This window comes from Vombatus ursinus, unplaced genomic scaffold (genome assembly GCF_900497805.2).
Source record: "Vombatus ursinus unplaced genomic scaffold, bare-nosed wombat genome assembly UNPS02014809.1, whole genome shotgun sequence".
Classification (NCBI taxonomy): Eukaryota; Metazoa; Chordata; class Mammalia; order Diprotodontia; family Vombatidae; genus Vombatus; species Vombatus ursinus.
The window spans coordinates 3,718,386-4,006,743 of NW_020954587.1; the positions used below are offsets into that span (position 1 = coordinate 3,718,386).

The following is a 288,358-nucleotide window of genomic DNA, read 5'->3' on the forward strand; positions in this document are numbered from 1 at the left end:
ATTTTGGAGTTTAGACAGTAATGGGCCTAGGGTAAAATATATTGCAGTATCAAACTTTCTCCATTATATTAATAGTGCTTTGCTATTTGGAAGACGGTCAATAGCTATCTCTGGGTAAATGATTCAGAGGTAGGTTGTTTTCCTCTCTCCATTGCTGGGTATAGAAACAATGCCTATTATTCTTTTGTAAGAGATTTAATTTATCAATAAATCAGCCAGAGATCCCTCTAGACTTTGTATGGTACCTGAATATTCTCTCTCTCTCTCTCTTTTTTTTGAGCTTTTAATTTTTTCCCAATTATATATAAAAATGATTTTTAACATTCTTTTTTAAAAAAAATTTTGAGTTCCAAATTCTCTCCTTTCCCTCCCCCCATCCCCAATGAATGGCCTGAATATTCTAAGCCATAACAGAGACAGGCAAAAAATGGTGTCTTTCTCCACCTAATTTTCTGAAGTTACATTTCCCAGGTTTTCATTCAGTTAACGAACATTTATTAAGTGCCTACTGTATACAGAACACAGTGATAGATGATAGGGATATCAAGTTTAGATAAGGTATGGTTCTCTACCCTCAAGGAGCTTAAGTCCGGTAAGAGGATAAAACATAAACTTAGATAACTACAATATAAAACATTTGCTTATGAAGTTAGGCATTACGTGATTAGAAAGGCTCAGAATGAAGTATAATATATGAAGTCCAAAGAGGAAAGCTATAAGTAAAGATGAAGGATGTGGAGTGGGAGGATAAATAGGGAATAACAGTATAAATGTACATGTGAGCCCAGAAGGGGAAGAGAATGGAACAAGCATTTATTTTTAAAAATTTTTTTTAACATTTTAATTTAAAGTTTTGAATTCCAAATTCTATCCCTCCCTCTCCTACTCCCTCCATGAGATGGTAAACAATCAGATATACTTTATACACATGCAATCATGTAAAACATTTCCATATTAGTCATTTTGTACAAAAAGATTTGAGTAAAAGGAAAAAATGAAAGAAAATGAAGAATATCATGCTTCAGTCTGTATTCAATCAAAATCAGTTCTTTCTCTGGAGGCAGACAGTATTCTTCATCATTCGTCCTATGGAATTGTCTTGGATCATTGTATTGCTGAGAATAGCTAAGTCATTCACAGTTCTTTATCAAACAATATTGTTGTTACTAAGTACAACATTCTCCTGGTTCTGTTCACTTCACTTTGCATCAGTTCACGTAAGTCTTTCCAGGTTTTTCTGAAATCATCCTGCTGGAACAAGCATTTATTCATTGCTTACTATGTGCCAGGTACTATGCAAATCCCTTTACAAATATTATTTGATTTGCTCTTCTCAATGACCCTGGGAAATAAGGGATATTATGGTCCTTAGAACTGAGGGACACAGGCTAAATGACTTGCCCAGGATCATATTGCTAGTATGTACCTGAGACTGGATTTGAATTCAGATCTTCCTGACTTGAGGTTCAATACTCTATCTATCCACTATACCATCTAGCCTAGACTTCTTAATTGGGGAGAGAACTCTAGCCTCCTATAATACCTCTGGTTGGTTGTTATTTCTGAAATATAAATGTATAGACTAGCCTACAGTCTGTCTAATGCCAAAGCTGAAGGAGCTTCTTCAAAGAAGATTAAATCCTAAGATGGTCATATAGGCTAATGAGATGTGTTTCAGATTTTAGGTAGTGAAAAATCCTGTATAAAACCACTCAAAAATGCATTTCTGCCATTCACTGGATGTGCCCTGAGTCACACATACACACACACACACACACACACACACACACACACACACACACACACACCCTCCATTTCTGGGGAGAAAAAGCAGTAGTTCTAGATAACTTCAAAGTACTTCTGTTCAGGTATTGACTGGTGGGAAATATAATTGGGAATAGGAGGTTTTCCTAGCACTTTTCAAGTCTCAACTAAGTAACTGATTAGTGATCCCATGAATGGGAACAAACTTGTACCCAAGGGGCCTTTTAAAAGACTTTTCATAGATAAGTAGCTGGTTTGGGGAATATGCCTTTTGCTCTCCTGGTAAACAATGTCCCATGGTGTGTTAGGCTGTTGTAAGGCCTAGTTGCTCCAAGGAGAGTCTCTAGGATTTGAGAGACATCAGGTGGTGTAGGATGTGGAAGAAGGGAGAAAAATCACCTGCATGTCTGAGTGGAAAAGGACAGGAGAAATTGTAGCCAACATGTCTGAACCTGTTGTTGGCGATTGGAATTTGCTGAGAGATGTAAAGGGGGAATTATTCCAGATCCCTGGGCAAAAATCTTTGGGGCCAAAAGTTGGTGGGAAAAGTAGTAGCTCAGGGGAGAAATTCTGTAAGTAGTAAGGCCCTTGTCTGATACTCCCTTAGAGCCAGCTGTGACACAGGGAAAGAACTGTATTGGGGTATTGCCTTATGCCATTGATATAAAACCTATCAAAGAATGAACTTCTCTCTCCAAGAGCTGTGCTTGACACTCTGAAATGACAAGGGGGAGTGATGTTGGACAGGACTGTACCTTCTGGGAGTTGTGAGGACCTCCCTTCCTACCTAGGAGAATATAGAAACATCACCAGCTGGAAGCCCAGCTCAGCCATGACTGCAGTGTGCATTCTTGGGGACTGGAATGCTCCCAGGACAGCGTCTGTATTTTCTATGACCTTCCTTGTGAGAACTGTTTCATCTTTTTCTACTTGTAAATAAAATTCTCTTGCATTGACTTTTCTACATGGTTGTATTGCAAGAGGAGTTAGTGTTAGCATACTGGGAACAGTCACATATAGAGGTGAGTTTCCTATATTTTCAGGGGAGGAGGGATGAGTAAGAGATAAAAGAAATCCCCTGTTCTGTACCTAGGGCCTGCATAAGTCTTACATTTTTGTTGTTGTTCAGTCCTTCAGTCATGTCCAACTGTACATGACCCCATAGGGTTTTGTTGGTAAAGATACAGGAGTGGTTTGCCATTTTCTTCTCCAGTATGTCCCCATTTTACAGTTGAGGAACTGAGGCAAATGGTTAAATGACTTGCCCAGGGTCACACAGTCAGTAAGTGTCTAATTCAGCTCTTCCTGACTCTAGGCCTGATGCTCTATCCATTGTATCATCTAGCTGCCTTACATTTCTGGACATTAAAAATCAACCTCCCACCACCAACACACACACACACACACACACACACACACACACACCCCAGAGAGAAGCCGACACAGAAAGTCACTAGTGATAATTAAGTCACTTTACTTCTTTGCTTCTTGTTAATTACATGAGTTAAAGAAAATGGAAAATTGTCATTACTGTCTATCTGTTTCTCCAGGCTTTCTCGAGTCACATGGCATACAACGTCTGTTTGCTCTCTAGAGGCAGCCTGGAAACTTTCACAGTCTTATGTGATTCCTTGGTGAATTTAACACCCAGGCTCTTGCTGGAATTAAACCAGAATGGTCCCCTTGACGCTAGGGTTGTGAATAAACACTGCCTTGTTTACCCAGTTAAAGAGGGTAAACAGCTCTGTCCCTTGGTAGCCCTGCTTTGAGACCTTGCAACTCTGAGACAGTCACACCTGGTCAAAGTTGCAGCCAGAATGAAACTGAATTAGAAACTCAGAAAGGAAACAGAGGATCAAGTGTCTTGCTATAAGCTATCAGAAAGTGTTATTCCTCTGGCAAGAAGATGAATGACAAAATCAGCATTGCTAGTTCAGCCTAGCCTCTGAGTATTATTCCTAATAGGACACTGAAATTCCAAAAGACTTTGGAACAGGATGTCTTGTTATTTTTCTATGAATGGATTGTAGGAAGGGGGCAAATTAGAAAGGGAAAAGGATGTACCCAAAGAGAAATTGACCAGGGGTATTTATACTCCAATTCTTTTTCCTCCCCCAGAACTTAAAAGACTCAAATAGAATGTAAATTCCTTGGGGGGGGGGGAAGAGACAGAAATTTTTATGTTTTTTTTTTAATTTTGTATCCTCAGTGCCTAGTATAATTCCTTGAACACATTTTTAAAGTGCTTGTTGATTGTACAATTGATCGGTCAACTTCAGTTTTTAAATGAAGGAGTTGTCAAAAGAATTATAGTAGAAAAGTATTTTTTTTTTAAGTTTCTGAAGTGTTGTGGACTCTGTTTCACACTTATAGAAGAAAGGGTATAATTGGAATACAAGAGATTCACATAATAATTAACAAGAACTAAACTCTGCTTAGATGATTGTGTGATAACAATGCAAAGAGTCTTGAATTTTGAGTCAGAGGAACTGATTTGAAATCAAGCTCTGCTACTTATTAGCATTGTGACCTTGGGCAATTCTCAAACTTTCTTGGCTTTAGTTATCTTATCTCCAAAATGTAGGTGCCATCCAGAGATGATCTCTATGATTCCTCCTAGCACAAAACCTGCTACAATAAGTTTTTGTGGTGAAGAGAGGACAGATCAACTCATTATGTTCAAAAGGTCATAAGATCAAAAATTTAGAGCAGGAAGAGACCTTAAAGATAATCTAGTTCAACTGTCCCATTTTACAGATGAAGAAACTGAGGTCGAGAGAAATTGAGTGACTGTTCAGAGGTCACAGGTATGATAAATGGTAGTAAGAGGCAGAGATGATATTGGAAGCTAGAAATCCTGTGAATGCAAAGCTCAGAGGAGTTTGAATGTGTGGAACACTCTCTTATTACAAAGTTATTGTTGTATTTATATAACAATTATTCTATTTGACTTCTCATATCTGTACTGTTTTGCTTGGTTTTTGTTATGAATGAAAAACTCTCATGCATGGCTTTTAAATTTAATTTCATTTTTTGGTCTGAGTTAAAGAGAGATTTTATTCTTTGATACGCCAACATTGTCAAAGAGGGCCATTCAAGTGCTGCCTCAATACATAGGCTATAACTGACCCATTAACTGTGTTTCCTTTAAGGTAATGGCATGGAGTGGAATAATGTGGAATTGGGATTCTGGTGGAGTTTTGGTTGAGTCTCTTGGAAAAGGACCAGCCTTGTTCCAAAGAGACAGAAACATCATCCAAAGATTTGGCAAATACAAACAGAACTACACTAGTGGCCTGAAGACCAAAGTCCCTTACCTCCAAGGGCTTTGGTTTCTTTCTCTCACAATAGGGAGTTACTTCCCAGATTTGTTATAAGGAAGTACTACAGAAATGCAACCTATCATTATTAATAATAAATGTATACTGAATTGAAATGATTGCAAGGCCTCAGGGAGTAAACATCACTCTCTTCTGCATAGGAAGCACATTGAAATAAGATCAAAAGTATAGTCTATATTATATTCATTTACAAATATTTTTAAGTGCTTGGATCTTCTGAACATGCATTTTGGATGTAGGTAAAGAGCTTTCCAGCAACGGGATCATGTTGCAGCTGAGTTAGAGCAGTGCTCCTGGTAACAACCTTAGGCAGTATTTACTTGGGGAAAGGAAGATTCTCACAACTCTGGGAGGTAAGTACTATTATCATTCCCATTTTACAGTTGAGGAAATTGAGGCCAACAAAGGTTAAGTGAATTGGCCAGGGTCACACAGCTATTAAGTGTCTGAAGCTAAATTTGAACTCAGGTCTTCCTCACTACGACCTCAGGATTCCACCACTGTACCACCCATTTATCCTTATGTGGATAAATCCACCAAATCTTCCAAAACTTTGCAAAACCACTTACTACTTAACCTCTCATTTCCATATCTCTTAATGTCTCTACTTCACAAATATTATTCTATATTGAGGATAAAAGTAATTTGGTGGCTTAAGGTTAAGATCTCAGTGTCAAAACCAAGGAAGAACGTGACAGCTGAGTAGCAACATAAAAATCACAATAATCAGAAAGTTAAAATCCAAGCTTTTCTTCTATTTAAAATACCTGACTTCAATCTTTTGCAAAAGCATAGTTTCAAATACAACTTTAAGGGAAAAAAGATTTTTGACACTTAATTAGAGGAGAAAAATCTGACCTTTAGAACCTCAAACACCAGGGTAAGTTTCTAAGCTTACCATATTATTAATCTTTTTCCTCCAAGGAGTAGCAAAATGAACATGATATCATAGGCCATTATTAGAGAGGGAGCATGCACTCATGGAAGCATGGGTATAGAAGAGCTCTATTGCAGACACTCTGGGTAGTCTGACAATGCTTTGTCATTATTAGAGCTCAAACATTTTTTGTTCCTCAACTGGTTTATTTTGAGTGGAGACTATCACTCACACCACTATTCTTGGTGATTTTAAATAGTAGACTAACCCTGTTCCTAAAGCATTCCTCCTAGCCACCTAGATCAGGTTCTGCTTGGCCAAAGAGTTTGATAATAAAGGAAGAAAGATGGTTGGGTCCCAGCTCATGGCCTCAGCAAAAATGGTTGTGTACACATATAAAGGAAGCAACATCAAGCATTCATGTGAACACTTCTAGAAATTCAACATAGCTCAAAGAACACAACTGCCCTGAATTCCTTATTTATCTTGAATTATCCCAACACCTCCCTCTCGAAAGATACATACACACACCAAAGACTTGTATTCTTTTCACTGTCTCCAAAATAAGTCATGAAATCTTAGATTTGGAAAGGAATCTGGGTCTCTCTCATCTTTGGGACCTGGGATACCTTTCTTGACTCAGTTTCCTCATCCTCAAGGCTTTCTACAGCAGCAGTGAAAACACCAACAATAATAGTGTTAATAAATGCCTATATTACGATAAACCAAATGGAGACTTCCCCAGACAAAAATGATAATGCATTCAGGCATAGGTGAGAAACCATTCTTTGAATGATCAAATCATGTACTCACTAATCTCTTATGAGACTCTATGTCCCTGTCAACTTCACCATCTAAAGCTTAGGTAGCAATCAGTATTGCTTGGCCAATTGTTGCTTGTCCTTCATTCTCAAAAAGGACCATAACATTAGGGAGATGATGTGATGACTTACAAGTGAGTTGGATTTAAGTGAGGGAGGGCTGTGCAAAGTCACCAGCCTCACTTTTTCCTCCAGAGCCATCTGAGTCCACTGGCAAGATTATAGATCAGGATGACTAGAGATGGCCCTGGATGCAATGGGAGACCTTGGCCTTTTTAAGCTAAGGTCTTTAGCCTGGCCAATTAAAGGAGAGACTGTAGAAAATGATGATAAACTCCCTCACAGGGAGGGATAAAAAGAACTTAACACCAGTATGATCAGAAAGGCAGGGCCCAAATCATCAACATCTTCCCTCAAAATGTGCCCATTCTAAGGCACATTTGTGCCTTACTAGAAAGTATAAAGATACCATTATCTCCTCCATCCCCAATATTCCCTGTCCCCTTTCACTTGACATTACTTTTATATATTCAAACTATATGATAAATGAATATTTGTAAACAGTAGTTGAGGGAAGCATAACAAAGTCCATTTTGAAGTATATGATATATATACCCAGATTTTTAATATAGTCAACATTCAATCCTTTGCAATTTTAAAATTTGGACACATATACTCACCAAACCCAATAATTGATAGCTGGCAAACATTTTCTTTTTTAAAATCAAATTTCAATGGCTATCTTTAGTTTTTATGTCACCTATATTTCCCAATGTATCTCTTTCTCTTATAGACCCTACAAGTCATGACAAAGAATAAGAGAAAAAAAACAATTCATCAAAACCAACCAAAATAGCAAAACAAATGAACAAACCAAAACCCTGATGTTATATGCAGTGTCCCTCATCCATAGTAACCCTTCTAATAACTCTACAAAGATGTTGGGGAGCTACCTTTATATAACTCTTTTTGGGAGGCAAGTGAAGTCATTGTAATTTTGCAGGATTCAGTTTCACTTGTTTTATTGTTTTGGTTTTTTTTTTATTTACATTGTTGAATTCAATGTGTATATTGTTTTTCTGGTTCTGCTCACTTTACATTCCATCAGTACCCGCAAGTCTTCTTATGCTTACTTGTATTCGTCACATTTATTATTTCTTACAGCACAATAATATTATGTTACATTCATGTGCAACAGTTTATTTAGCCATTTCCTAATAGATAGGTATCTACTTTGTTTCCAGTTTTTTGTTACTATTAAAAAAATGTTGCTGGAAATATTTTGGTGTATATTTTGTCCTTTTCTTTTTGTCCTCGACCTCTTTGGGATAAATGGCCAGCAACAGAATCTATGAGTCAAAGGATTAAATTCCAAATTGCTTTCCAGAATAATTAAAGCAACTCTCAACTCCTGCAATAGTGAATGTATGTTTGTCTTTCCACAACTCTTCGTTCATTGACTATTCTCATCTTTTGTCACTGATAATTTGTCAGGAGTAAGGTGAATCCTAAGAGTTGTTTCAATTTGCAGTTCTCTTTTTATGAGTGTTTTGAAACAATTTTTCATATGGTTCTTAATAGTTTGCAGTTCTTTCAAGAAGTGTTTGTCCATTGACTACTTAAATGTCTAGAAATGAGTGTTGTCCTAATACATTTCTGATAGCTGCCTTAGTATTTTGGATCCAGATCTTTATCAGAAATATTTTATACAAAGATATTTTTCTCTCTCAGTGGAAGACTTACCATCTTATCATAGCTGAATTTATTTTGTTACTTAAAAGCTTTTTCAATTCATATAATCAAAATTATTTACTTGATCTTTTGTAATTATTTTTATCACTTGTTTTGTCAAAAAGTTACCATCTAGCCAAAGCTGAGAAAGATACCTGATCTGTTTCTCTTTTAATTTTAGTGTGAGCTTTATTATTCACATCATACATCTATTTTTAATTGATTGTGGTAAATTGTGTAAAATGCTGCTCTGAAGTGTAGATTCAACTCCAATAGCTTTCCTGTTACTTCTGTCAGATTGCATTCCAATTTTCTTAGCAACTGTTGTCAAATAGGGAGTTCTTTCCTAGGTAATTTATGTTTCGGGGTTTATTGAACACTGTGTTATTAAATCCAATTATTTCTGATTTTTCCATGTTTGGTCTATTCCATTGATTTACTTCTCTATTTTTTTAACTAGTAAAAAAATGGTTTTTGTGGGGCAGCTAGGTAGCACAGTGGATAGAGGACTGACCTTGGATTCAGGAGAACCTGAGTTCAAATCCAGCCTCAGACACATAACACTTACTAGCTGTGTGACCCTGGGCAAGTCACTGAACCCCATTGCCTAACCCAAGAAAAGAAAAAACAACAACAAAAAAAAGAACCAATTAAAAATGGTTTTTGTTATTAGTGCTTCATAGTCTGATATGAGTTCTGGAAGTACTATATCCCATTCATTTTTCTAATTTTCTTTACTTTCCTTTATTTTCTAGATCTCTTGTTCCTTCAAATGAATTATAATTTTCCCTCTCTACTTTTATAAAGTATCCTCTTAGTAGTTTGATTGATATAGCACAAAATCTGAAAATTAGTTTTGGTACTGTTGTCATTCTTATTAACTTGTGGCTCAATCATGACCACTGAATATCCTGCCAGATATTTGAGCTATTCTTTATTTCTTTGAGGGATCTTTATCATTGTTATCAATCCAGATCTGTCCCACTCTACTACTTTGGTTGTTTCTTTCTGGATAATTCAATTTCCTATTGTTTAAGATCTCATTTAATTGGGATATTTTATATCCTCTATTTCTTTTCAAATCTATTTTGTTGGGATTATAATTTTCTTAATTCTTTTTTATTTCTTAGTTTTTTTTAAATCTTTCTTAATTCTTTTTAAAATTTCTTTTCTGTCTCTTCTGTCATGATTTAATCTTTTTTTATTTTATTAATTTTGTTTTCCTTCTGTTTAATCAGGTTGGCTAAATGTTTGTCAGTTTTGTTAGTCTTTTCAAAGAACCAGATTTAGTCTTGCTTATTCTTTTAATCTTTTTTACTTTCCAATTTATTGATTTCTCTTATTTTCAAGATCTACTCTCTTGTGTTTATTTTGGATTTGTTTGTTTGCTGTCTAATTTTTAATTGCTTACTCAATTCATTCATCCTTTCTTTTTCTATTTTGCTAATGTATGTTTTTAGAGATATAATTTTTCTTTTGAAGACTGTTTTAGCTATATCCTAGACATTTTAGTATATTATTTCATCATTACAACTGACTTCTACAGAGATATCATTTCTTTAATTCCTTCTTTGACCCACTCATTGTTCAAAATGTTTTTTCCTCTTTTTTATTTTTATTTTTATTTTGTTAGGCAATTGGGGTTAAGTGACTTACCCAGGATCACACAGCTAGTATTTGTGAAGTGTTTGGCCTGAGGTCGGATTTGAACTCAGGTCTTCCTGACTGTAGGGCCGGTGCTGTATCCACTGCGCCATCTAGTTGCCCCTCAAGATGTTCTTATTAAGTCTGTTTAGATCTGTCTTTTATTCCCTCAATTGATTACTCTTTTTATTGTGTGATGCATTTTTTTTAGTGTTTTTTGCTTTTCCTCTTTTATTTATAATATTTTGTGTTCTAGTACATGGTATATTTTTGTAAAGGTGGTAAATTGTGCTAAGAAATGTGTATATTCTTTAATGTTCCCATATAAGAAATAAGATAAATCTTTCAGCTGAAACACAGGGTGTCCTAAAAGCTACTAAAGCATAAGACTTTTGTGCTAAGACTTTTAAGAAAATCCTATATTTTCTCTTGTTAAGATTTCCAGGGGCAGCTAGGTGGCACAGTGGATAGAGCACCAACCCTGGAGTCAGGAGGACCTGAGTTCAAATCCAGTCTCAGAGAAGACACTTAACACTTACTAGCTGTGTGACCCTGGTCAAGTCACTTAACCCCAATTGCCTCACCAAAAAAAAAAATCTATTTGATGTATCCATTTCTGAGAGACAACTAAGGTCTCTTATTATTGTGGAACTGTTTATATCTTTTTGCAATGCAGTTAACTTTCCTTTGATTTTAGATGCTGTACTATTTATTACAAACAATTTTAGTATTGCTCTTAAATCATTGTCTATGATTCCTTTAAGCATAATGTAATTTCCATATTTATCTTTACTGCTTTGTGAATTTTTATATTTGCTATATCTGTTATTGTGATTCCAACTCCTACTTCCTTCGATTCACCTAATGCATAATATATTTTATTCTAGCCTCTTGTTTTGATTTTGCATTCTTTTGTTCTTTTATATGTGTTTCTTGCAGCAACAGATTATGGTATTTTATTTTCTTATTCATTCTCTCTTTTATTTTATTTGTTTGTTTAGTTCATTCACATTTAAAGTGATGAGAGGTAGGCTTGATATTTTATTCATTTATTTCTTTAATATTTTCTTAGTATTAAAAAAATCTCCCTCCACATTAAATTAATACTTTGTTTCTGTGATTTGTTTTGCCCAGTCTACTTTGATGCAACTCCAATTTCCAAAGGCTCTTTTTTTTTTAACCACCCAATTACCATCCTGCTCATGTCTGCCTATGCTTTTTCTAGTTTGGAGATTTTGTTAAATGATTGGCTTATTTTTATTTAGTTAGTCTTCCCATCTTTCGCCCCTTCTTTTTCCTCTCTCATTTAAATGATTAGTTCAAAATCTCCCTTCTTTTCTTCTTCAACTTCTTGTGTCTGTTAGTTTTCTTTCTGCTATTCTTTTTTCAGAGGTTTTTTTTTAAAAAATCCATTACCTTTATAATTTATTCTAAAATTTTATTATATGATTCTTGGGTTATACCTTGTTTATTCCTTCAATCTCTCTGGTACTCATGGTATTAAAATTTTTATAGTACCAAGTTTGAGCTCACTCTTCTAGATCATTTCTTTGTTATTGACCTTTTGCATTTTGTTATATCATTCCTTTCTAGTACAGCGGCTAACAAGGCACCATATGCTGAGGCCACAGGGACTGGCACCTTGCACCAAACCCTGTCCTTTACACTGTGGTTTGCCCTGGTTCATTGCTCCAAGGTTGCCTAATTTCTTGCAAGGATGGGGAACCTGCATCTTCAAGGCCACATGTGGCCCTCTAGGTCCTTAAGTGTGACCCTTGCTGCATGGCCACCCTCCAAGTTACATGAGTATCTGGCATTCTCTCCAAGGTCAGCCACTCAGTTCAGTATTTTTATGTGAGCAGTTACTGTGGAGATTTTTTGGTTCAAACATTAAAGTTTTTGGGGTGACTGTAAAATGGGTGACAAAAAGAAACAGAAGATTGAATCAGAACATGTTTGCTGAGAAGTAATAGCCATTCAAAAAGGAATACAATCTTCGTCACCATTTCGAATCAAAACATCCTGACTTAAGCAAATTGAACACCAATGAAAAACAAATTAAAGCAACCAAATTATTGAAAAAATCTCAGTGGGGAACAACAATTTTTCAAGAAAATAAACTCAGAAAATGAGGCAGCTACTAAGGTTAGTTTTCAGATTTCTAAAGAAATTGCTGCTCCTGGGAAGTGTTTTACTGAAGGTGACTTCATAAAGAAGTGTTTACTGATTACAGTTTCTGGATTATGTCCCGATAAAAAAAGTGTTTTTGTGAAATAGTTTCATCATTGATTATACCTTTACTTGGAAAGGGAGCCGCTAAAAACTTATCTGCAGCCTGAAAAAGTTTAGCCTATTTTAATTTTGGCCCCTGCCTAATGCCAAATTGTGCAGGTCTGATATAACCTAATAGCTGAACATCCTCTCCCCTAAGATACATACAACTAACTCAGAATGTTTCTAAGACATTTTTAAAGACCCCAAATCAACCATAAAAATATTTTTATTGTCATGTAGTAGAAAAAAATTATGTTAGGGAAATTTGCATTGTCTCCTCCCACCTTTCCACCCTCCACTAAATAATAGAGGGGGGAAAAACCCTCTTTTGCAAATATCTAAGGTTTAAATAGGGGCAGGTAGGTGGTGCAGTAGATAGAGAGCCAGGCCTGAAGAGAGAAAGGCTCATCTTCCTCAGGCCATCCTCAGACACTTGCTAGCTGTGTGACCCTGGGCAAGTCACTTAACCTTGTTTGCCTCAGTTTCCTCATCTGTAAAATAAGCTGAAGAAGAAAATGGCAAACCACTCCAGTATCTTTGCCAAGAAAATCCCTAATGGGGTCATGAAGATATGGGGTCATGGAATTTACCAAAAAAGGAATAAATAACAACAATAAAAAGTTTAAATAGTAAAAGTAATAATAAGATATTAATTTTCCCTATGTCTTTTCTTCTTCCCTCCCTTCCCCCATCTTATGCTAGTGTGGCCATGACTGGGCATTGATAAGGACATCAGGATGCTGGAGATAAATGCTTGTAATGCCTAAATCACACTAGTTTTTCCTTCCTTGATTCTTGATTTCCTAAGGAGTTTGCTGTAATCTGGGAGCTGTTGGAAAGTGGAGTGAAAAGGTGGTGCTGATGTGACTTACAGAAATGCCCTCCTAGGCTGAGGAATTGTGGGTAGCTAAAGTCACACATGAGAGTGTGTTTGCTGGCAGGAGAACAGAGTTCAGAAGCAGAGAGGATAAGCAAAACTGTAGAGTTGAAGAAGGGAAGCTGTGCAGTGAAACCACGACAACTAGATGACCCTCAGCTCTGGACTCTAAGACTAGGACTATGGGCATATAGATCATGAAAGAGGTGTATTTGTATTGATGCTTTGCTGCCATAAATCCCTAGAATGGCTACCCCCTCAAGACAGTCCCCAATTTTTCCTTTTCCCTTTTTTCCTCCGTCTCTCCCAAAAGGGAATGTACTTGTTTCCTGAAATGTATCTCTGTTTCTTGAGTTAATTTACCTTTTTACTTTGTATTTTTAGTTTGATAAATGTGGTTAACCATTGCATTGCTCATCTATGTGTATGTTTGCTCAAATGAGGCAGAGAGGGAAGGGAAGAGAGACGGGGAGAGAGACAGATTGATGACTGCAATATTTTACCAGGGCCGTTTTCTAGCTGGGGGCTCAGAGCTGATGAGAGTGAATAATTGATTTTTTTTTTAACAATCTCCCAGAGAAAAGTAAATACTTATGCCAGCATGTCTAGGCAGTGAATCAATAGTCTAGCAGTAGGGCTATGATTAATTGGGTTGATATTAGAGGCAAGGCTGCAAAAATATTCCTTTCCTTTTTTCCAGGTTTGGTTGGATAAGAACCTCCCCCCCATACAAATACCAGAGGAGGAAACAAGGAAGTGGCAAAGAGTGTCTCCACCTACACAAATATGAGAGACCAACTAGAAAGAGTAACAAGTGAGCTTGCCAACATAGCTAGCTGTGCATACACAAGGTAGGCCTACTACCCCCATGACAACCATCACTACTGCTACACAATTCCTTGCAGATTTTTCCAGTAATTGTGAGCAAAGCTCAGGGAGAAAGATGTTATACATAACTCAGTCACCTCTCTTCCCAGGCTAGATTCAGAAGCCTTAGCTCTTAGACTGCCAACAAAAGTCCTGATTCTTTATAAAACAGCTAGCACTATCATAAAAGATGAATATCAAAAACAAAATGATTGCCAATTCTACTGTCCCCTAAAATCCAAATCTATTTAAAGACTGAAAGCAATTCATTTGAACCTGAATTCTTAAGTTTGATGGTACTACAATGGGAACTTACAGTTTAATTTAGCAGCGTTTTGCTAGTCTGAAACATGTCAACTTTAATAAGACAATAACAAGTTCAAGCATAGTATCATGGAAAAAGCACTGGCTCTGGAGTCAAAGGATTTGGGTTCAAATTTTGCTTCTTGTACTTATTACCTTCATGTCTTTGTGCAAGTCATTTAACTTCTTTGGGACTCAGTTTCCTGAGCTATAAAATGAGGAAGTTGGACTAGAATTAGAGGTGAGTAACCTGTGTCCTCAAGGCCACATGTGGTCTTCTAGGTCCTTGGGTGTGGCCTTTTGACTGAGTCCAAGTTTTACAGAACAAATCCTTTTACTAAGGGGATTTGTTCTGTGAAGTTTTGGTTCGGTCATAGGGCTGCACTTGAGGACCTAGAGGGCCATATATGGCCTTGAAGTCACAGGTTCCCCACCCCTGGACTAGATTGCCTCTCAGATCTTTCCTAACTCTAGATCTATAAGCCTATTTCATTTTGCTAGTTGTACAGTGAATGTCAAGCAGACCAAAGCATGTTACCAAAGGTGAAGAGATTTTATTTAAAAAAAAATGGTCATATGGCAAGAATGAGGTTTAAATAGATGAGGTATTGTGCTTGTATCTGCAAAATGTTAAAAAGAATTGGAGAGAGGTCTTCTAGCATGTGGACAGTATCCCTAGGAATATTCATGTAAAGGTACAATAATCTCACAAAATGAGGTCCACTGAGTTATAATCCGTCCCAGTGAAGGGGCATCTATACTGCTGACATCATAGATCCAATGAAGTATTAAGGTATCTCATTTAGCTTGATTGTTTCTATGAGAAACTAGAGAACACAGTCGGTTTATGCTGGTGTCCTCCATCTTTGGAAATCATTAATAGAAGATATATCTATCCCTTTCCCTGTGTGTCACCAGCTACTGTCTTGCTTTTCTAAATGATGAGATTCACTGGAAATTAGGTCTTCAGCAGGAGATTCTCTTTGACATAAGTTTTTTAATCATAAAATCTATAGGAAGCTATATAAATGAGCCCATTTTTCTGACTAATGGCTTCTAAGGGATAGGAAAAGCATAAATATTACATTCCTTCTTCAAGGTCCACAGCTAATTCTACCAGTATAACCTAACTTAAAGGAAATTCTGCTGTGCTCACTGGGGGCTAGAACATTGTGCCTACTCCCTTTTCTGTACTCAAGTATAAGAGCTGGGTTTAGTTTATCCCTGGGGAACCTGCCCTTTAATGAGATGGGGGGCCTAGGCTTCCTGTTCTCATACTTTTCATTTCATTAAACTGCCACTCCAGCATGCCAGGGATGATTTCACTTAGAACTTAGATTATGACTCATGGTTAGGATTCCTCCCAAAAAGGGAAGTAGAAAGATACTCAGTGTACCATATGTATCAGATATGGGACAGCTAATTTATTTCCAGACAAAAAAGAAATGCTAAACATAGAACATTCACAGTATCCATTAATATATTGACTTAAAAACAAATTTCAGTAATAACTTAAAACTATAGTTAGAATCTGCTGGGGAGGGTTAATACTAAAATTCATCAGAGAATAAAGTGGTTTGTAATGCTTCTAATTAGGTATTTTACATTTCACCTTGCCTCTTTACTGTCTTGGAAACTGTCTGCTCTTAAAATGGTCAGGCCTGCCTGGGCTAATCCTCTTGTCAGTAACCATCCTTTCCCAGACTGATGGAAAAGTTCCTGAGGGCACCTCCTCATCTACCTACCATTTAGCCTAAATCATATGGAACCAGTACTTCCAAACTATTCACATTTATAAGGTCTCCTTCAAGCCTGGACATGTCTATCTTGGGATAGATATTAATTTACCTAAGATTAGTAAATACCAAACACAAAAGAGGAAAAGGAAATCAGAAACCTGGGTCAAGATTGCCTAGTTGAGTCCCACTCCAGGAACTGTCTCATGGACATGGTCACCATGATACTGGAGTGGAGAAAAATACCCCTTCGCTATACCTCACTTAAAGTTACATGATGCCACCTAGGAAGTCAAAGCAGAAGAGTGGGGTAGAAGCTACTTCTTCTTTTAACTGATGCAGTATTTGTAAACTCCCCAACTTCCACTGTCACAGAATGGGAGACATCCAAAGTACCATTCAGTCCTTTCAGTGCTGGGTCACCACATGGCCAGAAGCATGTCCCAAAGTTCCCACATGGTCCTCTAGAACACCAGGAGGGCTAACTGAGCATGCTCTATGCAATTGCTCTTCTAATCCAAATAGACAAGATGAGTAACTAAGAACAAAAGGCATCCCTCCAAAGCATTAACTTTCAGGTGTCATGAGTTCCGTGTGTCCTGGGAGCCATATAGGGGTCTCTGGACTCCAAAGTAACTATTGACAATGAATACTTATATATTTATACATATATATTTCTAATATAATATATTATATGTGTATATCATATATTTATAGATTTGGTTATAAATTATTAATATTAATTAATTGTATATAGTATATATTATTCAGTTATTTTAATGTTACTTGTGTTATTAACATAATATATAGCTATATACTATATGTGTGTCTATAATTTATTCTAACATATTAAATATACATTATATATACACATATATAATATGTATTCATATATTAGGTGGAAAACTATTTAAATTAATCTAAAAGGGAACTCCAGCTTTTTATAAAATTTGAAAGAAGCAAATGCTACCAAAATAAAAATCATGTATAGTCATTTGATTATTTTAAACTGATTTTAATTTTTTTTCAATCAATGAAGATCTACCTGCTTTCTTCTCTATTTCCCCCACAACTGAGAAAACAACAACAACAATAACAACGACACTATTTCAAACATGTTTAGTAAATAAAAACAGATTCCCAATTGGCCATGTACAAAAAAATACATATCAGTTTTTCCTTTGAGTCCATCACCTTTCTGTTAAGAGGTTGGTAGCATACTTCATCATGTGTCCTCTGAATTATGGTTGATTATCTCATTGATCAGAGTTCCTAAGTCTTTCAAAGTTGTTTGTTTTAACAATGTTGTTGTTATTGTACAAATTGTTCTCCTGATTCTGCTCACTTTGAATCAGTTTATACAAATCTTCCAAGGTCTCTCAGAAACCATTCCTTTTATCCTTTCTGACAGCACAGTAGTAGTCTATTACAGTCATATAACATAACTTATTCAACCATTTCTCAGTTGATGGTCACACCCTTAGCATCCAATTCTTTGCCTCCACAAAAAGAACTGCTATGAATATTTTTTTGTACATATAGATCCTTTTCTTTTTTCCTTATCTCTTTGGGATATAGACCTGGTGGTGATATCACTGGGTCAGAGAATTTAATAATTCTTGGAGTGTAATTCCAAATTATTTTCCAGATTGGTTGGACCAGATCATAGTTGCATCAACATTGTGTTAATGTACTTATTTTCCCACAGGCCTTCCAAAATTTGTCACTTTTCTTTTTTTTTTTGTCAACTTTTCCAATCTGTTGGATGTGAGGTAGCACCTCAGAGCTGTTTTAATTTGCATTTTTAAATTATTAGCAACTTAAAGTATTTTTTATATGGCAGCTAGGTGGCATGGTGGATAGAGTGCTGGTCCTGGAGTTAGAAAGACTCTTTTTTCTGAGTTCAAATCCAGCCTCAGATACTTACTAACTGTGTGACCCTGGGCAAGTCACTTAACCCTATTTGCCTCAGTTTCCTCATCTGTAAAATGAACTGGAGAAGGAAATGACAACCATGTTAGTATCTTTGCCAGGAAAACCCCAAAGGGGTCACAAAGAATTGGACACAACTGAAAACTACTAACATCATCATCACCACTGATAGTTTAGATTTCTTTCTCTTAAGAACAGACTTGTTCATATCCTTCAATCATTTATATGTTGTGGAATATAGTCATTTGGTTATTGTCCAATTGACAAGAGATATAAAATATTGAGTACTGGATCTAGAGTCTAGGTGAGTCTTATGTCTGTTGTGTGAGACAAGTCACATGACATAGTGGATAAAGTGATGACCTTGGAGGCAGGTAGATTTATGTTGGAATCTTGGTCCTCAAACATTGAAGCTCTGAGACTTCATTTCCTCATCTGTGTAATTGCGGGATGACATCAGGTCAGTAAGTATTTATTAAGATCCTACTATGTGCAACACACCTTTGCACACATCTGGGGATGTAAAGAAAGGCAAAAACAAGCCAGGCTCCATTAAAGTAAAGAATGTAAAGTACTATACAAACATCAGCTATTATTATTTGATGACAATCTCTCTGGGCATCAGTTTCTCCATTTGTAAAATGGTGAAAATAATATCTGACTGGCTTGTTTTACAGAATTATTATGAGGATCTAATGAGGTAATGTATATGAAAGCTTTTAGAAAGTTACTACTCAACTCTCATATCTGATGTCATATTTCCAGACATTTGAACCACTCCACACACACATTTGCACACATACAAACACACACTAGTTGTGTTGTAACTGATGTTAGTTAAGATTTTCAGTTATCCATTCTTCATTTATTGCCATGGCATGACATAAGTGAACTTGGAGAGAAAAGAAGATAGGAATTGATTGGAACAACACATAGCCCCTTAACATACTAGGAAAAGCGTGTGGGTTGACTGAGACAGAGTCAATCTGTCACACTGGGCACAGCAGAACAAACATACTTCAAGTAAAACTGCTGTTCTCTGATCCACATGGAGGAAGGTGTCTGTCTCACACACCATTTACTGATTCAGGGGCTGGCGGTAGTCATCAATTCTCACTGTTCACTGCTGTGGGAGAGGCATTTGTCTGAAGAAATAAGCCTTCTTTTAGCAGAGAACCCAGATGAGGAGCTATTCTCTTTAACCTCCTTTTTTGAATGATATACATATTTTATGTATTAGGTAGCCTTTTGGTTTGGAGCTGGTTGCTAAAAAGGATGACTGTTCTGAGAAAGTGAAGTTTGGGACTTTTTCCAATTTTTGGATAAGTGATATACTTTGGAGGTAGAAGGGAATCAAATGAAAAAAATGTATGCCATGGAATTGTACTTAGTGATCATTTATGTTCCCAAATCAAGACAATGGGTTAATTTAATCAAAGTACTACAGTTATCCCTTCCACATTGCAGGGTTAGGGACCCTGTGCTCCAATAATCTGGAAAATCTGAGTAAAAATTTTTGGCCCTCCTTTCATAGCAGAGAAGTCTGAATTCTTTCTTTTTCTTTTATGGGGTGCTTACAGTACCTTACTGTAAAATGTGGGTTGAGTATTTGATCATAGGCTATATGTAGGTCAATGTTAAGTAAAAATACTAGCCTTTGTGTGTTGTCTGCTGGCTCTCATGTTTTTTTCATAAAGTTCAACTTTTGTACTTATATTAACTTTAAAAAAGAAATTGTGTATATTTGTGGTATTAAAAGATAAAATATGTTGATATTATACAACACTATACATATATTTTATGAATTTCTGAGTTTTTAAACTTTTTCTGTGTCATCTACTGGCCTTCATGCATTATCTATGGTTTCTTCCAAACTCCCTCAAAATTCTCATTTAATTTTGTATGCCAACCCACGATATATTGAAACTATGATGGGGAAAGTTGCAAAGTGGAAAGGATAACTGTAACTATGTCTGGACCTAAGTCCAAATTCTTCCTACTACATAGGGTATTAATACCCTTCTTCCCTCAAATTACCTTGTACAGTCAATCTTCAACTTTTGCAAGGGTAATGTTCCTAGAAAATGGCAAAAAAAGTAAAAAATGTGAATATTGATAAATTGAACCTACGGGATATATGGGGTTAGGTTCCCATGACTGCCAAAAACTATAATCTTTTGCTAGAGATTGATGAAAATCCATTTCTATACACATAATTCTTTATAACAAAACATTAATTCTGATAATATGCACTTTTCCTAACAGAGTAACCACAAAATAACCCATAAAATGCAGTATGCAAAATAAAATTGGTAACATGCAAAACATTTTTTTGCTAGTGATTCCTTAGAATTCCATGACCTTTTGTGCTAATATCTCACTTTTTAAAAAACATTGCTTTCAGACAATATTTACTTTTCATAATACATTAAATCTACAGTACAGATGAAATTCTTAAAACTAAAACATTCTTTAAGCTGAATCTTACCTTCTACTATGTCAGATGGTGGTGTGAGGGTGTTGATTACATGTACTTATTGAATTAAAGTTAATTTTGCCAATATGTAGGTGTTAGAGTAGAGTGCCAGGGCCTGTAGTCAAAAAGACTCATCTTCCTGAGTTCAAATCTGACCTCAAATACTTACTAGCTGTGTAACCCTGGGAAGGTCGCTTAACCCTGTTTGCCTTAGTTTCCTCATCTATGAAATGAGCTGAGGAAGGAAATGGCAAGCTACTCCAGTATTTTTGCCAAGAAAACCCCAAATGAAGAGTTGAACACAACTGAAAACGACTGAACAACAATAATGTTTTTGAACCTGCAATCCTGGGTAAAGATTCGGCCCTTATTTTTTCATAAATATTTAGAAATAGAAGGAATTTGGAAGATTGTCTCATCTAGCCCCCTCATTAGCAGTTGGTAATACTGTATTATTAAAGTTTAACAAGTTCTCTAAAAAGCATAATATACTTCTAAGTTTAATCTGCATTATTAATGTTTTCTCTATCAAAGCTACACAAGTAACAAAACAATAAATCAAGCTCTGAATTGTAACATTTGCTGATTTTAAAGGTATAAATGCTCCCACTGAAAATTTAACAATTGAGCTCTCTAAGTTAGCTCCAGCACACCCCTGAGTTTGAGATGTTTGAACTACTGTTAAATAATTTGTTTGTTTTTAATTTCCTTTCAATATATTAGGGTATGGGAAACAATAGGGGCTGTACTAACAGATTGATAGACAGAATTAGCTTTTTTTCTTAACAATTCAGTTTAGTTTTTAAACAGTTCAAAATTCTGATTGACTTTCAGATTTCTTCTAGATTGTCTTCTGAATTTCTTCTAGATTTCTTCTAGAATGACTTCTAAAAATGCCTTACTTTCTATTTACTTCTTTAAAAACTTCTTTTTTCTTCCCCTCTCACCTCTCTCACAAAAACAGAAGCCCTCTCATGTAACAAATAAGCCGAGGCAAACAAACAATTCAATAAATTGACTATGTCTGCAAATACAGCTCATTCTTCTTTCTTCCAAAAGGAGAGGGAGAATGTTTCATCTTCAAGTTTCTGAAGTTATGACTGGTCACTGCATTAATCAGATTCGGGTAATTTTTCAAAGGTGTTTTTCTTCATATTATTGTAATCATCATGCAAATAATTCTTCTGGTTCTGATTATTTTGCTTGTCATCAGTTCATGCAGGTCTTCTAGATTTTTCTGAACTGCTCATAGTCATTCTCTCTTATAAGGCAATAATATTTTATCATATTCATATGCCACAATTTTGTTTACTATGTGAAATTTGTAGATGACTGAAACAGCCATATCATTAAAACAAAAATTGAGAAGTGAAGAAGATACCTAACATAGCTATAGCTAGGGAGGAAATTCCTAACTAGACAAGAGAGAGAGTTGCTCATAGGAGATAAAATTTATAAATTCAATTATACAAAATGGAAATGCCATTTCACAAGCAAAATCAAAACAGTTGGAATTAAAAAGGAAATAATTATCTTCTATTTTATCTCCTATGATAACCTTTATCTCTTATCTAGTCAGGAATTCTCCTCATAACCATAACTGGGAAAGGTATTTTCTTCCCTCTTCCTACTCTTAATTTTTATGACTTTTCAATATTTTATGTCCTTATTTGTTAAATGTATCTATTTTTGAAAGTTTCTTATTTTATTATTATGAACTTGACACATTTCCCTTTACAAAGAACAGAAAAAGAGGACTGTGTAAAAGCCCATGAATCTCTACTATGTACTGTTTATGGTATTTTTTTAATATTCCAAATTTAATGTGGTAGGTCCGACACTCTGTGTTTCTCTGTGTCATTTTGTCTTTTTTCTATTTATCTTTTAAATGATTCACTTTCTCTTCTTTCTTTTCTTCCTTTTTTTAACAGTATCTCTATCATTATCTACCACTCCCTCCTAACCTTCCCCTTACAAAAATAGATGAATAAAAGCATTCCCTTGTAACAAATGAATATAACCACACGCACAAAATCCCTTTCAGTGTGTCTGAGAATGTGTGCCTCATTCTTCATCTCTTGTACATTACTCCTCTACCAAAATGTAGGAAGCATACTTCCTTGTCATTCCTCTGGAGTCCTCATTTGTTACTGCATAGACAATGATAGTAGTTAGCATTTATAAAACACTTTTAGGTTTTCAAAGAACTTTTATAAATGTTGTCTATTTTATCCTCACAACAATCCTGCTATTATTTTCCACATTGTATAAACAAGGAAAATGAGACCTTCAGAAGGTAAATGATCTGCTCAGGATCACATAGCTGGTGTCTGAGGAAGGATTTGAACTCAGGTCTTCCTGACTCCAAGTCCACTGTGCCACCTAGCTATCACATAGTCCCTTAAATCTTTCTTAGTAGGTTTCCCCTACGAAGAAGGTGCTTTCCTGGTTCTGCTCACCTTACTCTGTATCTCCAGCTCACACGTATCCTCTGAGATTTTTCCAGATTGTACCATTTCTTATGGTTTAATAAACACTGTTCAACCATCCCCCGAATTATAGGCACCTACTTTGTTTCCAGTACTTTGCTATAACAAGAAAGGGCTGTTTGACTTTCTCCTTTTGAGAACCACCTTGATCCTTTGACCATTTATCTACTGGAGAAGGGCCTTTGTTCTTATACATAGAATGGGGAACTGGGCCCTCATTAGTTATCTCCCCACCAGGAGCCCACTACATTTTGTCCTCCTCACTCCAATGCAGCTGGGGTTGGGGGTGGGTTAAGTGCCTTTTTTATTCACTGAGTTATTGCTTAGCAACCGATCAAAATGCCTTTTTTTTTAAATGACAAGTAGACAGGAATAGTCAGAGAAAGAAGTATATACATTCCCATGACTGGGCCCACATTGGCCAGTCTCTCCATTACATATATTTGTATCAGTTCTCTATATATCTTGGATATCATACCTTTATCAAAGAAATTTGGGGCAAAAACATATTTTTGCCAGTTTAAATTTGGCACAGTGCATAGAGTGCAGGACCTGGAATTAGGAAGACCTGAGTTCAAATCCCACTTCAAATACTTAGTAGCTGTATGACCCTGGGCAAGTCACCACCTCAGTTTCCTCACCTGGAAAATGTGGAAAACAATAGCACGTATCTCTTAAGGTTGTTGGGAGGATCAAAGTAGACAACATTTTAAAGTGCTTAGTACAATGTCTTGCACATAGTCAACACTTAATACTTATTTCCTCCCTTCTAATTCTAACTGAATTGATTTTGCTTGTACAAAAAATTAAATTTTATATAATCAAAATTCCTATTTTATCTCCTGTGAACCTTTCTTTCTCTTGTTTAGTCAGGAACTCTTAGCAGTGAAAGGTGTTTCTTTCTGTTCTTTGATTTTTTTTTTTATGACATGACCTTTTATATCTAGGTCATTAATCCATTTGGAGCATATAGGTGTGACATTCCATTTTCTCTTTTGGAGTCCCTATCTTCCCATGCCTAAGAAGTCTTCTTGTGGGTGGCCCCTTAGGAATAGAAGCAACGTCAGGCTTTAATATCTCAAAGAGACAGAAACTATTTATTTTGGTAGCAGGAATTAGGGAAGATGACACTCTGCTAACATGTGTCATGTCAAATAAATGTTTACTGAAGTAAGTAGCTAATAATAGGCTGAATTTTAACTGATTCATGTTCAGACTCAAACATTAGGTTTCTGTTTGTTTCAAACACCTGTGTCTCAAATATTCCTCCCTAGACTCACTGAGCTCATAACAGAGATGATGGGATATAAAAATTTATAACTAAGCCTAGTATTTGCATGGCAATGACTCACAGCACATTAAGTGACTCCTTCCCTTCAAATACGATTACCAGTCACCAGCTGTTGTGCTAGTAAAGAAGAAGAATTTTTAGGTGGCTGCAATAACCTGCTTTGGCCTCTACACACCAAGAATGTATTTTTGTTTTTAGTTTTGTTTTCCTTGCGAGTTGAGAGGTAACCAAATGCAAAAGCCTGGCAGAGCTTTCAAGAAAGTATCTGCCCCTAACAAGAAGAGAAAGCACATTGGAAGTCGTCAAGCTACCTCCCTCGAGATCAGGCCTCCACCAAAAGCCTTCTTCAGTGCTAGGGACAAGAGAAGGAGGCTGCTGGGGCTAGAGTCCTCACAGAGGTCTTCGATGGCCTGGGCATGATTAGGACAGCAACAATGATAACCATATGGGAGGCTAAGTGGCGCCATAGTGCACGGAGCGCCAGGCTTGGAGTCAGGAACACTCATCTTCCTGAGTTCAAATCTAGTTTCACACTTAGTTGTGTGACACTGGGCAAGGCACTTAACCCTGTTTGCCTTAGTTTCCTCATCTATAAAATGATCTGGAAAAGGAAATGGCAAACCACTCCAGAATCTTTACCAAGAAAACCCCAAATGGGGTCATGAAGAGTTGGATGTGACTGAACAACAAATAATAACCATGAGTAGGAGGAGAAAAACGTAGGCTATAGCAAAAACACCATTCTGAGTTATTTATTACATTTGCATTCAGTATTACACAGTTTGAATCTTAAATCTTTTTTCCTTCTAAAATGATTTACTCATTCTTTTTTTTCATCATACATATTTCCCAATTACCCCCCCCCTTCCCACTGAAGTCTCTCTCTAAGGAAGGAAAGCAGTTATGCAAAACCAGCTAATAAAATCACACTATCTGATAGTGTGTATGACATTCTGAATCCAAGGTCCCCCACCTCTCCATCAAGAGTCAAGTCAAAATATGAAAATATGTTTTGCATGATTGCACATGTATAACATATATCAAATTGCTTAGCATCTCAGGAAGGGGGGTTAGAGGGAGTGAGGGAGAGAATTTGGAATTCAAAATTGTAAAAAAATGAATGTTAAAAATTGTCTTTACATATAATTGGGAAAAATATTTAGAAAGAAAAAAAAAAGAGTCAAGTCAACAAGCATATACTAACAGGAGGGAAATAGGTTTCATTGTCTATTCGTCAAGACCAAGATTGGTCATTATAAGTCCAAATTGTTTCTTGTGAGTAAATCTTGTTCTGTCACTAATACAATCTTCTATAGTTATAGTCATAGTTCATAAACATTTATTAAGTACCTACAATGGCAGCCAGGTGATGCAGTGGATGGAGGGCCAGAGGCTATATATTGGAGGTTATATGACTGTTTGCAAGGGTAAATGTTTAACAACCAGTTCTCCAAAATGCATAACACACTTTGTAGTTCAATGTGCACTATTAACATTTTCTCCATCACTTTCTTAAATCTGGACAAGCAAAAAAACAATAAATCAAGCCCTGATTTGTACTGTTTGCTGATTTCCAAAGAGTAAATACTCACACTGAAAATTTAACCACTGACTCTAGAGATGGCTACAGTACACTCCTGACTATATAAGGGATTACTATTTAGGTAAAGATTAGACTAAGTAATATCTAAAATTCCTTCTAACTCTGAGATTTTATGATTTGGCAAGAAATGTGAAAGTAGGACCAAGTAGTAGGTGTCTTTTTTAGGGGGATGGGATGGGTGAGAGGGAGGGGGCTAGACCTATGATTTCATTGGTATAGGGATTTCTTAGTGAAGAAATGACATATACCCAGACGGATCAGCAACCAACCGTCTTACAAGTTACAGCCTTAGAGAGTTGCCTGAAGGCACTAAGAGTTTAATTGGTACGGCAGAAGCAGACCTTGAACCCTTACTCCAAGATTGGCCCTCATTCACCCCACCCCCACCCCCATCCCAGCCCAGCCTTATTCCTGACTTTCTGAACTTCAAGACCACACCTTCTCTACTGCTGGCTCATCTCGGAACTTCCTCAAATTCCTAGGGCCTCCTTACATGAAACACCCTCATTCCCCTGTAGTCTGCTCGCCATGCAAGCCTTCTCTCTCTCCCCTTTCCCACCCTCTTTCTTTCATTGGTTGATTCCTCTTGGACTTTCCATTTTGTGAAATGGCCCAGGCTGGTTTACCTTCATTCTTCGACTAGCTTTGTTCCTTACTTTCTGGACTCCAAAAGGTATCTTTATTCCCAGGACAACACCAACACTCCCCTGTGCCCCTTCAGATTCCTTTTATGTATTGTCTTCCCCCATTAAAATGTAAGCCCCTGAAGGTCAAGGTCTGTCTTTTTGTTTGTTTGTTTTGTTTTTGTTCTATTTTGTTTGTATTTGTATTACCAGAGCCTAGCATAGTGCTTAATAAGTCTTTCCTTCTTCCTTCCTCACCTTCTTTCCTTCCTTCTTTCCTTCCTTCCTTCCTCCTTCCTTCTTTGTTTCTTTCTCCCTTCCTCATTCCTTCCTTCCCTTCCTTTCCTTCCTCCCTCCCTCTTTCCCTCCTTCCTTCCTTCCTTTCTTTCTTCTTTCTTTCCTTCCTTTATCTACCACAACATACTGCCTGTCTCCTTGCATGACTTGCTCCTGTAAATACCTTTCTAATAAATGATGATACAAAAAATTGCCTTAGAGGAGTGGGATGGTGAGAAGAGAGTAAGAGGAGCAATGTTAAGCACCAAAAACTGGTAGCACTTACATAAACAGTGAATAGAAAAGTAACAAAGAATGGAAATCTAGCTAAATGGAATCCAAATGTCTTTCTCTTGTTGTTGGGCCGTTCTCCATTTATCATGTCTTATGAATGATCTAAAGCTCAGAGCCTTAAAGGATGAATAAGATGTGGCTTTTATCAGAAGCCTTCTAAACTTCATAACCAACAGGCAAGTATGATTCACCTTGCTTTGCGACAGGGAGCTGAGACATGACAAAATTGAAGGACTCAACTCAACCACAAAAGCATTTAATTTTTTTTCTTTTTTTTTAATGGGCCCAATCCCGTCACTGATCAGCACAGATCTGACCTGTTCCATTCTGACCTTCGTTAGTTCACTCTTGCTTAAACAACCAGGTGCCTACACACACACACACACACACCCACACACCCGGGGGCTCACCATATTGATGGAAAACAGTACAGGTACTAATCAGCATAGCCTAGTGCGGCTCAGAATTCCTGACTTCAAGTAATCCTCCAACTTCAGACTTCAAGGGAGCTAAGATGACCAGGTCTGTATCACCATGCTCAGTTAAATTTTTAAAAATGTTTTATTAATGCTTTTAAAAAACCACTGTTATTTCCAATGACTGCCCCACCCCAAACTTCATAACTTTACTTATAACAAAGAAGTACAGTTAATCACGGCAAACAAATGCATTCACAATGTATGCTTCATGCTATGCCTATAGCCCACTCCCTCTCTGCTGAGAGGAGGGGTCATGTTGGATTGTGCTTGCTCTGGAGGCAAGCTCGATCATTCGATAGCACTTTCACAGTGGTACAAGAACAGACTTCAGACTTTCTGCCCCGTATCTCTCCCCGCTAACCCCTCCTCTCTCCTCCCTCCTTTAGTAGCTCACATTTGGATAGGGAGGCCAGGTGATTCACTCATTGAACATTAATTAAGTCTCTGGGATGTGTGGTAATGTACTCATCAAGGAATTCTGAGTGGTGCAAAGATAACAACAAACTAAAGATTCAGTTCCTGTTTTTCAAAGAGTTTATAAAGATGCAAATAATTCCAGGCCTTTCTCCCCCCTCTCCCCTTCCCCAATATCTGGGGATTTCACATAATTAGAAAAGTCTTTGTAGCTCTTTGGCAGGAAATCAAAGTCTTCAGGGTTACCTTAAGGCCCATTAAATTATGTCTATTAAGACCTCTGTAGTCAGAGTATAGGGAGCTGCATCTATTTAAAAGTGTATTCCCCAAACTGGAGGACAAGGTCAAACCAGTGGATTATTCTCCAAAGATACCTTACAACCTTAACGACTCCTGGGCCCCAACTCCATTTCTTTAGCTGGCATGGATTCAGAAATTGCAAGTTAATTTTTAATATTAGACAAAGCAAAACAATTAAAAAGGTAAATCTACTGGTGTCTCCCACTGTCACTCTTCTTCCCCTCATTCCCCCACCAAAACCCCCCCCAACCATAATAACAGCAACTACCTACTACATCCCATTCTAAAGACTGATCTAAGCTAGAGGCAGTGTGATGTAAGAACATTGTAATGGCAGTGGGGAATCTCAGAATATCAGAGTTTGAAGGGATCTTGAAAGTCATCTTGTTGTTGCCCAACTCTTCGTGACGTCATTTGGAGTTTTCTTGGCAAAGATACTGGAGTGGTTTGCCATTTCCTTTTTCAGCTCATTTTACAGATGAAGAAACTGAGGCAAACAAGGTTAAGTGCCTTGCCCAGTGTCATACAGCTAGTAAGTGTCTGAAGCCAGATTTGAACTCAAGAAGATGATTCTTCCTGACTGCAGGCCCTGCACTCTATCCACTTTGCCACCTAGCTGCCTTCAGAAGCCACCTAGGCCAACCCAAAACATTCTCCTTTACAACATCCCTGATGCATCTAGCCTCCACCAAGATGCCTCTGATGATAAAAAACTCACTACGCAGGGAGGCAATTCATTCTGGTTTTTAGGTAATTCTAACTGCTATCACTGTCTTGTTTCTTACATTTAGACAAAAATCTTCTTCATGGCCCCTTCTATCCTTTGCTCTTGGTTATGCTTTCTGGGGCCAAGCAGCGTATGGCTTTATGACTTTTGGATTCAATATCCTATTGAATTATTTCTGTCAGTACAACAACTTGGGTACTGTGTAGGTAGAGAGAAAAGATCAATGGACTCAGAAGACACAAGTTCTAATCCCAGCTCTGTCATTAATTACCTGTTTCCCTCCATTTCCTCATCTCTCAAATATGGATAAAGGTAATTATACTGTTTATCTTATTGTGTGCTAAGCCTGCAGTTAGGAAGACCTGAGTTCAAATTTAGCCTCAGATACTTACTAGCTGTGTAACCCTGGACATGACACTTAATAACTTCTCTGTGCCTCAATTTCCCCAACTGTAAAATAAGGATAATAATACCACCTTTCTTCCAGGGTTGTTGCAAGGATCAGATGAGATCTTTGTAAAGTTCTTAGCACAGTGCCTGACATGTTGTTGTTGTTTGTCCTTCATGTTCAAAGAGGACCAATGACATCACAATGTCTTGACTTTTGAGTGGATTGTATTTAAATGAGGCAGAGTTACACAAAATCATAAGCTTCACTCTCTCTTCCTGAGTCATCAAGGTCCAGTGGCAAGACAAAAGTCAGGATGACTGGCGTTCGCCCAAGATGCAGTGGATGACCTTGGCATCTTTGATGTTTGATCACAGCACCTGCTTCAGCCACCTTCACGGCCATGGGAACAAATTGTTCTCATCTGTCCATTCCACAGGGGGATGTCTTCACATGCTTGGGGTAGACATTTCCCTAACTCACCGATGGGTTTGAGACCCCTCCAATACACTCAAGCCTGTCTGTCTAGATGGTTTATTGGGGTGTGGTCACTGAGCATGCTATACCTTCTGGGATCCACAGATGAGAGCTGGGTGACTGGTGAACATCAAAGGTGGAGAGTAGCCCTGAAAAGGACTCTGCAAGCCCTTGTACTAGAGGTTCTAATACTCCCTGAATACCCCATACACCCCATATAAGCCTGACACATAGTAGGAGCTTAATAAATACTGTTTTTCATTCCTTCCTTTCCCTCTAGAATGTAAACTTCTTGAGGGGAGGATTCTTTCATTTTTGTCTCTGTATTTCCAGGACCTAGCACAATGCCTGGATCATAATAGGGGCTTAATCAATGCTTATTGATTGATTATATAAAACTTTGTAACTTTAAGAGTCAGGGCAATATAGAGGATGGAATCACACAGCCAAGGAGCCAGGAGGACTTGGATTTAAATATTGCCTCTGACACCAGCTGTGAGACCATGGGTAAATTATTTAACCTTATTATGTCCTAGGCAACTCTTTAAGATTACAGATTACTGGGGCAGCTAGGTAGTGCGGTGAATAGAGCACCAGCCTTGGATTCAGGAGGACCTGAGTTCATAATTCAGCCTTAGACACTAATTGTGTGATCTTGGGCAAGTCACTTAACCACATTGCCTCAAAAAAAAATATTACAGATCTCTGACAAGTTGTTGATCTGTGATCTGCCTCTGTAGACTGAATTTTAATACCAGGATTTTCCCCTACTAAAGAAATCACAGATCTGGATGAAACCACAAAGTACTATGCAGATGTAAGTTTTTGTTATTAAACACTGAACTTTGAGGTATTATTTATTTCTATTGAATTATTTGTTTCTGAACCATCCTCGTGGAAAAGTCCCCTCTAGTTCCATTCCTCATCAATCAGGAACATTGACTCCTTCCATTTGTGGCCTCTTTAGCTACCAGTCAGTCAGTAAACAAACATTATTAATCACTTTCTGGATGCCAAGCTACGAGTGTGGGGGGAACAAAGAAAAATAAAAACGTGGTCCCTGCCTCAAGGAGCTCACCATTTAATGGAGGAAACAAAATGTAAATAACTATGTATGTACAAGATACATGGAGTGAGGGTAAATGGAAAGTAATTTTGGGAAAAAGGAAGAAATTGGAAGGTAGGAATAGGGAGGCCTACTACAGAAGGCAGAATTTGAACTGAGTCTTGAAGATGGCCAAGGAAGCTAGAGTTTCTAACATTTTCCATTGGAACTGCTTTTTCAATAAGTTTGCTTCATGCTAAATTCTACATTAACCAACAAATTTATGACGCACATGTTTATTTTTTTCTCCACCATTTAATGCCTACATTCATCATTATGAGAAAAATACTGTTCATTATAAAGAAAAAAAATTGCTTTAAGAAGATGAATAGAATGGGAATATGTTAAAGACATTTCCCTTTCTCCAAAATTAGAAACATCCATAACCCAATGACTCAGAATATTATATTTTGATTCTAGAAAGATTCATCCCCACGTTGACTAGAAAAGCACACAAAACACAAGAGATTTAAAAGAGGCTCATGTGTCCAAAAGTTCATGGCTTTAACACAAGGCAATTCATAATAGCCCACAGTTTTTACTGGGTCAGTTCATTCCCTCCTCCTACTCAGTAACTAGGCCAGAGTCACCATCTGTAGGAGAAAGGAGTATTATGTGGGTGAGAAGTAAAAACCCCTCTGAAAAAGTGCATTGAATAGCAGGAGACTAATTAGACTTAGCTCTGTAATGACACTTTTATTCAGCCAACCGTCTGTGAAGGAGAGGACAAAATACTGTTACATTTGCTCCCTGCAATGTGTAGTCTGTTAAAGCGGGATTTTAAATTACCATGTCATAAATGAAGTATCCAGACAATAAGGCTTCACATTAGCCACAATCTAGGGGGGGAAAAACCTAGAGAACAGGTAAAAATGCTTTTCCCCCTACTCACAGAGAAAACCAGGAAATGAATGAATCTTTTTATTTCCATTTGATATGACAAATGAGTTGCCATTCACTTCAACAGCAGCCACTAATATCAACATCAGGGATATGCATTGGGAGAGGACATCAATGAAATAGAATAAAAATTTGTTATATATTTTTGAAAAATGGATCAATGATCATATTGAGTACCTATTCACAATATACCAGGTTGGATTGGGGAGTGTAGAAATGTGTAGGATGCGATTCCTGCCCTCAAAAGCTTCAAATCTAATTGGGAGAACAAGATATATAAAGATGAAAAGGTAATTAACAATATAAGTTAGTGAGTGCATGATCAGTGCTAAATGAACAGCCCAAATTGCAATTGCTGGAAGAGTTCAGAAGAGGGCGAGACACCTTTGCCTACCTTGGTCAGGGAGGACTCCCTAGAGGAGGTGGTATTTGAATTGAAATCTTAAGGCATAGGAAGTTTGCATCAGCAGACAGGAGCATAAAGGCATGCCTCACATTCCCTTTTAAGGTTTGGCCGACTAAGCAGTTCCATATGAAAAATCAAGGAATCGCCACCTGTGCTTAGCTCTATCTTTGTGTCTTTCCCACTCCCACTCCCCTCCATCTACTTTGGAGAACTAAAGAGGCTTTGGTTTGAAAGACTGAGGAATCCAAAATTTCAACTATTTGCTAGCAATAGCTAGACCCCCTCAAAATCATGTTTAATAGTCTAACTTTCAGAGGCTAAGACTGAGAGGTATGCAGAATGTTCACTATAAACTACAGCGAGGTCTCTGACAGAGTGACCCAGACTGCTGGATGAGGAAAAGATGTTCAAAGGAAAAAAAAAATTAAGATTAAAAACATTAGCTGGCATTTAGGCTGAGAGTCTCCTGTCGGAGATCAGAGGTTTAGCCAAGACTCAGATGGGAATACCACAGGAAAACACGAAGAAAGACTTTTTGTTTGTCAAAGCAAGGATATCTGCCTTTTCTGAAAGAGTAAGAAGAAGCCTATGGAAGCCAAGCAAAAAGAGCCTTGGTTGTTTTTCCCTTGAGGCAGATAGAGCTGAGAAATTCAGCTGATCCAAAGCCGGAGGATTCTCGGCCTTACATTCTGCTGAGCCAGCGTTGGGCAGAGACAGATCAGTTGGTAGAGACTGAATAGGAGCTGCTATGGAAATTTTTTATTTCCTTTTATTCCACCTGCATCTTTTGCTGAATATTAACCTATATATAATATAACCTATAATATTAACTAACCAAAACCTGTCCCAGAGGATATAAAATTTTACTTAGAGGCTTAAGTATTCTGTAGATAAGAAGAAGAATCTCAATTGTCCTCGACTGGCTCATTGGCAACAGCCTAATTGCGAATCCTCTGAATGTGGTTTAATCTGTAACTTGATTGCCAGTGAAGCAAGTATGGGTTTATGGATCTATCTTCTCTTTAACTTTTATGGCCTAAAAGGAATGTATAAGATTGCAATATGTAAAAGAATTATTTCTCTGAGCCTCTGATGTAATTTTTCCTATAAGAAGCCTTGTCAGAATCCTCATGCTTGTTCAGGTTTTCTCTGAGGCTTGAACCTATGTTTGAGCATAATAATGAAACCTAGATTTTGCCTCCACAATTTCTGCATTGTGGTAAATATATATTTGGCAGCAGTTACCCACCACATAAACTCAGAGAGGATATATTTCTCCCATAACAGAGCAGCACAATGACATCACTAAAAAATAGCAATGACTCTATAAAAGATTGAAGTTGACAGTCTATGTGTGTACCTGGCCACACGTGTTCCTTATGCTGTGTCCTTCCACACATGGTCCCTATATTTGTCCATTCTTCCCACTGATATTGATGCATTCTTGAGACAGTGTGTCCCAGCTGATGAAGTAAATGTTTTGTTGCTATTTTCTTGCTCTGCCATTTCATTACATAACTTTGCTCTACACTAATTATATCCCTTGGCTATTAGAGGTAAATAGAATAGTGGGAGCTCATTAGTTACTTAGGGCAGATGTATCAAACTCATGGGGCTGGCCCATGCAGCCCACAACATTCCTAAATGCTGCCAGAACCAGATTAAAATGTAATTGGGAAATGTTTAAAATAAAAATACAACACAATACAGATAATGCTAATTTGTGATTTTCTAAATCAATATACTGCCAGCAGGAATCTATTTCTATTTGAATTTGACACCACTGGCTTAGGGGATCAGGACTCGAGTACCTTGAACCTAGGCTACCACTCTTTGGGGGGATCTACTTTTAGAATTGGGAGACCCACCAGATGCTGTAGGAGTAAAGCAGCCGTTCCTGGGGCGTGGAGGTAGGTTAGACAGTGAGGAGAAAACAGGATAGACGGGGAAGTGAAGTGTGAAAAAAGACAAGGAAATGGGGGGACACAACATGTGTTCTGAGACCAACAAATAGAACAATTTGACTAGAGTAGAGGGTTTGTGTGGGAAATTAGTGACAGAGAAGGCTAGAAAGGCAGATTGGGACATGATCATGGAGGGTCTTGAATGTCAGGCAAAGGAATTCTGATTTTACACTATAGGCAATGGGAAGCCAATTAAGATTTTAAGCAAGCAAATGACATAAAGAACAAGACATTTTGGAGAGACAAGACTGCCAACCACCCAAGTCCTACTCTGCTGCTTACTGCCTCATGCCGCAGAAGTCAGTCTAGTTTCTCATAGACAACATCAATGGAACATAAGCTCAAACAGGTCCTACTAAGGTATAAAGATTTTGAGTAAATGGGTCGGTGTGACAAAGGGACTGTATACTGATTGTGTGAGGACCAGCTTGGCCATGTGAATAGAAGCTCATAAATAGAAAATTAGCCATGAAGCAATGATCGTTTGTGGAGGATTTTTGGATACAACAATTTATTTGCATTTGCATAAGTAAAGAAGGGTTGTGGGGCAGCTAGGCGGTGCAGTGGCTAGAGCACCGGCCCTGAGGTCAGGAGGACCTGAGTTCAAATCCGGCCTCAGACCAAACACTTACAAGCTGTATGACCCTGGGCAAGTCACTTAATCCCAATTGCCTAAAAGTTAAAAAAAAAAAAGGGTTGCAATCCTTGTGAGTGAAGGGGTTATCTATGTTGATGAAATAATAAAATACCTAAAGCATTAAAGACAGTAAACTGTCATCAGTGTGCAGAGACAAGAGGCAAAATCAAGGATATTATATAGGTACTGATATAACAGGAAAGCAAATTTCCATACAATTTTCATTGATGATATACAAACTATAAAAATAAGCAAGGACAAATTTTTTAGAGATCTACTCAGGAGAAGAATGAATTAAAAAAAAACATTTCACTTAATTGGAATTCAAAGTTTGTGTTTCTTATTATCAAAATCAATTGGAAATTTTCATCTGTTAATGCAGATCTGTAATGAGATTTTACATACTTTATCTTTGAAAATGCCTTTTCACAGATAGATACTGCCAAATATTGGTATCTGTTCATGAGCATGTGATTTTAATTGAGTGTATTCATCATTTGGAAAGCATTTATAGAATTCTATCAGAGTTTTCTCTCATTGCTTGCCTTTTAGCATGTTATTACTGCAGATTAGTCACTTCCAAGTGAAGGTTAGTGGAAGCTCCTCAATTGCACAGTTAAATGGATTTTGAAATATGGAAATTTAATTTTGCACTTGCATTAAGGGCCCCAACATGCTGCTGAGACTGTAGTTTGAGCTCAGAAAATATATTCGCTGCAAATTTGTGTGGGAATGGAGACTCTTGTTAACTTTTCAGCATGGGGAGTGTATAAAGCACCTTGCATTACTTGTGACTCCAACAATGGTAGTTACTATCCAATTGACTTTGCCACAGTATATGTTTCACGTGTAAGTACTGTTTCGCCTTGTAATTTTAGACTGAATTTATCAAGAAACATTATCAAGTCTGCAGCAAAAGCTAATTTCCAGGGCCATTCAGTGTTCAATCATAGTGGTTGAGGATAGTTCTTGTTCAGAAAAATATCAATTTTAGCCCTGACGTTAAAAAAAATGCAATAAAACTTTTTTTTTCTCTTCTTGTTTTGACATGATAGGTATGCACTGATAAAAAAAATAAAATAAAATGTCACATTACAGTGATGCACATGGCACTCGAAATGCTGTTAACAATGTCACTGTGATTTGTAATGTGTCCAAGTAGCATTTGAAGTGATAAGAGCGCCAGCATACTAGAGGGACTAATCAGTTCTGCTGGTGAAGCAGGAAAGCAGCCAGCCATAGACAAACAACATGTAAACAAATGAGCATGGCCGCGCTCCAAAAAAACTTTATTTAAAAATTTAAATTCTTAGCTTTTAAGCAGCATGAAAACAGATGGGGGTTTAATTTGGACCCTCGCTTTAGAAAGTAGTGATTTTTCCAGGCCAGCTTACAAATGTGAACCCACATTTCCACATGGTCAGTAGCTTGGCATGGTGGTCCACTAAGATCTGGGATACTGTGTTCTAATCCCAGTTCCACCATTCGCTTTCTGTGTAACTTTGACCAAGTCATTTGACTTTCCCAGGTTTATGTTTCCTTATCCATGAAATGAAAGGGTTTGGAAAAGATGATCTTGAAATGTCTCTTTCTGAATCACAATTATTTTTTTTACCCTCAGGGAAATCTTCTCCACAACTTGGAGAAAGTGGAGCTGTGCCAAGATTGATAAAGAAGTAGAAAGAAGCCTGTATGGGACTGAGAACCATTCTGGGTTTTAATTTGTTTCAGAAATTGACAAGGCCAAAAATGCATGGCCAAGTAACCAGCCCTTCTCTGCTTAGCTAAGCTGGTCCTTAGAAGCAGGCATAGCATGTTACCAGGGACCACCCTCAAGGTTTTTCCATTATGGTAGGACCTGCTGGAGCTTGCTCTCCATTTTACCATAGCCTTTGAGAACCCAGGGTGACGGTCACATCCTAATGAGGTATTGAATACTAGTTCTTCACAGGTGAGAAAATTCTATAAGATATGCAGAAGAGGATACAAAGCAATTTATGGCTAATAATAAAACTAGCATTTATATAATGTCTTAAAAGTTTATAAAGCACTTTGGATATCTTACAGTACCAATGTTATATATATGTTTCTTTAAAAAAATGTGTAACAGCATTTATATAATGTTTCAAGACCTGTAGAATAATATATATATAATATGTAATATCAAACACATACGTTATATTTTTTTTAAAATATGTAACAGCATTTATATAATATTTTAAGGTTTTTAGACAATATATTATATATCTGTGCAAACCTTAAAACATTATGTAAATACTATCACATATTTTAAAAAAACAATGTATAATATAATTCATATAATATATATACATATTATATAGATATAGATTACATATATCTCACATATCATAGGTAGACTTACATATAAATAGATCAATAATATTATATACTAATTATATATTGATGATATTAATATACAGATATATGTGTATCTGTATGTGTGTGTGTGCATATATATATATATATATATAAATATGATCCTCACAACCCTGGGAAATCAGTGCTATTATCCCCATTTTACAGGTAAGGAAATTGAGACTGAGAGAGATTAAATCATACAACTAGTAAGTATCTGAAGCAAGATATGAACTCAGGCCTTGTCGCCAAGTATTTTTTTTTCTATTCACTGTGCTACATAGCTATCTATGTTTCTTCAAAAAAATACCAAATGAAAAATTGGCAGGAGTTAAGAGTTTCTTGCACAGTCTTCTTTCTTGATCTTTGTGTCTTGAAATATTTGTGATTGTTGATGATTGTTGAATTCATTAGAAAAAAAAGAATATTAAAAAAGAAAAGTATAAATTAGAAAGTATGATTGGTAAGAAAATATGATTTTGACACATATTGTATCCATTAAGCTATTTTTCAAAATACAGACACGTACTATGATAAAATAACTTGGCAATACTGTAAAACATTCTCCCTCTCATGTGTTTTTGCTTTCTTTTATTCTTTCCAACTTTCCTTCCATTTATACACATATATAATTATCTAATATTCAGGCATGCCCACAAAAAGAAAATTGAGTCGATTTAAGATTTTGTTCAGTTATCCTAGATAAACTTTGCATCACCAGAACATCAAACATTTTTTCCCTAGGCACCTTTCTTCATAATTTCAGTTTTCTAAAAAAACAACAGCAACAACAAAACCCAACTTTTCTCCAATGAATTTAAATTTTAAAGTCTATTCAACATTTTTTTTCTCTTAAGGCATGTTTGATAGTCAAAATTCATTTCAAGCTTTTCATAGCTAGTTATAAATTCCTTGAGGGTAACTAAACTGGATGCTGTCATCTAACATTTTTGTGGCACATATAGAATTTAGCACAGTGTCTTGCACCCAGGAGGTGCTCATGAAACACTAGATTAGTTTTGAAGTCATTATTTGGATTTTGGAACTTTCCTTCTTTCCTCCCCAAATAAATGAGTCAACTCTGTAGTCATTAGGCCTGGGTATAGTCAATGTAGTTTCCGCCCCCCCCCCCCCAATTCAGATGTACATGCACACCTACCTGGACAGTCATTAGAAAATAATTCTGATTTTAAGATGATCTTTTGTGCAATGGAATTCAAAGGTCTGAAGTTTGAAAGATAATGAACATTTGAAAATGTTTTGTTTGTGGGTTTTGTTTTTTTTTTTTTTATTCTTCATTCAAGGTCTGCAGCACAATTGTCAACAACTTCTGGTGCACTTTATTGCTAACTCACAGAAAATGTGCAAAACCCATTTTAACCTAGAAATAGTGTTTCCAGTATACTCTTTCTTCGCATCAAAGAAACATGCATAAAAACAGGAAAACGGGTTTTTCTACTTAAGTGATTGGACTTGTCTAAATCTCCGAAAAAATATCCTAGTTAAATTCTGACCTTTCTAGAAGAAAAGGTTGCATGCTTTTGGTCTTCCCACTGTAGATAGAAAGGGTTTTATAGGAAAAGAATTTGCTGCCTCTTTATTTACTTACTTTTGATTTAAAAAAAAAATCCAAGTGCCAGCTTCTTGAATTACAATTTAAATGACATTCTTATTAAACTACTAACTGTGTAATACAAAAGGATAATGGATATATAGGATATTGAGGAATTCCTCAACCCATAGGTCCTAAGGCCCTCTCTGAGAGTAACTCCTCCCACCTTTGTCCATTTGACTGGGGTCAATAAATTGGGAGGCTAGGTAGGCAAGAGAAAAAATTTGATTAGCATCATCTGATAGGCATTTGACAGGTAATGGCTATGAGCAAAGGGAGATATATACACATGTATGTATATATATATACACACACACCTATATACATATATGTGTATACATACATGCATATATGCAGATTATACACATACACACGTGTGTGTGTATGCGCCCGTGCACGTGTGGTTTTATGACATTTTAGGGAGACGTTTCAAGGCCAAGAAGAAAGTTCAATCAGCCTATCAGGTGAGGTTGCCTTTCCTTATTTGGAATGTTGAGAATAGGAACAGGATGTTAAGCAATTTGGGGAAGAATGTGTTAACTTTGGAGTCTTAGGAGTTGCCTAAGACCAGGTCTGTTTCAGTGAGATAAAGTTTTCTCTGTAGTTAATCTCATTAGAACGTCCTGTTTAGGCAGTAAATTTCCAAGCTAGTGGAGGCCTCTCTTCAAGACAGAATGAGTTCAGACTCACCCGGTCCTTGCCAGCCTGAGGAAATCTATTTATACAATCCTGTAGCTCTGTTTCTCTGGCCTCCAAGGTTACTTTTTCTGGGGGGGGAAGAGGTTTTCCCCAAACTCACAATACATAAATCTTTGATTTGTTTTTTTTTTCTGATTTTTCCACAAAGACAACTCAACACCAGAAAGAGATATATAAAATAATTGAATGAAAAGCACTTATTGTTTCCTATGTACCAAACACAGTGTTAAACAGCGAAAACAAATACAAAAAGTGAGATAGTCCCTGACTTTAAGGAGTTTACATTCAGATAGAAAGGACAGGACATACGTGGCAGTGGGAAAACAAAAATCATGAGTGGAAACTTGTGGCAACCAATTGACATGCCTTTTCTAGGAGCAATGGCAGTGTTGATGGGATTACAGTTCTCAGAACAAAAGTTGGAAGGTGGTCAGGGATATGCTGATACCAACCTGCTGTTAAATTTTTGATGTGAGCACTTACACCTTAGAAATTGCAAACTTTACAAATCAGGGCTTGGTTTATTGTTTTTTTGATATCTAAACTTAAGGGATGGAGAAACAGTTAATAATGTGAATTCAATTTTAAAATATGTCTTAGGTAAATATCTCACCCACCCATCCTCCCACTCCCCAGCTGGTTGTCAAACATTCACCAGCACATTCCTAGCGATGGAAAACACAGTGGCAGAGCAGAAGATGAGGGGAGAAGGGGGAAGGGGGTCAAGTAGGCAAGTAGAGCCATGTAGCTTAGATCCCTCCAAGAATGGTCTCCAGAAGCCCAGTTCCGAGGATGGAGTGGTAGCAGCAACAGAAGCCTAGAATCATACAAAAAAAAATCATACAAAAGTGCTATAATTTGCTTCTGCCATCTCTTTGTTTGTTAGATCCAACCTCAATATGACTACTACTTGAAAAACAATTCTTATTACCTTAGCTACACCCATACTTCATCAAGGTAGTTTTCTTCTCTCCATGATGATGATGATGATGATGATGATGATGATAAACAGCAACAACAACAATAATAATAAATGATGTGATAAGAGAGTCATTTATTAATCTAGGCCTTTATAATGTGATGTTCTCATCTTCTAGTGATATTTGTTAAAGATTAGGGGGCTTTGCTTGCTCTCTGTAGGGCTTTCCCTAATTCCCTGGACTGCAAATCTCTGAAGTATAGAAATCCAGGACGCTAGTAGGTAGAAATATTCACATCAGAGCTGCTCCTGGGCTAGGGCAGGGGATGTTCAGGCACTGATATTTAGAGTGAGTCGATTAAACTTGTAATTCTTCAGCACATAGAAAGAAGTGAGTTTAGCTTCTAATTAGCAGGATTAAAGTAGTTAGCTATCAGATGTCATTCCCTTTCTTTGGCTCCTGCATACCAGGCAAATCCCCTCCCTTGCCTCAGCAGGTAAACTCTGTCCTGGAGTCTCTGCCCACAGGGCTTAGCATCTCAGGGTCTTTTTCACTCCTACTTTATAACAAATTTTTTTTTAAAAATCTGAGTTGAGAAGACTTTTCATATCACATTTTGTGAAGCTTGTCCCAGACACCAAATGTGCTAGTTATAGCTCTAAGCCTCATCTCTTCATTTCTGACTTGGCTTCTTTGGCTTCCTTGGGAAAGATTATTGCACATGATCCCCCGGTGAAGTGGAATGAGCACTAGAATTAGCAAGAGAGAATGTGGGCTAGAATCCTAGCTCTGCCACCAGCACTTGTGTGACTCAGGGAAAATTATTTAACTTCTCTGGGCCACCGTTTCCACACCTGTTAAATGACAGAGTTGTATTGGATAACCTCTAAGGGTCCATCTAACTCCAAATCTTTGATTCTATGAGAGTGTGCATTGGTGTGTCCTAGAGGTGTGCTACAGCCAGCTTGAACTAGCTAGTGACAGCTGATTAAGTGTGTGAGCATTTACACCTCAGAAACTGGAAAACACCATAAATCAGGACTTTCTTTCTTCTTTCCTTCCTCCCTCCCTCCCTTCCTTTTTTCTTTTGATTATCTAGTCTAAAGAACGGTAACTAGGTGTGCAGTTGATAGAGTGTCAGGCCTGAAGTCAAGAAGTCTTATCTTCTTGAGTTTAAATCCAGTCTCAGACACTTACTAGCTGTGTGACCCTGGGCAAATCAGTTAACCCATTTACCTCACTTTCCTCATCTGTAAAATGAACTGGAGAAGGAAATGGCAAACTACTTTAGTATCTTTGCCAAGAAAACCCCAAATGGGGCTGCAAGAGTCGGACACAACTGAAATGACTGAATAACAACAACAGTCTTAAGGGAGCATTGATAATACAGATTAAACTTTAAAGTGCGTCATGGGTACATTTTTGTTGGTTGTTTGTTTGTTTGGAGATACATTTGTTAAACATTTAACAGAACACCCCTGGTCAGTGCTATGGTGGGGCCAAGAGAAATAGAATAGGGCACAATATGAAAATGTTACAGAAATGTGCTATTGGATGCTCACAAAGAACCTTTGAATCAAGAGATCTTTGAAAAGAATTTAAAGATCAGCTAATCCAAGCCCTTCATTATATTGAAAGATTGAGGCCTTTTATATAGAAAACTGAGTTCCAGAAAATGAGTTGCCCTAGGTCACACTGCTTAGTGGCAAAACCAGCCAAGGTTGACTAATCCCTTACAGTCTTATTTCATATTACTCGCTTTTTCATATTCTCTATTCCAATCAGTATGTCCTGTTAGTTATCCCTCATCAATTACATTCAACCTCTTACCTCCATAATATGTTATTTGATCACCTACTGATGGAATGTGAGAGGATGTTTACCCTGGAGAAGAAAGAACGAAGGGGAAACAAAACTACGTTCAAGTATTTAAAAGAAAGATTATTCTTACTTTCACCTGTTTGAAAGAAGGCCATCTTGTTTTTCATTAATACCAGAGTGGAGAACTAGGAGCACTAGGTAATAGTTATAGAAACAGAAGAGGTCTTCATAATTAGAGCTGTCCAAAAATGCAAAGATCTGCCTCAGTAAATAGCAAATCAAATGAATGAACATATGCAAAGCTCTTTGCAAACCTTAAAGGACTATATAACAACAACTATAATAATAATAATAATTATTATTATTATTATTATTATTTGATTAGAGATGTTCAAGCAAAAGGTTGATGAAGTGGTTTTCAGGGATATGGTAAAGTGAATGGGTGGATGAGAACAATTTGTTCCAGTGGCCATGAAGGCACTGAAGCAGGTGCTTGTGGAGAACTTGAAGCTTGGTCAGATGTGGAAGATGCCAAGGTCCTCCAGTGCATCCTAGGCCAGCACCAATAGTCTCAATTTTTGTCTTGCTACTAGACTTTGATGACTATGGAAGAGAGAGTGAGGCTTACAACGTTGTGCAATTCTGCCTTACTTCAGTCTGATTCATGGACAAGCCAAGATATCACCCTCGTGATGTCATTGGTCCTCTTGGAAAACAAAGGATGAACGACAGATGCTTTTTTCATGTTTGGGATATATTTCTTCCTTCACCCCTTCCTCATAGCCTCCCTTGCTTCTTCTTTGTTTTGTTTTGTTTTGTTTCGTTTTGTTTTAGTGAGGCAATCGGGGTTAAGTGACTTGCCCAAGGTCACACAGCTATTATGTGTCAAGTGTTTCATCTGAGGCCGGATTTGAACTCGGGTCCTCCTGACTTCAGGGCCGGTGCTCTATCCACTGCACCACCTAACTGTCCCCTCCCTTGCTTCTTTTAAAGCATAACTCAGGCGCCACCTCTTATAGAAGCTTTTTCTTAGTCCTCCCAAGAAACTATGAATATTTTGGAATCCAGATTAATGCAATGACAAATCTTAATTCCAGATGGCTGAAGCTAAACATATTTCCAACTTCATAATGTGAAAATTCTTATCACTGGATTGTTTGTTAAAGGCAAACTAAAGCCGCAATATTGGCTGTGTGGTCCACATCTGCATATTGAATCTGTTCCAGGTAGCTGTGTATGAGAGGAGTGGAAAGGTTTAGAGAATCAGCCTTAGAAAGATGGTGGCAGTACTTTTCTGAAGACCCAATTGTTTTGAAAGAGGCAGTGCCCAAACCTAGTTGATCACAGGCCTGTTATTTTATCCCTTGGTTAGTATGAAGACATGCTGTATAAACAGACAATTCTGAAGCCAAACTTTACCCAAGATTAAAGCAGCGTTAAAAGAAACTAGGCCATGAAAAAATATATATGCAGTTAGTCTGTAATTCTTAGTACAAAACTTGGCAGAACATAATCTACAGTAAATTTCTCCACTTCTTACTTTCCTTCTCTTCCACTGTAGATTAAGATGGTCCTTGAAGAAGATACTTAAGCGCTCTACAATGATCTTTGTACAGCTATTGAACTTGTCTAAACAGAGGGAAAAAAATGTTTGCAAGACCAGAAAGACTGAAATAGAACAAGATGAGATAGAATAATGAATACTTCCATATATCTCCCTACCATTAGAAGCAAGGAGTCGCAAAGATACCTAAGTATTCTGTAATTTGAAAAGATGTACATGTTACGGTGGGGTCTATTGAGTAAATCCACCACCACCATCCTATTCCTGCTGTCCCCCACCATCTTAACCAGAAAGGTCCAGAGGATTTTGGACTTCCCATCTTTTCTTCTTCAGTCCAGCACCTGAAGGCAGTGCTGCCTTGGTAAACAACGACTGACCTGATGCAGATCTACAGCTTTACATAGAGCCAAGTGGAAAACCACACCATTCCCAAGGGCCACATAGGAAAGACTAAAACAAAGAGACTTCCAGAAAGTGAGCATTACCAGGTGCTCTCTAAGCTTGAACCCATTTTCCCCTTGATACAGTATGTACTTGTGGAGGAGTGTGCAACAGACTTTTGGGTAGAATGTATTTTAACAACTGTTCTTACTATAGCACTGCAGCAAATCCTCCATTGTAAAATCTGGCTTACTAATTGATAAGCAATTGACAATCATGGTGGGAAGCACCCTGATGGAGGCCTGTGAGCTATATATTAGAAAGACAACTCTTTCAGTACCTCAGGGCTTCCTGTAGAACATACACACTCTGGAGACCCAGCCCCTTAATATGAGTCAAGGTTGGGGGAGCCAAGTTGGGGCATATGCTACAAAGATATAGATGATATCTGTCTAGACATAGCCTCTCCACATTTTTACATAAATATATATTTATATTTATTTATGTATAAATGTGGATATATAGATAGATATTTACATACATATATAAATTATTGTGTCTATGTCTATGTCACCTGCGTCTATGTAGCATTATATTATATTGAGTAGCTAGGTGTAGTAGAGTGGATAGAGTGCTGGGCCTGGAGTCAGGAAAACTCACCTTCTTGAGTTCAAATCTGGCCTCAGACACTTATTAGCGGTGTGACCCTGGGCAAGTCACTTTACTCTGTTTGCCTTAGTTTTTTCATCTGCAAAATGAACTGGAGAAGGAAATGGCAAATCACTCCAGTATCTTTGGCAAGAAAACCCCAATTGAGGTCACAAAGAGTGGGAAAAGACTGAAAACAACTGAACAACAACAGTATTATATGTAACATGTATGAGTATTTGTATTCATGAATGTATCTATATGTGGAGAAATACTTTTTTCTTAATTGTTTAGGTTCTTGCTACTACTTTTTATTTTGGAAAAGACGATCTTATGCTTGTTTGGGTATTTTTCTCTTCTTTCCTGACTTTGAGGGGATCTCAGAAAGCATTTGCTTCTAGGTTGAGACATTCTTTATCTTTTTCTGCTCCATCAGGAGAATGAATCTTAGCAAGCACAGTCCAATAGAAACCCTGGTAATTGTATCTGTGCTGTACTGTCTTCCAAGAGGTACTTTCATGGAAAATTGAAGGCTTCTCTTCTAAATATTCTTATCTGTGAGTGTACCTTGATCAGCCAAATAAATAGATAAACTAAGTATGAACAATTCTTTAATCAATAAAAGGTGATTAAAGTGTTTTGATCATTAGATAAAGACAGATGACACCATACAGGAAATCTTGTGATTGGCTAAGAGAGTCAGACACCCTCTTGGGCTTATGTGGAGAACTAGCCAGTGGAAGAGTAACGTAATTCATTGATTGAGGACTCCAAATTCAGGAAGTGAGAACTTCAGGCTCCAGTGTAACTTGAGGAGGCAGATGCTTATGTCTATACCAAAGGACTGCAAAGGGGGAAGGGGAAAGTAGTGAGCCCAAAAGGAGTGTCAAAATCCTTCTCCCCTCTCCCACATAGACTGTGGTACCGGGGAAATTGGACTGGTAGAAAATAACACGACCCACTTTTTCAAAAACGTCCCAGTGAAATTATATTATCTCCATTTTTTTGTCATGCCGCTAGGATATCCCTGAACATTCTTACTAAGTTATGATTCTATAAAATATGCATGTACATATGGTTATACAAATACTTGTGAATTTTAGTGAAAATAGTGTGGAATAGTAGAAAGAGTAATGGTCTTAGAGTTAAAAGAACACGGTTTGAGTCTGTGTTTATACTTGTTAGAAGTTTGCCCTTAGTAGTCATTTAACTTTTCTAACTCTACTTTATATAGAGATATTGTATAGCTGCTATTGTTTGCCCTTCATTCTTGAGGAGAACCATGACATCAGGAAGGTGATGACAATACTTGCAAGTGAATTGGATTTAAGTGAGAGAGGCTGTGCAAAGTCACCAAAGTCATTTTCTCCTCCAGAGCCATCTGGGTCCAGTTGCAAGATATACATCAGGACAATTAGAGATGGCCCCCACAATCTGGACAATAGGCATTATTCATCCACTTATGTTAAGCCAATAGCTTTTGCCTACTAAGCCTACTCACTGGAAGCCCTATGATATTCTAGGCTTCATGAAAACAGCACATTATCATCCATGAATGGAGCATGTCAAAGAACTCACCATCTATGGGAATCCCATTTCCATCTGGACACTGCACCAGACATCATCCTAAGGAGTAGAAGGAAAATTGGTCTAGAGAAAGCTTTGATGTGAGACTCAAATAAGTCAAACCAACCAAAAGCATACATGGATGATGCTGGTAGTAGGAAAACAAAATAGAAGTAAAATGGAACAAGTCTGTCAACATTTCTATAATGATCTATTTTTATCATCAGTGATGGAAGAAGCATAATTAAGTTATGATTTTTTTAAAGCAATCAGTCAAGTGAGCTTTTTGGATAGGGAAAACTGAATGATATCACCCAATTATTTTTTAACTAAGAAAGTGATGAAGGCAATGGAACATGATCAATTAATGAATAAACATTTATTAAGTGCCTGCTATGTGTCATGCACTGTGTTAAGCATTAGGGACACAAAAAGAAGCAAAAGATAGTCCCTGCTTACAATCTAATGGGAGAGACTACATATAAACAAATACACACAAAGCAAGCTCTATACAGGATAAATAGGAAATAATTAACAGGATGGAAGCACTGGAATTAAGAGGGGTTAGGGAAGGCTTCTTATAGAAGATGGGATTTTGGTTGGAACTTGAAGGAAGCCAAGGAGGCATGGGGGACAGCCAGAGAAAATGCCTGTAGCCAAGAGATGGAGTGTCTTCTTCATGGCACAGCTAGGAGGCCAGTGTCATGGGTCAAAGAGGACATGTTGGGGATTAAAGAGTAAGAAGACTGGAAAGGTAGGAGAGGGATATGAATAATATGAAGTACTTGAATGCCAAACAGAGCATTTTGTGTTTGTTCCTGGAGTCAATAGGAAGTCACTGGAATTTATTGTCTTGAACTAAACAAAAGAGAAGTCTGTTGTTTTCTAAGGCAAATATCCAAGATGTTATGGAGAGCCAACAAAGAATACAGGAGGATAATCATCTCTGTGACCTGGACATCATACTTATCTTAATATGACCTATCATACCATACTATTGATTCATACCGAGCTTGTGGGCCTCTCAAATGCCCAAGAACATTTTCTGTTCAATTTTCTAGTCACACTTCCACCATCTTGTATTTCTGAAGCTTATATTTTAAACCTCAGCTTAGAACTCATATTTATTGCTAATATGTTTCTTCTTATTAGATGTGGCCAAATAGTACAAATTTCAAAGAACTATGTGGAGCCTGATTGTCATCCACTGTGCTAGCTATGCCTTCCAGCTCTGTGTCAGATTGGATGAACATACCATATATGTCCTTATCCAAGTCATTTATAAAAATGTTGGGCAAGACAGAGCTGAACACAGATACCCAAGACACAATATTTGAGACCTCTTTCTGAGCTGATATCAAATCATTAATGGCTTCTCTTTGAGACCAGTCATTCAACCAGACAACTGCCCTATCATCTATCTAGCTCACATCTCTCCATCTCATCCATACAAAGGACAGGAGAAATTTGGTCAAATGCTTTGCTAAAATCTAGGTAAACTGTATTGATAATATTCCCTTGGTCTACCAGTAGAGAAATATTGCCAAGAAAAGAAATACAGTGTGTCTGGCATGACTCTTTTTCCATGAAGCCATACTGGTTCTTCATGATCATCACTTTCTTTTCTAGATGTTCATTAACTGCTCCTTTTTAGAGCACATTCTAGAATTTTCCTAGAAATAAAAATCAAGCTAATTGACCTATAGTTTTCAGACTCAGTTTTCTTTCTTTCTTTAAAAACTGAGAAGAGAAAAGGTATTTATTAAATGCCTATTATGTGTTAGGCACTGTGCTCAGAACTTTACAAATATTATCTCCTTTGATCCTCACAATAACCCTGGGATGGAGGTGCTGTCATGGTCTCCATTATATAATCTGAGGTAGACAGAGATTAGGTAACTTGTCTATGATCATACATCTAGATGTGTCTGAGGCTAGAGTTGAACTCAGGCCTTCCTGACTCCAGTCCCAACACTGTATCCACTGTACTACTTAGCCACCTTCAACTCTGCGTCACCTCTCTTACTCTTCATAATCTTTCAAAATTCATTGCTCAATATGCACATCTGCTAGCTTTTTTTTTTAAGTATTCTAAGCTATAGTTCATTTAGGCCAGGTAATATGAACATCTCAAGTGCATTTAGGCTTTCTCTTACTATTTACCTGTTTATCATGGGGTAATGCATTAATGGTTTGATCAACTTAGAGTGATGTTCCTATTGGACTAGCCAGGGATTGAAACATCACATCTGGTTAGAATGATGGGCTGAATCTAGCAAAAGGAAATTTAATAGAGAAATCAACTTTCAAAAAATCAGCTTCACAAGTAAAAGATGGGGTTAGTGTGATTAGGCAATTGTTTGTCTGAAAAAAATACTTGTGGGTTTAAGTTGACTATATTGAGATATAGCCAAAATATAGATTAGCCAAAAGTGCTAATGGCATCTTGGGCTTCATTATGGGAGATACAGTTATCTAGGACTAGTTATGTGATATAGTTCCATTCTACTCTGCCCTGATAACAACATATCTGGAATATAATGCTCAGTTTCAGGTATCACACTTTGTGAGGTTCGTTGACTGTCCAAAGTACACTTAGAAGGTAAAGACGTAGCTCAGACACCACCTTCTACATGAAGCCTTTCCCAGTTTTCCCCACCTGCTAGCGCCCTCCCCCCTTACCAAAATACCTTGTACTTACAACAGGGAAACAAGTAGAAAGGAGGAAAGTAGAGATCATGCCATAAGAAGATCACTTAAAGATTATCTGGGAAGACTTGGGTAAGGAGGGAGCAGGAAATCTTTCTTCACATATTTGAAGGGCTGACAGAGGGAAGAAGAATTAGATTTGATTTGCTGGTCCCACAAGGCAAGACTTGAAACAATGGGTAGAAATTGTAAAGAAGCAAGTTTCAGCTTACTGTAAGCAAAATTGACAATTAATAATTAAGTGCACTTCAAAAGTTAAATGACTGACCTTGTAAGTAATGGTTTCTCGGCACTGGAGAAATTCCATTTAGGTTGAAATATTGTATGATGACTTAGGTATAGGGCACTGGACCTCAAATCAGGAAGACCTGAATTCAAACCAAGCCTTGGTCACTTACTAACTGTGTGACCCTGTGTAAGTCACTTGTTTCCTCATCTGTAAAACAGGATTAATATATCTCTAATACAGACTGACACACACATAAGCATAAATGCATATCTAAATGTACATGAGTATAAATATGTAGCATAAACATAAAGAGAACAAATAAAATAAATACAAAGTGGTTAAATATAAGGTAGTTTGGTAGAGAGGGCAGTGGTTGGGGGGAAATCAGGAGAGGCTTAATGTGGAAGGTGATATTTGAGTTTTGTCTTGAAGGAAGAGAGGGGTTCTATGAGGCCAAAGGTGAGAAGGGAGTGAGCATATTCTAGGTATGGGGCATGGTTGTTGTTGAATCTTTTCACTTGTGTCTGACTCTTCATGTCCTCATTTGGGGTTTTCTTGGCAGAGATACTGGAATGGTTCACTATTTCCTTCTCCAGAGTATTTTGCAGATAAGGAAACTGAAGCAAATAGGGTTAAGTGACTTGCCCAGGTTCATACAGCTAAGTAAATGTCTGAGGTCAGAATCTTCATTTAAGAAAAATCACTTTGGCAGCAGTCTACAGGGAGGGCTGGAGGGTGAGAGATTTAAGGCAGGGAGACCAATCATGAAGCTGTTGGAATAATCTAGGTGAGAGGTGATGAGGCCCTGAACTAAGGAGACAACTGCATGAGCAAAGAGAAAGAGTAGGATAATCCTGCTCTTTGTCTTTGCTCACACAGTTGAGGGAAGGAAATAAGCATTTATATAGCATGTACTATTTGCCAGGCACTGTGCTAGGTGCTTTATTAATATCTCATTTGATCCTCACAACAACTTTTCGAGGCAGATGCTGTTATTATCCCCATTTTACAGTTGAGGAAATTGATCCTGTAAAATCCTTTACGTGTGTGTATATCTCCCTTTGTTTAAGGCTGTTGCTATCCTCCTGGCAATTAGCTTCAGTTGATGTTAATTAAACTTTTCAGTTTCTAGCCTTTCCTCTTGATTTATTGACCTCCAGTCAAATGGACTGTGGGAGTAAAGATTTATTCTCCTGTCTTAGGACCTCTGGGTTGAATGATTCCCCTTCAATGTGGAAGTAGCAATGGCAAGATTTGACAAGTAATTGGGATATTTAGGATGAGACAGAGTCAGGAGTCAAACATAATGCCAAGATTATGATCTGAGGAAGCCTTTGAAATTCCTTCCACCTCTGAGATTATGTAAACAACTACCAAAGGAAGAAGCAGGACCAGTCAGTGGTCCTAGGTCACAGGTCATTAACAAGGAAGTATATAGTGGATATGCCAGGATGAGGTCAACAAAGTCAGACAAAGTCACTTCTGTTGGGATTCTAAGAAAGGTCAGAGCGAAGAACAACAGTTTTGTGTAGTTAGTTGTTCATTTAAAAGTTCAAGCCCTACTCTAGTGTCTATTTGCCTTCTCCAATAATTCTGCCCATACAGTTTTGGCAAAAACAAAAACAAAAAACAAACAAACAAACAAAAAAAAACAAAAACAGGAGACTTTCTCCTCTATTTGCCTTTGGACAGAGAATACCATAACCTATGAAACAGGATTCCCCGGGAAATCAATGAGGAAGTGAAGTTACGAGTGAGACATGAAATGTGTATTTCTTCCACTTCTTTTGGGCACCATAGAATCACAGATTTAGAGGCTCAAACCTCTGTTATCCTATTTTTCAATCTCTACTCACACCCTCCCATAGCAGGTAGGAAGATACAAGGTGTTTACATGCAAAAAGGTCATCAGGCCTGCATCTTTTTTTTGTTTGTTTGTTTTTTGGGGCCTTTTTCTCCATATTCCTCGGAATCTGTCACCCTGTTCATGGTTTTCATTCAAACACATGGAAGTGTCCATCCTGGCTCTACTGCTCCAACAGAGGAAGTGTCTGTACCTTTAACCTGAATTTCAGTTCAAATGGGCATCCTCTTAGGAGCAGAGCCACACATTGACTTTTTTTAATGGCTCCACATAAGTATTTAAGAACCAAAACATCTGAGACAACTCAGGAACTGACAGGCTGTGAAATGTTTGCTTAACGATATGCAGAACAAACTGATCCCACCTGACAACTGATGTTACATAAATACAAAACAGTTTCTTCACTGCTGTCATTTTCTGAAAGGAACAACACGGGATGCAGTTAAATCTTTTCTATACTTTTTCTTTGCTGAAGAGCAGGGCTGGCACTAAACAAAATTGTCTTCAGCACTACCTCCCCTTCTCCCTCCTCTCCCTCCCCCCCCCCCCCCCCACTTTGGCGAACAAACACATCCACCCACGAAGACATCCTACACAAACATCCTCTTTTAGCATGGTAGAATCATCGAATCTTGGCAGTGGAAGGGACAGAGAAGCGATGATGGGGTCCAACCTCAACAAATGAATTCACTACAACAACAATTACAACAAATGATCATTCAGCTTCTTCTTGAATAATTCTCCAAACAAGGAACTCTTCATTAGGAAGTGGTGTGGCATAACAGATAGGGTGATGAACCTGAAAATAGGAAGATGGGTTTTAATAATGCCTTTGATAATAGCTGTATGACCACAAGCAGGTGACTTAACCCCTTGGAGTCTCAGTTTCCTCATTTGTAAGGTACCTATAGTATCTGTCACAGAATGCAGCTCAAAGGAGGTAATATATGTAAAACCCTTTATAAACTTTGAAGCACTATAATAATGTTAGCTATTATTAGGTTGAGCCAAAGCTATCTCCCTATAATTTCCATTCATTGATCCTATTTATACTCTCTGAAGCCTCATAGACTGTCTAATCCCAGTTCCCCATGATACTCTTAAAAATGTTTGTAAATAGATATCATTTCCTCCCTAGGATTATAGGATTTAAAACTAGAAGGGATTTCAGAGATCAGCTAATCCAACCCCCTCATTTTACAGATAAGGAAACTGAGGCAAATATGGTTAAGTGATTTGCCTGGAATCACACAGCTAGTAAGTGAGGTTAGATTTGAACTCAGGAAGATGTCTTCCTGACTGCAGGCCTAACACTCTATCCATAGTACCACCTAGCTGCCAGACAGAAGGGATTTCAGAGATCCACCCCCCCTCATTTTACAGATGAGGAAACTGAGTCCCAGAAAGGTTGTGACTTACCCAAGGTCATACTGGAAGGAAATAGCCATAGGGCTGAGGCCATGAGGCACATTGGTGCTACCCCTCTGATTGCCCATGGAATGCAGCCACTTCAGTGAAGGGCCCTGTGAATGCTGCTAGCTAGGATTTGAGCAAATCAATGACCTCCAGGAGAATTAGAGCACAATCAAGAATTCGATCCAAGACAGAGTCAGTGTCTCTGATTTCAACTTGGATATGAACAATTTTCCTAGGGAGGCAGGTGATTATGCTGAAGTGACTTTCTTTCCTCCCTCAACAACTCATCTGACCTGTAGTTAATTGGACTAGACCAGGGGCAGGGAACCTGTGGCCTTGAGGCCACATATGGTCCTCTAGGTCCTCAAGTGCGGCCCTTTGACTGAAACCAAACTTTACAGAATGAATCCCCTCTCAACTTTGACTCTGGACTCTGTCTAGAGCCACACCTTGATGAACCCACACTTATACTCTGGTTCATTCACAGTCTGGCTTTGGGTCAGTTTTTATCTCCCAGTGGGCAGCCAGGTAGTACAGTGGGTAGAGCACCAGACCTGGAGTCAGGAAGACCTGAGTTCAAATCTGGCCTCAGATACTTATTAGCTGTGTGACTTTGGACAATTCATTTAAACCTGTTTGCCTGAGTTTCCTCATCTGTAAAATGAGCTTCTGGAAGAAGAATGGCAAACCATTCTAGTATCTTTGCCAAGAAAACCTCAAATGGGGTCACGAAGAGTCAGCACTTAAACAACAACAAAAATATCTCCCATTCTTCTGTGCCCTTCTGCGGAGGGATTCTCTTTTCCTATATGGAGCCTACTGGGGCCTCAGAATTGCCCATAACATCTCTTAGAGATCTTTTGGCTTTGTCTCCAGATGTTGGAATTGCTCAAGGTGGGAGGACCCTCAGACCCAGAATATTCAATCTCATTGATCAATTGTACAAGCTAGGGCTGCCCATCTCTGTATTATACATTTGGTCTCACTCCCTTAATAAGGCAGCTAGTAGTACAGTGAATGGAGCATGAACCTGGAGTCAGAAAGATCTGAATTCAAATCCAGTTTCAGACACTGGCTATGTGAATGTGGGCAAGTCATTTAACCTCTTCCCCCCCCCCAGTTTTCTCATCTGTAAAATGAGGATAATAATAGCACCTATCTTCCAGATTTGCTGTGAGGATCAAATTAAATGATATTTGGAAAGTGCTTTATAAACCTCAAAAACTATAAATGCTAGTTATTGTTATTATACTCCATAAACTGCTGGGGAATAACACCCAAGCATACTCATAGTTCAGCTTTCACACAGTCATATCACTCTCTGTCTCTCTCTTCCCAACCATGACACATCTTCCTCTGTCCTTTTTCTCCACCGCACACAACTCAGGGCCTGTACTCTAGCCACACTTAGTCCAGTGATTACCAGCATTAGAACATTGATATAACCAGTTAAAACTTGCTTATATTTTATACTTCAGTAAATTAATTGCAAGTTTAAATATTAAGAAACCTGGAGGAAGGATCCCAGAATATTAAGTGGATCACCTTGGACTTGGATAAGGGAGTCATACATAATGAGGAGAAGAGAAGGCATGGATGAGTTCTGATCTGTGCCATTATAAGGAATGCCAACACTTCAATGGATCTCAGATCTATTGAAGAATCCAAGTATTCATTAGAGAAATTGTTCAAGAATTTTCTTTTAAATGTGATCTTCAGGTTTTAAACTCAACCTCATAAAAGGTCTTGGTCATCATGCCATCTTTCCCTATATTTATAAATATTCATTTTAGTTTAGGAATTATTTGTTGGTGGGAGGTTTGAAAGAATTCACCTGTGAATTCATCTGGGTTTTTTTTCCTGTGGGTATTTTACTGTATTACTTCTTCCCTGAGATTGTTCTATTTATTTTTTTTAATTTTTAATTTTTTTATTTTTAACATGTGTTTTTAAAACTTTGAGTTACAAATTTTCTCCCTTCCTCCCTCCCCATCCACCCTCATTGAAAAGGCAAGCATCTCAATACAGGTTATGGATGTGTAGTCTTGCAAAACACTTCCCTAGTAGTCCTGTTGTGAAAAACTAAGTATATTTCCCTTCATCCTATCCTACCCCCCATTTATTCTATTCTCTCTTTGGACCCTGTCCCTCCTCAAAAGTGTTTGCTTTTGATTATCCGCTCCCCCAATCTGCCCTCCCCTCTATCAACCCCATGCTCTCTTGTCCCTTTCCCCCCTTATTTTCCTGTAGGGTAAGATAGATTTCCACACCCCACTATGTATGTTATTCCCTCCTTAAGTCAAATCCTATGAGAATAACATTCACTCATTCCCTCTCACCTTCCCCCATTTCCCCTCCACTGTAAAAGCCTTTTCTTGTTTGTTTCATGTGAGATATTTTACCTCATTCTACTTCTCCCTTTCTCCTTCTCCCAGTATAATCCTCTCTCACCCCTTAATTTTATTTTCCAGATATCACCCCTTCATCTTCAACTAACCCTGTGCCCTCTATCTATCTATCTATACATACATATAATTTTTTTCCTTCCCACTACCCTAATACTGACAAAGGACTCATGAGTTACAAATATCATCTTTCCCTGCAAGAATGGAAACAGTTCAACCTTAATAAGTCTCTTATGGTTTCTCTTTCCTGTTTACCTCTTCCTTGTTTCACTTGAGTCTTGTATTTGAAGGTCAAATTTTCTATTCAGCTCTGGTCTTTTCCACAGGAATGCTTGAAAGTCCCCTATTTCATTGAATGACCATTTTTAACCCTGAAGGATGATACTCAGTTTTGGGGGTAGGTGATTCTAGGTTGTAGTCCTAATTCCTTTGCCCTCCAGAATATCATACTCCATGCCCTCCGGACCCTTAATGTACAAGCTGCTAAATCTTGTGTTATCCTGATTGTGTTTCCACAGTACTTGAATTGTTTCCTTCTGGCTGCTTGCAATATCTTCTCCTTGACCTGGGAATTCTGGAATTTGGCTACAACATTCCTAGGAGTTTTCCTTTGGGGATCTCTTTCAGGAGGTGATCGGTAGATTCTTTCAATTTCTATTTTACCCTCTGGTTCTAAAATATCAGGGCAATTTTCCTTGATAATTTCTTGAAAGATGATGTTTAGGCTCTTTTTTTGATCATGACTTTCAGATAGTCTAACAATTTTTAAGTTCTCTCTCCTGGATCTATTTTCCAGGTCAGTTGTTTTTCCAATGAGATATTTCACATTCTCTTCTATTTTTTCATTCCTTTGGATTAGTGTTACAGTGCCTTGATTTCTCAAATTGTTCCTAGTTTCCAATTTCTCCATTCTAATTTTTAAGGAAGTATTTTCTTCAGTAAGCTTTTAAACTTCCTTTTCCATTTGGCCAATTCTACTTTTTAGTGCATTCTTCTCCTCATTGGCTTTTTGGAACTCTTTTGCTATTTGGGTTAGGCTATTTTTTAAGGTGCTATTTTCTTCAGTATTTTTTTGGGTCTCCTTTAGCATCACTCTCAGTTTTTCCTCTACTTCTCTTACCTGCCTCTCAAAATCATTTTTGAGCTCTTCCATGGCCTGGGACCAATTCATATTTTTCTTGGAGGCTTTGGATATAGGAGTTTTGGCTTCTTTGTCTTCTTCTGGTTGTGTGTTTTGATCTTCTTTGTTACCAAAGTAAGATAATATAGTCTGACTCTTTTTGCACTGCTTGCTCATGATCTCAGTCAATTACTTGAGTTATAGACTCTTTGTTAAGGTAGGAGTCTATTTCCAGTGTGGAGAATGTACTGTTCCAAGCTTCAGAGGTTTTGTGTAGCTGTTTTCAGAGATACTTCTAGGGACCTGTAAATTTTCAGTTCTTCCAACGTGCTATGATCCAGGGCGAGGTGTTTACTCCTTTGCTGGCCTGTGCTCTGGTCTATGAGCACTCTTTTCTGTCTTGGAACTGTGAGGAGGGTTTCCTCTCCATGGCCAAGTTCTACCACGCCAGCGCTCTTCCTTGTCCCAGGTCTGCCACCCAGAACTGTGACCCAGATCCAAGCACGGGCAAAGCAAGAGAATCCTGCACCAGCAGAGAGATCCCTGCAATCCCCCTCTGATCAGCCACTTGATTCCCCCTCAGTTTGTGGACCGGAAGCTCAGGAAGCAGCTGCTGCCCCAAGGAATGGGACTGGAACCCCACCATCCTTCTCTCTCAGCACTGTAGAAACAAGACTTTTCCCACTGACCTTCTAAGTTGTCTTTGGCATTCGTGGGTTGAGAAGTCTGGAAACCACCACAGCTCCCCGTGATTCAGTCCTCTGAGGCCTATTCCAGGGTCGCTGCGGCCTGCTCACTCACGCCAAACTGCGCTCCTCTCCCAGTGTGGCACGATATACCTTTCTGATGAACCATCTAGGTTGTCTTGGGCTGGAAATTTGTTTTACTCTGTCTTTTTGTGGGTTCTGCTGCTTTAGAATTTGTTTAGAGCCATTTTTATAGGTATTTGGACGGGTTTGGGGGAGAGCTCAAGCAAGTCACTGCTTTTACTCCAACATCTTGGCTCCACCCCCTGAGACTGTTATATTTAAATTATTAATTTCCTATTGTATCAAGTTTGGTAATTCATATTTTAGAGATAATTATTTATTTACTTTAATTTCTTTAATATCATGTCACTAATGATATTTTAAATTTCTTTTGAGTTTACCTCCTGTTTATTTTGAAATTTTATTGATTTGCAATTTCTTTCTTCTTTAAAATTAAATCTGCTAATTATTCATTTCATCGGACTTTTTGAAAAAACAGCTTCTGGCATTATTTATCAAATTAATCATTCTTTCTTTTCTAAAGTTCTATTCATGTCTGTTCTTAGCTCCATATTAAATTTCATCTTATCATATTCATCGTTCTGGCCTGTTGAGATCATTTTGGCCCCTGATCCTGTCAATTAGTGAAATATCTCTGTGAGAGAGAGAGAGAGAGAGAGAGAGAGAGAGAGAGAGAGATATCATGGACAATCTTTCCTTTTTTGAGTGTTATGGAGCTGAGGCCAAAGATAAGACTTGAGGAACAGGACCTCATAGTCAAAACTATAATTGACTATAGTGATTTAGAGACATCTTAGCTTGCTCAGGCAGTAATTTTTGTTTTGTTTTCAATAAAGTTTATTCTATAATTTTGAGAATGACATGCTTTTAAATAAGAATTGATCTCAGTATTATTGGGGAGTACCACGGTTTTCATTCAATTAAATTCCACAGATATTAAGTGTCTACTATCTCACACAAGGCTTACATTGGTTTAACATTTGATTCCAGAACACTGCCGAGGATTGAATTCTGCCAAGACTCATCTTTCTATCATTTTTGGGACTTACCTTCTTCTACTTTTTGAAGATCCTCGTAATATTTTCTTGTCTCTAGTCTTCTAGTCCATTTCACATTCTCCATGATTCCTTAAAAATTGTGCCTAGTAATAACATCTACGAGCTCTCAATACCCTGATTTGTAGTTCACCCAGGGCAGGAGACTTGTAGTTATTTAGAGGAGCTAAGTGTTCCCAATCTCCTTGCCTACCTTATGCTTAAGTCATATTTACTTTACCTTTCTACATTTGCATGATACTTCACTAAGCTCCTTACCTATTTCTTTCTCCAGTGCCTAGAACAGTGCCCAGCACAAAGTGAATGCTTAATGTATATTTGTTGCTTGCTTTTTTGCTTGATTTTCTCACTACCATCCTGGGAGACACATTCATTCAATTTTGGGACTCCACCTTGGGTCTATCTTGATTGGTGGGAGGACTGATTCAAAACTCACTAACCTCTATTTAGTTAGGCCAATGCCATGTTTCATATTTCAGTCAGCTAGACACTAGGGCACCAGGGCCTACCAGGGCCAACATTTGCTTTGCCAGATACTGGGAACCAAACCCTATTCTCTTCTAATTCTTGCATTTCTTGTTCTGAAAACAGTAATTACATCAATATTACCAATGTTACTAGAAAGGGCATGACAATCTACTGTCTGCATGACTCTGCTCATACTCCTTGAGATTCCTCAGCCCCTACTTCCTTTATTGACCATCACATTCCTATATGTTCTACTATTGTTGTTGTTTGTCCTTTGTTCTCAAAGAGGACTAAGGACATAAAGAAGGTGATATCCTGACTTGCAAGTGAATTGGGATTTACGTAAGGCAGGGCTGTGCAAAGTCACCGGTCTCACTCTCTTCTCCAGAGCCATCTGGATCCAGTGGCAAGTCATAGATCAGGAAGACTGTGATGGTTCCAATGCAGTGGGAGACCTTGGACTTTTTAAGCTAAGGTTTTTTTTTTTTTCCCCAGGTCTCAGTTTATCTGAGGCAACACCCATTCAGTGATTAAGGCTAGGTAAGAAATGAGGCAAAGAATGGCTTCTTTTACCTGGTCAAAAAAAAACCTATCTGGGAGGGGAAGACCCAGTAGTCCCAGAGGAGTTATGACAAGGTGCTTCTTTTCCTTTTTTGAAGAGGCAAGAGACCAGATATGTGGAAATCTATGTATAATGTCGAATTGGACTGATGTGTTTGTTAGTTTTGCTGAAATGATTTTCTCTTTTAAAAAAATTTTTTTAATGACTCTCTGGGGCAAGCGAGATATATACTGCATACACATATATATGTATATTTGGTACATAGTAAGCACAGTATAAATTAGCTATTATTACATATGTATATTTATAAAGCATCAGAGAAAACATATAGTTCATTAGTTATGATGAAGACATTGCAATATTCAAGATGAAAACTTCTTAATCAAAAACAAAAGATGCATATTTTCAGATACTCCTTAATGGTCCTGATAAAGTGTTCCAAGTTCATCTGGAGATACATGGAGATACACATGCATATGCATACAACATATACATCTATGTATGTATATACGCATAACATACATACATATAAAACATATTATACATTTATGCATACACAGACATTCACGTACATACATTTACATACATATACACTCATAATGTATGTATTTATGTACATATATTTTGTTTGTGAGTATATATACATATGCATGTGTATAAATATAAATAAATGTACATTCATATATGTATGTATGTATGTATAAATATATATATAAATGGTGTGACAACAAAAGGTATAATGAAAATAATTAAACCAAATATCTATTAAGCACCTGTTGTATACAGAATACTGTGTAAGACATTAGGTAGGCAAAAAAAGTGAGATTTGTCTAAAGAAACAGATATAGATGCCTAGAGAATGCACCAACCAACTCAGATTTTTGAAAAGAATGTACAGAAGATGAGAGTTAGCTAGGTAATGGAAGATGAATATAAGAGTATAGGGCAGCTAGGTGGCTCAGTAGATAGAGTACTAGGCCTATAGTCAGGAGGACTTATCTTTATGAGTTCAAATCTGGTCTCAGACACTTACTAACTGTGTGACCTTAGGCACTTAATCCTGTTTGCCTCGGTTTCCTCATCTGTAAAATGAACTAGAGAAGGAAATGGCAAACCACTCCAGTATCTTTGCCAAGAAAATCCCAAATGGGGTCATGAAGAGTCAGCTACACGATTGAACAACAACATAAGAGTACAGCATGATCCTATAACAATCTGGGAGGGGAAGACCTGAATTAGATGACAATATAGATTTAGAACTGATTAAAAGAGTTTCTGTTAATGGTTTAATATCTGCATAACAGAGAGTCCACCCAATCAGGGGTATGTGGGTAAATATTTAACAACTGACTCTCTGAAAATAAATGATATGCATTTGGGTTTAATCTGCATTATTAACATTTTCTCCATCACTTTCTTTAATCTAGACATTGAACAAAACAATAAATCAAGCTCTGGTTTATAGCAAGGTATAAATGCTCAAACTGAAAATTTAACCATTAGCTCTCCACAGACTGTGCAAGCTGGAGTGTAGCATGCCCCTTCTCCAGGAGAATGCCCTAGGAACATGTGCTTGGCCCTTGGCTGTTTGACACTTTTATCAGTCACATGGATAAAGGCATAGATGGTATATTCACCAGATGACACAAAGCTGGGACAGACCTAGTCTGGATGACCTAGTTAGGATCAAAAATTATCTTGATAGGCCAAACCTGCTCAGATGAAACTCAATAGAAATGATTGTAAAGTCTTGAATTTAAGTACAAAATAAAATCATTTTTACAAGTATAAGATGGGAGGGTCATGGTTAGACAGCAGTTTCGAAAAAAAAAAATTACCTTGGAATGTTAGGAGACTACAAGTTCCACTTGAGTTACCGCTTTGATGTGCCAGCCAAAGAGCTGTGACCTTGGGCTGAATTAAAAGGGGGCACAGCTTCCAGAAAGAGGGAGGTTTTAGTACCTCTGACCTCATCAGATCTCATCTGATGTAAGTAAGTAAGGCGCCTGCCTACTCACAGGTTACTCTAAGGATTGAATGAGATCACGGATGTGAAATTTACAAAGGCAAAGGGTGCCCATGGGAAGAAGATGTATTGTCTAGGAAAAAGGCAGAGACTAGTGAGGGATAACTATTTATTTTTGCACGTAGAGGGGGGAAGGGCTGGATCTTCACTTTCTCAAATCATTGTGATACTAGCTGCCATGTATAATGCACCTTACAATGTTTATTTGTTTTCTCACCTTGTAAGATAAATGATGCAAGTGTAATTTTTCTCATTTAGTAACTAAGGAAACTGCAAACCCAAAAGGTAAAGTAAGTGACAAGAGCCAGGGCCTGGTCCTCTCTGAACCTTAGTCCAATATTCTTTCATTTATGCAAAAGGGAATGAGCCTAGAAGAAATTAAGGCATGTTGTCATTGTCAACTCACGTAACACCTCATCCACATCACCTTCTCTGGATCCGCCTGCTAAGAGAGCTAAAAGCCTTCTTTTTTCAATCTCTCATGACATTCTGATACCTCCTTATGCACTTAACCTATATTTTATTGTAGTTGTATAATATCTCATCTATATACTCAATTGCATCCTTAAGAGGATGGGAAATAGGTTGTTTCATTTTAGTAACCCAGGACCTAGTACGGTGTCTTAATGAAAATTACTCAGATTTACTGAGTTATATCACCTCAAGGTTTACTAAGCACTTTCCTCATAATAAGGAAGGAAAGGAACAAGTGTTAAGTGCCTACTATGTATCAGGAATTGTGCTAAGCACTTAACAAATATCTCATTTGATTTGCTATTGCTCTCCTCATTTTACAGCGGAGGAAACTGAGGCAAACAGAGTATCTTGAGCAAAGCCAATAAAGGTAGCCTGGGGTATGGATGTGGAAACTGAGGCAGACAGAGGTCTAGCTGTTGTTTGTCCTTTTTCAAAGACAACCAATGTTGTCATGAGACATCATGGATGATGTCTTGACTTGTGGGTAAATTTGATTTAAGTGGTATAGAGTTGCACAAAATCATCAATCTCACTCTCTGCATCTGAGGCAGAATTTGAACTCAGGATTTCTATACTCCAGGCCAAGCTATCTACTTACTATACTAACTAGCTGCCTGTGTAGTGAGAGAGAGAAGATTCAAATCTAGATCCTTCTGTTTCCAAAGTCAGCATCCATTCTTTTCTTTTCACTGCCATATTTGACAGTTTTTAGTATCCTCATGTTATAAATTAGAAAATTGAGGCTTAAAAGTTTTTCCTGTGGCCACATGAATAGTGTCAGGGATGGGTTTTGACTCATGTCTCATGTTTCCAAATTCCAGCTCTCTCATTTGATCCTTAAAATAACATGGCATGTTTGGTCCTGTGGATATATCTATCCCCATTTTTAAAGGAAGAAAGTGAAGTTCAGAGAGGCTTTAATGATTTATTCACAGTCAGACAGTGAGTAGGAACTTCAGAACTCCTGTCTTTTAAGTCCAGTGCTTAAATTAAATGCAAGGACCCATTCCTCCCCTGCTCTGCCAATACATATACACACCTGGAAACCAACTCCAGGTGTTAGAACCTTTTCACTCAAGACACCCCTTGACTTGCTTCTCCTGCTTTAAAGGACTGGGTTTGTAAATGGTTGAGTTTATTAGGTTATCCTCTATCTCTCTTCCCACTTTTTCCCAACCTCTCTTGGAGAGTGGATTCCAATAATGATTTGCTATCAAATCATAAAAGTCTACAGATCCATATAAAGACAAAATCACTTGATCATGACTCTCTATAGATGCATGGTGGCAATAATGAAAATTCAGTTATTGATCCATAGCCAATGAAGGGCATGAATTGCTTGTCCAACTTCCCCTCCCTGGGCTCAGGCCAATGGCAGCTGCTGCAGCTTGTAGCCAAAATACCCTGTAGTGGTTAAATTATGGGTTAGTTCTTTTGCTGTGGAAATGACTGTTTAATCAACTGGATTCAATTTGGGTATGTCTCCCATCAAATGTCCTGGTTCACAGGCCTCAAAAGGCAACACATTCCATCTTTTCTTGCCAAACTCTAGCCTACTTTTCCCCAGTACTCTAATAGTAATTTTAGGCTTAAAATTAGGAACTAGGAAATTTGAACTTGGCATCAGAGTCAAGGGGAAAACAAAATCAAAATTGCACATTCATTTGCAGTCCTAATGACAGTGTACAGCAGATAAATAGTTTGTGGCATGCCTAGGCAATGACTTGTTATCAAACAGCAAAAAAAAAAAAAAAATCCAATTTTTAAAAATTAACCTTCAGCCAGCTCCTCTTTTCTGATGAATCTTAAATTTTAGACATTTTGCTTCTCTCTTCATTTTCCATCAGCTACACTACTTGAGTTTCAACTCCAAGGAACATCTTGCCTCCCTCAGGAGCTGATCACAAGAAATCGCATCACCATGCAGATTGACTCAGCTGTAGATACTCAACACCCTCTTCAACTCTCTAGGTTGCCTCTCCCCTTTGATTGGAAGACTTCAGGATGAAGCAATAAAGTCTTTCCAGAGGCCTCCTATGTAGAGGACTCAGAATGCTCTAGGTAATTCTACTTAGCTTCAGCACCTCTGCTTGGTTGTCAAGGAACACCAGGAAATCATGCCCTCATACTGGTACTCCTTTGTTCCACACCCTTTTTAGTTTCTTTTTGTGTGTTGTCTTCCCTCATTATCTTGTAAGCTCCTGGAGGGGAGGGACTGTCTTTCTTTTTCTTATTTCATCCCCAGTGCTTAGCACAGTGCCCCTACAAAGTACGAACTTAATAAATGTTTTCCAATTGAATCAAATCTTCCCCTGGTTATTCAAGTGCTCTCCTGAGCTCATTGTTGCAATATCCTTTCTCTATCCAGTTCTATAATTTCACCTTTGCATTTATAGAGTACTTTTCATAAAACTTTCAAGCTGCTTTATAAATATTATTTTGTTATCTATAAATATTCCTTTACTGAAAATTGCTTCATTGTCTATATAAATAAAACTAAAGTTTGAGTGGCCAGTTGAAGGTCATACAATAAAAGTATAGATCCCAATTCTCACTATTGATTCTCATTCCCATTCCACTGGAATGGTCAGATGAGAACAATTTGTTCCAAGGGCCATAAAGGTGACTGGAACAGTCTCTGTGGAGCACTTAGAACTTGGTCAGACGCGGAAGACACCAAGGTCATCCACATCCTGAGCCATTGCCAGTCATCTTGATTATTGTCTTGCCTCTGGCCTTTGGTGATTCTGGAAGAGTGAGGCTGATGACCTTGTGCACCTCTGCCTCACTTAAATCTAGATCACTCAAAAATGAAGACCTGATGCCACTGGTCCTCTTTGAAAACTGAAGGGTGAACAACAATTAATTTATCTAAGTCCTTCAACCCAACTATCGCCAACTTCCTCAAACTACTCCTCTGGTCTCCCTGACTTGTGGTCTATGAATAGGATACAACGCTTTATTCTCATCTTCTGCCTCATTTCCTGTTTCTGGGAGCAATTTGCTTTATCTTTAAGGATATGTGGTCTACTTTTTTGTTCACATTGCCCTATCGTCAGCCCTTTGGTGATAACTTTCATCCCCAATAACATATAAAAGATCTTATTTGAGCTGTCCACCCTTACCAGTAACTCCAGTAGTTCCACCCCTTTCATTTTACAGACCAGGGCACTCAGACCCAGACACATAAAGTGACTTGCCCAGAATCACTCACGTAGTAAATAACAGTCAACAGTCAAACCTAGGGCTTCTGATTCCAAGCCAACACACTTTCTGTTATATCACACCTGCAGTTATTAATATTCCTGTTTTATAGACAAGAAAACTGAGGCTTAAAAGAAATTTTGCCCATGATCACACAGCTAGTAAGTATCAGGGATAGGTTCCAGAGTTGGGGAACCTGCAGCCTTGAGACCACTTCTAGGTCCTTGGGTGCAGTCTTTTGGCTGAGTCTAAGTTTTACCGAACAGATCCTTTTATTAAGGGGATTTGTTCTGTGAAGTTTGGATTCAGCAAAAGGGCCTCACTTTAGGACCCATGTATGGCCTTGAGGCCGAAGTTTCCCCACCCCTGGTTCAGACTTAGCCTTATAATTCCAACTCCAGTTATCTCATTTGACCCTCATAACAACATAATATGTTTTGTATTATGAATACTTCTACCCCCATTTTGTAGAGGAGGAAAATCATTTATTTATAGATCAGTCATCAACTATCAATCAATCAACAAGCATTTATGAAATACCTATCATGTTTTAGGTCCTGGGATTATACATGGACCGTAAAGCTAACTATACTAATTCAGGCCTTCACCTGGGTCACAACCACTTCCTTTTTTTTTTTGGCGAGACAATCAGGTTTAAGTGACTTGCCCAGAGTCACACTGTCAGTAAATGTCAATTATCTGAGGCCAGATTTAAACTCCTGACTCCAGGGCCAGTGCTCTATCCTCTGCACTACCTGTCCTTCCCACAATCATTTTTAAAGCATTTTAATTCAGATTTTTTAAACTAATTTTTGGTCTACAAAACAATATATCTGGTTTGAATAATTTTTTTTTTCATTCACAAGGCTCTTTTGACATTGTGTTTTCATTGAGACTTAGCAGACTCAATTTCAGCTAATGTTTCTAAGCCAAACCTTAGACACCTCCTAAACCAACAACAAAACAGAAATATTTAGAAAGGCATACATTTCCTGATCCAAGCAAAGAGGCATTCTGCAGTAGTAAGGTTGCCATCATTAGATTAGATTTAGCTAGTCAAGATCGTTAGATGTAGGAGGAATATTAAATTCCCTTGAAAGCATACTGCTTCAAGTCACCACATGACTTGATCAAATGAAGGAGCCATGACAACTAGGACTCACTGCTTTTCAAAATTGAGTCCTTGTTCATATGTATTATATGAATTATGTATGTATTATATGTATTATAATACATCCTGTATTATAAGGATTAAGAAGAATTCGTGGTAAGGACTTGTGGCTAGACATCCTCAAATCTATGTCCTGGGAGGACACAGATAGCCAACATCAAACAGCTGGTAGTACAGGACATACAGAACTCCTGATCATCTTGGGGATAGAATGGGGGAACAAACATTTATTAAGCTCCTACTATGTGCCAAATGTTGTACTTGTTCAGTCATTTCAGTTTTGTTCAACTCTTCATGACCTCCCATCTGGGGTTTTCTTGGCAAAGATACTGGAGTGGTTTGCTATTTCCTTCTCCAGCTCATTTTACAGAGGAGGAAACCAAAGCAAATAGGGTTAAGTGACTTGCCCAAGGTCATGTAGCTAGTAAGTGTCTAAGGCTGGATTTGAACTCAGGAAGATGAATGCTAAATATTTTATAAATATGATTTCATTTTAAGCCTTCTCACAGCAATCCTGTGACATAGGTGCATAATATTATCCTCATTTTGCATTTGAGGAAACTGAAGGAGACAGAGGTTAAGGGACTTGCCCAAGGTGATCATTTAGCTAGGAAGTGTCTGAGGCTGGATTTAAACTCAGGTTTTCCTGCGTCCAGGCCCACTGTTGTATCCACTGTACCACCCAGCTTCATCTAGACTGCTGGTCCAGCAGTGCACCTGGTCTCAAGGTCCAGATGAAAAATTCAGAAAGCCTTTGTGAAGGCAGAAGATTTAGAACTAGGTTAGTCAGAACTAGCTGGCTTCATATTCAACAAAGATATAGCAGTACTGGGCCCATTCAATAGTCCCTGGCCATCTAATCTGATGAGGCTATCCGGAACAATGCACCTCCCCTCTCCTCCATCATCAGACCCAGAGAAATGAACATAAAACTTCTCCCATGATGTTACCATAGCAACAAGAGGCTGATTCTAAAGTGACCTGATGGGAGGGGCTCCCAGCAGCAGGACCAACATTTAGAGTCAGAAGAATGATCCAAAAGGTCTTTCATGTAGAAGAAACTCTGATGGATAAGACCTTCTGACTTCTACTGAAAAAGATCCCAGAAATAGAAGGAACCAACAGATTGACCTTCTTAGTGAAACCATACAGACACAAAGAAGCAAGAGAGGGAGTAACTGAATTAACCCTTAGCTTGAGCCGGTCCTCCAAGATAGGCATTTGAACTGATGGTTGAGATATTGCTGGACATTAAAGCACTCAAAGAAATTGTGAGAACATTTTCCTATACATATCCAACTGTTCAGCAGAAAGTAGATCAGCAGCTGTCCAATGCACTGAATAAAAAAAACATTTTCAGCTACCACAGGACCTGTATTCCCATTACAAGGTAGGAATGAGTAAGGTCATCCTCTCCTGGCCAAAAGAGGCAAAATATGGTTTTTAGAGGGGGAAATCTCTTTAAATATTATGGTACAAGTAGGTCATTATGGCAAGGGGTATGAGTTAGAAAAGGATATAAGTGATGATTTGTGCTTCCCCTGGAATGATATACACACAATTTGCTTTTTTAAAATGTTTATTGAATGAATGAATGTTCTACCTGTACTAGGTCTGCTATAAACAGCTGAAGCAAGTAATGGATGACTGCCTCCACACTTCAAACAAGCAATCAATCAACAAGCATTTATTAAGCACCTACTATATTTTAGGCACTGTCCTGGGCACTGAGATATAGATACAAACAATAAAATTACCCCTACTCTCAAGAACTTGGCATGGAAAGAAGTATATATAAAATATATGCAGAACAAACATAAAGGGAATAAATACGAGGTAGTTAGGGAAGGATAACATTTGCATGGGCAAATCAGGAAAGGCTTCATCCAGAAGGTGGTACTTGAGGTGGGTCTTGAAGGAGGAGAGATTGTATGAGATGAAGAAGGAGTGTATTTAAGGCACGGGGACAACCACTGCAAAGGTACGGATACTACAGATGGAGTGCCAGTGCTGTGTGCTAGGAAGAGAGAGAAGAGCGGCTTGGCTGGATAATTGGTGCATACTAAGCCCTTAAATGCTTTCTCACATGTTCATTCAGGTTGTAGACAAATGATAGATAGGCAATAGATAAAATATAGACAAATTATATACATTATAGACATATAGATAGATGGATTGTAAATAGATGATAGATGATAGATAAATTATAGACAAATATATAGATGAAAGAGAGATTGTAGATAAAAAGATAGATAGATAAATAGATAGATAGCTGTTATCACTAGGAACAGTTTGGCATCAAAAAATAACCCCATTAAGTATAGCAAGGCTCAAGTTTTCTAGCACCAAAAATTATATTCTTCTCTAGGTGCTTTTTAAAATTTCCTTTCATAGATTCATGGATTTAAAACTGAAAGAGTCCTCAGAGATTATCCAGTCCAACTCCTTCATTTCATAGATGAGGAAACTGGCTTAGAGAAGTGACTTGTCCAAGGTTACATAGGTAGGCAAAAAGTAGCAGAATCAGCTTCAAACCCAAGCTTAGTGATAGAGTGTGATGAGATGTGGGAGCTCTGAGTAAATAAAATTCTCTGGGGTTATTTAATGAGGTTTTACATTGTGGCGTGTTTCTGTCTCCTTAGCATGTGTACTCAGCTTTAGTTACCCTGTAGAAGTGCATCACTTCTTTTTCTGAGATGTTTGGGTTGCAGAGGTTTGCAGAAAATAACTACTCCGCCGTCTTGCCAATTTACATGATCCTCTTTTTTTCCTAACATTTTGCAGCTGTTTCATCAAATGAAGTTGTTTCAATGTGTTCTCAAAGCATTATGTTCCCCAGACTATTCTGCTTGAAATCATCACCATTTTAACTTATTGAACAACTGAGCACCTACTGTTTTCATACAGCAGAAAAGTCAAAGTATAAATCACTGTTTTTAAGAAGGTTACAGTCTAGTTGGGTCAACTGAAGAAAAAATTTTTTGGCAAATTTGGCTGCTTCTAGAGGGTACTCAAATGGCTCTTCTTGATCTGGGCTCAGAGAGGGAGAGGGAGAGGGAGAGAAAGAGAGAGAGAGAGAAAGAGAGAGTGAGAGCAAGAGAGCTTGTGTGATTGCTTGATCTGAACCATTCCTACAACAAAACAAACCATGGAAACACTGAGGTGTGTACTCTGTCTCCTCTTCCTTCATCTTATTGTGCCCATTTCTTCTCTTTCATACCCCCTCCCTGTAGGACTTTCGTGTTCTAACAGGCATATTTGTTGAATTCATTGTTAGACTCAGTCACTTCAGTGCCACAATGAATAGTGTATACTGTGGCACAGTAATTGCCACAGTTGGACTTTGAGTCAGAAAGATCAGAGTTTGAATCATGCCTCATATCTTTTGGCCTTAGTTTCCCCCTCTGTAAAATGGGGGCAATAGTAATGATTATCTCAGAGTTATTGCGAGAATCAAACTTTAAAGTGCCATATAAATTCTAGTTATTATTATTGTTATCATTAAAGTATACTAGATGTCTTGTAGCCAACACAGTAAAATGAAGCTACGTACACTCAGAAGCTACATTAACATGACACTAAGACAACCAGCTGAAAAGTCAACCAGGAAATTTTTTCTTTACCAATGAGCTGCCAAATAGTCACCTGAACAAATTTCTATCATTTGATTGGCCAGTTGCTTAGTTATCCTAAATGCAAACAAAACCAAAGATTCCTAAAATCCATCCAGATCCATCTAGTGAATCTAGTTACGATGGCTGTCCGCTCTTGAAGTTGTTTGTCATTCTTTTCCACAAAGGCCCAATGACATCACTGGTGATATCTCGACTCATGGGAGAATTAGACTTAAGTGAGGCAAAGTGGCACAAAGTCTTCAGCCTTTCTCTTACAGAGTCATGAGTGGCAATACAGAAGTCAGGATGATTGGCCATGCCATCGCTCTTGCAGTAACTCAAGGAGGTGGGACCTTAATCTGAAGGAAGCCATGGAATGAATGAAATGGATGCTATTCCCCTTTCCAGTATTTTACCAGAAGTCAAACTGAACATGGTAAGATCTGAGTTAAGCCAGATCCCATCGCTTCAGCTTCCTGGAATCCATCACCTTTCACACCAGAATGCCAGGTTTGTTAGCATGTGGGGACATCTAAGTGATTCAGCAGCAGCATGTGCTCATGACTCAGAAGCAACCAAATCATGCTTTCTTCTGTAGGAGTTCAGGGGAACTGAATAGAATGATTATCAGCACCATGAGAAGCAATCAGCATAGACAAAATATGCTTCCTTCTTAAAATTCGAAGCAAATAGCTGAGGGGCCAAAGAACTTCTATTTCAGGAACAGTAAGTGGGTGGGATTACATGGCCATTTTTGTTCTTGCTTTACCCCTTTTATGTAATGATTTCCTTTAAAGAAATGTACAAAAGTTCTTTAGCATGTTCCATTTCATCTAGCTGCACATTCTTCACTAACAGGTGCCTATCATTTCAGGGGTGTGATTATCTGTACTTGTTTAAGGGAAGCATTTTAGGATCTCCTGAGATAACCAGTTCTCACTAGGTCCTTAGACGAGACACAGCACTCTCCTTCCAAAGCCGGGGACTGATATTTGGATTGTAAAAATCGTTAATATATCTGAAACTTCTCTAGTGCCTGTAAGTATTAAGAATTTATTTATGGTTTGAGAATTGATGATCACAAATTTTACTCTTCCAGTTCCATTTGATATGCAAAGTAAAACAGAAATAGAATTGTATTTTTTTTAAAGCTAACATTCCCAAACCAACCCCTGTTGTATACACGTAGTCTAACAGAATCCGTGAAAATTTGTTTTAATTGGTTTTCTATTAGTCCGACTAATCCACTGGGAATCCCTAATTAGTGAGATAAGTCTTGATTCCCCACAGCTCTAAACATGCCTAGCTGACTGCCTTGCATCATTATTCTTCCTTCTCATCTATTTCAGCCTAAAATGGGACAAAATGAGCTCCTTTTACCCATGCTGATTATAAGCTGACCTGGCAACTCTCCAGCTGGGATTCATAGGGCAATCCATTGCTTGCCCTTTCTGAACTTGACCCTCTAGAGAGGACCATTTTAAAATTCAAATGCAGGGAGATGACTATTAATCATCGTATTTTTGGCAATGACATAATTGCCCCTTGAAGAAATGACTTGGCAGCCTCCCAAAAGTGAAAGAGATTATGTCTTAGAGGGGAGTGAGCTTCTGCATACAAATCCCTCTGACTACTTAGGCTTTAAAAAAAATTCTGAATTACACTCAAATGAACACACAAAATGGAGTCCCAGAACTCTTGTGAGCTGGAAATGGAGGGATGGTGGCCAGCATCATAGCAACTAAAATGAGCACAAAAGTGAACCAAACTACAGAAATCTGGGCCAACTGAGGTGACTGACCTGGGCTCTGTATTTCTGTGAGAGAAGCCTTTCCCTCCAAAGTATGAATACTTGAAGTCCTATTTCACGGTATGAGAAGAAACTTGTAATGTAGCCATATGATTACTGGCCTGTAAACCAGGTTATTTGGGCTATAATCCCAGCTCTGCCACTAACTACCCATGTGACCCTGGGCTCCTCACTTTTACTTGGATTTTAGTTTCTTGTGTAGTATATAGGGTCTTAGACTTATAGTTAGGAAGACCTGTGTCCAAATTCCACCACTGCAGTAGACTACTACTCTGAGTCTCAGTCTCCTTGTCTATTGAAAGGGGGTACCTGCAGTACCTACCTCACAGGGTTGTTAGGAAGCTCAAATGAGATTATATACATAAAATCCCTCTCAGACTTTAAAGGCTTATGTAAATGTCAGCTATTATCAACATTTCTTCATCTGTAAGATGAGAGGTGGGACTATATGTCAAAAGTCTCTTTTGATCTGTATCAGGTGTCTCTGAAACGTGGGTAGGCCTCATCCTGTTCCAGATAAAGTGATGTTTCATCTAGATGAGGGATTCCTGACCTTTTTGGTGTCACAGACCTCTCTAGCTGCCTGGTAAAGCCTATGGGTCCCTTCTCAGAATAATGCTTTAGGTTTTTCATAATTGAAGGAATTTGGTTACAGGCTAGTGAAAATAAAGATATAATTTTATTCCCTTCCAAGTTTATGGACCTCCTGAAATCTATCCACAGACTTAGCTAAGAAACCTCTGATCTAAAACTGCTTTGCTATGAACTGGCTCAGCTTTATGGGGGGTGGAATGATTTCAGGAGTGGAATGAAGGCACACCTGTCCCCCTCCAAAACATATGAACTCCACCTGTTGTATAATTAATGTTTTGTAAACCTTAAAGCGGCTATATAAAGGTGTGATATCATTGCAGGTAACATTGTATAACTGAAAAAGCATTGCCCTCAGAATCAGAAGTCTCAACTCTGACACTATTTGCATGATTGTGGTCTGGTTACTTCTCTGAGATTTAGTTTTCTGGCTTGCAAAACAGGGATAATAACACTTCCACTATCTTCTTCTCTCCTAGGGTTTCTGTCGGGAAAGTACGTTGTTGTAAAATTTAAAGTGTTACATAGATATAATATTGACAGAAATCCCAGTAAGTGATTTAGTCCAAAGTTTGTGTTTCTTATCAAAATGTAAATAACCCTCAAAGGGCTAAATCCATTACTTCTCTCTCTTTCTCTGTAGTTTTCTACAAAGCTTACTGATATTAAGTGCATTCACAATAATCACACAACGAAAAGATTAAGTATTAGTCTAATACATCAGTGTGAATTAATTTATACATTCTTTCTAGGAGCAGATTTTAATAAGGTTAGGAAGAGTTAAAAACATGAGGCCTTGGAGGACTGAGAGATAAAGGAAGAGATACTGCAAAATTAGGGGAATGGGGACATGTCGAAAAGGGAGATATTAGGTGTACCAGACAAATTGTATATCCTTAATGTGCTTTTGTTGTTGTTGCTGTGGTGGTTTTGGAAGTGGGGGTAGATCTCCCTATCTCAACTAGGATGGAAGGACAAGGGCTCCTTATAGATTAAATCCCGTCCCATTCTGATTAACATAAGAGATTTTGACTTGCTTTACTTCTTACCCTCCATAGGCAGTCTAGTGCCCCCATAAGCTCACAACTGGTCACCATGTTGATGCTGAATTTAATGTGGACACCCAATCAGCTTTAATCTTACTTATGCTCAGAATCCCTGAGGTCAAGCGATCCACTATTCTTTCTTCTTAGTAGCAGGAATTACAAGTATTTACCATCACGCTTATTATGTGTGTGTATGTCTACATGCACGTATACGTATGCCACTACCCCTGTCATATGAGTGTCATATATTTATACTTACATACACGGAATTTTTTTTCAATAAGGCTACTGATGACTATGGACCCTGAAGTTCAATGAATAATTTATGAGAGGAAAAAGGATGGGTCATTGTGCATCTTGCCTTTGATCTTTTTATTTTTAAATTATAATGTACTAGAATAGGATTGGGGCAGGGAACTATAGTAGCTCCTATAGAAAAAGCCCAAAGCTTTGGGCAGACAGGCTGAGTTAGACAATCAGACAGCAGCATGCTAATATCTTTATCCATTCTTTCTGACCTGTTATTGAACTCCTGGTATGAATCTCTGCTCTTACAACTGTTTTTTGTTTGTTTGTTTTTTTTTTTTCATTTGTTCCAGCACCTTGGATTTTAGCACTGCAAAGACAACTTCATATCAACCTGGCCTAGCTTTTTAGTTTATGTTTATTAAGCTCGTGTTCTGGACCCACCTTCCTCCACACTTCAGGAAGGATTGCTCATCCCCACATCAGTGTTGCTTAACTCTGGCAGGTGGAAGTCCTGCTTCGTTAGAACAGGGTATGACAGTAATGAGCAAATCAAATAACATTCATATATGAACACAATTACAAAACACTCTTCACACAAATAAAGTCATCTAAATAACTGGAAAAATATCAGTTACTCATGGGTAGGCCAAGCTAATATAATAAAAATGAGAATTCTACCTAAATTAATTTACTTAAAAAGTGTCATATCAAACTACCAAAAATTATTTTATAGAGCTAGAAAAAATAATAACAAAATTCATCCGGAAGAATAAAAGGTCTAGAATATCAAGGGAACTAATGAAAAAAATGCAAGGGAAGGTCACCTAGCTGTACCAGATCTAAAACTATATTATAAAGCAGCAATCATCAGAACTCTTTGGTACTGGCTAAGAAATAGAGTGGTAGATCAATGGAATAGGTTAGGTAAGTAAGACACAGTAGTCAATGACTATAGTAATTTACTATTTGATAAACCCAAAGTATCCAGCTTCTGGGATAAGTACTCACTATTCGACAAAAACTGCTAGGAAAACTGGAAAAGAATACGGCAGAAACTAGGCATAGACAAACATCTTACACCATATACCAAGATAAGGTCAAAATGGGTACATGATTTAGACATAAAGGGTGAAACTACAGGAATAGTTTACCTTTCAGATCTATGGAAAAGGGAATAATTTATGATTAAACAAGAGATAGAAAACACTATGAAATGCAAAATGGATAATTTTGATTACATTAAATTAAAAAGTTTTACACAAACAAAGCCAATGCAACCAAGATTAGAAGGGAGGCAGAAAGCTAGGAAATAATTTTTACAGCCAGTATCTCTGATAAAGGCCTCATTTCTAAAATATATAGAGAATTGAGTCAAATCTATAAGAACACAAGGCATTTTTCAATTGATAAATGGTCACGGGATATAAACAGGCAGTTTTTGGATGAAGAAATTAAAGCTATCTATTGTCATATGAAAAAATGCTCTAAATCACTATTGATTAGAGAAATACAAATTAAAACAACTCTGAGGTACCACATCACACCTATCAGATTGACTAACATGACAAAACAGGAAAATGATAAATGTCAGAGAAGATATGAGAAAATTGGAACACTAATGCATTGTGGTGGAGTTGTGAACTGATCCATCCATTCTGGAAAACAATTTGGAACTATGTCCAAGGGCTATAAAACTGTGCATACCCTTTGATTCAGCAATACTTTGATATAGCAATTCTATGTCTGTATCCCAGAGAGATCATTAAAAAGGGGAAATGACCCACATGTACAAAAATATTTATAGCAGCTCTTTTTGTGGTGACAAAGAATTGGAAATTGAGAGGATGCCCATCATTTGGGGAATGATTGGACAAGTTGTGGTATATGAATGTAATGGACTACTATTGTGCTATAAGAAATGATGAGCAGGTGGACTTCAGAAAAACCTGGAAAGACTTGCTTGAACTGATACTGAGTGAAGTGAGCGGAACCAAGAGAACACTGTACACAGTAACAGCAACATTGTGTGATGACTAACTTTAATAGACTTAGCTCTTCTCAGCAATGCAAGGATCTAAGATAACTCCAAAAGACTCATGATGGCAAATGCTATCCACTTCCAGAGAAAGAAGAATGGAGTCTGAATGCAGATCAAAGTATACTATTTTCTCTTTTGTTGTTGTTGTTTTTTGTTTTTTCTTTCTTGTGTTTTTCCCTTTGGTTCTGATTCTTCTTTCACAATATGACTAATGTGGAAAATGTTTAATATGATTGTACATGTATAGCCTATATCGAATTGCATGCCATCTTGGGGAGGGGAGAGTGGAGTGGGAGGGATTTAGAACTCCAAATCTTATAAAAATGAATGTTGAAAACTAAAAATTAATTAATTAATTTTAAAAAAGAAAATAATATCCAGACAGCTACTTGATCTAACTTTGTGGCTGTATGCACTGCTTAGGGCTATTGAAGTAACCAAAACCAAAGATCAGGAGCAATAGAGACAGATGAGAATGCCCCCTCCACCATCACCCCAACCACCTCCACCACTCAACATCATCACTACTACTCATACCACAATTAGAATAAAAGTGAGAATATTCAACCAAAGCAACAGGAATTGCAGCCAATGCACACTTGCAACCTCTATCCATCTCCTCCAGCACCCAGAAAACAATCTGCTCCATCCAGTTAACAGACTCCTTCTACTCATTCTATACCCCCCCCCCAAAAATGCCAGCTGTGCACTTTATCTATTAGCCACTCAAATCAGCATCTGTTTTGCTTCTTGGCGCCCATAGATTCCTCCTGTGGAAAAGCCTATATAAGTAATCATTTCCCTCCTCACCTACTCCTCTTAGTGGTGAGAGCTGAGGAGGGGAACTATCCCCTACATGCTGGGAGCAGCAATAACTTATGTACTTAGTCTCCCAGGCCTATGGCCACAATTTCTCAGCACAAGGCTCATTCCCCTACCAAAATCCTCCATTCTATCCAAATTGTAACATTCACTGTCCCCAGGGAATGTCATGGGAGGTCTCCAAACTGACATGCCCCACCCCTTCTTCTCTCTTGCTCATACAATATCAAAGTCATAATCCCAGGTGATTGCCAACTCTTCTCCATTTGGATGGGAGGAGACTCAAATGAATGTGAAAGCACCAGAATTATCGTCCTATGTTGGAGCCAGGATCCATCCAACTCAGTACTCCAACTTTGAGCGCCAGAAATAAATTGTAGAAGGAAGGCAGAATTGTTTATTCTAACACCGGCCCTAACAGACAGGGGGTCTGTATTCCAAATACTTAAGTCTTCAAAACACGGTTCTCTGCCCTCCAATACCAGCTATGTGTTGTCTTCCCCTATTAGAATGTAGCAGGTTCCTTGATGGTAGGGATTAGCTTACTTTAAAAAAAAAATAATGTTTTTATCTCCAGCACTTAGAAAAGTATCTGAACTAGAGTACACACTTAATATATGCTTTTTTCATTCATTTGTCCTTCCCATGCTTTTAAATATTTTTCATGTTCATTTTTACAATACAGTAATAAACCATTTATGTCCATTGTACTGCAATTTAGTCATTTCCTAGTCAATGGAGAACTATTCCCCCTCCCCACCCCTACCCCCAGTTCTTTGCTACCACAAAATGCGCCACAACAAATATTTTGGTGCATATAGGTTCTTTCTTTAATTTCATTGGAATATACACCTAGCAACAGGATCTCCTGCTTAGACAATTTATGTCACTTTTTAAATGTAATTACAAATTGCTTTTCAAAATAACTAGATTCACTAACAATGTGCTTGTTTTTGTTCCAACAATAGTTATTTCCAATATTTGTCACCTTTGCCAGTTTGACGGATATGAGATGAAACCTTTGTATAGTTTTTGTTTTGTTTTGTTTTGGTGAGGCAGTTGGGGTTAAGTGACTCACCCAGGGTCACACAGCTAGTGAGTGTTATGTGTCTGAGGCCTGATTTGAACTCAGGTCCTCTTTCCTCCAGAGTCGGTGCTCTATCTACTGCACCACCTGGCTGCCTCCTTTGTATAGCTTTATTTGAATTTATTTTGGTATTGTTTATTTGAAGCAATCTTTTATATGGCTATTAATAGTTTGCAATTCTTCTTTTGAGAATAGTTTATTTATAAGCACCTGGTTTTATTTGTTTGTTAGTTCTCTGTGTATCTTTGATATCAGGTCCTCATCACAGGTATTTGGCTCAAAGATCCCCCCCACCCCACATCCCAGTAGACAGTTTTTCTTGTTTTCCTCATTGTATTGATTTGTGTTACTGTTGTTGTTATGTAAGACTTTTTCTTTCTTCAATTGTTTGTATTTTTAGCCTGTAGCTTCTTCTGAGGAAAAAAGCTCCAGAAACTTCTTGCTTACTATATGAAGTTGTAGTTCCTTTTATTTGTCTAAAATATATTGTGTTTAAAAATTTAAGAGACACTATGGAGTTCTAGTATTCTGAGATTTGAGATACAAGTCTGTGTCCATCCTGTCTGTAACCACCACAAATGGAGTGATTTTGATCCGGTCCTCTCTGAGGCAACATGGTATGGAGTCAGATGATTCCAGACTGGAATTTCATTCCTGCTGGACAAGTCACAACTTTTCTGGGCCTCAGTTTCCTAAATCTGTAAAATGAAAGGGTCATTAAATTAACTGATCTCTACAATCCCTTCCTTCCCACTCTAAATCCTATCATTTTTCAAGGATTTTCAAGGATTGAAACAACATGATTATTTTATAATGCCATCCTATGATAGGTTCCCTGTTCTCTTGTATCATTGAATTGTCCTTTTCTGGATCTTTTCCAGCTTCATTATCTCTTTCTTGAGGGGTCAAGACTACAACGTCAGTCAGTATTCCAGGTGTGAATTATATGTTTTCTTTACAAGGACGGAGTAATATTCTTAGATTGAATTCTAACATGCTTCTTAAAGAAAGTCAACATAGGGTAGATTTGCAACTCAAAGTGATCTTAGAGGTCATTTTGTCTAATTCTTTTATTTTACAGAAAAGGAAAGGGGAGTCCCAGACAGATTAAGTACTTTGTCCAAGGCCAAACAAGTAGTCCTGTGACATTATGTAGGATTCAAACTCAGCTCTCTGCTCACTGTGCCCCAAGTCATCTCTTCTCCACAAAGAGTGGAGGAGGAAGATAAGAGCATGAAAACCTAAAAGTTTCTCCACTTGGTCAGATCCATACTCTACCTAGCTCAGCATCTCTGAGCACCATGAAATATGTCATGGAAGGAGAATAGAATTGTCCTTCCTTGATCTGTATTATTTTCTCCATCTTTTCCCATGTCTATCACATCAAAACACCAAGAAGAAAAGAAAAATATTCACTCATCTAGGTATCTATAAATATTTGTCATAATTTAAAGAAAAACTCCTGAGATCACTTACTTTTTTGCCCACTTTTTATCTGAACTTTGAGGAAAATGTAGATATTGCTTCTGGCAAAATAATATGTTCTGAATCTTTCAAAGGTCAGCCATCATGAATAAAATCAACCTTTGACTCTCCTCCATTAAGTATAATTAGTATTATAAATAATTAATCTGGATTTGAGTATTTGCACATTTGGTGAAGTGAAGGTATTGTTTGTCTTTGCATGGTTTTTAACATCTCTGATAAAAATGAAATATTTAAATCATAGAATATGAGATTTCTGCTCAGAAATGCACCACCTAGAATTTACCTACCTTCAAAGGAAAATAGAGGATGATAATAATATTTCTTCTAATATAAATGAGGGAGGATAAAATTATCTCTAAGGTCTGTCTTAACCCTTAATCTAAGATCTATGAAAAATAATCCAAAGTATAATTTATTGTTGTTTTAAAATAATATGTTGTTTCTATCAATATCCTTCTTATTGCATAATTGAATCACTCCACAGATTAGTCATTTAGAGTACAGGAGTTTAATAACAGTATTACTCCTTCATCTCTGATCATATCCTCCACAGGCCAATTACCTATATTTTTCCTCCCTTTGCTCTCTCCCAAAATACCATCAACCTTGTTCAAATCATCTCTGTCACTATTCCTGGATGGGGCATGCCAATATACCTCTCTATAGTTCCAACTTGTAACTTTCTGGACCAAAGTGCCTGGTCCCTGGCCACTTGCCTTTGTATGATGTTTCCTCCATTAAAATGTAAGCTGATTGAAGGTAAGGGCTGTCTTTGTTTTTGTATTTATATTATAAGAACTTGGGTAGCTAGATAGTACAATGGATTAAGTGCCAGCTCTGGAACCAGGAAGACCTGAGTTCAAATCTAACTTCATTCATTGATTATCTGTGTGAACCTAGGCAAGTCACTTAACCCTATTTGCCTCAATTTCCTCATCTATAAAATGGGCTGGAAAAGGAAATGGCAAACCACTCCAGTACCTTTGCCAAGAAAACCCAAAATGGGGTCACAAAGAACAACATAACTGAAACTACTGAACAATAAGAAATTACGAGAGCTTAGCACAGTGCTTGGAACATAGTAAGGCCTTAAATATTTTTTATTCATTTATTCATTTTTCATTCATTCACTCAACACCCTGATTTGCACACAAGTTGATGGAGAGATTCTTTCCCTTTTCCTCTTCCTAGTTTCTCAACTAGTAGGAGAAGGGTACTTCCTAAGTGGAATTTTTATATGATGTGATCCTCACACACAGGGTTGGTTTTTTGAGTAGGCAATTGTAGGTACATGGTGTCATTTACCAGGAATATCTTCCCAACAACCTATTGTTGGTGAAAAGTGACCAGTAGAAATTTATTCCTTTTCCCAGCTGCCCATTCATAAAGAATCATCCACTAAAATGCAAATTCTCTTTTTACCCTGAAATCACTTATAGCTTGAACATCTTATGATTCTCAATATTTTGTTGGCACTTTTGGCTGAGCTCCTTTAGCCAAATTAAAATTAGTTATCAACTAGCATCTGGGGGAATGAGTTGAAATTTTTGAAGAGAATAATTTTGATGGAGCGGAATGTACACCAATTTGGCAATCAGAAGCTCTGGGTTCTAGTCCTGGTTCTGTCAAGAATAAATTGTGTGTATGTGACCTTAGACAATGTATTTTCATTCTTCCTCATCTATAAAATAAGAAGTTTGGATTAGCTGCTCTCTAGGGTTCTTTTCATTTCTGGAATTTTCTATATATATTCTACATATTATATTATATATCTATTACATATAGATATAGATATATATGGCTTTGAAGCCCGATAAACTTGAGAGTCATCCAAATATTAACTTAACCTTGGTTGGTTTGTTGTTGTCCTCCATGCTTGAAGAGGACCAAAATGACATCACTATGTTGGGGTCAAGGTACAGTGTGTCCGAGTATGGCTGATCAGACGAACATGTGTTTGGAAGGCTTTATCACAGGTCAGGCACAAATAGTGTATATGAACATTTGGAGTGGAGCTGTCTCTAAATTTGTGCATTTCACTTTTCTTTGGAGCTATTGCAATTCTGATTTGCTCATAGAGCTCAGCACCTTCTTTGATGTGGGCACACCATGGTGTTCAGTCCTGTGCCGGTGTCCCCATGTCTCAAAATTGATTCCAGAGTTCTTCAGAGAGTATCCTTACATTGCTTCTTCTGACCTCCAGGTGAACACTTGCCTTGTGGAAGTTCTTTGTAAAATAGTCTTTTAGGCAAATTTATGTTTGGCATTCAAACAATGTGGCCAGCCCAATGCTCTCTGCAGTAGAATTTGAATGCTTGGAAGTTTAGCTCAGGAAAGGACCTCAATGTCTAGTACCTTATCTTGCCAGGTGATCTTTATCATCTTCCTAAGACAATTCAAATAGAAGTGATTCAGTTTCCTGGCATGGCGCTGGTATAGTGTTCCAAGTTTCAAAGGCATGCAATAATGAGGTCGGCACAGCAGCTCAGTAGACTTTCAGTTTGGTAGGCAGTCTACCTCTTCTCTTCCTCATTTTCCTTTGGAGCGTCCCAAGCACTGAACTACTTTTGGCAATACCCGCATCAACCTCATCATCTATGTGTACATTCCTGGAAAGTATACTGTCAAGGTAAGTGAATTTATTTGAAATTTCTCCATTTGCTGTAACTGATGGTTCCACATATGGATGGTATGATGCTAACTAGTGAACCTGTGTTTTCTTGGTATTAATTGTTAGTTCAAAATTAGCACAAACAGCAGAGAATTGATCCAGACTTTATTCTATCTCAGCCTCAGAGGTTGCATTGAATGCAAAATCATCTGTGAACAAAAAAAATCATGTACCAACTCTCCCCCCACTTTAGTCTTGGCTTGTAGCCTTTTCAAGTTCAATAATTTATTATAAGTGCAGTAGCTGACCCTGATGCCATTTTTGTCCTTGTTGAAGGTGTCTGGCAATGTCACTGAAAACATCATGTTAAAAAGCATGGGAGCAAACACACAGCCTTCTTCACTCCTTTGGTGACTGGAAAAGTGTGAGAGCATTGTCCATTGTCCAGAACTCATGCAAGCATGCCATCATGAAACTGACATATAATAGTGATGAACTTCTCTGGGCAAACAAATTACACCATTATCCTTTACAAGTCCTCACGACTGACAGTACCAAAGGCCTTGGTCAGATGAAGGAATGTTGTATACAGACCTCTGTTCTGGTCCAGGGATTTGTCTTGGAATTGTTGGGCAGCAAACACATATCAAACATTCCTTGGCCTTTTCTGAAGTCACACTGGTTCTTGGGTAGATGACCATCTTCCAGATGAAGGATCAGCTACTAAAGAGGACTCTGGCAAGAATCTTGTGATCAATGACTAAGAGAGAGACCCCCTATGTGATTGTCACAGGACAACCTATTTCCTATTTCCTTTTCCTTTATAGAAATGGACAACGGAGGCATCCTTGAACTTGAGGGATAACCCCTTCATGCCATATAACCCAAAAAGATTTCAGGCAGTTTTTGCATGAGCAGTGCAACCCCTGCCTTGTAAATCTCAGATGGAATAGAATCAGCACCAAGCACTTTGCTACATGAGAAGAGCCTAATAGCATTCAAAACCTCTTCTACAGCCAGAAATTCAGCTACACAGGGATTGACTTCATCCTGAGGTATATGGTTTATGGCTTCAGCATTGACTTATGATAGTCTGTTGAGAACATTATGGAAGTATTCCATCCATCTCTCCAGGACCTTGTCATTATCACTGATCAATGTGATTCCATCAATGAGTAGTTGAGATGTATCCATCATTAGCCTTATAAATAACCTTCAAGACATCATAAAAGTGCTTTGGATTGTTACTATCAGTGTAAAACTGAATTTCATCTGCCTTCTTACTGAGCCAAGACTCCTACATCTCTTTCAGCTTCACTTGCATTTTACTTTTGATGGAGAAATTAACCTTATAATAGTTCTGTACAACAGGTAGGTGTCAGTGATTTATCTTCCTGGTGTGCAGATTGAAAAAGGAAGAGTCAAATTCTTAGTGAGTGTTTCTAATAGGTAAAGTGGTTCTTTGTATTTGTGTGTGTATAAGAGTTGGGAGAAGCCTAAAACAAATATTTGATGGTGTTACTTTGTGTTATGTGTTCACACATGTAGAAATTAAAAGATTAAGAAAGCTCTGAGTATAAAAGATAGCAAAGCCATAATTGCCTCTGTAAATACACAGTAAAATCAAAGGCTAGAAATCTAAATCAATTCAATTTTCTGTTTAATTAAATATTGTCAGAGTAAATATATTACTTCTGTAGACATACAATCTTAGTTTGGCTTCATACGTATAGCAAAGACAATCAGGAGTCCATGTACCCTGTTGAGCTGTTGTGATTCAGTAGGACTGACTTCCTACTCAGTGAATTGTAAAATAAGTAGGTAAAGGGGATGTATATTATCACCTTATTTATTTAACTTAGATGCAGAATACATCATATGAAATGCCAGGCTAGATGAATCAAAAGCCAGTAGAAATATCAATAATCTCAGATATACAGCTGATACCACTCTAATGGCAGAAAGTGAAGAAGAATTAAGAAGTCTCTTGATGAGGGTGAAAGAGGAGAGTGTAAAAGCTGGCTTGAAGCCAAACATCAAAAAAACTAAGATCTTGGCAACTAGTCCCAACACTTCCTGACAAATAAAGGGAGAAGAAATAAAAGCAGTGTCAGATTTTACATTCTTGTACTCAAAGATCACTGCAGATGGCAACTGCAGTCATAAAATGAAAAGATGCTTGCTCCTTGGAAGAAAAGCTATAGCAAATCTGGGCAGCATACTAAAAAGCAGAGATATCACCTTGCCAGCAAAGGTCCATATCGTCAAAGGTATGGTTTTTCCAGTAGCAGTACATGGCTGTGAGAGTTGGACTACAAGGAAAGCTGAGGTCCGAAGAATCAATACTTTCAAATTTTCAAGACTTTTGAGAGTCCCTTGGACAGCAAGGAAATAAAATCAGTTAATATTTATTTTCCCCCGCTTAATAGTATTTTATTTTTTCCAATTACATGTAAAGATAGTTCTCAACATTCACTTTTATAAGATTTTGAGTTCCAATTTTTTTTCTCCCTTCCTCACTTTCCCCCTCCCCAAGATGCATGCAATCTGATATAGGCTATACCTATACAATCATATTAAACATATTCCCATATTAGTCACAAATCAGTTAATATTTAAAGAAATTAATTCAGATTATTCATTGGAAGGACAAGTATTGAAGTTGAAACTTAAATACTTTGGCCACACAATGGAAGGCAGGACTCATTGGAAAAGACCCTGATGTTGGGAAAGATTGAAGGCAAAAGGAGAAGGAAACAGCAGAGCACGAGATGGATAGATCCTGTCAGGGAAGCAACAAACATGAGCTTGGACAGGCTAAGAGATAATGGAGGACAGAAGTGTGCTATGGTTCATGGGATCATGAAGAGTCAGAAACAACTGAACAACAACAAAGGAGTTGGGGACTGGACCTATGATTTCATTGGTAGAGGAAACTTCTTCCACCAGTGCAAACTGGCATCTTATAGGAAACTTACAGTCTTAGGGAGTTTCCTGGAAGTCTGAGAGGTTGAGACTATGCCATAGTCCCACACCTAAAGGCGGCACTTAAATGTCAGTCTTCCTAGCTTTGAGTCCACCTCTCTATCTACTTACTATACAACAATTTTCAAAATGTGGTCCAAGGACCCCTGGGTGTCCCAGAGACTCAGGAAGATCTGTGAGACAACAACTACTTTCATAATAATATTAAGACATTATTTAATCCTCCCTTTTCAACTATATATCTGTGGGAGGCTGGATTTTCTTTATATACTTCAACCAAAACAACATATCACAAAGGATTGAATGCAGAAGCAAATGTGAGAATCAAGCTGTCTTCGATTAAGCTAGATATTAAAAGAAACTTGCAAAAATATGCAAAACAATGCCATTCTTCTTACTAATTTTTTTTATTTTGGAAAATATAGTAATTTTCATAAGACAATTTTATTATTTTATTTATTTAATATGATTAATAACATTTATTATTAATGCATTGTTAATATATTAGAATTAATATATAATTTGTATTATATAATTAATATAATATAATAATTGTATATGATATATAATTGTAATAAATATTATTTTAAATGGATTAATAAATATTTCAAAATTTATCAGTTTTAATTTCTAATATAGTAAACATTGATAAATATAACTCACATAACAGTTCTTTGGAGTCTTCAATAATTTTTTAGAATGTAAGGGGCTCCTGAGACCAAAAAAGTTTTAGAATTGATGCACTGCCATGCTGCCTAAGTAAGTGATATGTTATCATGGCCTTGGCTTTTCCACTTCTTCTCCTACATTCCCAGCTATCTTTTCTAAGTGCTCAAATCCTCAGTCTCTCTATTCTTTTCTTCTGACCCTCCAGATTTCAAACCTCTCTAGTCCTTCACTGAATTGTAAATCACTGATAAGGCATAATGTCTTATTCCTCCCAGAAGTATTTGCCTTTTAACCAGAGACAAAGCTTTAAACCAAAAGAAATTATCTTTAATTATGAAATTTAAGGCAACACCAATGAGGTGAACAGGGCAGCTAGGTGGTGTAGTAGATAGAATTCAGAGCCTAGGGTCAGGAAGTCTCATCTCCATGAGTTCAAATCCTGCCTCAGAGACCTACCAGTTGTGTTATCCTGGGCAAGTCATTTAACCCTGTTTGCCTCAGTTTCCTTACCTGGAAAAGGAACTGGAGAAGGAAATGGCAAAGCATTCCATATCTTTGCTAAGAAAACCTCAAATAGGGTCATGAAGAGTCTGAAATGATTGAAAAACAACAAAATTAGGTGAACAGGTATCTTGCAGGATGTGGGAAATTGAGAGAGGTGGGAGAGGGGAAGCCTGCTCTGTGCTCTGATATCTACCTATGGGTAACTCACCCTTTTTTAGGGGTGTGCCCTAAATTATTCTATGCTTTCATCCCAGGTACTTGAAATGTTTTGAGGAATCAGCAAAATGATTATTTTAGGACAAAATCAGAAATGAATTTCCCAAGGCCATGCAGCCAGGGGTAAGACTCGAACACTGTTTTTCCTTGCTTTGATCCCTCTTTTCTATCTTGCACACCAAACTGCCTAAGTAGCTTTTTCACCTTTCCTTCCATGTGCCCAACATGCTCAGTCTCGTCTCCGATAATTTATCTTCCACTGTCTCCTTCTCTTCATCTGGGCATAAGCTATGTGACCAGAGAAACTTCACCTCTCTGATCTGTGTTTTTCTTATTTGTAAAATAAGGGGTTTTCACTCCATGATCCTTTCTAGCTCAATTTAAATCCTGTGAAAACTTATTGACTTGGCTCACAATGGTATTCCTTGAATTATGTAATGAGTGACTTGGAAATCCTTGGAAAATACAAAGAGCTATTTCAATTCTAAGAATAATTATGCTCTGGGGTTTTTAAATATATACTCACACCTAAAACTGGATAATCAGCCGCAGCAAGAAAAGATTCCGTTTCAATGTGTAGCAGAAAGTGTCTGTAAATTGAAGCACCAACCACCAAAACTGCACGATCTCAAATTACATCATCTCACTTGTGAATTTAGTGTAATCTGAAACTATGAAGCAAGCTGGAGGAAATCAGAAGTTGTGATTGCTTAATGCTCCAGGTTTTACTTTTCATGTTGGGACATGAATGGGTAACTGTGGTCATCAAATATCTGTGGATAAATTAATCGATTTTGAGAGTCGGTAAAACTAGATGGTGTTCTGATTGGGTGTGGAACCACACATTCCCTGCTAATGGGGGGTGGTAGACCCCTTGAGGAGTTCTGAACTATAGAATGCACGGTTGATTGGATGTCTGCACTGAGTCTGGCACCAACTCAGTGAGTGCTACCAGGATGCCTACGGAGGGGTAAACCAGTCTAGGAAACTCCCAAAGTCAATCAGTAGTGATATCAGGCCTTCCGTTGCCAGGCTATGCCTGCCTTACCTCCTCTTGTTAATCTCCTTCTTTTCCTTCTATTCTCATCTTAGGTTTTGGCTCATTTGTGAAAAGGATTTTCCACTCCCTGCCCTCCCCTCTTCCTTCCCCCTCAGTATAAAAGTATTTGTTTCTTCCTCAAATATTCTTACAGAACTTTATCAGAATATCTCCTTTGGGGCAGTTAGGGAGCACAGAGGTGGAACATTGATCTAGAAGACTTCAGTTCAAATGCAGCCAGCTGTGTGATCCTAGGCAACTTGCTTAACCTCTGTCTGCCTCACTTTCCACAGCTGTAAAACGACGATAATAACAGCATCTACCTTAAGGTTGTTTTGAGGATCAAATGAAATAATAATTATAAAGTGTTTAGCATAATTCCTGGCATATTTTTATTTTTATTTTTATTGTTCAATTGTGTTCCACTCTTTGTTACCCCTTTGGGGTTTTCTTGGCAAATATATTGGAGTGGTTTGCCATTTCCTTCTCCAGTGGATTAAGGCAAACAGGTTCAGTGACTTGCCCAGGTCACACAATTTTAAGTAGGTACTTATAGTTAGGGTTTGTTGAATTGAACTGAATTTTAATTTTGCCACTAAAATGTGATTCATCTTTTCTCATCCTAAGCAGGTTACCTTGTATTTCCTGAATTTGTCAACAGGAACTAAATAAGGGATTAAGTAGGTTATTGGATTTAAACTACAGGAGACCTAAATGGATAGATATAATAATAATAATAATAACAAACAACAGTAATATCCACAGTAGTAATAATAATATGAGCATTTATGTAGCACCCTACTATGTGCCAGGCAATGTGCTAAGTTTATTTTTTTAAAATAAATATTATCTTATTTAATTCTGACAATAACTGTTATTATCCTCATGTTACAGATGAGGAAACTGAGACACATCAAGGTTAAGTGAATTACCCAGGGTCACCCAGCTAGTAAGTGTCTAAGACTGGAACAGAATTATTTCTCAAAATTGGTTCCGATGAGTCCTATTTTATATCCTGTCAGGCAGGCAGAAGATGGGAATAATCCCATTGAAGAAATCTCTCTTTAAGCTAACCAAGGGAAAGGAAAATATATGCCCATATATGTACAGGGCTGTGGCACTATGGTTATCACCCCTGGTGGTCATCACCTGAATTGGTGAGCATTACTGTGGATAATACTTGCTTGTATGTCTAGAATCTAGACTTGTGATTAATGAAATTGCTTAGGAAACTCCTTAGCTAGTAATTGGTTGGTGTTGGGGCTGGAGAAGGGGGTGGGGGTGGAGGATTGGTCATAGAAGTGTATAAAATGGATAGGCTCCCATCTAAACCAGAACATTTATAGATGAAGGAACTGGGGCTTCTAGAAGGGACTTATTTAAAATCCCTTTAGGAAGGATAAGAGGTGGTAAGTGGCAGAGCTTAATGATAAGTACTATATTAGTCACTAAACTGAATTGGGTATAAGCCTTTTTGGGATGGAGAAGGTGGGAGGAACCTGGAAAAAGTCTTTTTTCCCTTTGATTATTCCAGAGACCCATGCTGTTGTTTCCTTTGGACCTTCAAGGCAAGAACTGGTATGTTTGTTGTTTTTTTTTTTTTAACTATAGGAGGGAGGCATATTTATAAACAGAAATATTTGAATCTTAGGAATTTGCAAGAACTCTCTTTTTTATGGTACGGCTTCATGATGCTGACACATATAGTTGTACTATCTCCTTTGTTCTGTGGAACATATGCTCCTGGGAATGAAGAGAAGAGCTTTTTTTAATTGACTTCCCTAAATTCTCTCTTTAGCCTGTGCCTTTGCCGAGGCATAAGGGAGAATTACATGAATTACTTTACATAGCACTCATAGAGCATCTATCACATATAGCTACCTATTGTAGTTGCTTTTTTGTGTCCATATGTTATCTACTCTACTGGAATGTAAACTAGAAAACAAAGACTGTAGCATTGCTTTGTATACATACATAAATAGATATGTAGTAGTAGTAGTAGTAGTAGTACCAAAGGCTAAGATTAGTTATAGGTTTGAGCAGGTAGGTAGGACAGTGGATATTCTACCAGGTCTGGAGTCAGAAAGATGAGCTCAAATTCAACCTCAGACAACTTAGTAACCTTGGACAAGTCACCTAACCCTGATTGCCTCCAAAAAACCAATTAACAACAACAACAACAACAACAAAAATAAAGTTGCAAGGCAGTTTGGGGCCATTATGTGAAGGTCTTTAAATACCAGACAGTGAAGTTTATAGTGGATTCTAGAGAGAATAGGGAACCACTGTAATTTATAGAGTAGGGGAGGAACATGGTCAAAGCAAAAAGGTCTCTCTAGACTGGACTTTATCATACTTAGTTTCACTGTCAGAAAAACTACTATAGTTTGTTAGAAACAACAAAGTAAATATCTCAACATTTGAAAATGATGCCTTTATATTCCTGGCTACCTTACTCAAAATCATTTATTTTTAATATGATTTTTGTTGTAATTGGTATATTAAAGAAAATAGGTTTACCTTTGAGAAAGAGAGAGCAATAATTGTGGTGATAGTGTTTATTTTCTTTTATAGAATAACTTGTTAGGGGAAAATTACAACCTTTTAATATATGATCCTATTCTTAACAGGCTGGGTGTATATAAAGGACTGAGGGATGCAACAATCCACTTTACACATACATTGTATGTATATGTGTATGCACATATAGTCTTGGCACCTTTGGATTTATTAGGTATGAACTAACAATGAAGTTAGATAATCTAGGCTGTAAAGTGAGGATTTGAGACCTGAAATAAAAATAATAATAATAATAATTATTACTACTACTACTATCTACTACTAAGTACTACTAACACTACTTCTACTGCAAGTGCTACTGCCAACAACTAACATTTATATAGCACTTCAAGGTTGGCAAGTCCAAATTCTCATCTGATCCTCATAACAGCCCTGAGATATAGGGGTACTTGTTATCTCCATATTACAGATGAGGAAACTGAGGCAGCAGGGGCTAAGTGATTTGCCAAGGGTCATATAGCTAGTAAGTGTCTGAGGCAGGATTTGAACTTAGATCTTCTTCTCCAGATCTAGTGCTCTATCCACGGTGCCATCTAGTATCCAAAGTTACTCATTTCCTAGCCCCAGTTCATCAGGGATTAGCTCAACTTTGCACTTTGTCACAGCCTAGTTTAACTTTTGCTCTAAATGAGACATTTCTCTCATGTACTTAAATGATATTGGAATCTGTCCTAACATATGTAGCCTTGGAACATTTTAACATACAACGTACATTTCACTGTAACAAGACAGGTAGGATTTTAATAATCTTATTTTATGCATAGATTTATTAGATAAGGACAACAAAAAATAATGCTACAAATGAACAAATGAACCCAACCAAAACTATAGCCCAAGATCTGCCACCATTGCATAGATACAATCCTACTGAAGATATTGGACATGTTTATCTGCCAGAAACTGAGTCAAATAACACCATACTTTGAATGAATGAAATCTGTGAGACAATGCACAGGGGCTGGGTGATAGGCAGTGTCAATCTCCTTGACTGGCTTCATTTAAGCTAAATCTCCATCCCTTTATGTAGTGAATATAGCAGATACAACAGGTGCTGTAGTGAGTATAATAAAACACCATCAAATTTGAATAAACAATTCCAACTCAATGAATATTCATGTACCTGTTACATGTGTTTTCTAGAGCTGGACATGTGCAAGGGATAAATGTCAGCAGGATGCTTCAGCAGCTGCTATGCTGAAGAGTCAGAATAATTGGAAGGACAGCAGACAAAAGAAGTGCTTCAAGCTTCACTTTAGATGATGTAACATAATTGTGGAGGATTTGGAAAGAACTGTGGTTGACAGACCTGCTGCATGGAAATCAGAGACAGTTTTTTTTTTAAATTTTTATTTTTTGTTTTTTTTTTTGAGAAAAGATGTCAGGACCACAAACAGTGATGTTCCCTGAATGCCGGAGGAGAGTCTACATTGTGCATGCAATTTGAAAAGGACCACCCATAAAAATCAGCCAAGTGCATGCATGAACATTAACATCTCTGTGGCATTATCTTGGTACCTAAAGGATGATGGAATATTTTCTAGGGAATATACATAATAAAAGGCTCATATTCCTTCATTTAGATTTATGTTATGATTTCTCAGGGCAGGAATAAAAAAAAAGAACTTCAGGCAACTTTTTCATGTCCTTTCAGGGACATGCTGGTATATATTTTAAAAGGAAAATACTGAAGTTACTTCATAAATCTTTCATATGCCTAACCAGATTGCCCACTTCAACATAGATTGCTGTTTTCCCTCTGCCTCCTTAGAAAATTGAGATATTCAAAAGACATTCTTAATGAAAAAAACTATAACTTTTTAAAAGCTCATAGAAAGATACATGTATGTATGAACATAGAATGTCATGTGTATATGTAGAAGTGTGCTGCCAAATATTTAGCTTTGAGAGGGTGAAATGCAAATATGATACACTTTTAAATTTAATTGGCATCATTGACATCTTCTCCATTATGTTTTTAAGTCTAGACAATCAACAAAACAATCAGTCAAGCCCTGATTTATAGTGTCTGTTGATTTCTGAAGTGGAAACGCTCACACTGAAAATTCAACAATCAATCCTCAAATGCCAGTTAGAGCTGGCTCCAACCCACAATAGTGTACACGTATAGTTATCTATACATACACAAAGAATGAAACCTCAGGTTTTAGAGAAGCCTTCGGGAATAAGTTATTTTTTATCTCCAGGAGTTTCAGATAACCTGAGCGTTTGTCTCTTTCAAGAGCAAAACTAAAACTTTCAAATGTTTTAGATGGAAATCTTTCTAAAATGATAAAAAAAAATCTTACATTTTTATAGCTCACAAAGCCCCATTATAGATATTATCTCATTTTATCATTGCAATAATCTTGTAAGGTTGGGCAAGGCAGATTTTTTTCATTACATATATATAATTATTTTCATTTTACTTTTGGGCATCTGAGGCAGAATGGTTTAGTTTAGGCATTCTTAACGTTTTTTGTATGGGCCACAGAGCTCACTGGCAGACTGGTGAAGCATATGGACCCCTTCTCAGAATGTTTTAAAATGAATAAAACAAAATATATAGGATTACAAATGAAACTAATTATATTGAAATATAGTTATTATACATACATATATGTATACATATATTTTATAAGTAAAATATACAATATATTATTTATATTATATATATATACACATACATATTTGTGTGTGTATATATATATAAGTTCACAGGTCCCAGGTGAAGAATCCTTGGTCAGTTGATAAAATGGAGAGCTTGGCCTCAGTAATGTCTGAGTTCAAATCCTACCTGTAACACATTCTAGCCATGAGAATATGGGCAAGTTGTTTAACCATTTAGTGCACCAGGAAACTCTCTAAGATGACAAATTGCCCATCTAAATTGATGTAAGGAGTTCCCCATATTGATGTTGTTATATCCCATATTGTTGTTATTCACCTGTAATATCAGGTCCAATATTGCCCCCTCCCCCCAAAAAAGAGGCACCTTATTTTGGGATAGCTCTAATTGTTAAGAAATTTTTCCTTACATCAAGCCCAAATATGAATATCTGCAACTTGAATCTAGTTCTGTCCTCTGACGACAAACATAGTAAGTTTAACCTTTCTTCCCCATGACATCTCTGAATATTTGAAGATGGTTATCACCGTCCTCACTAGGTCTTCTTATCTCCAGGTGCATCCTCCTCAGTTCTTTCAACAAACCCTCATCTAGCATAATCTTGAGGCCTTTTATCATCTTAGTCACCTTCCCTGTCAATATTCTTCCTAAAATGTGGTTCCCAGAATTGAACACAATCCCCAGAGGTGGTTTGAGGGGGGGGCACCATAAAATAGACCTATTTCCTGTCATTTTCTGTATATTATGCTATTCTAACTGCAGTTTGTAAGACTTCTAAATGCTATGTTGCTTTGTTACTCATTTTGAGCTTCTGTTCAAACTTTCAGATCTTTTTCATTGGCACTGTCTCCCTAATCTTGTTTTCACTTCAAATCTTTGTGTCTTCTGCATGTTCTCCTCTGTATGTGTGCTTAGCATATATGTAGGTATTCAATACTTTTTTTTTTTTTGTTAAAGGCGGCTCAGTAGATCTTGATTCTTAATAACTCACCACAACCATAAAGTTCATCCTAGTAATTACAAAAGATGAAGCTACTCTGTTGACCATGGTATCCACCTTGGTTTGAGAAAAAAGGAGGGACATAATTTACCTATGTTCTTCCACCTTCCCTTTTGCTCTTCTGTCTGTCTCCTCAATTCTACTTTAGTTGATGAGAAATAGTGTCATTTTAGTTATGATTCACCTTTTCCTCAAACAACCTTCCATCTTCCTCACATGACTGTTTCTTCCCCCTATCTGTTTATATGGTGATCTCACCATGCAGAGACTGCATCTAATTCAGTGATAAATAACTCATAATAGCTACCACCATCACAACAGACTGCAGCAGGCTTTTTCAAGGCTTGTTTATTCTATTTTTACTCCTAGCTAGCTTCATGAAGGAGCTTATTAATATAATTCACATTTGAGTGTGAGGCCCTGAAACACTTCCTCAAGGGTTAATTCCTACTTAGGGCAACATCTTATGAATTCTGTCCCCTCCTCAATGTGCTTAGAACAATCTATGAACTATATTCTCTCTGTGCATAGCAGCTAAGAAAAATGTCTCATCTTTTCATATTGATTACCCTATATGAAATGTGCTCTCAGGTCGGGTTAGCCTCATCTGTCATTTATACCCAGGCAAGTTCTCTCGTTACTACCTGATACAAAATGGTGTCTTTTATGTGTAGCTCGGTGCTCATTTAAAGATTTTCCTGAACACTGTTCCTGTTGCTTTAATGACCAAACAACAAACGATAAGCCAAGCTTGGGCTTTCAGAGAAGCAGTACAAATATATTAAATGTGCAACTATGGTACATGACAACCTCTTGGAGCTTGTTTCTTCATTTGTAAGGTTTCTGCAGTACCTCCATTACAGGGTCCTTCTGAAGATCAAATAAAATGAGTGTTAGAAGCACTTTGCACACCTTAAAGAATCCCATAAATGTCAGCTATTATTATTATTACAGCCTGGAGAGACACTGTGATAGAGAGGATTTGATACATGGATAGGATTTAGAGCAGGAAGGGATGTAGATTGTCATTTATACCAATACCCTTGTTTCTCTAAAATGATAATTATATTATCATCATTATTCCCTCGCTGTAGCTGGATAACAACGAGTCACTGAGATTTGTGTGTCTCTCCTTCCAAATCAGTGCTTTCAACTTTGCTTCCTCTCCACCTGTCAAAGGCTATTTTCCATCAGACGCCGGCTTAGCACTGCCCATCCCATTTGCCCACTGCCCGGTAGGATGATCAGTGGAAAGAAGTGCCGAGCAACTAGGGGACATGCGAAGACACCGTGTGTGTGTGTGTGTGTGTGTGTGTGTGTGTTCGCGCGCGCGCGCGCGCGTGTGTGCAGAAATCTAGGATACATCTATGACCCAATCCTCTGACAGCTGGTCAGTCAATCCAGAAGGCATTGGCAATGTCCTATTTGCAAAGTCTCTGTATGACGCGGACAAAGCCCGCGGGCAGCTGGGCTTAAGACCTGCATGCACCCGTTCTACCCCTTCCCTTGGGCTCCCCCTCCCGCACCAATTCATGCAGGAGACCTGCAGGCAGACGCTCAAGTACAGGTGTCCAGGTTCCTAGGGACCCGACTGGGCATGCTCAGTAGCTACCGAAGGGTTGGTGGGTTGTTCTGTTTCTTTGGGGGAGGGTTAATTCTTTAAGTGGGGAGATTTTTGAGAGGGGGCTGGCTCCTCATCTGGGGTCAGCTGCTCCGGCTGCAGCCGGGGAGCTGGGCCGAGCCCAGAAGGGTGGTGTGGCTTTGGCCTCACGGAGATAGAGACGGTAAGCGTCGGCCACGCCGGTGCTGCAGAGGGCAGGCGGAGCGCAGGAACCCGGGAAGCAGCGAGGTAACAGCAGAGGCGGCCCCGCGCTCGCGCCCGCGCCCCTCCCTCCTTCCCTCCGGTGCGCTCGCGCGCGCGTGCGCACACCGCACACACGCGCTCTCGTGCTCCTCCTCCCCCCTCCTCCGGCGCGCGCGCGCGCACCCACCCCACACACTCGCTCTCGCGCTCGCTCTCTCGCTCCCACCCCCATCCACCCACCTCCCCTCCTCCCGCCCGCCCAGCAGCTGCCCGAGCTTCTGTAGTATGGCATCGAGGAGAATGGAGACCAAACCCGTGATAACCTGTCTCAAAACCCTCCTCATCATCTACTCCTTCGTTTTCTGGGTGAGTACCTTCGCCGCGCCCCCCGCCCCGGGCGCAAGGAGAGGGGAAGCGGGGGCGGGGACTGGGTTGCCCGGACTGTCCGTCGGTCAGTCCGTGTGGGCTTGGGGATCAGGACGGACGCCGGGGGGGGGGGCCGGGGGGGGGAACCCTGCGCCCCCCGCGCGGGGGCTGCTGCTGCTGGTGCAGCTGCACTGGGGGTGGGAGAGAGGGCTTGCAGCAGCAGCCTCGGTGGGGGAGGCTGCGCTAGCTCCGGTACCAGCTCCAGCTCCAGCACCAGCGCGGGGGGTGGGTGGCATTTCGGTTGTCGGGTGGCATTGCTGCAGCACCAGACATCGTGGGTGCCCGCCTTGTTCAGAGTCCGGGCACTTGCGGGGGGGAGGATGTGGGGGTCGGAGCCCGAGAGGAGTGGGAGGTGGTGCAGTCTTTTGGGGGTCCCTGCTGTTTCCAAGGTTTCTTCTTGCCTCCGTTCTGGGAGGGGGGAGGAGGGAGAGTAAGAGGATGAGACTGACGCCCCCGAAGAAAGTTGCGAGGTTCGGTTTTATCCCCCCTCCCCACTTGACTGTGATCGACACCCACTCGCGTCTCCGCCCCTGCGTTTGCTCCTAATGAAGCTGTGAGAGGCAGATTCCCCCCCACTCCCCCTTACAGGAGCTGTTTCCCCGAAGAAGACCCTTCGAACTGGCTTGGGTATTCCTGGGTATTCTCTATTTTCCGGGTACCCACGGGGGGCGGGGGGGGAGAAGAGGGGGCATCGTGAGCTGAACTGGCTGTGGGTGGGAGCCCTGAATCCAGAGTGGGAACAATCAGCCCTGCGGAGCCCACCTGAGGACCTGGACAACCAAGGACCCACCGTCTGAGAAGGGGATTTGTTGTTTTTCCAAGAAATGTTTGCAGGTGCACGTCGAACATCTTCAGTGACTATAAGCAGTCGCAGCTCCTAGACCGCCCCCCTCCCCATCTCCACCCCCTCACCACCCCCTCCTGTTTTGCGAATAGCACATTTCTCCCACCCTCTTTCACGGTCCTTTTCCTTCCTTTCTGAAGAATAAATCTTGTTCCCAAATCAGCTGGTGACAGTGGTGGCTTCTCCACTCCGCTATGGTTGTCGCGGGTGTAATCCATCCCTTTCCATTCCCGGCGGCAGGGTTTCAGGGTTTAATGCAGAAGGGTGACGTCATACACGGACTCAGCCCGGGTGCTGGGGGTGGGGGCTGGCATTGGGAAGGTGCACCTCCTTTGAGGCTTATTGGGTGATGGGGGGGCGGGAGGAGGGGGTGGGGAGGCTCACTGGTGGTTAGTTAGAGCTTATGTCTTATCTCATTCCAATCTGCTCATGTGAGAGGTGCAGAGGTGACATTGCAGTGAGGCTCTTTTTTGGGGGGGGATTTACAGAGTAAATAGCTTCGGGTGAAATTTAAAGATTTCGCGTTCCTCATTTGCTTTGGTGCTGAAAGTCCAAACTTATACTTGAGGTCATAAACCCCCAAGCTGGCTACCTAATAATGTAAAAGCCCAATGTTTCATCAATGGGTGTAGATGTAACCCGACCTTTTTCTTTCTGCGATCTGGGTCATTCACTCTTTCAGTCAGCCACCTTGTAAATCGAGACTGCAGAAAAAACCTATATTGTCTCTGATTTGCTTAGCCAACCTTCAGCCCCCCCCCCATTTGCCCTAATTTTGCTTTGTGACAGTGCACAAAGATATATCTGACAGATGTAACTCAGTTCTGAATGAAGCAATCCACTTGTAATGGCTGAAAAAAAATTGTTATCTATAGAAAGAAAAAAGGATTAAAAAACAACAATTAATGTGATTTAAAAAAAAAAAAAACCAAACAACAAGAAGTCTGGCTGCCCCAGGATTCACAAATCTTTCTAGAATGGTAGTCTCTCATTCCTTAGATCAATGACATAAGTGGTATCAAGGTAGCACATGCCAATGTCTCTCAGCTGTTTGATTGGGGGAGGGGTAGATCCTTAATTGGTGAATAGGAAGATGAGCAAAAAAAAAAAAAAAAAAAGGTTTTATTTTACCAATAAAACCATATGTTAGACCAATGTTGATAGCCCTAATACCATTTTATTTAATTGCTGGAAATGTGGGTTGTTAATTGTTTTAAGTTCATAGCAGCCATTTCCTTGATCTACTTTGCATTAATTTTTTTAAAAAATTACTAAAATTCCTTCCTTTTCCCATGTATGCTTTGTTTTCAGATTTGGATGTAATGTAATTGATTTAGGTAACTATGTTTACTTCTAGGAAAAATAGAATTTATGATAAAATATCATTGTTAATAAAGACATCCTCATAGGACTATCTAAATCTTAATGTCTTTTTTCACTGTACATATAACCATCTTCCTTCCCCCCTTAATATATCTTGCTTCCCCCCTAAGTTCCTCTATTCCTTTCCTTTTTGGCTCCATATCTTTATTCCCTTTTCTCTTCCTCCCTTTCAGTTCTATGGTAGTTATTGTTGCATAAGCTATCTCAAATACCATTCTAAGTATAATCTAGAAGATTTGAAGATATGTTAATCAAGAATGACTTTGTATCTTATAGCCATAGCAAAAGATATTAGGAACTTGATTCAAATACCTTCAACTCTCTAAAAACAATTAAAAGCCATTTTAAGCTAAATCATTGTTATTTCTTATGTTTCTATGTAAAAAATGATTGTTCTAATGATTTTTCTAGTAGTGTGTGTTTTTTTTTTTTCTAGCAGATTTTCAGTAAGTACTGGGAGGACTTTACCTAGTTTTGTTGATACTCGAATTCGAAATTTTTATGGAAAGGTCTGGTTTGACTGAAATGGATATAACAGAAAATTAATAAAGAGTTGTTTTAGAGTTTTTGTGTCTTTTTTTTTCCTAGAGAAATGTGGTGAAAAGATTGGTTAGGGATTATATCTTTGTGTTGTCTCCTTGGTCTTAAAATAATGTAGTGACTCTCAGTGGCATTGGGGAAATTGAGATCAATTTGGGAATTACTCAGAATAGCCTCTCTTCTGCTGTCCCAAAAGATCAGCTTTCAATACACTGAGTCTTCAACAGAATTTTTCTTCAGTGATTGGCCACCTGCTGTTTGCATCTGTCATATTTATAGTGCCAGGCTGTGTAGGAGGTCTGGCAGAGGTGAGCCCACTGTTCCATTTCTTTGGGGTTTTGGAGCTCAGCAAAATTTAGCTTTCTGCTGCTTCCTCTCAAGTCAGTTACTATAGGGATATTTTTCATTTCTGGAAAAATTTAGGAAAATTCTTACATGAGCTGCACTCCCTTTCTGGTACTCATTTCTTCACCATTGTCTTTCAAAAGTACACTTCTTCAAGGTTCAGCTCAGGTGCTCCCTCGCACAAGAACCTTTCTCTGATTCTTTAAGTTTGAAAGTGTTGTCTTCCCTCTCAGAGTTTCAAAGGGCCTTTGGATCTCTCCTTTGCCCCCTTCACTTCTTACTTTGTGTTATTCTTATCTCTGTTCAGGTCATTTTCTACCACCTCCCTGTCCCCTGAAACACTGTGGGCAGTAGCTTGCCTCTCATTTTAAAATCTTTATATTTGCAGGCCTGCCACCGTGTGTGGAGTATAATAGTATTTTATAGATAGATGTTTTTGACCTGGGAGGTGGTACCAGACCTAGAGTTACTGCTGTCCTGGGTTAAGTAATCCAGTTCTGGCATCCCAGTGTACAAATACAACACACTCTTTAGTCACTGCTGTCAGTGAAGCAGGAACTAGACCTGGGTAGAGTGTAAAAGGTGACGCACTCATGTCTTGTACTGTGTGTATATTTATTTGCCTGACTTTTATAGTTATTATAGTTGTATAGTTATTATAGTGCAGGAATTGACTCATGATTTTCTTAGGGCTAATTTTGTGTCAGTAGATAGCTTTGTCTTTCATTCAACTATTCTTCTATGTGACTTAAATCTGGATCAATACTATCAAAATTCTGTACTCATTTATTCTGCTTTATTTGCAACAAGGTGGCATACATTTATTCTCTTAGGTGGTGTGAATGGTTTTCAAGAAGAGCAAAGGTAGACAATGAGATCCTTGTATGATGTTTGTGCCCAAGTAGACAAGTTAAATAGTGACAGCGGTCTTTCAGTTTAAGTATCTTCCCTTACATGCTGTGTAAGCTGATGCTTTATTTAACTTAGGATAATAGCTCTGGAGCAGGAAGGGAACTCTGGGGCCATTGAATTAGACCCCCTCATTTTAGACATAAAAAAGACGAGCTCAGTGTAGTGAGTAGAGCTGGGATTTGATTTAAGTTCAAATCCAAAGCCAGGGCTCTTTTCATGGTACCATTTATTTGTATGTTTTTGTTTTGATGTTTACATTTTGGAGGAAAAACATTCTAATAATAGCTTGTATTTACATACTAACAAATGGCCTATTTTTATGGACTCATGGTTTATTTAGCATGAGAGGTTCTCCTGACTTATTTCAAATCCTTGAGAGTCAGGAGGGTCTTTAAAAATAGATTCCAGTATGGCTGAGGTGACTTGAAGGTGATACTGCTAACAGTTTAGGGAAGAAGGATGGACTGGATGATTTGTAATCCTACGATTTAGTGATAATATTAGTTAAATTAATGACAAATTATATAGATTAGGGTATCCAAGGAATTTTATATAATGAGTAAAATGTTAATGCTTTTTATATAAAACTTGTCCTAGTTTTTAAGGGAAAATACCTCAAAAATTCCAAACCTCTCATGCTTAAGAGTGAGGATTATGTTTCCCAGCATATGTGACAAATTTTTTAAATTGATTAATATTTAAGGTTTTGCTGTTGGGCATTCAAATTAAAAATGACTTAATAGGGGCAGCTAGATGGCACAGTGGATGGAGCACCGGCCCTGGTGTCAGGAGGTCCAGAGTTCAAATGCAGCCTCAGACACATAACACTCACTAGCTGTGTGGCCCTGGGCAAGTCACTTAACCCTAATTGCCTCACCAAAAAAAATAAAAATTACTTAATAACATAAAAATAGTTTTATTTTTAAAGCCAGATTTTTAAAGCAAAATTTCCCATACCTAGACATATTGGAGTTGATTTTTCCCATCCCATAAAAAATTAGAAAAGTTAGAATATTCATTGAACTTGGAATGTAATATCTTAAACTCATCTTTCACTTAAGAAGAATTGATAGTTCTTTTTGGAAGATCTAATTTTAAAATCAAAATAGAAACTTATTTAGAAAATAATACATAAAATCTTTCTTTCACTTGTCCATCCTTATTTTTGTTATCTTTCTAGCCTGAAATGGTAGTGCCATGTGTGTATGTATGCATATATATTTTATGTATATATAATTTACCAGCAATTTCTATCTCTGCTGCTTTTAAGACTGATTTTTGTTGTTCCCCCTTTCATGAGAGATTTATTTTCCTTCTTGGCTGGATTTTTTCCATCTTCATGTAGCTAAAATCCTGAATGCACTGGGGGATAAAAATTTTTATTTTTCAAAAAACCTTAACTTTTTTTCATTGAATCTGTGCTTCTGAAAAGAACCTTTCAGTCTAAGGAATGTGAAAAAACAGCTTTTTGGTGTTAAAGAAATTTTCTTTTTAGCAATGGCCCTGGGAAGAATAAGGGACTTTATTACCATGATATTACCCAAGAGGTGAGTGTGGTTCTGGTCTAAGTTCTAACTAGACAATCTAGGAAGAGCTCAGAATTCAAGTGAAAACATAGTAGGCCTGGTTAAAGCACATTTTAGTCTTGGCCTTAGGTTAAAGGTTGTGTTATAGAGACCCAGATGTACAGTAGCTAGGTAGGTAGTAAACTGATTCTGCGTTGGTTTTGGAAAGGAGAGTTCAGTGGATTTTTTGAGTTTGGGTGTGGAACAAATGGGGACATGTGTATCTGTTGAAAGAGACCCTGAGGAGATTCAGATTAATTTCTCATTTCTTCTCTCTAGTCCTGAGTTTCCCAATGAGATGAAGTTGATTCTGGTTCTCATTCTTCCTCTACCACTGCCACAATGTCTGGTGGAACCAGTGGACTAGTTCAGTTTGGAGTACCTCTCCCTACCCTTCAAAAAAATACGCTTAAGCCTTATTGAATAGTAACCTAGATTTACAGAGACTGGACTTTGATTTCATTGGTATAGAGAACTTCCTAGTGAGGATATATGCTCTACCAATATAGGTTGGCACCTTCTCTGCCACTTAAAGCCTTAGCGAGTTGCCTAGAGCATTGAGAGGTTAAGTGACAGGTCCAAGGTCACACAGACAAGATGTGTCAAGAGAGCAGGACTTGAACCCAAATGGACTTTTGGACCATCTCTCTTATTATGTCCTGAAACATGTTTTCTTCATCTTGTCTTTGACCTAGCTTAAATCCATTGTCCCTCATGAAACTTTGTATTAACCCCCTAGACCACACCAATTTCTCTCTCTCTCTGAATTCCTATTATTTTATTTATTTATTTTATTCCTATAAATTACTATTTGTACTACTCACCAATTAAGACAACATTGCCTTTTATTATAGTTTTTCATTCTCTGGTTTCTCCAGTTGGCTTCTAAGATCCTTGAAAGCAAGGATAATAGCTTATACTTTAAAAAAAAATTACCATAGCTCAGACCCAGTTTTGTGCATGCAGGAATGCTCAGTAAATACTTTTTGAATAAATAAACTGACCTAGACTTAGGATTATAACAACCAGGGATAACCCAGGGATAAGTATTTCAACCTTGAGACCTTCTGCCAAAGAGATGGGGACTCTCAGGCTAGAAGAATTTTAATTAGAGACCTTTGGGTTTTGTTGGACCCAACCAATAAAGTTGTGAACCGGTTGATGAGTTTTTGACTCATCAGTTATTCATCAAACTCATTAGATATAAGTTATTTGAATAGGAATTTGGGGATGGAAAGGAGAAGATGGGGTATTGTTCAGTGATAGATGTATAAATATCTTCATTTTCCTGTCTAGAGTGAGTAAATATGACTTAAATGCTGATGCACTATATAAAACAAAGGAAATTTGAATAATTATCTTCATATTCCGTTGAGTTTACAAGAAAGAAGAAAATGTACATAAGAAATGCAGTGGAGATACAGTGGGCTAGACAAAAATCATTGCATATGGGGTGCTAGCACTCCTGTCGTGACTTGGGCAAGTTACTTTACCTCATTAAGATCCAGATTTTTCTCCAAAATAGGTATAATACTGTATATTGTGTACCTTATAATGTTATTTTGAAGAAAGAACTTTGCAAACTCTAAAAAGCTTCATAAACATGAGCTCTTAATATTAGAATTGATCAATGGAATTCTTTTAAAAATTATTGTGATCTTCTAATCCATATGGAGCAAATGCTTAATTGCTTATTGAGGTCATGAAAGCCTAGACTTCCAATAAGAACCATATTTAGGTGATTCAGAATCCTTATTATGTTCTGCTTGTTAATCTTCCTGGCCTCAGCTGCCCTGTTTTAAAAAAAATAGAGCTAGTAATTTTTTAGCTTTTATAACTCTGATTATAGCTCCGATATACTCTGAATGAATAGAACTGTTGTATTTTGATTTTTTTTAAAGATAAGTTCAGCATCGATACAGAGTAGAGGTAATTACTATACTGGTTGCAATACAAGGAAATATTTGACTTTGATCTAGTCTGGATAACAAATGGAGGTGAATTGTATTCTCAGCATGCAATACCATTGAAAAGTTCAGATCAAAGTCTATTAAAAATATGATATCTGGGATGAGCTAATAGGTGTGTCATGCTAGTTATTTTGAGGAAGAAAAGCAGCTGCATGGTGCATGCATAAACTGTTTTTGCTCCTATATAAACTTACTACTTAGGTCAACCTTTCACAAGATAGCTTGTCCTTACTATAAGAGGTGTCTTTCTTCCTGTCTCTTAGAGTGGCTTGAGTGCTACTTTTGCTGAATGTAGCATTTGTAGCATAGCAGTTGTTTGACCACCTCATTTCTGGCAGTAAAATTCTATGTTTCATGTCATTTTCTACTAAGCCTCCGGCAGCATAACTCTGCCCGATCATTTTGTGTGCTCATGTATTTTTACGATTATAGTATTTATTTCAGCTTTTGTAGTACAGTCATCTACTTAAGCATTCAGTTTAGCAAACTGACCACCTATATTCACACTTTGCACTGCGGTAAGCATGATTTCAAAGCAGACACGATCCTTTTCTGCTCTGAGATCACTTTGGAAAAGAAATTACCTAAATATAAGGTATTGCTTTTTCCCCCTGATTTCCCCATCTTGCCCAGGCTGGAAGTGCAGAAGCAATAAAACCCCTACTGAAAGGGAGCTTCAGCCTGCTCCATTTTTGAACTGGGTTGTTTACTCTCCTTAGACAATCTGGTACCTGCAGTGCCCACTGTTTTGATGCCAAACTTAGTGTGGACCTCTACTCAGCAGCTGCTGCCTACCGCAGCTGCTGAAGTTCAAGAGATTTGCCAGCCTCATCCACCCTGCTAGCTGGGATTATAGGCTCATATGACTACTCCTAACTAAAGTTTTTGAAATGAACTAGATATATGATCATGAGCAAGTTAATTAGTCTCTGAACCCCAGTTTCCTTGTTTGTTAAAAAAAATAGGGGATAAAAATACTGCTCCACATGGTGGTTGTGGTAGAAAGCATTTCACAAAATTTAAAGTATTATCGGTGAAGAACACTCTCTGGGCTACTTCCCCAGCCCTGCACCCAAACTGGTAGGTTGAATGTCCCGTGGGACAATTATCAGATTCAAGGTACTCTGTGGGCCCAAATTTCTAAAATTATATGCCACCACTGGTACACATCTTTAATAGTTAGCCAGAAGTCACAGTTAGCTCACATCAAAAACATTTAGTGAGATGTCACAGTAAGAACAAGCTACAAAACGTTCATACCTGTAAAGGTGATGCACATTATTGCCCGAGTACACACAATATCAGTGAGATGAGTGGGCACGTATATAGGAAGAAAGGATAGAAAGGCACACACAGAGGGAACACACATGGCGAAGAAAACTCACCTTTCTGGCCCTGCAGGGCCCTGATGCCCTTTCTCGTGTTATATTGCATTCACATAGTTCCCTACCTAACCCCCTTCCCTAGTGAGTGCAAAAGAAGTAATAGATGAAACATGAAAATCATATAACCCAAATAATGATACAGCTGAATAAATAGTAAGCCATGCTAAATATCATTATTTAATTAAACCCACCAGTTTGAGTGCCTCTGTATAGGCAGAAATAAAGCAATAGTTAATATATCTAAAAATCTAATGTTTTAAAAGATGAAGCCTAGAAATGTGAGTGTACATCCTATAATATATAAATTTTCTGTATACACAAATTATAGGTAATAGTGTAAACTAGATATGCTAAATCAAGAAGGCAAATTCAGTCTCGTAGACTTAGTAGAATGAGAATCATGACTGAAATATCCCATGGAAGTTGTTGTAGTCTAGACCTGATTCAGGCCATTCTGGTGGTTCAGATTCTGCATTGGAATGAAATGAGACACTCATAGACCGTTTAATAGTTAACAAAAGGAAGGTTACTTAGCCATAGCATAGAAAGGAGACTTATCAAGGATACAGCATTGATTCTGTTGAGTGTTGGCCACGTTAGTGCACCAGTTAAGCTTTGAAGGAGAACAATTCCTGTCTCCTCATGAGCTGGCCACTGAAGTCTTAAGGACAGTTTCAGTACCTTTTAAGGGAAAATTTACCTAGGCTACATGGCAGAAATTACTTCTTCCATGGAAAGGTATACCATGTTCAGAAGGAATAGAATAGATAAAAAGGATAGTGTAATTATATATTAAGATATAGTCATGTAAAGAAATCTAAAAATCATAGTGGAGAAGCACGTGTGGAAAAACAAAACTGATACTGTTGAGGGAATGTACCACAGATTACTTACATATAGATTGGGGTCTCCAACTATCTAAATATTTGTTGCAATTTTCTACTCTATGTTGGTGGTAAATAAAACTAAAGTTGAGCATAGTTTTATGTGAAAGCTAGAGTTTTTGAAAGCAGATTTTACAACAGGGAGTTATAACTCATTACCTAAAATCCAATAGAAGAAGTTGGTATGAGGGTGATGGAAACTATTCAGGAATGAAATTCTGAAAACACAAAGATTCTGATGAGTCAAGAGCTTTCTAGAGAGGTCAGTGTAGGTACACAGGAGACTTGTCAATTCCCACAGATTTTTAAACAACATGAGACGGAAGATGGATGCAAAACATATGGTGGAAAGTTCAAAAAGAAGCACTAAGTGCGTCCTATGTACTAGTTGCTGTGCTAGATTCGGAAAGTACAAAGACAGAAATGAAACTATCCTCGCACTTGAGGAGCTCACATTCTGTGAGCATGGCCACCATGCACAGAGAATTCATTTAACGATTAATGTAAATGTGGATGCACAATAAGAAAAACATTACAGTTCAAAATGTACTAAGGCAAGGGATGAAGGCTTGGGACAAAACTAAGTTTTTGTTTGTTTTTTGTTTTTAAGCTATGTTTGGGACAAGAAGATTGTCAAAGAATGTATAGCACTGGTGCTTGGTGGTGGAAGGGACAAAGATGACAGGCTGCAGTGAGGACACAGCCCCTAGATTCTTTGCTTCTGTTTTCTCTGCTAATGCGAATAAATAGTGTTTGATTGGAGGACAGGAAAAAAATGTTTAGTAGGGAACTGAAACCAGACAAGATAGCAAGAGAGAATAGAGTTGTTCCCATTGAGTTCAAGACATGAGGCCCCGGTTACATATAACAAAAGAATTGTAGTAAAATAACCAGTAGATGCAATTAAGCTTCTGTCAGTGATCTTTGAAAGATCTTAGAAGTGCCATAAAGTGCAGGCCAGGTGGTAGCCAGGATAGAGAACTAGACTTGGAGTCAGGGAGAGCTGAATTCAGCTCTTGACCCAGAAATTTATTTGATCTCGGGCAAGTCACTTAACCTTTCTCTGCTTCATTTTCCCCATTTGTAAAATGAGTTGATTGACCCTAAACACTAACTCCTACACTGAAGACTCACTATTTGACAAAAACTGCTAGGAAAACTGGAAAGCATTTTGGCACAAGTTAGTATTAGACCAGCATATCTCACTCTATATGTGAAGATTAGATACATTACTTTTAGATATAAAAGGACACATTATCAGCAAAATAGAGGATCAAGGAAGAAAATGCCTTTCACAGTTATAGATAGGGGAAGAATTCATAATTAAACAAGCAAGAGAGGATCACAGAATTAAAAATAAACTTTGATGATGTAAAATATAAAATTTTTTCACACATAAAAAACCAGTGCAGTTAAAATTAGAAGGCAACCAGTTAACTGTGGGGGGAAAAATCTTTTCAGCAAATTTTTCTGATACAGCATATATATATATATATATATACACACACACACACACACACACACACACACACACATACACACACATACATACTATGTGTGTATATATATATACACTATAGTATATATATATACACACACTATATATGTATATATATACTATATACTATATACTGTATACTATATATGTACATGTATTTATATCAGCAAGAGCCAAGTCGAAAGATATGAACAGGCAGTTTTCTTTAATTTTTTTTCTTCTTTTTTATCTAATATGTTTTATTTTATTTTCTCCACTTAATAGTATTTTATTTTTTCTATTACGTGTAAAGATGCTTTTCAACCTTCATTTTTATAAGATTTTGAGTGCCAAATTTTTCTCCCTCTACCTCTCCAAGACAGCAAGCAGTCTGATATAAGTTATACATGTACAATCATGTTAAACATATTTCCACATTAGTCATGTTGTAAAAGAAGAATCAGAACAAAAGGGAAAAACCGTGAGAAAGAAAAAACAAAAAACAACAACAAAAAGAGAAAATTGTGTGCTTTGATCTGCATTCAGACTCCATTCTTCTTTCCCTGGATAGCATTTTCCATCATGAGTGTTTTGGAATTGTCTTAGATCATTGCATTCCTGAGAAGAGCTAAGTCTAACAAAGTTGGCCATCACACAATGTGGCTGTTGCTGTGTACAACATTCTCCTGGTTCTGCTCACTTCACTCAGCATCAGTCCATACAGGTCTGTCTAGGTTTTTCTGAAGTCTGGTTGCTCATCATTTCTTATAGCACAATAGGGCTATCCATTACATTTATATACCACAACTTGTTCAGCCATTCCCCAATTGATGGGCATCCCCTCAATTTCCAATTCTTTGCCACCACAGAAAGAGCTGCTAGAAATATTTTTGGTCCTTTTCCCATTTTTATTATCTCTTTGAGATGTAGTCCTGGAAGTGCTATTGCTGGGTAAAAGGGTATGCACATTTTTATAGCCGTTTGGGCATAGTTCCAAATTGCTCTCCAGAATGGTTGGAACATTTTTTAAACTCACAGAAGAAAACAAAAAAATACAACATAGGACACAATTAGAGCAATTTTGTTATGACCTTTTAAAAAATAAATGTCTGTATGTATATATGTGTATACACACATGTATATACAAATGTATGTGTGTATATGTATATACACATATACGTACACATACCTATACACAATGTGTGTCTATATACACACACACTTATTAAAATGAATTGTACATAATAGAAATTGAGGCTTCTTGTTCTTTTTTGTATATTGAAATGTTTGCCCTTGTCAATAATTAAGTGTAAATTTTTTAAAAAGTTACTTTTAAAAATAAAATGAGAGAATTGTACATGCTGACCTCTGAGGTCCCTTTCAGCTTTCAGTCTAGGACTTGTCATCCCATGAATGTGGTAGGGGAAATGTCCCAATCTTCAAAACAGAGAAGAGGTTGGAATCTTCAAATTATAAATTGGTAAGATTGAATTATATTCCTGGCAAAATTCTAGGACATATAATTGAAGGAATGGGTTGTAAGCATTTAGGAAGGAAAAATGGTGATTACTGAAAGCTACCATGGCTTTATTAGGTCATATCAGGCTCATGTACTTTCCTTTATTGATATAGTAATTAGGTTGGTACATCAAAGGAATGCTGTATATGTATACATTAGCCAGTCTTTCACATTATCCTTGTATTTAAGATGGAGAAATATAGGCTGATAGTACAGTTAGGTAGGTTTAGAACTGGTTGAATGACTAGTTGAACCCCAAAAGTATTCATTAATCAGTCTGTGTCAGATTGGAAGGAGGTTCCCTAAGAATCTGTTCTTGGCCCAAAGATATTCAACATTTTTAATCCATGGCTTGGATGGTGACATATTTATCAGATTTTCAAAGGACGGGAAGCTAAGAGGGAGAGTTAACACATTGTACTCTGAACCAGCCTCATTGGAGGAGATAACTCCTCCTGGGAGGATTCATCTCCACCCTTTTCCAGAACAGAGAAAAGAGAAGAAAGCAACAAGTACCAACTAGCCAACTTTGCTCCTCACTGCACTACCTGCTGCCTCTGTGATGATTCTGGATAACCCAGTCCAACAGCTTTATTCTACCTCCATGGTAAACCTCCTATCTGTCCTCTTTGCTGTACTTACACAGCAGCCATACTGGTTTAGGCCTTCATTCCCTCATACCTGGACCATTAGAATACCCTCCTGATTGCATTCAGCTTTTCCCCATTTTATTCTATCTTTCACATACCTACAAAACTGATATTCTTAAAACACTCATCTCACTATGCTCACACTGCTTCCAGGATAAAATATTAACATCTCTGGTTTTTAAAGCCCTGTACAATCTTGCTATAGTCTCCTTTTCCGGGTTTATTGCGCATTCCAGACAAATTAGCTGACACATACGATATTCTTTTCCTGTCTTCATGTTTTTTGCACAGGCCACCCCTCTCTCCTATTCTTATTATCTCCCTTCTACCACCCCCAAATTCACCTCCTTACCTGCGCCTCCTGAAATCCCTAACTTTCCTTAAGGCTTGATTTAGATGCCGTCTCCTGTAGGCAATCTATCTTGATCCTTATAGTTTCCTTGTAGCTTTTTCCCAATTCCAGTTTACTTGGGGGGGAAAACTTCCTTTGTATACATTTTGTATGATTTTTGGGTGTACATAATGTTTTCTTCCAACAGAATGTAAATTCCTTAAGTGGGGCTGGGACATCCTTTTTTTTTTTTTTTTTGTCTTTGCTTATGTAGCACCTAGCATAGTGCCTGGCATATAGTAATAACTTAATAAATTGATTGTTGAATAAAATTTTCACTAGGGTGCCCAACTTGAATTACTAGTGAATTTATCTTGTTCTATGTAGCTGGTTTCTAAAAAGATAGAATTCAGAGGTGGAAAAGGGTACTTATTTTCCTAATTTATATGCCCTTCTGCTCCACCCCAGTGCCAGGCCCACAATAACTTTAATGTGGTTGTAGATATCAATGAAAACCTATCCATTTATTTCGAAAGCCTTGAGACTATTCCATGTGAACTCTCTCTTCTCCCCTTCTTTTCACATCAAAACTATTGACATCATCCCTCACACTCTCCTTCTTTTTTCCATTCTGTGACAATGAGATGATCCTTCTCCTTGCCAAGTTCATCCCATCCAACATGCGCCTTTGATCTTATATTCCATCCCCTCCTTTCTTTCCAGAAGATTGCAGCTTCAATTCTCTATCTTCAACCTCTTCCTATTGACCAGTTTCTTCACACTTGCCTTAAAACATGCCCAAGTTCTCCCTCATCCTTAAAAATCCTTCACTAGATCCTACCATCCCCTCAAACCGTCATCCTATATCTTTCTTCCTTTTTTCAGTCATTTCCTAGAGAAAGTTGTTTACCTCATTGCCCTCAAGAAACTTATAACTTACCACATCACAGGCACTTAATAGATGTTTGAATTGAATTTTTCCTCTTAATAACTCTTACCAGGCTTCATTTTGTTCTTTGAGGACAGTGATGTTCACGTGCCACCCAGGCCTGGTGAAGCTTTTCATTTTCTTTTCAGATCTTCGTTGGTGATCTTTGTCCTTAGCTAGAAATGTAGTCATCATACTTTCAGTAAAAAAATAGTTGGATTAAACTACTGTAGTTCCTTCTTTGGGTGACCTCCTCCATAGGGCAGCTGTCACTCTCAGTTCTAGGGGTTACTCACTGGCTTTACTTCTGAAATTATAGTTCAAAAGCTCTTACTGACATGCTTCCCATTAACAGTTAGCCAGTAGACACAATTAACTTTTGGCACAGGAATTGAATAAGGGAGCGTAGTAACAGTAATTTACCCTCCAGTCTCCCACAAACTTGGGGCATACTCTCCCAAAAATACACATATAGCCCATGAGAAGAGCAGGCTCAAAATTAGAGTATAGTGATAATGAAACCTGTGTGCAGAGAACTTGTATAGTCAAAGCACTTCACAGCTTGTGGTATTGAGGGCCTAGAAGTACTTTCTCCCTTAGAGTCTTCATGAAGCTACCTTTGGGCCCTGTGTACATTGCATAGCGAGATTCATGAGGTCTGTTCCTCTCCATAGGCTGGATCTTGAAGGCCAGGGCTAGCGCTCTTTGGAGTGTTCACAACTAGCTGTTTTCTTTGCTGCCAAAGGGTTACACTCCTTAAAGCTACATCTTCCCTTGAGTGACAGCTTTTTTTGTATCTGTGTTTCTCTGAAGTGTGTCTCTGCTCTTTCAAACTGTGCCTCAAAATCTTTTTTGACATGAGGAACTGCTGGATGGAATATCTCTCACATCTTTACCGGATGCCATGGCCAGTGGAGGGAGAGAGGAATCCCATTCTCCACCTACCTCCACAAAGTCCTTCTGACCCTGCACTCCTAGCTTGTAACTACATCCTGGACTTAGCTGTTACAGAGGCATATCCAATTTTTGGTCACCCAATGAGGTTGTTCCTTTAGTTCTCTCAGAGGAAGGAGTTTACACTCTAGAAAGGAGTGTAGCTGAAATTCTACAGTTAGTTTAACACCTTTTTTTTAACCAAATTGGTCACAATTTGTGACTAAATCCTATATTATATCAACTGAATTGGAGGGAGGAGGAAGTTTACAGCTTCCCTCCCTTACAACATTTTTATCTGGCAGTCAAGTAAACAAAGATAATTTAAGGGTTGGTTACAATGAGAATGAATTGTTGGATTTCATCTTCATGGGAATTTTATTTATCTAAATGATGAAACTAAAGATAAGCTACCTTTGACACAAGGAAAACCCTCCTTATGTACTTAGGTTTCATTATTCTTGATGCACAGTTATGAACTGTTTGCATTTCTTCTTCAATAAATAAATCTTGGGCACTATATATGCATCCTATTTTCCACTCAAATCTGTATACATCGAGATTAGTATTTTTCATTTGCCTCAGCTAACTCATATACCTATCTGTCTATCTGTGTATCTATCTATCTGCCTGTCTGTCAGTCTCTTTCTATCATCTCTCTAATCTTCATATTCTATTTATTTGTTCATTTATTCATTTACTTTTGGAGACTAGATCTCCCTATTTCTACAGGGCTGAAAGTGCAGTGACCACTCATAGGCCCAGTCCCACTGTTGATCATCACAGAAGCTTTACTTAATGAGCTCCAGATTTTGGACCTTCTCCCCAACACAGGCGGCCTAGTGGCCTCCCACTCTCAGGGACTTTTCATATTGGTGCCAGACTTAGTTACAGATATTTGATTAGCTTTAGCTCTGTGGCAGCTCAGAACTCTGGAACTTAAAGAATCCACCAGCTCCAGTCTCCCTTGGTAGCAGGGACTTCAGAGGTGCATCTTTGCTGTTATTTTTGACATGCAGCATGATGTAATGGATAGAACCATGGGTTCAGATCCCACCTTAGTCACTGATTAGCTTTGTAACCGGTGCATAATTTTCTTATCTCTGAAATGAGAGGGTTGGACTTGGATGGCCTTTAAGGTCCCCTCCATCTATGATCCTAGAAGTTCACCCTCACCCTGATTCCCACCAGAGTGGCCTGAGAAAATGACTCTGAAAAGGGGAAAGCTATGTTGGCAAGATCTTTCTCTGGAATAGTAATGGATCAGGTAGAAGCCTACTTACAGGCTTCTTTATCATCACAACTTGAGGACTGAATACTGCCTTAACTCCCCTTTGCTCTGTGGAGTCTCAGGAACATGCTGGTGCATCTGGATGCTGCACTTTTATACTGTGTCTTCTGACCCTATTATGACCCTATTATGTGCTGGCTTCCCTTGCTGCCAGTCTTCTTCCTATACTCTCCATTACAAAATTACCCAGATTCTGTTTGGCACAAAGTCTTACTCGTTGGGAGATTCTTCTTTGGAACCAGGCATCCCTGGAAATACAGTCTCTTCTATCAAGTATCTCCATAAAGCAGATCACAGATAGACCCTTAGAAGTGGCAAGCACCTTAAAGATAGTATCTAGTCCAGTTTTCTTTCCTACTATATTTTATAAGTGGAGAAATTGAAGCTTAAGGAGGCTAAATGACTTGTCCATGACCTCATAACTGCCCCACAGGGCAGGAGGGACTTTATTCCAGGTTGCTTTTGTCTTGAGTAACGTGTACTTTACTTTCTACTATACCCTACCCTTACGTGAGCAATTCTGTACATTTATATAATCAGCATCATTGAAGAGTATGTTGAATTGAAAATAACTAAAGAAAAAATATACATTTTTTATTTTAAAAATAGTAAAATTCATGATATAGAGTTTTTCTTCTTTTTTCCCCCTTAATGTTTGCTTATAGTGACTAGGTCCTCATTTGTCCAGGAGAGTTCTGATTTTTAAAATTATGTTCCTCTTATCCCTATAAATATCCTGGTAACTGAATTAATTAAGTCAGTAAGCATTGAATCATAAATATCCAGGATAGTATAGAAGTCTGAACTTGCGATTGAGGATTCAAATCTTGTCTTGAAATAAATTATCTCTGTTGCTTTGGACAAGTCACTTAATCTTGCTGGGCCTCAGTTTCCTCATCTATAAAATGGAGGTAGTAAGGCTTACAGTCAAAGGGCTATTTGGAGAAAAGTATTTTATAATCCCTAAAACCATTTATAAATGTGAATTTGTATATAGTAATGTCACAAGAGAAAAATTAGAGGCTGAAAAACATTAGTTACCCATAAATGTGTAGCTCATATTATGTTTATATATATCTTTGTATATAGAATATATGTGTAGTTTGGGTGGTGGTATAAAGATGGCCATGACATTTCAAATGTAAAGCCCCTGAACAGCTTCGTGTGTGGGCTAATGTAAGTCCGATTAGTTATGGTAACATCATAAAGTCAATTGGTATTGAAAGTAATTGTGTTGCTGATTATTACCAGGTATTTTTTATACATAGTTAATATGTATATAATTTGAAGTTGTTTTCAGTGTATTCAAAATTATTTAATGTAATTTTATCTTTTAAAATAAAGGTAATTTGTTAAATACATAAACATCTGATTGAATGTTTATGCTTTTAGAACATTTCTGCATAATAAATTCATAACTCAAATCCTTTATCAGACCATGGCTTCTGATTCTTAGTTTAGAAAATGCAATTACTATAATTCTGCTTAAGAGAGATGAACAATATTTATAGTCACTTCAGAAAATATAATTTTTCGGTCTGTGTATGAGCTAGGAAAACATGATATTTTTTTCTTGATTGCTGCATATGCACTTTGCAATTAGCATATGTTAAATATTACAGAAGGGAAAATATTTGTCTGAATTCCAAGCGTATGTATTATATGCTAAAAGAGTGGAAATTTAGATTTTGCATACATAAAAGCACATGATTAGCCCCTCTACCCCCCAATATATATTTATGATGTTTGGAAGTAAGACTGATACCTGTCACTAAGCTAAATGGATTTTATTAGGGTTTTATTTTCTATGATAATTTGTGTTTTAGGGGGCATAAGTTGATTTGACATTTATTGTGTAGCTACGTGGTGTAGGCCAGAGTACCAGATTTGGAATAGGGGTCCGGATTTACATCTTAATTCTGTTACTTTACCACCTGTGTGATGTTTGGCATTGCTTCAACTCATGCATTTTATAGATAAGGAAACTGAAAGATAAGGAGTTAGACTAGGATAGAGTTAAGACATATTTTAGCTCTAAATGCTTTGACTCTAATGTCTATGATAATCCACTATATGAAATTTTGTGAGTAGATTTTTATATTACTTTTTATTACTTTTTGTCCTCAAATGTTTGTTTTTAGTATGCATTACCTATTGCTAGGGCTGCTAGGTGGTGCAGTGGATAAAGCATCAGGCCTATAGTCAGTAAGACTCATCTTCCTGAGTTTAAATGTGGCCTCAAACACTTAATAGCTTTGTGACCCTATGCAAGTCACCGGTTTGTTTGTAAAATGAACTGGAGAAGGAAATTGCAAACTACTCCATTATCTTTGTCAAAAAACCCCCAAATGGGGCACAAATAGTTGCAGACATGACTGAAAAATAACCAAAATCTGTTGTCTAGGCAGTATTGCTTATCAGTTAGCATGCATATCTAGGACAAGTTGTACAACTGGATAGTGATGTAGACCCAAAGTTGAGAAAGAGGGAGAGGGTAAGCTGGATTACCTTTTGGAAATTTCAGAGCACCTTCTGTTAATGATTCTAATTTTCCCATGAAAGAAAACGTCCATTTTTTATTGCCAGCATTCTACTAGTAATAGTATAGCAAGGAGATGTGGAATGAAACAGTCTGAGTAATTAAAAGCAAGTATCACACCAAGGTCAATGGAAAGACACTTGGTTGGAGGTAAATGGGCTGGTCCATTTAAAAAATGAGAAATTTCAAAGAACAATAAGAGAGATGTTGTCAAGGAATTGTAAGATGGAAAGATAAGATGAAATGGCCATCCAATTAGAGAAAGGGATGAAAAGATAAAAATTAATATTATCTCAAGTTTCTATTATATTGATTTCTACAATATAACTGATTTTATGCTGTATTAATTATTTAATTGAGCCTGTATCTGCCTAAAAGCACATTTCTATGTCCTTGAGTTGAGCTCAGGAATTTAGCTTGCCCTCTGAATTAGTTTAAAGTTATAAGTTTTTTTTAAAATTTTTTTGTTCTTTGACCCACTCGTTATTCACGATATTAGCACATCTTTCATGTATATAACTTTTGCTTGTGTTCCCTGAATTAACTACTATGTTAATTATGTTATGGTCTGTAAAAAAAAAATAAATGTTTAGTATTTTTTTTTTGTTTACTTATCATTTCTCTATTTACGCAGTCTGTTTTTCAAAAGGTATCAAGTGATGCAAAGAAATATGTATATTCTTCAATGTTTCCATTCAGAAAATACTGTAGCTTTCAGATATAAATCATCCAACATTTTGTTCAGTTGTTTTCCTTTCTGTTAGATTTGTCCATATTTAAAAGAAGAACATTTTAATCTACATTTATTGTGTCTGTCTTTTTCAATTTGTTCAACTTTTTCTTTATGAATTTAGATGCTATGTCATTTAGTACATGTATACCTACTATTTATACTGTTCTTTTGTCTATGGTCAAATTGGATTCCCATAAACATCTTAAACTAAACATGTAAAAAAAGACAAAGTCCATTCAAAAGAACTATAGAATGTATAAAAAAATTTAGAAATCTTATTACCAAGATACACACAAGAAGTATATGAATACAACTACAAATCACTTTTTATAGAAACAAAGACAGTTGAAATAGTGGCAAAGATATTAATTCCTTATGATGAACTGTACAATATGATAAAACTGAAGTTACTTAATTTATTTTTTCAATCCCTTATCAATCAAACAAATGAAGGATAAATTTAGAGAACTAGTAAAAGTAACAGAATTTACTGGAAAAACCAAAAGTTAGGAGTCTCAAAAGAAATAATGAAAAAAGTGGAAAGGAAGAGAGCTTAGCTCAAACTATACTGCAAAGCAATGATCATCAAAATAATTTGCTACAATTTAAAAAATAGAAAAGTTGATTAGTAGAACAGATTAGGACCACACAAACAAAAGCCACCAGACACAATGACATAGAGTTCAATGAAATAGAAACTCAAATTACTAAGGAAAGGACTCACTATTTGATAAATATTTCTAAGAAAACTGGAAAGCAGTCTGGCAGAAATTAGATGTAGACCAGGATTTCATACTATGTATTAAAGTAAGCTCCAAATGGATACCTGACCTAGATATAAAAATCACATTATAAATTAAGGGAACAAGGATGAAAATATCTTTTACAACTATGGACAAGTGAAGTGTCCAAGAATATTGGCCTTGAGAGTTCAATTAACAAAACGATAAGTATAATTACACCATTTCATTCTCTCTTTTCTTAGTCCAACCTTATCAATCATGAACTTTCAAGTAATTTCAAGTTTTGGAAATTTAATATTAAAATGTTTTTATGTACATGAATATAAATTTTATTAAGTGGTAAAATAGTAACATATGTAAGATAAAAGTAATATAGTCAACTTTATACAAACATATGAAATATTCAAATCTATGTTGTTAGTTCAGGCATATATGGGCATACTTTGCCAGTCATTAATTGGGCCCATGAAGCACTGTGGTTTAAAATAATTATTTTGTTTTATCCTGAATTTAATACAAAAAAGTACATTTCCATATATAACATTGAGTAGGAAAAGAGGATTATACATGAAAATGCAAATCTCTGTTGTATACAGCTTCCTTTTTAAAAAGTACATCATAAATTCAGCATGCTATTTTCAAAGCTGTTCGACTTGTCTTTGTTTCCTTTTGAACTTCGTTCTGTTCTCCTTGGGTTTTTTTTTTAAATCCTCAGTGACATTCTTTTTCATTTTTTAAAAAGTAATTGTGTTTTGAGCTTCCCCTCCATTCAAAAAATCCCTTGCCTTCAAATAAAAAAAAAAAAACCAAAACCATAATTCTTATAACAAACAAGCATAGTCAAGCAAAACAAATCCACATATTTGCCATATCCAAAACTGTGTGACTGATTCTGTACTTTAAGTCTATTATTCTTCTGTCAAGAGGTAGTTAATAAGCTTCATCATCAGTCCTCTTGAATTGAGATTGGTCAGTCACTAAGTCAGCAAGCCATGTATTTACTATGGACTAGGCAATGTACAAAAGTATAGGAATACAAAAAAAAGCATTCCTCTTTACTAGGCAAACCCCTTTTACGCGTAAACTTATTCTATCTCCTCCTACTTTTAGAGATTGCCCCCACAACAATCTCTGTATTTATTCTCAAGATCTTTAAACTCTTTGTCTACCAGTTTCTCCCTTACTGCCTACAAACATGCCCATTTGTCCCCCATTCTTATTTAAAAAAAAACCCAACCCTTTACTTGATCTGACCATCCTTACTATCATCTTATTACTCTCCTCCCTCTTTTGAATGAACTCCTTGAAAAAGCCATATACAATAAATGCCACACTTTCTCTTCTCTCACTTTCTTCTAAACCCTAAGCATCCTGTTTTCTGACTCATTATTCTACTGAAACTGGTTTCTCTGCTGTTACAAGTTATCTCTCAGTAGCATAGTCTAATGGCCTTTAGGATGTTTACAATAATTTTTAAGAATAAGAAGTACCTAGCCTACTTTGTTAAGTCATTTTGCTTTATCACAGGTACCCAAGTTTTAGGAATCTTTATTTGGGTCTTATTCAGAGGACTAGATTTTAAAATGGCTTGTTCTTCCCAAACATGTGCCTCTAATGACTTGGCTTGTGCTGGAAGAATGAGTTTTTTGGTTGTTTCTCTCTTCGTTCCTCTCTCCCTTCCCATTTCTTTCCTTTTTCTCTTCTCCCTGTCCCCCTGCCCTTTCCTCATTTCCCCCTGCTCTTTGAGAGTAAATTTCTTCCTAAATTTTGTGCCAGTCTTCATGATAGGAAGAAGAATAGTAACTTTAAAATGTAATCTTCATTATTGCTAATGATAAGGGTTTAACAGTGTTAAATGAACTTTGAGGAAATGGATTTTGTAATATTGACATTAAGTATATTAAAAAGACCCTTCTCAGTTCTGTCTCTTTCTCTGAAAACTAGTAATGCTCCTTGACAGCATTGTTAAAATTTATTTGCAAATTACTGGAGTTTGGCTTTATAGTATGTTACTCCCCCCAACCCCACCCCAATAACTTTGCATTGGACTTGTATGATTCTTGTTAGATTCCTTGTTTGGCATATTGATGCTTTGAAAAGGTAACCTGTTTTTTTAAAAAGTGATTAGATCTTACCACAGATCACAGCATTCTAGGGAATTGCTAGTGAGAAAAAAATGTTTTGCATTTTACCAGTTTTATTTTGTGTGCTGCATTTTATGGGTTATTTTATGATTACTGTGCATATTATCAGAATTAGTGTTTTGTTATAAATAATTATATTGTAAAATGTATTTTCATCAATCTCTAGCAAAAGATTACAGATTTTGGTAGTCACAGGAACCTATCCTCCTATTTCCCATATGTTCAATGCGTGCTTTTTACTTTCCTGCCATTTTCGAAGAATGTTACTCCTGTGAAAGTTATGGATTGACTCTAAATGACTACATTCAGTAAAACAATTTCAATGGAAAGAACAATGAAACAAAACTGGGTGTTGCAAAATTGTGACAGCCAAGTTTGTTTTTGGAGAAAAGTTGAGAAAATCTACCTTCTTTTCACTGCTAGGTTGGATAACTATAAATGTGAATTATAATGTATGCTGTCGATGAGGTTCATGTGTTGGTTTTGTGAACCTTCTTTGAAAGATCTTTTTGATTAGGGGCTGGGGCAGGGATATATTAGGGAATGCTTGTGATGTAAAAACAAGACATCAATAAAATAAAATGTAGCCCTGTATGTTCTATACTCATTATATACTGTCTCTAAGTGATTTCATCTTTTCTTGACATCTGTCACTTAGGGAAAGAAAATTTTGGCATCAGGGATGTTGCAAGGAATTATATACATTTTTTTGATGAATAATTATTGGTGGATTGACATTATACCCAAAGTCATTATATCCTTTTCACCCCTCTTATCTGTCTTTTCTTCTTTTCCCTTCCTCCCTAAGGGGAAAAAAATCTGCTAATAATATGAGTACACTTTCTACATATTTGAACTAAGTATAAACATTTCTTATTTATTAGTAGCAAGAAGAGAGTATTAAAGGATAGAGTGCATATATTTGAATAAGTTTCTCTATGTAGCTTTCTTCCTTGCATAGATGTGACTTTTTTTGAGGGTTGAGTTAGGTAGGAAGTTAGAGTGGTCAAAAATCAGAATCTGCTAGCATAATAGCTATTCTTGTTTAATAGTAAGTCCTCAAAACGGTTCCTTGGAATGTGTAAATTGGTAGCAATGCACAGAACTGCTACCTTAGAAGAGTCTATTAATGGGCAACAGTTGTTGATCTATATTTTTGCTTCGTCTTTGTCTGCCAATACACTAGGATTTAATGGGAGGTTTCACTAAAGAACACAGTTTTCTTTAAAGTGTATCTATTTGACTTAAAATTCTGCCCAATAGGATTTAATTATTGTAGTACAAAAAGCATTTTATTATAATACTTTCCTGCTGATAAGGTGGCCCCATGTCATGGACTGTCAGTTTCGCATTACAGTGAATTCAGCTCCAGGGGAAAAATAAATATTGACTGAATGCCTTTTTACTGCCTCATTTCATCACCTGAATACATAAACTATCTATCTAGAGTAAATAACATTGCCTTTCAAAGTATTCCCTCTCCATCTTTTCCCTGAGGAAGAAATGATGTCAGTCATTTTTTAAAATTTTTTTTATCTTTAACAAGTGTTTTTAAAACTTTGGGTTATTAATTTTCTCCCTCACTCCCTCCCCACCCACCCTCACCGAAAAAGTAAGCATCTCAATACAGGTTATAGATGTGTAGTCATGCAAAACACTTCCATAGCAGTCCTGTTGTGAAAAACTAAGTATATTTCCCTTCATTGCATCCTATCCCCCATTTATTCTATTCTCTGTTTTGACCATGTGTCCTCAGAAGTGTTTGCTTCTGATTATCCCCTCCCCCAATCTGCCGTCCACCCTATCAACCGCCTGCTCTCTTGTCCCCCTCCCCCCCACCTTCCTGCAGAGTAAGATAGATTTCCATACCCCATTGGGTATGTTATTCCCTCCTTAAGCCAAATCCCATGAGAATAAGATTCACTCATTACCTCTCACCTTCCCCTATCTCCCCTCCAATGTAAAAGTCCCTTCTTGTCTGTTTCATGTGAGATATTTACCTCATTCCACTTCTTCCTTTCTCCTTCTCCCAGTATAATCTTCTCCCAGTCCTTAACTCTATTTTCCAGATATCCCTTCATCCTCAACTCACCCTGTGTCCTCTACTATCTATCTATACAAACATATAATTTTTTCCCTCCCACTACCCCAATACTGACAAAGGACTCATGAGTTACAAATATCATCCTTCCCTGCAGGAATGTAAACAGCTTAACCCCAATAAGTCTCTTATGATTTCTCTTTCCTGTTTACCTCTTCCATGTTTCACTTGAGTCTTGAATTTGAAGGTCAGATTTTCTATTCAGCTCTGGTCTTTTCCACAGGAATGCTTGAAAGTCCTCTATTTCATTGAATTACCATTTTTTACTCTGAAGGATTATACTCAGTTTTGCTGGGTAGGTGATTCTAGGTTGTAGTCCTAATTCCTTTGCCCTCCGGAATATCATACTCCATGCCCTCCGGACCCTTAATGTAGAAGCTGCTAAATCTTGTGTTATCCTGATTGTGTTTCCACAATACTTGAATTGTTTCCTTCTGGCTGCTTGCAGTATCTTCTCCTTGACCTGGGAATTCTGGAATTTGGCTACAACATTCCTAGGAGTTTTCCTTTGGGGATCTCTTTCAGGAGGTGATCGGTAGATTCTTTCAATTTCTATTTTACCCTCTGGTTCTAAAATATAAGGGCAATTTTCCTTGATAATTTCTTGAAAGATGATGTCTAGGCTCTTTTTTTGATCATGGCTTTCAGATAGTCCAATAATTTTTAAGTTCTCTCTCCTGGATCTATTTTCCAGGTCAGTTGTTTTTCCAATGAGATATTTCACATTCTCTTCTATTTTTTCATTCCTTTGGATTAGCATTACAGTGACTTGATTTCTCAAATTGTCCCTCTCTTCCAATTTCTCCATTCTAATTTTTAAGGAAGTATTTTCTTCAGTAAGCTTTTGGACTTCCTTTTCCATCTGGCTAAGTTTGCTTTTAAGGGCATTCTCCTCATTGGCTTTTTGAACCTCTTTTGCCATTTGGGTTAGGCTATTTTTTAAGGTGTTATTTTCTTCAGTATTTTTTTGGGCCTCCTTTAGCATCACTCTCAGTTTTTCCTCTACTTCTCTTACTTGCTTCTCAAAATCCTTTTTGAGCTCTTCCATGGCCTGGGACCAATTCATATTTTTCTTGGAGGCTTTGGATGTAGAAGCTTTGGCTTCATTGTCTTCTTCTGGTTGTATGTTTTGATCTTCTTTGTCATCAAAGTAAGATAATATATAGTCTGACTCTTTTTGTGCTGCTTGCTCATGATCCTGGCCAATTACTTGAGTTATAAATTCTTTGTTAAGGTAGGAATCTGTTTCCAATGTGGAGAACGTACTGTCCCAAGCTTCAGGGGTTTTGTGCAGCTGTGTTCAGAAATACTTCTAGGGACCTGTAAATTTTCAGTTCTTCCAAGGTGCTATGATCAAGGGTGAGGTGTTTACTCCTTTGCTGGCCTGTGTTCTGGTCTATGAGCACTCTTTTCTGTCTTGGATCTGTGAGGAGGGTTTCCTCTCCACAGCCACTACAAGCTCCACCAGACCAATGCTCCTCCTCGCCCTAGGTCTACCACCCAGAACTGTGACCGAGATCCAAGCACGGGCAAAGCAAGACAATCCTGCATCAGCAGAGAATTTCCTGCAATCCCCTTCTGATCAGCCCCTGGATTCCCCCTCTGTCTGTGGGCCGGGAGCTCAGGAGGGCCGCTGCCCTGAGGGCACGCTCGGGGCTTGCGGCTGAGACCTAGTTCCTTCTCTCACCACAGTCACAGACTTTTCCCACTGACCTTCTAAGTTATCTTTGGCGTTCGTGGGTTGAGAAGTCTGGAAACCGCCACAGCTCCCCGTGATTCAGTCCTCTCAGGCCTGCTCCAGGGTTACTGTGGCCTGCGCGCCCATGCCAAACTGCGCTCCTCTCCCAGCCTGGCGCTATATACCTTTCCGATCAATCATTCAGGCTTTCTTGGACTGGAAATTTGTTTCACTCTGTCTTTTTGTGGGTTCTGCTGCTTTAGAATTTGTTTAGAGCCATTTTTATAGGTATTTGGAGGGGTTTGAGGGAGAGCTTAAGCAAGTCACTGCTTTTACTCCGCCATCTTGGCTCTGCACCCCCCCCCATGTCAGTCATTCTTAAAGGAAGGCCTAGTGGCAAGACTAAGCGGGGGCTTTGCTTTAACCAGAAATTGAGGAATTAGAAAAGCAAATACATGCACTTTTTAATGATTATGCCAGGGGTCTCCTTTGCTGATTGCTATGTGTGGTGTTTTATATTCATTATTGTCTTGAACATCCTATTATAAAAATCGATTTTTGAACAGTTTGAAAAGTTTATGCTAGACAAATACATACAGTTTTGGTGAATAATGAGCATAACTGGATTTTGTTCATATGGAATTTGTCCTAATAAACTTTATAAAATACCATTCAATTACCATTTATGTTGGAACAGGCATGCAGTGTGACAAATGTAAGTATGGGGTTCCTTTATCTGTTGCCAAGGGAAATGTATCCTGTGTCCATAAAATCATTGTCACAAGTTGGTGGCTAGGTTCATAGCAAGAGGAAATTGTAATGGGTATCACAAAGATCCAAAAGTCCTTCTAATACAGTTACATTTGGATCCCCTTCCTAGTTTTCACAGGCCTAGTTTGGGATGTTTTGGATGATGTTATGTAAAAAAAAATAGTCTGAGTCTCTCATCATTGCAATACTCCAGAGATTCATAGACTATGTAAGAGCCACAAATCTAATTGCAAAGCATTTAACTGGGAAATAAAAGCATCATTAACAGGGGATAAATAAATGGACATGTCAGATAAAAATTCCTCGGGATATTGAAGTTCTGAACTCTCACAAGCTTCCCCCTACCCTTCTGTTTACTGGAATCCCTCACCTATCTCTCTCTCTGTCTCTCTGTCTCTCTCTCTCTCTCTCTCTCTATCTATCTATATCTACCTATTTATCTATCTGACTGTCTCTGTTTATGTATCTTTTTAATATTCAAGGCCAAACCCCTTTTTACCTATCTTATTTATTTTGAATAAAATATGCATACCCAGAGCCACCTTAGTCCGGTCCCAGGTTTCCTCTACTTGGTCTTACTGATACCTCTGAGATCATATGTGTTCCCTTACATGAGGATCTCTAGTTCTTCCTGTTTGTTGCCTGCATTGTGGGCATTTTTGTATAAACATTCGAGGTCAAGGGTATTAATTGTGGGTTCCTTTCTTAGGTTTTGTCTCCTGTGCATTTGTTTTCCCCACTGCTATTTTTCTTGCTTCTTTATTGCTGTTAACTAGAATGTCTAAAAGGGCAGCTAGATGGCACAGGGGATAGAGTGTTCGGCCAGGAGTCAGCAAAACCTGAGTTCAAATGTGACCTCAGACACTTACTAGGTATCTAGTCACTTAATCCTGGTTGCCTCAGTTTCCTCATCTGTAAAATGAACTGGAGAAGGAAATGGTAAACCACTCCAGTATCTTTGCTGAGAAAATCCCAAATGAGATCACGAAGAGTCTGATACAACTGAAACAACTCAACAAAAGAATATCTAACTTTGGGGAGATTCATAGGTATTCTTCTGCCTTTTATCCTTTTAAAGTTTAAAGCCCTTTTTCATTTCATTATTGTTAGATTTCTTTATTGTTAGCAGTACTTTTTAGATTCCTTCTGGAAGTAAATTGCCTAAAATGAATAGTCATCCCTTTTGATACTTCTTGGGAGGTTCTCAGTTACATCTTGGATAGGTGCCCCAGGGAGACAACAGACTCTCTATTTTTGTTATCGGGTTGACAAATTGCAGTCTCATTCCCCTTCAGCAGAGAGATTCACCTTTTCTTTTTCCTCTGCCCCTTTCTGGGTTATCTCTCCCCTGATAGTTCCTTTGGCTTTCCTATTGACAGGTAGACCCATTGGATGTAGTGTTGGACCTGGAGTTAGCTCAGATCTTCCCTTGGAGTCTAGCTGTGTGACCTTGCGCAAGTCACTTAATTTCAGTTTCCTTGACTGTAAAATGGGCATAATATGAGCACCTCCCTCTCAGGATTATTGTAGGGAACAAAGAAGATAATATTTGTAAAAGTACTTAGCACAGTACCTGGCACATAGTAGGTGCTTTATAAATGTTCATTCCATTCTCCTCCCCTTCATGTTCCCTTCCTTCCCTTCATCTTCCCCTGCAGAACAAACACCTTCTCCCCTTTGGAAGCCATCTAGCTCCCTTTTCTTTGAGGAGCTTCATTTTCCCTTCTGTGAAACACACTTACCACTTCTCTATCATCTTGATAAGGGTCAAGTTCCTGTGCCTCAGAAGCCTGTCTTTTTCCTCCATGTTGATGCCTTGCTTCTCTTTCCTTTGGGAACTTTTCATCTTCCCTAAGAACCTGGAGTGTATATGGAGAGACTTTATTTTACTCCTTTCACCTTCTCTAGGAGAAGTCCAAGTACAACAGTTAACTTGGCTCTGGCAGAAATACAGACCTTACATACTTGATGGAAATCACTTCACAGTTTGCTGTACTCTCCATAATGGTTGAGAATTTCAGTTTCTTGAAACTACTTGTGATTATTTACGCTTCAGCCCTAAAATTTGGTTAAAACATTTTACAACTAGATATTTTTTAAAAGTTAAAACTTTTTACTACCAATCTGCTCTATCAATTTACCTAACCCTAGGTTCCATTTATCTTTTCTTATCTTGTTTTCCTTTGTCTTGATAACTACCTTCTCCTAATCCTTTGTAAGCCTTCCTCTTGAGGTTTCACTTCCTAAATCCTCCTTTATTCTCCTTAATCCATTTCTGTTATCTCTAATTGTCCTTGATCGTTCTTCTCTTTCAACCTGGAAGTAGATCAGTATCTGGGTTGCTTGGTCTTCAGATTGTTCTCCTTTAGATTTTCTTCAGTTTTTCTTAAATGTTGCCACATTTCTCCTTCCCAAATCCAGCCTGTGACCTACCTCATCATTAACCTCCAAGTCAAACACAGACCATAGCATTTTGAGTGTGGCTAAACCAGTTTAAATCGTAATTGGAAAATATTTCGGAAAATAAATAAAAATACAGTAAAACCTAGATAATATTAATATGTGGTTTTCTAAGTCAAAATGCTACCAGTAGGGATCTTTTTGTAAGGTTTTGTGGTTCCAGTTTCTATTTGAGTTTGATACTACTTATCTAGATGATTTCTTAGCCTCTATTCAATTTAAGTCATTCTGCCTCTACTACTCTTCCTTCTTAAGAATTCAAAGATTGACCAATTTGGTAGTTTATACCTATAATCCTGGCCACCCAAGAGGCTAAGACTAGCAAATCTCTTAAGCTTGAGAAATGGTGAGCTATGCCTACTTGGAGAGGGGAGAAGGGAGCCTCTGCACTAAATTCAGCATTATGTGATGAGCTCCTGGGATGCAGGGAGGGGAGAGGAGGGCAGGGTACCAAATTGTCTTAAGAGGAATAAACTGGCCCTGGTTAGAAATAAAGCAGGTTAATGCGCCCATGCCTACCAGTGGTAGGATTGAGCTCTTGAGCTGATGAATAGCCCCCTTGTATTTTTCAGCTTGGGCAAGATGGGACGACTCAGTCTTTTTTTAAAAAAAAAAATGAATTAAAAGATAATTTGCTGATTGAGTTAAGTAGCTGGATGGTGCCACTAATCTGCTAAACTAATCTGATTTTTTCTTCCCCCCTGCTTAGTAACTCAAAATAGAGTGAAATCAGCAATTTGTGTAACTGACCATTAGTGTATCAAAACTGGAATTTAAAAATGAATATCATTTAGCTTGGTCAAAAAGATATTGCCATGTTGACAGTAGACTCTCTTCTGACCCACCAAAAGTCATGAAAGAGCTGCTTTGAGCCTCTCTGGATATGTTTGTGTCTCATTGTCAAAATTTGTGTTGAGACATTGAACTGCTGGTGTAGCACATCTCAAAAATTGTTTCTAATGATATCCAAGAAGATTATAGGATCATTGAATTTTTGTTATTGTAATAGACCTTAGAGATAATCTTGTAAAATCTCCTTATTTTATAGATTTGGAAACCAAAGCCCCAAAAGATTGTGACTTGTCCAAGATCACATAGAACGAAAACCAAAATCTAGTTCTCTCTCTTAATCCAGTGATGTCTACCTCTCCCTTTGTCCATTATAACATTAGTGTGTCATATAGAAATTTTGTTTATAAATTTTATTGGAGGCAATTACTATTACTATTATCAATTACTACTGAGAGCAAAAATTTCTTTCAAGTAATAATTAATCACTTTTTTCTCTTACCTGAAACATTTTCACTAGCCTTTTCCATATTTAGTAATGTCACAGATAGATTATATATAACAAATAAGTATCAGATATTTAAATTTCATCCCCCTTCAAAAAAAAACAACCTCCCACCAATTATTGTCGTATATCTGTACACAATGAACTATTGATTAGGCATCATTTGGATCATTCATTTTGTGAATCATCTGTATTTCTTTTGACTTGTCTTTATCCCTGACTCTACTGATGACTTATTGTAGAACCTGGGTGAAGTCACTCAACCTCTTGCTGCCTTTTTTCTTCTGTCTTTACAAGGGATGAGATAGTTATTTGTCTCTTCAGTATTTATTTTGCTTTTTTATTTTATATTTTAAAAATTAAGCAGTCTTGGAGGGAATACTCATCCTAAAAACAAGGCGCAGCATGACATCTTATTTATCTGATGTAGCTAGATATAGCAGCAGGAATTCCAGAGTGTTTATATTGATGATCTAATTGAACCAAGCAGATTGATTAGAAATTTGAAAGTAATAATCTAGATTGGATCCAGTTTGATTTTCAGCTGGTTTTGCAAGAGACCCCATGAACTATAGAAATTTAGGATAATAAGAAAACAGAGCATTCATTAGTATTAAAGAAACCCACAATTGTAAGGGCAATATAATCAGCATGATACACTATTGAAATCAGTAAGTACTAAAGAAATTGTATATTACTAAACGAAAGAAACAGACTACTGTTTACTTAAGTCATTTTAAGCAGTGAATATTCAATACATTTTTGTCAGTTTATTGAAAATTACTAGGTACATAAAAGGTTTCCTCTTCAAAGTGGAGAGGAGAATAGGGACTTTTAAAATGTCAAAATATTCTACATGGATAAGTTAGAGGAAGATCCCTTCCTACCTGTCTCCCACCCCACAAAGGAATTAAGTAGTCAGGAAACATAGTTGAAGACAATAGAGAGATTCAAAGTATAGCAGGATACCGAAAGACCAAATCTGTAATATGTTAACATTAGGCAAAAGGAAAGTGAAAATAAGTGGAAACTTTAAATTGGCAAATGCTTTGTGTATGTAGATTGTGTATGTGCATACAAACACACTTTTGTAATTCCCTGTTAAAATAATTATCTTGTTTTAAACCTAGGAGCAGCATAAAAGCTGTTCAAGTCCATTATACTTCTCTCCTCTGCAGCTTTAGAGAGTTTATATTAAACAAAAAGTAGTGCAATCACAAATTGTCTGAGTCCCCAGTTAGGAAAATTCCTAATGGTTAACCAGAGGTTTGACTCTCTGCCTTAATTTACATTTATATTTATCTCTAGATAAACTCCTGGCCTGTTTGTGGTTGAGGCAAAATTCAGATTACTGGAAACATTTGGTTAAACACAAGCTAATTATGTTACAGTGTCTTTTTAATAAACAAACACCAGGGGGAAAAATTGGGAGAAAACAGACATTTTATTTAGAACTTTCCTCAGTACTTGAAGAGGTGGGACCTCAGGGCTAATTGTAATTGGGTAGATGGGAAAATTCACACACCCAGTAGGCAAGTGGTGCAGTCTCCTAGAGAGAGGACCCCTCTCTCTGTAGCTGAGAGATAGTCCACTCCTGACCTTGCCATCCATAGAAAATGTAGCACTGACTACTACCTTAGTGGGGCATGAGCAAACTACCAGGGCAAGTGTAGAATTCCACAGTTACCAGTTGATTAAGTAGGTCTTAAAATTAGGAAGTAATGCACAAATCACCCAATAAATAGATTAGCTTATTTATACTGATTAAAAAAACCCAATCTTAACGTATTACAATTAGCTTTTTGAAAGAGGCCCAATGTACATACAGTAGGGGCCCTTAACTTGGAATTTCCATACTCCCAAGGAGTCTAAGGATAGATTTCATCATTGAACCTGTGGATCTATGTTGTTGGGTTTTAAAGAATTTCAATAGTTGTATTTCAGTATATTTGGTTTGCCTATGTAATACTGTTTTATGCATTTGAAAATGTTATTCTGAGATGAGGTCTATAGGATTCAACAGATATGCTGAAAGAGTGCTATGACACAAAAAAGGTTAATAACCCCTGAAGTACACAGTACTGCTTTAATATTATGTTTTCTTAGAAAGCAGGAAGGAAGCAAAGGCCTTGCTTTAAAAAAAAAAAAAGCAGCAGTGTTAATGTACACCCCATTCCTTCCATGTTGTGCCCTTAGGAAACACTTCCATTTTATAAGAGGCATGCATGCTTTCATTGCTTTTCACTTTGAAACTAATCTTTTTGGAAATTGCTGTTAACAAGATTATCTTTCTTTTTCAATTTCATATCAGTTTTATATTTTCATTTCTTTATGAATCCTTGAAAAATCCCCTTCTAGTGGTAGCTGATATATGACATGCATTCTTTTGATAGAAGGCTTTGAAGGTTTTCACATCATAATATATACCTCCAAACAAACTAATTTAAGGTCACTTGGGACTTCAGTACCTTTCCAGCATCAGGGGTGAACAGCTAGCTAAGAATCATGGACAGAAAACATAGCATTCTGTCCTGCATTAGTTTATTCTATTGACAAAGTAGTTGTGATACATTTCTTGGTTTTCAGTGTCTTCCAGAATCGTCATTATTTTTTTAAATTTTACTTTAGACTCAAACACTGGAACACAATACAGAATAGAGAAAAGGAAAAAAAAATCATAAACTTAAATATTGGAAGTCAAATAGAAAGTAAGAAAAGAAAAAAAAAGAATGTCATATGCATAGCAGAACATAAGAGAGAACTCAAAATATGTAATGATAAATTTTCGTTTCAAGAAAGCCTGTCTGATAAATACTACATGTTGTGTTGTGAGCTGGCCATCTTTTCTTTGCTTCTTTGTAAGTTTTCTTTTGTCCTCTACAGTGCACTTTTTACTTTGTTCTTTTTTTTGCCCTTCTTACCCCCCCTACAATTAAGTGCAGATATATTTCTATATAGATATATATCTACATATATATATACACACATATATAGACATACACTTTCCCTAACAAATTATACTCCTGATATTTGTTTTTATATTTGTGCATATGTCTTGTTTCCTATCCCTCCTGACTCCTCTACTTTACTTCTATCCACTACCTTGCCCCTTGCAGGGATGCCTCCTCTATCCTCCCATTCCCATAAATCTGAACACCCTTCTATAGCCCCCTTTAACCTATTCCCTCTCCCTCCCTTCTAGAGATCCTTCCATTGTCCTCTCCCCACCCCATGCCCTTACCATTTTATTTCTTCTGAATTTACAAGACTGTTCTAGATATATATGTATTGTTCCCTCTTCAACCCATTCTCGATTAAAGTAGGTTACCAGAACTACCAGCCCTCCTCCTCCTCCGTCTAATTCCTGTGTTGGTTCTTCCTCTTGTACTTCATTTGTATGAAATAATTACTTTTTTTAACCATTCCTAAATGATTTTACTTTTTAAAGTCATATCATACTCGGGTCTATGCCATTCTTTATTACGAATACCCAGTTACTAATGACAATCTTAGATATATGTTTTACATTTTACACATATAAAAGGTAAATGATATGTCCTTATTGAATACCTTGTAAACATTCTTTGGTATGTACCTTATGTTTCTCTTGGCTTTTGTAGGTCAAATCTTCTATTAAATTCAAGTTTGTTTTTTTTTTTTTAACGAAGTCTTGAAAGTCTGATAGTCGATCAAATGTTTATTTTTTTTTATTGAAGATTATGCTTAATTTTGCTGGGTATGATATTTTCGGCTGGAGCCCTATTTCTTTTGCTCTTTGATGTTTAGTTTTTCAGGATGTGCAGTCCTTTAGTGTCTCTGCTGCTGGGTCTTGTGTGATTATAATTGTGGTACCATTATATTTAAATTTTTTTTTCTTACTGCTTTTAATATTTTATCCTTGAGCTGGGGGTTTCAGAATTTGACTATAATATTCCTGTGGGTTTTCCTCATAGGATCTCTTTCAGGTGGTGATTGGTGGATTTTATCTATTTGTACTTTTCTGTCTTGTTCTAATGCATCAGGACAATTTTCTTTAATTCTTGTATTATTGTATTAAGATTTTTTTTTTAATCATTGCTTTCAGGTAGTCTGATTATTCTTATGTTTTCTCTTCTTGATCTGTTCTCCATATCGATTCTTTTTCTTATGAGATGTTTCACATTGTCTTCTGTTTTTTCATTCTTCATATTTTGTTTAATTATTTCTTGATCTCCTATAATTTCACTGGCTTCGCCTTGCCCAATTCTAATTTTCAAGGTGTCGTTTTCTTCCTTAAGATTCTGGATCTACTTTTCTAACTGGTTGATTTTCTTTTCATAATCTTCGTGTTTTTCTTGGATTATTATTATTTTATTTTTTTTTTTTAGTTTTTCCTCCATCTCTCTCATTTGATTTTTGAAGTCTTCTTTAAGTTCTTCTATGAATTCTTTTTGGGCAGGTGACCATTTGATGTTACTCTGTGGGGTAGAAGAGGGTTTCTTTGCTCCAATATCCTGCTTTGAAGATGAACCCCCATCTTCTCTATTTCCTTAATAACTTTCAACGATTGAATTCTTTCTCCTTTGCCTGTGCCTTTTTTTTTTGGTAGTAATAGCTTAATTTTTGTAATCGCCTCTAGCCCTGGTGCCTCTTGCCACGGTTCTCCCCTCTAGCCTGGAACCAAAGCCAAACCTCTGTAAGTGCCCACAACCAGGGGCATTCTGCCCCACTCCTTCTCCCGCTCTGCAGCATGGCTGGGTCTAGTGTTCCTGGTCAGCAGAGGTTCCTGGATCTTCCCCAGGCTCAGATGCCCAACTCCACTCTGTTTCCTGGGGGTAAAAGTTCCTAGCCTGGAAGGTGTTAACTCTTCACAGGGACCAAACCTCATCCTGAAATTTTTCTTCAAATCTGGGATTGTCCCAGGAGGACCCCTGTTGTGCCCCTATTCTTATTTATTTTTATCCACCCCCCACTTTGTTCGCACTGAGGTGATATTTTATCTCTTTTGTGGGGGAAAATCTTGACACCTTGGAATTTTCTAACCTACTCCACCATCTTCCCAGAATCCTCTCCCTCCAGAGTAGTTATTAAAAAGGGACTTTCGATTTCTTCCTATCTCATTGATAACAATCTGTAGATATTTATTTTAATTTTGGAAGAGCTGTTCCTAACAATCCAGTAATAGCAGTGGAACTTCTAGGTAGCACAATGGAGTACAGAATTGGCCAGTTTAGGGGAAAGAGCCAGTGTCTCTTGAACTTGCTATATCCACTCATTGGGCTACTTCAGAGGTAGGACTTTTTCTTGTTGGCCACCTCTATACCCTTTCCCTTCCTTGAATGGTGTAGATTTCCCAAGCTGTCTTAGGTTAGAGCTAAACCAATCTGCTAATAAACTGGTGGTTTTCTCCAGAGACAATGGTCTGAATCTGCTGGAATTCTTTTCTCTGCTAATTCGTAGATATTAATAAAGTAGATTTTTCATACTGGTTATTAATAAAACATAGTACCTCAAGCCACTATATCTTGTCATGAGAACAGATTTGACTGTCCTTATGCATTTTCTAATTTTTATGCAGATTTCAGGTAATCACTGCATCTTTCATTAACCTTGGCTGTACAACTGTAGAAACAAGTCACATACATTTAATGATAATGTTTTTCATATAAAGGGAAACAGAATCAAAGTAAAACAAAAAATTAAAGCATGACAAAGAAACAAATCAATGTCATATGTGACGTATGTGAGAGAGAGAGAGAGAGAGAGACCTACAGTTCTTAAAAAATTAAGTTATCCACTAGACTTAGTCCAAATTCTTTGATCCATAGAGCAGCTGGCTCTGACAGTAGCCTGCTACCCTAAGTCCCCAGTCCTGAAGTGCATGCTTCAAGACGTTCTCAGGGCCCAGATCACCATAGCACATCTCTCCTCTCTGTCTCTCTCACTGTTTACTTTCTTTCCATTCTCTAGCTGCTTTTAAAATCTACCACTTTGTCACCTTGACATTCAACATCTGCAGTGAATCCTCAGTTTTACCCAGAGCATTGGACTACAAATCCAGTGAAGTTTACCTAGCTCCTGGATATCTCTTCCTTTGCCTCCAGAGAATCCAGCTCCTTTCAAAGACATGTCACATAAATACAGTATATTTTTCTTGAGCTATCTACTCAGCTGGAAAACCTGAAGACACATAGCATCTGAAGTTTCTTGGTTTTGTTTTTTGTTCCATGAATGCTTCAGAAAAGTCTCACGTATTTTTTAAAAAACATTCTAATTTGTTATTTATTTTAATATTAAATTCTTTTTAAATTTTGATTTTCAAATTATCTCCCTCCCATCCCCTACCACAGCCACTGAGAAGGCAAGCAATATTCAGTTATACATGTGAAATCATGCAAAATATATTTCCATCTTAGTTGTATTTTTTTAAAAAGCAAGAAAAATAAAAAATAAAGTGAGAAAACTATACTTCAGTTTTCGCTCAAAGTTCATCAGTCCTCTTAAGGTAGACAGCATTTTTTCATCATATGTCCTTTGGAATTTTCTTGAATCATTGTAGCCACGTCTTTCACAGTTGATTATCATTACAACATTATGATCTCCCGGTTTTTCTTACTTCACTTTGCATCAGTTCATATAGTTCTTGCCATGCTTTTCTGAAACCATCCCCCTTGTCCTTTCTTATAGTACTCCAATCACGGTCATATGTTAACAGCTTGCTCAATCATTCCCTAATTGATGAGCATCTTCTCAATTTCCAATTTTTTGCCACCACAGGAAAAGCTGCTATAAATATTTTTGTACTTATAGGTCCTTTTCCTTTGCTCTCTTGGGGTACAGACTTAGTAGCAGTATTGCTGGGCCAAAGGATGTGCACAGTTTTAAAGCTCTTTGGACATCATTCCAAATTGTTCTCCAGAATGGTTGGAATATTCCACTACTCCACCAGCAGTTCTTTAATGTATCTTTTTTCCTCAATCCCTCCAGCATTTGTCATTTTTAATAGGTGTGAGGTAGTAGTTCAGAGTTGTTTTAAGTGGAATTTCTTTAATCAATAGTGATTTAGAACTTGTTTTTCATGTGACTATAGAAAGCTTTGATTTCTTCTGAAAACTGCTTTTGACAATTTATCAATTGGGAAATGGCTCTTATTTTTATAAATTTGACTCAATTCTATACTCATTGGCCTTTATCAGAGAAACTTGTAAATGTTACTTCATTGTCTATGCTACCTTTTAGCATAATGTAGTTTCGTAATTATTTCTTTTAATTAAGTCTATTTTTGGTTCTGCTTTGTCTGAGATCATGATTGCTATCCCTGCCGGTTTTACGTCAGCTGAAGAGTATTAGATTCTGCTTGAGCCTTTTAATTTAACTGTCTTTCTGTTTCAAGTGTGTCTCTTGTAAACAGCATATTGTTGGATTCTGGTTTCTAATCCATTCTGCTGTCTACTTTTGTTTTATGTATGAGCTCATCCCATTCATGGTTATGATTGTTATGTATTTCCCTCCATCCCATCTTCTTCTATTTCTCTGTCTCTCTTTCTCTGTCTCTTGTCTGTCTGTGTCTGTCTTTGTCTTTCTCTTTCTTTCATCCCTCCTTAGAAAGTAAGTTCTAACCACTGTCTCTCTTAATCCACCTTCCCTTCTGTCTCCCACCCCCACCCATGTCCCTTATTCTCTTCCCCTCCTGTTTCCCTGTTTTGTAAGTTACATTTTTTGTACACAACTGAGTGTGTGTTTGTATATTCTTTTGTATATTCTTCCCTCTTTGGACTAGTTCTGATGAGAATGAAATTCAAGTATTGCCTATCACCTCCCTCTGATTTCCCTCTCCATTTTAAAAGCTCTTTCTTGTGTGTCCCTTTTTATGAGACAGTTTCCCCCATTTCACCTTATCTTTCCCCCTTCTCCCAGTGCATCCCTCTTTCTCACTTCTTCATTTTTTTGGAAATCATTTCAATATAATTCACTCACATCCATGCCCTCTGGCTATATAAATTCCTTTTAACTCCACTAGTAATAATAAAATTCTTAGGCATTATATGTAACATATTCCCATATAGGAATGTAAACAGTTTAACTTTATTGAATCCCTTATGATTATGTTTATTTTTTTATGCTTCTCTTGAGTCTTCTGTTTGAATGTTACACTTTCTATTCAGCTCTGGTCTTCTCATCAAGAATGCTTGAAAATTCTCATTTTCATTAAATATCCATTTTTTTCTCCAAAGGATTATATTCAGTTTTGCTGGGTAGGTTATTCTTGGTTGTAATCCTAGGACCTTTGCCTTCTGGAATATCATATTTCAAGCTGCTAAATTGTGTGTGATCCTGACTGTGGCTTCATGATATTTGAATTGTTTCTTTGTGGTTGCTTGAAGTATTTTCTCTTTGACCTGAGAGCTCAGGAATTTGGCTATAATATTCCTGGAAGTTTTCATTTTGTGATCTCTTTTAAGAGGTGATCAACAGATTCCTTCAATTTCTACTTTACCCTTTGGATCTAGGATGTCAGGGCGTTTCTCTTGATAACTTCTTGAGATATGACCTCTAGGCCCTTTCTTTGACCCTTTAAGGTAGTCCAGTAATTCTTGCATTTTCTCTTCTTGATCTGTTTTCCAGGCCATTTGTTTCTCTAGTAAAATACTTTACATTTTCTTTTATTTTTCATTCTTTTGACTTTGTCTTATTGTTTCTTCATATCTCGTAGAATCATTAGCTTCCACTTGCCCAATTCTGATTTTTAAGGAATTATTTTCTTTGATGAGATTTTGTCCCTCTTTTTCCATTTGATCAGTTTTGCTTTTTAAGGAGTTCTTTTCTTCAGTGAATTTTTGTACCCCTTTTTCATTTGGCCAATTCTGCGTCTTAAGGAGTTCTTGTCAGTGGATTTTTGTGCCTCTTACCGTTTGGCCAATTCTATTTTTTAAGGTGTTATTTTCTTCAGTATTTTTTTTGTGTGTGTGTCTCTTTTACTAAGCTATTAATTATCTTTTCATAATTTTCTTGCATTACTCTCATTTAGTTTCCCAATATTTCCTCTACCACTCTTATCTTTTTCTTTAACTCTTTCAAGAATTCTGGTTGAATTTGGGGTGTTTTAGCATTTTTCTTTGAGACTTCTTAAATAGCTATTTTCACATTTTTGTCTAATGAGTTTGTCTTCCCTGGGAAAACCTTGTAGCAGATCTTCCCTGCCACCATAGTAGCCTTTTATGGTCAAATTCTTCTTTTATTATTTGCTTATTTTTCCAGTCTATTTCTTCACTTCTAACTTTATGTTAAAGTTGGGCTTTGCTTATCGGGGTTGGGTTTATGCTGCTGTTTTCAGTGCTTGTTCTAAGGGTCTGCAAGTTTTTGGTGCTTCCTAGATGGTGTCACCCTGGGAGAGGTATGGTCACTGTTCTCCTGGTCTGAGCTCTGGTCTTTATCCGGGAAGGGCTCCTGCTCCCCTGTGACTGACCACTAAGTGCTCCTCTCTGCCCTGGAACTGCAACTTAGAACTGTAGATGCACAGCAGGGTTGCCAGTCAGTGCTAGCTGCACCCAGTGTCTATAAAGGGGTTTCCAGTAATCTCTTTCTGACCAGTTGTCTGACCTCCTTACTATCTGGTCTGAGAGCTCCCGAAGCTACTGCTGCCGTGGTCTCTGTTGTGGGCTTTGTTGCTACCACAGCCTGTGGCTTCTGGGCAGGCCTTCACTCAGGTGCTGCAGATTTCTCTTGCTGACCTCTTAAGTTTTCTTAGGCTGGAAAAATGTCTTCCTCAGACCTTACGTTGGCTGTGCTGTTCCAAAATTTGATTTGAGGTTTTATTTTATTTTTATTGAAAGTTGTCTGAAGAGAAATTTTAGGAAAATTCAGCTGGGTGACTGCCCCTAATTTGCCATCTTGGCTTCACCACATATTTACTTTTTAGAAGCTACCGTTTTATTTCTTTTATTTTTTGGAAAATTGTTTCATTATAGCACAAGTTTTTGTGCTTGGCCTGTTGTGCTTAGGTGGTCCATGTTAAGTTTAATTTTTTTTTGGTTAAGAGTTTGTAAAGCTTAGATGGGAAAAAAAAAAACAACAGCATCTCATTTTTCTACAGTTTCTTGGTTAAGTGGGAAGAGAAAAAGGAAAGAGTATCATTTTTCTTATTTGATGTCTCAACTCTCACTATATCCATGAATAAGAATCATGTATAATGAGAAGGTAGGTCCAGCTTGCACTGTGTGCCAGTAGGTTAGAGCAAGGGTTCATCATAGTAAGAAGATGAATCTACTAGAAATAATGATATTTTTGTATTTGCTGACTGCTGTTCTTTAAAGTACATCTTACTTAAAGGGACTGTAGAAAGCTTTTTTCTGTACTGATATAGACTGTTTCTATGTAGTGATAATACTGATTCATCATTAGGTGAAAATGTATTTTGAGTTGTTTTTCTAGTAGTGATGGTTCATACTGTTATCTCCCATGGTTCCCTTACACATACCCATTCTAATGGGCAGAGCTAAGGAAATTGTTTGTGGGCTTAGAGGAGGGTTCTGGTTTGCTGGCTTTACTATCTCTCCTCCTGAAAAAAACTGGTTCATTAGTGAGTAAAATTTGACCTTCCCCTATTAGCTCCATTAGTGAACTGAATTAACCTACACATACATTTCATATTTAAAGCACTGCATCAGGTATTATAAGGGATATAATTACATTTAAAGTAGAACCTGACTTTAAGGAATTTTAAAACTTAATAGGTCAAATAAGAAACATATACAAATAACTATAATTCAGGGTAGCCCTTAATAAATGTGAGATGAATGTGTTTATAGGAGTTCAAAAGAAGGAGAGAAAAAGCTTATGTCTGATTTAATAAGTAAAATTAGATATTCATCCCTCTCTCTTTTCCGTGACTCTGGAAGTACTAATGATAATGAAATGAGTTGGATAATCAGAGAGAGAAAAAAAAAAAGCTGGGGCTATGGTTGGGGTAGAGAGCCAAATAATTAACCTTCTACCCCCAGTAACCAGTAGTGTCAGATTTTAGCAAAGTGGGATCCTAATAGAAATCTGTCCTTAACAAGCTGTCAAAATAGTCTTCCTAATCAGTAGGTCAAGTCTGGACCATACACTTCCATACTCAATCTCATTGCAGTTCAAGATTTTAACTAGTTTGATCTAAAATGTGAGCCTTGTTCTATCTCATCTCATTCTCATTCCTCAGCCTACTGGAAAAAAACATAATTTACAAATAATTATTATTAAATAATTAATAAATTTTGGCTATTGAAGGGCAGGACTTATAATTTTGGGGAGTTTGGGATAGGAAGAAAGATAAGAGATCTCCTTGGGACAGGCAAAGGTGGTTAAGTGGGCTTTGAGGTGTGGTCAAAACTCTTCCTTAGTATCTTCATTGTCTATATTTGGTACATTGATCTGTTAATAGCAAAGAAGCTCATTTGAAACAAACTTAAGGGGATATAGAATTAGAAAGTTCCCTAAAATGTCCTCCAGGTAAGAGATGTGTAGATGTATAATTAGACTTTAGTACCTTTTATTGTATCTAATTCTCAAGGCCCAGCTGGATTTTTATAAATAATGTTCCTGTAAAAACAATAAGAGAGAACCAAAGCATGCTTAAATGTTGAACATATACATAAAAAATCATTATTAGGAGTAGATTTTGATAAGCTGACCTACCCAGATTGTCAGCATAAGCTAGTGTTAGCAACCTGTGTTTTATCAGAATACATATTTGGTTATGAAATATCCATTCCAGATACCTTAAAAAAAAAAAACAACAAAACACTGTTTCGCAGATGGATAGGTGAAAGTAATTTAGTATCCAACCTTTATAGAAGTACTCTCCCTGAGGCAGGTGATGTCCTGATCTTAAAAATTATAACATAGGCAGAAAAGCAGGCAGCCACTTTGAAAATGAATACTGTTTGTGGTGAAAAAGATTGTTCTTATTAGCTTCAAAATTTGCCGTCCAACCATAATTAAGTAGCACTTCAATTTTAAGCAATTGCAAGCTGGGGTCAATTTTGAAGAGTGGTTGATGATTGCAGGGAGGAACTTCGCATACCCTCTCTGCAGTCACCTTGCACTACTATGATGATGAAAACTGTTCTATTATTAGTTGGCGTCTGTGTGATTTTTGTAGCTCTGTCCCTTGCACATAGTAGGTGTCCAGGACATGTTTAAATTGAATTTATTGCAACTATATTCCAGAAATGGACCACACAAAAGCCTTGTGAAAACACCTTTGAGTCATTATTCACGACTTTTTATATTCTCATAGTTGAGAAAGTGAGATAGTGGAGGAGTTTTCTCTGTTTATGTATTCATTTTGAGAAACCTTTATGGTGGTGGTTGTTATTTTTGAACAGCCTGTGACAAATATCTTCTAGGGTTAACTATGATGGAGTTTTGTGTATTGCTGAGATAGTAAGAATTTTGGGCTGTAAAAACTGATCTAGTCCAATCCTTTTGTTTGACCTCAGACGTGTACTAGCTATGAGATCCTGGGTAAGTCACTTCACTTCTGTTTGCCTCGGTTTCCTCATCTGTAAGATGGGAATAATAATAGCACCTATCTCCCAGAGTTTTTGTGAGGATCAAATGAGATAATACTTGTAAAATGCTTAGCACAGTGCCTGGCACATAGTAAGTACTATTAGCTACTAGTACTGCTGCTAGTTGGGAAACTGAAATCCTGAGAGGTTTTGACTTGCGTAAGGTCAAAAAGGTAGTCAGTGGTAGAATAGGTATTGCCTTAATTTCTCCCTCATCAACCTCAAACCCTATCCTTTGTCACCACCTTAACCAGATTTTTTAAGTAGTCTTTTTATTAACATAATTATTTAAAATATTAGAGAGTTTGAAACAGATAGAGGAAGGAGCTTTTTAGGTAGGGGATTTAGCCAGGACGCAGGTTGGATTAAAAAAGACTAGGCCAGGGGGGGAAAAAAAACAAAAACAAAAAAACCAGAGGTTTTTCCAGGCTGCAGTAGAGCTGATGGTGATGATTGTTATTGACACACAGGTTTCATGAAAGAGGTGAGATTTTGATTAGTCTTTAAAGTATATGAAGGAACTTAGTAAAATGAAGAAAGACAGAAAACACTGCATGCATAGGAATGAAGAATAAAAATGCATTTATTAAATGCTTATTACATACTGAGTAATGCAGTGAATGCGAAGAATACAAATACAAAAGTAAAGATGGTCCCTGCTCTCAAGGATCTGATATTCAGACAGGTGAAGAGAACACATTATGGAGTGGTGGCCTGGGGTGCACTTTGTTCCAGAAAATTACAGGGATTGTAAGTGGGTCCATAGGAGACCGTATTGACACACACTGTCCTTCATGAAAAATAGCAGAATTTTTTTGAGCATGATTTTGTTATTGGAAAGATCTAGAGTCCTATCTATAATTGGACAGTTGAAGAAATTAAATAAATTATTTGTTTGTAATTACAAATATGACATAAGATATTATAGAACATTGTGTATGCTATATGTTATTAATATATAAATATAATGTAAATATTTATAATTAATAATTAAATTAATTAAATAAAACTTCAATTTCCTCTGTTTCTATCCTCAACCCAGTAATTAGACATTTCAGTTCTTCACTATTCTCTGCTCTGGAGTCACTTGTCCTACCAACACTGTTTCTTGCCAAGCGTCTGTCCAGGGTTATTCCCAGCATCCTCTGCATCTATGCTAAATCATGAAGAGTTGAGTGGAGCTGAAGGAAGTCTCACAGCCATGACTGGGTACGTGCAAATTCATCTTGTCCAGTCTCTACTGTGCCCTCACTGTAGTATTCCTTTCATATTCTTTTTCTCATTTTCCACAGAAGCTGTTCCAGACCTCCTCTTCTCTACCATACCTTACCTCTCAGCTGAGTTCCTTGGCTCTTACTGTGCTGAGACCATTCTAAATGAACTCCCACTTCTCCTGTTCTCTTCATCTCAAAACACTTTGATATAATCTCTCGCTCTCCATCTTCCTTTCCCCCAGTCTCTAACAAAGCAGTGGCCCTTCTCCTTGCCAAAGCCAACCTCTCTAGATGTACACTTGATTGTCCTATTCCTTCCTATCTTCTCCATCAGATTGCAGCCTAAGTCCTCTCTCTCTCTCTCTCTCTCTCTCTCTCTCTCTCTCTCTCTCTCTCATCTTCAGCCTCTCCTATTGATTTCTTCCTTACTGCCCACAAACATGTCCAAATCTTCCCCATCCTCAAAAAATTTTTTACTATACTCTACCATCCCCTCAAGCTATCATCCCTCATCCCTTTCTCAGTCAAACATATTGAAAAAAGCTGTCTTATGCTCACTACCTCTAAGTCTTCTTCACTTACCACCCTTACCCCCAATAGTAGAGATAACTCTGTCATCCAGCCATATTGGCCTTTTCTCTTTACCTCACACATGACACTTCATCTCTAAGAGCTTCATCATTAGTCCTTTGGGATTGTCTTGGATCATTGTATTGCTGAGAATAGCTAAGTCATTCACAGTTCTTCATCAAATAATATTGCTATTACTGTGTATAACATTCTCCTTGTTCTGTTCACTATGCATCAGTTCATGTAATTCTTTCCAGGTTTTTTCTGAAATCATCCTGCTTGTCATTTGTTGTAGCACAATAATATTCCATTACAATCACATACCACAGCTTTTTTAGCCATTCCCGAATTGATGGGCATTGCTTTGATTTCCAGTTCTTAACTACCACAAAAGGAGCTGCTATAAATATTTTTGTACAAATGGGTCGTTTTCTCTTTTTTGGATGTCTTTGGGGTATAGACCTAACAGTGGTATTACTGGATCAAAGGATATACACAGTTTTATAGCCCTTTGGGCATAGTTCCAAATTGCTCTCCAGAATGGTTGGATCAGTTCACAACTCTACCAGCTGTACATTAGTGACCAGTTTTCCCACATCCCCTCCAACATCCACCATTTTCCTTTCTTGTCATATTAGCCCCTCTGATAGGTGTGAGGTGGTACCTCAGAGTTGTTTTAATTTGTATTTCTCAGATCAATAGTGATTTAGAGCATTTTTTCATGAATGAATCCTTTCTTATCACTGCCTAATAGAGTCCTCTTCCTTCAAGACACAGCTTAAGCCTGTTTCTGCAGGAAGCCTTTCTTGGTTCTCCTAGATGTTAGTATCTTCTCTCCATTACTACCTTGTAATTAGTTACCTTTATAATTCACATTTTTTAAATTTATTTTATGCTATATGATTTGTATATATACTTATTTTAGAATGTAAACTCCTTGCAAATAGGGGTTATGTCATTCATTGTGTTTGTGACCCCCGCACGTAATGCAGTACCTGGAATAGAGACTGATCAGTTATTTAATACAACACATATTATTTAAGCTTTTTTTCCTTACCCTAAAATATATCTATCTTTATCTCTGTCCTTCTCCCTCTTCAAAAAAAGGAATGTTCTTAGACCTCTAGCATTGTTACTGCAAGGACCCTTGGATAAAGTGAATGTGGAGCAGTGGTAGAAAAATTGACTTTCAAACTTTGGATCTTTTTTAGTCTAAGAACCAAGAACTAGTAAAGTTACAGTACAGCACCTTGCCCTCTGAGCAAAATAGAACAGATAGTCTGTTGTTCTCAAAGTAGCTTAAAAAGGATTCTTATTATCCAAATATTCATTATCTGAATCCTTGTAGAACAGTTATCCTGCAGTATTTATTTTAAATAGTTGTCTGGAACAGTGATGTTAAACTCAAATAGAAACAGATCCCTCCTGACCAATTATTGACTTAGAAAACCACAAGTTAACATTATCTATGTTGTATTTTTATTTATTTTGCTAAACGTTTCCCAGTTATGTTTTAATCTGATTCTGGCTACACTTGGGAGTTTTGTGGATCGTTTTAGACCTTGAGTTTGCCACCTCTGATTTGGAGGTACTGAGACATAAAGTGTTTTACCAGAGTGTCAGAGGCACAATTCTTCCTGCTTCTGAAACTGGTTCTCTAACCACTATACCAAGTTGCCTTCCTTTGTGGTTGTGTAGGGCAGCAAAAGTCATCATAACATGAAAATTAATGAAGTGTTTCCACTTCTGAAATATTCCCCACACAAACATTTCTTTCCACTTAACATTGTCTTCTGTCTCTGTCTACTATATCCATATCCTTATTGGTCAGTCATTCATTATAAGTAGGTGCTTCAAAAGAGAAGGATTTACATATTAAGGGATTAATAATTAGCATCCTTGGGCAACTTTATGAAGCTCTAAAATATTTTTGAAACATTGAGCTCTATGATCTTGTGTGAAAGTCAAAGTTGATTTGAAGGATGTTATATTATGCTGTTATGCAATTTTGGGGAAAAATATACTAAAACTTTCCATTTTTTTCAAAGTATTTCCATATGGTTGTAATTATAACCTACATTTTATTAGGTGATTGGGACTGGGCTTATGATTTTATTGGTTTAGGGAACTCCTGGGTGAGGAAATTCCCTCTACCAATTCAGGTTATCATCTTCTCTGAAATTTATACTCTGAGAGAGTTGTCTAGAGCATTGAGAGGTTTAAATGACTTATCCAGGTCATATGGTTAGTGTGTGTCAGAGGTGGGACTGAATCCAGCTTTATCTCTGAAGCCTTATGACCTCTAAATTTTACTAACTATAGGATAAAATAAACTTATTTCCGTAAGTTATTATTTTCAAGATAAAAGCCCAAGTAAATCTATTTTCCTCACTACTTGTGATGAAATGTTGGTTTCTGGCTTTTTTTTTTTTAATGGATTCACTGTCAAAAAGTGGGCTTTTTCCCATTACCAATTAACTTTACATACCAAGGATCTCCTGTTTAATTAATATGCTGTAATGACTGAATTTAAGGACAGGGCAGAAGATTGGAGTAGAGTTTTGAGTTCATGTATGTTGTTGTTGGGGTGTGTGTGTGTAAAATGCCCTTTAATGTAATGACTCATATGTATTTACTTTTTAAAGATCCTGATGTGCTTTAGAATGAGTATGTATGAAAAGGCCCTTGACCTCCAGGGCTGGACTGATTCATATAAATATCCCCATTTAATTCATTCTTCCTACAGTCCTAGTTCAGTTTCACTTTTGGTTCTGAGCCATCTGCTATGGGCACAATTAAAGTGTGGTCAGCAGAAGTTGAATAATTCATTTGGTAACTTTTCCTAGGACATGGGCCAGGGCCATAAGAAGCTAACAAGAATTTGTCTCCACTCCCTTGCTGCTGTTAGGAAATTGTCTTGGAGATGTAAATACAAGAGGTATTGGACTATATGGCATCTGAGTTTCCCTGTAGCTGAAAATCCATAATCCTGTGATCCTAAGTGAGAGCTTAGGTTTCATTTTAATCTCTACTATTTCTTTCTACCAACCTCTAGTGGAACTCTTCCCCACTCCCCCATTGATTCCAGAAAGATTATACCATTGTCATTTGCAGTAGTTTATTTTTAAAATTTTAACTTACACAAATTTATATAATACACTAAGTCAAATAATAGAATCATAGATCATCAGATTTTGAAGGTCATCACATCCCTGCCTGACCCCTATCCATACTTGATAGGAATCCTCCTTGTAACATGTCAGCAAGAGGTCATCATCCAGTTTTTACTTCAAGCTCTCTAGTGATATGTGACTCACTCTCTCCTGAAGAAACCCTTCCACTTTGGAACACCTTTAATGATCAGTAAGTTGTTGCTTACATCAGGCTAAAATCTGCCTCTTTATCGTTCTACATGACCACCCTTTACAGATTTTACTAGTGCTGCCATACTTTTCCTAATTCTTTTCTACAAGCCAGATATCCTCAGTTTCTTCAGTTGATTTTCCTGTGATATGATTTCCAGTTTGCTCATGAGCCTGGTTGCCCTTTTCTGGTTGCACACCAATTTGCCCATTTCCTTCCTAAAATGTGGCACACAGAACAAATTACAGTACTTCAAATATTATGGGACCAGGGCAGAGCACACTAGGACAGCTACTACCTCTCTCATTGTGAATTCTACCTATATTGAGGCTAATAAGGCATTAGGCATTTTTTGTCTGATAGGCCACACTGCTGACTCGTGTTAAACCTGAAGTCTATTAAGACCACCTCCCCCACATTTTTTTGCACATTAATCAATTGTCTAGTCATCCTTCCCCATCCTGTATTTGTGAACATAGTATTTTTTTATATTAATTTTTTTTTTTTTTGGTGAGGCAGTCGGGGTTAAGTGACTTGCCTGTGGTCACACAGCTAGAGCGTATCATGTCTGAGGGCAGATTTGAACTCAGGTCCTCCTGACTCCAGGGCCAGTGCCCTGTCCACTGTGCCATCTAGCAGCCCCGAACATAATTATTTTTTAACAGAAGAGTAGGATTTTGCATTTTCCTTAACAGATGTCATTTTCTTAGTTTGGAGTCATTATTTAGCCTGCAAAATCATTTTGGATCCTGACTCTCATCCAGTGTGTTAGCTACCCCTTCTAGCTTCATATCATTTGCACATTTAATGAGTATACCATCTATTAATTTCTTCCTCTAAATTATTGGTAAAAAATGTTGAACAGCAAAGAGCTAGGGACAGATCCCTGGGACATTCTTTTAGAGATCACTTTCCAGGCTGATAAGACTGACTAAATTATTTTCTTTGGGCCTAGTTATTCAGTCTCAACTCCACCTAAGTATGCAGTTATCCAGACTAGTATTGTCTTCAAGGATTCAATGGGAAACTTTGTCAAATGCCTTGATAAAGTCCAGATATGCAATATTTACAGAATTTCACTCATTTACTAGTTTAGTAACTGTGTCAAAAAAGGAAATAAAGTTATTCTGACATGCATGATTTTTTTTTTGATGATTCATGCCGACTCTAGTGATAACTGTTTTCCTTTCTAAGTGTTCACAGACCATCTTTTTAATGACATAGTCTAGAATTTTGCTAGGAATCCTGAAGTCAAACTCACTGGTCTAGCCAATGTCATTTGAAAATGTGTCACCTCTAATTCATCAACTTTCTACCAAGAGGTGGAAATCATGCTTCATTGTGCTTCTGAAGTCATGCTTGGTCTTTGCTCTAACAAAAAAAAAATGCGACTGTAAATATTTTTGTACTTATGTATGTATTTTTCTACTCTTTGTAAAACTGTTTATTCAAATTCTTTGGTAGGGGAAGGGCTGTTGTTCTTATATATTTGTATATTAACAGGACACATAGTTCTGATTTTCCTAATAACTTAATTGTGACCTGGGGGGATATGTCATTTAACCTTTGCACCTCATTTTCTTCATCTGTGAAATGAGGTTCTTGGGCTTGAACTCATTTAGCATTTTTTATCCACCACTGAAGTTCTGTATGAACACATACACAGTTGTATTTACAGAGATACACTAATGTAGACAGCATATGCAACAATAAAAGAAAAATAAAGATATGGTGTACGAGAAAGAACATTAGACATGGAGTCAGGAGACTTGGGTTCAAATGCTGCTTACCATATGCTAAATGGATGATCTAGGGTAAATGATTTGTCTGATTATCAGTGTCTTCAGCTGCTTGACTAACCTGAAAACACCATATAAATTTCAACTATTATGTGTGGTTATTTTAAAATTTAAGAGGGCTATTGGTGGTTCTCTGTCCTTTCTCCAAGAGCACAGAAAACTCTCAAAGTAACAGGTTTAAAAAAAAAAACTGATGCACTTTGTTTCCATATAACCAGCATTATGAAAATTATTCTAGTTGCTGTAAACATAACACTCACATTTTAACACTGACAGTCTAGCACCTCAAAGGGGGTGTATTAAATGACTGAGAAGAGTGGACACTGTCAAAAAAATGTCTCTTGAGTCATGTTAAATTTTCCTTTTAGACCTCAAAGATTCCATTTTCAAAGAGGCAAGAGTAAGAGAGTTTACATTTGCCATAAAAAGGGCAGGAGGTCTTGCTCCAAAGTATGAACTGGGTCATAAAATTAAGTATAGCAAAAAATAATTTTATTTGATTTTGAATTATTCTAATTTAACCAGTTCAGTTGCAAGCTTCTTTAAGAAGTTTGCAAAAACTGATTGGCCTTATTTATTTCTGCTATAGCAGGCATTGAGCTCCTGGCATGGATTAATTTATATTTTTGTTGGAAGACAAGTATGATGGGCTCTCTAAAGATTCATTGACCTTGGGGTAGGGCATTGGCTGGCAAGTAAAGAGAAAGGTTATATAAATATACTGTAGTAGTTGTATTTTAGCATTAGATCTACTAAAATATTTCCAAATGTTGAATTCATGTTTGATAATTTTTTTTTCAAGTGAAGTTTTTTATTTTAGAAGCAAATTACTCTCCTAGGTTCTTGTTCTGGTCATGTTGACTTGAGGAGAGTGTGTTTCTACCTAATATTACTGTAACTCAGATGTCTGTTTTACCTAAAAATGGTAAGAAGGATATGATGACCTCATTCAAGTCAGCTTATAGTTGATCTTGATCTTCAGTACTTAAATCCTGAAAGCAGTTAAGAGAAAACTGGTGGAAATAAGGAAGGACAAGGCAAGGCCATATGGCTCACACAGCAAGATACTTGCACTGGATTATCTGTAGTGACATAATCCTTTTTTTTTAAACCTGGTACAGTATCTGATACCTTCTGTGAATGTATGTTGCAATAAAAAGGAAAAAAAATTAACAGGCAAGAAACTAGGAGAATACATCTGATTGCTATTAGAACCGCTTGTAATGTCTTTCAGGGGAAATTTATATTTAATCATGTGAGGTAAATATACAGGAATAGAAGATATTTGCTATACATTTATGCTAATAGTTACTGGAAGTGTAAGCACTTCTAGTGTTATCTGCTTAAACATTGTTGACAAAATGAGGCTGCTAGTTCCTATTTTATTTTAGTATTGTCGGCTTGTTGAATAGAGAATGAAACACTTTAGAATATAGGGTAACTCTGTTGAGGTCTAGGGGTGCTGGGAACCCTAAAATTCACAGGCAAGTCACGGGTCCTGCCTCGAATGAATTTGACTCAAATCTTCTTTCAGAAAGTCAGAGACAAGGCTTATTAAAACACAGATTGAGGTGGGTGAGATTTTAAGAATCTGAACATTTGTGATGCTTGTATTGACAACCAGGCCTGACTCTTAAGGAATCTGAGTGATCTAATGGGGGCAAGATGGACACTTATATACAGTGAGACTGAGGGAGTACCTAGATGTGATCAAGGAATGACCTATAGCTTGGGTGACTGGGAGGTAACAGAGAAGAACCAGGAAGAGCCAGGTGTCCCAGATGAATTACAGGGACCTGGGCCACCTGGAAGGGGTCTAGATGGAATCAAGGAGTGGTACTCTAGGGTGGGGCCAAGTGCAGATAATGAGGGCTGGGATTGGGGCAGGGTCTAAACCACAATTCAAGGACAGTTGGAAGGATTAACTGAGATGAGCCTCAGGGGAGTGCCAGGGATCTGGGCCATGTGGGAAAGTCCAGGGCCTTTTAGGGGTCCATTATTAGCACCCCATCAATGTCCCCCCACACACACACATACCTTACGACTTGGAAACTGCAGTTTCTTCCTTAGGTTTTACCTCCTTTATTACAAGGATTTCACTGGCTACTGATCATTAAAGTAGGGCATTTCTCATTAAAGCTTACATTGCACCAAATTATATAAGATCCTTTTTGTTTGTTCTTGTCACATCTAGGTATTCTGGGCCAGGCCTGTCCTATGCCTGTCTAATGATTTAGGCTCTGGGGTGAAGATACAATAATGTACTCTCTGACTATAAAATGCAATGAAAACAAGTTTACTGATAAGAGATGAAAGTAATGCAATTTCTAAAGGATACTACCTCAAAAAATATTTCTCTCTTCTTCCACACTTAGTCACTGCTGTAGACAGGAAGGCAGGAGCTTTGACAAAGCTTTGACACTGCCTCCCCATGAGCTAAGCCTTTATGTCTTAGGGATAAAGGAAGCCAGATGGCCTCCTTGGGACCTAAAAGGAAGCTGCAGTCCAGCCTACACAGAACAAGAGTTGTTCTTACCACATCCTATCCTTTTGTGGTAAACTTCAAAAAATATTTTGGGGAGCTATCCACCATTAAATAATCTTTGAATCTTTTAAAAAAAAAAAGCCCTAACTTATGCTTTACTGGAGACAGAGTTCATTACAAATAATTTAAAACCACCACAATCTAAACAGTCTTCTTAAAAGAAAGGGAGTAGTGTCAGGGGACAGTTCATTGTAGTAATTTTGACGTGAGACCAATTGTGATGAGTGGGGCCTCTCCCTCCCTCTGGTTGGAAAGAGTGGTGAGTGGATTGGAGAGCTCCTCCCAGATCCTCCAACATTTAATTTACCTTGTCATTATCTACTCCACTGTTCTCCTGGACTTCATCATCTCCAGAAACTCATCATCCTGCAAGATAAAATCAACTCTGTAACTGATACCTGCCTAGATTACAACTGCAGGACTTCATTATGCCTTTAGCACAGTGTCTTTCCCATAGTGTGAGATGTATGGGTTGTTCAGGGAGGACTAGTACCTTTGGCATGAGGGCTTGGTGAGCCCTTTGCAAGACTGCTCATTTATTTTAGGTATCTAGCTGACATTCCACTCTCACCTGTAGCTTCAAGAAGCTGTAGCGTGCCCGGTGGCCATACTCCAGTAAAACCTTGGCAAAAGGGCCAAACCAGGTTGGGGGTAACTGACAGATCTCAAGGATTTCTTCCCCAAGCATGTGAAGACTTCTCCTTGTGGAATGGGCAGATGATAACAGTTTGTTCCAATGGCCATGAAGGCAGCTGAAGCAGGCACTATGGAGTGCTTAAAGCTTGGTCAGACATCGAAGAAGCCAAGGTCATTCACTGCATCCTGAGTCATCGCCAGTTTTCTTGACTTTTATCTTGCTGCTGGACTTTGATGACTCAGGAATTGAGACTGATGACTTTGTGCAACTCTGCCCCACTTAAATCCAGTTCATGTACAAGTCAAGACATCATCCTGTGATGTCATTGATCTTCTTTGAAAATGAAGGACCAACAACAGTCCATAGTAGGTGCTTAATAAATGTTTATGAACTCTGACTCTGTATAGCACTGGCAACAACAGGTCCACTGAATATATAAGGATATTTCCAACACTATTACGTTCCCATTGCTGGTCTTAATCATCTGTATCATGGAAGCTAAGGGGTCATAGGCCTCTTAAGTGCATACTATCCAAAGGCCTGAATTGATTGATACCAGGACGCACTTTTTAACCCTACTCAGTGTGTCATGGCCCTTTAGGTAACATCCAGGTGCTCCTCTATTGACTCCTGCCCTTCATCCTACAGAAATGCTCTGGTCTCCAAACATCAGGAAGTCCAGAAAGCAAGACAACATTGAAACTTCCGTGATAAATATATTATATTCATAAAAAGAGAAGTCAGCTTTACGTAATAGAGATGTGAAGTTTTATATTATTTGTTGTTGATTTTCAGTCATTCAGTTGTGTCCAAGTCGTCGTGACCTTATGGACCATAGCATGCCAGGCCTTCTATCCTTCACTATCTCTTGAAGTCTGTCCAAGCTCATGATTGTTGCTGTCCCCTTTTCCTTTTGCCTTCAATCTTTCCCAACATCATTGTCTTTTCCAGTGAGTCCTGTCTTCTCATTATGTGACCAAAGCATTTAAGCTTCAGCTTCAGTATTTGTTCTGCCAGTGAATATCCTGCATAAATTTAAGTAGTGATTGATTTGATCTCCTTGCTGCCCAAAGGACTCTCACAAGTCTTCTCCAGCACCACAATTATAAATTGCTGATTTCTGTTGGCCTCAGCTTTCTTTATAGTCCAATTCTCACAGCCATGCATTGCTACTGGAAAGACCATAGCTTTGACTATATGGACCTCTATTGGCAAGGAGATCTGCTTTTTAGTGTGCTGTCCAGATTTACCATAGCTTTCCTTCCAAGAAGCAAGTCTTTTAATTTCATATCTTCAGTGATCTTTGAGCCCAACAATATAAAATCTGACATTCCTTCCATTTCTTCTCTCTCTTTTTGTCAGTAAGTGATGGGGCCAGTTGCTTAAAATCTAGTTTTTTTGATGTTCAGCTTCAAGCTAGCTTTTACACTGTCCTCTTTCACCCTCATCAAGAGGCTTCTTAATTCTTCTTCACTTTCTGCCATCAGAATAGTATTGTCTGCATATTTAAGATTATTGATATTTCTCCCAGCAACCTTAATTCTGGCTTTTGATTTGTCCGGCCTGGTACTTTGCATGATATACTTTGCATATAAGTTAAATAAGGTAACAGTATACAACCTTGTTGTACTCTTTTTCCAGTCTTAAACCAATCTGTTGTTTCATGCTCAGTCTAACTGTTACTTCTTGGCCTGCATACAGCTTCCTCAAGAGACATGTAAGATGATCTGGTACTTTCATCTTTTTGAGGAATGACATATGTTGTTGTGAACCACACAATGAAAGGCTTTACTGTAGTCAGTGAAGCAGAAGTAGATTTTTTTCTCCCTGGAGTTCCGTTGCTTTCTCCATAATCCAATGAATGATGGAAATTTGGTCTCTAGCTCCTCTGCCTCTTTGAAAACCAACCTGATCTTCTGGTAATGTACATATTGCTGAAGCCTACCTTGCAGAATCTTAAGCATAACCTTGTTTGCATTTGATTTGAATGCAATTGTTCAGTAATTTGGCATTGACCTTGGCATTGCCCTTCTTTAGGATTGGAGATTGTGGTGGCAGTGGAGAGGGAATCTTCCTCACAGTTCCAAGATATAAAAGAGTGCTTGTTGTCACTCACAGACCAAAGCACAGGCACCTCTCCTTTGATCATACACCTTGGAAGAAATGAAAATTTACAGGTACCTAGAAATATCTCTGAAAACAGCTGCACAAAACTCCTGAAACCTGGGACAGTACACTCTCCACACTGGAAGCAGAGCCCTACTTTAACAAAGAGTTAAAAAGTCAGGCAAATCGGCTGGGAACATGAACAAACAGCGAAAAAAACTGAGACTATAGAATCTTACTTTGGTGACAAAGAAGATGAAAACATACAACCAGAAGAGGACAACAAAGTCAAAGCTTCTATGTCCAAAGCCTCCAAGAAAAATATGAATTGGTCTCAGACTGTGGGAAGGGCTCAAAAAGGATTTTGTAGAGCAAGTAAGAGAAGTAGAGGAAAAATTGGGAAGAGAAATGAGAGTGATGCAAGAAAATAATGGAAAACAAGTCAACAGCTTACTAAAAGGAGACCCCAAAAATACTGAAGAAAATAACAGCTTAAAAATAGACTAACCAAAATGGCAAAAGAGGTCCAAAAACCCAACAAGGGGAAGAATGCCTTAAAAAGCAGAATTGGCCAAATGGAAAAGGAAGTCCAAAAGCTCACTGAAGAAAATACTTCCTTAAAAATTAGAGTGGAGTTAATGTAAGCTAGTGACTTTATAAGAAATAAAGACATTGTAAAACAAAACCAAAAGAATGAAAAAAATAGAAGCCAATGTGAAATATCTCATTGGAAAAACAACTGACCTGGAAAATAGATCCAGGAGAGATGATTTAAAAATTATTGGTTGTCTGAAAGCCTTTGTCAGAAAAAGAGTCTAGACATCATCTTTCAAGAAGTTATCAAGGAAAACTGCCCTGATATTCTAGAACCAGAAGGTAAAATAGAAATTGAAAGAATCCCCTGATCACCTCCTAAAAGAGATCCCAAAAGGAAAACTCTTAGGAATATTATAGCCAAATTCCAGAGTTCCCAGGTCAAGGAGAAAATATCGCAAACCGCCAGAAAGAAACAATTCAAGTATTGTGGAAACACAATCTATAACACAAGATTTAGCAGCTTCTACATTAAGGGACTGCAGGGCATGGAATATAATATTCTGGAGGGCAAAGGAGATAGGATTACAACCAGGAATCACCTACCCAGCAAAACTGAGCGTAATCCTGCAGGTGAAAAAATGGAAATTCAGTGAAATAGAGGACTTTCAAGCATTCTTGATGAAAAGACCAGACCTGAACAGAAAATTTGACTTTCAAATACAAGACTCAAGAGAAGCATGAAATTGTAAACAGGAAAGAGAAATCATAAGGGACTTATTAAGATTGAACTGTTTACATTCCTGCATGGAAAGATGACATTTGTAACTCATGAGAACCTTCTCAGTATTAGGGTACTTGGAGGGAATATATATATCTATACATATACATATACATATGCATATACACACATACATACACATATAGAAAGAAGGCACAGGGTGAGTTGAATATGAAAATTAAAATTAAGGGGTGAGAGAATTGTACTGGGAGAAGGAGAAAGGGAGAAGTAGAATGGAGTAAATTATCTCACATAAAAGAAGCAAGAAGCTTTTGCAGTGGAGGGGAAGGGGGGGAGGTAAGAGGGAATGAGTGAATCTTTTGTCAGATTTGGCTTAAGAAGGCAATGACATAACACATTCAATTGGAATAATATGGAAATCAATATGGAAATCTATCTTACTGTAAGGGGATAAGGGGGGGATGATAGAAGGGAGGGCACATGGGGTAATCAGAAGCAAATACTTTTAAGGAGGGACAGGGTCAAAGGAGAGAATAGCATAAACGAGGGGTGGGTGGGATAGAATGGAGGGAAATATAATTAGTCTTTCATAGCATGACTGTTATGAAAGTGTTTTGCATGACTACACATGTATGACCTATATTGAATTGCTTGCCCTCTCAATAAGGGTGGGTGAGGAGAGAGGAAGAGAGAGAATTTGGAACTCAAAGTTTTAAAAATGAATGTTAAAAATTGTTTTTACATGCAACTGGGAAATAAGATATACAGGCAACAGGGTATAGAAATCTATCCTGCCCCTATAGGAAAATAGAAGGTGAAGGGGCTAAGAGAAGGGGGGTGATAGAAGGGAGGACAGATTAGGGGAAGGGGTATTCCGAATGTGTGCTGTCTTGGGGTGGGGGAAGGGCAAGATGGGGAGAAAATTTGGAACTCAAAATCTTGTGGAAGTAAATGTTGAAAACTTAAAATAAATTAATTTTAAAAAATAAATAAAAAAACAAAGTTCAGAATTAAAAAAGAGGAAAAATAAAAAAAAGTTTTAAAAAATGAAATGTCCAGGTCTCCTTTATCACTAAGAAAAAAACCAGTTCTTCCCTTGATTCCCTCAGATGTTGTTGTATATCTTGTCTAACTCTTGGTAAGAACATTTGCTTCCTCTACTTCTTTAACCCATATTCACTTTTCAGCCCCTTGAAATCTTACTCTCCTAGCCCAGTCCAGTGCCTGGCACATAGCAGATGTTTAACAAATATTTGTTCATTGATCGTTTCTGTTTCCAACACACTAGAGAAACAGCTCTCTCCAAGTTAAGTTTTAGGGGAAGATACTAAAAAAAAAAAATCTGGTATATTAATTGCTATGGCCACAGCTATTTTGTTTTTGTTTTTTGTTTTTTTTTTTTTTGCTTGTATTTCATGTAGTAGCTCAATAATTGAATCATTATTCAAAGAATTTTCAAATGAGACCAAGTTGTTATCTAATATACACCAAGATGTCATATTGGTGTGTCTTAGAGTTGTATTATCAGGTTTTGAACTCCTATAGCCCTCAGCCAGAGTAATCATCCAAGAATTTTTGTTTATTAGGGGAATTATAAATTTCTCTTTTTCTGGTTATGCTGGTTATTTTTTATAAACTTTTTTTCCTTTTTTCCTTTATTATTAAGGATAGCTCTTAAGGGTGAGATGATATAGTGGGGGATGTAATTGAAGTAAAAACAAAATATATCAATAATAATTAAAAAAAAACTTACAAAGTGCCATATAAATATTTGCTTATGTTATTACTAGTGTTATCTTAGGTAAAGTCATTTAATTTTTTTGGACTCAATTTTCTCATCTGCAAAATAGATTGGACTAGGTAAACTGTAAAATTTCTCTAAGCTATACATCCTGTGGTTGTAGGAGCATAGTTTAAAGCTTTGAGGTCATCTGGTGTGATGCCTTTATTTTACGGATGAGGAAACTGAGGTTCGGAAGGGTTAAAAATATTACTTCATTTGATCCTCACAACAATCCTGTGAGGTGCTATTATTATCCTCATTTCACAACTGAGGAAACTGGTAAACAGAGGTTAAATGACTTGCCCAGGGTTATACAACTACTAAGTGTCATAAAGATGCTGGGGATTACAGATTACATGGGGGGGGGATTAAAGAGCAATTACTTGTAGTCACAGGATCTGAGTTTGAATGCTGGCTCTGTCAGTTAGTTGTTTAAAATTCTGTGGGAATCACCTTCCCACAGAAGTTGGGCTGGATGGTCTAAGGTCCATTCTAACTCTGATCCTATTGTTCTTACAACTAGATAAAATTACAGTTTTTGTTCCAGGTTAGGTCACAGTTTTTATTGAGTTAACTTTGTTCCAGACCTCTCTATCTAGGCCCTGGAACGTGTAAGGTTCCCTTTATCTACATAAAGCAATCTACATTTTTGAGATTGAACTGAGCTTCATGCCCGGATTTACTTGAGATTAATCCTCAGTTTCTACTGAATTAAAAACCTTTTCCACCAGAACTTTTTATCTACCTGAAGCTCTTTGCTTCCCACCAAGACTTTTTAGTTCTTTCATTTTCTCAGCACAAAGCTGTTCAAAAATGTGTCAGTCAATCAGTAAACATTTAAGTACTGACAATGTCCCTGCTTTTAAAGATCTCGTAACCATACATCTGTGTGTGCGTGTTCATGTGTGTACATGCACATGAGCATGCATTGCTTTAGCCAAAGATGTCATACATTAAGTAGGCATGTAACAGGGGGATTATTTACAACAATGCTTTTGAAACTTCTATTTTAAAAGGGAAAAAAATCGTGTCATATAACATCGTAATGCAAAAGAAATATTAGCCATAGTTTGGATAGGAATTTCAGTGCCATATCTGTGAGAGCTCACAGATTAAGTAGAATAATACAAAGTAATTTATGTAGGATTTTGCTACATAAGAGTTATTCTTCTTATACTTCATCTTAATTTAGTGATTTAAGTATCAAAGCTGAGTTTCAAATCCTGTTTTGTAGCTAGATATAATTTATTTTCCATTCTCTAAAACATTCCTATCCTTTTGACCATGTTTAGTTTGATTTGTGAGCTGATAAGCTTTTTATCTACTTTCAAATGTCATCAACTATGTATTTGAGACTTTTAGAATAACCGGTAGGATACCTTCATGAGGTCACACATAGTTCCCCATAAGAGGATATTTAAAACATTTAAACCTTGTGTATTTAAGTGACTCGTATTGTACACGTTCAGGAGCTGAGGTCTGACTTTCAGCCATCGTGTTTCACAAGCTGTGAAGCATCCTCCCTAGTCCCTTCTCTCCCATGAATTTAAAGACTCCTTCCTTAAGTTGGCCTTAAGGGGATTTTATCACAGAAAAGAAGCATCTGCATCTGGTAGGTAAGGTGGACTATGAAAGACAGAACATGAACTTGTATATCTTCCTGTGACTTTATCATTTACAGTTTTATTGGTGGGGGTGGGAATCCTATGGATTCTGTTAAGTACTGCTACCAATCAAAACGACCAAAAGTGAAATATAGGAGTTAAAACCCTAGTTTTTATTATGCTTAAGCACAGGTCCAGAATTTTTTTTTTTTTAAATTACTCTAAACCTCACTCAGAGGGGTTTACAGGTTTATATAGTTTTAATTGCATCAGGGAGACAAAAATAATTCTTGGCTTTTACAGTCGTCAAAGGTGGGGGCAGAATCTCACACATTAAGGAAGGAGAAACAAAGTTTTACAGAGATAAACTTGAGAGAATTACACTTCTTAGCTCGGTTTGTGAGATTTACACTTCAAGGCTACATTTGGAGAGTTTTCTAAGGAATAATTGAGAGAGGGAAAGATTTATATGCCAAAAGATAACTACAGAGACAGAGTGGGTTGTAGATTTATAAGTAAACAAAGAGAAAATTTGTTGGGAAATTCATAGCCACCAGCCATGTGTCATAAATTCTGCTTTCTCACTTCTGGTTCCTCATCTTAGATGAAAATAAAAAGAAACAAAACAAACAAATGACTGAGAATCCCAACTAATTTTAACACACCATAAGAAAGAATCCAGCCAGCTTATGTGACCTTTCCAACAGTGGTGGCAACTCTGGATTCTAAATAGTAATGTATAATGGAAGGGATCAAAAATTCTTGCTACTGGTAAATCACTTAGATATCTGTTTTCTACCTAAGGAAACTGGAATACTGTAGTGTGGGGGGTGGAGATGGTATAGAGGTAGTGAAGTATCCTTCAACCTCTGAGGGTGTATTTAATTTAGAAAAAGAGACAGAAATCATTCAGAGCCAAGTCAGGTAAATAAAGTAGTTGATCAGTCTGGGTAATTTCATCTATATTCACAGTTCCCCTAAAAAAATTAGGTATGACTATAAAGTAATGAGTAATTTCCTTGTGTGGTTTGTAATGGGTTCTGAAAGTAATTCTGAAGAGGAGCTCAAAGAAAGTTTTGAGCAGTAATATCATTGTAAGAAATTGTAGATTTTCCCGTCTCCGCACCAAAAAAAAAAAAAAAAAAAAAGCAAAGCTCATTTTGATATGTAAGTTCTGACATGTTTCAGTACTTGAATGGATCCATCAACTCAGTTGGTAAATTTTGGTGAAAACATAAACTCACAAAGTCCTTTGTTTACTTTATAGACTCTCTCCATATTTATATGAGAAACCAAGTGTGTTAGGTTATAATGTCAGACTTTTAAATCATGAGATCTTTTTTAAAAATCAAATATCTGTGACTTAAGGAACTCAAAACCTATCAGAATACCAATGCACATATATATATATATACATACACACACACATATATACATATATATATATTAAAGCTTTTTAAAATTTAAATTGCATGGTTTTAGTCGTCTCCTTTTAATCCTTCTGAATTTAATTGTCTGCCATTATAATTTTATAGCAAATGTGTCTACCAGACTTTGATTATTTATGAGGTCTGGAAACCTTATCATTCATTCCTTTAAATGTCAATGATTCTCCCCACCAACTCCCCACCCCTTGCATCTGGAATATTTGTGGCAAGAAAATGGGGATGGCGTCCAACATAAAGAACATCTTGTAGGAAGTGTGAGAAGACTTATGGATGTTGAAAGGAACATGTTTAAGAGAGGATGAAGTGTTTTCTTAAGTTAGAACGCCTTTAAGCAGAAAAAAGAAAGTAATGTTTAAGTTTGTTTTGCCTCTGTGATTTCATTCTGATAATAATTCTCTGCCAAGTTAGAACATTCTAAAATTTTAGATTAATTTGTGAAATAGTCTTGAGTCCTTTATATGGCATAAAATGGTTGTTATATGCTGTTAATTTTAAGACTTTGATTTATTGCCAGGTGTATAATTTTATTCTAGCTAAAAATATATAATGCATGTGCCTTTTTGTACTGAAACTTTCCAAATTAATGGCTCCAGAAAGCAACAAGCCATCATTTTTAAAAAAAAAATTTCTGAGGCAATAGGGGTTAAGTGACTTGCCTAGGGTCACACAGCTAGTAAGTGTCAAGTGTTTGAGTTTGGATTTGAACTCGGGTTCTCCTGACTCCAAAGCCAGAGCTCTATCCAGTGCACCACCTAGCTGCCCGAAGCCATCATTTTAAAATGTGGTAATGTATAGACCTTTCCTGACAAATAATGGAGTTAATTTCTTTATAAGATTATATTCATGGTTATTATAGGACTCTTGCTTCTGTCTAGATTAAAAGGCGGGACCAGTCATATTGATTGTTGTATCCATGTAGTTATGAAAAGGCTGTGTGTTTATAGGGTATTGGAATATCCTTAAAATGGAAAACAGAATTAAATTAATGATTTATGCACATGGTAACCAAATGTATGTTTTCCCATATTTATATATACCTATCATTTTTACATTTACAAATATGTGAGAATGAAGTATCTATTGTAGGTATTTAAGGAATTTTGGAATATTTTTCACTTTCTCTCTCTTCCCTTCTTTCTTCATTTTTGCATCTAGTACAAACTGGGTCTATGCTGGGATAGATCCAAATGACCCTCATGCCTTGAGAAGATTTCCTGGAATACAATAATGTCATGCTGCGCAGAGAACCTACATCACAGTTACTGTAGTAGCCTTTGCTCTTGAAGGCAAACAAAATATTTTTAATGTCAGTTACAAGATTGATACCAAACGCTAATTTCTCTTTCAAACTTACTTATTTCAAGAAATGTTGTCCTTTAATTTGCATAGTGGAAAATGACTGTTTGGCTACATTTGTCTATTAAGGGCAAAGTGAATTTTTAAAAAGAAGATTATCTACTTATGCAAGATTATTTTCCTTCTTTATTTTCTTTTCATTAAATTTACTTTTCTAAAGGCTTGAATATACAGATTGCTTTCCTACTTGAGTCTTTCAAAATTAATAGATTTCCTGACTGATTTTCCTGTGAATCTTGAATTCACATAGTAAGCTTGATATCTTTTTATGCACTTGTAATTACTGATGCTTATATGGACAGTTTTAAGAGTATTTCTGGGTAGGGTAGGGATAACAGTTTGAAGGTCTGGGAAAGTTTGTTGGGGCAGGAGAAAGAATCAGGCTCTTCTGTCCACTTTGCCTGTCATTCAGCAATAAATGAATGATTTTGTGGTAAGACAAATGGCCACACCAGAGAAAGGAAAGATAGCCCACATAAAAATGTGTATATCTGAAGCTAAATTTATTGAAGAATTTTTTGATTCATAAATAAACTGGGCACGGATGTTGAGGCTAAGAACTTGGTTGTTAATTCTCAGTATTTACCTGTGTGAGAGCTATCCTTATCCAGCCTGTGGGGTACCCAAGTCCCACACCAGCTTGGGACCCAGTTTCTAAGAAGCACAACCTTTGGTTCCAGTGCATAATATGATAGCAACAGAATGATTTTTGAATTTCCCCCTCATAGACAGAAAAAAACCATCTTTGATTTAGGCTGCTTTGTCTTATTGGTTATTTGAAGTTGTGTTTGAAATATTTGCCTCCTCACTAATCTAGACTTATAATGTGAATGGCTACTTGGGAAAATAGCACATGCAAATATACATTAACTTACAAATATATCTTACATTTATATTTTGAATATAAATTCAGTATTTGGGAGAGGGGTGGCTCTATCTGTAGGGTCACAGCTGCAGAAACAAAGATGTCTTCGAAACAGCATGGGCACTGGAAATTTAACAAATAATATAAGGCTAATTTTGAAATATATACTTATTTACTATATTGAAAAGGGCCCTGTCCACATATGCAGGGAATTGTGTTTGCGTTACTTAATGAGGGTGAGAGGGGCCATAAGATGTGTAGACAGGAGAAGGGGCACATCCTGAATATGAGATCCTGGGCAAGACACTTAAAACCTCTCAGTGTCCCAGGTACAATTAAAATTTGCTGAGACATGCTTACCTGCATTAAAAGAGGAAAGCCTCCTTAGGTCAATGAAATCTCAGGTCCAGTCCTTACCCCTACCCCTAGCCTTATCCCTATCCCTAGGATAGTGGATAAATGAACTCACAAAGACAATTGGAAACTAGAACAAACTGATGTTAATCAGCAGGCCACAGTTAATGTTTAACTACATATGTGACTGAGCTGCTACTTCAGAAGTACAACCTCATTTACATTTTGTCAGCAGGATGCAAAAATTTGAAATATTTGGCCATTTGACATTTAGGTAGTCTTGGAAGTGTTGCAATTTGACTATGTCTTATGATTTTTCTTTGAAATTCATACATCAGTTTTATTGGTATCCTGCCAGTGATTTCTCTTAAATAGGCAAGCACTTATTTCAAAAGCCATGGGCTGTGAAGTAATTATTTCAAGTTAGTTTTGTGTTAATAACTAGTCAAATAGTTGTCAGTTTTGGAGAAGAAAGATTGAGCCCAAGAATGCAAGTCAGAAATCTGGTGACCTTCCATACTATAAAAGGGTAGATTAAATGTCATAAAGCCCAGAAGAGAACTTAGAAATATTCTAATACAGAGATATCAAACATGAAGCCTGAAGGCCAACACTCCCTGACAGCCAACATTCCTTAGGTGCCCTCATGCCCCATAAAAATGTAATTGAGAAATGTGTAACAAAATAAAATTGTAGTAAAATCGATGATGTTAATTTGTGGTTTTCTAAGTGTTTCACAGGTAAACACACGGGTAACCATTTTTTGGGCAGGAGAACACAGGAGGGCTCCCAACACTAAGTGTTCTAGCACAGGTTCACTTTTGATCTGGTCAGACAGGAAGACAGCTTCGGAGAGGTTAAATAAGCTTACTTTTTTCTAGTGTAGTCTTCTTAAAAGAGGGTTGCTGATAATGAGAGCACCAACTCCTACAGCATTCCCTAATCATGCTTCTGGCAGGGCAGAGCAGGGCAACACTCCTACTGGTCCCCTAAACGTAACCCCTATATCTCTACTGCAGCTGCGCAGTAGAAGTTGTTTTCAACTATAATTTGTGGGAAATATTATCTAAGATCCTGGAACTAGTATCAAAAAAGGAATAACAAAATCCTCTTTACACACAGTAAATTTTACCTTACTTACACTAAGTAGATTTGCATGGGTCTGGGAACTGTTTCTGTTATTTTGCCACTACTGATCCAGTATATTTTCCCCCTAAACTTTAATCCTCTCCACAAAATCAGGACTGGTGGCCCGGCTTAAGTACTGATGATGTTTCCTGGTATCACTGTTAGCTCTAGGTTACAAAGTTCTTAACATTGGACGGATGTCTGCTTTCTTCTAATGCCCATCCATTTAGTATAAATCTATCTTTGGGAACACTTCAGAACAAATCTTTAATATGACAACCCTTCAAATACTGCAAATTTACTAACCAGTTTTTGTGACACTTAAAACAATTCAACATGAATAACTATTCAGTGACACTTTTTCTTTTTCCTCAAAAAAGGATTTCTCCTTTGATAGAAGTACGAAATGTAATCTTCCCAACCTATGGATTTCAGTTTTAGGAATTATGAATAATGCATTTTGAATCAGTGGTTTCTTTTAATATTTGTAAGGGCAGGGTCTACCCCAACCCAATTAAACACAAAGGGCTCAGGCCTATGGATTGAATCACTTAGATATACAAATCAGGTGTGAACAAGTCCTTAATCAATTTGGAAGTGCAGTCCTTTGATCATTATTTGAAATAAGAAGATGCCACGCAGGAAATATTTTATGATTGCTTGGAGATCAACAATCATGTGCAGCTCCTGTGGTGTTATGTATAATACAGCTAGCCTGTTCAGCATCTGGTTATCTCACTGCAATGAGTCAAGTAGTTAAGGGAATTTCCCCTGGGATGAAGGGAGGATAGAATTTCTCTTTTCCTCCCCATTGACCAGGTGATGACTTTGTAAACTATACAAGGTCAGAAAATCTGAAACTCTCATTGGTAGCAGTGTCACCAAGCAACAGGGTCTGGTGGCAGTGACTGCATTGGGAACTGAATCACTGAGAATAAGCTAGAGACGCTGAGGAAAGAAGTAGCTTCAGGGCTCTCTACCAGGGTACCTATAAGTTTCTTTTTTTTAAATGAGGATTTAAAAGAGAAGCCTCGGGATTTAGTATAAGGAGCAGTCAAAAGATCTGGGGTCATAAACCTAAGACAGACACAGTATATTAGTGGTGGGTCATTTCAACTGTTGAGAAACCTTCTGGATTTCCTTTTCAAAGTGAAAAATCAGAGCAATTGATGAAGTTGTGAAAGTTTTAATGATAATTTCATTCATCAAAAGGTTAAGGGTTCTTATAAACATGGTATAAAAAGGTTCTTGTTTAGAATATTAGTCAGCAATATAATATTCTGGGTAAGAGTTAAGGAAGTTTGATATTGACATGTATGATGATAAAGATTGAAATCAGAATCATAGATTTGCAACTGGAAGCTATCTTAGTTAGCTCATCTCTCCAACCCTTTTATTTTACAGGCGAGGAAACTGAGGCCTTGAGAGCTGAAGTGGATTGCTAGGTTTCGCAGGGATAGTGATTGCCTTCCCGGGCAGTGGGCTGCCCCTGCCACAGGAAACTGCCTGCAGTTTCACTAGGAAGTGTAAAATACTGGAAGTCGGAGTAAGAAGTTTGATTACAGTAGAACTGAGCATAGACTTTGGAGTTTAAGCCCTTTATATTACTGTCATGACAAATAGAAAATAAAAACGGGGAAAATAGGAAAGATACTTAAATATTTGATCTGCTTTTTAAATTAATATATTATCTCTCATTAAAATTGATAATTGTAGTTGAAATGTCTTCTCAACTTGATAAAAATGAATTTGGTTTTCAGTTTAAATGCTCCAGTGAGTGTGGTATTAGCAAGCCCCAAAGCTCCAATTGTTCTAGAACTATGCTGATGTCAGTATAATGTACACAAGGGAAAGGTTTGGTATCAACAAGGTTATGTATGGGTCATAGTTATTCTGAGACATCCGTTTTGGTAATCGTTTTGCTGAGATGTGTTAATATTTGTGACCTTAAGTTTACAGAAGAAAAGCCAGTGTACAAGCTGCCTTCCATGCTTAGAGTGCATTGTTCTGACCCCTACACCTTTAGAATCCTTGACTTCCTTTAAGATTGAGGTCAGATGTTAGTTCCTAAGTGAAGGCTTTCATCATTTGCCTCTCCTTCAGTTGTTTGGTGTTCTCTGCCCCCTCAATTAATCTTATATTTTCTTAACTGTGTACATGTTGTATCTCCCTTTTCACCTCACTCTTCTCCCCCCCGCCCCCCCACCAAGAATATAAACCCATTGAGAGGGACAGTTTCTTATCCCCAGAGCCTAGCAAAGTACTGTGTATATAGTAACTGCTTAAGAAAAATTTGTTGAATTAAGTTATATTTGAGAGACTGCAAACCATTTTTCATCTTATCACATCACTTTGGTGACATTCTGTGGGGTTAAATCTTTAGTTTTGTGTATATTACTAGAGAATGGAAGAAAGAGGTATAGAAATAATACAAAAGAAATTTCTTTCTGGATTGTGCAGGAAGCCTTAAGCAAAGCCATTTAAAGTTGCCCAAACTGGTAGGCCTTTATGAGTTGCATCCTGTGGAGGAATCCAGTCAAATGCAGTGGTTTTGTACAAGTTGGAAAGATCTAACTAACAGATTAGGTAGTATGTGTATTTATAACTGTCTTAATGCCACCATTAGAGAGATGGCTATGGTGTAAAAGAAAATAATTGAATTTGGGTATAAATCCCAGCCCTGATACATACTGGTCACAGATCCTGAGGAAATCACTTAACTTGTCTGAACCCAAGTTTTCTTCTGTAAAATGGTGATAATGCCTACACTTTACAGATCTGTAATGAAGAAAGGTCTTTGTAAACCACAAAATAGTTGTTAGAACTTACGGTAATGCTTAGTTTCATACTTTTCAAATCTGCAGTACTTTTTTCAGTTCTCATCTTTCTTGACCCCTCTGCAACATTTAACTGTATTGTTCATCTTTACCTCCTAGATCCTCTCTCTCTCTCGTTTTTCTCTTCCTTTCTTCTGTTCCTTTTTAGTCTCATTTGCTTGCTGGATCTTAATGATAACTCATTAACTGTGGGGGTACCGTAGCTTCTGTCCTGGGCCATCTTCTCCTCCATTTGTATATACTACCTTGGTGCTCTCATCAGTTCCTGTGAGTTTAATTATCATCTTTATGCATTTGACACCCAGATCTGTATATCCAACCTTAGTCTTTTCCTGGGTTCCAGTCCCATATCACCAACTATGTGTTTGACATTTCGAACTGGGTGTCCCATAGATAACTCAGACTCAACATGACTAAAATAGAATTCTTGTCTTCCCCCTCAAACTCATTTCCTTACAAACTTTACTATTTCTGTCAAGGGCACCATAATTCTTCCAGTCACTTGGGTTCTCCACCTCAACTTTTCATTCTCACCCTACATAATCAATCAAGTTGCCAAATCTTGTCAATTCTACAGCTCTAAAATCTCTTACACTTGACTTCCTATTTCTTCTCACCCAGCCACCATGCTAATTTAGGTGCTCATCCTCCCTCTCCTTGACTATTAAAAAGCTTCCTAATTGTCTGCTTCAAGTTTTTTCCATCTCTACTCTTATCTTCCAGAGAGCTACCAAAGTGAATCAGTCAGCAAGAATTTATTAATCACCTTTGTGCCAGGCCCTGTGTGACATGCCTAAAAAAAGTGACTTTCTTAAAGCACAAGTCTGACCATCCCTGCTATATCTAGAATCAAATATAAGTTCCTCTGTTTTGCCTTTCAAACTCTTCACAATCCGACCCCGACCTATCTGCAAGGGTTTATTATGTGCATCACTCTCTGTTTTGTACACTATAGCCAAGGGGTAACTGGCTTAGTGTGTATCTGCAGGACATGATTCCCAGGAATACCACAGTGCTGCAGATTCAGCAACAATAATAGCCCAGTGAAAGGCATTTCAACCACAGCATCATCACCCCATGGCTGCCAAACTAGCCTTTTTATTATTATGTGCACATGACACTCAATCTCCAGTCTCCATGCCTTTGCACTGGATGGCCTCCCATGCCTGGAATGCACTCTTTCCTAAACTGTCTCTTTTGAATCTCTGGTCTCCTTCAAAATTCAGCTCAAGTACCACATGAGGCCTTTCCTGATCCCTCCAGCAATTAGTGCTCCCCTCCAAAAATTACGTATTTTTATTTTGTATATGAATTGTATATACTTATGTATATATGTGTGTGTGTATATATATATATATATATGTATATTTAGTCTCCTTATAATGCAAACTCCTTGAGGGTAGGGACTGTTTCACTTTTTTCTTTGTATTTACAGTGATTAACTTAGTGTCTGGCATGTAGTAGGTATGTGTGCTTGATAAAGGCTTGTTGTTGAATACATTTTTCTTGCTGATCATCTTGCTTTATATACATTTTTTCATCTAGTTTGAGCAAAGTAAGTTTTCTTTGTTTGACAGAAATGGAGTTTAAAAGGATAAAGACTGAATCACTTCATTATTCTTTCTAGATTATTGATGCCAGAAAAAAAACTGTTTAGAACTTTCTATTTTTTAGAGACCTCATGTAATATAACCATCAGTCAGAACTGGATTCTCTCTCTTTCCTGTTTCTCCTTTTGAGAGATGTGAAAGCACCTGTCAGCCTGCTTCATCAAAAGGCTGCTCTAGACTCACCTCTTCTCAGGAAACATTCCCAAATGAAACCCACTTGATCTGATCCTTTGAGTTCAAGGAACATTTGAGTTTAAGGTCATTTCTGTCTGTGGCAGTCATGGAAGCCTTCATGAAAGAGATGGCAGGCATTTGAGCTTGAAGAATGGGTATTAATTCTACAAACAAAGAGTAGTCTAGGCATAAGAAAAGGCACAGACCTGTTTGAGGGGCAGGGAAAAGTTTATTTTGCTTGGAGCGTAGATCCGTGTAGGTGAGCGATCAGGAACTATGCTAGGCTCTAGACAAACAAAGATAAAGGAAAACAGTGCTCTTTAAGAAGCATGCATTCTTTGCCAGGAGACAACATATACACATATAAAGTATGTACAAAATTAGCACAAAGTAATTTCAAAGTAGGTTACTGGCAATGGAAGTGGGGGTGAGGGGGAGATAAAGAAAGGTTTTCTAACAAAGATGACGTTTGAGTTGAGTTTTGGAGGCAGCAAAGATTAAGGAGAGATAAGGAGGTCATGGGAGACGACCCGTGCAGAGAGACCTGTGGGATGCTGTGTGTGAGGAACAGTAAGAAGGCCAGTTCTGGATAGACCACAGAGTACCAAGGGAAAAATAATGTATAACAAGGTTGGAAGGGTAGGTTGGGGCCAGATTATGTAGGGCTTTAAGTGCCAAACAGAGAAATTTATAGTTGATCCTAAAGGCAATAGGAGAGCCACTATAGTTTAGGTAGGGTAGGTGACAAAGTCAAACCTATACTTTAAAAAAATCATTTCAATACTTGTATAGAGGTTGGATCCTAGTAGGCTGTTGTTATAGTCTGAGAAGGGATGAAGGCCTGAGAGGTGGTAGCTGTGTTAGTGGAGGCAAGAGATTTTATGCAAGCGAGATTGAGTAGAAACAACATTTGGCATGGATGTGTGGAGTAAGGAATGGTGAAAATTTGAGGGTGCTATGAAGCTGTGAGCCTGAGTGACCAGAAAGGAAAGGTTGTGTTCAGTAGGAATAGGAATGCTTGGAAGAAGAGTGGGTTTTGTGGCAAAGGTTATTAGTTCTGTTTTGGATGTGTTCTTTGAAATGTCTCTGAACGTCTATTTTGACATGTTCAGTGGGCAATTGGAAATGTGCAACTAAAAGTGGATTGGATCCAGACTGAATAAGGCCTTGAGTGCCAGGCTAATTACTTTGGGCTTGTTGGCTGTGCACTGGGAAGTCACTGACAGTTTTGACCAGTAAAATGATATCATTAAAGCCATGAATTGGGAATAATGTTCTGTATCCCATCATGGATGATGGACAGCCTGGGACTTGGCACTTCATTTTAAAAATTATTTCTGTCTTTTGTTTGGAGAGCAACTTAATTTCCAAAAGTATCCCTACCCTTCCCCATACAAACATATATACAAAGCAAGCTATATAATAATAACAACAATAATAATAATAACAATAACTAACATTTACATAGTGCTTACTATGTGCCAGGCACTGTGCTAAGTGCTTTACAATTATTATCTCATTTGACTCTCACAAGAATCCTGGATTTTTCCCCATTTCACAGATGAGAAAACTGAGGGAAACAGAGGTTAAGTGATTTGCCCAGGTATACAGCTAGTAACTGCCTGAGGCCATATTTGAACTCAAGTCATCCTGACTCGAGGTCTGGTGCTCTTCCCATGGCATTACCAGCTGCCTTAGAATAAATGGTCACCTGGGGCAAGTCATTTAACCCCTCTGGGCCTAAATTTCCTTATTTATAAAATGAGGTTAAGTTAGATGACCCCTAATTTACCTTCTAGATGAGAAGTTTGTTAATCCTTGTTCCACTCTTAAACTTCTCTGATAATGGGAGTTCCTTCCTCCGTTTATGTAGTTGTCAGTAAAATTTAATTAGTATCCTTATTAAATGGAGCTTAATAAAATTTAGCCCCTATAAAAAGCAAGGAAGCTTAATAAGCACATAGAATTTGTTTACCTTGGTTTTGTTTGTTTTTTTGGTGGCAGCTTTGATTTCATTTCAGCAAAGCTATTATTAGATCTTCTTTTCTGTTGTCGCTGGAAATGGACATCTTTGTTATTGAACATAAGTTCACTTTGGCCCTACACATAGCTCTTTATACCTTTTCCAAAGGGCAGATAACCTGTCCACTCCCCCACCCCCTTCTTTTTTTATTTTTTATTTTATTTTTTTTTTAACTTTTACACAATTGGGGTTAAGTTGACTTGCCCAGGGTCACACAGCTAGTTAAGTGTCAAGTGTTTGGTCTCAGGCCGGATTTGAACTCAGGTCCTCCAGACTTCAGGGCCAGTGCCCTATCCACTGTACCACCTAGCTGCCCCTACCCACCCCCTTCTTAATAAGGCAAATGGTTTGTGTAGCAACCTCTAATCTTCCTTTCCTGGTTGGCGAATGTCATAGACATCCTGCTCTTACAATGTAGTGCAATGAAATCTTTTAAAAAAGCAAGCCAGTCTTTGCTTAACTTCACACAATCTCTTCTCCCTTCTCCATCTTGACATATGAGAAATAAAGTTGTTCAGTTCCTTCCTTATATAGTTGCAGCAGGGACAACAGAGAAATTAATAGAAAAACTGTAACTTATATGAGCTTAGGGAGACTTGTTCTGAATGAACCCATGTGACTACCTCCCTGAGCTTCAGATTCTTCATCTATGGGTGAGAAGAGCAGTTGTCCCAAGAGGTAACACAAGTATTGTTGCAAAAGCACCTTGTAAAATGGTAATAATTCCTATACTTTCTCATAGGGTCTCCATGAGGAAAAAAAAATCTTTATAAACTGGAAAAGTGTCATGTAAATGTGAGTTGATGGTACAACCAAATGGTTCCAACTTAAGCATAAGAAAAGTTCAAATTCCCGTTCACTTGACCACAGAAAATGGGAGCTCTAGCTTGGGGCTATGAAAAGCTACAAGTTGGAAACTGTTTTTCAGATATGTGCTTTAAAGCCTCTGCATTTTTGTGAATAGATCAATGAGTGAAAAAGTATTTATTAAGTTCTTGCTATGTGCAAAGCAATGTGGTTAGCACTTGAGAAACAAATAGGCCAGTGTCAAAGATGGTCTCAAGGAATCTGCATTCTAATGGGGGACACAATTAGGAGGGTTCTGTAAAGCTAAGCCTCTGTTGTGCCTAATAGTTTGTTGAATTAAATTGAAGGGGTTAGGGCATCAAATTTCTCAAAGCTTAGTCAGAACCAGTTTCAGCCCTATCTAAGAATTTGCACAGATGATATGGCAGTGAAAGATGAATGACTGAGGAAATAAAGGATCGAGCTTCTAAGCATTTTGATTTATTAAGCAATGCATGCCAATTGCCTAACACATCGAGACCAGGCACCTTCCCTAACTTAATCCTGGACCCCAAATACAGGGGACGACAGACTTTTATACATTAAAAACAATCAAATAAGGTCAATTAATTAAAATTATACAATGCAACATTGGGTAATCTGATTTCTAATTAGAGGAAAGATTAGGGACTTTCCTAGTTGAGAGGAGGAAAATAAACAGATGTAATTCCCTGAAATGAGAAAAGGAGGTGTCCCACTCCCCCCAATTGTCTGTAAACAAATAAAGGAACAGGGAAACAATAACAGATCTTATGGTGCCAGTTTTCATTTAAGACACAATGGTTGCTCAAGATGTACAATTATACATCTTTGCATCAGTCTTTGGATCTGACCAGGTTTTTGGTCAGCTTAACCTAGGTCTTTAGTTAAGGGTTTCCAAGCAGAAGGTAGATAGAGGTGGTCCAGCTTCCCAGCCATGCAGGGTTCAGTTCAAATAATACAATAAAATTTTCTCCCAATTCCCACAATTGAATGAAATTTTCTCGCAAGATAGAAATTGGACTACACTCATAATTGAATAGAAACTAAGCTAGCTCCAACCTAATCACAAGGTAGAGTTAGTGTGGCTCACTCAGTTCTGACTATTAACCACTTATTGTCCTAATCCCTTCAATTCCCTCAGTTTACTCAAAGGTAGCCTACTTATGAGGGAATTGAATTTTAATGAATTGACTAAACTAACTTGGTTTTAGGATGCATTGAACATCTGCTGTGTAACTGGCTCTGTGCATTAATTGTTTCACAAAGTTATCCTGCCTTCTAGGAACCTAAAACCCACTTGAGAAGAGAAGGCATGAAAAATATAAGATAATATATAATAAAGGGGTAAAGTGACTATAAGCAAGGGCCAAAATGTACATTGTAGGCAATACTGTAAGCAGTGTGAAAGAGGAGAGATACCACTGTTGGTCATAGTTATTGAAGGAGGCTTCCTGTAAGTGAGACTTGAAATACAGATTGGAAGGGTGGCTAGAATTTGGATAAATGAGAATGAGGAGAGAAATAATTACAGGTATGGGGTAGATAAAGATGGGCATTGGATTCCATAAGCATGAGATCTTAAGGAATGAGACTACCCTATCTGAATAGAGTAGATAGAGGCAGAAATAATATTGCCACACAGTGGGAAAATTTAATGCTGTCATGTATCTGTCCTTCTATAGAGTTTTATAGGCGTGAATGGAGTATTGTATTCACAGAATCTACTTAGAGATTAAGGTCTGTCTGTAGTGGGTCCTTCAGTATGTTTCAGCAATACATTTGAAGGGAATAGAGTTTCTCTTCCTTGCATATTAATTTTATGGTGAGAAATGTGTGATTGCAGACAATCTGTCATTATAATTTTGGTTGAGATATAGATGAAGACTTTCTCCTCTTCCCCTCCTTCCAGTTAAAGGTAGGTCACTATTATAATGCCGAAAAATAGTGATTGTGAGCATACAATCACCAGAGCCCTCCTGTGTCAGAAAATGGAATTTGTAGATCTTGTTCAAGAGCATTTACTTACTGCTTGTCCCTTGAAAGTGTCATTGGTGCATATGGTATTTCATTGACATAGAGAGTTGCTAGCTGCAGTAAGCTTAGGATGTTTGGCAGTCACCCAAGGTAGTTTTCACATGAGCAGGAGATCATGGGGGAGTACAGAAAATCTGTTTATTTCCAGAGCTCCTCCATGAAATGTTGGTAGGTGGCAAGCCTACTAATGTTACACGTATTTAGATTACTAGCCCTTAGGTCATAAATGTGATTTTTCCAAGACACTGCTTTGCCAACAGGTTAAAAAGCAGCATGGATATCATTTTGGAATTTGGGGATAGAGGATTGAGAATCCCCTAAATATCAGACCTGAAGCTCTCTCAATTACTACAGCAGGTACTGCTTTCTAAGCATTTAATTTCATTTTATGAAGCTTTACTAGCCTTTCTTGCCGATAGACATTTACCTGCATGGCATCTGTTTCTAAATCTGTTTCATTAGTTAAATCAGAGCTATGAACTGTATCCTGCCAGATTTAACCTTCAGTTTCTTACTTCCTACTTTGAAACCTCCAGGAGAGTTGGGAAATTGAAGGAGTAAGTTTGTATGATTTACATAAAGCATCTTTTGTAAACCCTTCTGATTAAGGTAAATCAAAAGCCAAGCTTTAAAGTAATTTGTGTCCTCTTTTGAAAATTTTTAAATGAAACATTAAGGTCAGGAAACTCACACAATAAGTAGCTCAAGAAAATCCACCTTGATTTAACAATGCATAATATAAATATATTAAGACTAATGTTATTATATTATACACATACTGCCTTTCATCAGAGGCTCTTAGGAAAAAAGAAAACCAAGTCCTTATAAAGTAGATGAAAGGAGTGAAGAATGATATGGAAATATCAAAAGCTCAAAAACTCATTCAGGGTAAAAGAGAAGAAGGAGAAACCAAAATCATAGATTTAGAGCTGGAACGAACCTTAGAAGTCACATACTCCAACTCTCCCATTTTATAAATGAGGGTCCTAGAGAGGGGAAGTGGTTTGTCTAAGGTCACAGAAGTAGTATGCAAGAGAACCAGGAGTAAAACCAGGGGCTTTAAAATCCAGATAAATGCAGCATTCTTTCCACTCACTAGGGATATGAAGTATAACAGAGTGCTTTAAGCCATGGCCTTGGTTTTTAAGTCCTATCTGTCCTTTCTACTAGCCATGTGACCTTGAGAATGTCACTTCTGAGCCCGTTTCCTCAACTCTAAAATAGTGATAATAGTCAGTAAACATCTATTAAGCACCTGCTCAGCCCTGGGGATACAAAGAAAGGCAAATAAAACAACGGTAGTCCTTGCTTTCTAGGAGCTCACAGTGTAATTGGGGTTGCAACATGCAAATAATATAGTTTGCTTTATATATATTTATTTGCATGTTGTTTCCCTCTTTCCATTGTAAATTTCTTGAGAGCGGGAGCTTGTATTTTGCTTCTTTTTGTGTCCCTAGCACTTAGCACAGTGCCTGGCACATAGTAGGTGCTTAATAAGTGTTTATTGAACTATTGTGCTATAAGAAATAATGAGCAGGCAGACTTCAGAAAAACCTGGAAAAACTTGTATGGATTTATGCTGAGTGAAGTGAGCAGAACCAGGAGAACACTGTACATGGTAACAGCCACATTGTGCAATGACTACCTTCAATAGACTTAGCCCTTCTCAACAATGCAGGGATCTAAGACATCTCCAAAAATCTCATGATGGAAAATGCTGTCTGCATCCAGAGAAAGAACTATGGAGTCTGAATGCAGATAGAAGCATACTATTCTTTTTTTTTTCTTGTTTTGTTTCTTCTTTCTTGTGGTTCCTCCTGTTGGTTCTGGTTCTTCTTTACAACATGACTAATGTGAAAATATGTTTAATAGGAACGTATATGTAGAGCCTATATCAGATTGTGTGCCATCGTGGGAAGGGAGGGAGAGAAAAATTTAAAACTCAAAAGCTTATGGAAGTGAATGTTGAAAACTAAAAATAAATCAATTAAAAAAAATGTTTGCTGACTGATTAAATAAGAAACAATCAATAGAAGGAAGGCACTATAATTAGGGGGAATGAGGAAAAGCTTCTTGAACAAAGCGAGATTTTATTTAGTACTTGAAGGAAGCCAGGAGGCAGAGATGAGGAAAGAAACCATTCCAGGCATGGAAAATGAAACACTGCTTATATCTGTAGGGTTGTAACAAAAGCACCCTATAAAATACTATTTATATACATGAAATATGATTCCCTCTATAAGGGCACATATGACCTGTCTTTGTGATCCTGTTCATTTTAACACTTTGCACTTCTCTTAGGTGCTTAAGTTACATTTGTAATAAAGTTGTATCACACTGACTACAGATACCCTGACTTCATAGAGCCTAATGTCTTATTTATTTTTATATTTCTGATAGCACAGTTGTGTTAACATAGAAGTATTTAATAAATGTTTGGTTGACTTGAATTGAAAACAGTGAGATGAAGTATAGGTGAGTCTTAAGGCCAATTCAAAGCTTTGAGATTTAGGTATCGAAGTAACAAAAAGGCTTCATTATAAGAGGACCTCACCAAAGAAGGCCATGCCATATTATGACTCAAGTTGAGTTTGCTAGAAAAGCTCCAAAGTATAGGCTCTCAGCCCCACCTTAAATGTAGATTCAGACATTTCTAAGCCACAATTTTATTTAAAAAAAAATTGACCATATATAAGGACACAGAAATTTCAAATAAATGTAAAAAGGCAGAAATACTAAACAACATTTATAGACTACAACACAATAAAAATAGTAATCAGTGCAGAGAATACAAACAAACGACAGAGACCTAAATGGAGACTTATTGAAATCTTAAATAATGAATGGGTCAAAGGACAAATCATCATAACAGCAATTAGATGAAAGGCAATCATGATGATGAGATAATGTAAAAAATTTCTGGGGAGCAGCTAAAGCAGAAAATTTCTATCCCTAAATACATTTATTAACAAAATACAAAAGGAAAGAATTAATGAAGTGATTATGCATTTAAAAGAATTAGAAACCTAAGAAATAGACTCACAGGGAGCACAAAAGAAATTTTGAAATTACAGGAAAAGTAGATTTATTAAAAATCAAAAAGACTATAGAACTGATAAAACTAAAAAGTTGTTTCTTTGAACAAATTAATGAAATTAATCATCCTTTAATGAACTTTTTAAAAAGAAGAGAGGAGAAAATAAAATCTATTACTTAAATAAATAATTAAAAGAGCAAAGCTAAGTTGTAACGGAACCAAGATAAATAAAAAGAATTATCTAATTATATGCCAACAAAATTAAGAATCTAAAGGAAAGAAAATTACTTTAAAAATATAAAATGCCCTAACTGATAGAACACCAAATTGACATTCTTAAATAATCCAATCTTAGAAAAAGAAATATAACTAGTTGTGAAGGAACTACTAAAGGAAGAAATTCCTAGTCCTGATGTATTCGCAGGAGAATTCTATCAGACTTTACCAATGAGGTATTTTATATTTTCTTCAATTTTTTCATTCTTTTGTTTTCTGTTTGATTGATTCTTGATCTCTCATAGAGTCATTTGCTTCCACTTGCCCAATTCTGATTTTTAATGAATTGTTTTCTTCTATTAGATTTTGTACCTCCTTTTCCATTTGGCCCATTTTACTTTTTAAGGCATTCTTCTCTTCAGCGAATTTTTGTGCCTTTTCCATTTGGCCAATTCTACTTTTTAAGAAGTTATTTTCTTCAGTGTACTTTTTTTCCATTTGACCAATTGTATTTTTTAAGGACTTGTTTTCTACAGTAAATTTTTGTCCTTCCTTTTCCAAGCTATTGACTCTATCTTACATACCTCTAATTTGTTTTCCCAATTTTTCTAATACCTCTCTTATTTGACTTTTAAAATCCTTCTTGAGCTCTTCCAAGAAGAGCTTTGACGTTTCAGATGTGTGTATATTGACAATGTTGTCTTCTTCTGAATTTGTGCCTTGATCTTCCCTGTCGCCATAATAAGAATCTGTGGTCATTGTCCGTTTCTGCTTTTTGCTCATGGTGTTTGCCTATTTCCTGACTTTTAGAAAATGTTGAACTCTCCTGCTGGAGAGCAGGGTGTACTGATCCAAGCTTCTTGTGCTGGGAGCCGGCACCCGGACATTGACTTTGTGTGCTGGGGCTTCAGGTGCTGGCAGCTGGAGGTTGTAGGGTTCTGGCAGTTTACCTGGTGCTGAGCTGGGGTCAGCAACACTGGGGCTCTCAGGGTGGGGGTAGGGAGTCTGGCCCCTGGAGGTCGCCTGCTCACCCAGGCCTTGCACTCATATGTTTGACTCCTGCTCACTCGGGCCTTGCACTTAAATGTTTGGCTCCTGCTCACCTGGACATTTGGCTGCTGAAGAATGTCTGTCAGCCTGGAGCTTTGCCTTCTGGAGTTGTGCTTCCCGAAGTTTTGCTGAGGCACTGGGAGATTTGGCTGCTAGAGAACACCAGTGCATGTGGTGGTGTCTACTGGTTCCCCTTGTACTGAGGTACTTGGAGTGGGAGTGGGGTGTTGGCGCTTGCCTGCTCCACCACCCTGGAGCTCAGCATCTCTCGCTGGTATGCTGAGGTGGGACTTGCCACTGGCTTGCTGGGATGCCTCCTGTTCTGTACTGCTTCCCCTCCCCCAGAGTGAGAGGGGCCTTTCCTGTTAATCCCCCAAGCTTCCTGGGCTACAAGACTGCTGCCCCTCATCTTTCTGCTGGCTCAGCTGTTCCAGGGTTTTTCCTGGGGCAATATTTTCTGGGCTTTCAGAGGACAGTAAGGGAGAGTGATAGCGACTTACTTCCTACTCCACCGTTTTGGCTCCTGGAAGTGGAAGTCTCTCTATCAGACTTTAAATCTGATAAATCTCTCTATCAGATTTTAAAAGAATGCTGCAAGTTATTTTCAGGTAATGTTGAAGGCCAAACTCCTTTTATGAGACATATATAGTCCTAATACCATCCTAAGCCATAGAAGGATAAAGCAAAGAAGAAATAGACAAGTATCATTAATTAATATCAATTCCAAAATGTTAAATAAAATCCTGTCAGACTATAGCAATTTATCCAAGGAATCATTCATTATGTAACCATGTGGGATTTATCCAAGGGATGCAAGGGATGGTTCAAAATTAGGAAAACAATTAATATAATTAATCATCTTAAAGAAAAAAAACATACCAAACCACACATTTAGCTCAATCAGTACAGAAAAAAGCCTTTGACAATGTACAGAATGCATCACCACTACCATCATCATAATCATCATCAGCTTACAATTTATATAGTGCTTTAAGGTTTACAAAGAAGTTTTACTAGTGTTACCTGATTTGATCCTCACATCTACCCTATGAGGTAGGTGAAAAGGAAACTGAGACTGGGAGAGGCTAAATGACTTGCCCAGAGTCACAGCTAGTAAGTGTCTGAGACAGGATTCAAACTCAGATCTTCCTGAAACCAAATCCGATGGTCTAGCCACTCTATCACATATCAGCCTATTTGTATTAAAAACCTTACAAAGTATAGACATAGCACAATTGAGATACACTAGAAGCCTTCTCAGTAAATGTAGACATAAAGTAAGGTCTTGCCCTTTTCCCCCGGTTATTTTACATGAGTATGTAAAATAATTGAAATACAGAAATTCTATATTTTTATATTCATTCTATATAAAAATGCTAACAATATCAATAAGACAAGAGAAAGAAATGAAATGTATGAAGGTGGACAAAGAGGAGACAAAATGATCTTTCTTTGCTGATTACATGATGGCTTACTTAGAAAATACTAAGGATTCAGCAAAGAAACTAATTGAATTAATTATAGCTTCAGCAATAACAGGATATAAAAATACCACCCTTCCCCCATATATGCAAAAAATGGACTCAGCACATCATCTCTAGTTTGGGACAGACTTAGCTATATGCTTGAAGCACACACCTGAGATTAAAAGCTCTCAGGACACCAGTGAAATGCTTAGCATAGAGTAAATTCCCCATCATGCTGTTCACATCGCCTTTTGATCATGGTCATTATGTAATGATAACTGTTTTCCATAAAATCATAGCATATTAAAGATGGAAGTTTTCCCAGACATAATTTCCTCCAGTCCGTTCATTTGGAATGAAGGTATAGATGAGGAAATCAAGGTAAAGGGAAATTAATTCACTTGCCTTTGATCACTTAGCCAGTTAGTAGAGACTTAAAGGTAGCCAGGCTTAAAGGAATCTAGTTTACTATAAAACGATCATTTACTCTACTTTATAAGGAGAGAAATTAAGTATATTGAATCTGGGACCAGTGAACAGTTAGATCTAGAATTATAACCCCATATGGCCCTGTATGTATTTTTTAAAATCCCTGTGAGCATTCAGTATGCATTCTGAACATCCTGTGGCAGAAGACTCTCCTTTAAAAAGAGTTGAAAACCTAGAACTATCAAACACAATTTTTTTTTGTGCTAATGTCCATATTTCTGCCAATTGAACTTAACTCCAACAGCCCTCCAGTAAAGTAATACTTTAAATACAAAATATAATTAAATGAGGCTTTAGGGAAGTATGAGGGTAATTAATTAAAGAGGGGCATGTCTAGGCTGGTTTAGTTGGAGCAGACCATGATGCCATTGAAGCCAAGATTGAGTTTTCAGTCATCCTGACACTGTTTAATCACTAACTATATACCTCATCCACATCCCCTGCTGACTACTAATCTTCCTTACTGAAGCTTTCTCTCCTTTCTTGGCTTCTGTACCATCTCAGCTTTCCTCCAAACTCTGTTGACAGTTTGTTCTGCCTCCTTGGGGCAGAAGGTTTTTTCTTCTCCCAAATCCTAAATGTAGGCATCCCCTAAGACCAGCCTTTGGCCCTTTGTTTTTCTTTCTCTTGTAGTCTCTCTTTTAGAGAGGCTAAGGAGTTTATTTTTTTTATTGTACAGGAAATAGAAAGCCACTGGAGTTTATTGAATATGAAAGTAATATTGTCATATCTGTGCTTAAGGAAAATCAGTTTGACAAATGTATGGATGATGGATTGGAGTAGGAAGAGACTTTGAGACAGGATGGCCAATTAGAAAGTCATTGTCCAGTCAAGAGATGGCAAGCACCTGAACTGAGTTGTGAGAAGAGTAGATGGCCGGGATGTTGTGGAAGCAGAAATGGCAGGATTAGGCAACTGATTGGATACCTGGGGTGAGGGAGAATGAGGAATCAAGAATGATGCTGAGGTTTTGAACCTGGGAGATTGGAAGGTTGAGTGGGTCTCAGTAGAGACAAAGGTTTTTGAGAAAGATTATGAGTGCTATTTTAAACATACTGAGTTCGATGTATCTGTGAGATACCTAATTTGAAAAGTATATAGTTGATGATGCAGACTTGGGACTTCAAGAGAGAAACTAGGGTTGGATCTTTAGATCTTGTACTCATTTATATAGAGATAATAATCAAACCCTTGGCTTATGAAGTTATAAAGTCAGAAGGTAAAGAAAAGAAGGCCCAAAGACTTGGTCTATGCTCACAATTAGGGGGTATCATATAAATGTTAAGCCAGCAAAGGAAACCTAAGAAGCATCGACTGGTTTACAAATTAAGATCTGTGAGCCAAATATGGACCACTGTCTGCTTTTATGAGGCCTATGAGTTAAGATTTTTTTTTTTTTGCATTTTAAAATAAATGTGTAAAAACCATTCTTAGTAGGTTGGAGTTGGCCCTCAGTGAGGTCCTCAACTGAGAGAATCAGGGATGAGAAAAGATATGGGTGACATGAGTAGAGGAGAAAATTGATTGTCACTACCTTGTTCAGAAACTTTTAATGGAACCTTGAAAAATTGGAACTCCTTGGTCCTTGAATACCAGACCTTCCAAATAGATCTCATGCTTTATTAGTCCCTTGCCTTTGTTTGTGCCATTAATCTCCTATCCCTATTCATGAATGAGGAAGGAAAGAAGGAAGGAATGAACAAACAAAGAAGTGAAATAAGGAAGGAAAATTTATTCAGTACTGACTATATACCAAGGTTTGGAAAGTTACAGGGTTGCTGAATGGTGCCGGATTGACACATACTCTTTCCAGCATCCATGGCAGTATTGATATGGCTCCAGGAGTTGAAGGGAGGTAGTAGGTAGAGGGTTTGTGAGGTGGTAAATCCCTCTAGCTGCTGAAAATATGGCAGGGAGTGTGCTTAGCAGAAATCCAAACACCTCCAAGAAGTCTCCTCTGGCTACCCTCATTAAAAGTTTAATTCAGCAAATGTGCTGTGCTTAGCCTTGGGTATACAAAGACAGAAGTCAAGGCTCTTCCATGCTACAGGGAAGTAAGAGAATAACATGTACACAGAGATGTAAATACAAAGTTCTACGAAATTGTTACAAAAGGGAGAGAACACTGACTACTAGAAGAATCGGGGAAAAATTGGTATAGGCCATGGCATTTGAACTATTACTCTGAAGTAAACTAGAGATTTGAAAAAGATGAATTAATGACGGGGAATGCATTCCAGGAATGTCGGCCCACCTATGGAAAGGCACGAATGTGGAAGAGAGAGTTATCTGTGGGAAAAAGCTGGAAGTTTAGTCTGACTGAAATGAAAAATGGGTGAAGGGGAGTAATATGAAATAAACCTGGAAGGGTAGCTTGGAGTCATATTACAGAGTCCTTTAAATGCCAAGGTGAGGGGTATCTTTTCTTATCTCAGAAGTAATAGGGAGCCCTTGAATATTTTTGAATGAGGGAATGATAGGCTCAAATCTGCATTTTGGGAATATCATTTTGTCAGTTGTGGGAAAGATAGATTGGGAATGAGAGAGGCTAGAAGCAGGGAGATCATTTAGGCCAGGGGTGGGGAACCTGCAGCCTCGAGGCCACATGAGGCCCTCTGGGTCCTCAAGTGTGGCTCATTGACTGAATCCAAACCTCACAGAACAAATTGCCTTAATAAAAGGCTCCCCACCCCTGAATTAGGTTGTTAGAATAGTTCAGGCAAGAAGTCATGAGAGCCTGAACTTGGGTGGAGGCAGTATCAGTTCAGGGAAGGGATATTTTCCACCTGAGTCTGAGAGGAGATGATAGTAGAAGTGGTGCTGATGGGTAGACTTGTCCAACATATGCCCATTCTAACCGATTCTTAATAGTATTCCTTCTAGAAAAAAATTCTAGTCTTCCTATAATTTTATATTTTTATTGTGTGCTTGTTTCATCAGACTTTTATTTATCTACTTTGCATTTATATGTCATCTCTCTACTAAACTGTGAGCTCCATGAGGAAATAGATTGCCATTTTTCACCTTTGTGTATCTCCTATATCTGGTATAATGCCTCAGAGATAGTAATCAGGTGATAGCTGCATGAACAGAGAGGAGAAATATATGAGGAATGTTGAGGACGAAGCAACAAGGTTTGGCAACTTATTGAATTTGTGGGGTGAAGGAAAGTGAGGAATAGAAGATGACCCTGAATTTGTGAGGACCTAAGTGACTGAAGGAATGGCAGTATCCTAGGAAAGTCTGGCAAAGGGGTGGGTTTTGGGGAAAAGATAAAGTAATTATATCTATGGTACAGATTACAATGTATTCATGTTCACTTTGTCCTATATAATGAAGCATGCAAAATGGAAAAATAAAAAAAGAAGAGAGAGGATCAGGGTTCTTGAGCATTGGTCACTAGCCAGAGCTGCAAAATCTGCAGCAGTGATGTGATCTGAGAGGCAAATCATAGAGGAGTCGTTGCCTATTGGCACTTGTGCAGCTACTGTGAGTTTCTGGTGGGCCTGAAGGAACTGCTGCCATAGGACTCAGAAGAGGGAGGATTGAGAGCTTTCATGGCAGAGGAAGCAGATGGACTACAGTGGTGTTAGTGGATAAGGATAGGTCTGGTTGAGTTAGAGATAAGCCCCGTAATTGGCAGTCAGAGTAAGGTTGAGATATGCCCCATCTTGTCACCCTTCACACTCTGCTTTGATTCAGGGGGACTGTTTCTTACTCTGGAGATAACTGATTTAGACGAAAAGCTCATCTAGAATCTTGTCTTGGGATTATCTGTTCTCTTTCCTGTGTATATACATATAATGCCTAGCACATAGTAGGTACATGATAAATATTTGTTGGTTTAATGAATAAATGAAATTCCAGGTCATTTGTCAGAAGGGGCAACTCAAAGCACACATCCTGCCTATACTAGGTTGGCAATATTATCTTTGTGTACAGGGAACATTTTTATGATGACAGTTAACTGTATGAAGATATAAATGCAACTATGAAAGCTGCCCTGTTGAATCCTCTATACCTTTTTTTTGTTTGTTTCTTAGTTGCTTAAAGAGGGGGCGTGCAAAAACAGCTTGTCCAGGATACTAAGTGCCTTTTATTTTTAAGGTTCAAATTTATATTTGAATAAAGGTATATACCTTTTGAGTAGTTCCAAAGCCTTGCTTGGTTACCCATCCAAAGTGTAATCAACCAACATACCAATAAATTTGGGAAAATAACAACTTTTCAATTTTTAAAATAAACATCTTTATTTTCCCAAACCTCTAACTGAAATTTAGTTTTGTTTTTTTTTTTAAATTAAGAATGTAGGCAATAAACTACAGTGGTTGGTATTTAGGCTTCACCAGATTGAGGCCATGTGATACACACAAAAGGTTAAGAATTCATGTACTAAATGTTGAACTAAAACAATGAAATAGTTGAATTAAGTGATCTCTAAAGTCTCTTCTACTCCCAGTGCTTTGATTCTAAGAGGTGGTAACCTCAACCACTGCTGCTGATGGATGTTCTATTAGATGTGGTGGCTTGTGGTTGACCTAGAAGTTGTAAGGTGGTAGTATTTTCACCAGGCCACATAATGTGGTTTACCTTATTTCTCTGCTTCATCTTGTACTGTGTTTTCTTTGATTGGAAGCAAAAGTAATTTTTTTTTTCTTAAGGAAGAAAAACTGGTATAGTCATTAAAGTAAGGTATATTGACTTACTTGGGGGATGAGTGTCTCATTCAGCTCCCAGCAACAATAGTTACTTTAGGAAGTTATGAAGTCTGTCCTCGTAACAGAAAGTGGAAAACACCCATTCCAAATTCATGACCTTTCTATAGATCTTGGGATTCCCCAAAGCAGAGAATATCCTTGAGATATTGCAGATGAAGAAGAAAAATTCACACACAAATTACAAGATTGACTCCATTCATGGGTGTTGGTCTGGGGAAGGAGAAGCAGGGAGGGGGGGTTGAAAGATCAAATGTTGTATCTCATTGTAGACCTAAGAAACAGGCTAAAACCAGCTTGGTGATAAGAGCAAAGAAGAAGATTGTTGAGGATGACCCAAGAACGGCAGTGGCTAATCTAAACCTTTTCTTCTCTCCTCAAAGGCCTTCTACAGCACCTGTTTCCTTCCCCATACCCATCCCCCTTAGCTGAAGACTTCACCTCAGATTTTTCCAAAAAATTGAGACCCTTCAATGACAGCTCCCCCCCACCCCCCATCTCATGTCACTCATATATTTCCTCCCACTATTTTTTTCTCAACCCTATCTTGCAAGAAGTGGCCCTTTTCTCTGCCAAGGCAAACTCCTCAAAATGCATCTTTGATCCTATCTCTTTCCATCTGCTCTAGCACAGCCAGTATATTAGATGGCTCTACTTCATCTCCACTTACTTTCTTCTAAACCCTTTATAATCTGGCTTCTGACCTCATAATTCAACTGAAAGTGTGCTCTCCAGACTTATCACTGATCTCTTTAATTGTCAAATCTCATGGCCTTTTCTCAATTCTCATCCTTCTTGAACTCTCTGTAGCCTTTTGGTAATTGATCACTCGTTCCTTCTAGATACTCTCTCCTGTCTAGGTTTTTATGACACTGTTCTCTCCTGGTTCTTCTTCTACCTATGTGATTCCTCCCATTCAGTCTCCTTTGCTGGATCTCTGTTCAAATCATGTCCACTAACTGTGCGTGGGTATGTCCCCCAAGGCTTTGGGTTGGGCTTACTTCTCTTTTCCCTTAACATTAACTCACTTGCTGATGTCATCACCTCCCACGAGTTCAATTAGCATCTCCATGCCAATAATTCCCAGAGCTATGCAAGGTATCTCATAAGTCTTAATGCAGTTTTATATACAGGACACTCTTTTTGTAAGTTCACTGACATATATGATTTTTATACGTTAATGTTACAGCAATGACCATGGATGATTTTATAAAGTATAACTTTATATTCCGTGTATTCCCAAATTTGGGGCAGAAATGGTAACTTTACAGAATTTGAGATGAAAGAGACCCCCAGAGGTCATCTAGTCCAACCTCCACCTCAGTAAGAATTCCTTCTACAGTATCATCACCCCCCCCCCCCAAAACAGTTATCCAGTCTGTACTTGTACGGAGTAAGGAGATGTTGACGACAAAAGGTTTAGGTGGATTTGGGACCAGTTAATTCAAATGGTTCTAAGGATGTACAAGAAGAGTTTTGCCGGCTCACTAAATCCCAGTGATTCTCTATTGCTTGTAGGATAAAGCTCTTCATAATATGATATGAACCCATCTTTCCAACCTTGTTGTGCATTTCTTCTTTTCCTCCATTCTCTGGTCTAGGCCAACTGGAGTTCTCTTTGTTTCTCATGCACATATGAATCCATCTCCTTTCTCCATGTCTTTGTAAGGGCCTTCTGAGATATCTGGCATTCACTCCCTCCTCATTTCTGCCTTGCAAAATTCATCACTGTCTGTAAGATACCATCTTCTGCATGAAGATTTTTTTGATTCTTCTGCTATTACAGTTAAACTCCCTTTTATTTCTTTTGTATGTATTCTATATCCTTATATGTAGATGTGTCTCTGTTTCATTTTTTGTCTTTGCATTCTCAGAATTGGCACAGTTAAGTACTTAATGAATACTTGTGGATTGATTGGTTGGTTTCTCCATCTTGTCCACAAGGATATTGTGAGAGACTTTGTCAAATGCCATGTGAGATCAAAGTATGCTCTATCTATGAAATTCCCTTGGTGTATAAAGTACATTTCTGAATCGTTGAATGTTAAATTACTGTATCTTATAACAAGTTTTCTTGACTACCCAGGACATTGGCTGATCTGGATTTAGAATAATTCATTGGAAATCTAAAGATGTAAATGTAGAGATAGCTATAGTTGTAGATATATACAAATACATAGGTATACACAGAAATATGTGTGTGTGTATATATATATATATGCACATATATACATACACACACACATACATGTGCACTGTTCTTTCCTATCCAGGCTCCCAAGTATCTCTTACCTTCATGGTAACCCCATATTATTTAGACACCCATATATGAGATGAGGTAACATTTTATATTCTCCTTCAGTAAGTAGGTGTGAATGGGAAAAGAAAGGAAATAGAAATGTTTTCTACTTGGCCACTAGATGTCAGCAGAGAATACAGAACGTGTCATCTGACTTCTTTCCAATGCCTGTTTCACTATCAGTTAATAATAGATCACCACCAGCTACACGGTTTATGTGTTTATATCTGTTTTTAAAGGGGACATGTCACCTCTTCCACGTTCTCCTCAATTACATTCCAACCCTTCCTCTTGAGTATCCACCATTAATAAAAAAGGGAAATGGACTTGAAGCAGAATAGCATCATATGTGTTGCTAAATTCTAGAATTTAAGCACACTCTCTGGACCTCATTTGGTGATCCAAATGGGGTTTGGGCAAATACAATTACACCTAGTCCAGAAGGACTATTAAAATTCTTCTGTTGTCCTAGAATTCTTTAGTACTGAGTAGTGTTTAGGAAAAAAGAAACCCCCCAAATGGTCTATCAATAGGGCTTGGAAATACTCTTGTTGTAAGAGAAATTTTTGTTGTAATAGTAATTTTGCTAGTAAGATTAAACCTGAAAGAGAAAATCGGCCAGCCTGGTTTTTTTTTAAAGAATAATAATACTGTAGCTTGCATTTATGTAGTCATTCAAATACATTTTCCTCACAATAGTCCATGGGGTTAGTATCTTTGGCCTGGTTTTACAGATGAGAAAACAGCCTTAGTAAGGTTAAGTAACTTACCCAAGACCTCATGTTGTTATTCAGTCCTTTGTTCAGTAATATCTGACTCTTTACGACCCTATTTGGGGTTTTCTTTGAAAAGATCCTGGAATGGTTTGCCATTTTCTTTTCTAGCTCATTTTACAAATGAGGAACTGAAGCAGACAGAGTTAAGTGACTTGCCCGGGGTCATACAGTAAGTGTCAGCGACCAAATTTGAACTTCCTAACTTTAGGCCCAGTGGTCTATCCACTGTGCCACCTAGCTGCCCTGCCCAAGAGCTCATAGTAAGTTACAAAGCTGGGATTTGAACTCAGTTTTACTGTATCAGAAGAAAGTTTTGAATTTTTAAAGTTATCGGGGTTGCAGGGTTGGAAATATATGTCATTGTGAGATACCCACTATGAGAAGGCAGTTAGAGAGAAAAGATTTTGGGTTGTTGTAATTTCTACATGTATTTTGCAAAACTAAGAACTGAAACACCTCTTTGAACTGCATTAATCATTAGATAACCATCAATTTCATACATCATGGTTTGGCATTGGATGTATAAGGTTTGCATTTTTTTTTTAAATTTATATTTGTTGCAAGACCATAGCACATTATGACTTGCAGATTCTGGAATCAGACAATCAGGTCTCTAGACACCTTGACTTAAATTCCAAAAAATTTGTTTCGTTCTATTAATTCTGACTATTCTTCCTAATTAAATACTTCTTTTGTTTCCTCCCATTTTCTTTCAGATTACTGGTGTCATTCTTCTGGCAGTTGGAGTCTGGGGCAAGCTTACTTTGGGCACATACATTTCTCTTATTGCAGAGAACTCCACCAATGCCCCTTATGTGCTCATTGGGACTGGCACCACCATTGTGGTTTTTGGCCTATTTGGATGCTTTGCCACATGTCGTGGAAGCCCATGGATGCTAAAACTGGTGAGTATGTCAATAATGTGTGTTGTAATAGTGAAATTGCTTATGCAGTGATTTTATAAAAAGGCATACGAGGAGAAATGGTGATTCTTTGGGCAAGAAAGGCCTCAACATCCTCAGACTCATTTAGTCATTCTCTCCCTGCTAAAAGCAAAGTAAAAATTCAGTTTTAGCCAGACCTAATTAATACAAAGAAAAGTGCTAAAACAACAGTGGGTTGCCTCTGTGAGGCTAACTGGCAAAAGCTGTTGCTAGGGAACATAAAGATGACCTTTATAACCTCATGGCAAACGCCCTGATGCCAGTTTTATGTACCACACTGGAAACTTCCTTCAGCCGCATTATACATTTTCACCAAGCAGCTCAGGAGCATGACCAGCAGCCTTCCATTTGGAGTGACCTCCTTGTTCCCTTTTGGGAAATCAATTTTTTCATCTCAACTGTGGCTGCACTTGGCTGTTCACCCTCCTCTCAAAATCAACACTTTCTAGCCACAAGCCATGGAGATCCAGCTGGGTCACAGAGCACAGCTCGGCTGAAAGTTTGCACAATGTCAGGTTGCTTTCTCCTGGCCTGGAATTACTGCTGTGCTTTTCACCCCTTAAAAGCTGCTGTATTATTATTCCTCACTGACCCTATATTTAGGGAAATGTGAAAGAGGCAAAATGATAAACAGTAAACAAAACGTGAGTCTTCTGAGGCCCTAGACCCATCTTACCTTTGCTTACTTGAGTTGCTTCATATCTTGCTGCAGTCATAAGGTCCCAGCTGCCAGGACCAATGTTAAAAGTATATTTACCCTTTTACATTGTATTTACACTAGCAAGTATTTACCCTGTATTTACACGAGCAAGCAGAAAGAACGGCTAGACTTTAGGGTTGTGATGCTTCTGGGATTATTAGTGTTTTGGCCAGCCATTTGTCTACATTTTGTGCTCAAGGTGCCTGTCATAACACTCTTCATTTCTGAGAATTACTATAGTAGTTTTTGTAAATGAAAGGAGGTCAGGGTCCCCACTGAATGTTAAATTGCATTAAATGGGGCCTGTGTTAAATGTGCCACTCAGTGAGTGGGTGAGGTAGCAAATCTTTCAGCCCTACCTTGCTTGATTTAGCTTAACCCTAATCACATTCACTACTATTTGATGACAGAACTATGTCCAGTTTACATCGAAGAAATTACTTTGATAGTTGCTGTTATTGGGTCTCTTTGTTGTCATTCTCCATAGGCAGAATGAACAATAGGACCCCATCCATCTTCCCTACTTTGCCTCTAACAGTTAAATGTGCAAATAAGAAATGGGACTAGAGGCGGAGGTATATCACTGCTGGCCCTATCTGAGCAAGGCCTATCCATCTAGTACTTCTCAAAAATAAGGTTATTTTTCCTTTTAATATGTCTAGGGTTGCTTGGACAAAAAGGGCAAGGGGAGAGGGAAATGACTATTTTCAAAGCAGTGGTTGCTGACCTAGTAAAATAATTTTTTTTTACTAGTGAAAGAATTTAAGACTGATATAAATACACACACTGATATGCGAAGTAACCATGTAGCCCCTGCCCAAACTATGGAATCGCTGAACACTACTCCAAACCTGTAAGACTACAAGCTCTGAGTTGAGATAAAAGTAGTATTTGAGAGAAGTTCCTTTTGGAGCAGGAAATAGAAATGTATATACTAACCATCAGAACCTGGTTCTAGACCCAGCTCTGCCTGTATCTTTGGACAAGTCATGCATCTCTCAGGGTTTTAATTTTTTCTTCTTTAAAACGACAGGAGGCAAACTAGATGATTTATAAGGACCTTTTCAGCTCTTTATTCCATTATTCTAAGGAGAATTTTTTTAATAGTGGAAAATAAGGGGAAGGGACCTTTATACCCCCAACATTGTGTTAATTTTTTCACCTGGCAAGATTATGTTACCAGTGCTGGGAGTATCATCAGAAGAACTTATACATAAACTGAATAGAGCAATTATGTGATCCTTTGATGATTTTCTCCTCATAAACAAATATACTAGTAATTCAGTGACAGAGAGCAGACTGGGCTAGTTGAGGGGAAAGGAAGCTGATGGAAGAGTAGGATAAGTTATAAAGAAGCAGCAGCTTCAACTTCTGACATCTGTGTCTAACACAGGCTATTCTTAATGGTCAGGGTACTCCAGGTACTACATCCTCCACCAAGAAGACAAACATACACCCCTAATGCTGTGTAAAAAGGTGATTCGTACTTTCTTTGCTAACTTTTCTTCTCTTATTATATGAGCTCCAAAGTCATAAATGAAAAGGTCTTTGCCTCCTTAAGTTGAACCTGGTAAAAGGCTTGTGGGCACTACATACAGAGCAAAAGATTTTCAGGTGAATATTTCAACACTTGAGGTGATATTTCCAAGAACCCACTGGGTAAGGTCTGTGACCTATTTACAGTGATATGGACGTGCAGGAAGAATTCTCTTAGAGATAGAAAAACATTGTGATGTGAAAAGTGTTTGGAAGAGTTGAGCTATGAACTAGTTACATTCAGATCAGTCCATCTGCATTGTTTACCCCAATAATTGCGAATCCCATGTTGTTGTTGTTGTTTCAGTTGGGATAATCTTAACATCTTATGTTTAGAAAAAGAAAAAATTAAATTAATATTCCCTGCTATTAACATATATGAAACTAATCTAGTAAAAGAATTTAAGCTTGATATACAGATACACATATAGTCAATGGGATGACCACATAGTGACTGCTCAAATTGTAGAACCATTGAACACCATTCTAAACCTATAGAGCCACTGGCTATGACTTGACATAGAAGTAAATACTTGGGGGAGATTCCCTTTTGGGCAGGCAAGAGAAATGTGTATTCTAAAAGTTTTTTATTCCTGATATTGCCCAGCTTCTAGCTCTAAATCTCTATTCCTAAAAGTGTCCTGATTTTAATTCTGCACATTTGGTCTTGTTCCTTTTTCTCCCCCAGTATGCTATGTTCTTGTCCCTGGTGTTCTTAGCTGAGCTGGTGGCCGGCATCTCAGGATTTGTTTTTCGTCATGAGGTAAGTACGTACAAATCGGGGGACAGGAACCATTCTGTTTACGGAAGGGAAGATTCATTAAAACCTCTTAAGATGTGCACAGCACATGCAAAATGCTGAGTTTAATTTATTTACTTTGAATGGTGGTAATTTTGTAGCTGTATCATGGGTTGAAATTATGATTTCAAATGAACAGATTTACCCGAAGCTCAGACACTTAATTATTGGATATTTACTCTTAAGCAGTCTTTATGTGTCCATCATGAAAGGCCATTCTCTAGCCCTGTTACAATGCCAAGGCTTATAATATAAAATAGATATGCTTCTAAAATATCGCTGTTTCAGTAAGATGCACACATAGGTATATATATGCACATGCACACATAACAGAGGGAGGATTTTCAAGGCTGCATAGCCAAGCCAAATTAATTTCTTTGATATATTGTAAATATTATGTCTTCCCAGAAGTTATAGTAAATATATATAGATATGTGTGTTTATGATTTTAAAATAAATTAATTTATGTAAAAATTCAAAGAAAGGCATTAAAGAAAATCCTTTGTCCATTTTTTCTTGAGCAAATGTTGGTCAGTGAAGTCTGCCCATCTTTTTTTTTTCTTTCTGAGAAGCAGTGGAAGTTTCTACAGCTGGTTTTAATATTCCTTAAAATGACCTGTTCTTTAGAATTCTACTTTGAGTGAGAATGAGTGAAACCATGGAAAGGAACGCAAATCCAAATCAGATGGTTGGAGAAACTAACTTGTCCCTGGCTTAAAATGTAGTATTCCCTTCACCTTGATTCAGCTTTTCAACAACAAACTCTCCTTTCCCTAAGTACTATCCCATCTCTGACAGTCCCTTGCTTCCATTTCATTAAATACTTTTTCACATATAAATGACAGAACCACGGCCCTAGTATTCCCAGGCAGGTGATAAGAAGTACTATTTCAGTAATAGATCATTTTCTTGAGTCAATTCACTACGCTCGCCACTATCCTCTCCTAATCATGCTTTTCAAATGCTTAAATAAATCTGATTTCATCAGTTTGGGTATCCCCTCCAGGGATGCAAATTGCAACCTGTCTATTACTGCCCATCCTGTAAGACTGTTCTTGTTCATACTCTCAATGAGTTTGCTACAGGAGTCCACCCAGTGTACTGTGAGTCTTCCTCACTCCCACCATCATAAAGATAACAGGACTGTCTACCTATAAGCTTTCCCCTTAACTAGGTCATCAGCACTATCCTTTATTTCTATACATTTCCCTGATGACATTTTTAATTTCTCTTCTTCTTTGAAGTTATTCCTTGATTATGCATTGCATGTGCTTAGTGCCCCTTCCCCCCAGCACCTCCTCTCTCTTTTTTATTCATCTTCGGTTCTTAAAAGACTGTTGTGTTCCATGTCTCACAGTTACACAATGAAGCTGGTAGAATTTTGGTATTAAAAATATGGACTTTTGTTTTTAGAAGAAGCTTGGAGTATTTAAAGGTGCTTTTCAAATTCCTGAAGATAATCCAGCCTGCTCTCCTCCTTCTGTTTAATTTTGGGCCCAACTTATCCATTTGTGTCGTCAGTCCCAAACATTCATACGTATACAACTTATGAAGCAAAGTCACGCTTCATTCTTGTTTTTAAAAAATATTGAAAACAAACAAAAAACTCTGGTTATAAAAGACCTTATGGAACATTTCGAGGCCTTAGTTTCTTCCTGTAAAAAAAGAGGGGATTGGGCTGAGTGATCTCTGAATACCCCTTGAGCTTTAAGAGTTATGTGTCTCCTCCTGGCTCTACCTCCCATGAGCAGTTTTCCCAAGGGGTTATCTTAAAATGAAAACTAGCCTGTTATCATGAATTTGCTTTTCTTAGTGTTCTCAGCGCTTAGCATGGTGCCTGGCATATAGTAATCACTTAATAAATGCTTGTTATTGTTGTTGTTGTTGACGACTGAGCTTCTCAAGTGGTGGAATGACCTCACTTTGCCCATCTGCTGTCCTTCTTTAGATCAAGGACACCTTCCTTAGGACATACACTGAAGCCATGCAGAATTACAACGGGAATGATGAGAGAAGCCGTGCAGTGGATGATGTGCAGGAGAGTGTAAGTCTAATATGGCAAGATAGGCAGTTAAGGAAAGAACTCTCAGCAAAGCCATTCATCAGTTGCAGTTTGGGGTTTGTGTTGTGCTACCATCATTCATTTTACAGCCTTCTCCAGTGTGAGGATTTACTATTATTTTTTGATTTTTTGATCATGTCATTGCTTGAAAGATAAAATGGTACCCCTGAGTTCAGTTTCCTATAGATTGGCTTTCAACAATTTACCCAGATACTAAGAACTTCACAGAAAAAGAAAATCTCTCCTGAGTCGCATGCCTTTTGCAACTAAACACATGCCTTTCCTTCCTGAATAGGTTCCTTGATAATAGCAGAATTGTGTCCATTGGAAAGTTGATATGTCCAATAGGCAGGTGATAATGTTGGGATTGGAGTTTAGAAGAGAGTCTGGGGCTAGCTGTATTAATCTAATGGCAGTCTGAATTAAGGTGATAATTAAATCCATAGGAGCTTTCAAGTTCACCAAGAGAATAAAAAGAGAAAAGGATAGAGCATTGTGATGTACCCACAGTTAAGGGGTATAGTCTGGATGGTGATCCTACTGAGAAGGCTAAGAAGCATTGAATAGATAGGTAAGAGGAAAATCAAGGTAGAATAGTATTAGGAAAACTTAGTTAGGAGGGAACTTCCAGGAGGTCAGTAGAGGCAACAAGTTAAGAAAGATGAATACTGGGGCAGCTAGGTGGCACAGTGGGTACAGCACTAGCCCTGGAGTCAGGAGGACCTGAGTTCAAATCTGGATTCAGACACATAACATTCACTTAACCTCAATTGCCTCACCAAAAGAAAAAGAAGAGTACAGAAAAAAAAAGACCCATCAGCTCTGTCATTTAAAAGATAATTGATAATTTTAGAGTGAACAGTTTCAGTTGAATGGTGAGGTCAGAAACCAGAAGTCAAAGGGTTGAGAAGTAAGTGAGAGAAAGTGAATGAGATGACTATAGCTTTTTCTAAGAGTTTGGTTGAGAAAGGGAGATAGGATGATAGCTTGAGGGATTGGTAGCATCCAGTGAATTAAGAATTGGGAAGACTTGGGCATATTTGAAGACAGTATCAAAGAATTCAGTAGATAGGGAAGATGTTGAAGATTAGAGAGAGGAAACATAATTTTGAAGGTAGTCTGCTATGGGAAGGAATTGGATCAAGGGTACATATGGGGGTGGTCTTGATAAAGAGAAAAACTGTCTCATCAGAGAGTGGTGTAAAGGAGTAGAGACTGGGAAATGATGTCAAGGGGTTTGGATTTGAAGAGAAGAAGAAGCTCACAGTGAATAGCTTCAGTGTTCTCACTATAATTGTGCTATAAGAAATGTTGAAGGGGCAGTATCAGGAAACTTGGGTAGATTTCTATGAACTGATGCAAAGTGAAGTGAGCAGAACCAGGAGTACGATTTATACAATAAGAGCAGTATTGTAAAGATGAAAACCTTTGGAAGACTTAAGAATGCTGATCAATGCCACAACCAACCATGAGTCCAGAGGACTCATAATAGAATCTGCTACACACTTCCTGATAGAGAGGTTATGAACTCAGATTGAGAAATGTATATTTTTTTGGACATGGCCAATACCAGAATTTGTTTGCTTGACGATATATGTTATTAAGATTTTGTTTTTCTTTCTTGTTCCCATAGGTTGCGGTAGGAGGGAAGAAAGATGGTTTTTCATTATTTGAAAAAACAAAATTTTAATTAAAAAAAAATTCTTGAAGGGTAGAGAGTTTGGAACAAGTTCTGGGTGGAAACAGTATAGAAAATCATTAGAGAGGAGTAAAGGATTGCCTTGCTACAGTGAAGATCCAGTTATTTATGATACAAAATTGTAGTAGACCCAGTCAGCTTGGTTGCTTGAAATCCTCCAGCCCCATTCAGCAGCACTTGAGTAGAAGTGGAGAATCCAGGGTTGGGATTTGGTAAGACATGGGCAGTGATGGTACCAGGGGGCAAGGAAATTCAAGAATATAGGAAAGTATGGACTTGAACTGGTTAATAGTAGTATCAAAATTGGAAAGTGAAGTCAGAGCAGAGGTAATGGCTCAAGAAAGCACTAAAAGATAAAGGGACTGAAGGTCTCAGTGATACAGAGAATTGATTCAGTGAAGGTTTAGGAAGAGAGAGATGGAATGATAGGATATTAGCAGATATAAGAATGTTCTAGCTTTTTTTGTGTAAGTGAAACACTTCTGAATAATGGTGAGATCTAGGGTCTGGCCACACCTGTGCATGGTTAAGGTGGCATGAAGTAGTAGGTTATTGGCTTTGGGGAGATGGAGGAGCTGCAGGAATGAAGGTGTCTTGAGGGAGCATTAACATGGATGCTATCATAAGCTTCAAGCTGGAGAAGAGAGGCAGATGGTGAGTGAAGTATGACCTCATTATGAAAAAATTAGAGAATGACTACTTTGTGATTCTTGGCCTCACTCTCTGTCCTGTAGACAGTTAATGAAGAAGAGGCAAGGGGATCATGATACAAGTGATTTCCTAGATCTTGTTTTTGTTCTTTGTAGCTGAGCTGCTGTGGTGTTCAGAACTATACTAACTGGAGTACCAGCCCGTACTTTGTGGAACATGGGATCCCTCCCAGCTGCTGCATGAATACCAGCGATTGCAACCCCCAGGATCTGCGCAACATGACTGTGGCTGCCACTAAAGTCAATCAGAAGGTTTGTGAGGCCAGTGAAAAATCTTCCCTCAGTAACTTTATAATTTTGCCAATTGATGTGCTGGATTTAGAAGGTGAAGTGGGGAGAGGGACTTGGGAGGTAGTTGTTTAGGATTTTTTTGCATTATTCTGGAAAAGATGTTGGAAATAGGAACCAACAGAAGGAATCAGAGTTCTGATGTTTTTGGTACCTTATTCTATGCCCATTTTCCAAAACATTAAGAGCATAGGAATCCATTACTCAGTTCAGTCTGCCTTCTCTTCTTGTCACAATCCATCAAAAAGTTAAATAGCTTTAGATTAAGCAAGCATATGCAGTTATGCTTATGTCAAGCAGTGGATATCACTTTTCTTTCTGGGTTTCTTTTGTGAACATGAAAGTGTTAGCAACTGGAGGCCACCACTTAGGCAAAAAGAGAGAGAGAGACATGCAGGTGGACTAATAGTGAGTATTGTGGTTCTTCTGAAAATGTTAGCCTTTACCTTAGTGAACTCATGCTGCTGTAAGAACAAAACCACAAACCCTTCTGCGGCTTACTGCTCACCCCCGAACCCTGTGAAATTAGAGGGAAACGATTGCCACAAAGAGAATCCAGTAAAAGGCAGCACAAAGTAATAATAAGGGAATTTAAAATGCAGAAATGAGAAGAGCAGGGTTCTGTATTGCAATTTGCCAAAAGATGTGACAGAGGTAAAGGGACGATTCACCAGTGGTCTTAAAGAACTATTTTAGATAATCCCATTTTAATTTGTGTAAATCTGTTTTGGTAAAGCTGCTGGAAAAAAATTAAACTATTCTTCAGGTTGTCTATGTTATGCAAATATGTTTTTTATTCATTCTACATACATTTTTTGGTTTTAATTTATTATGTGTGTGTGTGTGAGAGAGAGAGAGAGAGAGAGAGAGAGCAAGCAAGAAGGGGAATGGTGATTACTCATACTTATGTCCTGCTTTATAGTTTACAAAGCACTTCGTTCATGAGAATCCAATGAGGTATGTGTTACAACTATTATTGTCTCGATTTTATGTATGGGGAGACCTGCTCAAGGTCACACAATTCAGTAAGCGTTTATTAAGAATTTAATATGTTTAAAGAACTATATAAGGCGCTGGGAATACAAAGACAAAACATAGAAGAGTCTCGCCTCTCAAGAAGCTTATGTTCTCCGAGGCATGGAGAGCTACAGCTTGCCTACAGATAAGTAAATACAAAGTACACATTCAATTATGGGAGCATGTAAATCTCCACAGAAGTTATGGAAGTGGGAGATGGGCAGACAACTTGGGGAGTAGAAAAGGCCTCACTTTGGAGATGATTTCTGAGCTGAGCCTGGAAGGGAGTAAAGAATTTGCAAAGGCGGTGATGAGGAAGGGAGTGTTTCAGGTGGGCTGGACCACAGTTGCTGAGGCAGATGCGGAAATGGAATGTTGTGTACAGCGCACGCAACGTAAGCCAGTGTAAGAGTGAGTGATGCGAGCTAGGAAGAGGTCGGCTGTATGTATTAAAATCATGGAGGGTTTTATTACCAGACAACCTTGCAGTTGTTTGGAAAAGGGATCAAGAAAACCAATAAGGAGACTATTGTAATTGTGCAGGTTAGAGGAGATGAAGGCCTGAATTAGGGTGGTGGACATAGGAATGGAAAGAAAAGGAATGGGAGAGAGTGAAGAACCAAAATACCCTGAGGTTGTGACTGGAAGGATGATAATCCCTATGACAAAATTAGAAAAGTTAGGAAGAGGGGAAAGATAATATTTTCAGTTTTGGATGTGTTAAGTTTGAAATGCCTATTATTATCCTGTTCTTCCTTTCTCAGAGAGTTCAGCACCGGGCTCATCGTCTTCCTCTCCTTCCCAACTCCTTCCCTTACACTGGGAGAGTTTCAGTGACCATGTTGATGATTTCTCAAACTCTTTAACCTTCTCACCTGACATTTATCTTTCTGACCATAACCTCCAATTGTTCCGCCTCTCCCTATGCCTTATCTCTCCTAAAACTGCTCTTTACCCTCAAGACTGGAAGTCCTTCCAATACCCCTCAGTACTTTCTGAAGCCCTCACTCTATAGTTATCCATTTCAGCACTACACTCTTACTGACTCTGGAATCCTTGACCTCCTGTCCTATCAGTACTTATCACTTGCCAGACCTTAGCCCTGCCATCACTCCCACCATCTGCCTCCTCCACTTTCTCATACTGCTGAATGGAGCCAGAGGAAGTCATTCAACTGTACTGACTGAGTACACTCTGAATTCCTGTTACCCAACTTGAACAGAACCGTTATTGCAGCATGATGATCCTTTTATTCTTCTCTAATTGATTGTCTCTTTTACTCCCCACAGAAACTATTGTAAACCCTCTCTTCCCTCCTCAAGACTCACACTTTTCCCTCCCACTTTTTACTTAGCTGAGGACCATGACTTACTTTAGTGAGAAAATAAAGGCCATTTGCTGTGAGCTCTCTTCTCCCCTTCTCTTCATTACATAATCCCTTGCCTTCCTCTCCCACTCTTCTTCATTTCTCCCCACTCAGCCTTTCTTCTAGTCTAGTCTAACTTTTCTATTCTTTCTACATTGATCCCACCCCCTCCCATTTTCCTTAATACAGTATCCCCTCAATCATCCTTTCTCTGTAATCTTCAACTTCTCCCTATTTATTCCTTCCCCATTGCCTTCTAGCAAGTCTACCACATTAAAAAAAAAAATCTTCATCAGACCCTACCATTCCCTCAAATTATCACCCCATATGTCTCTAGCCTTTCTCAGAAAAAAAGCTGTTTATACTCGTTGCCTCTGCGTCCTCCCCTCTCCCATCTCAACCCTCTGCATTCTGGCCTCTGACCTCATCACTCAGTTGAAACTGCTCTTCCGAATTACCGGAGATCTCTGCCATGTTTAATGGTCTTCTCTCAGTGCTCATCCTCCTTGTCTTATCTGCTGCTTTTGGCACTATTAACAGCCCTTTCCTCCTCTCCACCCTGGGTTTTTATGATAATGCTCTCTCTTGCTTCTCTTCTTCCCTGTCCAACTCCTCGGTCTCCAGCTTATCACCCATCTCCCGCTCTCACCGTGCGGGTTCCAACGGCTCAATCCTGGTCCTCTTCTCTTTCGTAGTGACCACATCATTTCCATACAGATGACTCTCAGATCTGTATATCTCTTGAGCTCTAGTTTCTGCATCACCAGTTGACTGTTTAACATCTTAAATGGGATTTTCCAGCGATATCTCAAACTCAGGGTGTAAAAAACAGAATCTTTCTCCTCCCTGCAAACCACCCGGTTCCAAACCCCTAGTACCACCATTCTGTCAGTATCCCAAGTTTGTTACCTTGGCATTATCCTCACCACCTCACTCTCCCCCACTCTGTATGCCAATTAATTACTAGATTTTGCCATTTTTTACCTCCGCAACATCTTACATTTGATGCCTTCTCTTTGTTCACACAGTAACTACCTCAGTGTAGCCCCTATCACCTCTTGCCTAGGCTATTGCAGTGTGACCTAATTGACATCTCTGCTTCAAGTCTCTCCCCACAGGGTTCCATCCTCCACCCTGCTGCCCAAGTGATTTTGCGAGGCACAGAACAACACTAACCTTGCCACTCCCCTACCCAGTAAACTCCAGTGACTCCCTAATGCCTTTAGGATAAAATACAAACCCCTCTGTTTAGCTTTTAAAGCCTTTGCACACTTTACTTTGCTCCCCTTTTTGCAGTTTATGATCCAGCCAAACTGGTCTTCTCTCTGTTCTTACACACAAGACTCCAAAGGCCCATCTCTGGGCCTTTGGGCTCACTGTTCATCTCCCATAACTTCCTCCTCCCCTTCTCTTTGAAGAATCACTCTTTTCCTACAAGATTTAGCCTAAGTGCCACCTATAGGAAGCCTCTCCTGGTCCGTCATTCCCCTAATGCTCTTCCTCTCAAACTACCTTATATTTAGCAACTTGGTATTTATTTGAGTTTATTCTTTTCATAGTTGTTCTATATATACTTATGTATGTACTTGTTCTTGCCTCTGCTTGAATGTAAGTAGGGATTGTTTCATGCTGTATATCCCTGGCACCCAGCACAGTGCCTGGCACAGTTAATAAAAGCCTGTCAATTGATTGATCCAGGTGAAAATATCCATCTGGGACGAGAGCTTGGAAGAGAGATGAGGGCTGGAAATCTGTAAATTTGGGAGTTATTTGAATAGAGATTATAGTTGAACTGATGAAAACAGATAAGATCACCAAGAAAGAGAGTGAAGAGAGCAGAGATGAAGGCTGGGAAAAGAACCCTGGGATACACCCACATCTAAGGGATGGGATTTGATTGATAAGTCTTGCAGAGGAGATGGATAAGGCATGATCTTACATATGGGAGGAGAAAGTAGAGAAAACGGCGACACAAAACCCAGCAAGGATAGAGTATTCAAGGGGAGGGAACATGTACACCATATTAAATGGTGTAGAAGGATCCAGAACGATGAGGATTGAGAAGAGGTCCTTGAATTTAGCAACTAATAGATTGTTAGTTCATTGTGTAACAGTAGGGGGATGAATAAATCCATTTTGGTACATTTGTATAAGGGAATACTATAATATATATATGCTGTACTATACTATAATACTATAATATATATGGTATATATAATATATATACTATACTATACTATTGTATATATAATGTATATAATACTATAATGCAGTTAAAATGGACAAGAATCAGGAAAGAAATCTGGAAAGATCATTATGAAATAATGCAAAATTCAATTCAGTAAACATTTATTAAGCACCTATTATGTGCCAAGCACTGTGCTAAGTGCTGAGGGTACAAAAAAAGCAGAAGACAGTCCCTGCCCTAAAGGAGCTTGCTATCTAATAGGGGATGGGGGAAGAGTGGGGACAATGTGGAAACAAATAATACAAAGCAAACTCTAGATAGAATAAGTAGGAAATAATTAACAGAGGGAAGGCACTGGAATTAAGGGGGGTGGGGGAAAGAAGGCTTCCTGTAGAAGGTGAGATTTTAGCTGGGACTTAAAGGAAACAAGGGCGGCTAGTAGTGGAGGTGGCAGAGCGTTCCAGGCGTGAGGGCCATCCAGAGAGAATGATGAAAGCAGAACTAGAAACACTGAATATGTGTGCTTCATGACCATGTAAGGAGAAAAATAAAATAGATCATCCCGAGGAAGACTTAGATGAAATGACTGAAAAATTATCATGATACTTTATACATTTAGATAAATTAGCTTAAATGTGTATAGTTACTGAGAAAATTAAATTGCTTGTATTGATGTTCATTATTTTTCCTAAAACATTTCACTTTTTAAAAAAGAAGACCTTTTGGGGGCAGCTAGGTGGCCCAGTGGATAAAGCAACGACTCTGAAGTCAGGAAGACCTGAGTTCAAATCCAGCCTCAAGACACATAACACTTACTAGCTGTGTGACTCTGGGAAAGTCACTTAACCTCCGTTGCCTCGCCAGAAAGCAAAAAAGCAAAAAAGAAGACCTTTTTTGATCTGGACGTTTTCTGTCAACTTCTCCAACACCAGAATCTCAAAAGAAAGGAATTCCGTACTAGTTATATAGAGTAATTATAACTAAATCCATCAACAAATATTTATTAAACACCATCTGGGTGCGAGGTACCAGTGATAGTCACTGCCTCCAAGAATCCTAACTTCTCAGAGGAGAAACCCCCTACACACACACACACACACACACACACACGTCTATACAAAAAAGATACAAGGTGATTTTGGCAGGGAGGCTGGTGGTGGCTGGGGAGATTAGGAAAGGTATCACTTGAACTGAGTCTTGAAGGAAATCAGGAGTTCTTAGAGGTGAAATGAGGAAGAAGGAAATAACAGGAAATAATACTAGGAAACTGCCCAGCACTTCTGAATATAGGCCAGAAAAGCTTTAGTTGAGAGAACCCACAGGTTGCTGCCAGAATATAAAGGGTATTTCAGATTCCAAGACATGTTAGTGGTTAAATTTCACAATTTCAGCAATAAGCACATTTTGAAAGCAGCCAAAAAAGAAAACTCTTGGGTGTGAAGGAAAAGTAATTGCAACAACACAGCACCATCAGCATGCATTTATGAAGTGTTTACCTGGTGGAAAATCACAGCACAAAATGTCTTAATGTATTCTAAAAGTGAAGATGGTGTAGTGAATAGTGCACTGGACTTGGAATCAGAAGGACTCATCTTCATGAATTCAAATCCAACCTCACATGCTTAGTAGCTGTGGGTCCCTGGCAAGTCACATAACCCTTTGTCTCATTTCCTCATTTATGAAATGAGCTGGAGAAGGAAATGGCAAACCACTCCAGTATCTTTCTCAAGAAAATCCCCAAATGAGGTCATGGAGAATCAGGCACAACTGAAATGACTGAACAACAACAACAAAAAAAAAACAACAAAGGACCTCAAGATGTAACCCAAAATATCATATCCTGCAAACTTGACCCTAATCACAAGTGAAAAAGGTCATTCAATAAAATAAAGGCATTTGAGGCATTCCTGTCCTCCCTACCCAAATAAATAAAATATTACTGAGTATTGGTACAGTTTGCAAGCATCTTTAACATCAAAAGCACAAAAAAGGTAAATATAATTATCAAGAAAAGAATAAAGAAACTCATTCAAATTTATAGATTTATTGCTTTAAAAAAAGAAAGATTAATCTAGAAAAAAAACAAGGAGCTGAATGTTTAAGAGGAATTTAAAAAATCAAGAGAAACAAAAGTAAAAGAGTTGGATTAATACTCCATTGACTAAATCTCCCCACTCCCTAGAAGCAAATCTCTATGTTTTGTGGAAAGGAATGACAGAATGGAAACTCCTATAAATGAAGAGCTAAGGAATAGAGGGAAGTGGTCATGTACCTCTACCAAGCCCATAAGTGAATAGTAAAGAGATGACGCCTATGGTCTTTCAACAAGAGGAAGTGCTGTTAGCAAACAGGATAAAAGTAAAAGGAGAGGGACTAAGATTGGGGGGTGGGGTGGGTAGAAAGGAGTTTGTCTTACCTGAGAAAGAGAAGGGTGTCTGTAAAGACCAATCCTTTGAGATAGGGATTTATAATGAGTGCATCTGGATGGAGATTTGCTTATTAGGGAAACCATCTTTACTTAGAAAGAGCTGTACATTCCTGGATAGCATTCCACCCCAAGAAGAAGGTGCTATATGATTATCTGTGAGAGCCAGAACCCAGACTAGAGGGGTCTGGGCATAGAACCAGAGACAGAGTAACACGGCCTTAGAAATGGAAACTGATCTTAGCAAGAGCAGAAGATAGGACCAAGCCTTAGGACTGGGGACACAGAATAACATGACACTGCTTAAATCTTACATTTGCTTCCCTCATAAATTTCCATTTCTGAGAACAGAACACAGCAGGAAACAAAAAAGAGGGTGGGGTGGGGTAAAAGGGCAATAACTTAGAAATCAAATAGAAGAGGCGATTTAAACCTGGGTTTCAGAGGCTTTATGGTGCACCATAACTAGCCACTCTCCCAATCGATGAGCATTTCCAGTTCTTTCCTACCATAAAAAGTGCTGTTTTGAATACTTTGGTGTGTTTGGGAACTTTCTGTCTTTTACCTTCTTTTGGTATAGGCCTGGCAGTGGGATCTCTGAGTCAGTGGGCATTAGCCTTTTAGTCAACTTTATTAATTCCAGATTGCTTTCCAGGACAATTGGAGTAATTCACAGCTTCACCAATAGTGTCTGGTTGTCTCTGTCTTTCCACAATCCCTATGACAACATCTATCATTCTCATCTCAGAAAAAGTCATTTGAACTCTCCTGTTTTGTGAAATGACAGATCTAAGCTAGGTGATCTGTATGGTCTCTTTCAGCTCAATTTATATGGCACTGTGAAAAGCCTCCATGATTTTACAAATGTTAAGTTTTAAAATTTGCTTTAATATTTGCATATTTGCTGGGTTGTTGGCAAATGGTACTTTTACACCCTTTATTCCATATATATTATTAATCCGGGGGGGGCGGGGAAGGCATCAGTGATGTCCAGGAAAAAAATATCCTAGGCTTTATTGTTTGTAGAAACTATTCAAAAATTCATTTTCCTTCCTCTTTCTTTTCTTTCTTTGATCCTAACTTCACTCTTCTCCCTCTGCAATAGAAAATCAGCATGAGATTATGTCCATGCTCATAAAAATTAAAAGCCCAATTGTTAACTATAAAGTGAGTAAAACTTCACAAAATCCTGTGAATGATATTTCAATTATTCCCTCTAAAATTTGCATGAAATAACTAGGGATTAGAGTTTGTCAATTTCAGTGAAAACACAAGTCATACAGTAGTTGCTAAGTTATGTGTGTTTCTTTGAATGACAGATTGTGGACATGTAAAATACAACTTGTCAGAAGATATAACTCAGCTGGAATTTTCACACACCCCAGGGAATGTGCAAAATAAGGGGAAAAGCAGTGAAAATGTTAGCCTGGCAAATTGCTAGGAACTAAATTAAGATAAACTAGAAAACTGTGCTTTCCTTTGCTTTAAAATTAGACATGTTATTTAAAAATTTGCTCAACAGCATGCTTTTCCTGTTTTAGCCAGCACCGCCTTTTGTCTGACTAATGAATTAATGTAACTGTTAGTTTTTAGAAGATGTAAGCTCTATGCAAAGTTGAGTTGATAGCCTTTCAAGAAGAATGGAAAAATACCAAGTTCTATTACTCTTTCATTTTTGGAATGAAAAAGTTGATTCTAAAGCCAAGATTGTGATCTTTAACTTAATTTTGTACTATATAAGCTATAGAACAGTGATTGTTTAATGGAATAAATGGAGTGATCTCAAGTGGACTAAAGAATATGGCAGTTTTTTAAAATGTGATTAGTACATGATATTAATGCTGAAAGAGTTTTGTAGCTGATTTGTATTCCTACTCCTGTGTAATCACTGTCAATTCATATTATTAAATCAGTTTTAAAAATATTACTGAACTCTTGTTATTTGGACCTTAAAAGGTAAGTGTTTGAAGGGAATTCATTGAAACTGTACCTCCAAAGTCACTCAACTATGCATATTATTTGATCCGGTGATACGATTTCTAGGTTTATACCCCAAAGAGATTAAAGACAAAGGGAAAGGACACTGATGTACAAACATTTTTATAACATCAGTTTTTGTGATCGCAAAAGCATAGAAACACAGTGGATATTGACCAGTTGGAAAATGGTTGAACCAATTATGGTGTATGAATGTAATGAAATATTATTGAATTGTAATAAATGACAAAAGAGATGAATTCAAAGAAACCTAGGAAGATATATGAACTGATGTGAATTAAAATGAACAGAACAGGGAGAATTATTCATACAGTGACTATAGCAATTTAAAGAAAAACAACTTTGAAAGAACTCTGATCAATGCAGTGACCCAACAGGGATTCCAGGAGACTGACAATAAAGCATACTACCTACCTCCTTTCAGAGAGGTGAAGGATTTGAGATTCAGAATGAGATAACTATTTTCAAATATGTCTGATATGTGGATATGTTAAGTGTAATGGGACTTATTTGATGCAGGGGAGGGTGGGGTGTTTTTTGTTTGTTTTTTAATTGAGGAGGGGGAATTTTTTTTTAAGAAAAGGAGATAGAGGTGCAGAAGGGAACACAGATAAGCAATACAGCAGCTTGCTAAATTTATATGTTTTTTCAAAGAGGGTTATTCCTGGTAAATAGTCTTGGTTTCCTATGCATATTCCTCTTTACATTCTCCTTTTCATAAATAAATGTTCATATTAATTGATGTTTGTTAAGTATAGAATGACAACAAAAAAATAAATTAAAAAAATGACAAAGTAATTAGTTTTGTTTGTTTGTTTGTTTGTTTGTTTGTTTGCCATGAGGCCATGCACAAAATCTGTCTCTTTCCACCTGGACCAGATTGATGTGGCAAATCTCAGAAAGGAACAAGCCTTGTCTAACTAGTGACACTCTTTTCACTTCTAAACTAGCTAAGTTTAAAATCATCCATTTAGAAAAGCATCATTTAACTTCATCAGTCATAAACAGCCAATATTAAAAATCAACGGTTAACAATTAAATTTTGTCTCCTTCACCACCACCCCCCTCTACCATCTTTCCCCCAGGAAAGCCTACAATCACTCCTTTTTATCTATATTGTGAAGTTCAAACTCCTTAGTCTGGCCTCTGAGGCCTCCATAATCTGGCAACACCTTTCCTGTCCTTGTTTATCTCTCACTTCCCAAAAAAACAGACACTATAGTCATTCCATCTGTCTTATGCAAGTTTTATCTTTCTCTACTCTCTGACAGACCCTAAGAAAGAGGATCTGGGTTCAAATCTTGACTCCTCCATTTATTACTTGTATAACCTTGTGCAAGTCACTACACCTCTATGGGCCTCTTGTTTCCTCATCTGTAAAATGAGGAAGTTGGCCCATAGCCTTCAGGGTCCCTTCCAGTTCTAAATCCATTATACCCTCAAATATTCCATCTTCAGCTAAGACTCTTAACTATACTCATGCTCTGTCCTCAACCTGGAATGCCCTTTTCCTTCTTTCTAAATCCTCTGTCAACTAAATAGTCCAGGTCAAGGCCTAAGCCCTCTATGAAAACTATTTTGAACCCCTGTCATCTGGTTTTCTAAATTCCTATAGAATATATTGTCTAAATCACATGTTTCGGGGCTGCCTTTTATGTGTACCTAATATAGGCTCAACAGGAATTAATGGGAAAGGATAGGGCTACAATGCAATGTCACATTTTAAATGGATGAAACTTTTATAACATTGCTACTTTTATAAATTCATGACTTGTAATGTACCTGGTATAGAGTTTAAAACAGTGCTACTTTTCCTTTATTTCATTACATGTCTACTATAGGCAGAGCTCTTTCTGTGCTGGTAGATTTGCAAGAAATGATTAAGACATCTTTTGCCACTATTTTCATATACCTTACATTCCATGAAAAGGGATTTCATACAAACATACACAGTACTATACTATATATAGTTTCGCACCATGATGACTCTACTTTGAAATAGTATAAACTCATAAGAGTAGCAAAAAATACTCTTTGCAGTCAGGGAAAGGAAAAATCATTTCTGAGTTAAGAATGTGTGGGATCAATGAAAGCTTCATACAGGATATGGCTCTTGAGTTCCACCTTAAAGGTTGGAGTAGAATTTCAGGAGTCGGAGATTAGAGGAAGGGGCATTTCTTTGTGTAGGAAAAGTTCTGTGACAAAAAGCACAAAAGAAGGAAAAATAGGAAACAGATGTGGGGTCGATAGGAAGTGTTCAGTAGAGTGCCTGCCACATAATAGGTGCTTAATAGATGTTTATCAATTGATTTAACATCAATTTTGTGCAAGGAAATATGCTATATACTGGGATATATAAAGGCAAAAACAAAACAGTCCCTGCATGCAAGACACTTATATTCTAGAAGAGGGAACTTAGTTTACTTAGATTTTAGGCTGTTTTACCATAAAACTTAGACAAATTCCCTTTAAAAACCAACATTTATCCATTTGAGTATGTGTATCCATTTCAATGTGTGAGCAGAAAATGAACTGTAAGGACTAAACATACCTATGGTTCTTGTAGTAATTGTAGAAAGGTTCACAGTTATCTTTGGAGAGAGAGAGAGAGAGTATGTGTGTGTGTGTGTGTGTGTGTGAGAGAGAGAGAGAGAGAGAGAGAGAACTGTGCCTAGTATGGAAAGTATATAAAATGTAGAAATACTTCTTAAGCGACATCATGGTATAGTGGAAATAGTGCTGCTTTTCGAATCAAAAGACATGGTTATGATGCGGTTTGAGGGATTCAGGGACCCCCCAAGGACTGAAGTACAGGACAGGGTCTTCTGGAATGAATTCATGAACTCCAGCATTCTTTAACACGGCAAAGGTTTACACTATTCAATGGGCAAAAGTTCTTAAGAAACCCATGACTTTAGAAGGGTATAGTTAAAGTTTATATAGGATAAACTATAGTAAAACATGTGCTAACTAGGTGATTCAGGGTGGGATTAGGGAGTGGTTAAGGAGTGGTCAGTTCTTAAAGGAACATGTACTTTTTGTATCTACTGCGCAGGCATTTTACCCAGAGTTTACCAGGAAAAGCCCAAGGTGGGGCCATAGTTAGGTGTGTTTTTTAGGTCTGCTATGTCACTAAGTTAACTAGCAGTCAGGACTGACTGAGGGTTGTCCAGTTTGCCACCAATCAGTGTCTTGTTTGACAAGATAGATGTAGGGTCTTAAGTCTAGAATACACATAAGGAGTCCAGGATGCAGGTAATGAGGTAGGGAGTTGGTATAGATAGTCCAGTGAGTACCAATATCTTTATGAGCTAGTACAAAGCCAGTTCAAACTAATAACTCCTACAGGTGCAGTTTGTAACTGCACCAGGGAGAGAGGTAAGTGTGTTTTGCTGGGGCCCACTCATGAGTAACTGCTAGGCATAGTGTCCTTGGGCTGGGGAGAAACTGCCAGGGATCGTGTTTTTGAGGCTAAAGGGAGATATGGTCTTGGAATTGGGGTCTGAGTATAAGCATCCCAGCTCTGCTCCTTAGAATCATAGGTCTAGAGCTGGAGGTCATCTTATCCTCAGCCCTCTCATTTTACTCATGAGGAAACTGGGCCCAAAGAAGTCTAGTGACTTAAGCTGCAACCATAGCATATAAATGAGCAAATATGATACAGATTAGAAAGAGTATTATTATAATATTTTGATGGATCCTTGAGTTTGTTCATATGAATACTGCCTCTAATGAATGATAGATTTCATGTTATAAGAGAAAATAGATTTCTAAATTGATAAGTGTGGTTTTTAAAATATTATTTAGTTTTCATTTGGTTTGGTGGTCTATTTCAGGTAATTATTCCTTTAATTAAAAAAACAAACAAACCAAAGCCCTTTACTACTCCAAATGCTAAATGCTGACTAGCCTTGTGTCATAAAGTATTATTTCTCTATTTTTCCCCCAGGGTTGTTATGATCTGGTGACCAGTTTTATGGAGACAAATATGGGAATCATAGCTGGAGTGGCTTTTGGAATTGCGTTCTCCCAGGTATGGGACATGCTTATTTGTTCCCTGGTTCATATACTTGTTGATTGATTCGCTGGTTACTCTGTTCTTTTTCACCCCTATCTTTTGTCCAACTTTCTTGCCACCCTGCCAGTCTACCTTTTACTTTAGGAAAAAGCTGATGGAATAGGGATAGAGCCTAATGCTTATTAGTCCTCAGGTCATCTGTTTATTGATTTTCCTTTTTCAACTTAAATGAAGTTTTTTCATCAGGGGAATATCAGTTACAGTTCAACTAATGACTAGCTCTAGAAAAACAACTTGTCTCTCCATTAGGTCAAATAGAGGTTAACCCAACAAAGCCCTGGCTTAATTAGAGCATAAACAACTCAAAACATCAAATAACTGATCCATATTTAGGAGGTTTGCTAGTTGACTTGCTCCCTCCTTTTTTTCCCTTTGTTACAATGGATTTTATGGAAGGTCTCTGCCATTAACGAGGCCAGTTGCATTTCACATTCATTCTATCTTAATATTGACTGTTTTCTTTTTTCCCATTAGCTTCTGAAATGTCAGGTAAATTTTTTCATGTACCCATGTTCTAAAAAGGACTCTAAAGGCAGTCATGTAAATTAGACCCAGGAATTGAAGAAGATAAATAAAACAACTTTAGAAATTTAAAACATATTTAAGAATTATTATAAAAGTTGAAAAATCTCACCCCTAGCACTAAAATTTTCTTTGGGCCACTAAGGTTTTTTTTCAAGAGAAGCATGGGAAAGGCTGAAAAAATATTTGTAATTTGATAAACATTTTAAAGGATTTCATTCAATTAAGGTTTAAATCTAATTCAACTCATCCAAACCCAAACAATTAAAAATTAGCTTTCCCTTAATTAATATATTTTTATTATTTAAGTTTGGGGAACTATAATTTTTACATGTATATCCTATGAAAGTAGAAAGCAGTAAATTTGCTGCTTTTTCTCCTTCCCAAATAATGTTTTCAAAAATTAAAGGCATTCATCTCAGAAAATAATGTGGATCTATTTATTGCAAATGTGATACATGGTGATTTCTCATTGCAGTTTTAGAATTCTTTATTTGAACAATTAGTTGAGTTTTCTAAGCCCTTTAAATGCATTTAAGCACTGCCATGAAATCACAGATCAACTGGAAGTGATCACAAACAAAATTGAATTAAATACCTCTAGCATTTCTGAAGCAGTATTATAAATACCGTAGTTAAATTTAAAATCACGGGTCTTCTGATTTAGTCCTTTATACTCTACCACAGGGCCTCTCACCAGGTTGTTGTGACTTGTAGTAGTATTATTACAATAACAGTTGGCATTTCAATAACATCTTGACTGCCAGGATGGCATAACCTTTTAAAGTAGATCCTGAATCTTAGAGGTGATTCCGATGTACAGGGCTCACCATGTGGTCCTTGAAATACAGCTCTCTTTCTGGCTGTTGGCAGTGTCCAGTGTATAAATCAGAAAGGGTAGATTTGTATTTAGTGTCAAGGAGATCTCTATCCCTAGGAAAAAGGTAATTTTGTTTAAATTCTCTCTGGTGAATGTACAGAGAAGCAGCATATAGCTTGGTGGCTAGAGAGCGAGACCCAGTGTTAGGGAAAGATGTGTGTTTTAGTCTTGCCTCTGACATACAATGGCTGTATGAGCCCATCTGAAAAGTGAGGATAATAATAGCACCTACTTCACAGGTTTTTTGTGAGAGTCAAATTAGCTAATATTTATAATGTGTTATGTAATATGCACATATTATATAACACTAATATATACATATATGATTCGTGTATATTATAATTTTATATAATTGTATATTATTCTTGTTCCATTTTTTAATTGTTCAGATTGTTAAGAAGTTCTTCCTCATATGAGATTGAAGTCTTTCTGCCTGTATATTCCCCATTATTCCTATTTCCCCCTTCTAGGGCTAAGCAGAAATATCCCACTTCCTCATGCAAACCTACTCAATATATGAAGTCAGTAATTGTCTCATCCTTTCTCTCCCCAACAAAGCATTCCCTTCTCCAAGCTAAACATCTCTAGTTTCTTCAATCAATCTTCCCTTTCTCTAACCATCCTCCTATAAATACAAGCCAGCTTGTCAGTGTCCTTCCTAAAATGTAGTACCCAGAACCTAGCCCTCCATATGTGCTCTAACCAAGCAATCAAGTGAAACCATCACTTCCCTTATTTTGGACACTGTGCTTCCATTAATGTAACCTTGGGTTACATTATCTTTTGGGGCTGCCATGTTATACATACTAAGCTTGCAGTTGTCAACCAAGTCACTGAAAATCTGTTTACCACCACCTACGTTCTTCCCTTCCATACCCATATGAAGGAATATATTTGCTTGAAATTCAACTGGCACCTTATAGAAAGTAATGATTGGGAAAGGAATTTAGGCAACCATATGTCTTCATTCTGGATATTTCCCTTTAGCGCAAAGTGAAGAGAGAGTGATGCCCTTGTCAGAACTAGGAAAGTTGGGAAGATGGGTGGGTTGGTAGGGGAGGGAGAAGGGAAGGAACTGAGTTCAGTTTTGGACATGTGAAGTTTGAGATAGCTATGGGACAGGACTGCAACTCAGGAGAACAGCTAGGGTGGATATATAAATCTGAGAGTTATTTACATAAAGATAATGGCACTTATAGGAGCTGATGAGCTAGAGAGAGTTTAGAGAGAGAAGAAGTAGTCAGAACCTCCACGTATTCCTACAGTTAGAAGGCCCCTGCCTGTGTGGATGATGATACAGCAAAGACCATGATGACATAGGTTCCCTCTCAGCCAAATAAAAACTACCTTAAATTGTGAGCTTTGGTCATATGTGTCAAAGTATTTTAGGCCTAGAGCCTCAAGAGGAACTTAACAAATGTTAAAGCATTTTCCTCACAAGTCTGTGAGGCAGAATATGTGTAACGCCTCCCCTCCATCTTCAGAGGAGGAAACTAAGTCTCAGAGAAGCCAAATGACTTTCCCAGGGTACTCGGCTAATAAGTATCATAAGTTGGGTTTCAAATCAATTGTCTCCCAATTCTAGCCCTTCATGCTCAACCACAGGACCTCCCCACCAAGTCTTACTAGGCAGTGGGGTTAAAGATCCCTGTACAGGTATGAAAGGCAATGAAGGAAGGTGAAGGTAGCAGTTCTTTTCCCCACCCATTGATCTTTTCTCTTCTCCCACTGTCTTGTTTCTTCCCTACCTGGGTCACCTCTGTGGTACCGATTGTAGGACAATAGTATAATTTCCTAAGTGTTAAATACAAGAAAAATTAAATCTAGATCTAGTCTTTTGGAAGTGTGGATGTGATGCTATGGGTAAGCATTTTGTTCACACTTATCCTTGGAATCCTTGGAATCCCCTTGTAGACATCTGAGCACCCTTCAGTGCTTAGCATTAGTTACCCAGTTTTCTCCTAGGTTTTGTGATCTGTCCTGGGGTCCTCTCAGGATAATGTGGCATTTAACAGCCTCAGGGCCTAGGGTGATTGCCCCACCCTTTGTCCTACCTAAGTTCAGAACCCGTTTGCCTGGATTTGACCTTGAGCAGACAACCAGGCCCCTCTGTCACTTTCTTCCTGGTGTTCAAAGAAAATGAACCAGTCAGTTGTATTTGATGACAAGATACCTTAAGTGTCTGTGTGTGGGTGAGAGATGGGGGGCAGAGACAGTGTTCCTTTGAGGATACACATTCCCCTCTGCTTCTTCTCCCTCTGTGCCTTCCCTCTTCCAGCTTTCCCATGTCCTCTGGGTTACCCTGCCAGAGTTCATGGGCCTCTTTTGGGGCTCCCTTTGAGGGCAGTAACTCATTTCTGCTCCCCAGGAGCACCTTGTCCCACTGGGCGCATGTAGAGCCAGAGAGGACTGTTGCTTCTTTTAGCTCTCATTTGGCATTATTTCACAATTTCTTGCTAATATTAATCCAAAAAGTTTGGAATTACTTCCCATCATCCTTGGGTGATCCAGGGAAATTTCCCAAGCAGCATTTATTCATTTTTAGCTTGGCTTAAATTGTTAGGAGTTTTCCCAAAAACCCAAAAGAAGTTCTCAGTTGAGTCATTAATGTATAATCTTCCCAACTTCAAAATAGTTTCAAAGAATTTGAGCAAGTGCTTATCACTCGCCTCATTAGCTCAGGTTTAACTTTGCAGCTTTACTTACCTGCCCCTTTATGCTCTGGAAACTGGATTAAGATTAGGCCCTGGAAAATAGAATCATTAACCAGGGGGGAAATGAGGTTTCTTGCCATCTGAGGGTCTTTGCTGGTTCTATTTCTGCCCTGACCCTTCTCCCTCTGGTCCAAGGCCCTCATGCCAGCATGCCTTTTTAACCCTCTCTGTGTTTGATTTGTTACCAGCAATTTTCATTGCTCCCATGCTGAAACCCACAGCATGATTGCTACTCCAAGGTTCCAAACAGTGATGCAGTTGGTGCTAGAGGTGGACCTAGAGCTTGTTCCTAGGTAATAGGCCAACACACTGCCTTTGATTTGGAAAAGTCCTTTCCTCTTCCATGTCCCTGCTTTGAAAGTAAAATCTTACAGATGTCTAGTGCCCTCGAGAAATTACTGATAAGAAAGAAGAATAAAATATTGACAAGGCCAGTGGCATTAAAGCGTTCAGTTTTGTTTTGTTAGTCATTAAATTGGGACTAATTACTAAGCTCCGTTCATTTACCAAATGTAAATAGTGACGTATATCTCCCTGGGTGACTAACTTGTTCAGGTCAGTGGCCCCAAGAGGTCTAGATGGCCAGGAGCCTGCCGTTTTACAGCAGAGGTGAACAGGCTCCCTCTCTTCTATATTTCTCTTATTTTCAAGTTGAACTGTTCAAATAGAACTCTAATCTTGAAATCTTGGTAATGTGTAATAACACATCAATGGGAATTTTTAAAAAGATTCTTTATAGTATTATGGTAGCCTTAAGCTACATGGTTCTAAAATAAAAATAAAGATGATGTACAGATAGTCACAGGGGCCATCTCCCGCTGTAAAATAGAAATACATTCTGTGTATGCCAATTAATCTGCTATTTGTTTAATCTGAATAAAGATGGATGGAATTTGCTGTATTCAGGTTAATCAAGTCTGGCAGTCATGCATTGTTTATTGACCCAGGCTAAATGAAAGGACAGATGTAGCCTGCTTTTGTGTGTAGAACATGACTTTACTTTTATGAAGATAAAATATTTGGTTTTAATTTTTTATAATAAAATACCTTGGACAGCATTTCCTCCCTTTAGTTTTTGATAGGTAAGGAACTTTGGGAATGTAATTATTTCTCAACTAGGGAGAAAAAACACTGATTTGATGGAAATCAAGTGTCTCCAGTAGTAGGAATAATAAAAACAAATCACATTTGTGTGTGATACTTTAAAGTTTGCGTGGCTCATTCCTGACAATATTATGAGGTAAGTAATGAAAACATTATCTCCATTTTACAGGGGAGGAAAGTGAGACTTGAGGTTGATAATTGACTTGTTCACCATCACTAGTAAGTGATAATTATATGCTTGGGAGCTGGTATTTGAACCTAGGTCTCCTAACTAACAAGTCCAGGCTTCTTTTTACCATATTATACTTCCAGTATAGAAAGATTAGCTAGAGATAAATCCTCTCTAAGGCCTTCAGAATACTGGATCTCAACTTTTGTTGCCTGAAATAAAATTCAGTGTGAAGGCAAGCCCACACATATTTTCATGTGACTTGAATAAGCTTCAATTTAACACAATTTTTAGAAAAACAAAATTCTTTTTACTGACAGATATAAAATTAAAAAAAAATCATTTTCCTCCAGGCAGATGAGAATGTGTTTATGCTTCAGAAATGAGAAGCAGAAATGAATTTCAAGTGAACAGCATTTTTCTGCCTATTTTATAGTTGTTGTTTCAGTGATAAAGTTACTAGGTCCAACACTGAAGAGCTGGATGTCTCCTGCTTTACTAAAAAATGCAGAATGGTGTGTTTCCCTGAAGGCCATGGATTTGCGTACAAACTATTTAACATAGTGTTCTGAAATGTTTTCTTGATCTGTTGTCTCTAAATTGCAGCTGAGGACTCTTGTGCTAGAATATTTTTATTGCTAAATGTTTGAGAACTACAAAACATGTAGTTAAAGATTGTTGTCAGTATGCAAACACACATGAGATGACAGGGAGAAAAAGGAAGCAAATATGTCAAAGGATGTATCTGAGGAAGAAAAGATTGAGAAGCTTTTAAGTTAAACAAATACCAAAAAATCTTTGAACCTTTTTTCAGAAATCAAGTAGCTATAGCCTGTTGAAATTCAGTGGCAAGAGAGAACTTAGGGCATAAGAGGGAAGTGACAACTTGTAAAGGGAAGATATTTTAAAAGATGTGTATCTTGCAGCAGTGATTCTAAGAATGGGAATCATTAAGACTGAAATAGGTTTTTGGTGAATGAATTTGTACCTAACCCCAAAATCCAGTTGGTATAGGACTCCATCTTCAGTAGTGGAGATCTATGTTCCATCCCTGCGGGAGAGGTGGGGCAGAGTTGATAAGAGCAGGAGAGAGGAGAAATCTGGTCTCATTGGTCTCTTCAGGGCTTCTAGCTTCCAGTTTTGAGAGAGAAAATACATGATACAGGTCACTGTAGAGAGAAAAAGACTCTAGGAAAAAGCCAACATAATAGGAAGTCACCTTGAGAAGAGCTGGCAGTCTCTATTATGTGAGCCTTATCCCAGTTTTTCTGGAGTTTCTTGCTAGATTTTTCCAGTCTAACTGGAATCTATAACACCCTAAACAAAATGGTGAGACCAGATCTCTACTCTCTCCTGCTCTCATCAACTCAGTCCCACCCCTTGTACAACAGTGGGACATTGATCTCCGTCGATGAAGAGAGTGTCCCACACTGATAGACTTTGGGACTGGGGTTATATAAGTTATATGTGTAAGATGGAAGAGGAGATTGTTCTTTGGATATAATCATGTTCTAATTAAGGGGGGGTGGCAGGACTAATGAATAGAATGATATAGAAAACTGTTTTGGGCAAGATATATGGAGCTAAGAGATTAAGGCAAAATATATGAAGGTTAAGAAGGGAAGGATGTGTGTATCCACACATATATATTCGGGGGGGTGAACTTTCATATTGCTTTTTCATTACTTTTTAATTCCATTCTTTTCCTATATTTTCCCATTAAATTTCTCTCCTCCCAACTCCCGTTTTTATTACTCAGGCTGTTAACTCATCTGTTCTTTAGAATGTCTACGCTTTGCTCTTCCACTCTGTCCTCAGAACACCACTTTTGCCAGATTTCTTTAGTCTCCAGCAATTAACTCTGTTGGCATTCTTTCTATCATTTTATTTGTAATGGCACAGTAACCATACACTTACAGGGGATGGTAAAAAGGTACAGGTTTGGATCCAGTGACCTTGGAGATACTGTCTGATTCTGTAAATGCTCTGGAATGTTATCATACCTCTGATCAAGGCCATCTTGATTGCATGATGCCTGTTCATCACTAAAACAAGTGAGTGGCATGAGGATGAATATGAGAAACGCTATACAACGTTTTTTTTCCTCTCTGAATTACATTGGCCGATTTTATGGTATATCAAGAACTTTCATTAAGCTTACCAAATAAAATAATAAAGTGGCTAAATTGTTGACACAATAGATGTTGCTTGGCAGAGAAAAGGAATAGAATTTAAGGCAAAAATGTAAAATTGGGCTGTCGCAATAAGGATTTTGCTTCTCCAGAGATCACAAACGAAGGTTTGCCCAAGAGTTTTTGGTGTCACCACTCCTTTATGTGATTCATCTGTGCCATAGCATGAATTAAGGAAAGTACCTGTTTCTTCTGTTGAAGCAGCATTAGTCTGTGACAAGATTATTCTAATTTTTAATTTATTAGCGTGTTTTAATATTTTAGGAGTCAGTATTATAGCTGAGTTCTTTTTAAGTTTCTGTTGAGAGCTAGGCTAGAAACCAAAACCTAAACTCAAATTCCTGATGCTCTGGTTTCTTCTGCATTTGAGACCAATAACCTTGAACTCAAGGTATTAAATGTAATTTCCCCCTATTATACCTGATTCCAATTTTTTGAAAAACAAGCCAGAGAAGGGAGTGTCCAAAGTAAAGTCCTGATTGTCCCCTGTGGCCAGAATCTGTTCAGGGACATGGAAGGAACATATGTGAATGCCGTGATTCTCTTTTGCATTTTTCTTCCCTGCAATAGTTGATTGGTATGCTGTTGGCCTGCTGTCTGTCCCGGTTTATCACTGCCAATCAATATGAGATGGTGTAATAAAAAGGCAAGTTTCATTTATACTTATATGTACTTTTACTTATATTTATAGGTACACATACTCAGTATATGTCATAGAAGTGCTGCCCTCAAGATTCAGTTAATGGGCAAATATGGTACTGCCAAGGTTTGGCAGCTGGAGGGACTTTAATAGGGTATAGCCTTCTGGGATTCCATCACAATCTCGATGCCTTTAAGGCAGAATTGGTAAAGAATAGTATCCTGGATGCTTTTAAAAATGTTTTCTTTTACTTGATCCATGTTGTTTAAACAAACAGTTATTTCTTAAACAGCCTACTGTGTGTCAGGACCTACACTGATTGATAGCTCAAGCTTTTATTAAGCACTTTCTGGGTGCCAGACACTGTGCTAAGTACTAGGATACAAATAGACAAATACATATAAGCAAGATGGTCCCCTCAGGGAGTTTACAATCTGCAAGAGAAAAGAAGAGAGAGAAGATGCATAACAGGGAACCAGAAGGGATGGAAAGGGGGGCAGGAAAGGCAATGCAGCAGTTAAGGAGGAGGGGCCAGGAGAGAGACCTGTGAGTTCTGTGTACTGAAGATACAAATGTAAAAGTGAAACAGTCCTTGCATATAAAGCAAACCCACAATTCTGCATTATTAATTACCAACCAGAACCAACGGGTCAGTTAATTTTCTTCCTTAGTCTTTCAGGGATGTTGGGGAAAGAAGAAACCTGTTTCCAAATTGGGAGCTGCAACAATCTAGGAAGAGTTTCAAGTAATGTTACAGCATATTATACGTGCACATGCACGCGCACACACACACACACACACGCACGCACACACGCATGCACGCACGCTCTTGTGTGCATACATGTACACCCAAATGCCAACAGACATGAAGTCTCAGCTCCACTTGTCAAATCGTACCATGCCTAGAGTTCCATTCTGTGAAGTACTGTTGTGCCACAGAGAGTAGCCCAAATTGTTCTACATCTAGTACTGTACAACACTCCATCTTCAAAGGCTATGCGTAAGATGGCGCTATTGGTATGCCCCTGGCCATACTGTAGCTGCATGGTAACTTAAAGGTAATCCATTAACCCCTTCGATCAGACTCTGCATGTAGTGGCTGGAGGGCATCCTTAGCCTTTCACCAAGGTTAATAAATGTTGCACATGTTCATCTAAAGAAGTATATGAAATATATCTCTTCTTTTGGTTTAATCTTCTTTGGTTTTGTTTTATTTACTGCTTTACTAAGGACTTTTCCTCCCCTTCCTCAAACTATCCTGATCCTAGAAAGAAAAACCAGTAATTGACCATGAAGATATTCAGAGGGAAATTTTTGAAAATGTAATACTCGAAGGAAATTGTTTTTCTTGATTTTTAGACATCTTTGATTATTTCTCTGTTGTATGCCTAGTATGTATATAGACCGTTTAGTGAATTTTTGCCTCTGACTTTGAACCTGTAGTACTGTTACAAATCTGTGTTGTTGCTCACTATAAAGGCAATAATGTCACCTCTTTTTTCCCCTAAAGATAATATAAACTAATCCTGATTGTGCTGTACTTTGACTTTTTTCTTTCTATAATTATATTTCTTTCATGTATTGATGTTACAGTCATCAAGAATATCATCAGATTGATTAAAAATGAGTGTATAGGGAGGAGCAAAAAATTCAAAACCTTTAAAAAAATAGAAATTTTTAAATAATGCCTCTGTCTAGCATGCCAAGAATGCATTGATATTGTGAGCATTTGTGATACATGTATTAATAAATGGAGCCATTATGGATTTATTTGTGTTTTGTTTTTTCTTTTATTACTACCTGACTTTCTTTTCCAACTTTTCACACACACACTCACACACTCACTATCCTCTCTCTCTCTCTCTCTGTCTCTCTCTCTCTGTCTGTCTGTCTCTCTGTCTCTCTGTCTCTCTCTCTCTCTCAGCAGATGAAGCCTAAATATAGAAGGTTTGGTATATCAGTGAGCATTTTAAAAACTTTAGACACTCTTGTGAAGTGGATGTTTTTGCATGAGGAAATAGAGCTGCCAAAATGATTTTAAATCACTGCCTCAAAATCCTGTGAAGTGAATGTAAAGGATTTTGGCAGAATGAATTGCAAACTCTCCTTCCCAGTTTCTCATCATGTAGATACAGCTCAGTCTGTGGGCAAAGAGATCATATTATTCAGTTTTCCTGATGCACAGATAATAATTCATACCATTATGCTAAAGTATGAATTTTTTACACTTGATTAAAAGGAGCATTTTAGTTTAAAGGGGCAATGAGTTTCACTGATAGTAAATATGTAGAACTCATTGGTTTCCCAACTCAATGGTTCAATTCCTACGTAAATGAAAAGGGAAGGACAATGATATCCTCACAACCTGAGGAAAGATGAAATAGTTTGTTATTTTTGAGCATCCTATGATTAGTAAATAAAGGGAGTGGCTTTCTTTTTTCTTTTTTTAGAGGCAATCAGAGTTAAGTGACTTGCCCAGGGTCACACCACTAGTAAGTGTCTGAGGCTGCATTTTAACTCCTGACTCCAAGGACTGGTGTGCAATCCACAATACCACCTAGCTGCCCCAAAGAGGTGACTTTCTAAACAAATCTATGCATTTATTAACTATATTTCTCCATGAGAACTTACAGAACTTAATATTTTGCAAAACAATTTCATCAGCATTCTCATTGGATCCTTACAACCAGAAGTAGATGTTGTACAGGTAATATCTTTGTTTATAGGGAAAGAAGCCAGGGTTTAAAAAGTTAAAGAACCTGTCCAGGGTCTAGTAAATAGCATAGCTGAGTCATGAATCCTGGTCTTCTGACTCCTAAGGCTAGTGCTTTTTCCACTGCAATACTATATAAAAAAGAGTTAGAAAGTATAACCATCCTCAACTGTAAATTATGTACATATCAAGGAGCTAATATTTTCAAAGAAAGGCTGTTTTATGGAAAGTCTATATTTCATAATTTTCTCAGTCAATTAAAAAATACTACACACAATTTTTGCATAGAGTAATATAGGTAGAATTTATATAGCACTTTAAGATTTGCAAAGTGCTTTACCTGTTATCTCATTTAATCCTCATAACAACCCACTGAGGTAGGTTAGCTTCCCCAGGTTCCTTATGTAGCAAAGGAAGCAGAAAGAGTTGTGATTTATCCAGGTTTGCACAGCTAGTAAGTATCTGAGACAGAATTTGAACTCAGGTCTTCCTGATTTCAAGTCCAGCACACTATCCAGTAAGCCACTTTTGTATATTATGTAAATGGCGCTTCCACACTACTCTTCCAACTAACACTTAACAAGTTTCAGTCCCCAAAGGATATATATATATATAATGTATGTACATATATATACATAGACACACATATATATGTGTATGCTTAGTATATATGGTAATCTATATAGTAATATGTATGTTTATATTTGTGACATACTTTTAAGTTTAATTTAATTTGCATTATTAACATTTTCTCCATCACTTTCTTAAGTCTGTATCATCAACAAAACAATTAAGTCCTGATTTATAGTGTTTACTGATTTCCAAGGTATAAATGATTAAACTGAAAAGTGAACACAAGAACCGGTTCCAGTAAACCCCTGGCTACACCTTTTACTATAGATCCCGAGCTCCCACAAATGTACTTCAAATTAACAGTAATACTCATTAACGACAGTACACACAATGAGCTTTTAGTAAAGATATTTACCAAGATGTCCTAGTAAGAACAGTTGCACAAAGAGTCCCTCTATAAATCTAAACTGTGTTATCCCCTCTCACATTCACAAAGTATCTGTATGAAGAATGAGCTCAAATTATAAGTACAGTGCTAGTAAGACAAGTGTATGATAAAGGCAACTCACAGCTCCTGGCACTAAAAAACAAGACATTTTCTTCACAATTGCTTCATAGGGTATGGTCCTTTTCATGGTCTGACTCACCAGGAATCATCCATGTCTATTCGGAGTGTCTCTGTTCCCCACCTGATTCAACTGTTGATCCAGTAGCAACTCTTCAAAGCTAGGTGGGAAAAGGGAAGAAAAATATATCCCCTCCTTTCTTCACCCCTTTCAAAGGTCTTCTTTACAAGCAGTTCCCAGCCTGCAATCTCTCCTGTTCTCAAATTGCTGAATGGGCTTTTTCTGGAGGGCAGCTGGGTGGCACCATAGTGCACAGAGTGCTGGGCTTAGAGTCAGGAAGACTCATCTTCCTGAGTTCCAATATGGCCTCAAACACTAACTGTGTGACCCTGGGCAAGTCACTTAACCCTGCTGGCCTCAGTTTCCTCATGTGTGAAGTGAGCTGGAGAAGAAAATGGCAAACCAGTCCATTATCTTTGCCAAGAAAACCCCAAATGGGGTCACAGAGTCAGACACAACTGAAATGACTTAACAACAAAAGGCTATTTCCTGTTTGAGGGTTAGGGTTGGGGGAGGGGGAGGAAGAAAGAAAATCCTCAGTGCTGAGCTGAAATGACTTTTATCTATTTATTTATTTTTGGCTAGGCAATGGGGTTAAGTGACTTGCCCAGGGTCACACAGCTAGTAAGTATCATGTGTCTGAGGCCAGATTTAAACTCGGTCCTCCTGACTCCAGGGCCAGTGCTCTATCCAATGTGCCACCTAGCTGCCCCTCTAGCATTACTTTCTACAGAAGACCTTTAATGATCCCCCAGATGCTATTGCCTTACCCCAAAATTGTGTTTATGTACTGATTCTGTATACATTTCATATATACTTTCATATGTACATATTGCCTCTCCTGGTAGAATGTAAGCTCCCAGAGGTCAAGGGTTGGTTGTTTGTTCTTTGTATCTCTAGTACTTAGGACCCTGCCCTAGATAGTAGGTGCTTTTAAAATTATTATTAATTGATTAGCTTTACCCAGTATTCTAGGATTGTCACTTTGGAATCATTGGCTCTCCTCTCCCAACAATTACTTGTTAAAATCTGTTGTTTCTAATCCCAAACCTGCCCAACATCTCTCCTTTTTGGCCTCTTCTCTTCACACTTCATTCTGAAGTGTAGCAGCTACTCTTCTGGATACAACCCCTCTCTGTACTATTATAGTAAATTATTGGTCTTTCTAAACTCCACTTGATTCTCTCTCCAATTTATTCTCAATGCTTGAGTAATCTTTCTGATGATCTATTAAAAGTCACCATAATGATGTCACCCCTTGTTTTAAAAACCTCCAGTTGTACGCTTTGTTTAGTCATGTTTGATTCTTCATAACCCCAGTTGGGGTTTTCTTGATAAAGATACTGGAGTGATTGCCATTTGTTTCTCTAGCTTAGTATACAGATGAGGAACTGAGGCAAATAGGGCTAAGTGACTTGCCCAGGGTCATACAGCTAGTAAGTGTCTGAGGCCAGATTTGAACTCATGAAAATGAGTCTTCCTGACTTCAGGCCTGGCACTCTATCCACTGTGTCACCTAGCCACCCAAAAAACCCCCAATAGCTCTCAGTTCCTCCCTAATAAGGTGTAAATTCATCATTCTGGCATCCAAAGTCCGCCATAATCTGGCTCTGACTTAACCTGTGTGTTGTCCCAACCCCTTCACATATTCTGTGTTCCAGCCAAACTAGAATATACTGAATCCATGATACTTGTTATGCCTTTTCCTGTTTTCATGCCATCCCCCATCATCCCTCTCATACATCTCCATCTTCTTTCCTGCAATTCAGATGCCACCTCTTCCATGAAGTCTCCCCAGACTCCTACTAGATACATGTGACTCATCCTTAGATTTCTCATGCTTTTTTTCTTGGTTTCCTCAGTCTTTCTTTTATCCTAGTTGTATGTGTGTGTGTGTGTTTGTGGCTCCCCCCCCCAAAAAACCATCCTACTTGTATATGGTAAGGTCCTCCCTAGATATTAGATTATTTACAAGCAATCTCCACATAGTTGCTTCTAACAATCCATATGAAAAAAGTTTTATTTATTTATTTTTAATTTGCACATACCCAACAGTAGTCAAAGGGTCTGCATGTGCCTTGATTAGATATAGTGGAAGAATAATTAATATGCATGACTCTATTCCTTTATTCCCAATTATTTTTCAATTTGGATGTCCCATTATCATCTCAAGCTTCATCTTCCTTCCTAAGCCATCTCATATTTCTATTTTCCCTATTTATGCCTGTAATTATCAGGTGTCACTGTATAGGACAAAGTCTGTGGCTAAAGAGGGCTTTCCTCCTTCCTAACAGAAAAGAGGTAGAACCAAAGTACTCAGAGGTCACATCGTCTCCTCCCATGGGGTTTGGTTTTGAACCAAAACTTCCCTATTAATAACTGCCTACTCCTCCCTACTAGTCCCTTTCTTGTTAGAGGCTGGAGATCACTATGTTTAAAATTACCTAGAGCAATAACAAAGAAAGTTACCCAACTCCTGACCAAGTAGTAATAGTCTAAATATGCAGAATGAAGCACATGTTTTTGGATATCACCAAAATAGGAATTTATTTTGCTTGACTGTGCATATTTGTTATAAGGGTTTTGTTTATCCCTGGGGGGATGGGGTGGGATGGGAGAATGGGATGGGAGAAAAGGATAAATAATTGATAATTGAACAAATAAAATGTAATTACAATAAAGTGACCTAGCTTGCCTACAAACAATGAATAAGCTCATGCTTTTATACTAGGGCAATGGTTCTCAAGTTCACAGGGTCATCTTTTGTTCTACCTCTTTAGGGAGCTTAAAAATGCAGGTTAATAAAATTCATAAAAGCTCAGAGCCCGCAGATAAGAATACTTTTGATCACCAGTACAGAGTACATCCCTGATTTATTTAAACTTGTGTTTTCAAATAAGCTATTCCCATTTTTCCCATCTGCATTCTCTGTAGAACAAGATTCAAAAAGAGTGGAGATTGATCTTATCTTTATCTGTAAAAAGGCCAGCTTCAAAGTGCAGTTGAAAATAGCAAGTAACAATTTAAAAGGAATGGCAAAAAGAATTCCATATGGTGACTATTAGTGCACACAGAGCAAGAAAAAGCTGAAAGAGATTTTTAAACTTTTTACCTCTTTTTCACAACCCTTAAATACCACTCATCCTGTAGGTGAAATCTAGGTTCTTTAGTCCCACTGCAGAAATCTCCAACATCACCTCCATTTAAAAAGTATTATGGTCCTTTGAATAGGATTAGCATAAACCTCATTCAAAAAACCACAATAATAACAATGATTATAACATTAATATAGTGCTTACTATGTTATCAGACTCTTGTGTTTCGCATTTTGCCATTATTATTTCATTTGGTCCTCACAACAATCTGGGGAGATAGGTGCTATTATTATCCCCATTTTACAGGTGAAGGACCTGAGGTGAACTGAAGTTAAATTACTTGCCCAGGGTTACACACCTACTAAGTATCTGAAGCTGGATTTAAACTTGTCTTCCTTGTTAGGTGGTGCAGTGGATAGAGCACTGGGCCTGAAGTCAGGAAGAAGACTCATCTTCCCGAATTAAAATCTGGCCTCAGACACTTATTAGCTATGTGATCCTGGGCAAGTCACTTAACCCTGTTTGCCTCAGTTTCATCATCTATAAATTATGAACTGGAGAAGGAAATGGCAAAACAACTCTAGTATCTTTGCCAAAACAAAACAAAAAAAAAAAACCCAAATGGGATCACCAAGAGTTGGACACAACTGAAAAAATGACTGAACACACACTCGCGAGTAACCACACACACACACACACACACACACACACACACACACAGCGTTTCAAAGCCAAGTGTTCAAGGGAGGATGAGGAATTAGAAGACAGATTAAAGGGAAGATTAGTAAAATAAATTCTAAGGATGGGCAAAAATATGGACAAAAATAAAAGCTTTTTGAAGTGGCAAAAGATGGGAATCTTAGAAGGTGCCCATAGGTTGGGGAACGGATAAACAAGTAATAAATGTGAGATATATATATATATATAAATGGTATATAAGTGGTATATAAATGTGATAGAATCCAATGGTGCTAAACTCTTGTCAACATAATGACCAACCAAGATTCTAGAGGACAAATGATGAAACATGCTTGCTACCTCCTGATGCATAGGTTAAAGACTGAGAATTGAGAATGAGACTATTTTTTTGGATGTGACCAATACAATATGAAAAGTTGTTTTGATTGATTGTACATACTTGTAATGAATTTTGTTTTGTTTTGTTTTTAAGTGTGCCCAGGCCACTGTAACTTTGCTCTTGCCTCAAAGCCAAAAAATAGTTCAGACCCTTCCCAGGTTAGCAAGACTATGAATCCCAGGATCTGATATCAAGGATCCAATATCATTTCCTCTTCTTGAGGGAGAATGAGCCTGACTCCTTCTGAATACCTGGTTACGTGTCAGTGGTACCACAATTCTTTGACATCCATATTTGAAATTTAGGAAGTCTTTTCAATCCTTTTCCCTTATTTATCCTCTCTATCCAATATTTCAAGTTCCTCATATATTATCTGATAAATTAATTCTTTCTCTGTTCCCGCTCATGTCCACCATCTTGCAACTAAATTATAGTAGCTCCCTAATATGTATACCTTCTTCCAGTCTTCTCCTCCTCCCAATCCATGCTGCATGTGATTGTCAGACTGATTCAATTCAATTTAACGTTGTGCAGAGCATGTACTGGAGAGAGTGTAAGATTAGCTGAGACATAGCCTCTACCTTCACTGAGCACAGTCCACTGCAGTGGGGAGGAGGGAACAGGGAACTTTCCAATGCTACAACTTATGAGCTATCACCAGTCTGTTCTCTCCCCATTGTTTGTTAGATGATATATCAATTAGATAGCTAGACTTAATTAGCTGTTAGTAACTGGCTTTTACAAAAATGGTATAGTAAGGACAGTTTCCTGCCAAATGTACAGAGTTCAGGGGAAAGTGGGCTCAAACTTGGAAAGCGTATATTGAAAAGAGGCAACTCATAGCTCCTAGAAGTCCTTTGGTTGGAATCCTCAAGATGTTCCTCTTAGCTATTGTGTAGCACTATGTCTGAGCTCCTTACAGAGACGTCTTCCTTTCCTCATTCAGTCCAGTCCATTCCTACCTCCTGATGCAGACACTGCTGCCAGCCTTTGATCCTCTGGGACATTGCTAAGACATCAGTGGAGGGGCAGCTAGGTGGCGCAGTGGATAGAGCACTGGCCCTGAAGTCAGGAGGACCTGAGTTCAAATCTGGCCTCAGACCAAGCACTTGACACTTACTAGCTGTGTGAACCTGGGCAAGTCACTTAACCCCAATTGCCTAAAAATAAAAACACAACCCCCCCAAAAAAAGTGGAAAAAGTCCAAATCTTCCCGTCCACTAAGGTTTGCGAGGTCATTTTCCAGCCATCAACTGATTTTATCTCAGAGATGACTTTCCTTTCTATCCCCAAGGACTGAAATAACTCGGTTCCCACGCTGGTCTTCTAATTTAAACAAAAGCCCCAGGTCATGACCAATTTCTTCAACCAATCCAAAGACACTTCTCGTATGATGTCACCAGCTAGGAGAACATAAAAAAGTTATTGATAGTATCAAAATAATAGTAGGGAAATGTAACATTCCTTATTAGAACTAGATAAATACACAAAAAGATAAGATGGAAACCTATGGCTATTTCTGAACAGGAATGCTAGAGAGTACACATATTACTTATATCTTACTGTACCTTTACAAATAAAGATCGTGTACTAGGACATAATGGAATCACAAACAAATATCCGAAAGCAGATATAATAAACATATCCTTTATAAATAGCAATGAATTAAAATACCAATTGATAAATAAAATATAAGCAAAAGATAAAAATCTAAATTGAGATTACATAATATTTTAAATAATGAATGAGTCAAAGAAAAAGTCATAACAATAAGCAATAATTAATTTGAAGATAAAATCAATCTCAACATTTGCAGATATAACTTTTGTGACTTCAAGCATTTGCGTGATTTTATTAGTAACCTCATTTTTACTTTCATGCTGGCAAGCACACACATTAGCAGCTATGTTCAGTAGAGAAAAAAATGAAAGGCATTATGTGCACTACTGGTTGGCCAGGACACACATAGCTGAGTGCATGGACTTTCCTTTGGGCAGGTGGTGCATGGCACACATTCAGTACCTTCAATGGCCTTAACCATAGGCATCTGTTAGCTGAATAGAATGCCTATATTGGTTAGTTTCTCATAATAAAGGAACCTTGAGAGACAGCTTCATTTATTGTTGTTGTTGTTGAAGGAGTAGCCTGCCAGTGCTGTTGCTCATGATTATCCAGAGAATCACACTGAATCTCTTCCAGCTCTAAATCTATGATCCTAAAAAGCTACTACTATGTAACAGTATGGACTGCTTGCAACAGTTAAAAAGGGAAAAATTCAAATTGTTGGATTTTAAATAGGCCAATTAAGAGGTTAAAAACAATTGTGATCTACTTCAAAGAAAATTAATAGCTCTTACCATGAAAGCAGAAAAGGGTTATAATATACTACATTTAATAAAAAGAATTTCTTCTACTTATCAGTGGAATTTCTCCAAACAGGAGCTGCACTGTTTGTTTGGTTTTTTTTCCACACTGCCCCTAAGAGAGTTCCATACAGCATTGTTCTCAGTTTCCATTGTAACTTTAAAAAGAAATTTTCACAATATCTGGAGCCCTAGATGTCTTGTAGATAAAGGAGGAGGATGTCCTTAAATTCTTTGCTGCAGGAACCCGTTTGGGTGGCACCAATTTGGATTTCCAGATGGAACAGTCTATCTACAAAAGAAGTCATAAAGTCAAGGATTGACTGAAATGAAACAGTAAAATAACATGCCAAAATTTATGTGACACAGCAAGAATGTTACTCTGAGGAAAAATATTACTCTGAAAATGTCTGTTAATAAAATTGAAAAAGAGATGATCAGCGAATGATACAAAAACCTTAACTTCACAATGCAGGAAATAATAGAAGACAACTGCCCAGAACTTCTGAACACAGGAAATGAAATACCAATTTAAAGGATTTGTACATCACCTCCTGAAAAAAATCCCAAAGCTGCAAACTTCAAGACAAATAGTAGTTATATTTAACAATTCAATTTGGAAACTAAATCTGAAAACTATAAAAAGAAAAACCTTTAAATGTAAAGGAAAGGGAATTTGAATAACACAAGACTATTCTACACTCACCAGAAAACATAGGAGGGAATGGAACAATTTATTCCAAAGAGGAATGAAGCTCAGGATGCAGCCCAGGGCTACAAAGTGGATCTTACCAGACATGAAAAAAAATGGCTATTCAATAATAATGAGGAGAAGAGATTATTTGAAGAGATTATATGCTTCTCCATTATTCCAAACAACAGAAATTCAGGAGGAATGAATGAATGCAGCAGCCAAGGACAGAAAAGTGACAACAGAGACCAGGGGGAAAAACTTCTTTCTAAATAGAGATAGGGTGGAGGTGATAGTGAACAGGTGGGCCTGGGGCATTGTGAACAATAATTGGTGACACCCTGCCTATCAATGGGGATTTTTTGTTTGTTTTTGTTTATTTTTGTTTTTGTGGGATTACATTATAACATGGAAGTGTACATGAAAGGGATGAGGAGGGCATGGAGATAAAGAAAAATGTGTAATGTGCCCAGGTCAGATCAAGGGCTAGCAATGAGGGGAATATGATCCTGATGGTCTCAGTAAAAGAAGAGCTTGCAGGAGAGTGGACGAGGAAAAAGGGGGAAGAATCAAAAAGAGAGGAAAGGAAGGAAGCCTTGCTCTGGTGGTGGGAAGGGCTTTCACTGATAAATGCCCCGATTGATGAAAAGAACTGGGCTGTGAAGGGAGGTGGTAACCTTACAATGGATGTGGTCTAGGGGATTTGGTACTGGGAAAATCCACTTGTCCTACTTTAGGAGGGAGGAATAACTGGGGAACTTTTGGGGATAACTGGCACCTAAGAGAACAGGAGGGCATGGATCCAGAGAGGTGATTTTTGAGTCAACAGGTAGCTAGGGAAGGGTATAGGTCAGTGGTAAGTGACATAATCAGAAGCAGGGTAGAGGAGGAGCCCTATCATGGGAAAATATTCTCCTACAATAGTTGTTATTGTTCTGGAATTAAGACACAATGGAAAAGGGGAATCCATAGGGCAAGCTCTACAAGGCAGTGGCAGAAAGTGGAGTGCTTAGAATGGATAACTTGGAATTTCTTGAGCATAAGGAATATAGAGAATAGACAGACTAGATAATAATTATAGGGATCATGAATAGGAGAATGAGAGTATTGAGGATACAAAGAGAATGGATAATGAAGACAGTGAGAGAAATGTTTTTTGGTAAAGGTCACAAAATTAAAAAAAAAACCCTAATGAATAAGACTACGAGAACAAAAAAGGGGGAGAATTATATGCGTGTATGAAAGTGAGAGTCAAAAGAACCAATAGATAAAACCCCAAATGGAAATGGGTAAAAAATGGAAGCAAGTGATCAGGGATGAAAAGACAGTCACTGGGAATAAAGTCACCTTAAAAAAAAGATGAAGGTAAAGTAACTGAAAGAGCAGAATACTAAGTTTGCAGCAGAAGGGGGAAAATTAAAGTTGGAAAAACCACAATGTTAGAGAGAGATGGAGGAAAATATAAACCTAATTCTCATCACTTTCAATGTGAACAGATTAAACAATACAATAAAATGAAAAAGAGTGGCAAATTGGATAAGAAAATAAAACCCTACAATCTGTTGTTGTGCATAAGATACACATTTTAAAAATATATGCATAAAATAAAACTAAAGACAAGTTACTTAATTCAGTTTCCTCATAATAATAATGATAAATAATAAATAGCACCTACCTCTGAGAGGATCAACTTAGATAATAATTGTAAAGGACTTAGCACAGTCTCTTTTTGATTCTTCCCATCTCTTCCTTGTCCACTCTCCTGCAAGCTCTTCTTTTACTGAGACCATAAGGGTCATATTCCCCTCATTGCTAGCCCTTGATCTGACCTGGGCACATTACACATTTTTCTTTATCTCCATGCCCTCTTCATTCCTTTCATGTACACTTCCATATTATAATGTAATCCCATAAAAACAAAAATAAGCACATTTACTATATAGCATATAGTAAATGCTATAAAAATATCAGCTATTATTATCATGAAATGAGGATAGTGGGCTACCAGGGTACCTGGCTACCAGGGGAGCCAGGGTGGAGGTGGTGGTAACTCCAGCACTCTATCTAACCACCACTACTAGGGGAAACAACTTCAAATCTCTCAGGAATATCATCTTTATCATCTTTGTATGTGAATCATGGGATAGAATGAATGAAAAATGGCTATTCTTTTATTCAGGATTAAGTCATTAGAAGCACTCAGTGCCACTGGCCTACCCACAGCTCATCTTGTTCAGTATCAAGTTATTTCATATAATTGTATGCAGTGATTTATCTGTGAAATTCCTAAAGGAGAGGAAGCCACATGGATAAGTCAGCATCGCTGAGGGTGGTAAAGAGAATGCCCTGATGCATTCATTAAGGAGGAAAGCAAACACGGGGAGATTATTCCAAGGAAATGAATTTATTGAATAAGGTGAGAATGCCAGTCTCTGGAGGAATGCAAGCCTATCCCCTCATCTTCTCCAATGTTGATTTCATTGTAGCTGTTACCTGCAATAGGTTATTTTTAATGCTTTTTTGTGAAATAAACTTTTTCCTTAGCATGAAAGTAGAGAAATATGGACTCTAATTTACAAGTTCCAGAATATTCAACTCTCCCAGGTGCCAAACGGCTTTATTTTTTTCTGGGTCTCTCTCAAGTAGTGCTGATTCAGGACAAGGACTCCATGTTCTCATTCAAGAACCATGCCTCATTGAGCCTTTGGTCGATGGGATGGGCCTGTCTATAGCTGTAAGTAAGAAATCGAAGTCTGGAAATTACTTTACAATTCATCTGGGGAAGGGGAGGTCAATAAAGTTAATGCTGAGGTTTTTATATGCAGGCACTCACTCTAACTGGACAAACTTTCTCTTATTCTTGATGGGTTTTTCATGTATCTTACGCTTATTGGAAAGAAATGGGTGATCCATATATTATATGTTTTTTTTCCTTTCTCCAACATTCATAACTTACTAAAAATATTAAACCTTTTGGACTCAAAGGTACTTGGGAGGGAAGTAAATTTTGAGCATAAATTTTCAAATTTTTTTGAAAATATTTATTAAGCACCATCCACGATTCAAATCCTAGGCCATATCCAGTGTACCTCACTTCCATACCTACTGCTGTATCATCAGCTGCCTATTGGGTACTTCTAACTGGATATTTTGTCGGCATCTCAAACATAGTATGCCCAAAACTGAACCTAGTCTCTTTTCTCTAAAACCAAGCCATCTTCCAAATGTCCCTATTTCTGTGGAGGACACCACTATCCTTTCAGTCATTTAGGTTCCTATCCTTGGAGGCATCTTTGACTTCTCCCTTTCTCAACTCATAGATCCAATCAGTTGACAAGTCTTAACAATTCTAATAAGAATAGCTGACATTTATACCATGCTTAGTATCCACCAGACACTGTGCTAAGTGCCTTGCAATTATCTCATTTGAGCCTCACAACAACCCTGGAAGGTAGATACTACTATTATTATCCCCATTTTACAGATGAGGAAACTGAGGCAAACAGGTGAAATGATTTGCCCAGGGTCATACAATTAATAAGAGTCTAAGGTTACATTTGAACTTAGATGTTCCTGACTCCAGACCTGTCACTCTGTACCCCTTAGCTTCCTTTGAGTAAGGGACTGAATCACAATAAGGGGGAGCAAAAGCCCTATAGTTTGTCATCTGTTGCTTCATGAAAAGGAGTTTGCCCCTTTTCTAACAACCCCAGCTTTGTTTTCTTACTGGGAGGAGTCCAAGCCCTTAGGGTAGGACTGTAGGGTTACAGGCTTGTATGCATCTCTGAGGTGAAAGTGGGACTAGTCAGAATGCAGATGTGCTTTCCTTGAATTCATTTCATTTCTGAGGAGAATCCAAACTTTGGGGTAGTACTAAGAGTTTATGTAAGAAAGAACCTGAAGGAGTGGTAGGATGAATTCCCAATAAAAACAAGAATATTCTACTTATTATTTATGGACTATGATGAGTTATGCATTTTTTGTTTCTTTATTTTTGTATTTTCTATGGAGCAAAATAAAGGCTATCATCTCACCAGTATGCATTGTTATCTTGACTACTTACACAGGAGCTGGGCATCCTTTTTACTTCCAACTATGGTAACCTGCATATGTTGTTGTTCCTGAGTTGTTTCAGTTGGGTTTGATTCTTCATGACCTCATTTGGGGCTTTCTTGGCAAAGATGCTGGAGTGGTTTGCCATTTTCTCCTAGCTCATTTTATAAATGAAGAAACTGAGGCAAACGGGATCAAATGACTTGCCCAGGGTCACACAGCTGGTAAGTGTTTGAGGCTGGATTTGGAACTCAGCTCCTCCTGACTCCAGGGCTGGTCCTCTAACCACTGCACCACCTAGCTGCCTAGTATACAATGTACTTTCTGGCCACTGAAACATGCTATCATAAATAGCTGCTCCATGCTGGGAGGCCAGATGATGTGATAATAACCCACTCATACCTTAGCAAAAGGGAAGAGTTGTTTCTTCTTTTCAGTCCTACTGGGCAAGATAATTTCTACTCTGTTCTCAAGTTTGTAAAAACCTGAATAGCAGTGTGATAGGAGGAACACTGGCCTGGCTATCAAAACCTAAATTCTAATCCCACCTTTTACCACTAACAAGCTGTGTAACCTCTGGGTCTGAGTTTTCTCATTAAAATGAGTTGGTGTTGGTGGAGATAACCACTAAAATTCCTTTCAGTGCTAAAATTACATGTATAAACATGCACAATGTTGAAAGATAAAGCCAGGCTTACTTTCCACAGATATTTTTGCGTAATTTGTCCAGAAAGAAAAAAAAATTGTGCAACAGTCTGCATAACTATAATGACCCCATTAGGAATAGCAGCCGTTCCTTGGGTGGAAATATGGAAAGACATGTGAGGAAATAACCTCTTCTCAAGACTTATCTTATGTAATCCTTATTTCTTCACAAGATGAAGTTACTAAATGCAAAGTTGGGTTTTAAAATCACTGATGTCATTATTAATTGACAGGTGTTTTCATGAAATTCATGAGAAACAAAGACCAAAGTTAGGGTCAGACGTTGTTGTTCAGTAGCTTTTCACTAGCGTCCAACTCTTCATGATCCCATTTGGGATTTTTTTTTGGCAAAAATACTAGAGTGGTTTGCCATTTTCTTCTTCAATTCATTTTACAGATGAGGAAACTGAGGCAAACAGGGTGAAGCGACTTGCCCATGGTCATACAGTTAGTACATGAGACCAGATTGGAACTCAGGAAGAAGCGTCTTCCTGACTTCAGGCAGGACACTCTCTCCCTAGAGGGAGAAAAAAAAAAGGAACCATTAAGAGGAACTAGGATCAGAAACACTGATGATTCCATCCAGATTGGAGACGCTGTAATGCATAGCCAGAAAAGATTGTATGACTTGTCCAGTGTGAAAACAGGAAAGAAATCTTTAAGACAATTTATCTGGACAGACCAAGAGGATCTAGAGAAAAGGAACATATTTAAAAGGAGTTAAACAGAATCAGGTGGAAAGTAGACTAATGCTGCAAAGACAGCTAGTGACCTAGAACTGAACAAACTAATAATAATAACTATTACGGAAATAGCCTATGTAGCGCCCTGTAAGGATATGATGTTATATAGTTCATATGAAATATGGTTTACAAAGTCCTTTACATATGTGATCTCGTTTGATCCTCATAATAATCCTGGGATATAGGTGCTATTTTTATCCCCATTTTACAGAAGAATAAGCTGAAGTTGAAAGAGATTGAGTCCAGGGTCACATAGATAGTGATTGACTGAGGCAGGATTTGAACTCAACTCTAGCATTCGAGTCTAACAGGAAAGAGCATGGCAGCTTTTAGGACTAGAATCATTTATTCCTGGAAACAAAAGAGGTGGAGATGGTAAAAACCTAGTTCCTGGATGAACTGTGATGAAGTAGCAAGAAATCCAGCCTTGGAGGCAGGAGCCCTGAGATTCCGGTCTTAGCTCTACCACTGATGAGCGCTGTAGCCTTTAGCAACTCACTTACCTCTTGGGCCCCAACTTCTTCATCTCTGAAGGAGGCCATTGCATTCAATGACCTGTAAGGCTTTTTCCAGCTTTAATAATCTATGGCTCTGCGCTGATTCAAGTAATGAGACTGCTTATCTGTATAGCATTTATACCTTGAGATTTACTTACAGTGTAGTAAGGAGTTCAATAGAGTTTAAAACACGCTCACCTACTGATTTAGCATGAGCTCTGCCCAGAATTAGGACTAGCCCTAGACAAAACTGTGCAGCCATTAAAGGTTGTCTGAAGTCTCTGTTGGTTCAGCATCCTTTCTCTCATCCTTTTTCTCCTGTTTTTGCATACATACAGATCATCTTTGCTCTCTTACCATCTTCCTCTCATCAAAACCCACTCTCAGGAAATAAACCAATAAGCTCATTCACATTAGGGCACTTATTATAGGCTTAAGGATTTTTTAAAGCTTAATGGGTTAACTCTCCCAGGGGTGCTTGTTCTTTGCAAGCTATCCAAACCTGAAGCCAAAGAGATACTGTTTTTTCACTTGTAAAATGGAGGTAATAATAAAATCTACCTCCTAATGTTGTTGCAAAGATCAAATGAGATAATATTTATAAAAGGCTTGGCATAGGGCCTGGCACATAGTAGGCACTTAATAAGTGATTATTCCATTCTCCCTAGTATGTGCCAAGCACGAGGTACTGAGAATGAAAGGTACTGCTAGGTGCTGGGGTACTGCTGGGTACTGCTAGGTGCTGGGGACAAAAAGAAAAGCAAAAACCAGTCCCTGCTGCTGCTTTCCTGTATAATTCTTCAAAAGTAGCATGCTGCTGGCTACTCCCTCTGGCCATGTTCTTCTCCATTAGCCTCTTGAGGACCCTGAATTTTAATTATTCAGAGACTTTGATATATTCCATGACTCAAAATCATATAGCATGACCAGGAGGATATCAATATTAAAAAGATAAGCCTTTGTTTCAGGGAAAAGCTTAGGAACATTAAAATACTGCATAATTTCCCAACAGCGATGTGGCCCATCTTACTTCTATTCAATTCCAAGCCTTGTCCACTAGTGGTATCCGTTGGAGACATAGGTACTAATTAATCAGCTCTGTGGGGCACACCAGAATGAAATTAAGACAGAGTCCCTTTCTTCAAGAAGCTTTTAGTCAAATAGTCTAGAATTGTGAAAGTGGGCCTCTTGCAGAAGATGTTGAAGGAATCCAGGAAAGCTAAGAGGTAAAACAGAGCAGGCAGAACATCCCAGGAGACAGCACAGTCCAGGCACAGAGGTGAAAGAGGAGTCAGGATACTGAGTGTTGTGTGCAAGGAACAGCAAATAGACCAGTGTGGCTGGGTCATAGAGTTTGGGAGGTGAGTAGAATATAAAAAAACACTGGAAAGGTAGGAAAGAGCCAGATTGTGAAGCTGGAAAATGCCACATAAAGGACTTTACAATGGATCTTGGATTAATAGGGAGCCCCTGGAGTTCATTGATTAAGGGAGTGACACGGCCAAACCTGTACTCCAAGAAAATCACTTGGGCAACTGAGTGAAGGATGGATTGGAGTGGGGAGAGGCAAGGACAGGGAGAGCAATTCTTAGGCTATTGCCTAACCCAGGATATAAGTAGATAACAACATTCTTCAGATACTGTTTCCTGGAACAACTGTGCAAACCTCTTCCTCCTTTGCAGCTACATCAGCGTGATGACACCATGTCTTTGCCCCTTTAAAAGACTCTAAGAAAGGTTCTTCTTGCCCCTTCTTCCATAAGATCTGGGCAAATTTTCCATAAAGATCCTGGGACATCCTTAGATTGCCACCAAATAGGTGAGGGAATATTCCCTTTCTTCCAAATAGATACATATTCACTATAGTTATACAGCAATTCACCTCTCCCATAATGTAAGTAAGAGTACCTCCCTACACTACCACCTCTCTGTCTTAAAAACCATTTCTGAGAAGGAGTTGTCCAGACCATTCCAGAGAAAAGGAAGCCTGCCGAATGAAAGGGACCTGAACTATTTCCACAGGATTGAAAGAACCCTCTGAGGTAGGTAAAGATATTAAGATCCAGCCAACTCTATGCCTCAAAAAGAATAAGGAAGAATAAGAGAGAGTCAGCTGGAATTATGTCCAAAAGGAGTCCATTTTTTTTATCTGAAAAGGATGCATTTTTTTATTAATTAATTTTTAGTTTTCAACATTCACTTCCATAAGATTTTGAGTTTTAAATCTTCCCCCCCCTTTTCCCTGCCTCTCTCCCCAAGGTGGCATGCAATCTGATATAGGCTATACATATGCATTCCTATTAAACATATTTTCACATTAGTGATGTTGTAAAGAAGAATCAGAACCAATAGGAGGAACTACAAGAAAGAAGAAACAAAACAAAACAAAAGAGAAAGAAAAGACCAAATAGTATGCTTCAATCTGCATTCAGACTCCATAGTTTTTCTCTGGATGTAGATAGTGTTTTCCATCATGAGACTTTTGGAGATGTCTTAGATCCTTGCATTGCTGAGAAGGGCAAAGTCTATCAAAGTTAGTCATCACAAAACGTGGCTATTACTGTATACAACATTCTCCTGGTTCTGCTTACTTCACTCAGCATCAGTCCATACTAGCCTTTCCAGGTTTTTTTTGAAGTCCACTTGCTCATCATTTCTTATGGCACAATAGTATTCCATTACATTCATATGCCACAACTTATTCAGCCATTCCCCAATTGATGGGCATCCCCTCAATTTCCAATTCTTTGCCACCACAGAAAGAAAAACATTTTTGCATATGTGGGTCCTTTTCCCATTTTTATGATCTCTTTGGGATACAGCCCTAGAAGTGGTATTACTGGGTCAAAGGGTATGTATATTTTATAGCCCTTTGGGCATAGTTTCAAATTGCTCTCCAAAATGGTTGGATCAGTTCACAACTCCACCAACAATGCATTAGTGTTCCAATTTTCTCACATCTTCTCCAATATTTATCATTTTCCTGTTTTGTCATGTTAGCCAATCTGATAGGTGTGATATGATACCTCAGAGTCATTTTGATTTGCATTTCCTCTAATCAATAGTGATTTAGAGCATTTTTATATGACTATAGATAGCTTTAATTTCTTCATCTGAAAACAGCCTGTTCATACCTTTGACCATTTGTCAATTGGAGAACGACTTGTATTCTTATAAATTTGACCTAGTTCTCTATATATTTTGGAAATGAGGCCCTTAGCAGAGACACTGATTGTAAAAATTCTTTCCCAGTTTTCTGCTTCCCTCCTAATCTTGGTTGCATTGGCTTTGTTTGTGCAAAAACTTTTCAATTTAATGTAATCAAAATTATCCATTTTGCATTTCATAATGTTCTTGTCTCTTGTTTGGCCATGAAGTCTTCTGTTCTCCATAAATCTGACAGATAAACTATTCCTTGTCCTCCCAGTTTTCTGATAGTATCAGCCTTTATATCTAAATCATGTACCCATTTTGACTTTATTTTAGTATATGATGTAAGTTATTCATCTATGCCTACTTTCTGCCATACTATTTACCAGTTTTCCCAGTGAGTTCTTATCCCAGAATCTGGGGTCTTTGGGCTTATCAAAAGCAGATTACTATAGTCATTGACTACTGTGTCTTGTGTACCTAACCTATTCCACTGATACACCACTCTATTTCTTAGCCAATACCAAGTAGTTTTGATGATTGCTGCTTTGTAATACAATTTAAGATCTGGAACAGCTAGGCCACCTTCCCCTGTATTTCTTTTCATTAGTTCCCTTGATATTCTGGACCGTTTGTTATTTAAATGAATCTTGCTCCTATTTTTTCTAGCTCTATAAAATAATTTTTGGTAGTTTGATTGGTATGGCACAGGAGTCCATTCTTATCAGGAAAATCTTCCTGGATACTGCATCTAAGAATTCACTATACTGGAGAGTCCTACTTTCTAAGATGGAGCTGATTCATCACAGACATGACTTCTGGCTGGGGATTTGTGATTCAGATGTTGATTCCCAGGGGCAAGGTGGGGTGAGAAGGCCAATTTGCCATTATGGGACAGCTTAAGGGCCACATGAGTTAGGTGGGTACTCCAACTGGCACTAGGAGTCTAGCTGAGCAGAAGTCTATGCTCATCTTTAGTATAGGGGAATAATATAATCCCATTCCCAGCAAAGCCTGGAATCACACTCCCTATGTCCAAATTAGCAATGGGCCTACTCTTCAACCTCTGTTGTAAAGGCTCCAATCTAATTCAATGAAGGGCATAAGATGTCTCTGAGGGATGCTGATATGCTCCACAAACAATGGTATGCAGTGGGAGGAATCAGCAAAATGTCTCCATTGATCCTGACCTCAAAGGAAAAAACCTTTGTTCAATCTTATTTTCTCCGGGCCTTAGATCCCTTGGTCATACTCATGATCACTGCCCGGGGTATATAGCTGAATATCTTTAGTCTTCCTATCCTTCAAGGATCTCTCACAAGCCAGCTGTGCTGCTAGAGGAATATACTTTAAACATGGAAAATGTATGGTTTTGTTTTGGTTGACTATAATTATTTTTTGACAAGGATCGTGTTTTTCCTTTTGTTTTTTTTTTTCACTTGGGGGAGAGGGAAGCTAGTAATAATATTGTCCCCTGAAAGGAAGAAGGAAAGAAACAAACAAATGAAGGAAGGAAGGAAGGAAGGAAGAGAAAGAAAGAAAGAAAAGAAAGAAGGAAGGAACAAAGGAATGAAGGAACAAAGAAAGAAAGGAATCACAATCCTAGTCAAAAGAAAAGAAGAAAGTAAGAAAAGAATGAAGGAAGGAAGGAAGGAAAGTCATTGAAGCATTTGAAAATGTGTAGGATATAACAGAAAGAAAATCAGAAGGAAACACAAACAGGCCAGCTTTGAAAATAATATGTTGAATTTATTATATACTTTTTTTAAAAAAGTAAAGCAAATAGAGATTATAATACTCTTTATCTGTTCTACTTTTTATATGGAAATATTCCTTTATGGGAGGGGTATTTGTAAAGTTCAGAATTTTTTTTGAAAGATATTCTTTTTTTTTTTTTTTAAAGAAATAGCCCATAATCCCCAGGCTATTTCAGCTTTGACCTATAGTCAAGCCCACAGCCACTGTGTCCACTAGCAAGCCAACAAAAGCCTTTAGGTCATATCTGTCTTTTTCACTACTTTGCTTCTTCCTTAACCATCTCTACCCAAGTTCTTCCTGTTATTTGGGTTGGAGTGTGAAATTGTTTTTGGCTGCCTTCGTGTTCCTGGAAGGGCCTTGTATCACCTGGATCACCCTGGAACTTCACCAGGGCTAGGTGAACTTGGCATTCTTTTCCCTGCTTTCCTAGAGTTGCACACAAATCCTGACAGTTCCCCTTCCTTCCTGCATTTAATTGTTTGTTTATAGATTTCTAGTTATTTGACTGAGAATGGGGGTTACAGGGTAGAGAAACTAGAAAGTCAACTTCTTAGGAGTCAATGCCAATGGAAGAGTAATCAGAAATGAAGACAGAGCCAATCCAAAGCTCAGATGTCAGCCAATATGAAAATGATCGACCTTATATAAACAAGCATGTTTTACCCAGCTCCTTTTCAGGAATATAGCTTTCATTTGAAGCCAGCCCCAGGCCTATAAATCTGAGGCCACCAGTAGACTGTCCCCAAGATGTGTTCCTCAGGGATCACCATCACTCTGGCTGCCTAGTAGCAAGAACTGCTAGAGGGAATGTGCAGAATCATTTTCCAAATGCCAATGCATTTCCCTGGAGTAATTCCCTGTCATTGACTTGACTCCTCTCTTAACATTTCTATTAAACAAGCCTCCCAGGATCCAGGTTGGTCAAAGGAAGAGCCTGCACTCTCTGTCACCCACTGCACTTGGGCTTTTGTTCTGAACCTACCATGTTCCTTCTTACTAAGTTATTTTTGTTCCAGGCTTGATTGTACTTTATTCCATGAATTGCTCAAGGCTCCCAACTGTTTCCTAACCATGAAATAATACAGAAGAAAAAAAGAGAAGAAAAATCTATTTCACATTCATTTAACAGTACCAGGGAATCCAGATGTCACCCTCCCAACTCTCTCCCAGCTCCACAGTGATCCACCCTTCCACACACACTTTCAAACAAACAGCATCACTAGCATTTCCCGAAAGAAACTCTGAGAAAAGGAAAGAGTCATTAATAACTACACTGGGTATAGGGAATAAGCACGAATAAGCCCTTTCCAGAAAGTCCCCAGGGATATTGGGAGAGATATTGTTCGAAAATCAAAACAGCTCTGTATCAAAATTAATCTAGACTGGCAAAAAGATGTGGATCCGTCAATCAATCACATCTGTTCCCTTCCAGCAAACAGCTTGAAGCTTTTTCATAGGAAGTCAAAATTAGTAGGAAAGTTAATGGTAACAGCAGGGATATTTGTCTTAATTCAGAGATATGTAATAAAATGACTGCTAAATGATGTCTCCCCATGTATAACAGGGTAGATGGCATAGCTGGAGAACTGGAAATAGGTGGTTTTCACCCCCTGATACTGTGACAAACGCAGGAGGAGCACTGGAATCCAACTGCCTCATGTCTCCCAGTGTGGCACAATGCAACAAGCACCCACTCTGCTGCTTAGCTTTGTGACCTTGGGAAGATCACTCTGTCTCCCCAGGCCTCAGTTTCCTCAGCTGCAAAATAAGGGATTAGGACTCAACTGTCCCTGAGATGCCTTCTACCTCTAGCTCTATGTCTGGAAGAGGTTTGGACAAGTTGAGTGTCCCTCCATAACCAAATCAATAGAGGAAAAATAAATCTCTCTTTTCTCTCCTGGATGGGGGATTCACCTTTGGCACAAATGAGAGCAGCCTGAGGGCCAATAAATTCCTGCAGTGGGAAAGATGCTTGTAGCTCCATTGGAAACCTATCCATGCAGGCCTTGCAGCAATTATAAGAGTTACCCTGAGACTAACCACCATCCATGAAGCTGGGTAGACCATGCCAATGGGACTTCTATAATAATCATAATAATATAAATTGTAATAGCCAACATTCATATAACAATATTAAGGTTTGCAAAGTATTTTACAAACATCTTACTTTTATCCTCACACTGTATTAATGATGTTATTGTGGAACAAAATTGGTTGAAGGATAATTTTATGCTACATATGTACCTCTATCTATATGTATGCTTCCATGTATGTATGTAGGCAGGCAGGAGTATTGTGAAGCCAAATTAAGATAATGGATGTTTTTAAATGCATTTTGCAAACTTTGAAGTGTTGTATAAATGCAGTTTTTGGTTTTTTCCTCCATTTTATAGATGAAGAAACTGAGACACAACAAAGATTAAGTGACTTGCCCAGGTTTCACGAAAGCAGTATGTGTCTTAGGTTCCTAGATCACAGCTCATGAGTTTCTCCAGGAACTAACGTTCATCCTATCAGGAAAGAAAACACCCCCTCCCCCCTACACACACACATACACACAGAATACATGTAAAGAGAATAAATACAAGTAAATGTAAAGTAGTGAAATGTAACGTAGTTTGGGAAAGAGGGCAGCAACATTGGGGGAAAGGGTCGGGAAAGGTTTCATGGAGAAGGCGGTGTTGAGCCGCTCCTCGAGGGAAGAGATTTCTGTGATATGAAGGTGAGGAGATACTATATTCTGGACATGTGGGTGTCCAGAACAAATGTACCAAGATGGGAGATGGAGTATGAGAAAAAGATAGTTCAGCTGAATCACAGAATGTGGAAGGGGGATTAACTAAAATAAGTCTGTAAAGGTAGGTTGGGAAGGGTTTAAAATCTAAACAGAAGAGTTTATGTTTAATCTTAGAGGCAATAGGAAGCCATTGGAGTTGACTAAGTGGAGGAGTGACATACACGTAAGGATCTGCACGTAAGGAAGTTCATTTTGACAGCCTTATGGAACATGGACTGAAAGAGACTTAGGCAAAGAAAAACTAAAATTCTCATTTCCTTCCCTTGCACCTCATATGGCATGATCTCAAGGTCCTTCACTCTCTTTGTTACGTTACTCTCTTGATGCTGTTCAATTTATCTATCTCCTATCGAAAATGCAGTGGCCAGAAGTGAACAAAATACCCTAGATGCAGTCGGACCAGGGCAAAGGATTTTCACCTTCCTCATCCTCAGTATATGCCTCTCAATATAGCCCAAGAATGTGTTAGCTTTCTTGATGAAATCATGTTGCAAATCACTAATAATAAGGAAAATCCTAATTAAAATAACTGAGGTTTCACTTTACCCTTGAAATATGGCAAAAATGATTGAAAATAGAAAAAGTCCATTTTAGAGAGGCTGTGAGAAGGTGGATACACAAACACACTGATGGTGGAACTGTGAAGTGGTCCAATTGTTCTGGACAATAGAATTATATGAGAAAAGTAACTAAACTTTCCATACCATTGAGTCCTTTAATCCCACTTCTGGGTATATATCCCAAGGAGGGTAAAGACAGGGAAAAGGGGTTCAACATATATCAAAGTTTCATGGCATTATTGTGTTGGCAAAGACCTAAAAAAAAAAAGTAGGCCTGTTACTTAAGGAATAGCCGAACAACTTGTGGCATGTGAATATAATGGAATTTTATTGTGCACTGAGAAATGGCCAATAAAAGGAAGGTAGCCAAAGATAAACTTTGTTATTGCTGTTAATTTACATATGTGCGCATATTCAAGGTGTTGGAGGCAGTTAATTTCATAGTGAACCATCAGATTTGCATATGATGTCAATGATTTCATAGCAGGTTTTATTTTGTTGTGGTAGAATTTAGTTATAATGTATTAAAGATGTTATTGTGAAACAAAATTGGTTGAAGGATAATATTATGCTAAGTATGTATGTTTATCTATCTATATGTATGCTTCAATGTATGTATGTAGGCAGGCAGGGGTGTTGTAAAGCCAAATAAGATAATGAATGTTTTTAAAAGCTCTTTGGAAACTTTAAAGTGTTATATAAATGCCAGTTTTTGTTATGATTATCAGGCTTCCAGGATGGGGACTACTTTATTCTCTGAGCCTTCTACTGCACTTTTACTGAGCTCAAGCAATGTTTATAGAGTAATAAAGGGCTCTTCTGCACATACGCTTTTTCATTTAACCTGCATTTTTAACACTTTTTAAAGTCTAGACAGTCAACAAAACAATAAATCAAGCCCAAATTTGTGGTGACTATGCATTTCTAATGTACAAATGCTCACACTGAAAATTTAACAATCAACTTTCACAAGCCAGTTAGAGCTGGCTCCAGTATGCCCGTGTCTGTCTGTCTGTCTATCTATCTATCTATCTATCTATCTATCTATCTATCTTATCTACCTATGGCTATTGCTATCATTCAGGTGACAGGTGATGAAGGCCTATACTTGTGGTTGTGATGTGAGTAGAGAGAAGAGAATTGATTTGGGGAGGTGCTGGGGAGGTAAAATGAACAAGAATTGGCAACTAATTGGATTGGGTTGGGGTGAAAGAGAGTGGAAAGTCAAGTATGATAGCTGCAAATCTGAGGGACTAGAAAAATGGTGCCCTTCATAGAAATAGGGCAACTAGGAGGAGAAGTGGGTTTTGGGAGGAAGGAAAAGGAATTCTGTTTTGAACATACTGAGATGAGATAACTATGGGCCGTATTGGTGGAGTAAACACTTGGAGATGTGCAGGGTTATGCTGGTTTATCAACCAAAGATATGGGGGAAAATGTGTGCACATATACTTCTTTTGTTTAATCTGCATGTACTTCCTTAAATCTAGACAATCAATAAAATAGTAAATCAAGCCTTGATTTGTAGCAATTGCTCATTTCTGAGGTGTAAATGGTCACACTGAGAATTTTGCAATCAGCTACAGGTTTGAACTGACTCCAGCACGTCCCTGGACTCATAGGATTGGACAGAGGAAAGGACTGGATGCATGTATCTTGAGAATTACCTGCAGGGAGGTAGTAGTTGAATCCATGGGAATTGCTGATATTGACAAATGAGAGTAAAACACCTACCTACAATAGATCCTTCTCTCTTTCTGGTTAAAAAGCTTAGATACACAGTCCAGTATGAAGAAGAAAAAAATAGTTTTATGCATCCAATTCAATAAAAAAAATTTATTAGTAACTAGCACAGATTTAAGGAGTATTAGTAATTATTAATCCTATTGTCCTGAATATTAATGGAAACTTTTCACTACACTCCAAAGGAATATTCTACTTGATAACAATCCCTTTAAATTAATGTACAACTAAAACTACATTATTTGAAAATGCAGACCACAAAAAGTGATCATAAATAAACAATCTTGGAAAGAGAGATCACCAAGAGATAGGATACAGTGTGAAAAGAGAAGAGGGATTAAGATAGAAACTTATGGAATATCCATAGCTAGTTGGAGTGATAAGAAAGAAGTCAGCAAAGAAAAATATGGGGCAGTAAGATAGATGGTAGATAAACCATCAGAGACTAATGTCATAAAACCCAGAGGAGAGCTTCCAGGAAGAAAGGGTGGTTTTCAGTGTCAAAGGCAGCAGATTGATCAAGAAGAATAAGAACTGAGAAAAGGCCGTCAGATTAGGCAATTAAGAGATCACGGGTAACTTTGGAGAGAGCAATTTTAGATGAGTGATGAAGTCATAAGTCAAATTGCAAGGGAATGAGGAGTTAGTGAGAAGAGAGGAAATGGAGACAATGAGTGTAGGCAACCTTTTCAAAGACATTGGATGAGAAAGGGAGGAGAGATAAAGGATGACATGGTAGGGTCTAATTTAGGACAGAGGAGCCTTTGGCATGCTTGTAAGCAATAAGGAAGGAGTCAACACATAGGGAGAAGTTGAAGGAGGGAGGGAGTAGTGATTAAGGATGTAACCTGCCAAAGAAGAGGGGAGGAGATGGGATCAAGTGTGCTTGTAGAGGAGTTGACCTTGACAAAGAGAAAGGTAGCCTCTCTGTCAGGGAGTCGTGGGAAGGACAATAGAGTGAAAGGTGATGTCAAGTGCTTCTGGAATAAATCAGAGCTCATGCTGAATGGCCTCATTTTTTCCAGTAATGTAAGAGAGAGGTAGGGACCTCAAATAAGAGAGGGAGAGAAAAAACATAATAGGGGTGGGGAGCGGGGAGGTGTAAGAAGGGAAGAGAAAATTTGGAATAGCTTCTGTGGGAGTGTGACAAGAAGGAATAAAAGGATCCCTGTAGGGCAGCGAGAGTCCAGTTTGGGTTGGATAATATGAAATTTTTATCTACTCAGGTAGCACAGTTGTGAGATTTCCTCCAGCTCTGTTCAGTGGCTCGTGAATAGGAGCAATAGAAATGGAGCATGAAATAATCTGGATCTGAGGTTTGGCAAGAGAAGATTTTTGAGGCAAGGGTTTCAAGAGCAGAAGGCAGTGTAAAGTGAAGATGGAGAGAGTGAGGAAAGTGAAGTCAGAGAGGTACTAATGGCCAGAGAAAGTAGAGGGGTAGAAGAATTGGAGGTCTAGATAAGGGTGAAGAAGAGATGTGGGAGGGTTGGAACAGAGAGGGAGGTGGAAGGATAGGAGGTTATGTCAGATAGGGGAATTTCAGACTTTCTCATTAGAGAGGCAGAACACTTGTGGGACATGACAAGACCTTCTAATGTGTGACAGTCCTTTTGTGTGGCTGAGGGAGAGTGAAGGAATAGATTATGAGACTTAAGGAATTTGAAGAAATGGAGGTTATAGAGTTTGAGGGCACAGCTATTTGTCCCAGTATACAAAGTCCACTTGTATAAAGGTGGGAGTATATAAAGGAAATGTCTGTATATATACACACATATACATATATACATATATGTATATGTACACACACGTGTATGTATATAATATATACATGCAATATATATAATATATATTTTCCCTTATCACTCAACACACACATATATGTGTGTATATTTATATTAAAATATAGATAAAATATGTATATTTAGGTAAATAGACATATATAAGTTGACAAATATTTATATAAGGGAAATATATCTAAAATATATTCATATTATATATGTATTTTAGGTGAATATTATATATAATATATTTTAGATAAATACATATTTCCCTTATATACTCCCATATCTAGATATAGATATAGGCTATACTTCTGTATCTATCTATCTTTCCCTTATATACTCCCATATTTATTATCTAGATATACATGTATATGTATGTATGTGTATATGGTATATAAAAATATTATAATATACAATAGGTATATAAATAGGTATGCTATATCGATCGATCTGTCTATTTATCTATCTATCTATCTATCTGTCTGTCTAGCTACTTACCTACCTACCTACCATCTTCTCTGTGTTTTCTCTTTGGCATAAAAGCACAGAGCCTTGTGTCTGTCTAGGTGGAGCATTCTTAGTAGCAGTGCACAAAACCTTTAAGTATCTTCAAACTATTAGAGTGTTGAGCTAGATTTGATCCACCCTCCAACCTTCCCACTGGGAATTTCAAAAACTCAGAAATTCTTGACTCTTAGTTGTTGGAGAGTTTTCTTCTAAGCTCAAGATAAAATTTTGTTTGTTTTGATAGTTGTGCTGTAAGCCAGGAGGGGGTATTAAATTGTTCATTATTACTTTTCTATCCCTAATACTTTTGGTCTACTTTTTGGTTGCTTTTCTACCCTTTTATATAACCACTTGGGGAGAAATGTTGTCAAGCCCAGATTGTTTCTTCCCTTTATTTAATGAAACCAGGAACATAAATAAATATTCCACTGTTCCTCTCTGGCCACATCTCCTCACCTCCAGTAACATTGTTTCTATTCTCTATTTTGTTTCTGGGAGACACATGAGCATTTTACAATTCACAGAGAGTCGGTCTTTAACTTGAGAGAAATCACACTGGCTGAGGGACCCTAGGCAAGTTATGTAACCTCTCATGTCTCCTGGCAACTCTCTGAGACCATAAGTTGGTGAGCAGGTGCCAAAATGCATGGTTAAAATCATTTCCCCTTCAGTGGTTCCTTCTACCAATCTAGTCATAGGTCTATTTCCATCACTTTTTGTTACTGACATTCAGAATAGTATAAGAGGTTTAGAGTTAGAAGGCATCTTAGAAATCATCTATATTACAAATGAGGAAACTGAGCCCCAGAGAGGTGAAGTTCAAGGTCACCCAGATGATAAGTCATGGTGCATATGTTCAAATCAGGTCCTCTAACTCCATATGCAATGCTCTTTTCATTGCATCATTCTATTCTGGGTACTATTTTTTTGAACTTGTCACTTGAGAGAATAGCATAAAGAATGTAGAATCCATACTGGCATCAGGCTTCAGACTAATCTATCTGAAATGTGTACTGTGGCATTTGGTTATTTCTTACATACCTTTTAACTTTCCAAAATGGTTTACACCATTTATCTCATTTTATCTATGTCCTATGAAATAATAATATCATCTAACATTTATATAGGGTTTTAAGGTTTGCGAAAAGCTTTACATCTGTGACCCCATTGGATCCTTACAATAACTTTTGTGAGGTGGGTGTCATTATTATTGAGGAAGATGAAGTTCTGAGGAATTACACATATCGCCAAGGATTGCATATCTAGGAAGTGTATCAGGGTAGATTCAAATCCAAGTGTTTCTGCTTTCATGTCTGGCCAGGGATGTGCTGGGGCCGGCTCAAACTGACTCAAGAGAGCTGATTGTTAAGTATTCAGCGTGAGCATTTACGTCTCAGAAACTGGTAAATGCTATAGATCAGGACTTGATTTATTGTGGTTTTTTATTATATAAACTTGAGAAAATAAGGAAAAATGTTACTATTACAGATTAAACTTAAAAAGTATGTTGTGTGTTACTATTACAGATTAAACTTAAAAAGTATGTTGTGTGTACTTTTTTTGAGAACTGGTTGTTAAACATTTATCAATACACCATTGCCTATGCCCCAGATAAGTAACAAACTGGGCAGTACATTAAAGGGACAGAATCTTACTCTGAAATTCCAATTCTTGAAACCTTGACTCTCTACTAAGCTATGCTTTTTTTTTTTAAAATAAGGTACAAGAAACAAGCTTGGAGCAGCTAAGAAGCACAGTGGATAGAGTTCCAGGTTTGTCATCTTCCTGAGTTCAAATCTGGCCTCAGACACTAACCTGTATAACCCTGGGCAAGTCCCTTAACCCTGTTTCCTCGGTTTCCTCATCTGTAAAATGAACTAGAGAAGGAAATGGCAAACCACTTCAGTATCCTTGTCAAGAAAACCCCAAATGAGATCACAAAGAGTCAGACACAAATGAAAACAACTAAACAACAACAGAAAAGCAAGCTTATCAAATCCCCCATGCATTCACCACTGTTTTCCCATACAATTTGGGAAAAAACACATCAGAGAAGTTGGTGACTCAGGTTAGCTTCATTGAGTACATCAAAAGCTTTTTAACAATCCTGTCCATTGAATGACAGGGGTCATCATGCCTTTCATCATAAACTGTTAGAGCTGGAAGGGGCACTTGAGGTATCATCTATTCCTCTAATTTTTGGATATGGAAACTCAGCCCCAGAGACAGGAGGTGACTTACTTAGGTCTTTTGACTCCAAATCCTATTCTCATCCTATTATATGCAACTGCCTTTTATACCTTATTAGTGGAATCAATATTTATTGATTGTTGCATAGAAAACGTAAATATGATGTGATATGACATATATAACAATATAACACAATGTAGTGTAATTTTATATATGTGTATATATACATATATATTATATATATTACATATATAAAATAATTGAAATAGTTCTTACCATAAAGAAACATAGTTTAGTTGAAGATAAAGTAATGTTTATGAAAAATTGAATAACAAGAGGAAATATGCGATTAAGTGACATTTAAATAATTTAGACAAGAAATACTACACAATTCCAGGGCAGGTGTGATACTGTGGAGAAGAATGCTCAAGAGGTCAGGCTTGCTTTGGGCCTTGATAGTGCTAATAACGACTACATTTGTGTAGAGTTTCCCAAAACTCTTAATGAATTTAAAGGTATTAAAGCTTAGGAATGCACTAAAACTTTTAGAACACTTTGCATAGTGCTTTAAAGTTTTCAAAGCATATCATATACATATATTTGCATTGTCATTTTATCCTCACAAGAGTCCTGTGAGATAGGTACTACAGATATCATTATTCCCATTTTACAGATGGAGAAACTGAGCATGATACATTATGTGATGTGCCCTTGGTCACACAGCTAGAAATATCAGTCTTCCGACTTTAATCCCAGGGAAGGATACATCAAGAGAAGGGAAATATGTAGCAAAGACATAGAGAAAGCAATGTGTCTTGTGAGTGAGAGGAGAGTAAAGAGACAGAGAAGGAGTAGAGGATTTATGTTTCAGAACATGCAATGATGTTTTTGGAGGACATTGTCTAAATTAGCCTGGTTGGATGGGGAGTGACAGGAAGTAAGATTGGGAAGTCAGATGAGAAAGAAATTCGAAAGGGCCCTGAATGCTGGGCTCGGAGTTTGGACTTTATCATGTAGGCAGTGAGTGAGTGGGGGGTTTCTGACCAGGCTAGTGGCATGATGAAAATGGTATTTTAGAAAGATCAATCTGACAGCACTATAACTTGTGTTTTCCCTCGTTAGGATAATGTGGCAGGTGAGCTTAATTTTTATTTCCAGAAAACACATTTTCTCTGTTGTTCTTTTCTTGTCAAACCTTCTGGTAACTAGCTTTTTCTCCTAAAGACTCAGAGCATTTTGGAAAAAAAAAAACATTGATGAGCAGTCTTTGATATGGGCAATGAGCATGCCCTAGTGGATAAAGAGCCAGTTTTGGAGTCAGGATACCTGTGTTCACATCCTGCCTTTGATGAATACAAGCTAGGTGAGTATTAGTAGGTCACTTCATCTCTCAACAACCTAAGCATTTCTCCAAGATTATAAATTACAGAAGAATTGTAGCAATTTGCATTGGCAGAAGGAATTTATATGCTGTGGGTTCTCTACAAAGATGAAACCTGGACTTATACCCCTGCCCCTCAAAATTAATGTCGCCAACATCAACATGGCAATACAAAAGGAGATGTTTTAGGAATACTCAAATTTGTTTGTTTTTTTTTTTTTTGGCTAGGCAATGGGGTTAAGTGACTTGCCTAGGGTCACACATCTAGCAAATGTCAAGTGTCTGAGGCTGGATTTGAACTCAGATCCTCTTGACTCCAGGGCTGGTGCTCTATTCACTGTGCCACCTCGCTGTCTTCAAATTTGTTAAGAACTATGTTTCAACTTTAAAATAAATAAGTCAAGATTTGCTTTTGAGAATACATATAGGTTGTCAGAGAGGAAGAAGAAAAGATTAGAGTCACACTAATCATTGAAAGTTAGGATGAATTTCTTGCCATATATATCTATGTAGATCAAAGATTTCAAGCTGAAAGGGTCCTCTGAGGCTAACTAGTCCTGTCCCCTTATTTTGTAGATGTGGAAACTGAGGCCTTGAAATTTTGAATGAATTGTCCAGGTTCATATGAGTAATAACTATCAAAGAGAGGATTTGAACTCAGGCCCATTATTGTGATGTAGTGAGTTCTCTTGTCACTGTTCCAGAATACTTCCTAGTTCTCATACTGTCATTTTCTACTTTGCCAGCCCTACTCTTAGGAGTTTTCTTGGGAGTTTTAATTTCCATGTCATACTTTTACAAGAGAATTCTTGATTTGCTAATCATATGAGAATTTATTATGAGAAACAAATACATGTTACTATCAGATATTCGCTGATAATCTCATAGGTCACCAGACATTGTGCCAAATACCTCAAGTACCAGGGAGAAACTATAGTTTTCCTCAAGGAGATTCCATTATACATTATAGAAGCATTAGTCTACATAGCTGTGTCCACAGAATTTCTACCATCATCATGAGTCACACTAATACTTTTTAATCCTGCTTAGATTTATGGTAATGAGACTGATGTTATCTACATTACCATTATGCCCAGAAGGCAGCAATTGAATTTAACAAATATTTTTCAAGCTTCTGCAACATATAGCCTCCACTAAAGCCAGTGATGTAATGGAAGGAGCACTGGTAAGGGGATGCCCATAAACTGGGAAATAGTTGAACAATATATAACATGTGAATATAATAGAATGCTATTGTGCTTAAGAAATGGTAAAAGGAATGTTTTCAGAGGAACCCAGGAAGATTTATTTGAACTGATGCAGAGTGAAGTGATCAGAACTAGAAAAACAAGTTATACAATGTCAACAACATTATCAAGATACGTAACTTTGAAAGCTTTAAGAACTCTGTCAATGTAATGACCAATCACAATTCCAGAGGACCAGTGATGAAGAATACTACCCATCTCCTGATGGATTGTTGATGGACTTAATATGCAGAATGAGACATATATTTTTGGACAAAGCCAATATGTAAATTTGTTTAGTTGGACTATGCAGAGCATTTGTTGCAAGGTTTTTTTCTTTTCTTTTCTTTTCTTTTCTTTTCTTTTCTTTTCTTTCCTTTTCTTTCCTTTCCTTTCCTTTTCTTTCTTTCTTTCTTTCTTTCTCTTTCTTTTCTTTCTTTCTTTCTTTCCTTCCTTCCTTCCTTTTTTCTTTCTTTCTTTCTTTCTTTCTTTCTTTCCTTCCTTCCTTCCTTTTTTCTTTCTTTCTTTCTTTCTCAGATGGGTGAGGAGAGATGGGAGGGGATGCAAATAAATGATAGTAATTGATTTCTTTAAGAAAGAGAACTGGATTTAAAGCCAAAAGAGCTGACTCTACCACTTCTTACCTATGTGACTTTAAGCAGTCACTTTAGCTCTCTAGGTTTCAGTTTCCTGATCTCTAACACAAGAGGTTGGATTAGATGATCACTAAGGTCCCTTCCAGTTCTAAAATGATGTTCCTAAAGCCCTACCCCTATGCCTTACTCCTGCATGAGAGTGATCTTGGCTTCTTGAAAACTTTGCCAAAGGAGTTCAAGTTTGGCAAGTCTGTCCAAGCTGTAAAGTCTTTGAATATGTGCTCAGTAATATCTATCCTTCAAAGACCAGCAACTCAATAAATCACCTACTAAAATATAGAAAGAATTGTGCTTTGCATCCTGGTGGAAGGTGTACCCAAAAGCAATGAAATAAAAGATCCCTAAAGCATGACATGTATGTCTAGTGCTGGATGAGATAGAAAGGTTGGATGAGACAAAATGTGGTCCCTGCCCTCATGGAACATATTCAGTCATATACTGTATAGCAGTACAGACAATTCTGCTATAATAAGACATAGGCATTTCTAAAAATCTCTGTTATGCAAAATTAAACAATATAAATGACAGAATTTATGGTAAAAGCAGGTTTGGGGATATAACACTCAAAAACTTCATCAATGACATAAAAAAAGAAACCTAATAAAAATGGTACCGCGGTTTTATCCATGTTAAATGGTTAAGAAACACATGAATATTATGAGCAGCTAGGTGGTACAGTGGATAGACTTTGAAGTCAGGAAGACCTGAGTTCAAATCTAGCCTTAGACACTTGCTAGCTGTGTTATCTTGGGCAAGTTACTTAGCCCTATTTGACTCAATTTCCTCATCTGTAAAAAAAAAAATCTCCTGGAGAAGGAAATGGCGAACCACTCCAGTATCTTTGCCAAAAAAGCTCCAAATGATGTCACAAAAAGTCAGACAGGACAGAACAACAACAACATATATTATAGTAAATAGTGGCAGAGACCATGGCCTTGGTCTATTGCTTGGTCTGAAAGATCAAAAATGTTTACAAGAGGGTAGCCTGAGTCTAGGCAGTTACCATAGAGGAAGGTACAAGGAGGGGGTGGTTGTATGGGTGTGGATCCACCCTCCTCCTGCCATTGCTCCTACAAAAGATATACAATAAAAATGGCACTTAACCTTAGACTTGAAGTTTGCTTATGGAAGTGTACATGGAGAAGGTTGCAGCTTCTGAGTTATCCATGAAGTGGGGCAGATTTCTGCATTTTTACTGTTTTTCAGGAAGAAATCATGCATAAACTAACACAAAATTTGGGTGACGTTCAAATTGTTTCCTAATATATCAGTCACATTGGAACAAATCTGTGTCTTCAAAATAATTATTATAGCAGAACTGACTATACTGGGAAATGACATGTATACAAATAACTCTGGTACAAAGGAATATATGCAGTATAGTTTAGCAGAAAGCTCTGGATTTGGAATCAGAGCAGCTGGATTCAAATCCTGACCATACTACTTAACTTATCTGACAAAGGCAAGTCACTTAATCTACTCGGGTCTTAGTTTTCTCAACTGTAAAATGAAGTGATTGAATTAGATGATATCTAGGTCCCCTTCCATCTCTACACCTGTGATCATTTGGAGCAGGGGTCAACAAACCACAGCCCCTGGGGCTTCTGCCTTCTGTAGGGCTCAGAAGCTGAGTGGCTTTTACATTTCCAAAGGGTTGAAATAAAATTGAAGGAAGAATAATATTTCATGATGTAAAAATTATATGAAATTCAAATTTCAGTGTCCATAAATAAAGTTTTATTGAAACACAACCATGCTAATTTGTTTACGTATTGTTAAGAGGGCTGCTTTTGCTCTACAAGGGCAGAGTTGAGCAGCTGGAACAGAGACAATATTCAGTGCGTTCATGGATCAATCACTACTACTTCTTGGACTGCAATTTGCAGAGTGATGGGACAGCTAGGTGGTGCCATAGTGCACAGAGTACTGGGCCTGGAGTCAAGAAGACTCATTTTCCTGAGTCGAAATGTGACCTCACACACTAGCTGTGCGACCTTGGGCAAGTCCCTTAACTCTGTTGGCCTCAGTTTCCTCATTTGTAAAATGGGCTGGAGAAGGAGATTGCAAACCACTCCAGTATCTTTGCCAAGAAAACCCCAAACTGGGTCATGAAGAGTCAGACATGACTGAAACTGAACAAGTGATCAGTTATAGAATTGACAGCATTTTGAGTACCACATTTTTTTTTGTTCCCAGTGCATAGCCATGACTTCAAAAGAAGAAGAAAAGCAAAAAAAAGTTTTATTCCCCTTTTTTTAACTCAGGCCTAATATTGAAATTTTTCTGAACAAGAAGAACTGCCTTCAAACACAATTATAGAACCCTGAATCACCTTGAAAATTAGCTTTTGCTGCAGACTTAATAAAGTTTTCTTTAAATGAATTGGACCTAAATTATAAGGCAAAACGGTGCTTATGTGTGAGACTTACACTAAAGTCAATTTGACGACAACATGTCTCTAGCTGCTTAATACATTTCTTGTGCTTTCAAAAGCAAAAACATGAAGCAAGCTCTTCATGCCCACACACATTTGAAGCAGATATATTTTATGAATTGACATTACAGCTCCAGCAATATTTTTTCTACCTTGATGCAAATACAAAAGAAATTTCTGTGTTTCAGAACCCATTTAACTGAGGAACTTCTACCTAACCTTCAATTTGTTACTGTGATTCACTCGTTTTGGTCGTGTCTGCCTCTTCATGACCCCAGCTGCAGTTTTCTTGGCAAAGATACTGGAGTGATTTGCCATTTCCTTCTCCAGCTCATTTTGTAGATGAGGAAACTGAGGCAAACAGGGTTAAGTGACTTACTTGTACAGGGTTATACAACTGGTAAGTATCTGAGGCCAAATTGGAACCCAGGTCCTTCTGACTCCAGGTCTAGCATTCTATCCACTGTACCACCTAGCTGCCCAATCTTCAATTAGAAGTGATAAATCTGTGATATAATGATATGCTAAAAGGCAAATATGTATAAAGAAAAGAGTTCTAGAAATGTCTTCCAATGTTAAATATACTCAATTAAAATTGAATGCTTATGGGTCGATATCAGTATTTGGCAGTACCTAAATGTGTGAAATAATATTTTCACACAGTAATGCAACTCAAATATGTTAAGTCACATAGCAGATCACCATTAACAGGTGAACATTTGCAATCAGTTTTGATGATAAGGAACACTAAGCATGAACCCAAAGTAAGCAAAATGTTATTTCCTCCAAAAAGAATTCCATTCTTCTCATTGGTCGATCTATATTACAGAAAAAGTATTCATTATTATTATTTAAAATTTATTAATAAGGAGTTGTGGGAATTTGTTTTCTCTCTTTTTATAAAAGTACCTACAGAATAGCCTCGATTTTACCTCTTGGACTGCAATGCCTGAAATATTAAGTATCTGGCCCTAAGAAGTCTGCCAAGTCCTGATTTGGAGCTATAGTTTTTTGATTCTATGGTAAGTACATAAGAGAGGTTCAATAAAAGTGCTATTGTAAAGCATGAGGGGAGAAAGGCTGTTACCAAAAAGGTAGATAAATGAAACCTTCTTGGAAAACGTAACTTTTAAGGGAGTTTTTAAAGGGAGGGCAGACAGGTAGAAATGGTACTTGGAGGCCAGAGGTGAGGGCAGAGAGAATGGGCCATTCCAATCACCAGCAATGCTATGAGCCTGACGAGTAGCAGGGATACCAAGTAGTAAAATATGGCAAGAGCTGAAGATAAAGCTGGAAAGGCAGAATGGAACTCAGTTATGGAGGGTCTTTAATACCAGGCTAAATAATTATACTTTTATTCTCTCTGTCATAAGGAAAAGGGTTTCTAGTAGAGAAGCAGTATTACCAAGGAAGCAGTATGGTGGATAGAGTGCCTGACTTGAAGTTGGGGAAATGTGAATCTGAATCCTGCCTGAGGCATTTATTAGCTGTGTGACCTTGGGGAAGTTACAACTTGTCTGGGTTTCCATTTCCAAATCTGTGAAATAGGGGTAAATAATAGCATCTACCTTATGGGGTTGCTATGAGAATCTGATGAAATTGTGTGTGTGTGTATGTGTGTGGGTATGTGCATGTGTGTGCGCATATATACATACACACACACACACACACACATACACATATATATACGGCCATCTCCATATTATATATATATATCTCCATATTATATATGTATAATATAAGTATATGTGTATATATGTGTGTGTATCTGTGTGTATATATGTATATGTGTATACATGTGTGTATATATGTGTATATATGCATATGCACATATATGTGTATATATACATATATACCTATATATACATACATATATACATATATACATATATACACACACATATATATATACGAGGCCAACTCCAGCCTTCCTGATCTATGTCTCAGCACTAGATCCAGATGGCAGCAGAGGAGAAAGTGAGCCTGGCGACTTCGCACAGCCCTCCCTCGCTTGAATCCAATTGACTTGCATGTCACGGCATCACCTCCCTGATGTCACGGTCCTCTTTGAGAATGAAGGACAAACAGCAGCAACAACACCAACAACATACACACGATACATATTAATATGTTCGTATGTTTACGTATTTAAAGTTTTTCATAAACCGTAAAATGCTATGTAAATGTTAGTTATTACCAAATCTAAATTAACAATGTTGATGTGGCAGTGATGTGAAGGGTGCATAGAAGAAAAGTAGAAGTCTCAATGAGAAGGCTGTTGCAATGATCCAGATAGACACTAATACGCTAGGTGGTGATAACCAGAAGTGTCACGGGAGTGAGCCCTGTGACAAAGTAGCATCACCAGCGCTTGGCAGCTGATTTGGTGTGGGAAGTGAAGGAGGCAGAAGAGGCAAAGATAATACTGAGCTTTGGGATATGGAAGGAAAGAACGAAAGGAAAAAAGGATTTATTAAGTGCCTACTCTGTGCCAGATGCTATATAAATATTATCTCCTTTAATCCTCATAACAATCCTGAGAGGTGGACGCTCTTACCAGGAGAGGAAACTGAAGTAGATGGAGATACAAGTGACTTGCCCAAGGTCACACAGAGAATTGTGTCTCAATTCTTCCTGACTCTAGGCTCATTGCTCTATCCATTGTGCCTCCCTACCTGTCTATGGGCATGCGGACCTAGTAGAAGTGTTTTGCCACTCACAGAGACAGTGAAGTCAGAAGTAGGAACAGGGTTTGGAAGAAGGAAATGAAAGCTTCTTGCCAGGCAGTCTGCAGACAACCCCTGCTTCTGCGTCGGAGGAAAGGAAAGAGCTCTAACAGCACATTCTTTATGATTCAGCCCTCCCCTTTGGAGCTGCGTTAGCATACTTTTAGCCTCATCATAAGAGCTGGGAAATGCACCTTCTGCCTTTACATTTCCTTCTCTTTTTCCTTAATGCCGCTCAATCACCTAGAAAGATGTGCACTGGCATTCACTGACAATGACTGGCATCAGATTTCCCTCATTATTCTGTCATGGAGTCAGAACTGAAATCGATGGGAAACTAAGTGCAATCACCTGAAATTGATTGCCATTTGGTTCCTATTGATTAGGCTGCCAAATCTATGACAGAAAAAAAAAGCCATCCTGGATGGCAAAAAGGTCCTTGGGCTGCCATCTAGACTTACTTGAAATGGCAGCTGTCAATTGATTTAGGACACGCCTTCTGGACTAAGAAAGAAATGGCCACCTAGAAAATGGGGCCAATGGGGAGACACCTTGTCTCTTAGCTACAGTACTTGACTATGTCATTTAGGACACCTCTCCATGCCTTTTTGAAAAACTGAAATCTTTGCTATATACAGGCTATCTCAAAAGTCTTGGTTCAATTTTAAACTTTAAAACTTGAAACTACATTAAGACAAACATTACATGTTTATATATACATACATACATACATACACACATACTATATGTGTGCATGTTTGTGTACATATACATAAATGTAGTCATGAAAAATATCCAGAATTCATAATGAATATGTGTATGTGATAATATACATATGATATGCATGTGTATATGTGTATGTGTGTATGGATATAAAATAATTTCAGGCAGAGGGGTACAAATAACTAGAAAAACAAACCTATCAAGCTATAGCAACAGGTGGGTAGGTTAATCATAGGAACAATTTTTTTAAACACAGGTGAATTAAAAGGTCAGAATAGCCCTGAATAAAATGTTTTATCAAATAATATTTTTTTCTTTATTGTAAGAGCTCTTTTTGTCTCCCCATAGATTTACTTCAAGAATCAATGAGCAAATATTTAAGCACCTGCTATGTTCCAGGCACTGTGCAAGTAGCTGGGGGATACTAAGAAAGGCAAAGACATGAGCTCTGCCCTCAAGAAGCTTAAATGTTTCTTGAATGTCTACTGTGTGCTAGAACTCTGTTAGATGCTAGAGATGCAAATACAAAACCAAAAACTGTCAGTGTCTCTTTAGGATCTTACATTTTGCTATTCCATTTGAAGGAAATAAGATACATACAGAAAAAGGAAATACATACTTATATTTACATATATGAGCACCTATGCATAGGGGCATCTAAGTGGCACAGTAGATAAAAGTACTAGGTCTGGAGTCAGAAAGACCTGAAAATCTGAACTTAGACACTCACTGTGTGACCCTGGGTAAGTCACTTATTTCCTGCTTACATAAAACTAGAAAAGGAAATGGCAAACCGACTCCTGTATACTTGCCAAGAAAACTCCACGGCAGATGGTCCACGGGGTCATAAAGACAAGACTGAACAACAACAATATCTATGTATATACCTATATAAACATATGTGTGAGCACACAGAGATGTAATTATATACAAAATAAATAGAACGTTTTATGTATAATGTAGAATATACATCTATTGATTAATTAATTGATTGTTCAATTAAATGTATGGGGAAAGAAAAAGAAAAAAATCTCAGTGAAGAAAAGAATGTTTGATATAACATTTATATATAATAGTACTGATTCCGCTTTTTAATTCATCTATATATATATGATGATATATAGGCATATATGAAAGTTAGGATATATATGTATATATATATGTGTGTGTGTATGCATACATTTGTGCATATAACATATGTGTGTATACATATGTATAAACATGTATGTATATACACATATATACAGAGACAGAGAAACAGAGGCCAAGAAAGACAGAGAGAAATGTTGTTTCTGTGGTTAACACACCTGTATGTTTGTATCCCCTTTATGTCATTTAGAACGGAGCAGAGAAGGCATAAATTTGTAGATATAGGACTTGAATTCAAATGTGACCTCTGTAATGATCTGGTTGGCCATAACAGCTGCAAAGCAGGGTCTCAACGGAAAGGACTATGTGAGTACTTAGAAGAAGTGAAATAAGAAATAAAAATGAAGTTTAAAACTCTGGAATAAAGACCTGGAAGGCAAATAATAGATTAGATGATAAAGTAGTAAACATTACTTAAGGATCAGATTGGAAGATGGAATCAGTGACTCCATGAGACAGCAAGAAATATTGGAAGAAAAATGAAAAAAATAGAAGAAAATAGGTAGGCTATCAAAAACAACTAACATGGAAAATGAGTTAAGGAAAAAGAACTTAGGAATCGTTGGACTTCCTGAATGTGACAATAATTTGGTCACTATATTTCCAGAAATCATAAATGAAAGCTGCCCACATCTATTAGATCCAGAGGGCAATATGAAAATATAATCCATTGATGTCTCCTGACTAAAAGTCCAAAAAGAAAAGTCCCAGGAACGCCATAGCTAAAATCCAGATCTCTTATGTCAAAGAAAAAATACCATGAGCATCTGGAAATAAACAGTTCAAGTACCAAAGAACTACACATAAGACCTGGCAGCTTCTATTATAAATTGGGGGGAGGTCTTGGAATATGATATTCCAAAAGGCAAACAACATAGGCTTACAAACAAAAAACATTTATCAAGTAAAGCTGAGTATAATCCTACAGGGAGGGGAAATGGATCTTTAATGTAAAAGAGAACTTTAAAGCATTTCTGATGAAAAAACCAGGGCTGAGTTAGAACTTTGAAATCCAAATATAAATCTAGAGTAACCTAGAAAGGTACATTTTTTTTTTGTTTGAGCAGCTGAAAAGGGAGTGTCTGATAATGTCGTGCTAAAATTCTAAAGGGGAGAAAAAAAAATAAGTGTTCCTTCAGAGGCTTAGCACTTCAAAAGATATTGAGGGAATTAAGTAAGAAAAAGAGGACCTGGAAGATAGATTGGTTTTGTTCTGAAGATTTCAAGAGGGGAAAGAGAAGAAATGAATATGGTCATATAGAAATGAGGAAGAATGGAATTGAACTTGCTTATTCGTATAATTGGCATATGAGGAGAAAAGTCTACAAACATAGAGGAAGGGGTTGGGGGAGCAAGCATCAGAGGAATCTTACCCTTTTCTGAAATAAACAAAGGAGGGCTGAATACACAGGCACATTTCAGTGTAGAAATTCATCAGGGAAACAAGGAGGAGTGGGTATGGGAGTATGTTAAGAATGATAATAATAGACAGGGAATAGCAACAAGAAAAACAAATTTCCTCATCCTGAAGGAGGAATTAAAGGGTAAAAAATTCAGCAACTGAGGAATAGTTGAACAAATTGTGGTATATGAATGTTTTGGGGCTGTAAGGAATGATGAAAGAGATGATTTCAGAGAATCTCAGGTAGTATGAATTGACACAGAATGAGGTGAGTAAAACCAGGAGAATAATACGTACATTAACAACAACATTGTTAAGAAAACTTTGAATGACTGAAGAACTCTGATCAATGTAATGACCAATCATTTTTCCAGAGGACATAGGATAAAACATATTACTCACCTTCTGACAGAGATGACTAAAGGTACAGAAGAGACACATATTTTTTGGACAGAATGACTGGATTTATTTTGCTTAATGACGTTTATTTGTTACAAGGATTTTTTTTTCCTACTTTCTCCTAGTTTTTAATTGGTGTCTGGGGAAGGGAGTTAGGAATAGTGATGCTTCCACCACCACCAAAAAGAAGGACATTTCTTTAAATGCAAAGAAGGGAGCAGAAGGAAATTTAAAAGGAAGTACAACCAGAACAGTTTTGAAAATAGTATGTGGAATTATCATAAATCTTTAAGAAAAGACAAGTGGTAGGGAAAAGAGATTCATAGTTTCATATAAAATTCTCCTTTTGTATTCTGTTGTGTACATGGCAATGTTCTTTTTTTGAGTGTATGAGTTCAAAATAACAAATTAAATTTAATAAAAAGGACTGGAACATCCTGAAAAGGGCAGACATGACAAGAATGACCTACGTAGACAAAGGATTACTGGATTGTCTTGATTTAAGGGAATGCCCAAATAATGTCATAGCTATGTAACAACCGTGGCTCTGTGACAAATTCTGAAATGTGAGAAATAGCATAAGCAAAAAGACAAGGCCTGAAAAGAGTCTTACTGTCATAAACATACAACCCCATCTACTTTGGGAATATCATCTCATCTGTGGTCCATGTGAAATAGGCAGGGAAACTGCCCTGCAGGTGAAGAGTCAATTAAAGGGACTCACAGAAAAATGTGATGAGATGTATACCACCCCGGCACATAGTAAGTGCTCAACAAATGTTTGTTGATTGATATTATAAGAGAATGGAAGCCATTTCTGCCTGACACACATCCTTGTCAAGAGAAAAACAGAACTCCCTTCTTTTTTTTAATATTAATTAATTTTTGTTTTTCAACATTCACTTCCATAAGAATTTGAGTTCCAAATTTTCTTCCTTTTCCTCCCCTCCCCCCACCCCAAGACAGCATGCAATCTGATATAGGCTCTACATATACATTCACATTAAACATATTTTCACATTAGTCATGTTGTAAAGAAGAATTAGAACCAATGGGAGGAATCATGAGAAAGAAGAGACAAAAAACAAAACAACAAAAAAAGAGAGCAAATAATATGCTTTGATCTTCGTTCAGACTCCATAGTTCTTTTTTCTGCATGTAGATAGCATTTTCCATCATGAGTCTTTTGGAGTTGTCTTAGATCCTTGTATTGCTAAGAAGAGGTAAATCTATCAAAGTTAGTCATCGCACAATGTGGCTGTTACTGTGTGCAATGTTCTCCTGGTTTTCCTCACTTCACTAGCATCAGTTCATGCAAGTCTTTCCAGGTTTTTCTGAGGTCCACCTGCTCATCATTTCTTATGGAACAACACAGTGTTCCATTATATTCATATACCACAACTTGTTCAGCCATTCCCCAATTGGTGAGTATCCCCTCAATTTTCAATTCTTGGCCAACACAAAAAATGCTGCTATAAATATTTTTGTACATGTAGATCCTTTCCCCATTTGTATGGTCTCTTTGTATGACCTAGAAGTGGTATTGCTGGGGCAGAGGGTATGCACAGTTTTATAGCCCTTTGGGCATAGTTCCAAGTTGTTTTCCAGAATGGTTGGATCAGTCCACAATGCCACCAACAATGCATTAGTGTTCCAATTTTCCCACATCTTCTCCAGCATTTATCATTTTCCTATTTTGTCATGTTAGCCAATCTGATAGGTGTGATGTGGCATCTCATAGTTGTTTTGATATGCATCAGAACTCCCTTCTGTTACAGCTATGGAGAAAGATGGCCACACACAGGCTGTACTTGTGAAGAGATGGTAGCTCTATCGGTACAGGAGCTAATTGTTCCAAGACCAGAAGAGCTATTGTAATCATCTAAGCACGAGGTGCTGAAGGCCTGAATCAGGGAGGCAGCTGAGAACAGAAGAGGAGACAAGGGGACTGATATGGGAAATGTTGTGAGAGTTTTGAGACAACATACTTGGCAAAAGATTGGCTATGTGGTATGAGTGTGAGTAAGGAGTACAGAATGGCATTGGAGTTGTTAGACTGGGTGACTTGGATGATGTTGGTACACTCTACAGCAACAATTAAGTTCAGAAGAGGGGAATGTTTTGAAGGAAAGATAATGAATTGTAATGTGGACAAGTTGAGTTTGAAATGCCTGTGGGACATCTAGTTTGAAATGTCCAAGAGGCAGTGGGTGATGTTAGACTGGAGCTCAGGACAGAGACTTGGGCTAGAATTTGATCTGTGAATCATCTGCCTAGAGATGATACCTGAACCCATGAAGCAAATTATTTTTTTGGACCACCCCATCATGCCTCCCTTTCCCAGAAAACTCAACATTGGGAAATCTCATTATGTTGTAAGATTAAATGTGCCTGATACTCACATCTTATCAGTACCCTCTGTCTTTTGGGTTGGATTGGGTTCTTTGGTTGGAAGGAGGGCCTTTATTTAAAGAGGGGGCTTATAGGGGCAGCTAGGTGGCACAATGGAGGGAGCACTGGCCCTGAAGTCAGGAGGACCTGAGTTCAAATCCAGCTTCAGACACATAACACTTACTAGCTGTGTAACTCTGGGCAAGTCGCTTAACCCCAATTGCCTCACACAAAATAAAGAGGGGGCTCAGCACAGTTTTTCTTCCCATTTCCTACTGGCTATATTGCTTTTGGACTTTTTTGGACCTCTCCATCATGCCATCTCACTGGGTATCTCTCCTCTTCACCCCCCAGCTTTTCAACTTCCCTTTTTATATGGTCTTTCTCCAATTAGAATGTAAACTTCTAAGAGGTCAGGGACTCCCTTCAATTTTTTTAAAATTAATATTTGTATCCTCATGACTTTGCAGGGTGCCTGGTACACAGCAGGCACTTAGTAAGTGTTTATTGACTGACTGATGAGATAATCAAGCCAGATAGTATAGAAAGAGAAGAATACAGGCACAGATAGACCAAGAGGCCACAGGAGTATTCTAAACCTAGGAGATTGGTGACCAGAATAAGTGATGATTCCCCAGAGGAAACTGGAAAAATGTTTACTGTTGTTGAGTCATTTTTCAATAATTTCAAACTCTTCCTGACCACATTTGGGTTTGTTTGTTTGTTTTTTGCAAAGATATTAGAGTAGTTTGCCATTTCCTTCTCCAGCTTATTTTACAGATGAAGAAACCAAGGCAAACAAAATTAAGTAATTTGCCCAGGATCACATAGCTAGTAAATGTCAGAGGTCAGATTTGAACTCAGGAAGATGAATCTTCCTGACTTGAGGACTGGCACTATCCACTGAGCCACTTAGCTGCCCCTTAAAATGGTTACACATGTAGCCAAATGATAATGATGATGTTTACCTATGTAATGTGTGTCTTGTATGTTTATTGATACATGTGTTAATTACTGCACATTTTGAGTACATTTCTATTTTATTTTCCTGTTTGTGTTTATTTGTCCTTGTGTTAATGTTGTGTATTGTAGCTACATTTGTCTGTTAGTTATGATTACTTTTGCTATTTGTTATTGTGAATATATGTTGCTGTCTCTGCATATTTTCTTATTTTGTAGATCTACAGATATTATTATTATTTTATTTCTGCTTTGCTGTTATGCATATTTACTTGTGATCTATGGACATTAACTTACTGCTGAGACATATATATGTTTTATGTCCCAAATGTAAGTTAGAATTTAGTCACTGAAGTAGCCTGTCAAGTCATTTTACAATGCTAGCACTATTGCATATAAATTTGCTTGAACAGTACTTATAATGATTACCTGGGATGCTCAATTAATAATCCTTATTGTGCAAGATGTGGTATATGATTGTGATGGAATACTATCATGCTATAAGAAACAATGAGAGGGATGGTTTCAGAAGAACCTGGGAAGTCTTATATAAACTGATGCAAAGTGAAGTGAGCAGAATCAGGAGAACAGTGTACACAGTAACAGCAATATTGTAAAAATGATCAACTTTGAGAGACTTAGCAACTCTGATCAAGGCAATGATCCCAGATAATTCTGAAGGACCCATAATCAAAAATGCTATCCACCTCCAGAGAGATAACCTATGAATTCTGAGTTCAGATTGGAGCATACTTTTTTCACTTTATTTTTCTTGCAACATGGCTAATATGGAAATACATTTTGTATGGCTTCATATGTATAGTTGATATAAAATTGCTTGCCTTCTGAATGAGTGGGGAGAAGACTGGAGGGAGAGAATTTGGAACTCAACATTTAAAAAAAATGAATGTTAAAATAAACAAAGTATTAAAATAAGGGGGGAAATCATTGTTCTCTTGAGTGCTGATGTTTATTTTAGTGCTATGATGTATAATTCCAAATTCAAAATGTATTGCAGCTCACTTCACAAAGGGTCACAAAATTTCTAATCTTAGGGAGGAACATAACCCATATTCTCTCCCAGACATGGGAAAATGCGCACTGAGAGAAGTTCTGCTGAATGGCATGGAATTATTTGGCGTTGTAAGATTCACAAATTGAAGAGGGATTTTCTTCTTTGAAAAAAAGATTTTCATTGATGTCTTATTTTTTTACATCATCATGATTATCCCCAGTATCATTTTCCCTCCCTTTCCCAAAGAATCAGCCATATAACAAATAATATTTTAAAGACAAAAAAAAGAAAAAGAAAAATTAGCACAACTGATCAATACATTGAAAAAAACTTAAAACACATAAGTGTCATCATATTTCTTCATTCAAGTCATGCTTGATCTTTATAATTTTGTTATATTCACTTTTGATTTGTATGTGGTTGTTCTTCCATTTACATTGTTGCAGTTATTTTGTATGTTTTCCTCTTCACTCTGCTTACTTCAGTTTACATCAGTTCATGTAGATTTTTCCATAATTCTCTATATTCATCATATACATCATTTCTTACAGCACAGTAATATTCCATTACATTCATGTACCACAATTTGTTTATCCATTCCTCAATCAATGAACATCTACTTTGTTTCCAATTCTTTACTATCACAAAAAGTGTCGCAATAAATAGTGGAGTGTATGAAGTCTTCCTTCTTGCCAATGGCTACCTTGGGGCAAAAGTTCCATAATGGAGTCCTTGATTGGAACAGTATGGATGCTTTAGTTACTTTATTTCCATTATTCCAAATTACTTTCCAAAATGATTACACTGTTTCACAGCTCCATCAACAATGCTTTAGTGGGCCTATCATTCCACAACTCCTCCAACATTGACTATTACCATTTTTTGTCTTTTTTGTCCATTTTCAGGGTGTGAGGTAATTGTTTTGATTTACATTTGTCTTATTATTAGTCATTTGGAACATTCTTTCATGTGCTCATGAATACTTTGCAATTCTTTTGAGAACTGTTTGTTCATACTCTTTAAAAATTTTTTTCTTATTTTCAGTTTTGAATTCTCTCCCTCCTTCTAGTCCCTTCCCCACCCATTGAGAAGGCAAGAAATATGATATCCACAACACATTGCTTATATCTTTTGACCACTTATCTTGGGGAATAGCTCTTAGTCTTATGTATATTTATTAATCATTTATGTATTTTGGACTCCAAATCCTTTTCCTGAGAAATTTGACACAAATATTTTTTTTTTCCCACTTGACTGCTTCATTCCTTATCCTAGGTGCAGAATTATGTTTGTGCAGAACCTTTTTAGTTTCATAAAATCATTTATTTATTATGTTGTAATTGCCTCTATCTCCTTTTTGGTTAAGAATACGTATCCTGTCCATAGCTATGAGAAGTATATGATCTGTTTGTCTCCTAAATTTTAAAAATAATATCATCATTAATATTAAGGCCACATATCCACATTTAGAATGCGTTGTGGAGTATAATGTAAGGTGCTGGTCTAAACCTAATTTCTGCTAGACTACTTTCCAATTTCCCAGCAGATTTATTGAAGAAAGAACTTTTCCCTAGGTAATTTATGTTTTCCACTTTATCAAACACTGGGTTATTGAGTTCTATTGTTTCTGATTCTCTCTTGTCCAATCAATTCCCATTGATTTGTCTCTCTATTTTTTAACCAATACCAGATGATTTTGATGACTGATGTTTTATAATATAATTTGAGATCTGAAAGTGCTATTTTCCCCTCATACCTACCTCTGTTTATTATTTTTCTTGATATTCTAGATCTTTTGTTTTTACAAATGAATTTTGTTTTTTTTATCAAATTCTGTAAAGTAGTCCCTAGATAATTTGATAGGTATAGCATGAAAAGCATAAGTTAATTTTAATAGTATTGTCATTTTTATTATATTGACATGGCCTAGCCATGAACACTGAATATTCCTCCAGTTATTTAGGTTATCCTTTATTTCTTAAAGGAATACTTTGTAATTGAATGTGCAGAAGTCTTTTATGTGCTTTGATAGGTTGGTCCCCAGATATTTTATGCATTTTGTAGTTATTAGGAATGTGATTTCCCTCTCTATTATTGCTTCCTGTGTTTTGTTATTTAGAAATGCTGTTTATTTTGAGGATTTATTTTGTAGCCCACAATTTTGCTATTAATTATATTAATTAGTATCTTTGCTGATTCCCTCAAATTTTCCAAATAAACCATCATATCATGAGCAAATAGGGATAGTTTTATCTCCTCTTTACTTATCTCTATTCCTTTCATTTTTTCTCCTTATTATTGCTGTTGATAGCATTTCCAGAACTATATCAAATACTAGTGAGAAGATTGGACATCTTTACTTCATGAGATAATGTCTCAATGGGACAATGTTGATCTTCTATCTGACTTAGGATGGATGGAAAGGTCACTGTGAGTAAGATATGTGCTCTGGGACACAGTTTTGGGAAAAGACATGAAGATATGATTAAAGCAAAGGGCCATAGAAATGGAGGGAACATTTAGTACCAGTGAAGCTGCTCTCACTGGGGTCTAAAATATGTTAACACCTCCCACCAGGAGGTGAAAAGAGAGACTGACTACTTGTGTTTGCCAAGAAGGACGTTGTTGATGCCTTCCTCCTTCCCTCCTCTTGTCACCTCTCTCTCCCCCATCCCAGGGAGATTGAGTTCCTAATTTAAAGTTTTCCTATTCTTTAAAGTCCATTTACACTTTCTATTTAATTAGTAGCAATGCTGACGTAGATAAAGATGTGATTAATCATAATTGCTGTGGTTTGAATTTTTCATTATTTTTGAGTAGAGAGTTGCAAAGAAGCAGAACAGAGTGACTGATACATTATGCAGGGGAGAGAAATGAGCAGAGAAAATGAACTCTCTCCATCTGATTTTTAAAAAAATTTTTCTATAATTTTTTTAATTTATGGGATAAAACAAGCATTTCCATAACATAGTATAATTTTTTTAAAAAAAATGATTACACATAAAACTGCAAATCTATTATGTACAACTTTCTATTCCTGATTTTTTTTTTTTTACCAGAGTAAACTGGTTGGAGGCTCAGGAGCTAAAGAAGAGAGAATCTTATTGGTATTGATTTTCTGTGTAAACCTCCCAAGCAAGCATGGAACAAATAACAGTTGGTGGTCTGGTGGGCAAGCTAGGCTCTGTTGAATCTTGTGACCATTTCCATTCTTTGAAAGCCTTCTCATCTACCCCACCTCCAACCACCAATTCCCAACACACACATGATTTAAGAGAAAAATCTTTACAGGCAAAGTTGAAGATGGTAACTAGAGAGTAGGTCCTGCCTTATGGGAAGACAATGGGAGTGACTGGATAGGACTCCTAGGAGGAGTAACTACCCCTACTTTCCCTTAGTAGTAGTGCAGCAGGAGAATTTTTCCACCTTCTACAAATAACCCTCACAGACACTTAGCTATATTTTAATTGTTTTCAACCAGTCTCCAACAAGAAATCCCTGAGACCTACAGGTTTGTAAAGAGCTTTATACACATCATATGGTTTTCTTCTCACAACAACTTGAAACTTTGGGACAAGGTGAGAATGTGGGAAAATTAGAAGAAATAAGTGTTTTTAGGAATACCTATTTTTTTTCCATTCTAGTCAATACATTTAGAAATCCTCCTTAGATTCTTTAGCTGTCATAAAATTTCTGAAAAAAAAAACAACTAAATATTGGATTAAGAATTCCAGCATTCGTAATGCTTGATTAGGCAATATGAAGGAGTCATCCTGAACAATCCTGATCACTAACCAGGCTTTGACTTCTTACAGACAGGATAAGGGCCCCAGTGATTTAGAGCCTGAGGTCTTTTAGTAAAGTCTGTCTCGAAGAATCCACACTTAGTACTTCCACAGGAACCCGCCTCAAGTCAGTGACAATTCAATTGCATGGATGATAGCTTAAATTCTTAGTGTTGCCTTCCAAAAGAATGTTCAAATAAATATGCCTCCTGAGACATTGCCCAAGCAATGACTTCAATCATGAAACAATTGGGTTTCAGATGAGCCATCAACCGTGATGGAAGTTCAGGGACTCATTCTTTGAATCCATGTCCTAATTCCAGAAATCTATGGAAAGTGGTGAAATATTCTAAAAATCAATGTAGAGCTTATAAAATCAATTGCTACATAATTAGTAGCACTTGCTTGTCCATTATAACTGGGTAGAGCCTTATGAGAGGCTACCTGAAAGAATTTATCAAATATATTAATATATGTAGGAGGTAGAATTTAAATACAGCTCTAGCCTGACTCAAAATCCCACACTCCAGTTACTAGACATTTGGCCTTATCTAAGCACTCTATCTACTATACCAGCTGACTTATCTGACGCTTGGTTAACCAAGAATATGTATTAGCTACTATTTCCCCACCTATATGGTGCAATGATGATTGGTTATTATAATGACCTTGAGACACTGGGAAGATCTTAAAATACTTTCTTACCATGAAAGAAAGATGAAATTTGACTGATTGTGCTTTTGGTAGGTGTATTTTGTCATATTTGAATTAATTGAACATTGGAAATTCATATATGGCATATATGATAGATCTCTATTAACTAGAATATTTGATTAACCAAATATTCTATTCTCTGAACAGACTGGATAACTATGAGTTTATTATATTTTTCTCTCACTCTCTCTCTCTCTCTCTCTCTCTCTGTGCATGCATAAGTGTGTTTACTATCTTTCTCTTTACTATAAGAAAGCAAACTTTCCTCTCCCTAAGACTAATAAACACTTTCTCTCATTCTTCAGGCCAAACGAGACTACTTCTACTCTGCTAATTACAATAAGACTGCCTCTACTTTTATCTTACTAAATTTTAATTTATAATATAGACAGATAGTGGTAGCATAGCTAGCTTGTGCTAGATTGTTGGGCTTGGACTCAAGAAGATTTATGTTCAAACCTCACACTGTCACTAGTCAAGTCACTTAACCTCAGTGAACCTCAAGCAAATACCAAGGACTTACAAATAAATAGGTGAATGAAAAAAAGCATTAATTAAGTGCTTACCATGAACAAAGCTAAGGTGCTGGAGATGCTAAGTGATGGAGATACAAATAGAAAATACAGTTCCTGCTCTCAATAACTCACATTCTAAGGGGAGAGACACCATATCAGGAGATTTCAACTGCAAATTAGTTGCTCCTTGGGGTGCAGCAGCAAAGCAAATATTAATACATCTTCTTCAATGTCATTTCCACTGAGAAACAATGTTAGTTTATGATATTGACAGTGCCAAGGACCATGGTGATAAGAATTTTCTTTTCTGGGTTTTTCAGTATCTGCAAAAATAGTTGCTAGGTCAAATTTCCAGAGGGATTGCTCCCCGTGTTGTCAATGATGGCTTCAGGGCCTGGACAAACAATCTGGAGGACACTGCACTGCTATTCCAAGGGCTGTTGGGCTCAGGATCTTTAGCTATCTCTGTCAGAGTCTAAAAAGAGTTGGTGGTAGATGTGGTGATGGTGGTGGTAGTTTGACATGCTTGGCACTTGCTTATCTTTTCTTCAGGGTGCCTTGCTATTTCAGGTTGATTTGCCCACTAAGTTATAGGTAAGTTTCTCTGGGTAGAAGGAATCCCACACAAGATTTGCATGAATACCTTTGCATATAGATGAGAAATAAAAATTTCTATGAAAAAGCAACTTTTAGAAATTTGATATGGAATTCAAGGTATAGTTAGAAATATAGTGATACATTCTTTGAATGGTCAAACCCTTATTTGAAGAAAATCAAAGTTAGAATTTCTAACCACCTGAATGCTATCTTAGAAAAAAAAGATATTTCTCTATTATTCATTAATCTTTGGTGATTCTGGTTAGCTTAAAAAAATTATAATTAGTATTGGTTTCCACTCACCTTTAAGAAGATGGGTTCTGAAACCACTTGTGTAACTTATTTTCTTACTAATTCATTTCACTTTAAAAAAAATGAACACAAGTATCTTCATTCATTTTTCAAAGGGAACATCTGTGGGCAATGGTGTGTTGATAAATGTTTAACAACTGGCTCTCCAGAAAAACAACAATAACAACACACTTTTAAGATTAATCTCCATTATCAATATTTTCCCATTACTTTCTTAAATCTAGATCTTTTGGTTTTCCAAATGAATTTTGTTATCATTTTATCAAATTCTGTAAAATATCCCCTTGGTAATTTTGATTGGTATAGCATTAAGAGTATAAATTAATTTTGGTAGTGTTGTCATTTTTATCATATAACCAACAAAACAATAACTTAAATTCTGAAAATTCTCACACTGAAGATTTAACAATTCGCTTTCATGAATTGGTCAAAACACACCTCTGTATGTGAGTTGCTGTTTGTACCTGTGTCTATAACTTACTATAGCAAGTAAAACATCTGAAGACATTTGATTTCTTATTGTCAGCAACTCCAATGCAAAGCATATTTATATTGGGAAGTGGTTTCATTGGGCACAGTTAGATAAGTTGAATTGCTACTGGAAGGTAGGTCCTAAAGTAACTCACATTAAGGTCAGCACATTTAGGCCCTTTTGTTCTTTTATTGCTTTGAAGGATTAAGTGGCTAGTCTCTACCTTTGGCCAACTTTGTGTTGGGTTACTTAGAAGACTCACACACTTGATAGAATGAGAACCATGTGCTTTTAACTGGCTGCTGCATTCACCATAGATGAAAGTCTCTTTTTCAGATGTGGCCCTGACAATGCTAGAGAAATAATGCTGGCTTTCATCCAATGATAATTGAAACTATAGGAAATACACATATATATGTCTGTGTATATATGTGTATATATATATATGTATATGTATACACACATACATATATGAGATACATATAATTATATATTATATGATTATAATATATTTATATATTATATGCATATAATATATAATATTATATAAATATATATATATTTAAGTCATTTACCATTAGACATATGGCCACATGATCAGAACAATTTTCAAAAGAAAATATTTCAAGAGAAGGTTTACACCTGAAAAAAATTATTAAAAATCAGTAATAACCAGAGAAATTTGAACTAAACAACCCTGGTATCACATTATACCCATCAAGCTAGCAAAGGTACTGAAAGCTTTTCAGTTTCAGATAATCAAAGTTACCTATTTTATCTGTTGCCATTGCTTTTATCCCTTGTTTAGTTAAGAATATAGATCTACCCATTGTTGTAAGAGGGATGTGACAAGTTTCCTTTTTATTTATTTATTTTTTATAGTATGATCTTTAAAGTTGGGGTCATGTATCCATTTCGAATGTATTGTGGAATATGGTGTAAGGCATTGGTCTAAGCTTAATTTCTGCCAGACGGTTTTCCAGTTTTCTCAGCAGTTTTTTTAAATAAAAGATTTTTTCCTAAATAATGTATGTTTTCCAGTTTATTGAACACTGGCATTATTGAGTTCCATTGTTTTTTATTCTCCTTTGTCTAATCTGTTCCATTGATCTACTCTCTATTTTTAACCAATATTGAATGGGTCTGATGACTGCTGCTTTATAATATAATTGGAGGTCTCCAAATTCTATTGTCTCTTTATCCTTACCCTTCAATATATTTTCAAAAGAGAAAGCATTGAACCCCAGCAATCTATTCCAGTGGTTCCTTAGACTCCTGATGAATATTTCACTTTGGTAGTAGAGAGAGACAACATTTACTTGTGCCAATGAACCACTCTTCAGGCTTTACCAATTGTTAAGGTCATCTTTGGAGGCCAGATATAGTTTGTTGGCCACTGTGACTTTGTACCATTTTCTACACTCATCAAGTCTCTCAACTTTAGGTGTTGGACTCTTAGGAACAAAGACTTGTTCTCCCATATCACATCATGATGTTGACTTGACGGAGCTATTTTGTGATTAAAGGGAAATAAATGCTTGTTAATTGAATAAATATAAAAAACCACCATTGCCAGCACAATAAGCAGAATAGGGCATAGAGGTGAAAGAGATTATAAACAGAACTTTCAATGCACACTGGAAAGTCTCCCGGGGCATTTGGGGAGTTCTGGGACATAGGGAACAGTTAATCTGAGTGAAGACCAATTAAATCTACACTTCTGCTACTTAGAGGGAGTCAATGACAAGGAGGCTGGTGTGTCACAGATCAGCTTAGTCTATACGTGGTGGTGATCAAGCAAGTGTGAAGAGTAAGAGAGTGCAGGCCTCGAGATGCACTGAGGCTGGGAGCGTCCGCAGCAGTTGTATATTTAGGGTCTTGGTCTTTCTTCCCCTGTCTTCTTTGTAGAGATTTGAAGGGGGGAGGTGTCTTGAGAGTCTGTATTGCTCTGGGTTTTTGGCTTATGCTGCTGTAGAGCCTACAAGCTTATGCATGACCAAACTGAAGAAGTAGGTAAGGATGAAATGATAGGGTCAGCTGCAATCTAGAGCTTTTTACGTTATATCTGAATGAGAGCTGGACATTTATACTAAAGGTACAAAATGGGAGGGAGGAATGTTTAGACTGTTTCTTTTCTTAGCCATGCTCAATCAACTATGAGAAGGGAAGGAAGAGATGAGTTAGATGATGCATGTGATTGAGATTCACCAAGGTGGACTTTTAGAGTCTTTATTGCAGACTCACCAGTCCAGCATTTATCTGGACTATTTTGTTGATCAGTAATTTGACAAAGAGGGTACTTTACAGACTCTAGCCCAGGCATTCTTAACCATTTTTTTAATGTCATGGACCCCTTTTGGCAGTCTGGTGAAACTTATGGACCCCTTCCTAGAATAATGTTTTTAAATGCATAAAATAAAATTAGCATCACAAAGGAAACACAGTTGAAATATAGTTCTCAAAATGTTAAACAAGAACCCCTGCTCTAAATGTTTCTTCTCCACCCCCACCCACAACCTCCAAGTGGGTAAGAAAAGTCTTCTCTTTCCATACTCTTTTGGGAGAATGGAGGTGAAGGCACAGGAAGGGGGAAAACAGGGAGGGGGGAGTTATAGAATACGAAGATGGAAGGCCGCATGGAATATTTCCCTAGGATGCTTTTGTGACTCCAGGGCCTTGGGAGAATTGCACAAATACAGTGGAAACTGTTTTGCATGGACATTTTTCCTACAGTATTTAGGGGAACCAGATAATGAGAAGAGGGCTAGTGTATGTTGGATCAGATTGGCCTTTGTAAGTAAGGTGGTGAATCTAGTGTATTGGGAAAATGGTTGGAATGCTTGAGGCTGTGAGGCATGATGGTGCAGGGACCTAGGTCTTTCTTGCTTTGTGTCATCACTGTAGTGGTGATGGGGTTGTTTGGGGGTGCTTGGGTCATTCTGGTGGTCAAGCCTTTTGTCCTTCCATAGCTGCCACATAGCCTGCACCAGATGTGGAGGGTTAGCCAAATTCAGTCTAGTGCTACCCATCTGGATTGTGCTGTCCGAGGTTACTCCAAACTCTTTATCCCTAGGTAAGGGATGTTCCTGTGGTGAGCACTGGGACCCTGTCACCTGGGTTGCATTTACAGGGCTATGCTTGACTAGTCCCAGCTCCTCCTTTCCTCATCTATAAAATGTGAACGATCCTCATTTCCTATCTCACTGGGAATTTATGAAGATGGATGAGAGAACAAGCATTTAAATGATTTGCGACCCCCATATTAAAGGCACCCAAAAAGTACAAAATCCTAGCTTTACTTCTGAGCTCATGCTTAGGGTGTGCTGTAATTTATGGATGTGCTGACATACTAAAGGACAAAGAGATTTGTAATTCATAGTCAGAGCACTGAAAGGCTGCATGAAGTACATTACTCTTCAGGCTCACCCATCCTAGTGATGGCTGGGGAGCTGGCAAGACGCTCTCCTCTGTTTCTGTGTTGCCTTTGCCCTGGCTTAGCCATTTGCTTGGATGCTCAGCCCACTCCTCAGCTTTTTGCCATGTCTCTTAAAGACGACACCCCCAGAGGACAGGGTGGAGGTGGGGAGCAAAAATTATAGAGGCTGGTGTGCTAGAATAATGTTTCATAAAATCGAAACCAGATTTTAGATTAATAGATGACGGCAGGATAGCGAATTAATAGTTAATGAAGATGTAATTTATGTAAACTATGTAAATTACATGATTCTCCAGGTGAATACTCTGCCTGCAGGGGGCCACAGGGTGGAGGCGGGGCATGGAAGGGTGCTGACAATTAAAAGAACCAGAGAGCTTTTCTTTTTGTGACTTTCTTTAAGGTTTGCAAAGAGCTTTATATATAGTATCTCCTTTGATCCTCGCAAAAATCCTTTGAGGTAGGTGTACTTGTTATCCCCATTTTACAGATGGAGAAACTAAGGCTGGCAGAGATTAAGTGACTTGCTCAGAGTCACACAGATGGTAAAAGGGTTTGAGGCAGTATTCAAAGTTCCGTGTTTTATCTAATATACTACCTAGTTTCTTTCCTAGTCCTACTTTTCTGAGCTTGTTGGTTTTTCTATCTTGTGACAAAATTTGCAACTGTTTATAAACCGACTATTGAAATCTGAGTATAGAGATCACAGACAGAACAGAAACAAAACTGGTTCAGTTTCTTTCTTTCTTTCTTTTCTTTTCTTTTCTTTTCTTTTCTTTTCTTTTTTTTTTTTTTTTTGGTTCTCTGCCAACCCTGATCTTTCACTTCAACCAAAGACAGACTTGGCAAGGCACAAATTTGATTGCTTCTTGTGAAGGTGAAGTGCTCCCCTGCCAATCCTTCTAAATGGTAGAAATGTTACCCACCCCATTGCACTGTCCAAATCCCCCTGAGGCAGGGGTTCTTAACTGGAGTCTGTAAATTTTTTTTAAAATAAATTTTGATAATGATTTCAATGTAATTATTTTATTTTATAATATTATGCTTTTTGGGTTTTTTTAAACTTATTATGAGAAGAGGTCCATAGACTTGACAAAAGGGGCTTATAATACACCAAAAAAGTTGAGAACATCCTATAGTTTTGAGGTGATACAAAGAAGTTGTTAGATGAAATCTGAGAATGCATGTGTCCTAGGTAGGTAGGAATTTATACTATTAGGGCCCACAAAAAAATTGGCTATGGAACACAGGAAAATTTAAGTTACCAGGGGAACAAGGTGGGATTTTTTAGCTGGGACCTGTGTTCCCTGAAGGACATCTATAGAGCAGTGTTCTTCAAGTGACCACCCAATGTAGTTATGACTCTCTACCCTTGGTCATGGGGCAGTATGGTATAGGGAAATGAGCCTCAGATTAGGGGCATTAGGGGTAAAGTCCTAACTTTGCCATTTATTAGCTATGTGATCTGGGAAAGTAACTTAACCTCCTTAAGCTCCCATTTCCTCATCTACAAAATGGGAAATCACTACCTTACTCATTGGATCATTGAAAGGAAAGTTATTTGAAAACCTTAAAATGTCACATAAATGTGAGTGATTATATATGATAGCGATTAAATGTGATAGAGCCAAACTGCATCTGTAACCTGGTAAGCCAGTATTTCAAAGGCATGCTATCTTGAATTTGCGTTCATTTTCTGATAGGAAAGTACAGAGGAGGAAACTGATTACATGAACTAAGACCATCGCATATTTGCCTGCACTTTATCAGAGAGGAAAGGGGGAAAGTGGGATACATGGCCATAAAAAGGGCAGTTACTGCTATTTTGGAAAGATCCATCTGGAAGGAAAATGCTGCAGATGTCTGGTTAATTATTTGATAGGGCACTAGATGTTTGCTCCAGTAGTAATACTAGCCTGCAACACTAGATGGCAAAATGGTGCCATTTTTATAGTCATCCTCAAAATGCATTTCTAAAACCACTCAATATATGGAACTGCACAAATTCCCAAGTCAAGTCAAATAAAAAATAGATGCAGGTAAATTTTTTTCTCTTGAGTATTTAAAATAAATATTATTATTTACAAAGTGTCTATTGGGAGTTCTTACAAGGCTACAAGGCTTTGATAAGGAGGTGATGTGAATGTTCTTCTAGTGGCCAGCTGGTTACCCTCTAACTCCTAATTGGTCAGATAAATTCTGGAGGCTACCGCAAGGTAATGGACTTAGGACATAGTGTACTTTCATGCTGACTTACTACAAACATAACTTGCATTGTTTGTCTTTGTTTATATGAATAAGGAATCATAAGTTTTGTAGATGGAAGGACCCTCAGAGACCGTTTAGTCTACCCCTTCTTTCTTTAGATGAAGAAACTGAGTCTTGGGGAGAATAAATAGTATGCCCAAGTCAACAGAGGCAGTAAGTAGAAGAGTTAAGATTTGAACCTAGGTCCTCTGACTTTAGGTTTAGCTTTCTTGCTAGGTGACTTATGGGATAAAAGCACTGAACTTTGGAGTCAGAAAGACTCAAGTTCAAATCCTGCCTCAATCACTTATTAGCTGTGTAACCCTGGGCAAATCATTTAACTTTTTTCAACCTTAATTTCCTTACTTGGAAAACAGAAAAAATAAGAGCTCCTACCTCCCAGAGTTGTTGTAAGGATGAGATGAAATAACATATGTAAAACACTTTTGTAAGCCTCAAAGTGATATAGAAATGCTACCTATAATTATTAAGCCACAGATGAGTAGGAGGAAATCTAGTTGGCATTAAGTGATGTGTGTGTGCTTGTGTCAGCAGTTGGGGATTTAGTCTTGTTTCCCCTTCGTTTTTCTAGTTTCTATCCTTACCTTTCAGGCCTCTCTATGAAAGAAAAGATATTTGCACTGTCATACTCAGTTTGACACCACTTTTTTTTTTCAGTGTATTTCTTCCTTATTACATCATTAGAGCTTTGTGACTAGCTGTATGGTTTCCAGATTTTCCCTCTTTCTTAATTCACACAGTCACAGAATTTCAGAATTAGAAGGGACCTAAGAAACCATTTAGTCCAACACATACTGAACCACATGTACCTTCTAAAAGTTATCTATTAAATTCTGGTTCTCCAGTTTTCAGACTTCCAGTAGTGGGGACTTACTATTTCCAAGAAAATTCAAGTTCTGCCATTTTTCATTGTGGAGAAAAGAGAAGTTTTTAGAATCAAAGAAAGGAGACATTCAGTATGAATCTCCAAATGTGTATTAAATACCTTCTATATGCAAGGAGTTGTACTAGGTTCTGGTGCTATTAAAAAAAAAAAGAAGAAAAAAAAAACTAGAAACATTGTGAGTGTCCCATAGTTAGGGAATAGTTAGGAAACTGCTAATACAAATGTGATAGATGATAGTAACATTAAAAACAAAGAAAGGGACAGATTCAGAGGAAACCTAAGCAGACTAGTATGAATTGATATAGTTTGAAGAGAGCCAAAACAGCAAAACAATTCTTTGCATTCTTTTGGGGGATGGAGCAAACACACCTACTACACAGAAAAGGAAATACAAAGTATACACAAACTAATAATACATTAGTCTGTCTCTATTCATACATGAAATTATTTTGGATAAATGGCTTTCTTATTATTTTACTTTTTTTCTTTTTATTATTATGAATTGGACAAACAACCATAATATAAACATTTCTTATACAAAGGGAAAAAAGGAGATTGTATATGACACTGTGAATCTATTACATGAAACTTGTTTTTTTAAAAGCATATATTAAATTTCACATGGTAGTCTCAATACTACCCTACTTGTCTATGTCCTGTTTTTAACTTCCTTCTCTTCTATTAAAAAAAAAAATCTCATTAACATTTTTTACTATCAGTACTATTAAACCTCACTCCCCATGACTTTCTTTCTAACAAAAATAAAATCTCTCTCCTGTAACAAACAAAACAAATTTACATGTTGGGCATGTTTTAAATATGTATGTCTCATTCTACAGCTCTAGTCCATCACTTCCCTGACAAGAGGGAGAAAATTTACTCAATCATTTGTCTTCTGGAGTCAAGATTTATCATTGCATTTATCATAGTTTTAAAATCTTTCATAGCTGTCTTCCTTTACAATGCTTTAGTCATTGTGTGAATTGTTTTCCTGTTTTTGCTCTCTTCAATCTATATCAATTCACACTAGTCTGCCTCGGTTTCCTCTGAATCTATTCCTTTCATTATTTTTAATGTTACTATCATCTATCACATTTGTATACAATAATTATTTTAACAATTTCCTAATTATTGGATACTCATAGTGTTTCTAGTTTTTTGCTATCACAAAAAAGTTGCTTTAAATATTTTTATGTATATGGCTCCTTTACATTCATCACTGATATCTTTGGGGTATATGACTATTAGTACTTGCAATGGGTCAAAGGGCATGAATAGTTTAGTGACTTTGGGGGCATTGTAGTACATTGCTTTAAATAATGATCCATTAAGAATATCTGTCCTCCCATAGACTTGCCAGCAATTGTCACTTTCTTTTTTTGTCATCTTTGTTAACATGATGGGTTTAAGATGGAACTTCAAGGTTATTTTAATTTCAATTTCTTTTATTATTAATGATTGGAACTTCTTTTTTTTTGTGTAGCTGTTGATGGTTTGGATTTTTTCTGTTGAGAATTGCCTGTTCACATATTTTGATCATTTGTCAAGTGGGAAATAGCTCTTATTCTTATATATTTAAATCATTTCCCTATATATCTTGAATACCAGACCCTTATAAGAAGAAGTTGCTGTAAAGAATTTTTTCCCTATTTAACTGTTTCCATTCTAATTGCATTGATTTTGTTTGTGCAAAAACACTTCAATTCTGTGTAATCAAAATTGTTTGTTATATCACCTCTATCCCATGGTTGGTTAAATAACTCTTCCCCTACCCATAGCTATGAAATCCTCAAATTTGTTCATTATATAACATTTTATATGTAGGTCGTCCATTATGGGTTTATTGTGGTATATGATGTGAGATATTTGTCTAAATGTATTTTCTGCCTGACTTTTTAACCAGAAAATTTTGCCAGATAGTAAGTCCCTACCCCATTATTCATGCCCATAGGTATATTGAATGATGTTACAATGTTGATTTGCTTCTGGATCTTGCATATCTAATTTGTTTCACATCTACCTTTCTGTGTTTTAACCAATACCAAATTGTTTTGATGATTATTGCTTTGAAGTATAGTTTGAGATCTGGTACTGCTGAAATCATATCATTTTTAGTCAGGTCTATAAAGTAATCCTTTGGTAGTGTGATTGGTAAGATACTGAATATGGAAATTAATTTAAGGAGGATTGTCATTTTTATTATATTCTCACAGCTTAACTATGAATTATTAATTCCTCTTGAATTAAAGTCTCTTTATGTCTTCAAAGAGTGTTTTATAATTGTAGTCATATAATTCCTATCTGTGTTTCAGACTCAGATATTTTATATATTTGGTGGCAATTTTGAATAGATTTTCTTTTTCTAACTCTGTCTTTTAGGTTTTGTTATAGAGAAATATAAAGAAAGACTAATGACTTTTTGGGTTTATTTTGTATCCTACTTGATTGAAGTTACTGTTTCTATTAATTTTTGTTGAATATCCAGAGTTTTCTATGTTTTCCATTACAGTGTTCATAAAAAAAAGCAACCTGAAAATTTTGTTTCTTTCTCCACTTATTCTAATTCCTTTAATTTCTTTTTTCTCATATGATTGATATAATTACTATTTAAAGAACTATATAAATTAATAATGGTAAAAAAGGGGGGGCATCTTTACTTAATCCTTGATTTTACTGTAAAGACATCTACTATTTTTCCATTATTGGTTACACTAATTCTTGGTTTTAGATGGATTTTGTGTATATGTTAAAGAAATGTTCAATTTAATACTGTGCTTTCTAGTGTTTTTGTAATGGTGTACTAGACAATGAACTTACTCCCTACAAGCATGTGCAGAGTGCTAATGTAATTTTTCATATGGAAGAGGCTGGGGAAGCTATATCCAGGAGAGTTATGATGATATTTAATGGAAAATCTTTGGATAGATTGTGAAGCATGTGTAGGCATTCTCTAACTGATCCTGGTCTGTTTACCATGTGGTTATGGAGAATCTTTTAAATTTGTTTGGTGTATTTAATAGATTTAGCAAAGTAGATCCTCAGTCTCTTCTCTCTTGGTTGGACCTCTTCCTTCAGTTTGGCTTCTTCTCTTTGGCTGACTTCTTCCTACTAATATTCAATGAGAGTCAATGCTGTAAGGGCAGAGAGAGACCTCAGCACTTCTTTCCATCCAAAGCCAGCATATGGTTCCATGAAAATAAATCTCAGTCTTTTTTCTCAGTGTTTGTTTGTTTGTTTTCATTTTGTAAGGAGAAGGTTGTAGGCAATGACTTTGTTAGTTTTAAAAAGTCAGAGTAAGCCATCTGGGAATCTGGGAGTCAGATAATTGATGTTATGTCAGATTTTGCAGTCAAACCAGTATTGATGTTCCTAGGTTCTAGGAATGACTTTTATGATCCAGCCCAACCCAGTAGCTAAGACCAAAAATCATTTGACTGCAATGTTGCATTTAAATATGAACTTGATGGGACCAAGGCCACATAGAAACTGCATTAAGTCTGAGCTGACTCTCCACAGAGAGCAAGGTAATTTAAGGGAAAATGTATCCCTTCAGGTTGGTCTGGGGGAAAGAATATTGGCATTTCTGTTCATGATATATCTTCAGAGTAAATATCCCTTTGTAAATGCTGTATGATGTTAACTAGTGAAATGAAACTGGTCACTCACTAATTGTAGTCAGCTAACAGTAGAGGGAATGTAATATGAATGACTGAGCAGATGGTACTAGAGAAAAACACCCAACTCCCTAGAGCCCTCAAGACAAGGTATAACAATCTGGTTCTGGGATAGCAAAACCAGAGATAATTTTTTTATTTTTTTATGTTTTATTTTTTAAAAAGCATTTTCTGTATCTATTGATATACTCATGTAATTGTAATTGTTCTTGGCTTTAATGTGGCCTATTACTTTTATAGTTTTTCTAATATTAAAACAACCCTGCCTTCTTAGTATAAATCCAGCCTGGTCACACTATATGATCTTTTGAATATGTTGCTGTATCCTCTTTGCTAATATTTTAATTAATATAATTTTTTAATTGACATTCATTAGAGATGTCAGTTTATGGCTTTCTTTCTCTGACTTATCTCTTCCTGGTTTAGGTCTTGTAATCATATTCATCTTACAGAAAGAATTAGGTAATATTGGTCTCTCTTTTTTGGAAACATTTTGCATAAAATCAGAGTTAATTAGCCCTTGAATGTTTGATAAAGTTCCCATCTGGTTCTGGGATTTTTTTTTATTTGAACGTTTATTTGTGGCTCATTTAATTTTATTTCTGGTTTTGGATATTTTAAATTATTTCTTATTCTGTGTATTTTTTGTTTTTCTAAGTATTTATTTCAGACTGTCAGTTTTATTGACATATAATTGAGTAAAATACTTTCTAGTTATTTCCTATCCCCTCTTCATTTGTTGTGTGCTCTCATTTTTAATTTTTTATATTGGCAATTTGGTTTTCTTCTTTTTAAATCACATACAGTTTTTTTCTATTTCATTAGTTTGAAAAAAACTAGCGCTTAGGTTATTAATCAAATCAAGAGTTATTTTGTTGATTTTTTTATTCTTTAGAACTTCTTTTTTGTGTTTAGCTGGGGTATTTTTATCTAATAAAAATAGTTTAGTTTTTTTCAGTTGCATACCAAATTTATTCATTCATACATTCTCCCTTCCTTTCTTTTTTCTCAGAAAAGTGTTAAGAGGTACATAATTTTTTTCCTCAGGACTATTTTGGTTACATCTCAAAAGTTTTGTTATCTTGTCTCATTGTTTTTATTTTGTTTAATTAAGTGCTATAGCTATAATTTTTTTCTTCAACTTACCAATTTTAGGGTTAAATTCTTTAGTTCTCATTTAAATTTGAATACTTTCTTGAAGGCTGGCTCATCACTAGCCATCTGTTATTCAAATGGTCTATTGCATCTTGTCTCTTCAACCTGTATGTTGTATTTCAATCACCATGTATGCATGTATACGTGTATATTGATAAAAGACCAATTCAAAACATTCTTTCTGAGCTCTAGTTCCTCATATAACCTTTATATCTCTCCATTTCCTACTTTTTCAGTTCATGTTTTCATATTCACATTTGAATTTTTACCAGTTGGTTAGAATAGAAACCCCAAACCACTGGAAATCAGACTTAAATATCCCACACTTGATTCCAACCTTTTCTAGGTAAACTGATGATTTGCATGTCCCAGTGATTTTTGGCCTCTTAATTGTCTACTTATGATCCCATGGAATCCAGTCTCTTAGTCAAACATACATTATTCTTGCAATGTGAACCATACAGTGTCATTTTAAATAATGGACTTCCTCCAATATATCTGTCTCTCCTGATTTTCTGCAGAGGTCCTGGTTTGTCATGTGATGCCACAGAGAGGTTCCCCTTTTCAATTCTTTTCATTGCATGTTTCCGCTGCATGAGTGACTGTGAGCATCTGTTCTTTGTATTTTTGTTTTGTACCATCATTCTGATGTGGAGATCATCATAAGTAACATTCTACAGTTAAACATTTGTCTGATCTTTTGGGACCCTTCTTCTTCAAACAAGGTTGTGCAAATGCTGCTGAAAGTCATTCAGGTGGCTTTATATCTCCTCGTTTATCCTCTTCTCGGTCCATGATATTATCTTGATGGAGAGACTGACTGATATTTATGTACTCCACCACTCCTCAGCAACTTCAGAGGGCATATGAGTTGATTAGCTTAGAGATGAACTTTGATAAAACAAGGTAGGTGGGAAATAAACAAGGAGTTGAATGTAAAATCTGCTTGGAGATAGAGGAGGCTGTTCATATAACAAGTGCTGAAGTTCTGCTGACCAGACAGAGCTACCCTTAAATCAATTTCACGTAGGGCAAAAATGATCATCTCCAGAGGCCCCATCAATGTTTGACAACTTTTGTCGGCAGAGAAACAGTAAGTCACAAACAAAACCCACAAATAAATTGTGACAGGAAATTTTTTTACAATAAATCCTTATATTATTTACTTTCTCTTACTGTCAGAAATTTAGTTTATATTTAAACTAATTTCCTACTAATACTTGTATTTATATCTATTCACATGAGTCAGAAGTGGGGGGTGGAGGATGTTGAATCCAGCAACTGCTTCTTTCTTTTTTTTCTCTTTTTTTCTTTTTTTGTGGTTCTAGGTTAGTAAGTGTGAAGTGTCTGAGGCCAGATTTAAACTCCTGAATCCAGGACTGGTGCTCTTTCCACTGTGCCACCTAGCTGCCCCAAGTCTGACATAGTTTTTGTTGTTGTTGTTGTTGTTTTTTGCTTAGGTAGTTGGGGTTAAGTAACTTGCCCAGAGTTACACAGCTAGTAAGTGTTATGTGTCTGAGGCCACATTTGAACTCAGGTCCTCCTGACTCCAGGACTGGTGCTCTATCCACTGCCCCACCTAGCTGCCCCTCTTTCTTTACAAATATTCCAATTTCAGAGGCTCTTAGAGGACAGAGAATAACCAGAGGCCACTAACATGCTCAGTATTGGTTTTGCATAGCAGTAAATCTGATGGTGATGATGGTCAGGGTGGGCTGTTCCCAAGTTCAAAGAATCTTGGTACAAGTTATCAGTAACCCAGCTTTTTTTTTTTTTTTATATTTCAAAGACAATCAGAAAAGTGTTTACCTGGGTAGCTGGATGATATCTGTTGCTAGTATGTATGTAATGGGTGTCTTATTTGTAACTGCAACATGTTATTATACGCTATATATGTGTTATTATGTAATGTCCTATTGTGGTTTATTTTGTTTCATATATATTTGCTGTATACACTAATTTTTCACTTTACACAGGAACTATTACTACATACACACACAACATACATACATATATATTTCATGTGATATATTTTGATGTAAATGTATGTACTATAACTATATATACTTTTGATTATGTGCTGACTGCTATAATTGCTTATGTTTACTGAATTAATATACTGCAGTTATGGGACTTTGTGCAGTACTGTTGAACTATGTTATATGTTAGTTCTCATAGCCTAACCTTGTTAATATTGCATATTAAAGATATTTAAGTATACCCCAATATAATTTTCTCATGCAAATTTTTTATTAGGGAGATTGTGAAGAGAGCTAGCTGTGAATTACTGCTTGGGAGAAATGCGACAAATATTGCTAACTTTTTTCAGTCTTCTCCCCTCAGCCCTTGTCATTTGCATAGAACAGAGCAGCATTATGGGTGAAGTTTAAACCAATTAACTTACCAGTTTCATTCAGCAACTTTTCTCTTTAAGTAAATATAGACCTTGGGATTTTTGCCTCAGCTAGGAAGTAGGAAAAGAGCTAAGAACTGAAATAGGATTCTGACCGCAAGTCAACTGAGAATTGAACTGGGGGACTTACACAGACAGCACAGGAGGGTAGTTCACTTAGGAATTCAAAAAGCATATGGAATTTCAGTATGAGCATCTGCTATTTTCTGTTAGTAGTTTGCATGAGTAGAGTTTTGTAATTACTGGCTGAAGGATCTGACTGAGGAGAGACAATGCTCTTCTTTGAGGGGGAGAAGTCAACTAACCACATTAACCATAACATTTTATCACTAGGTGAAGAATAGTGTAGCAGGAGATGCTAAAGGTAATATTCCAGATGAAGATAAAGTCTTAGGTACAGTGGGATGCTGAAAGAACTGTAGTCTTCCCCACGTATTACTTACTAATTACAAGATTCCTAGTGGATGCTGGGCCATAGTATTAAGTGATTTTTGAAGAAAGCTGGATAGGTGAAGACCAGCTGGAGCTGGGGAGAAGTGGAAATACGGTCATTGGTAGAGAGCAGTAGGGAAGTGTCTGATGGGCAAGAAACCCAAGACAAAGAGAAAGCAGTGCAATGACATCACCTGAAGACCTTAAGAGCTACAGCATTGGAAGCAAGACTTGTTTTTCCTTGCATTTTTCCTGACCACATGTGAGATGCTCCATGCAGTACTCTGTCTGCACGTGTTCCCCACATGTGTATGCCACATGCATAATCCCTGTGCAAGCCTACTCTTCCCAATAAAGGTGTGTATATTCGTGGGAGAGTGAGCTCAAGGTTTATGGGTATTGTTTTGTTACCATGCTATTAATATGCTGTTGCTTTGAACTAAGTAGGTCATCTGGCTAGTGAAAATCAGCTTCACTGTGGACTCATGAGCTAGGTCTGAGAGGATTCTGAGTTACGAAGTATCTAGTACCTGGGGCCACTTTCAGGGTGGGTGTGGGTGAGTGGGTGAGCTTCATGGACTAAGGAGGCCCTGTGTGCTACAAAAGTTTCAAAGTAAGGACTGGAGAGTTCTTACGAGGTTCAAATGAAATAACTTGTGCAAAATTCTTTGCAAACTTTATAACACTACATATATAAATGTCAGTTATTATTATTGGGTTCCTTACACCACTTTGTGTATATACCCATCATGAACCACTTCCTACTTGACTTTGGGATCATCTGAAACTTTATGTATTTTAAGATTGTGCTGATTCAAGTTTTACAACCGTACAGCATCATGGGGAAGACATTTGAGTTTTTTTTAAGGCTCTTTTCGGGGGGAGGGGGTTGGAGGGGTCAGGAAGCAGCTTGAGAAAAAAGCACTGATACAATCCACTCTGCGGATCAGAAATTTAGTTTATATTTTTGTTTTTGTCCCACTGAACTTACAGCCGCACTTGTTTTTTTCCAATTCACATCATAATCTGGCCAGTAAACATTTTTTTAAAAATCTATTTCATGTTTTCCCTGTATGATAGTTAGGCTTATCTCTTGAATAATCTCAGAGTTCATTGAGGCCTTATGATGTTCAAAGTCTTAATGCAAATAACACACTATCATCCACAAACATAAGTATCTGGAGGATTTATGAATGTATAGAGAATCTCTCCTAAATTCAGACTTCATGAAGAGCATCTTCCAGGACAATTCTGAACAAATTTGGAGAGCGTATTTTGTCTGGTTTGCACTTTGATATAATTAATCAGAGAATCATTAAATAACTTTTTCTAGTTACATTTGTTAAGGAATCTTATATGATTTTAACATATACACCCCCAGAAAAACTTTATTGGAGGACAGCTTTTAAGTCTATGTTTTGCTTCCTCCTTCCCCCACCCTAATCAACAAGCAGTAAACACAAGATCTTACATCATTTAACCCTTCCCGTCAATTAAGTAACTGTTAATAATATAGTCTACTGTAGAGAATCATTTGCAAAAGCCTGCCTGTCTCCTCTCATATTTTTTTTTAATCAAGGACGCCTTTTCTACACATGTAGATTATTCTCATAAAGATTTTAATAAAGATAAAAAGGTACATGACTTAACCATTGTTGTTATCTCAGCCATCATTTGGGGATTAGTAATATTGTCCATGATTTCTCTCCCTGCCCCAATTCTTTTGCTATCTTTCCATCCCTGAGATATTTGCTAAAAATTATACTTTAATGTTTTCAACAGTATGTCACTTTCAGAACAGATTTCCTTGGTGGATACTTGGTCTTTCTGACTTTATTTTGTTTTTTTTTTCTTTTTTTCTTTTTTTTTTTTAGGTCATTGGGGTTAAGTGACTTGCCCAGGGTCACACAGCTAGTAAGTGTCAAATGTTTAATCTGAGGCCAGATTTGAACTCAGGTCCTCCTGACTTCAGGGCCGGTGCTGTATCCACTGCGTCACCTGGCTGCCCCATGACTTTATTTTCTTAAGTGCCATTTTTACTTCCACAATTTGGGAATTGTGCTGTTAGTGTTCAAATAATGTTTCACAATCATGTTGAACACAGATTATAGACGTATTGATAAATATCTTCTGTTTCCACATTTTTGTCCTTTTAATCTATGAATGCTCTTGGAATGATGTGGCTTAGCTGGAGCAGTTAGAAATAAGGCTAGAGGGGCAGCTAGGTGGCGCAGTGGATAGAGCACCAGCCCTGGAGTCAGGAGGACCTGAGTTCAAATCTGACCTCAGACACTTGACACGTACAAACTGTGTGACCCTGGGCAAGTCACTCAACCCCAACTGGCAAAGCAAAACAAACAAACAAAAACAACTATCTCTGTCTTGGGGCAGCTAGGTGGCACAGTGTAAAGAGCACTGGCCCTGGATTCAGGAGGACCTGAGTTCAAATATGACCTCAGACACTTGACACTTACTAGCTGTGTGACCCTGGGCAAGTCACTTAACCCCATTGCCTAGCCAAAAAAAAAAATGAAAGAAGGCTAGAACAATGAGTAAACAAAAAAAAAAGAATTTCAGTTTAGAGATCTATTATGGTGACAGGGACACCAAGGACACAAACCTAGAAGAAGAAAATGTATACAAAACATCTACAAACAAAAGCTCAAAGAAAAACACATCTTGGGCTCAAGTTCAACTAGACCTTCTAGAAGAAATGAAGCAAGGGTTAAAAAGTAATTTTATAAAAGAAATGAGCATTAGAGAAAAGAATGAAAAATAAATGAAAGCTAATGAAGAAAGACTTGGAAAGAGAATTAAAGTTTAGCCCAAGAAGTATAAAACCTAACCCGAGGAACAGACTCCTTAAAAATTAAAATGAAGCAAAAAGAAATTAATGACTCCATGAGATAATAAGTCAAGTGACTGACAAAAGAGAAGACAATGTAAGGTGTCTAATAGCAAAAACAACTGACCTACAAAACAAATCAAGGAGAGGTAATTCAATAATCATTGGACAACTCAAAAGCTAAGACCAGAAAAGAAGGCCTGAACATAATTTGTAAATAAATCATGAAAGAAAACTTCCCAGACTTCAGAATTAGAGAGCAAAGCAAAAATATAAACACTCCATGTGAAAGAAGGACAGGAACAAGAAAGAGAATGCTTATTTATGTTGTCAAGTACTCCACTAAGTGCTTTACAAGTATTATTTCATTTAATCATCACAACAACCCTGAGAGGTAGGTATTGTCATTCCAGTGTTTGCGTTTGGGGAAATTGAGACAAACAGTGTTTAAGTGACTTCCTGAAGGTCACACAGTTGGTAAGTGGAGCAGGCCATATTTGAACTCAGGTTTGCTTGACTCTAAGAAAGAAATCTCAAAGTGAAACCTCTCAGGAACATCTTAGCCAATCCAGAGCTCCAGAACAAAGAGAAAATATTGCAAACAACTGGAAAGAAACAATTCAAGTACTGAGGAGCCACAGTCAGGATCACACAAGATTTGCAAGACACCATTATAAAGAAGTAGAGAGCTTGGAATATGATATTCCAAAATACAAAATGATCTAGACTTACAACTAAGAATTATTTTGCCATCAAAACTGAGTATAATAGTATAACTCCTACATGGTAAAATTGGCTTTTATCAATTAGAAGATTTCCAAACATTCCTGATGAAAACACTAAGCATTACTGATGAAAATTCCAGAGCTGAGTAGAAAATTTGAAATACAAACATAAGAGTCAAGAGAAATAAATACAAGCACACAATCTCAAGGAACTAAACAAAGATAAAGTGTTTACATTCTAATATTAGGAAATGATACAAATGTCCCCTCAGACCCTAATGTCATCAGGGGTCATAACAGGAGTAAAATAAAGCATAAGGCCTGTGAGTGATTTTGTTTTGTTCTGATGATCTTAATAAATGAATGAGAATGGATAAGAAAATGAATGTACTAGGAAAAGGAGGGAAAAAAAGGGAGAGCATTATTTTATATAATTAGGGTATGTAGGAGAAGACAATATAAACAAGGAAGAAGGGGAGAAGAGAAAACTGGCCAAAGGAGAGAGGAATATACATACATAAAGTAAGGTGAAGAAATTAATTTCATTCAACAGGGAAATGTGAGAGAAAGTGGAGTGGAAAGAGGAGGGAATAAGAGGGAAGGTAGAGTCAGAGAGGGATTAGTAATAAGCAAAAATCACTATATTCAAGGAAGGTGGATTGCAAAGATGAATTTTAAAGGAAAGAAAGAAAGGGTAAGAATGGGCTGCAGGTGAGGGAAAGAGAAGAAGGGCAGAGTAGCAGAAGCAGATTGCATCAAACATGGAATTTTGGTGCTGACCACATACCAGAATCTGCTTCTTTTTTAAGGAAGGAACTGGATATGAAGATAGAAAAAAAGTATAAGAATATAGAATAGAAGGAAATACATAATTAACAATTATAATTGTGACACAAAATGGAAGAGGATAGCAGCATGGATTAGAGAGTAGAATCCAACAATATTTTGTTTCTAAGAAATGTTTTTGAAACCAAAATCCACACAGTTAAAGTAAGGGCAAAACAAGATTTGTTTCAGCTGAAGGAAAAAAAAAAGAGCAGAGGTAGCAATTATGGTCTTAGACAAGTCAACAACAAAAGCAGACTTGATCAAAAGTGATAAAGATTATACTAAATTGTGCTGAAATTGATTTCAATATTTAACATACATGCACTAA

The 288,358-nt window shown here is 37.5% G+C and overlaps 1 protein-coding gene across 1 annotated transcript; it reads left to right on the forward strand.

Annotated features, from left to right (window-relative positions):
- Positions 1 to 95,089: 95,089 nt before the first annotated feature.
- Positions 95,090 to 216,640, forward strand: TSPAN7 (tetraspanin 7). The gene is made up of 8 exons (XM_027875629.1): positions 95,090 to 95,224; positions 185,556 to 185,744; positions 188,708 to 188,782; positions 190,767 to 190,862; positions 193,386 to 193,541; positions 206,521 to 206,604; positions 214,801 to 214,876; positions 215,542 to 216,640. Exons 1-7 carry the CDS (start codon positions 95,144 to 95,146, stop codon positions 214,867 to 214,869), a joined length of 750 nt encoding a protein of 249 aa, XP_027731430.1. The 5' UTR covers positions 95,090 to 95,143; the 3' UTR covers positions 214,870 to 214,876; positions 215,542 to 216,640.
- The last annotated feature ends 71,718 nt before the right edge of the window (positions 216,641 to 288,358 follow it).

Coding starts and splice junctions, on each gene's coding strand:
- TSPAN7 (XM_027875629.1), top strand. CDS start 95,144: ATGGCATCGAGGAGAATGGAGACCAAACCCGTGATAACCTGTCTCAAA. Junction 188,783..190,766: donor GATTTGTTTTTCGTCATGAG/GTAAGTACGTAC, acceptor GTCCTTCTTTAG/ATCAAGGACACCTTCCTTAG. Junction 190,863..193,385: donor TGGATGATGTGCAGGAGAGT/GTAAGTCTAATA, acceptor TGTTCTTTGTAG/CTGAGCTGCTGTGGTGTTCA.